Consider the following 259,704-nt stretch of genomic DNA (forward strand, 5'->3'; position numbering starts at 1 on the left):
GTTTGCTGTCCCCTTGCAGACGCACCGTTTCCCCGCAGGAGACAAATGTGCAATAAAGCCTTTTGACACCTCAGCTTCATTTCTAAACCCCGAGCGATGCAGCTTCTGTTGCATGTTTCTGCTGCGGGTCAGGCTACATTTGAAAATGAACACACACACACCACCTCTGAAAACACCTCTCAACCACTCAAAGCATTAGAAACACACAGATTCGTATCCAAATGTACTTTATTCACATCTGTCGACATGCCGAATGCACCTTCTGTCCATACATTCTACTACTCTCTTAATGCTTAACAATAAGAACAACAATAATAATTAAAAAGCAGCACTGAAGAAAACGTGATTTCTCTCCTTTCATTGCCAGCATCTTTGCATAAACATTTACCTGAATGTAACCCAAAACAGTAAAAAACAAACACATCAGTGTGATAAATAATAATAACGATCACCATCATCCCATCATCAGACTTCACACTCACAATAATAATAATAATAATAATAATAATATAGGGTAAAACGTTTTTAAAAAAAGACTCAAGCTTCTTTAAGAGACAATGATTAGTCCAGTCGTGTGTGTGTGTGTGTGTGTGTGTGTGTGTGTGTGTGTGTGTGTGTGTGTGTGTGTGTGTGTGTGTGCAGACAGATGCTGTTTGTGTACCAGTAAGCTACAGCAGGATGCTACAACAGCAGGCGAGGCTCTCCCTCCCACCCAGGCTGCGACCTCCACTCCCCCCAAACACACACACACACACACACACATTCCCAAACGCTGCGGCTTCAATACGAAATACTTTGGTCATCGATGACATCATAACGCAAGACAGCGTCCTGTGAGGAATGGTTCCGGGTGCAGCGCGACGCTGTTCTAAACAGCTCTGACCCACTTGCTTCTCTTAACTTTTCCGCTTTTGATGTTTGGATCATAAATAAGGCAGCAGCAGTGCAAACATGCACGCGGAAGGACGCCCGGGTCCGAAAAAACTCATTTTCTCATTCTTCTTCTTGCACTGATTGATGCTACATACGTACGCTGTCCTCACAACTATGCTAATCTTGTTTTGTTTTTTTAAAATTGAAACACAAATCACATCCATTGCCAACTCGCTGACAGCGATGTTTGTTTTTAAAATGTCCATATTTAACTTGGATTAGGATTAGTGACTGCGGGTTATCAATGTAACAAATCTACAACTGATCATTTACACAAACTAAAGACTGTTTCCTTTCACAGATCAAGGAAGGAGGATAAATCTGGGCACATTTCATTCAGATTAACCGCCTGGGCAATGAAGTCTGCTATAACTAACTAACCTAAAGTTTGACTGTCATCATGTCAAAAGAGAGCCATGAGATCTGCATAATTTAGCTTTTCCACGCACGTTGCATAAACCTTGCAGTTGAGTTTTGCACGGATTTTACGGTCGGCCCCGTGTCATTCAGACCATTTAAACGAGGGAAAACAATATTAGCGCTAAAATCCTTCAGGACATTTAGACTCTGCAGCCTCCAACATGTGCTAGTGAGTCCATGAATACACACTGTGGTATCCAGCAGCAATGATACTGTCGCTAACTTTGTCAAAAAGGCCTCCAGGAACTAGGATTTATGTGCTTTCTGGGCGCAGCTGTTATTGCCGCCACCAGGTGGCAGCAGCCCCACTGTGCTGTCAGAGGACTGGATTCTGGCTGCGGAAGCCATCGTCAATCATTTAGTTGAAGTCAGAAGGGGGAAAAAGAAAAGCAGCTGTAGATCCAAAAGAAGCTGGTGCTGTCCCGGTTCATCTGCCCTCTTCCTCTCCACTTCCAGAGATCCACCGTGTGCAGAGCTTTGGCGTTTGTGGCGAATGTTCTCCGCTTCCCTCCGCTCGGATGTGTCAGGTGTTCTGGTTCTGTCTGCGTGGACGCCTCTGCTGGTGTCAGTCACTGGTACTGGAGGTAATTTTTCAAAGACTGGGGCAGAGGGAGGCTCTCGATCTCCTGAAGCCGATCCCGACCCAACGCCAGGCGGGCCGCGCGGCGACACAGGTCCATTAGAGGAAGAGGTTCCGCTGAGGAGCGAGATCAAAGCACAAAATTAACAAATGCTTCTAAAAGACAGCTGGGGGAAACAAGGGCGGGTGGTGATTAGTTAATGGGTTTAATGTGTTGAATCATGCTCCTCCATCATGTGTACCCCAGATGTTGCAATGAAAAGGTTCCGGATCATTTCAAAGCATCAAATGAACATTGGGTCTGCAAAGCCCAGTCAGCTGACAGGGAGAGGCAACTTCAACTCACAGAAATCCCCAAGAAAATAGACATTGCAGAGGAGCGTCGAGAACCAGAAGCTTTAAACAATGGCGTGAAATCATCCCGGACTTTCCAGCGGTTTTACGCAGGCAGACAAAACTCCTGTGTTTTCCTAAACACGCTCCGTTAATTGGCCGTGCAGAGAAATTCTGGTTTTCTGCTGACTTGCGATCGGCCTAATGGGCGTGAGCGTGGCAGTGTGGGGTTATGGTGTGTGAAGTGCTCCTTCTTTTCGCTGAGTAGGTCCGCTGCGTGGGGAGCCCCGCTTGTTGTTTGTGTGCGTAATCAGCACGCGAGCGCCCGGGAGAGCGGCTGAAAAAAAACTGGCGTTCACGGGCCGTTTGAGCTCGGCGACGCGGGGACGTCCGATGTCTCCGCCCTGACTTATAGAGCTTTACCTCCATTGTCAGGGGCTGGAACCAAGCTTGTTCCATATAGGTGACATAAGCAGCTTTAACCCTTTGTGTTCTCTTGTGTTCACATCCAGCAGAACGCAGCTGCCTCACATTAAGCACCCTCATTCTTCCAGATGTGAACAGTGTCCATAAACGTAATTAGCTGTGGCTAATGGCCAGAGCTAACTGGACAATTAGTGCAGGAAAACACAGGCTTTCTCAAGCTTTAGTTTTTGAAGCTGTGCATTTGAAACTGTGGAGCTTTAAGCAGCTACTGTTGATGCTGCTGCTTTCTGTGGCTGATTTATTTATCCGCCCCTTTGAGAGGGTTTCGCTGCTGAGCTAAATATTGTTTTCATTTGTTACGTCAGCCCGCCCCCTTGCAAAATCCAGGAGACAAATGAAGAGGGGTTGTATGAGTTGTGACCCTGGATGTGCTGAAATAGCAGGTAAACACGATGCGATGAAGCAGAGCGGGAATTGTTGCCCAAAGACAAACCGCGGAGGCGGCGATATTTTAAGGTCAGAAGCTCACAGCAATCAGAGGCTAATGAAGCCTGGTGACATGTGGCACGCAATTAGAGGAAGCTGAAGGTTGTGGACGGAAAGAACGGCTCAGGAATGACAACATCCGATGACGCTGCAACTCGTGGGTCTTTGTCATTTGCTGACATTTCAGACTGTAAAAGTGACACCGGAGCCGCTATTTGAGTGTTGCATCCTCCACAAATTGGACTGAAGCAACTTTTACCAGCTCCCAGCCACATCTGCACCAACAGCCCACAGCTGAGGCTAAATACAGGAACTACATATAATTTAATATATAAGAGCTCCACAATAAACATGGCGTTCGCCCCCTAGTGGTCAGAGCCGGCATAACACACGTCGATATTTCTGCTACACCTTTAATCACTGACATAAATTGGATGAGCTGTTAACTGCTGGGCCCTACTAGTAAATACACCCTTCCTTCCTCATACCCTGCCTGAAAAGTGAAGAAGAACCGCTTGTGTCTGCTTTTCTCCTCTGCTCTTCATCTTTGGTCTCGACACGGTCCCTGTTTCACAGTCTTCTTTTTCTATCGAGGTCTCCGTTTGATCTCCGCTGACACGTTGGATGCGATTGCTGCTGGGTGAAATCTGCACAATCATCTAAGTGTCAGAAACCAGGAGTGTGTTTAGCCTGATAACGAAGTGGCGCTGCGCTTAATCAGTATCCAGAGCACCGCTCAGTCCTTTTATTTATTAATTAGGCTGGATTAAGTGTGAAAACTCAGGTTTTCCATGAAACCATGACAACCTGATGCTCTGCTATGAGCAGGTGTAGGTACATACAGTATGTGCAGAGCTTCAACACACAGCAGCCGACGTGCACACGGAGCAAATACAGGAAATCAGATGAACAAACACTCTGATAATGAGGCATCGCAAGAATCAAATATGCCAATGCTTTGACCTCGGTCAAGGACAGGAAGTCCAGACAGAATCTGATGGAAAGCCTTCAGCTCTGCTCGATGAGCGTCTTCGGTGGGTGAAAAGGCAATTGGTTCAGCATTTCCAGCATTATAGGCACCATAAAGGGAAGTGAATCGAAAGTAGCACCTTCAGGAAGGAACTGCGTGAAATGACAAAAATAAGGCTCCCTAAAATAATAAATAAGGACAAAAAGCTGTTTTCACTGCCCTGAATGCTCAACTGTAAAGCCCATCAAAGCCAGCGACAGAAGCCCGTGTTGCTCTGTCCTGAATTCTTATCCCCAACACAGCTGCGGGTGCCGCCACACTTAAAAACACACCAGAGGGGCATTATTGTGCTGAACTAATGCGACAATGTGGCGACAATCCACAAAGAACCTCATAAAAAACATTCTGCTTTCTATAAAAGCTGCAGCGGGAGGATGACTGATGTTGCAAACACCGAGCAAAGTCGAGCCCACACAGCTTTAGCAGAGGAAGGTGGGGAAAATCACCTTCCACCGCTCCGTCTTAAACAAACTTGCCGAAATTGTTTGCTCAGTTGCTGCGTGACAGCTTATATCTCGCCGCCGCCGCCGCCGCCGCCGCCGCATTACTGTCACGAAGACCGATGGGCACCGTGAGCAGATCAGGATGCTAAAGTGGAGCTGGCGGTAACACAATCCTGCTTCTTTTTAAAGCCCGGCGCTCTCTTTAGCATCCCGCATTACTGTAAACCCGCCGCTCACAGCCTCCACCAGGATGAGAGGAAAAGAGATAAGAGAAACAGGAGGAGTAGAGATGTGGAGAGGAGGCGGAAGAATAAAAGGGCAAGGGGGGAGGACGAGGAGGAGGAGGAGGACAGCACGGGAGAGAAGAGCAAAGGAGATGAAGCTGGGAAATATAGGCAGAGGTCTTGAAGGTGAAAACAAAGCTGAAAAACTGAAGTGGACAAGCGGTGTCGTCCGTTACTGCTGGGAGGTGACAGGCAGGAAAGAAAATCACACGCGTGGAAATCAATATCCCCGTGGCGCTCTGCTTGTGTGTTTTCTTTTATGATGCAGACACAAGACAGGAAAAGATAAAAACTGACAAGAGATGGTCCTTAAAATAAAGAACAAAGTGCAGTTCCTTCATGGTCCTTCGATTCTAGGCCAATGGAGCTGCAGTATTAGTTGAATTATGAATGAATTAGCATGTTTCTGCCGTTTTCTGACCCGGATTCTAAAGAAGCTTCAAAAAATAAGACATTTCTGGAACAAATTCAGTCTGATGAAACTGCTGGTCGTAAATAAGTTTATCAGTTTTAAGCAACAAATTCACTCTTCAAAGAATTTTATTTGGGTTTGATTGCAGAGCAAAGAGATAAAGTAAGAGTGAGATGAAGCCAAGTACAGGAAAAGGAAATGACAGGAAACTACAGAAACTCACCAAAAGCTCCTTTCTGCTGCTGCGGCACGTGCGAATCTATGCGAGAATGAGGGTGTGGGTGCACGTGCTTGCACATAAATAAGAGCACGAGACCTTGCATGTGCGCACTGGCACGCGCACGTGTGGGCTGTCACCGTCAACTTGACTGAGACGGCTCAGGTTAAAACCCTGGCTGATCCTTTCTCAGGAAAGAATGTGAGCTGTGTGTGTGTGTGTGTGTGTGTGTGTGTGTGTGTGTGTGTGTGTGTGTGTGAGTGAGAGAGAGAGAGAGAGAGAGAGAGGAGAGAGAGAGAGAGAAGTTGGAATTCTGCCACCTTAGAATAATGTTTTTCTGCATCATTATCACCAACCTCCGTCTGCTCAATGACACCTCACAGCTGAAAACAGCCCGAGGGTTGAAAACTCCGATGGCAGAAATAATGGAAATCACAAACTCGAGGACAATTATTTGAGGATTTTTGGATGAAACGCCAGCAAAGCCCAGATTGCATCACGAATGAAAGACTTGGTGATGCAGCACAAAACTTCCACCCAGTTTCAACAGTCAAGACAAACAAAGGGGCAGAGGATGACAGGGAGGGCGTGCACAAACCAGCTCAAATCTGCAGGCGCAGCAAAAAACAAGAGAAGACGGTGATAAAAAAGGGAACGAGTGTCAGTGAAGTCACATGAAAACATGCCAGGGATGAGCTTCACGCGTGAGTTCCTCCATAAAACCATTATGATCCATATAAACATGCAGCACATGTTGACAACTAGGAAATTGACTCCGAATAATGACATTTTCAGCAGTTGTATCAATATTTGATGTACATTTCTAATCAAAAATTACTTATATGCTGTAGGTGGCCCTTTTCTATTGTGCTGCAGCCCCCCCACCAATGTAAATAAGCATTAAGCTCAATTTACACCGGTTAAACATTGATGCTTTGTTGGGAAAGACGGGAACATCTGTTCGCAGCATTCCCGGACGGCAGAAGACAGTGGGGAATCGTAAAAAGCAGAGTGCTGAGTCTGATTTAAAAACTGGGAGGTGCTTGTTTGTGTTGATATATCTGTTCGGGTGTGGAAACCCCAGAGAGAAGAAGCGCGGGCGTCCCGAGAGACACTGTTCCAGACCCACTTCCTGAGCTTTATGGGCCGTGGAAAAGGTTTTGAGGAGAACTTAATGTAGTTTCTTTATTACTGTTGGTCGGTGTTACACCTGTGGCCACAATGAAGGCTGTCACGATGGGACGAATCAACCAAGAAGAAGGTACTGGTAAGTTAACCTCCAAAACATGTTATTTTTAGGTGATGCATTTTAATGAGGTATCAGGGATAAAATATTCAAAGAAGTTGCGTCCTCTCTTGTGTTTTTAGTATCGCATCCACTCAATATACTGCTGGTCGGCCCCAGACGGACAGGAAAGAGCTCAACTGGTAACACCCTACTGGGCCGGGAACCAGTGTTTGACACCAGAGGAGGTGGAGCCAGCACGAGTGCCAGCGGCATCGCAGCCGGACGCCATCTGACAGTGGTGGACGCGCAGGGTTGGGGGTTATCCGAGGACATCGTTCCCAAAGAGGACAAAGTGGAACTGCTGAGAGCGTTGTCTCTCTTTGGACTCGCAGGACCTCATGTTGTCCTCTTGGTGATCCCGTTACTGGACTTCACAGAGTCGGAGGGAAGGGCGTTGGAGAGGAGGATGGAGGTCTTGACCTCTATGGTCTGGAGACACACAATGGTGCTATTCACCTGTGGAGACAGCCTGAAGAGGAGAGGGTGCAGCGCCACAGAGCACATCCAATCAGGAGGCCCCGCCTTGCATCGACTGATGGAGAAGTGCCGCTACAGGTACCACGTGTTCAATAACAAGGCTGTCAGCAAGCGGGACAACACAAAGCAGGATATTAAATCGGATTTGATGCAACAGGAAGTGGCAAGGCGGAAAAAAAACACCGAAGGGTTATGGCCGAAAGACAAGGGAGGGGAGACGGAACAGGAGCAGGTGAGGGAGCTGCTGATTAAAGTGGAGAACATGCTGCAGGAGAACGGAGGATGGTACTTCTCCCTTCACATGTACCAAAGAATGGAGGAGGAGTGGAGCCGCAGAGAACACGAGCTGAGGAGGCGGCTGGCGGCAGAGATGGATGAGAAGCGCGAGAGGAGGAAAGGAACGGCAGCTGAGACAGGGAAGGCAACGGAGCAGAGACAGAAGTCAGAGACGGAAGTGAAAGAGGGAGGATTTAAGACAGAAAAGGAGAGACATATTTGGGACGCAAAAGAGGAGAACGTGAAGTTTGGACTGAGCAGCGAGGAGGAAGAAGGCGACAGCAGAGGGGAGAGCAATGAAATGAAAACCAGCCATGCAGCCCCACGTTGGCTTAATACAAGTCAAGGTTTACCATTTAATCCAATCAGAAAAGTGGCCTAGAGCAACAACTGGTTTCAGCCCAGTCAAACCTGACTCCACCTGTGAGATCCGCAGGTGTGTGACGACACTTTTCTGCAGCAGAAAAACACCTTCAGTTGACCTTTGAATAGAGCAGATCCTCACAGAGCCACAGCAAACAGAACTCTATATGAAAACGCCAACGAGGATGCATCTCCTCTTCGTATTAAAGTCAACAAGAGACAATTATTCACGCGCTGCTGTCGCAGCACGCGGGCAGAACTGGCAGACGCCACCGTTTCATTGCACGTGGACTAACTGCAGACTGGCAGCAGGGGACCGGCGTCCCTCCTTGGCTGCAGCAGACGGTTAATCCTCATCTCTGGCTCAGGAACAACACCACGCGAGGTCAGCTATGCTGAAGCCCAGGAGGTCAAAGAGCCACAGAAAAGGCCCAAACCACCTCGATCGGCATCTTTCCATTGCTCAAATTGTAAAGGAATGAAAAGGACAAGGTGTCCCCCTTCAAGCAACTCCCTTAAAAACATAATGTTGTTCTGTGTTTGCATTTCCCAGAGGTCTGAAGTGAGAATTTAGTTCAGCTTCATTTTAATTTCTGCCGCTTCTGAATTCTGACAACTCAGTAAATCTAATGTGATTTTTTTTTTTATAGAAGTTTTCCTTGATTATCACTGGAGCTGGAGAATCTTGTCCCTTCCTGACCTTTGCTGTCATCCTGTCTCTACTAAACAAATCAACTGGAATCTAACTTTATATTCACAGTATAAACATTGCGCCTGTTATGCAACAGCAAAACAAGCTTATTATGGCTACAAAGTTGCGCAATATTCACATTGATTAATTTTTATCATAAGGCTGAGGTAACAATAAAGATCGCTGTCTGGATTTTCTTTTTTTCTACAAAGTCAGAAGTGAGACATAAAGTCAAATACTGGGGAAGAACAGCCTTTCCTAAACACAAACGGGTACCATCGAGGTTAAAAGACTGAGCTCAGAGTTTCTGGTCGACAGACATGCCTGTCTGCTGGGAGCCGCAGTAGGAAGCCCGTCAGCACCACTTTCCGACTGAAAGCCCACAGCGGAGGAGCCAGTGGTCTGAACAGAATCCAATAAAGCTTCACTCGTTCTACCATCATTCTCGCATTTTAGGTAGCTGACAGTGCACATTCCTCAGTCTGCTGCATATCTGCACACCATCTACAGCGAGCAACTAACAGCTTAAAGAGACATTTTAATTAGACGGCAACAGGCTGGAAATAACAAAAAAGACTTAATTATGCTGTCGTATCATTACGCTTGTTGATTAAATTCAACAGGAGTTCATTTGGAATTACTCTGAGCATCCAAGAAACACAAAAACCTGACGCACAGCGACAAAATGTATCCACAATGTTGACCTGAGGGGTGAATTTGGATCATTTGTCCCACAGAGCAAAGGGTAACAGATCCACTTTGCAGTGTGTCACAGTGACTGAGGGTCAAACATGGCTAAAGAGGGCCCAGTTGGGGGTGAAAGACAAAAGGGCAGAACACACGAGGAGGAATGTGACGTTTACACGAAAGTGCGCACAGCAGGAGGCAAGGGGGGCAAGAGAGGGCTCGATTTTAGCGGGTGAAATTAGACAATAATACAGATGAGCGTATCCAGCGGTGACTGATATTATGGTGTTATGAGTCGTCATTTTGTCCTGCGACTGGGATAAAAGTCCAAAAATAAACCATCTACAACTGAAAGCGACACCATCTGCAGCCTCAGCAGCCGCTCTAACTCGCAGGTCTGGGCATGTATTGTGTTTCTGCCCGTTCCATTACACAGCCAGAACAAACCAGTAAAAGTCATCCTTCTTTCTAGGGAGAGGGAGGAACAGAATGTTACACAGCCTGTAAAACTTACTTATAGATTGCTCCGACGTGGCATTCAAACAGCAAAGGACTAAGCCTGCGTGAAAAATTCGTACACTCGACTGAAGTCGCAGCATCGTCCTCTGGAGACGCACAAATGCTGGAGACGTGTTGTCATGGAAACTCTGCGTGTCCTTAATAATTCAGGGTGAGTGCACTGATGCTCCCTAACATATGTTAGAAGAACAGCAGAAGTCAGGAAACTCCTACAAAACCGAGTTTGGTTCCCTTCAGCAGAACCAGCTGAGTTAAAGGACCTTTAAAGAGAAGAGAATAAAAAGGATTCGGGCCCAACTGTGAATTGGTAACATCAGCCGGCCAAAGGAGAGTGTTGATTAGAGGTCAGCTCAGCTTCCAGAACAAGGAGAGTGGGGATTATCTTCTTATTCATTACTTGAGGGGGCAATGATTGGATCTTCTCATTCATAATACAAGAGTCTTGTGTGGGTGCTCGAATGTGTGTGTGTGTGTGTGTTGGGGGGGTGGGGTAGATTTCATTAAATAAATCAATTTTATTAACCGGTCATCAAAGGCCAACACCTGTCCGACAGGTGGAATTAACCCCCCCGTGAGTGTGGAAAACTGTGGCCTGTGGTTTATATTCTAACAGTATTAAACTTAGGATTTATGGTTTATAAGAAGCTGCTGCTGAGCTTTCAAAACTGATTTCCGCTCCTTGACTCTTTCTCGCTGGCATTTATTTCCCCAAATCTCTGATGGATGCTGTGTTGCGTACATTACCGCCACGCTGAGCCACCAGGAATCTATTTATAGAATGTAAGGTGCTCTGAAATACGTATTACACCGTCTGAAACGCTCTCGATGATACAGCACGTGGGATCGGATGCAAAAGAGGGATGAGAGCGCAATCAGGTGGGAAGTTGTGCTGTTGTTCTTGTGGGAATGATTGAGTTAGTCAATCATCTGCCGATGATTAGACGGCTGAATCAGCATAAAAAAAGCTTTAAATGGATACGTTAGGGCTTAGTGTTTGCTATTAAACCAGCTGTAAGGGACATCCTAGTAAAGATGGATGGTAGACTGCGATGTGTCTCTTGATAAATCTACACAGAAACAACTCAAAATGTCTCACATTACTCACATTGGACAAGATTGATGTCAAGCGCCTGTAATAGTCTTCATTAGTACATGGTTTTTGTCTCAAGGTGCTTGTATATGCAGCAGAGGATCGATAAAAGGCCATTAGTGTGGTGAAATCGATGACTAAAAACAGATAAAACAGAAACACAAAAACAGAAAGGTAGAATGTTTAATCCCCTAATTGTTAAGGATGGGTCACAGGCTGCTCGTACAGGACTAAAATTCACGTCTCTCTGGGATTCTTTCTTGACATGTTTTTTTAAACCAAATGCTTCTATATTCCGTTAGCTCACATTTAATGTTCTTTTATACCCCTCCCTTATCTCAGCTGCTGAATGATTAAATCTGACTTCACACGATCAGACACCAGTATTCCCAGTCGGCTGCCAGGGTTCAGATCTGGAGGCAGGGGTATTCCTGCATCTTAATCTTAAAAACAGCTTCCATCAATATTTTAGCGCAGTCAAGCAGAACATTATCACACAACATTTCAACATCAAATTTGTTCATGCAGCTCTTAAAAAGTGACCATGAGGATCATCTGGGACGTACAGTTTGGCGTTTACAAGTCCGGGTCGCTCAGTTTTAGGGAAACGAGCTGGACATTTGAAATGAAGCTAAAGCTAAAGCAGCACGCCACCAAGTCAAACCCAAGCGGCAACGCTAACCTACTGACCCACATACCAGACGGGCAGCGGTCACCGACTAACGGCTGTTGAGTCATAAGTCCAGCAGGCCGATTTATAATTCACAACAAAGACAAGTGTACCTGTGATGAACAGAGAGAAACTAAAGCGCCCTGAGCAGAGGAGAGGGAAAAACCTTCATCATTGGGGGATAAACTGGCATAAAAGGCTCAGTTCAGCCACAGCGAGCATTTTCTGGCTGCCAGAGGCCTGATTGTCCTTATTTCCCAATAGCCACTGTGAAAGTGATGGAAACTAAGGAATAGGGCTAAATCATCGGATCACATTACAGGAAAATCTGTGATTCTGAGCTGTTGTAAACCAGAATGTTTGATTCAAATGCTGAATTAAACATCAGAAGAAAGATCATTTGGGACGTATGGCTGCTGGTGTTCTGCGGCTGCCTCTGGGTGTGTTTATTTCCACACCACAGACAGTGCTGCTGCAGAGACGTGGGAGTGCTGCCATTCACTCCTGTAACTTCTGCTTCCCGTCTGCCCGGGAATCAGCCGAGGGTCAGCGTCACGCTGCACTCTTCCACATCGTCCCACACAACTGCATGGCTCTGCTCTCCGGTTTCAGTCTTCTGAACTCCCCCTCGCTGCTTTTGTGTTCTGAATATGGTCCTTGCTGCTTTAAGAACTTATCCTGGATTCGCTTGTCACTGATGGAGCTGCGAGGCTCCGTCGGGTCGACCAAACTGGGTCTAAAAGTGGTTTCTGCTGGTGAATCACGTCGCACCTCCTTGCAAGAGATTTTTTTTTTTTACTTTTTTTGGACCGGGATGACTGATTTGGCACTTTGGACCCACCTTTAAAGCACATTGCAGGTCGGGGAGCAGTGATTTGTAGGTGGGGTGAAGTGATCCTGCATGTGATCAAGCGGCGCCTGAGCCAGAGAGCAGCTTGTGACAAGAGGATGCGCAGTCTATAAATCTCCCTCTATTACCCGGCACTCGCTTTACTTCCACTCACAACAGCAGTAAAAATAATCTATGAAGAAGTTCTCATGGGGAGAGCGGCAAAGATTAAGTCATTACCAAACCGCTGACAGCATTTTTCACGGCCACAAACGTATACATCATTAACAGATTTATACATCGCATTTAATGAGAGATAAACCTGTGGACACGGTTCACGGTGCCCGAGACGAATCACGCTTGAAGCAATTATCGGTAAATGTGGATGTGTTTGAGCCGCAGGCGGCCCACGCGTGCGTTCGCGTGTGGTGGTCCGGGCTTATTTACCCCACAGGTTCAAAGTATTTGATAAGGCAAAAAAAAAAAGTGTCATCTTTTCCCAACAGATAAACCAATCAGCATTCTTTTTTCTTAAGCCGAACACATTTTCATTAGTTAGACCTCATTTCACAGTGTGGCGTTTATACGCTTTGAACAGACCGGGTATTTTCCGTATTCTCCGGGAGAGCCATGAAATCTCGCAGATTGCTCCATAAGTGGAAAATGGCTGCAGCTGAGGTGCCCTCAGCAGACAGACGGTGTGCTTTGAACTAAGTCTGAGTGGAAGTGACATCATGCAAATCACGCATAAACAGCCAGGCGGGACTTAAATCAGAGGTTAAGGAATGCGAGTCGGAAGAATTAGCCACGGCTACTCTGCGGTATTTGGAATTCTATCAACCTGATTACAGTTTTGTACGTGCTTGTGCCAGTTTTCTGCGGTCTGCGGTCGACCCTTGAGGGCTGAGAATATCTAGAAACCTGAGAAATCTAAAGAATTTGGGCACAGAAAAGCTTCCCCCCCCTTTTACTTTCTCTTTAGCGAAGGGGAAAACAGACTGTTGTGTTATCAAATAAGACCCACGGGGTTCTGAAAACACAGAGGGAGGAAAACGGGCAGTCGGATCATAAGTATGTTTTCATAACACACAGTTTTTCCCTGGAAGGTGTGTAAGTATGTGTGTCGGTGTTTGCGCGAGCTCTTCTAACGAGCTGTTCAAAGAGTCGCTATGTTTAGACTGTGAACAGGAGACAAGCTCGACTCTACTCCAATAACACAGGAGGGGACAGACACTGGGACTCACGGGGCACAGAACACAGTGTGTCCTCGTGGTAAATGTCCCGCCATCACATATCCAGAGGAAAACACAGACGCAACATCATCCCCATACACCGTAGCCTGCTCCTCCAACAAGGACCAAAGTGCACCAATGTGACACTACCCTCACCCCCCAAATAACCACAGGAAAGCCAAAATAGAAGCTCTTTGTACTTTCAGAACAGACTAGATACAAGGAATTTAGTCTGAACGGAGTCGCTCCGAGTGAAACAACCAGAAATTCCAATTCTTCAGTGGCGCTGAACACCCACTGACCAGAACCAGTTCACAAATGTCTACTCCTGGTTTCACTTTAAGGAAAAAGTACCAAACTTGTAGTCATTACCGAAGTGACTCACAACGAGCAGTCAGGTTCGGTCCATCGCCCCCCTTCCTCTGGGGAAAGATGTGCCGCCCATGAAAACATGCTGATATTCTGCTGCCGCATTACATTAAATTTCATTTTGAGTTACAGGAGGAAAAAAAAGGCCTCTTTAACCAACCACTCAACCGCAATGTTGTGTCGTAATGTGTCGGTACTTACGGTCCAAGCCATTGATGTACTTCATGGATATCTCACAATGCCCCCACACGGCACTGACAACAGGATACAACTTCTTGCCTTTCAGTCCTCTAAAGGCCACACCTAAATACTGTCCATCCACCATGAAGCTCAGCGTTCCTTCATCCATGTCCAGTATCACTAACAGAGAGTCCGGCAGGGAGAACGAGTCCTCCGGCTCCAGGAAGGAGGGGTAAGAGGGCAGGGAGCTGTGGGCTCTGTTCTTACTGTCGTGGTAGAGCCTGTGGCGTCCCAGATCCCAGCCCCAGGATTCACAGTCCGAGCCTACTAATGCAGTGTATCCCACGGAGTGTAAAGGAGCTTCCAAGGTGGCCACTCCCACCACGGCGTGAGTGCCGCGCTGCCGAGCAGGCCAGTGGATTTTCCACACGTGGAGGCCCCGTGTGTATCCCACCCGGCCCCGGATGCAGTCTGTGCTCTGAGCGACTGGGTGACGGTGGAACGTCAGCTTATCCTCCTCTTTGATGAAGATGTTGAGCGAGCGGTCGTCGGGATTCCAGGCGTGGCGGAGCTGGGTCTCCAGTCCGGCACACGGCATGTCCAGGAGGAGGTCCAGCCGGGCCGGTTTGCTGAAATCCGGCTCTCTCAGTTCTGGGTGGTGCCGCCGGTGAGCCGAGGGGCGGTAGGACGGGGAGCCGCCGCTGTCCCCGCGGCCCTCCACCGACTTAATGCCGCTGGAGATCTTCTGCCCCATGACCGCGACGTGGGGGTGGGGAGGGGAGGTGGGTTGGGGTGGAGGGTGGGGGTAGGTGCAGGTGGTGCTGCGGTGATTAGAGCTTGATGTTACCTCATCAATGCAGCAGCGCGGACGTGAGAGTGGTGGCGGGGGATCGAATGTGGAGAGCAAGGTGGTCTCATGCCATTAATGTCTTCAGGACGACGCCAACTGTGGAGGAAGGAAGAGAGAGGAGAACGTTAAACTGATAAATATACCTGAAAGTTCGAAATACTTATCACTTGGTCTTCAGAGCACAACGGTTTAAAAAAATGAAGAAACGATACTAAAAGCAAATGTCAAAGCAAAGTGCACAGATTCAGATTCTAAGTCATCGCAGGAGTAAATAAAGAAGATTTGATACAGACTGTAAAGGGAAAAACACAAAGACACACACAGCTAATCCTGCGTCCATCCCACAGCCATAGTACCAAACAAATAAATGGCTCCGATCCTGCAAACATTCCCCGGTTGTGCAACAATCTCTAGACTTTAGCGAAGGAAATGGAATTTTTATAAGAAAGTCCGAGTTTACCAAAACAAAATAAGAAAAATAACTAGGAAATTTGGGAAAACCTGGCTTTTTTTTGTTTGCCTTTCATTTTCATTTTCAAAATAATGCCTCCACTACAGTTCAACAACAGTATTAGTGGGGGAGGGTGGGCTTTTGAGCAACGCCAGGATTACGTTTTTGGGTAGTGACACAGACGCGCATGCAGCGTTCTCTTCCAGGAAGAGCAGCTGCTGCTTCCTGTTTGCAAGAAGAGTCAGTTCTCAGGCAGACGGGGAAGAGGATGACACAGACCTCTCTCATTTATCTGCCGCCTGCCTTTCCTCAACATAGGAATAAGGATCGCACGTTTCTTCGTGTGCGTTGTGGTCACAATGCAGGTAAAAAACGCTAAGCTAATGTTGTGATGCCACTCCGTCAGTCTCAACATGAACCCACGTGAAAGCCAGTACCAACTTCAGGCCATTTACGCTAAAATTAGTTGGGTTTTTTTTTAAGCAGACACTCATAAAAATAACGACACACCAGTCGGCGACCTGACCACAGAATGAAGTCATGGTGTCAGACACACACACACGTGTGCTCCCCCCCATTCTCTGTCTCTCTATCTTCCTGTCAATACGGATGAGGTCATGGCAGCTGGCAGCCAATGTGTGCCACCATTCACTTCACTCCTCAGCGTGAGAGGGTTCAGAGCTCGGACACACACACACACACACACGAACACACACACACACACACACAACACACACACACACACACAGCTGCCTCAGTGTGTGTCACTGCGACTAGCCGGTGGGTTTGGGGTTGACGCTGCATGGAAGATTCCGCTGTAATTGCCACAAGAGTTCAGCCAAAGTCAACAGCAGTTAACACTGCACAAACTCTGTGTGTGTGCGTGTCTCAGCGGGCCCAGTCTGGCACGGCCTGTGCGGGACACTGCGGCCCGTATTCAAGGAGCCACTTGATCTCGCGACCCTCGTGTCATCGCGGCCGCCCTTGGGTAGAACCCTCTCAGGAGGCTGGTGGTGGGCTGGCGCGGCATCTGCTACTGTGAATACATGCAACATGTTTCAGCCATCTGTTGTTTACTTTCTCTCTCCATCTCCCTCCGTCTCTCCGTCCATGAGCAGCCAACTCATTTAGGAATAACCACATTCGTTTTCCTCCGTCACTTCATCCGAGCTTGAGTCGAGCGGCGCTGGTTAGGTTATTATTCGTTCGGGCTTGAAAACGTTCACGTTGCTCTCAGAGAAGCGGTTTCTAGCTTCTTCTTTTTCAATGGCTTAATGGAAGAAAGTCAAGGAAAAAACAACAGAGAAAAACAGAGGGTCCTGGTGTGTGGGTGGCTTCATCTGCTGTGCCACTAACAAGCTCCACTCAAAACATCCAAGCGTCGCACGTGTACATTCATGTGTGAAGTCCAGCCTCATTCCCATGTGTGACATTTGGCTTTCCCTAGAAACAAAACATGGATCATTACTGGGAATGACGCCTTCTGACGTTTTCTTTATTACGTTGGCTTTAGATGAGACAAACGCACCATTCACTCGCATGCTCGCACTCAAGTAGCAGGTTAAAGGTTTTTCTCCTGTGGAAGGAAAACCGGCAGGAGGAAAGCCCAAAAAAATCCCAGAACATTCCCGCCGCTGAGCAAACAATGACTTTGCCGTGTTTCTGAGCTGAACGTGGCCAGACTTTCTGTAAATATGATCTAAAACCTCGAAGTTAATTAAGAGGTTTTCTTTTGTGGAAAGGAACAACAGTGCTTAAAATAAAGAAAGTTTGGCTAACCTCTCAGTTACAATAAGCTACGATCGGGATGGTTACCAAAACGCATTAACGAGTACATCATCCCAACCTGAAGAAACACATTCAGAAACACATTCACATTCAGGGGGGCCGAGCATTTAGCTACCAGCCTCCCCCCGCTATGGAACCAGCTCCCTGTCCAGGTACGGGAGGCTGACTCCATCGCTACTTTTTAAGATCAGACTTAAAACCTACCTCTTTGAAAAAGTTTATTGTTACTAATTCTGTAGTTCCAGTTATTATCATAGACAGACAAATTATCATACTTAGGGGGTCGTTTAATCATTAGGTCACATCTTAGCTGTGCTGTTATAGGCCAGGCTGCCGGGGTCCGGAAACATGATCACCTGACAGGCCTCTGTCACTCCACTGGGTCATGGTTTCCACTCCTCTCTCTCCCCCTCTCTCCACCTCTCCTCTCCTCTCTCCTCCTCATCAAGTAGACTAGTAATGCTATTTCCTGTGTAGTTTTTCTGCCCCCCCCCTTTTGTATTTATTTACAGGTATCGCCGCCTTCAGAGCTGTATACTGACCTCCGACCCCACTGACCCACTCAACCAGCAGCTTATTCAATTCAATATCATGTATTTTTGTATGTATTTCTATGCTCTATGCCTCCTCCTCCTCCCTCCTCCTCCTCCTCTCCTCCTCCTCCTCCTCCTCACCCAGCCCCCCATCAGCAGGAGGGTCCCCTACATGAACCTGGTCCTGCTCAAGGTTTCTTCCTGTTCAAGGGGAGTTTTTCCTTGCCACTGTTGCTTGTCTGGGGTCAGGCCCTGGGATTCTGGAAAGCGCCTTGAAACAATTTTGATTGTATAAGACGCTATATAAATAAAGATTGATTGATTGATTCTCCTAACACACAACACTAGAGCAGGAATATAGAAGAGGGAGGGGGGCAAAACGCTCTGTGTGACTCCTCCGTCTGGTGAATCTAAAATTATTCCAGCTGTGGGGGGAAAAAAAACCACTTGGTGAGTAAATTAGTCACCGTTATTGCTCGAAAGTCAGATTCACAATGTCCAAAGTCCAAAAATATGTGTCTTTTTAAACAGACCTTTTGCAGTTTTGCTCACTCTTTTCAAGTCTGTACACTGCCTAAACCTGCCGTCTATCTCTTCTCAAACACTATTTTATATCAATTTCAAAGCAATCCGACCCCATTTGAACTGCAGCAGCCCTTCCGTGCTGCACAGAGACTGTTCCTCATTCCTCACCATGAATCAGTAAGGAGTCACTTCTTCTGCTTTCTGCACCCACAGGAACAGTTTTGGTGAGCTATCAAAGGCCTTCACATGAAAGCAAGAACACAGACGTGCGCATTTATATTATAACTCTTCGCAGCAACAGCTGAAGCCACCAGATTAAACAAACTACCACCCTTTTGACATTGCTGACATTCATTCCTGGAGGAGGAATCGCTGCGTAGCAGAAGATGCCAGAGCCAGACATAAACTATACTGTCTGGCTCCCAACAGGATGTCAAAATACAAACTCCAGACTGGGAATTTAAATATATCCTGCAGCTGATGGGAAGAAATGTTACTCTCATATATATGGACTCTTCGGAAGCACTTCTAATGCATCTGTCGTATTTTATTTTTCCTATATTACTCCTCCAAACAGTACAAAGAAATTGCTTACCGGTAAATGAAATTTCCCCGACGCATTACTTTCCATTGTTCCCCTCCACATCCCTTTTTTCTCTCCTCTCTTTCAGAGTCAGACGTCTCTGTCATCATAATGAATCACGCTCCCTCGCACATCTTCCTCCTCTGCTTACATCATTCTGCTGTTCTCAGAACCGAACATTTCCTACGAAAAACTCCCTCAGTCTGTTCCTACAGGATTTGTTCTGGTGCTCATCTATGAATGTGGCACAAGTTCTTAGGGCTGAATATTATGATCAGAATGTCCGGATATATTAAAATATCTTAAAATGTTAAAATGTAATGGCAGCTTGCTGTTGGATCTTAAATAATTTACTTGGATAGCGTGGATGTTGTCACCAGTTTTTATGTCCACGCTTAAGCTGCAGCGCTCTACCCATAATATCAGAGCACATGCAGTTACTGCTGTAGTTTCTATACATGCCAGCCCTTATCAAATCCAGTCCTACTCTCTGCACACACACACACGCCCTTGAAAGTGGCATCTATAATGCACCAGAACTAGCAGCAGATTTATGTGGAAGATTTACAACCCCAGCATTAATGAAACAGAATCAAACTTTCCATGAATGCATGGTGCACCTGCTGCTGCTGCAGTCTCGTTCGTCCAGCTGCTTGTGCAAGAGTGTGAAGAAATGTGTCACCCCAATACAAGCCAAACGCAAGACGTGAATTTTTAGTGCTGTCATGACGCAACGGCATTGGGCCTGCTTCTCTTTCACCGTTTTTTTCTGGACAAATGTCAGCCCTGAGGAGGCTAAAGCCTGTCGGTGATGAATGACCAACGAGATCGCCTGAAGAGCTGTGCCGGGTTTATCATTTAGTAACCAGATTAGGTCTGACACTAGATATGTGGGGAAATGCCCCTTTTCAGTACACATTAACCAACAAACTGGTTTCACTTAAACACACAGGTAGTGGATCAAAAACTGTTCCACCAGAACATGTATAGATAGATAGATGCAAGCCTTCTCGTTGGATCCCAACTTCAAGCCAAAGAAAGCCAGATGATGAAGGGAGGGAAAGAGAGAAAGAGAGCTGTGGAATAGTGCAGCGAGAACACACAAGGGGGTCGCTTTTAAAAAACAAGGCAGCCTTTACCATTGAGGATAAATGCGCCGCTTTTCTGAAAATAAGCAGGAGCACAAAGCAAAGAGAGGGAACGAGAGAAAGCAGGGGTCAGCAGCTGACAAAACAAAAGGATAAAGTCAGAAACGAGGGCCGTTATCTCTCTATCCCAGGACAGACCACACAAATACACCTTCCCATCCCAATCCAGGAACAAAACACAGCCTGCCGGGGCGCGTGGAGCAGGACTTGAGATTAGGAGTGTTTGTAACATAAAGACAAAAAGCGTGTTTAAAAATAGAAGGCAGGATATATCCTATTATATGTGAGCGGGGGGAAATCCTAGGATAGCTTATCTAAGAACTCACTACTCTTTCACACTCTCTCTCTCTCCCACACACACACACACACACACACACACCACACACACACACACACACACACACACACACAAGCAGGCAGGCAGGCAGGCAGGGGTATCCCCGCTGGCCAGCTGGGTCCTCCAGACTATTAAGAGAATTAAAGGCGACGGAAGATAAGCACGAGAGAGGAAAGGAGGGACCGACGGAGGGAGAAGAGACACAGTAGCATTTATGAGAGAGGAAAAGGTTAAATATACAGCTAAGAGTGCCCATATGCTGTTTCAGGAAACAAAACTTAAAGGGATCTTACAGAAGCTAAATTTAACTCTCCGTTAAGGATCCTGTCCCTGAATAGATTAATAACACTGACAGATATGGAGGTTCTTCTTCTCCCTATCACAAACTCACCCGTTCAGCGACTATCAACAGTTCAGCCACTTAAACGGAACCTCCAGCTGCTCCTCAGGCGGCTCGCAGCACGTCCATGTCCCGCTCCTGACAGCCCGACAAAACAGCCCAAACTCCGCCGGCTTAAGGAGGTTGAGAAAACCCCAGCAGACAGGAGGAGGAAGACACTAGTAACCCCTGAGTCAGACTCTCATTCTGCCCAGAGCTGCCCTCCTCTTCCCTCCCTTGGTCCCTCCTCCGGAGCTTATCTGTCCCGAGGCTACGACTTCTCCCTCACACACTCCCCTCACCAGCAACTTCCCTCAACATGCTCGGGCTCCAACTTAAGAGCGTTTCCAAGGCAGCGCTGGTGTGACGTACGTGAAGTGGAACCACAGCGCGGACTTGACTGCAGTTTCAGCCGCACTTGTGTTAAAAGAGAGAGAGTGAAAGAGAGAGAGAGAGAGAGAGAGAGAGATGAAGGGCTGAAAGCTGATCCCCTCTGACAGCAGCCAGACCAGCAGGCAGCTGGGAGAGAAACACCCGGTTCAACCCCCCTCCACTCCCCTTATTGTTACAAAGAGCTCACACCGAGCTAGCCGAGCACACCAACCCCCGCCTCGCTCGCGCCCGCATGTTGCCTGCAAATACTGCACGAACGAGATCAGCCCCCTGGAAATAAAACACAAAGAATCACTTTTTAAAAAAAGGTTCTTGCGTCCATCTTCCACCCATCTAAGGTGCTCAGTTCTGCTGTGTAATCAGCTCCTTCCCGCCATCACCTCACACATCTTTTGACATCACTGCGATGATGATGTCATGGCACCAAGTTTGGGTCTGGTCTTTCTTACTGGAACTGGGTCCCACTCCATCAGGAAAGTGAAAGTAAAAATGAAATAGTTGACTGGCAATGACTGTGGTCCATTTCTCTTTGTCTTTCAGGGCTGCAGACGCCAGAATGTCAGTGAATAATGCATGCTGGGATACAAGCAGGGCCGCTTTGTTTCAGAGGACTCGCGGCAGACAGGAGTGGTCACAGTCGCGCAGGGCCACTCACTTCCTGTCCAGACTTCCTTTCCCAGGACCAAAAAGACCACCAGGGAACCAAAATCCCCATAACGCCAAAGCGGCTACCTTGGCGAAAAGAACCTTGAACTGCGAGCTAAAGCTCCAACCATATAATAAAGCGCGATTTGCGTTCACCTATTACAACGCGTGGCTTTTCTGAATGTGTTCAACTATGTTGTTTACCAGAACCCACCAAGTCTTGGAGTCCATAGAGGTTGCCTGGTAACAGGTTCTTAAAAATATGGATTTAACAAACAAGACAAACTGTGTTCGGCAGTGCTCTTTGGCCGCGCCGTCTGTCACTGATAATCGAATCAAATTCAGCCAGAAGAATGATTACTCAATAGTTTGAGCTGGTCAGTGACTCGGTGTTGACTCAGGTGTGTGAAGTCCAGATACGGAATAAAATCCCTCAGGGGCTGAAACGGAAGAGACGTGTGGATCCATGCAAACACGCACGTTGGCTGCGGATCACCTAAGGCGGACATGTTTACCTTGGAGTTCATAAGCCACACGCCAGCCTCGTGTGCGAGGTGTTATTCTAGACACTGGCCATGTAGGTCAATGGTTTGAATGTAAGCAGTCTGTGTAAGCTTAACCTACTACAAACAGGTGGGGGGAGGTGGCGTCGGAACGAGGGTAGAAATATGGTGAAAATCTGGGACTCTGGGGTTCTTTTAAAGCAGACTGCTTCACGGTAAATATCCCGATTACCCTGTAAAACACGGTTTAAAAATGCAGCTTTTCCTGCTTGTATGATATACAGTATGCGCTGGATTAATTACCATCTCTATTCCGTAATCCTGTTTTCTACATAAACCTATCAGTTGTTTCACAAAAGCCAATTAGGTTTCCCTCGTTTCACGTCCTCCGCGAAGATTGTGAAGGTTTGGATTAGCAGCAACAGCAGTCTAGAGCGTCCCGTAGATGCTGCACCGATATAAAAGGATCAGCTGAACAGGAGCACTTGAGGGCTCAGACTATTATTTTAGCGCTGCCAAATTACTGTTTAATTAGCACGCAGAATATGCACAGTCTCACTCCCCAATTCTGTCGGATTAAAGGCTTTTCTGGGTTTTAGCCTCGGAAGGCTTTGGCTCAAACCAGCGATCTCTAAAATTGATTGTGCTGTCCAGCACTTCCTCTCTGTCGAAACTAGGCGCGCTCTTTAATAAAGTAAACGCGTGTACGTCTGCATAAATCCAGAAAAGCTTTAACATCTTGAGCTGTCCGGCCTAACAAATTAATCTAGTCCAACTTCTCTCAACCTAAGAAAGAATCCCTTTCTTTCTCTACTTTTTAGTTTAATTTAGCGCTTCAAAATGAGGACTGGCTCACTTAAACCTCCCCCGTCTCCTCCTGGATGGACCCTGCTGTAAATTGGCCCCAGATTTTCTGCCTCGAGGCACATTGACACTTAAGGGACCCCATGGGTTCAAAGGAAAGAGCAAGAGTGTGTGTGTGTGTGTGTGTGTGTGTGTGTGTGTGTGTGTGTGTGTGTGTGTGTGTGTGTGAATGCAATCAGCAGAACAATAGGGCCGCATACACACACAGAATTAGGGATCAGCGCCTCACAGCTGAGCAGTTTACTCACAGTGGATGCATGTGCATTTGCAGGTGTGTGTGTGTGTGTGTGTGTGTGTGTGTGTGTGTGTGTGTGTGTGTGTGTGTGTGTGTGTGTGTCTGGGGGGAAGGTGCTTCCTCCTGCCAACCCACGTGTCAAACACAAAGCCATCCAACTGTCCACACGACCTGAGGGAGGAGGATCAACCAGAGAGGAATAGATTGATGGTTGGGGGACTGAGCTAGAATATAGAAGAAAGAAGGCAGCGGAGTGCGGGGGTCTGGCTCTGAAATGAGCAGCCCTGGGGTGAAGGGTGAGGACAGTCAGGGGCTGCATGTACAGATGGGCCCAGGGATGGTGGGGGCACCCCCAGTCTGGTAGGACGAGCTATTAGTGAACATGGAGTTAAATGGACACCTTGATGACCACTGTTTGGCTGATATTTCCACACTCTGCTAGCTTTTCCAAACCTCTTTAAGGTTTTACACAAGATTAGCAGACGCTGCATAAAACATGGGTTTGTGATTTTACCTTGTATTCAAAGGTTCCTTAAGCGAGCGCGTTACAATGGTTATAGAAATAAGACAAAACAGTACGACTGACAGCTGCGCATCGTGATGTCATGGCAACTGAAAACGTGGATGGGAATGCAATCCCATGGTTACTGCGCTGTTGCTTCTAGGCTGCACTCTTCCACCACCAGCAAGTATCCTGGATACATTAATGTAAAGCGGATGTTGCGAGGCATCATCCATCTTTATGGGTTAGCGTTAAACATTAAGTAAAGTTTATTGTGCCTTATTTTGCTGTCTCCAGCTCAACTGGATCTGGAGCGGAATAATGCAAACACAAACGGAAAACTCGCCAAATAAATCCTCTTGTGCGATCAAAATACCCTAATTTCACCGTTCCATGTATTAGAGGATCACCGGGAGCTGCTGTGCTGTCTGAAAACAAAAAAAGAGCCGGTAAAACACACACATGTGTCGATACAGGTGCCGACCACCCGAATACAGCAGGTAGGCATTAATTCAGCCCGGCTGCACAATCAATGTTGGTAAATGGAGGCAGCAGGAGGGAGGGCTGGTGATCTGCTGGTTTCATTTCCATCTCCCCCCTCCCCATTAAAACACACCCCTTCCACGTCTTCTTTCATTACAATCCTCTCCGACTGAGTCACGGTCTGAACGTGTACCACACACACGCAGTTTTCCTCTGGCTTTCACACTTCAATTAAACTACCCCCGGGTATCACGTCTGTGCAGCTTCCAAAACCACCACACTGACGGCGTCGCATCCCAAAACCTCGACTCGTTGCCGCGGTCACCACGTGTGTTGACGCAGTAATTTTTGCTTTTGTGAAGAGGGCAGGGTTTCGGTCAAAAATATCTGTCTTCTTCTACGATTGATTTTTCATCGTCGCATCTTCACCTTTTGCCTTCTTCCCTCTCTGTTCCACATCTCTTCTATCCTTCCTCATCTCATAAATCAATGTGGCACCTCCCTTGCCCCCCCCCCCTTCTCCTCCCAATGCCAATACTCTTCATCATGCCCCGTCTTCTCCAACATCTGCCGGTCTGGGTCTGTTACCGCTGACCTCTCTTTGTCACGTGCAGAGTCTCCTTTCCACTGTCCCACAGGGGCCCTTCATCACCCTGATGCCCACATATACCACAGCTTTTGATGGGCTGCTGACCTCCCACCCAAAAACCGTGAGCACAGTCAACCGCTAATTGCAAACGTTCATTACGCTGCCGGGATATTCATCAAAATAAACATCTCATCAAAGGCAAATCCGTCAATTAAAAGGCACCCTGCACCACAATTCAAAAGAGCATTGGCACATCATTGATTAGAAGCACAGACTGCTATAGCTGCACGAGCACCCAGAGTGTAATTCACATTTACTTCCTCGTCCTTTAATCAAGTCAGGAGGTTTGGATAACAGCTAAGAGCCCGGAGTGCCTTGAGGCGTCTGCCACTTTTCCAGTGGGTCTGCTGGACTCGGCTCTTTTCCCCTCCTCTCACGCTCAGGCAAACGTCTCTGAGCTGCAAATGATATCCTGTCAAAGCGGACAGTGGTTGCTGTGATGCTGCAGGGAAGCGGCAACGGAACGACCGGCGTTGTGCATTTGTGCGTGACGGAGCCGAGCGAACGGCGTGCTGGTGAGCAGGAACGGACGCGTGGCTGCGGTCAGTATGACATCATCGCAGACGACGGGCGATTCTGCTGCTGCTGGGACTGAAGCTGTCAGACTGCTGCTGCAGCACATCTGTGAACACTCAGATGTTAAAAAAACAAACATATTGGGCCTGAAAAAACAAAATCAAGGCTTCGCAAACATCAATATCGACATGCATGAGCTCTACTTTAAGTCAAAGTGAAACAAATCACTGTTGAAAGAGGAGTGTGGGAAACTTTCCGCCTTTAATAACACCTCCGCTCTCCTGGAAACAAGGTGGCACTTATACTTGTGAGTCGAGGGAAAGAAAGCCGAAATAAAAAAACCTTAAAGTGAGTTGTGGATTTCCTGACACAATAGAGAAACCATGCAAGCTCTATTTGGCTGCTACATGGATGCTAAGGTCAAATCTGGTCCTGTAGCAGAAGGCATCCACATCCTGTCCTTTCACGGGCCGTCACTTTCTGAGTCACGGCGACACCGTTTCGCTTCCCCAGGTGGCAGTGAACAACAGGAAATGGGAACTTGACAAAACCACGGTGACATTTGTTCCAACGTCAGCTCCCCTCACACCTGCCATGTTTAGACAGATCCGTCCTCGTTGCTGCCACTCTCATGCGGTGACACATTTCTCGGCCACACTTGATTGAACCTGAAATCACGACTGTTGCATGAAGACGACGATGCTTCAAGGCGTGGCTTTCAAAAGAAAAACCAAAAGGAGAACAGTGAATTGGTTTTTATAGAACAGTATGATGCCACATAGAAAATTACCTCTGACCCCCTTCTGCTTTTATATAATCATAACTGGGAAAATATGGTTTTTGAAGTTATGATTTAGAATGTGACCTCTGGGGCCACATTTCCTTTAAGGGGTTCCTGAGATATTGCCTTCACAAAAAAGCAGCCGCAGACAGACGGCTTAATGCTCCCGGCTGCTGCTGTCGGTGCGCCGGAGTGAACACGGGGTTTGTTCAACCCGCAAGAGACTGTAAAAAATGGGTTTTTTTGTTGTTATTTGTTTTAATTCACAGCAGAATTATGGCAGGCACCATTTAGACAGAACAAAGCTGATTGCTTCTATGTTTCCATGAGTTTGCTGCCTGGTTCCATGGCTCATTGCTCATCTTTATTTAGGTTCAGTTTTATTACTTAAGGTGGGATGTTATGAAGGTTTAACGACAATAAAACAGAAAAAAATATGGGGACGCTCTTCACAGCTGCTGACTGACAGCACGGACGAGAGGGAAAGTGGTCAGACAGACACGTCAGAGAGGTCAGGGGGGTGGGGGGTGAAGCGCAGCAGCATTCTCGGCTCATGGTGAGTTATTGCACTTGCTGGTTTATTACGGCTCCATTTCCTCCAGGCAGACTGGGAGGCTGCTGCAGTAATCTACTTTACTCTGGGATTAGAAGCCCTCTGCGGGTGTCACTCTAAGGCTGCCTGGCTGTCTGTCTGTACAGTCTTGACCTCTACAGCGATTTCCCTGCATCATCCAGGCGTCCTGGAACGTGAACGCACATTAATTCAGACATAAGATAAATTGGAGTTAGGAGTTTTGTGATTTTGCTTTGCAAGTTCATGAGGGGTTGCTGGAGTCCATCCCAGCTGCACTGCGTGCGGTGAGGAGTCTCCGGTCATCCTGACGTGCTGGTTTTTTGGACCGTCGGAACACCAAAGCAACCACTGAGCCAGCTATTTTTATCTTTTGCCAAAAAAAAAGTCACTGTAAGTCAGTGTTGTGTAGAGGGCAGAGGTCAATCCCTTGAGCATCTCTGTCTCAACACATGACCTTATTTTTTTTAATGTACCAACCTCGCTTTAAAAAAAAAAACAAAAAACTCTCGCACGCCATATGATCTATCATATGTTGCCATGACAACCACTGAAATAATGAGGAGGCACATTAGAGATGCGACCGACAAGCATCCAGGCGACAGATTTCTGTAGGATGGCGAAGGCCCAACATGGAGGACGTTTTTACAGAAAGGAGGAGAGGACGGGAGGAATCAATCAATCGATCCTCCCGATTTCTCCCTCGGCTGACAAACGTATGAAAACTGCATAAGGACAAACACACGCATACACACACTCACTAACCATCGCTGCAAGTCAGGGCACGCCGTTCCGACTCTCCAGTTTCACAGCCGCCTCCTGTTTCTTTGACTAATTCAAGGCGATCACTCAGATCCGTTACAAACGCAGATCCGCCCGCTCAGAGGCTGAACCCTGAAACCAAACAGACGCTCCCCCCATCAGATCACGACCGTCTGCAGCTGCAGCCCGTGTGGCGCTGGATTGTCCATGCGGTGATGACAAACAGCTGGCTCACATGTGGCCGACGCCGTGCGTCTGGCCGACACTTAAGTCTCTTTATTTCTCTCCTGTGGCAACAACCGAAGGCATTCATTATTTAAACGTGCATTTCAGCTCTTGTGGCTTCATCCCGAGCGCGTCTTCTCTCTCAGCCAGCTTAATTATTATTCGCTCAAGTTGAGCAAACGCACAAGCGTGAACTTGAATGGGTTTTATTCCACTCAGCAGCATTATACGGTATTTACAAAAGGAAGCAATGTCAAAAGCTTTAAAAAAAAAAAACACGCCGATCAAGGACGCTCTACAGGCCTGATGATGTTTTCAGTTTCCCACTAATGATCAATAAATCATAACAGGATTACAATGATCCCCAACACAGCCAGCTTACATCAGAGGTGTCTGATGACTATCGATCGCCGTTATGTGATCGAGCGGTTACAAGCATCTGTACAGCAGCCTTGGGGACTCCTCCGTCACGCCTTTTCACCCTCCCGTATTTCTGGAGCGGTAGTCACACGTGCGTGTGTCTCCGAGTGCGAGGTTCTTTTTTCATACCGGCGCACGTGTGTCACCATCTGCGCAGCAAATGCTGTGACGGAACGCCATGTGCCAGCGGTCTGGTTTCCGCTCACGGGGGCTGTAAAGCGGCCTGCTGGAAGGTCGGGTGGTAACGGTGAGTGGAGCCGGTTCTGGAGTTATTATCAGGTTATCCTGGTGGTTTTGATTATACAGTAAAGTTGGCGGGGGGATTCATCCGTTACACACCAGCACATATCAGCAGTGGGGGAAAAACAGGCATTTTTGTTTTCTTCTGCTTTAAACCAGCGTCGACGTCAAATGTCTGTTCGGCCGAGCCGCCTCCAGTTTTACATAGCAAGGAAGCTGTCCACACTGAGGTGTGATGAAAAGATGTGATTCTTTGACGCATTTCAAATCATCCGCTAATGTGAAAGGGAGCCCCCCTGAGGGTGGGGGGCATTTTGAACTCTTGATCGCAGTTCAGCTCTGGATAAAGTGTCGTGTGAGATGGGATAATGAGACTTTACAGCAGCGGCTGGATCGTTTCACGGCCACATCATACAAAAAACCAACACCTTTCCATCAAAGCTTTTCATTCTCCATTGATTTACTCATTATAAGAAATGTTTTGGGGGTTTTTTCCTTCCCTTCCGACTCCGCATTCAGTTCAGTTCGCAGTTTGAGAACGATGTAAAAATAATTCAAATACAACATGAGAAAACTCATTTACACCAATCATATTAAACCCAACATATAAAACATATGTTGGGTTTAATATGATGGATAAGACCAGTGAGTCATCACCGTCTTCTCTCACTTTGACAGAGTGAGACATCCTCTGCTGCGATACCCTCCGCTCTTCCTTCTCATGTGCACTTTAGGCCTCTCTCATCTCAAATTTCCTTGCACCTCTCTTCTCTTTTTTCACTGTTCACATCCCTCTTCAGCAGCTCGCCAGCCTGAAATGGCTCAAGATTACAGCTTTTCTTGTTCCCACCTCAGTGTCTTTTCCTGTTTTCTTCCCTCTCTTTCCACCCGTCTGTTTACCTCACGTACACCCTCCTCGACGTTTCCTCTCTCGGTTCAGCCGTGAGCGCGTGTCCATTCTTTAATATGATGTCATTTCCCACATTTGCATGATTCTCTTCTTCCTTCCTCTCCAGTAAAAGCAAAGATCAGCATAAAGGCATTGAAGACAATCCCCAAATAATCCAGACTAGCGCACAAAGTCCCTGACAAATGTGCCGCGCTCATCCATCATTAACTCACTATTAAGCAAAAATAAGCAGAAAGCAGCAGCTGCGCCATGCTGCGAGCTGCTAGGCTGTTATTTCCCTGATGTGCATGTTTTGTACCTTTGTTGAACCCTGAATTAACTTTTCCCAAATTGGAGGCTTTTCATCAATTCCTGGCCTTCCTCATTTCCATGCGCCTGTTGGAGAGAAATGACGCGAAGGCCTATCTCCATAATTAGGGCCGACCAGCCACACATGGGTCTCCCCCGACACTTCCCCTCCAAGTCCTAAATATTCATGAGACTCTAAACGCTTTCATGAGCTCTGCAATTATGGCCAAATTTGGGGAAAAAAAAAAGAAGAAGAAGAGACGACCAGAGACAAAGACGGGAGAGACTTTTGGATCACAGATGGAGCCACAGTAGGAACATTTCCCAGTGTTGTGCAGCTCTGTTAAACGGCCATTTAACCTGATGACACTGCTGCTCCATCATTCCACGCAGCAAAGCGTTTATTGGAGGTTAAAGAGTTGACTAGAATGCAGGAGTGATGCTGCAGGGTGAAGGGAGGAAGGTGGGCGGATATGCCTGATGCACGCTTCTCCTCTCTGATAAGCTTTGGCAGCGCATGTTCTCGCGCTCGCTTCAAACCACTTTGCTCGGTTAATCCTTACTCGGATTGGAGTTAGGGTTGCGAAATTGCAAATTTCTTTAAATCACAGTCGTGGTCTCAGGGGCATTCGAGAACTGCCGCCTTTAAAGTTAACAAGAAGGTCATGGGTGAAGTGGTAGAACCTTCACAGACTCTAAATCTGCCCTGAAGGCAGACGTCTAAAGAATCATTCTAATAAATATAAAGTGCGCAAATAGGACTGCATTTCCAGCCTGCTGACAGCTGCCCAGGCGAATCAGAGAGGAAGTTTTTGTGATCTCGGTTATCTTCAAAAGTTGCCTTTCATCACTGCTATCAGGAGCCCTAACTGACTGGCTGTTTCAGTCACAGCTTGACAGTCACAGAGGCCGTCGGTGATCGGTGCGATTCAATGGTTACCGTATTTACTAGGCCTAATATCAGATAAATTCCGGGAAATGGTTACAAAAGCTGTTATCTTTCAGAAGCATAGCTTTAACGTGCAGGTATGTTAAGTTCCTCTGAGTTCGTGCACATATATAAGTGCAAGAGGGGACCTAAAGCATCGAAGTGACCACAGACGCCGTTTTATCTTTAGCCAAGAAAACCAGAAGTGTCTGGCCACTTTACGTTACGGTTTACTGCATTTCCTGCAGCTGCAATGCCCCTTAAATGCACCGACGTCTCCCAACATTGTTAAATCAGTCTTCTTTTGACATCATTAGGGGTCCTGTTAAAGGTGACCTGACGCAGGCTTTCCTATGAGCACCACCCTGTGCTGATCAACCTGAGCATAAATCCAATAGATCATTAAATATTAGTATGGAAATCAGGACTCAGAGCCCTGTCTGGTCTATTTTTAGGCAAGTGTAGTCGGAGAAGCCTGCTTGGATTCCCGTAACACAAACACACAGAGATGATATGTGAGAAGTCCTGGCAGGACTTTCCATGCTTTTACTTTTGTTCACAAAGAGCCGTTTAACACCATTTTGTAGGCATTTTCCCTGACGATGACAACCAGATTAACTTAACAAGATGCGTCGGTTGGCTGCAATGGAAACAAAAGCTGTTGCTGTTAGTCCCACAGAGCTGAAATCACAAAAAGAATGCAGCATTCAGTGCTAATATCAAAGTGTTTGCAGATAATGATCACGGCCGATCAAACAGAAATACTTCAACAATCAGAAATGAGCTGAAATGTACTGGAAAACGCTGGGAATAAAAGGACCAAAAGTAGGGGGCAGATTTGGCAACCCCAGATTTTCCCATGACTCACTGGCGGCTGCATTTCCACCGCGGCCTTACGTACCAGACAGATGATCCAGACACTCCCAATGACGTGGAGAACAATGGACTAAAGCAGGAGACAGACCAGCATCTGTACGACTGTACAATAATGATGCTGTGCTGAGGGCTTGCCTAATCTACCAATCTTTTATAGCTTCCGCGATAAAATGAGACGTATCCCGCCAATCAGAAATGTTAAATGAAACGTTGTGCTAATGAGACTGAATCCTTAGGTTGTCAGACAGACAATCAACAACATTTGTGTAGGGAAAAACTCACCATGAAGCTAAAATCCAGAGTTCCTGTGATGGCTTTTGATAAAAGTTAACTTTAGACACTATGATAGGAAAGGAAGTCACATGACAGGCAACAGGAAATGACACACAAAGATAATCAACCGACAAAGGTTTACCAAAGAGTGGACTTTAGATACAAACATGCTGTCTGTCCATCACCATGCTAATGATATCATGGCTACCCCCTTAAACGGCTCTAAACCCACTGTTGGCTCATCAGGCTGAGAGGAACTTGGTTAATGTTCAGCTGCTGCGATCACAGCAACAACCGACTTCAGCCACACAGGAAGGTGAGATGATGAGTGGCTGAACTGATGAACAAGCTAAAGCCTCACCGCGTTCATCAGTAACGTTTAGCCAACCCGCATTATTCTGACACCATCTGATGATCTGTCCCTTTGCTGCAGTAATGCTCCAGTTGTCGCCGTCTCCAAGCTTCATTTAGACACCGAGCACCCATCAAGGACAGGAAGAACACGCCGCCTTGCTGTGTTTCTCTCTCTCACTGACTTTACTGTCCACCGAAGCATGAGAGTGCCGTTTTCTTTGACCGACGTCCGCGTATTTGCATGCGGTGCGTTTTTGAGAGCTCAGCAGTCTATCAGTGACTCTCCAAAGGCAGCTGAATATAAATCCATTGCCACACCATCTGCCAGCATGAGTTGCATACATTTACATGCTCGGGCGCGGTCAGACAAAATGATTGACAGGCATAAAGGTTCAAAGATCAACAGAAAAATGGTAATTACATACGTAGGCGCAATCGCTCTCCATCTCTGGGTGTATAAGTAGATATTCTAACATAACACAAATGATCCTCAGCATCTTTTCCATATTATCGTACAGAACCAATTAGCATCAAACACACACTCCAGGCGACGGTTATGAAATGTGTTACTAATTACCACATACATAGATATAATTGGTACATTTAACAGATTCCATTTAACTGGAGTCCCTAAAGGGCTTCAATCAGGGCAACAGAACAAAAGTAAAGTGGTGCAATTTAATGGAATTGGAGCAGCGCGCTGTGCAGAAAGGCTTACAGACAGTCATTAGGAAACAATAAAGGCATAAAAGGGGAAATAAATAAATAAATAAACGGCTCATCAAATGAACCTAAAACAGCAAATGTGACCTGGGGGTTTGAGAAAGAGAAACGAAACCAGAGAAGACGCTATGAAGGAAGACATCAATATCAACTAGCACCCCGTCATTGGGCGGACGTCTTTCGATTCAGAGCTCCTCGTCCCTTCGTGGGTTTCTTGCAGCGTGTTTCTGTGCATATCGAGTGTGGTGGGTGAGGTAATGCTGCAACAGGAAATAATGACAGCTGATGGAGAGCGGCTCATAAGAAGAAGAAAGGTCTTGGCACTAGATCGCTCACCGTGTCACTGAGTGATGAGCGTTGTCGCGCGCTGACGTGACGAATGGCACACAATCACGTTGCTCCGGGCCCAATTAGGACTCAGGATGCTCTTGTACCTGTATCACTGAGTTATACGAACGCATGTTGGTCAAACATGGTGGCAGCCGAGTGTGAATCCACCTTGAGTGGATCGTGGTTTGAGTGTCATAAATAAAACTCCACAACCACCGTGAGTGGGTAGTTCTTCTTCTTTTAGCTTCTTTCTGGCAGATGGCACCTACTAAAGTGTGCCTGGGCTGGTAAAAACAAGCAGAGGCATCAACTGTGCTCAAACACGGCACTAAGCAATTCCACCCGACGTAAACATGAATGCCTTCAATGGCAGATGCCACATATGGGGCCCAGCGTAGAGCCTACGGGCAGCCATAAATCCACATTTAGATACTTGTTGACGGCTCTCTCCGCAGACTCACATAGATCCTGTTACCATCAGCAGACCTAAGCGCTTCTTCCAGACAGGCCACAGTAAAGAAATCCACTTTTTTTTTAGATTCTTTCAGATTAAAATCATTACTCATTATACTGCTAAATACGGTGAATTACAAAAACCAGGAGCAGTTTGAATGAAAAGCCATTAGCAAGCTGAAACCACCAGCTCCTATTGCTAAGCTGAGTCAAACGACCAGCTCGTGTAATGGATTTTAACTTCCCATCACTGCTGAATGGAATGAGGAGATTGCTGGAGAACAAATGTTGAAAAGGACAGGGGAAAGGTTGAACAGACAGAGGAAGAATTCCAGGAGACGTGTGGGAAGAAAAAGTCCAACTCTAGCTCAGAAAAGAGGAGCTAAACCTGGAGCAAATACGTGGTCTCACATAATGACCAGCTGGTCAGACAGACAAATAACCGCCTGTCACATTACAATGGCCCGTTCCATCCTCTCCACCTCCATCTTTCTCCCCACCAACATCTGATACTTCTTGACAGAGCATCCATCATCTTCAAACCTCCATCTACATGCTCCTGACAGCTTTTTCTGAGCCAATTACCTGCAAGTAAACCACATGAAGTGTCACTGCACCTGGCACCCGGTTACACACCCGTTTGCTTCAGCTTCCTCTGCCAACTCCACATCTTACTTCTTTCTCTTGCCATCTTCTCAGTTTTCGGGTCATACCCCTCTAACTCTAGTTACAGACCAATTTCTCACATTACCTCCCATGCCGAAAACTGATCGCTTGCAGGAAGGTGTCCTTACGTCTAAAAAACACTTCTAACTCCATGCAGCTTTAGGTCTTCATATATATACATGCCCGTAGATTATATTTGGATCCTGGAGGAGCGCCCTGATGCAGTGTGAAAAGTAATATGTGGGTACAACATTGCAGATTTTGAACAGTAAACCAGCAGAAATGACCATGTGAAATACATGCACACAAGCGCGCCTCGCCAACAATCCTGGTTTTAGTTGTAAGAGCTTGAAGCACACATATTCTACAATTAAAGTATTATCGGCGAACTGTTGTAAACCCACCTGGGTTTTCTCGGATTGAAAAGCAACTTTTTGAAAGCAACCCTTTTACTCGCCTCCCCAAGAAACTGTGCATAACCTACCGCTCCAAACGGTGCGCTCACTTCATCAGTGTACAGCGGAACACTGACAGAAAACGACTCCAAACGGCACTTTTTCCCCAAAAGATTTTCGCAAGAACCGCGGCCTTTCTTTTCTCCGACGGCGATGTCCACCTTATTCCAGCGTTGTTATCTATGTTTCTGCGCCCCAGCGATAGCTCCTTTGTTGCTGCGAACGTCGGAACATCCAGACAGGCAGCCCGAGAATCCCGTCACTGAGGGTACGTTTACTCGGCAGCGGATTCTTGGACGCTGATTGGTCGGTTTTACTTCTGCGCAGCACTCAGCTCTGTCGTCATTGGATCAAACGGGGATGGTGCGTTCACTGTTACTCGTAAAATTTCTGAAATTGTTGTGCAAATAGAAATAGCTTTACAAATGTTATATCAAACTCAAAATGTATTTTTTTAAAAACACTGATGATTGAAAGTCCTGTTTTATAATACTGACAGGGTCTATATCATGGGCATTTACATTTTGTCGTTTTTAAATGAGGTGTTTTTAATTCGATTTCAACCCATATCGTGCGGGTGTTTCTCCTATAGTGATGCTACCTAAGTGATATTGTATTGATCTTTTTGCTCTGGCTGTGCGTTTTGCAAAGGAAGACTGCATTTAAATCATTCTTGAATCCATGAAATTTGATTCCAACACTTACTTTATGAGAGAGAGTAAATACTATATGTTGTTGCTTTGATCACCCTTTCCCCAAATGCTTTTGCCTGTTACCTGACTTTTTTTTTAAATATGCATTTTTTAATATGATCCAATTTAAATCTATAATTACAAAATAACAATTAACTGTATTCAATTTTGATTCCTAAATAGCAAAGTTCCAATGCATCCCAGTGTTTGAATTTCAATAACAGTGGCTACACTAAGAAAATCAATACAATTATATTTTATTATATATTACTTTAAGCCACATCCAGCACTTACTATTAATTCACTGTTCCAATTTCCATGCACAGTCACTGACTAATTATGCAAAATCAACATTGATATTTATAAACGCAACTAAGCGGTTTAAATAATATAGCACCAAGTATTTGGCTCCATCAAGCGGTCGGAGTGGGTAAGTGCATTATAATTATTCGGGCTCTAACATTGTGGACTCGTAGAAATTTTCATTATACCAGAATCTGGTGGAATTAGTTATTCTAAAATATATAAAAAAAGAAGTAGGATAACTCTTATTTGTTTGCAGAGTTTCTTTATTCTTCTGTTTAAAAAAAACAAAAAAAACGAACATTTGAGCTGGTTATGTCATTGTTGTGGGTTTGCTTCTTTGCCTATGTCGTTGTTTGGGGTCAAAAATCCTGCACAAGCATAAAGGTTATGGTTAAATTGCTAACAGGCAATAAAATGTCCAGGTTTGGTAAATTTAATTCAGATGTTATTGAAAGAGAACGCTAAATAAAATGATAATTTACCAGGAATATGAGTACAATTTGTTTTTAAATTTGAAAATAATGGAAGATTAGAGACACAAGCAGTTAGAACAGAGATTGCTTTGCCATTGCAACAAGAGGTTTTTCTTTCATCATGAAATTTAAAAGGTTTACGCTGAAACCAGAAGTCGGAGCTTATCTCAATTAAAATTAAAAACTAACCATCATAATTAACTGACAGGATGATTTAATAGTACCATGGTAAAAATGAACACCCAACATTAAGTATTTTGTCAGACAGTGAAGTTTTCACTGTAATTTAGGTTGTAAAAGTAAACACGTTCAGCAGTATTATGTATTAGGAGCGTAATTGCAGTTTTTGAACAATTGTACCCAAGCTCCACCATTCATAAAACATGAGAGGATCCCCCAGAGATGTGATGACAGGAACAATGTAAACATGAGCGATCACTGGAAATTTAGAAAGGAACACTTAATACTGGGAGAAATTTCAATGATGAACCCACGCTCCAGCCCAATTCAATCACATGAGAGGTTTCATGTAAGCTGAAACATCTGCATGGCAGTGACGTACAAACACAAACAAAACAACACATTTGACTGTAACAAACCTCTGCCAGCTAATGTCAGTATTCAGCCCAACAGCCCATAAAAACAAGGTTAAATTGCACAACAGAACAAAATCAGCAATAATATGCAAATGCAAATTACAGCATGATCATGGGCCTTCACAGACAAACAAATCATATGCATATACAGTTATCTATATTATATACACACATTTGGACATCATTCACAGCTACTTAAAAGTCTAAACTGTACAATATATCTGCTATAAGATCAGTTGCGCAAAATACCATTATGATATACAGTAATCATTTTTTTTTCTTTTACATTGAACAAAATTGTCCACACAATAAAATGCAAAGCACAAGCCCCAAAAAGGCCACCAAAGTGCATGTTATCAGGTCAGTTGGAAGCCACTCGAGGAACGGACGGGCGGGAGAGTGCGAGGAAGACGCGCTCGACCGCGACGCCTCGCGAGGTGAATCGTTAGTGCGGGGAAAGGTGGACTTTGATAAACAGGCCGTGGGCTTGTGGACACACCGGAGGGAAAAGAGACCGACGCACTTCTCCCCAACGCTCGCAGACAAGGCAACGGACATCCTTCCACTCCCGCATATCCCCACGTCACCTCCGGAGAGTTAAATAGCTTTTGGCAAACGGGTCTTGGTACCTGCTGGACATCTCAGACGTGGACACACTGGTCAAACCTCTCAGACCCTGAACAGTCAGACTGTACAGGCAACAGCTGAGGCCAATAATATAACCAACACGCACCTGATGTCCCCCCCCCCCCCCCCCGACACACATTCAGTTATAAAACAACACATTTACGTTAGTAGCACGTGTACCTGGGTGACTGTGACTCTGCTTTTGATTTCATATTCATTTTATCTGGCCAGTTTGCTGTGTATGAACAAAAGGGGGTGGAGGAAAACGCACAAATGAATACTGTGCAGACAAACGTTCCAGTTAAATTCAGTTACCTCCCAGTGCTTCTCCCTTGGACCAGTTAAAAACCTGCATTTCAAACTGTAACGGTCACATTTAAAGTAAAAGGTTTACTTAAGGCCACTGACGTGTGCTTTGTTCTTCTTTATCAGGTGCCATATCTCCTGTTTGTCTCCAGGGTCAATGCCCTGCGGGTCATCGTGCCTCTGTGCCCCCCCCCCAAAAGAACTGTAATTGATGTTATTGTGGTATAGAGGTGCTATTCTCAAAACTTTAGTCAATTTTAACACTTTTCTGGTCCCCTAGATGTAGCGCGGTGGTGTAGTGTACAACACTGTAGACTCTACAGTGTAGAGTCTACATGGTCTTTGCATGTTGTTATTTTCTGCATTTTCTGGAGGGGCCAGCATACCCCCCCCCACCCACACACCCACACACACACGCACACACAAAAGCTGGTTGATTTTCTCACAGATTTGAATGTGTCATATCACTCCAGGCAATGTTAAAGATGGAGGACAACGCCACAGAAGACCTCGATCGCCCCCTTGTGGTATGATGTAGTAAAAGAATTGCATTTGATAACTTGTGTCCAAATTGAAAACATCACCTTCGATTCAGGTGAAGGTTTTGAATTTGCTGTCAATTCTCAGACAGTTCATAGAATTTCTTCACATACCATGCGTGATGTTAACAGAAGGGACTGGCGGTATCATCCATCTTTATACGTCAACACTCGCGATGTTTAAGCCCTCTGATGGAGCGAGTGTCCCCCGAGTCCTGGTCCAATCGGCACGTTCCAGCTACAACCCCCTGCATATGTGACGACGGTATGAGCTGTGACTAAATCATTAAATCGATGGGGTTTGTATTTTTCCTTTGGTCTTCATTTTGACACCTTGTCCTCGCTCCTCTGGGTCAAGCGGCCTGCTTCTCAGTCATTTTACAGTCTCTATTTTCTGAGGTGGAGGGACACGTACCCGCCGGGCTAGCGGCCAAGCAAATAAACCACCACTTCATAGGTGCACATCATGATTGCAGTGTTTGGGATCTGTCTGACGAGGTGGGTGGTGAGACCGCGGTACAGCGCTCCGTAGCCCTCCTCCCTGGGCACCGTCAGCAGGGTTTGGAAAAAAGAGCGATACCTGCTGCCTTCTTCTCGAAGCCGTGTGCGGATCACCTCTACAGGAGGGAAGCAGAGGAAGACATTTGCAATTAGCACGAGGTTGTGTCTCTCATTTGCTGCTTCTCCCTGCAGTTGATCAAAATAAGACAATGTGCAGAGGTGGGAGAGTACCGTGGGGGTAAGCGATGGAGGTCGCGCATGTTTTTGAGGTGGCTGCCGCGAGCATCATGCCCACAAAGTCTGAAGCGTTCTTAACGGACTCCTCCTCTTCGTCCATGCTGGAGTTGGCCTTGAACTCCGACAGTTTGCGTTTGATGCTCTCGTAGATGACAAAGTGGATAACAGTCTCAGAGATGCCGGCGTACGAGGCCGACATGCCCCTGTAAAAACCCCGCAGCCCGTCCATGCGGTACACGCGGCCCACACACTCGATGGCGTTCATCCGCCGCTCCCCGCGGCTCCTGCGAGCAGCACATTTCCATTAGCAACCCCGTACGGAAGGACGACGCGGCCCGTCGCGGGGCGAGGTTCCTCACCTGGTTTCCAGCTGCAGACGAGTCTTGATCAGCCAGATGGGATTGGTGGCTGTGATGGCTGTGAACCCTGGGAAATTCAGGAGAGCAGAGGTTCAGACAGACGCAGACACATCTGGCAGAAGCACAATCTAACAGCCGACTACTGCACATCTCACAGACAACGTGCCAAAGTGCACTGCACCAGAAAGGAGCCGATCGGTTTTTTTTTTTAACAGTTTTATCTTAGAAAAACACAAACACACCGTGTAAAACATTCGAGTTATCTACAGAATTACGTCGATCCTCTTCGTGCGGAAAAACACAGTATTCTAAGTAAATCCGGTGCACAGACACCACCTGCGACCATCGTTTAAATCTGACTGCAAATGCAGCACGACAAGAATTACAACTACTGATTACCCAGTGTGAACTGGAGCTCTCAAAACCAAAAAATAACCACAGGTTAAGAAAGATAAAAGCTTAAATTTATGGTATAATTAGAGCAACACATTTGAAGGCGGGCCTCGATGGGCCAACGCAAGTCACAGCACAATCAGAGGGATTTTAATGACTCAGGCTCAGCGATCAGGCCGCTGTCAATCAATTAACAGAGACTGAACAAACTCCAGGTCAAGACGGCAGAGGGGGTACGTGGGCCTGATACTGGCCCACGTAGCGCTGCGACTAAAGCCCAGAGAAGCAACACCGGAGTTTGAAGGAGGCTGTTCAATAATTCAGCAAGACTGCAGAGCACAGGTGACGTGGTGGTGTAATTTAGAACAGTCTCGCTTCCTGCTGACGGGAGGCACCCTCGCTTTCAGCTAACGGATTAGCATACAAATCTGAATACCTGCGGGATACTGAGCAGAACGTACGGGAACAAGCTGGCTTTTTGTGGGCCATTTAGAGATGGCGCCGATGTCTACAGCATCGTACAACTACTGAGGGTAAAGAAACATCACGTCACGTTCCTCCAAAGGTTTCTGATGCAAATGGCGCGAGGTTGGAATAAAACAGCCTACGTGGCGAGTGCACAGGCAGTGGCGAGTACTGCGTCGGCATCACGCGGGCCAAAGTTTATGCAACTGCGTGAGGAAGACAACAGTTCTGTTACAGAGAAGAAGAGAAGGACAAGAAGAAGAAGAAGAAGAAGAAGAAGAAGAAGAAGGAAGCAGAAGGATGTAGCATCTATGGCGTGTACTCACGAGGGAGGGGCAAAGCTCCTCCAGCTCCTCCCCGCTGCAGCTAGTAGCCTGCAGATTTGGGGGGCTCAGATGGCGGGGGGTCTCCCACCCAACCACGCAGGGGTGAAAGCTTTACAGTTAAGCCCTAAAATAGACACAGCCTGTTCTGTACCACAATCACACAAGCAGCAGTCACATCCACCCCCCCAAACCCCAGCAACAAATGATCCACCCCCACCCAATTGGTACTCAACAGGTAGCTGGAGACATGAGAGGCAGGAGTGACCCCCCCACCCCCACATCCTTCCACCAAAACTATTATCCCAACTGTCCCACTTTCATTTACACGTTGATGTTTCATCACTTAAGTTATTTATCGCAATTTTTGGGAAAAGCATGAAGTGCTAATAGAAGAGAACTTAAAGAGGGGGGGGGAAATGCTAACCTTGTCGCGTCCCACAGAGGACGTGCAGATGAATACGGGTCGAACGGTGATGTGGGAGAACGACCTGAAGTGGCACTAAACACGAATACCTGGGTGTAATCATGCATAGCGCATGCCACATTTAAATGTCTGATTTCACTGCAAATAGTTGTTAACACGTTTTTTTGAGGGGGGGCGTTGAATCTACAATCCTTTTCTCCTCAGTCATCATCTTGTCTACATCATCTAGCAGCAGCAAAGCCTCTGGAGGAGTTCATTTCTCTATCAGGGAAATTTAGGCAGCCAGCAGAAAGTAGCAGAGGGAGGTGAACTGTGTTCATGTGGGCGTGGATAAGCTGGATAGGAAAATGATGAACGATCTCATTAAAAACGCAAGTGGCAGGACTTTTACTTCACTTCAACACATAAACAAAAGCTACAAATTAAACTCTCCAGGTGGAGGTAAAGCATTAGCTTTCCATAAATCCTGTATCTGCTGTGAGACGAACGTGCTGAGCAGCGCATCTGTTCACTTCCCGTCTACGCTCGGGTGCTATTTCATGAATTAACGGTCAGCTAATGTATTCAGGAAACCCAATTTCAAGAGGAAGTTGGGTTTTCCACGATCGACACACTGAATGCTGCTATTGGATAACAGCACGGGGCTAAAAGGGAGCGGAGGGGTTAGAATGGAGCCTAGCGTAGCATTGACAAGGCTAGCATTTCTTGTTAAGGAGGTGCATGTCAAAACAAAGCAAGAGCAGAAGCTGATATAGAACTACCTACCAGCTGGAAAGACGTTGCAGTAAGCAATGCTAATTTGATTCATGAATAACTATTTCTAGTACTTTTAGGAGGAAAAAAAAAATCACCATGGTTTTCATCATACCAGTGTAAAGAAATTGGGTGCTACCTGACGTGTCCGCCCGAGCGCCAGGGGCCCCAGTTGACCTTTCGGGGCCGTGCTCTCTCCTCTATACACAAAGAGCAAAAAAGGGGGGCCCAGACCACACTGTTTAAGTGACAACTGGGATGTTAAACCATTTACAAAGTCCTCTGGTGAGGTTTCAAATTTAAAAATAAAGAAGCAAAAGAAAGAAATGATGGAGGACATGGGGGGGCAGAATGGGGGAGGCGAGGAGGAAAGCACAACCCAAACTTTGAGGACTGTTCCACTTTCTTGTTAGCACCAAACCGGTTAGCATTAAGTAAATGTGTAGCCTGGAGGATGGGCGCTGGAATGAAACTGCAATAATTAGCAACCGCACAAGGTTTGATGAGACCATCATCGGCGATCTAAAGGAATCTGGAATGACTTGGTCCCCGAGTGACGTGATCAGTCAGTTTGATCCTGAAAGTCTCAAATTGTGCTTTCTGATAGATCCAATATCTTATCGAGCTCTACACAACAAACAAAGACGTCACCACTACTATTAAAGTTTACCATTTAACTTTAGCATGCTTTAAGCATTTACATCCTTTTAACTTTGTGTAGCTTGAACCATCCCACAAGCGTGTGAGGGGGGGAAAGGGAAGGTGGGGGGGGGGGGGGTGAAATGAAAACTGGTATGTGTAAGTGTGACAAAAAAAAAGAATATTAATTTATAATGAATCTTTAGGTTGTTTGTTTGGTTTTTTTTTTTAATCTGAAAGTGATTACCAGTACGGAAAGCAGACTGACCTACGGTAAACAGGCAGATCTACGACTCTGCAACACACAGTGACAGACAGACCGGAGGGCAGGAGGGAAGGAGCCATCATTACCTGCCATCCCGGCCGACAGCATGTGCACCTGGGTGGAGTCGGGCTCCAGCACGCCATTCAGCTTCTCTTTGGCCTTCGAGTAGGCTGCAAAGTAGATCGCTCTGTGGCAAGACAAGATGTGGAGATACTGCTCGGTGAGGGGAAGCAGATAACGCCGTCCTCCTGAGTGAGGACTGCGTGGCTGATGGTTACGCCCCTGGAGGACGTTTGGGGTTTGAACAAAGCAGAAGCCTTTCCGGCGCGTGGCTGCGTCCACCAGCGGATGTTTACTCCGTGATTTAAAGAGCAGATTGCCAACGCCGTTCAATATTTGGGACACATCGCTGTTGAGTGTCACACTTTGCGGCCGAATCTCGCCAATAATAAACATGTGCGAAGAAGCACGCCCACATCAGGTCGTTAAATGCCTCCGTTATCCTTTTACAGCTCAGAGTTCTGATACCAGAGCTTAATGGTTGTTTACGCCTCGTTACTCATGACCTGCTTTAGTCTGCGAGCTATTTAGTCCAATTTGGCTGCATTTGCATGGATTAGAGAATACTGTTGGTGTGGTTGTGAGTACCTGGAAGGTGCCACACCCACAAGGTTGGGCCCCAGTCCTCTGAAGAGTGAACGAGGTCCCTCTCTTTGTAAGATTAACCTGCAGAACATTGACATGTTTGTTTTTTAGACTTTATCACACCAGCATTACACAGAGTAGGTAAATCTATACCTGCAGACACTTGCAGGCTTACATACAATAGAATATCGCACAAAATGATCCAAAATACGCGTCCAGACAGGACGGCAGACATTTTTCCAGTTTGAACTTTGCCCTGCTTAAACAGCAAAAACATTTTTAAGAATAAAAAAGGGGGGAAAGGCCCTGTTGCTGGTGCTCTTGTTCATCTAGTGGAACTGTTGGTGTTGCTTTTCAGAAATGCTTTACAGAATAGACCCCTGTCAATTTAAAACACTGCGCGATTGTCTCTCCTCCACTCTGCAGGCACATTTAGCCTGGGCTGTAAACTGACCCACTTTGACAAGCGTGGGTTTTTCCTCCCCGCGTCACACAGCCGATCCCTCACAGTCCCGCTACATTCTGCTCTGCATAACCCCGCTGCTGGCTGGAGGAAGCTCCTCTCAAGGGCACAAAGGGGGGGGGCTAAAGTATGTTGACCCAAGGGCAACGGGTTCAAAAAAAACAGTGTTTAGGTTGCAGTTATAATGGAGACAGAGCACAGACCTATTCTTGGTGCGGGGAAAAAATAAAACCCATTCTGCTTAATCACCCTACTGAACACAGAGTCATGGAAATGTGCAAATGGGCAAGAGGGCGCGTGTGGATGTAACCCTCAGAGCCCTTTCCTGGGGAAATCCAGTTAAGGAGATTTCTCAAGAATTCCTCATTTGAAAGAAAATTACTCCTGCATGCTGACTTGCATAATAAGCACAATACAGTGGAAAAATGCTCTGTGGTATTCTTGGGAATGGGGGTGTCCAGCCAGCCGCAGCACTGGAGCACCGAGTATTAATATTTCAGCTCCACTAAAAAACACTGGAGGTTGAGACATTTCCAGGATGTATAGATGGTTGCAGTTGTGCGTTCCTTTGCAATCGGTTTAACAAAAACAGGCCACGGAGCAGGCGGGATCATTCAATACCCGCACACTGCAGCAGGAAAAGAACTTTTTTATGTTTCTTTACCCCATAACTTTTCTTTTCTTTCTCATCTTTTTCAAAATCTTGAGCGAATGCTATTGCCAAAATAAAATAAGTCTCTGAATTTAATATCACTGGCAAAAACATGTTATAAGCCTTTAATACCGCACATATTATGTTGTTGGAATGTCTAGAATATGCTGAAGGTCTACGGTTAACTAGAGAAATTCTCCTTACTTGAGACAATGCACAGGCCCCGGAGGAGCCACGCGAGCGACGCCAGCTCCATTCACAGTACTGAGCTGGACTTCAGAGATGTAGAGAGTAATGGAGGAGGACTGCAGCCTGGTCTTCACCACTTCCAGAGGACAGGTCAAAATAGCTCCCACTGTGCCGCCACATCTAGAGCAAAGTTGAACAGGTCCGGGGATGAAAGAGGGCAAAAAATAAAGCGGAAAATGGAGGAAAGAGAACGGGGGGGGGCAAACACGGCAACAGTCTCCTAAGCGTTTATTTTGGGTTAAAACAGGCTTTGCAGATGAAAATAAGAGAAATATGCATGTAAATAAATGAGGCGGGGGTTTTGTTTTTATTTTTTTATAAACCATCCCTGGAAACATGAGCCGCCGTTCCTCTTAGGTCTAAAATTATCGTTGCCATCAAACATCAATATATTACGACCCGATGCCGGGACGCTGCCAGGATCAGGCTGCCAACAAAGTAAGACCACACGACTGCTCGGAGCGTGCGGCGGCCGGGCCGCCACGCTGACACCCGAGAGGGTGAATGCGAGGCCCGAGGAAAACAGGACGGCTTATTCTTACTGGACTTACACAGGGATTGTAAACAAAAACAGTTCTGCCACCAAATGACGTGAACTCCCTCCACTATGACCGGTGTATTCTGCCAGCAGCCCTCAGAGCTGTAGACTTAAAACAATCACCCAGCCAATCTGATTACAGTCCTTATCTCGTCTGTTGTCAGAAATATAGCAGATAAACACCACTGTTTACTGATACAGCGGGCTTCATCAAGGCCTCTGTGTCATGTGATGTGTATATTTGATTGGCCTCTGTGCTTTGCTGCACAATGGGTCCTAAACTAGAACCAAGACACTGGAAAAGCCAACCTGCCCCTAAAGATCGCTCCTATTCCAGTGAGGAACCATATAAAGGCCTTGATTTTAGGCTGCTCCTTCACGCTGCATGTTCAATAGAGAGTAACAGCAGCTATATTTACCTTTGGAGCGCACCAACCCACAATTCTGTCCACATGCAGCAGTGACCCCTGACCTAATTCCAAGGCAGCCCTGTGCGCTGCCTGCATGTTTTTGAGTATGGGGGCCTTTTTTCATTACCAATTCACACCAAGGAAGAACTGTGAAGATGCCAACGGCTTTATGAAGAGTCCAAATAGGATTTTGACTAAGACGACAACGTGGGTCATATTGCTCCGACTGGAAAACTCAGGACTGATAACGGAATAGAGCGGTTTTGATTGGATCACACATTTTACTGTCAGTGGCCTAGGACAAAGCACATTAATAGATTTAATAGAGGTTACTATCCAGACAAATAAACGCCATGGAGTTTGTGACCGCCTGCGTTAGCAAGCCAAGGCGCTTTGATCATAAAGCAACCTACAATGTCACGTAACCTTGTAGTTCTACTAGTACGCATCATGACGGGTGTGAGTTACATTTGGGTGACGGATTATCTAGTTTGATGTCATTTATTATCTCTTCCTTTGTACGCGCAATGGGCTGCGCGCACGGATAACGGTGGCGTGATTTTGGATTTACTGCCCCGCAACCACAGTACATTTTGTAGGATTTGAAATGTCCCAGTATTAATATCACTTAAAACCAAAATGAAAGCCGGAGTTGACAGAATGCCTGATTCGTTGTGGCGTGACATCCGCGCGCCAGGCTGCTCGTGCCGAGCACACGCACGCGCTACGTCGAACGAAATCTAGCAAATCTAGCGCCTAGCAAGCTGCAGCAGACATGTCATATCGGAAAAGGGCTCGATATCTGTACGAAATTCGTTCTCCAACTTACCCTCCGGCGAACAAATGAACCAGTGTGTCCCTTTGGCTCATTATTTAGCATGCTTTGCCAAGCAGCGCACCTCGGGGCTGCGGCAGAGGATCGAACGCTGTCTTGGGTTCCGTCCGTTCCTGATGCTTCCTTCCTCCGAGGGGACCCGCACATACACTGGACGGACGGCGTCGATGGTGACCCAGCGGCGGGGCGAGTCTACGGTGATTCAGGCTGCAGCGGACTCCGGAGGAACCCTCCTTCCCCTGCCCACAGCTGCCTCTCCCGCACCGAGATAGGTTCCTATCTCCAGGCAGACCGCCAGCGAGACGCGAACTTCACAGTCTACCTGCAGACAAACGCGATCCTCTGCTCTGACAAATGGTTATATGTCCCATCTGACAGTTCGCCCTGGTTAATTCATCATTGTGTTGACTGGAAGGAGGTAGATCTCGTAGTAATAACTGCGCAATCATAGGCTACCAAACCTCGCGATATTAGCGGGGATGCAAATAGATCCGTGACGTCACGCCCGCCCCGCCCTGATCATGCAGCGTTCACGTGCTCAGCGAGATGCTGGGTTCGTGTTCCGTATTAACAGAATTGGATTATCCGGTGAAAATACAATAAATATACACATAAGACAACCCATAGAAAGATTAATTATATGAAGACTAAAATATATGAATTTGCTCGTTTGAAATACCAAACCTGAGCTTTTCACTTGATTTCTGCAGCTTTAGGCTTAATGTTCCTGCTCTGCCCCACTGCTTTATGATCGTCTTTTATAATGGTTTAATCCACGACAGGGGATATTTTTATTATCAAGCCAAGGATAGAAAGGTAACAATGACTATAAGACAAAATTTACACGTTAAAACAGATATCAGTGCAGCCCTAAAAGGAAAGCATGCTTTGCTTTTGCAAATCCGCAACATGTACAATAATATTTTTTTTTAAAGAAAAAGAGCACTCAGATTTAATGAGGTTTACCCAAGAAATGGGGAAAAGTAGGGAAGTATTTTGCAGTAATCAATATAATGTAAAAGATATAAGCTACATGGCTTCATATATGCAAATTCATATTTGTATATTTAGTTATGTGCATTTTTCCCCCAATGAAAACTGAAATACATTAACACCTACAGCAATATATATTCTTGTGTACCCCAATTACTGCTAGAAAAACTGTATTAATGTACAGAACGTGCATCACACAGGCCTCATTAATTTTGAATTGAAAGCTACTACACAGTCAGCTGATTACACTCAGATGGTGATTCAATAATGGATCTGAGTGAATCTGTAAATTGGCGGCACAGTAGGGCAAGTTGGAATCATGAGTGTGTGGTTTCACCTTTAACCTCTGCAGGGAGAAAACCAACCCACTGATGTCCTGTATTAACGAGGATATGCAAATCTCATGACTCCGAAATTTCTGGTGGACCCAGAGCAATTTCCTCTCAGATTAATGGAATCACATAGCAGGGGAAAAACTGCATCAAATAAAAAAAAATCAATATATATAGTTTTAAAAGTCTAACCATCGTGCCTTTTTGCTGGAAATCATATCTATCAAAAATCAAGTTTTCTAAGGCTGCTAATAAGTTTTACTTTCGTATAATGTTTGGCTGATTTGACATGATGGCAATTATCGATTATTGTCATTTAATTGGTTTCAAACAAACTAGCTTAATTCTTTGTTTTGTGAATGGGAGACTATTCATATCTGCAAATCAATACACTTAGTACTGAGGTAAAGTTCAAAAAATCAAAGATAAACACATCTGTACTCAGAAGATCTGCAGGCCAAATTCCATGAAATTTCCATGAGTTTTTGTTGTGTGAGAGCTAAAATAGTGAAACATTTTCTCCTTCCCAATGTGCAATTGCAGTCAGTTCTCCGTGAAACCTTTTTTATCTATGTTTTATCTATGAAGGCCGGCATGTTAAACCATTTTTGGGCTTTTAATCAATAACCGACAGTCCGGGTTTGGTCGCTGTTGTGTAATGTAGATGTTGGAAGCTAAATGGCTGCCTTCCTGTGCTCATGTGAACTTCAACTCTCAGTTTGAGGGATCACGAGATGAAATGACACCAATTCAATTAAACTTATTGAATGCCAAAGGTTTGGAATAAATTTCAGAATACTTGAGCCTGTCCTGTAATCTGGTCCAGCAACTCTCGCATTCTGGTCATTTAAACTGAAACACTTTTTGGGAGACTTAAATACGCAGCTTTATATAAGCTGGATTTTGTGTTATTCATTTTTAGCATAATCACAATTGAAAGAAACGTGCAAAAATCACAAAATATACCTCCATTAGACTACTCAAAACTAAATCAGGTCAATCTCTTGCCACAGATTAAAGAGAAATGTTTGCAGTAGTAACTGGAATACCAAAACTCATAGAACTTTGGATTCTGTTTTACTAAGTACATAAAAACAGAGATGTTGAAACTATTTGATAACCTTTTCTCACGCTCTATACCAGCCTTAGACAGTAGAGCTATATAGTATAAAATCTGTTTATTAACCGCATCATAACCGAGCCATCAGACTGAAAATTTAAAAATTTTGTTTCTTTTGTAAAGACGTTGTGTCCATGAGTTGGTGGTAAAGTCCAGTAACACACATCTCATGATGTGGGACACTTGTCCAGTGGTCGTGTCCCATGATTTCTGTTGATTTCAGCCTGTAAGTCAGACAAGATAGTGTGCGCGTGTGCACACGTGTGTGTACATAGTGATCTGATCACGCTGCCCAGGAGTGGATCTCTACTTTATCAGTGTTTGGTTTCAAAGGCAATGAAAGGAAAAGTGGTCGATAAGCCCAAAATAGATATTGTTTAACTAACGTTTGAAAAACAAGGATGTTACTATTTTAGCTCACGAAAAAGGGATGTTTTGATACCCACACAAGACAGCACTTTATAAAGTCTAATTATGTCTTTTTCTGCATAATATAGATTTAAAGCATATTATCCTTCTTGATTCACCACAAATTAGACTCGTTATGCTGATCATAGGTTCTGCTTGTACACAATTCATCAGGCTGTGTACCTGTGAGTGAGTAATTCATTGACTGAAAATAGCAATAGAGTCAACGTTTTGAAATGCGGTTTAGAGCAGAGGAAGATGCTCAGACCTCGACCCAGGATTGCAGTACTTGTGTTGGGTTCATTGCTGCCACCTAGTGGCAGAATGCGTATATATGCCGAGTGTATTCATTGATCATTTTCATTTGGTTCTCGTAGATGGATACATCGTGTAAATAACCAATCATTTATTGCTCTGCAAAAGAGACTAGCTGGGGGACGGGGAGAAATACTGTTTCTCATACATCACCTGATTACCGAAAGGACATAATCACGCATTTCCTTTGCAATTTGATGGTGCATTGGGGTAATATTTAAAAAAAAAACAAAAGCATTGGTATCCAAAACTGTACACCATTTATTTCCTCTGCGCTGCTAGTGTGTAAATAAACCTAACCCTAAATAAAATAATACACATACGGTAATACATATTATGTCTGACTTGGAAAACCAACTATTGCTACTGGCACGTGAAGGCATCGTTGCGTCACGTGATCACCGCACAGCTGAGGGATGCTAATGTAGGCTTGCCAGTCACTAGCCTGTTAGCTATGTTAGCTGTGGTCCACTAATCCCAGCAGAACATCCGCTTCTTCCCACCGTTCCAAACTAAACCAGCAGAGGAGGATTTATCACACGCAATGGCGTGGACACGGTGCACGTGTTCGTCTTCTTTGTCCCCGCATTTCATTGGCTTTTTGCTAGATGTCAATGTCATAGTTTATAGCTAGGGATCTCCCAGTAGCTTAGCTCGCTTGTTTGTGGTTAACGCAGGCCAAGGCCAAACGAAAAAATAGGCCGACGGGTAAGTACACCAATGCTATCTCATGTTTTCGTCATATTTGTCCGATTTTCCATGTTCTATTAAAACAAAAATCAAGCCGACGGTCGACCCGATCTCACGGACGTGTTTGGTTTTTCTAGGATTATTCCATCCCTGCCGCGTCGATCATCTGGCTACCTGCACAAATAGACGGCAAGTATCGGCTTTTGTTTGGAAATTAAAACTTGGAAGTGGTTTTACAGACTCTGACATTTCGTGGCTCGGTTGTCATCGACTGCGATGTTTTTGCTAAGCAGTCTTATGTCCAGATGTCCGTCGCATTTAAATCACTCGAGTTTGTGTTTCAGAACGCTTTAATGTCCTTAATCGGGGTTTACCCTAACCGATTAAAGACCTGCGATGCCAAATAATAGTATAAATTAGTGGAATGAGGTATCACACGTCTTTGATTATTACTTTTGTCTTATTAGAAGTGTCTTTTGAGTACATACTGTCCAATTTTTGGGGAGAAATCTGCTGCTTTCTTTTTAATCTCTGTCCTGACTCTTGCTTCAAAAATAAATTCTGTTCATAAATGAACAAATGGCACTTGTGCAAATGCCCATAAACTCTATTCCCTATTGGATACTGATGCGAAAAAGTGGATTAAGTTTTGTGTCTGTGGGCAACTACTTTAAATCTTCCTCTCTGTTTAACTGGATCACTTTTTTCTCATAAAACTGGTTTAAAACCTTAAAGCAAACTGCTCAAATATGCACATTTGGATTCTTCTTGGATTCATTTTTACATATGATGCCTTTCTGTGTTTCTTCCTTGTTGACAGTATGCTTTTGTTTGCTCTCCTTTGCTTTACTTCTTTAACAAGGGTGTTATTTATATTTGTGCAATTAGATACGTTACAATTGAAAATTTTTAAACTGTTATTTCCTTTTGCTGTGTAAATGTAAAGGTACTATTCTTTGCACTGTCATGAGGCCATTATTTAAACATCTTCAGCATCACATGGACGTTTTACTGATATTTTAACATGTATTTATCATCATTAAAGGTGGACAGGGACGAAAGGGACATCGGGGTTTTGGGTTTTCGCGTTGTCCATCGCCATCCCGGTCAGCGTTACCGCCATGTCTTCATCGGGGTGTTGTCACCTACCTGGCTCCCTTTGTGACTACTCCGGGAATGCTGAATCTGATGCCTCCAAGGATTCGGAGGAGTCTGATTCCACCACGCAGGCCCAGTACATTGCCAAGGTTACAGCGAAAGATGGCCGCCCACTTTCCACCGTTGTCAAAGCAGTCAGCTTGCAGAGGTTAGAGGGGGAGGAACCGGCCCGGGGCCCTAACCAACACAGAATTATAACGTTATCGTTTGCTTCATTGCTGTCCCGTTTGTTTGTTGTTGTTTTTTACTTCCCCTCCACAGTGACACTGGCATGTGTCGGATTTGTCACGAAGGAGCTGGGGGGGAAACCCTGCTGTCACCTTGCGATTGCACGGGCACGCTGGGGAAAGTGCACAAAAGCTGCTTGGAGAAGTGGCTTTCCTCCTCCAACACCAGCTACTGTGAACTCTGTCACACAGAATTCACTATTGAACGAAGGCCGCAGCCACTCACACAGGTCAGCGAGACTTGGATTATTTAAAGGGATCTGCTGTTGGTTCCTAGAATAACCACGGTACATTCAACATAATTGACCCGTTGCCGAGATGTTCATCATTGTAATTGTTTAGAATAATATTTATTAAGGGAAAAAATGAAACCATCATTAATATCTGGGAGGAAAGAAATCCAAAATATGCTAAAGAAACCAGAATGCTACCTTCTGCATGTCTCAATTCTGTATTTTGTCATTGCCCAGTGGCTGAAGGACCCGGGCCCTCGGAGTGAGAAGCGCACCCTGCTGTGTGACATGGCCTGTTTCCTTCTCATCACCCCCCTGGCAGCCATCTCTGGCTGGCTGTGCCTGAGGGGAGCCCAGGACCACCTGCAACTGAAGAGCAGACTGGAGGCCGTGGGCCTGATCGCTCTCACCATCGCCCTGTTTACCATCTACATCCTCTGGACGCTGGTAACTAAGCCCTGACTTATACCCCAGAGGCATTTGGAGGTGTTGGCAGCAAGTCAATGTTTTTCTCTCTCACGCCTGCTTGATATTCGTGATGGCGTTGGCGTCTTACATGACTTTGGAAGACAAAGGAGATTTGAGACGAGTGATTCATAACAAAGAATGTGCTCGTTAATCACACTGTTTTTTGCCAGGGTGTTACAGTAGCTAGTTAAAATGAAAGGGAATTGAACTTTCCCTGATCCTAAGATGACACTGAGCCAGACCTGAGCCTAGTCTGGAAACACTGAAGAAAAGATGGTTCATTGTAATGTTAAAAGTAGTAGTAATTCTTTTTCCTCTCCTCTCTCGTCTCCTCCCATCTCGTCCTCTGTTCCCCTCGATCTCAGGTGTCATTTCGATACCACTGTCAGTTGTACTCGGAGTGGAGGAGGACCAATCAGAAAGTGCGCCTGCTCATGCCTGATATGAAGGGGGCGCACACCACCCAGCGCTCTGTGCCCACCAAGCTGACCAAGAAAATGACAGACGAGACTATTGTATGAGCACAAAGCGGCGCCAAGAGGAATATCGAAGAGGAAATCTCCTGAAACACTCTCTAAAACACAAACAACAAAAAAAGAAACCAATCATGTTAATGAACTTTTGCACTTCATATGGACCACTCTTAAGGGGAGCAACCCGCCCTCCTGATTTCTTTCATCGAAGCACTTGATGTAAAATGTATCGACTCGCCACGAAGGTGGTTTTTTTTTTGCAAGGACTCATTCCAGAGTCACAGTTCATGTTAAAACCCACAGTTGTCACTGGACCGTCAGTGTTGGGACGTCTGCGATGTGGACAAAGGACTCGCCGGCCCAACTGTGTGTCAGTGACACAACTGTATTAAATACTAAGACACAAGCTAATGCAGCAGGATACAACTGATTCAGCATGCTACTACAGTATAATACGAACATATTCACTACCTATAATTCTCCCCTTCACCGTGTATTTAAATGCTTTTGGACAATGGGCAGCGGGAGCCCAGCAGAGGGTAAAAATGTAAAATCATGACTGATGAAGTCTCTGTGAATAATCATCGTTGACAAGAGCGACAGTGGTGCGAACCCACCGCCTTGTCTGTAATCTAATCCCGATAAAGCTTTATCATGGCTGCCTGAACAATGAAAAACAAGCCCCCCCCCCCCACACTTTCCTGTTTAGACAAGAGCCGAGGCGTCGCACATTTTATCACTCGTCACGGGGTCGGGGAAGATTGGAGCCGAAGGCTACCTGCGGCCGTGAAACGGCAGGGCGCCGGCGTGCGTGCGCGCGTGTGTGTGTGTGTGTACATTCAGTCTGAATGACATTTCCTCATAAGAGCGTGTCGGCGAAAGGCTCTGGTCCACTTGTAAATGCGCCATTTGTTATTTGAGCTGCGTAGCACCGACCGTAGTTACCAGAATTGTTTTGGGGTTGGGTTTTTTGTGTTTGTTTTTTAGAAGCGATACCAGTATTCTGAATGAGATTACAGGCTTATCTAGAACCACAAAGCTGCACTGGAGCAGCCAGATTAAGGTGCACAAGACAAACGTGTATTCAGAAATGGTCAATCAGCATATGCAGTAACTGAATTAGTGTTCTGTAGTCGTCCTGCTGCCCCCCCACCCCCCCCCGGCTCGGAAAGTTGGGTTATTGTGCAATAAAACACAAGGGAGTTCTGGACTAAATCATGATGGGATGTGTGTTTTCTGTTTTTGAACCTGGGATCACTGAGAGATCCTGTCAGGAGGTTTAAAGCTTACTTTTACTTTCTTGACATTTATTGTTAATGAGGAAGTAAATCACAATTACAACCTTTACCTGCTGGTGACGGGTAGATTTGCATTGCTAAAAGAGGTGTGTATGGGAATAATATAGCAATTTACATACAGAAATATGGATATTTGCCTGTTCCTGTTTCAGTAAAATTCTTTCTGGGTTTAACTTTGGTTGAAAACGTTTATAATCCACGTCACACATGTGTGCTTCGTGACTTTCACCTCGAGTTTAAACTGAGCCAAGGATCAAATAATGTAAATCGGGTCATAATTTGTCATCTTTCAGCTTCATTAGTACGTGTAACCTTTGACCTGGAATGATGAATTCAGCTGTGTATTAAAGCAAAATGGCCTCAGGGTCGAGGAACCGTGCGTGACTCCGTATGTGACGACAGACAAGGCCTCAATATTGTAAAATTTTAATTTCATGGCATTAATATAATGAATGTGAGCACACAAGCTATCAAAACAAAAATAATATCTTTTTTTTTTTTTTTTTACACAAAATGAAATGAGCATGAGCGGCGAATAACCACTTTGGAGATGATGACTGATGATTAAAGCCCAAAAACAGGACTGATGGGATGAAGGGGGGCGTCTCCAGGCCATCACGGTCTCAGGAGAACCTCTGCTGGACTGTCAGTCCTGTTTTTGAACTGGGCTGTAGTGGGCTGTAGCTGGGTCTGATTATAATTTGAAACCACTCTAACACCTCTCTCCAGGATCGATCGTTAGCATGACACAACTGACTCCACTGATCTCCATAAAAGTGCACATTCATGCTTGTACTGCGCCCCAGGTCCGCCTGGGTTACAGGTTCTGACAGCACTGCAGCTTGCTCCCCCTCTGGCCGTCGGTGGTGGGCGGCACGCTGATGTCCACCACGTTGTTTCCCGGGGACTCGTCGTGGGCAGAGCGCTCGGCGATCTGTTTCTGCGAGACGATGCGGTAGATTTCTGTTTTTTTGAAAAAGATCGAATTGGAAAGGAGTTAGCTTCAGATTTGGAACAAGATCGGCACGATCAGCTGCAGTAAGCAGCTGAGATTTATATTTAGCCCAATATCACATTTTTAAGAGTTGTAAACAACTATAGCATCTACGCCTGGCTCGTTCCAGTATTTGGGGTGTTTTATCATAATATATACTTTAAAAATTGTACACACAAGCCTCTACTAAGCAGGTAGAGACAACAGGTCACTAACCCATCACGGGACACCCACTATCACACTCAGTTAAGCATCTTTATCAACCTAACGTGCATGTTTGTAGCCCGAGGGACACGGGTGTACCCATAGAAAAGCCACACAGACACAGAAACAACTTCCAGAATTCCCTGTGTGTGTTAACAAGTACACAGTCCTATATATCTGGTGGACGCATCATTGCCTTCACTCGTTGCTCACGACTGTAACTTACACAGGCATTATGGCTTCTGCAAATGTAGCTCTGAATGACAAATGTGTTCCAAAGTGCAACTAATTCACATGCTAACAGATACAGGTAGTATCTGCAAGACATATGCAAAGTGTACATTTTATCACACCTACATGTAAATGAATCAAACACTGTGCAGCTAATTTATAATACATGGCTTTTACTGTTTATATGTGTGTATGTGGCTACATCTATCCAATAAACAAACTTAGATATCATGCGTAACTGCAACACAACAACAAAATAGAGCAAATCTATAATCTTAGTATGATGTGTGGTCAGCATTGCTTTGTTTTGGTTTGTCTTTGCTCACAAGCATACCTGTCAGGATGTTCTTGAAGGCTTCTTCAACATTTGTTGAATCCAAGGCAGACGTTTCAATAAAAGACAGATTGTTCTTCTCTGCGAAAAAAAGATTTTTTTAAACATCTGGAATTCTGGATATTTATAAAACACTTACAAACCACAAAGAGTCCTCAAAAAGCCATAGCATCTGCAGCACGTGTGGGCTGTGGTTAACCTACCGGCGAACGCCCGCGCCTCGTCTGTGGGCACGGCCCTGAGGTGGCGGAGATCGCTCTTGTTGCCGACCAGCATGATGACGATGTTGTTGTCGGCGTGGTCCCGCAGCTCCTTCAGCCAGCGCTCCACGTTCTCGTACGTCAGATGCTTGGCTATGTCGTAGACTAAGAGCGCCCCCACCGCTCCTCTGTAGTATCTGCAACGGCGTGGGCACAACCATTTAGACCGTTTCTCATCAATCTTTTAGAGATGCCATCTTGTCTGGCTCCAGGGCGTCTCCTTCTGATAATATTTGTGTTCCAAGCTGAAGTGACAGCACGGATCCCAAGAACTGAATCGCTGTTCTAGAGTCAGAGGATCTATGGTGGCAGTTAAAGAACAAAATCGACTTTTCCACCACTGCTCTCCCAAGAACGTCTACTCCAGATGTTTGTATCTGTGGATAATTAGCCCTGGAATGTGAAGTGTCGTTTTTATACTGTAAACTTGATATTAGGGTTTCTAGTTAAGTCTGTTTGTCCTTTCTGGGCCACTGTAGAGACAGGAAGTTAAACATTAATGTCTCCCATGGAGGAGGACCCAAATCACAAATGTTATTCTCAAGAGAAGAAAATGACAGTATGAACACCATAAAACAGTTTTTTGACGCTTTATCATTACAAATAGCTACAACAGAGTGAGTTTCATCAATGCCGGGAGGGATTCTGTGGCCACGCTGACCTGCCGAGAGCAACCAGGAGATAAACTCACGCTGAGGTGATGGCTCTGTAGCGCTCCTGCCCCGCCGTGTCCCAGATCTGAGCCTTTATCGTCTTGCCGTCGACCTGAATGCTGCGCGTGGCGAACTCCACCCCGATGGTGCTCTTACTCTCCAGGTTGAACTCGTTCCTGGTGAATCGAGAGAGCAGGTTGCTCTTCCCAACGCCCGAGTCCCCGATTAACACAACTGTGGGGCGGGAAGAGGGGGAGGAGATGGAAAATGGGATTACAGGATAACAAAAACAACAGAAAAAGTAGAATCAAGTATTAATGTACGCTTAGTTTTCTTGAAGTTTTCTGCCTTCATAGGCTTTTTGGATTTTCTGAAATTAGAAAATATTGAAAAAAGGATGTAAATTGTTAAAACTGGTTAATATATTACTTTGGTGGCCTCTTTTGTTGTCAATAAATAACATTAGAACAGAACTGAAGCGAAATGATCGTTATGATTGATCACCACCAATGTTGGATCAGACCAATCGCCATAGTGATAAGAACATAGGAAGCTAAAATAATGAATGCTGAAATGTTAAGTTCTTATCTCAGGAAGCGAACCCACAGGCTCTTCTGGATGTTGACAGTTAGTACATGAAAAGCAGAAGTTTAATACATATTTCTGACAGCCACAAATGTGGCCCCGACTGTGTGAATTTGGCCATTCGGGTTCTGACCGATGTGACCACAAACGGGCTTCCAAATGGGACCAGAACGGGAGGCTTACAGGTTGGCGGATCAGGCCTGAGCTGGTGTCACAGGACGGCGCTGCTGTGGCTGCAGACTGAGGCAGATCCCTTTTGTTTTCTCGCCGCGCTACACAAAAGGAAATAGAGCTGAACTTTGTCCCTGCGGACATCACTCTGATTCGGGCTGCAGGAAACTGATAACACGCCTCCATCTAAACCTGAATCGACAGTTTCAGGCTGCCTTGCCCTTCCTGTATCGGCCAGGGTAACGCAGACGATGGAGGGAGGGAGAGACACAGACAGAGAGACCAGCTCTCCTCTGGCAGATGCCCTATTCATCCCATAGAGGATACTTTGTTACATCTAAATGGGCCTTTGGCTTCTTCGGGCCCGGGATGTTAATGTGCCACAGGAGCTGATAGCACGATCAAAGGGAGTCATTCTGGACCAGAAGATAAACCTGCCACTGAGTCTCTGCTGCCAGTTTAATATCAAACTCATCTGCTGCCATAACAGCATCCAAACACACACACACACACACACAGATCTGCCTCACTTTCATTATAATGATGAAGCTTCATCAGCAAAGCTTTATTAATGAAGGCTGAAAGGCCTTAACCTAGACTGTGTGGAATGACTCACAAACATCACAAACGACTTCATCCTTGAGGAAACTGCTCACCGGAGATGGTCAGACCTTCTGTGTGAGTTGATTAAAGTTTAATACAAAGGGTTTAGGGATTATGGTGTTGCATCCTGCATATACAGCTGCAGGCGTTGCAATGACAGCATGTTGTAATAACGCCGAGCGATCATCATCCGGGCAGTTTCCACCAAAAATAAACAACTCTTTCCTCAGTATGTCCAGCCAATAATGACAGGATATGTAATTTAGAGGCATTTTACAGCACAGGTTCGTCTGTGCGACCTCCTATAAAAAGAGATTGCAGTCATCTTTCTATTTTCTTTTCTTTTTTTTTTCTTTTTTTTTTTTACCTTTGAACAAGAAATCGTACTCATCGTCTCGGTTCCCCATTCTGGACGAGGCCGCTCCGACTCTTGTCCTCTGGAGAAGATGACCGAAGAGTATGGCTCTGAAATGTCGTTCTATGCCAGGAAATATAGGGGAGGTAGGTTTGTGCCGAGACTCTGCGCCAGTTTTGACAGTCGAGGCGAGCTGGCCGCAGACGGGGAGAGCAGCGAACTCTGCAGAGGGAGGGGAGGAGTCCCTGCACCGCGAATACCTTCCAGCAAGGGGCGCTCTTTACTGACATGCCGTCAGAGAGCGTCCAGCCTGCAGAAATCTGAATGAAATCCATCTACTTCGGTTAAATTCCACGATATAAATTGACTTGTATTATAATGTTTTTGCGTTCTATTCAATTATGCAAACACAGGACTGTTCGGATTAAAGTGATTAGTTCGTGAATAGATTACTGAAGATAACTGGAGCCAGAGGCAAAGCATTAATATCGGCAAGTTAAAACAGAACATTTTACATCCGTAAAACAAATCATATCGTGGTTCAAAAGGTTTTGCTCAGAGATTACCCGAGGACTGATCACACTGATCCACACCCATAAAGTGCTTAATACAGTATGTAGTATAGATGGTGTTGCAAAATGCCAATAAAATTAAAAAGCAGACTAAAAATAACTTTTTAAATGGCTGTATAAATATTATTATAATATAATGTGATATCTAATTATTACTAATAATTCTTAGAACAATTTAAAAACAATAATATTGAAAATTATTAAATATATTAATATTAAGACCTGTAGATTGACTCTAAATTCTCATAAATGGTAATTCGGAGTTTATTGATGATCATCGTAAAAAAAAACGTGATAAAAACGATCAACGAAGGGGGCGTGTCCTGTTCAATATTACCATGACAGCTGGCCCCGCCCAGCAACAAATCCTCTTCTCCTATTGGGCGAGCTTAAGGTCAGCTGCCCCATTGAGGAACCACGTGCGTCTCCGCGTATTTCAAGATCAAGATGGCAGCCTCCGTGTGTCGGTGTTACGAGGTGAGTCAGTCATTCATGTCATTTATATAGATCCATATTCTGGTCGTCCATTTATTTAGTGTTGAGTGCAAGCGAGCGTGGCTTTGCTAGCAGTCTTTTGTTTAGCGTCAGTGTCGTTATAGGGATTTTTTTAGAGAGTTTTGATGACGATTGGGGCCTTGTTGCATCATAATCAGGGTACATTTCTGAACTACATCATCGGCTTCTGATTAATTTGAAGGAGCAGGGTGACACAGCAGGTTGAAATTATAGTAATGGGATAGTCTTTACCTATTCTAACAAGCTTTTTCATCTGCAATGACTGTCTTCGTATATTTTTGTTGCTTTGTGTAACTGAACATCTCATTCAGTCTTTGAGGCTTCAGCTAGTTGACAAAATCCAAAGACCAAACAAGGAAGATGTTTTGCATACGAATGCAGTATTGACATATTTAGCTGCATCTACATAGAAGATCGGGGGAGGTATAGACCAGCTACAGTACAAATAACAGCCATTCCGTGTGTCCATACTGTATGAAATTACAACAGTTGAAAGCTTTACATGCTATGTCTCCATGGCAGCTGGTTGGCAGACGTGTGTTAGCATCCTATGCTCGTCCTCTGCTGTCCACAGCGTGGAGGACCGATGCCTACAGTTTACAACAGAGGCCAGGTGCTGCTGTGCAGGTACGCTCAGCTGCCATTTAACACCATGCAGCATATTATGCATGTTTGTTTCTTTTTCATTTTCAAGGGGAGTTCTTGGTAAAAACTTATTTTACCATTTTTAGGGCTGTATCTAAGTGCTCCTGTCTATATTCCTCACGCAGGTCCGATATGCATCGGGTCGTAAAGGCTTCCTGGGGGAGTTTTTGGACAACTTGCGCCAGGAGCTCAGTAAAAACCAAGAGATGAAAGAGAATATCAAGAAGTTTAGAGATGAAGCCAAGAGGCTTGAGGAGTCTGATGCCCTCCAGCAAGCCCGCAAGAAATACGTAGGAGCATCATTTTCAATTGAGTCATAATCTAATTTGCATGTATGAAACAACTTTTGTTGTGTTGTTTTCTTTAAAGAAATCTATTGAGGCAGAGACAGTGAAGACTTCAGAGGTATTCAAGAAGACTTTTGGCTCTCTGTCTGATACCGTCAGGGAGGTAAGAAACCGTCACCTCCTCTCCTTTACCAGTTAAATTCCCCATCATGCAAAGACTCCATAAACTCTCCCTGCATCTGTCCTTGTGTCTACTGTAGGGGCTCGAGGAGGTCAGTCGCACTGATTTGGGGAAGAAGATCAAAGAAGGTGTTGAGGGGGCAGCAAAGACTGCCATGCACTCCGCTGAATCCCTCTCCAAAGAAGGAGAAAAGTTTGGCAAAACCAGTGCATTCAGGGCGATTTCACAGGTCTGGACAGAACACAGCTGTGTTGGTTTGGTCTTCATGGTCCAGCGTAGTTGTCTGACTGTGTATCGTCTCTGTAGAGCGTGGAGACCATGAAGAAGGAGATCGACACGGGCGACGCCGGTCCTTACAGAGCCCCCCCTCAGCTGAGGAAACGAAGCGATTTCTCCTCCAAAGGAGCCGACAGCAGCTCCAGAGTGTTCGAGGCCAATGAGTGAGCAATCTTTGGCACTTAAGTCTGTTTTCTCCTCCTCTGTAAAGCTGTATCCTCTCTTCGTGGCTGTTGCGTCACTCTCCATCACTGACATAACTGTGATGATGGCTGTCCTGCAGAGAGGCAATGGGAGTCGTCCTCCACAAGGATTCAAAGTGGTTCCAGCAGTGGAAGGACTTCAAGGACAACAATGTTGTATTTAACAGTAAGTCAAGCCTATGGATTTATTAGCTTTGATCCTGTAGATGTAATGTTATATAATAGATGAGCTTCAACGTGCAGATCTTGAATGTTTTCAAGCAACAGGGGGCAGCATAGAGCTGATTCAAGAGCTAAAAGGTCCCAGATGTTTTCACGACTGCAGACTCTTTCCTCTTCGAGAGTGTGAAATGTTTGAGGTTATTCTTTTAATGGTTCCTGATTCCCTCAGGGTTCTTTGAGATGAAGATGAAATATGACGAGAGTGACAACGCCCTCATCAGAGCTTCCAGAGCTGTAACGGACAAAGTCACTGACTTTTTAGGTAATGCCCACATCCTATGTTGTATTGATGTTTTGGATTGTCTCTCTGTTTATTACAATAATTTTAGCTTTCTGGTACCGACGTATCGGTTGTGTTGGTTTTCAGGTGGTCTTTTCTCAAAGACAGAAATGTCTGAGGTGCTGACGGAGATTGTAAAGGCAGACCCAACCTTTGACAAAGACTCTTTTCTCAAACAGTGCGAGAAGGACATCATTCCTAACATCCTGGAGGTAATATTGCTATTTCTTTTAAGCATTTTAGTGAATTGGGTTGGATGCTTTTACAACATGTTTATTATTTAACAGCTATAATGGGCAAAATGATCTATTTCGTTCCTTAAGCTGCTTGTTGTTGATAACAGTGTCTGTGTCCTTACAGGCTATGATCCGCGGAGAACTGGATGTGTTAAAAGACTGGTGCTATGAAGCGGTAAGTGAAATGCTGCAGGTTTACAAAAACATGACCGATAGAAGTGGGTTTTGGCCACAGATGGTACATTTTGTTACTTTTCTGGGAGTCTTTACCCAAACAGTTAATCAAGGCTAAATGAATTGCAACTTTTTTGTTCTGTCCTCAGACATACAGCCAGCTGGCCCACCCCATCCAGCAGGCCAAAGGACTCGGGCTGCTTTTCCAGTCCAAAATCCTTGACATTGATAACATTGATGTAGGTGTTTCACAGTGATTCCGTAGCAAATGAACTGCATTGAGCTCTGTTCACGCTGCTCGGCTCATTTGTTTGCAGTTGGCAATGGGAAAGATGATGGAGCAGGGGCCTGTGCTGATCATCACCTTCCAGGCTCAGGTCATTATGGTGATCCGCAGCCCCAAAGGAGACATCGTGGAAGGAGATCCGGTCAGTAAACTCATAGTAGTTACTCCACCCGCAAAAAGAATCCATTCTAATCAGAGTCAGTGAAGGAAGCAAATAACTGATTGTCTGAAATAAGATTAGAACTCAGGCTTATTCCCTGTCTGCTGATGTCATTTGGCATCTATTAGTTCTCATGTATTAGACATCATCCGTATGTTTTTCATGCATTACGACTGAATCTGATGGTAAAAGAATATAATACAAAGAATCAAGACAGTATATTGTCCGTCTCTTTGGAACTGACATCTTTTCTCCACATCGTCCAGGGGAAGGTGATGAGAATGATGTACGTGTGGGCGTTGTGTCGGGACCAGGAGGAGCTGAACCCCAGCGCAGCCTGGAGGCTCCTGGACATCTCTGCCTCCAGCACGGAGCAGGTCCTCTAGGAGCAGGCAGAGGAACATGGACATGACTGGAAGGCAGAGATATTGGACATTCCTGGGACCACCTGCGCATTCTCCCACCTGTAGTTTAACATCTGAAAAGAGAAGAAGAGACTGTACTTGCTCACTGTGTCGTGTCGCCCAGAGGATTCTTGTGGATATGTAAATATTCATCCGGCCAAAGTTATTCATAAGCATGGATCCAAAAACTAGCACACTGGTATCAGTATCTGCTCTTATTCACTTGTTGAATGGACAGAAACTACATTTTTTTTCCAAGGGGTCCAATAAAAGAACCCTGAGCTCCATCATTGTTTCATCAGGCTGTGAGAAGCTCAGCTGAATGGTTATTTTTGGAGTTTTGTGAGCTCTAGATCAGCCCTGCCTTTGCACCATCAAGAGAACGTTGGTGTGTAATAACACGGAGGCTTTGTTGCTCACGGCGTAGCTTTGGCTGCATCATAGGTGCAAAGGTCATCTAGAGCTTCTCTTTAGACCGAAGACACAACCCTTTTCTTTGAGCTCCTGCTTCTTCTGGATCTTGCACTGAGAAGAAACAAAGGTTTTTGATCTGAACACGGGCGAACAGATTTTCTGCTCCAGCAGGTCTCTCTGAACGCAGTTGCCTCCTGATTTAATTGGGTGTTGACCAGGAGGTTGGCCAAGCAGGCTGAGCTGTGGACAAGATATTGATTAGGGCTATAACATGTGGACCAGAGATGCATTAAAGGAGCTTATATAGCGCCTTTTGAAAGCCTGCAATAGAACAAATCTATGACTCTGGAGGAAGAACACACAGGGTAGATTATTTTAATACTGCTCCTTAATTCAAAGACCTTAAAACCATCTTACTTTCTGCTGAAAATGCACCACAGTGAGGCTGTTTGGACTGTTGCACATTTGCAACTGCATCCTCAATAAGACCAAACGTGTTGTAGATATTTGTACATAATGAGATGTTCAGCGCTGCTTTAGAACAGGTTTGTTGGTGGGTGGATTGTTGAAGGATGTCAAACGTGAGCTCTGTTTTTAATTATACTGTAAACCTGTTTTGTTTTTTATTCATTATTCTGTGCACTCATTTTTTAAATTATATTGTGAACCTGTTTCAGCCGTGTTGATTTAAAGATCAGCTCGAGATTCCTGACTTTGGGAGCATTTTTGGTGGCCGAAGCCGCTATTTCATGATCAGGTTCATCCAGACTCCTTCGACGTCAGCAGCTTTGTATGCACTCTGTGTGTTCACGCTCACAAGGGAAAATTAAACTTCATGCTCTGCGTGCACGTGTGTGCGTGTGTCCTTTGTTTGCTCATTTCAAATCTGTCGCGCTTTGATGGATCTCCTTGGATCTGGCCATCGACAGTGGTTGATAAACCTATGGATTTAGTGGTATGTGGGCGATAGATCAGGCTTTTAATAACACGTGCGTGGAGACCCACAAACGCGGCCATTATCCAGCAGAGCTCATCACGGCGCTGTCTGCGCTGATGTACGACTCCAACCTTTGGGTCACCGAAGGCTTCTCTCCAGGACCACCATGAAACCAGCAGAACGTCACATGATGTTTAAGTGCAGCGCAACGGGAGAACCATTTCTGGGCTTAAGAACATCTTTACGGGCTAAAGATTCAGCCTTGTGGCAACAGCCCCCACCCGCCCCACCCCCTCTCTTTGAATCCAAATGAATGGGAAAATGGCCTTGGAGGCATTTGGGCATCTTCCTTTATCAGAGGAACCATTAAAGCACTCTGGCTTACCCACTGAAACAGGCTGCAGGGAACAGTTACATCAGGTTATAATAACATAACATAATATAATATATAATAATAATGAACAAACTTTACGCTGCATGTCATCATGTTTACATTGTTCATTCAGTATTTTGATAAGAGCCAAACCTCAGCTGTTCATTTCCTAATTGTATCTATAGCCAACATAATAGGACGAAAAGTAAATAGAAAAGCTATATGTGTGTGTGTGTGTGTGTGTGTGTGTTTATCAGTGTCAGTTACCTGTGTGTGGTGCAGGTCTCCTGTGGCATTGACCCGCGTCCACCTCCTGCTGTGCAACAATAAGGCTCCAGATGGTGATGCTGGATTTCATAACCTTGGCGGCTGGAGGCTCGTATCAGTTATGACACCACTGGGCGGCCTGTTGGGGCGCCGCTGCGAGATTTGATTACAAGTCCCCTCAGGAGATCGTTGCGATCCACCGACTATTAATTAAACCTACAGGGGGGGGGGGAGGGGGGGTGCAATGTGGCCTCGGGCTGGATGAAGAACAGTCTGAACAGTTTTAATTGTCTCACTTAATGATCTCGCAGTGAGCTTCAGCTAACCTGCGTCAGGGGGAACCCTGTGTTCTGCTCCACATTCCCATCATTTATTATTGCTCAGTTCAAACCTGTTAGGCTGTCTGCTAATTAATAATAATTATCAAACACATGATAGATGCACTGATGCCATAGTTAGAGGTATGTCTGCATCTACAAACTCTACACGATTACATCTGAACAAGTCATCAGGATGTAGAGGAGTCTGGTGGAGCATCCAGGGGTAGAAAAAGCACCTGCAGATGAGTCAAAGACGATCCATTGTGGTCTAGTTGACTCTGAATATTGCACCTTAAGTTACAATTTATCATCAGCAAAGAGATATTATGTTGTAATGTGCAATTTTATTACTACAGTTATTGCTATTACTGGTAGTATTATCTGTGAAATATAGCTGCATGTCCACCAGCCCCCCCGGTGTCCTCTTATGTAATTTAAAAGCCACGTTCAGCTTTAGGCGCTTTTTTCTTTCTCACTAAAAGATTATGTGCGCAGCAGTCTGTACAGGGACGGGGAGGGGGGCGGGGGTGGGGCGGATCCGTCAAAGTGGAGGACTTAAAGCTCCTGACAAAGCAGAAGAAGGAGAAGGAGAAGATGAAGAGGAAGAGGAAGGGCTGCCGGACGTGACCGAGTTCAGAGCCGAAAGCTGCGCCTGTCGAGCGGGCTGAGTCCGGACCCTCGCTGCCATCATCCTCATCATCCTCACCTCTCCCACATCTCACCTGCGACGGTAAGTCCTGCTCAGGTGCTCCGCGTTTGCTCGGTGGAACTTTATGACATGCTGCGATTGCTCGGCATGATTCGACTCGAAACTGCAGAAGTTAAAAACGAGTTTTCGAAAAGTTTTCTGCTCTCCTTTGTTTCAGTTACTGTGTGCACTTTTTCACTATTTCCCCCTTTTATTTGGAGAAGACCTTGACATTTTCCAATCTGCTCTCATAATCCACAATAAATAGGAGGTATTACAGGTATTATTGCCACCACGGTGCCATATGTCTCTCTCTCTCTCTCTCTCTCTCTCTCTCTCTAGTGACCTGTTCATAAATCCATGACCCGCTGCATCATGATGAAGCCACAACATTGATTTAGCTCATATGTTTATATAGTTTATCTTCAGAAAAAAATAATAATTTCCCTCCTTGGGTAGCCTGTAAACTTCCTAAAGTTTTGAACTGTTTTTCCAGTTGTGCTTGCAATCCTGTGTTGCGCAACTCCTGCTCGGAAACACCGCAAAGGATTTTAATCACGGTCCGTAAAGCAACATTAATATTCTTTGTTGTAGGAATACATCTCAGTTCACGTCCTGAACTTTGTGTTTATTCTTTTTTTGGTCTAAACTTTGTTCCGGCTCTTGTTCCCGCCGACTCTCCGGCTCCATGTGACCAGGGGCCATTTGATAATTGATTCTGAGGCAGGCGGTTTCTTTCATTAGGCCTTTAAGTCCCCTATTAAAGCTTCAATTGGCCCTTCGGTCCCATCACAGGCAGAGTAAGGGGGGCTGTCAGCGGGTCCCTGGGAGGATGAGCGCTGGTGGTGAGGGGGGGTGGAGAGGGAGCCTCCTGGAATAGAATCTGCTGACTTGGGAGTGCACGACTGCAGGAAACATCTTTCCATTCCACAGCACATTAAAGAGGATCCGGGTGGAGAGTCTCTCTGTGCAAGAGTGCAGCAACTCTCTAAGGGACCCCCCCAGATCGTTTCTACCTCCCTTTATCAGTGGCTGATTTATTTGTGCCGAGTCGGGGTTCTGAGGAGGGGAACAACTCATGTCTACTGTGATTATTAGATGTGGGAAAGTGAGACGGTTTTCTCCGATGGGAAAACCTCCTCCATTCCCCCCAACAGGGGGAAATAATCTATAATCCCTGTCATGCGTTGAGCTCCATAAATCAATCAACCTTCTCCTTTAATCAGCGCCCGTCCCTGCAGGAAACACCCTCTCATGTCTGTCTTTTGTTCAACAGGTCAGGAAGCAGCAGGTCCTGGAGGGGAAATCAGACATCAGATCAAGACAGAACACCTGGAAACAGAGAGTTTAAGGCCTGCAGACAGCGTTTTGGACTAGTGGAACGGATTGTCGTTGCCATAGATTTCCCTTGTGATCCGGTCTTGGCTGACTTTTGAGATATTGACAAACGAGTTGAGTGTCGCTCAGGTCCAAACAGCGTCGCCGCCATCTAGTTTAGCTTCTGTTGACAGGGGCACACATGAACTACGGCATTTTCATTTTAATTACCGCTCACTGCAGGCTTCATCTTGCCGCACAGCTCACCGGGGGGCTAATTTGTACCGATTGTCTTCCCAAACTCACCTGCCCTTTGCTCTGTCACCCAACCACACATGTCAGCATGCGGCCACCCTCCGAGGCTCGCGGTTGCACTCTGCCGTAATCCTGAATAACATACAGCTTCAAATTATTCCAACATGAGCGACACAAATTACTGGGTTGTAGATTATGATCTCTCCTCTCAAGCTCCGCTCGGGTTCCCCAGGGGGCCGACGGTGCTGCAGCCCATGGTGGAGCATTCGGAGCGGGGAACGGCCCTGTGTTTCATCGGACTCCTGGTGCTGCTTCTTCTCTTTCTGCTCGTCCGCTGCGTCCGCATCCTGCTGGACCCCTACAGCAGCATGCCGGCGTCATCATGGACGGATCACAAGGAGGGCCTAGACAGAGGACAGTTTGATTACGCGTTGGTGTGAAGAAGAGGGTTCGTTTGGGGAGCTTTTGTCCTGAATCTTCAAACTCAAAAGCAACATTTAAGATGTCAGTATTGCAACTACCATCATTTCGTAGCTCTGTGATGAATCCCAGACATGAAGCAGAGCTGCAGAGATTATAAGCGTAATGTAAATTAATATTGAGCAGACATAGGAAGAGTTCTGGAAACTAGATTGTGGTGGTTAAGGAGGGGACTGGGAAAAGTTTTTATTAGAAACTGGAAGTTGTTCAGCATTTTGTAACTAAAATGATCCTCAGGTACTTTGCCGAAGCCTGTGTCATTGAACAAAATTACTTTAACCTGCTATTTGTTTTACTCCCCTCCTGAACTTTAAAAGCTAATGTTCATAATACGTAATAATTGATTTGCTGTATTTATTTTTGACTTGTTATCTGCATATCCCTCTTTAAGAGGCTTATGAGGCTCAGTGCAGATGATCACAGCAGTGGCTGAATAAAGTTAGGATTATTAAATGTGCACCAGTTTCCTCCAGTAAATCCTGTTTGCCTTTAGGTTCATCCTCAGAACAGCAGCCAAATCTGCTCAGCAGTGCCTGTAGAAAATCAATTTAATACAATCTGTTTCATATCAATGAAGCTGTTGCTCCTTGTACTTTCCTCTGTCCTTGTTAGGCTATAGAGTCTCATGAAACAACATGGAAAGAGTTTATAATTAGAGTTTAATATTGATATTTTATCAATGGAGAGACCAAAGGACTGTTGAATGATACAAAATGTTTTACTGTTGTATGTTTCAGGTTCCTGAATTCTCTTGCTTGCAAAAATGGCATATTTTCCTACTATTATTTAGAGTTCAGATTTTTAATAAAACCTTTGATGGTAGTTGTGTGTTTCTCTCACTTGGCACACACACACACACACACACACCTGCTTTTGTATAAGGAAGCCTCTGAAATCAATGGAAGCAAGATTTAGGGCTACTGAAATCAATCAATCAAATCTCAGCCCTAGATCAGAACACCCCCCCCCCCCCCCCCCACACACACACACACACACACACACCTCCAAAGCAGACGACAACTGTTTATCATTTGCCATCACTATAAGATCAATAATAATTAAAGAATTTTAAATATGCTTAACAATTGTATTAATCAACATGCAGCTCATTAATGCATTTGTGTCATCTTAAAGTAAAACAGCAATCCAACAATGATGATTCAGTATTGTTTTACATGTGGAAAAGAAGCTCGACAAATTTCTCAGTCATAATCATTTCAAAAATATCGAGAGCTGTGTATATATATATATGCATATACATATATATACATATTTAAACACACACATATATAATATTCACGCACTTTATTTACTCTGGTTTATTCTCTGCTGCTGCACTAGAGTAAACTCATGGACAACTTGACAAACTGCGACCTCGTCTGTTTCATTTGAGTACTACAGGCGAGACAACATCCACGGCAATGATCTGGTGTAGTTTTACATTCATAATAATAATGTTTTAATCGTTTAAAGAGAAGCAGAACAACTCCAACCGGTTAATAGCGGTAATCTAATTATTGATTATATGTAATCAGCATTTGAATTTGATGACAGGAGTGCCAATTTACTCTTCCATTGGTGATTGGTTTAATTATTGATTTAAATGATGTTGAACTAGTTAAACTATGAAGGGTAATGATAGTCTGGTACTTTTTAAAATGTAGATATTCTTCGCTGATTTGATCACCTCCCCAGAACCTCAATGGCGTTCAGGGAAATACAAACTGGGCGAGTGCGCGCATGCAAATTCATGAGCACGCAAATCGTATCTATTGTAACATGAAAACAAACTCCCGTCTTCCAAACTACTGAATAATCCACTTCTGCCAAGCGTGTATGTCTCCCTCACAAATGTCGCATGGCAATTAAGCATCAGTTAATTAGCATAGCAAGAGGCTGCCTGCTGATCCCCCAAATCACCCGAGAGGGTTGAGGAGAAGGATGGGAGAAAGATCCGCGTTTAGTCCTGTGGACGGTTGCAAATATGCGTGTGGTTAACTAAAGAGGAAATTTAAAATCATGTCATGCCAAGAATGAGGAAATTAATTCGGTGTTCGCCTTATTTTAATTGGATGCATGTCAAAATAGGCAGAAAAAAAACAGAGTAGCATTAAAAACAAGTCATACAACCTTATTTACTCCCCAAATTGACGTAAAACCGAACATGTTATTGTCCTGAACACTGCCTGGTCTAGAATAATAAACGCTGTTGTTAACATATATATTTAAGCTGACTTATTATATTAATGTCCCAGTTTTAGCCCTGCCACATTTTTGTGTAATAGCGCAGCAACGCTTAGCGACTGCTTTGTTATTATTGCTGCATCGGTGGAGTTAATGTGTTACAAGAAAGGAGGAGACGCCCCAGGTGCTTCATTAGCCGCACACATGTCAAGTTGCATCATGGCGCAGGTAAATAGGTGGCGGAGACCGGAAGTTTTCACAGTAAACTTATAGCTGCTCGTCTGGACCGAGCAAACGACGCAGTTTTCCGTATCAAACGTTATTTTGTTGGGAGGCTCTCTCTTTGTGAATTGGTCTGAAGCAACAATTGTGAATCATTCTTCTTTATACTGGACACATTTAAACCGGAAACGTCTGTTATTTTGAAATTCCAACGCTTTCGCTACCCTTTAACTAAGTTTTTTAACTTTACATTTGAGTTTTGAAGCTGGAGCGGAACGTTTTTTTTCCTTTTGGGATTAATCGCGAGACGCAGCGCAACATAAATAAGACCAGAGGGGGGGAAAAAAATCAAAGTTTAAGGCTGATTATTTAAACTGATTTTATTACCGGCTGCCACAGAGCTTTGAGCCAGGTGAGTTCCTGTCCTCCAGCAAATTTGTTAATATTGTCAATATTTCAAGTAGATCCTGGAACATCAGTTAAAATAAACAGATCTGTTCTTTGTTTTCATTCTGTTTATAGCTTACTAAACCTTTAGTATATGTGTAAATGGTTACCTGTTTAATGTGGTTGTGCTGTTTATCTTTACTTTTTCAATGTTCTTTGATTGCACAGTTTAACAGTTTATAATGAATGGAAATGCTGTTGTGATTGCATATTTCCCCACTGCTGGGAAAAATCACACCATGTAATTAACTCTAGTCATGTGTACCTGTAAAATTCAGTCTCATGAACAGGCACACACACATTTGCATGCATTGGCAAAATGTGAAACCGTGCTTATCTCCGCCTGCTTAACCATCGTCGCCACCTCTGCCCGTCCACCTCCAGCAGAATGGACCTGCTCCCTGATGTGTGGAGGCGAGAGCTGTGGCTTCCTCCGGGCGTGACCTGGGAAGACATGGAGAAGCTGGCCGACTCTGACCGACCGCTTCCCCGGGACCTTCTCCTCGCTCTGCCCCTCTCACTGGGGTTTGTTGCTCTGCGCTTCCTGTTCGAAAGGTAAAACACACCTGTTCCCTTTGTGCTGTGCAGAACAAACAGGCTCACAGTGATTGGATGATATACAGGCTCTTTTTTCTGCGGTGGTTCCTGGTTAGAATACGTCCTGTCCACTGTGCATCAGCAGCAGCTCCACCGTGAGAGCACCCCAGGGGGTTACTGTGACACTGGAACAGAGGGTATCCTTGTTTTTGTAACCCATCTTTTTTCTTTCTTGCCCCCAGGGTGGTCGCCCCACCCATTGGTGGATGTTTGGGGGTGAAGGATAGAATACGAGCTAGGGCTGCCCCCTCCCCAAAGCTGGAGTCATTTTACACCCAAAGGAGCAGACACCCAACACAGGTAGGTTTGCAGAGGCCTCCGAGGACGTCACACGAGGCCAAACGTGACGGCTTCGGCTTTTAAAAGTTCGCTTCCTCTTTCAAGAGCGACGAGGTTTATTTATCGCTGAATCACTGCTGCATTTTCCAGCTACCTCCATTACAACCCCTCTCATGGAGGTCTCCCTCTCATTATTATTATAGAGTGAAATTGCCAGTTTGATGACCCAGTGTGGCAAAAGCCAGAGACAGATTGAAACCTGGTTCAGATGTCGGAGGAACCAAGACCGACCCTGTCAAACCAAAAAGTTTGGCGAGGCCAGGTAAGAGTTTTTGTACCTCCTGATGTCCACTGCTGCATTCACTCGTGTTTTTTAAATGTCCCCTGTTTCATCCTGCAGCTGGAGGTTCGTTTTCTACCTCACATCCTTTGCAGGTGGACTGGCATGTTTGAAGGATGTGAGTGATGCTCTTAAACATACTAAACAAACATGAAGGAATCCAAGAATTTAGGTCATTTATTTGTTTTCCAGGCTCCTTGGTTCTGGAATCTCAGGGAATGCTGGGTTCAGTATCCAGTGCAGGTAAAGCAGCCCTTCCCGCGGCTCCTTGCTTTATCGGGTATTTTCAGATGATTTCGACTTATGCCGGTGTTCAACTCCGAGGTCATGGAGCGAGCGCATTACTGGTACTACATGCTGGAGTTGGGATTTTACCTCTCCTTGCTCCTGCGGATCTCTGTGGACGTCAGGAGGAAGGTGAAGGCCAACGTTTCCTGTTTGACAAGTGTTGCGCAACAGTTTGACCTTGAGTGATGGACATTAACGATGGTTTCAGCCTGGTAATTGATACAGCACAGTCAATATTTTTTTTCCTGAGGATTTTGTGTTGTTCTACCAGGATTTTAGAGAGCAGGTGATCCACCATTTGGCCACCATCACCCTGTTGAGTTTCTCCTACTGCGCCAACTACATTCGCATCGGCACGCTAGTCATGCTGCTCCACGACTCCTCCGACATCCTGCTTGAGGTGCCCTGTAATCTGACACCCTCTCCTACTCTGCACCCTGGCTTTATCAGACATGATTTTTATCTGTGTATCACACGTAATAAATCCAAAAGGCTCCTTCACATGCTTTGGGAACGTGGTGGAATGTCGGCCTACACATCCTGTAGCTGGTACCTGAAATGCTTATGCAACACGGGGGGTGGGGGGTGCACAAAACTAAAAGACACCACAGAGAAATGGTCATGAAATAAATGAATAAAACACAGAATCATTTGTGTTCTTGCAGTCTGCCAAGATGCTCAACTATGGGACTGGCTGGAGGAACACGAGCGAGGCGCTATTTGTTGTTTTCGCTGTGGTTTTCCTCGTGACGCGCCTCCTAATCTTCCCCAGCAAGTAAGGATTTCTCTTGGACGCCGTCATTTAATGACCTAATGTGGCGCAGGCTCTAAATTCTTCAACATTATTCTTCGCACAGAATCATTCATGCCACCTTGGTGCTGCCCATGGAGTTGTTTGAACCATTTGCAGGCTACTACTTCTTCAATGCTATGCTGATGGTGCTGCAGGCTCTTCACATTTTCTGGGCTCGATTAATCCTACGCATGGTCTATAAGTTCCTGAAAGGCAACGTGAGAACCTGCAGCAAAACCAAAATGAACTAAAACATCTTCTTTTTATTTACTTAGCGTCATTTGCCAAATCAGAGCACACACCCTGGATTCCTTTTTGGCACGCCTAAAACATTATCTGCTTGTGTTTACAGCTGGAAAAGGATGAACGCAGTGATGAAGAGAGTGAGGCGGAAGAGGAGGAGGAGGGCGATAAGGGAGAAGAGGGTGATATGGACCGAGATTTCTCTTGGGAGAAAAGAACTCTGAACTCTAAACTCTCAATGCTGACCAGCAGTTGTGTCCTGAATAACTTTGCAAACCACAGAGCATCTTTAACCAACAAAATGCACAAAGCCCAATAATGCCTTTATTATTCTTCCATCATTATCATTATCCCTTATTATCCATCATTCCTAGATGGCAACAGAATGTTGCAAAACATTAATATACAAAAAACATTTTTGTCAATGTCACTCTTCTTCGCACAGTAACCATATATTTAAGGTTAACGAATGAACAAACAATGTTACTTATATGTGCACAATATGTGCATGTTTTACAATGATTGAAGCCAATAACATTGTCATGCTTTTTATTCATCAATTGTTCCTGTTGAGATTTCTTTTCTCGTCATAACCTTGTGGTTTTGAAAATATCCGTGTCCGTAGCAGTAGCAGAAAACAAAACAATTTGGAAGTAATTCCAGACTCAGACACATTGTTGTTGGATACTAAACAAAAGTTTGTAGATTAAAATCTGGGGGGAAACGCAACAAAAACCCGAACACACAACACAGATATTGAAGAAAAAAAGACAGGCATACTCGCCGTACCCAACTTTATTCTATTTGCAACAGGGGAATTTTTTTCAGGGTTAAGAAAACTGAGAAGACAAAGAACACTGCAAATAAAAATATAACAGTGTACAAACGTTCTCGTACGACATCCCGCATAAAGTAACGCTGCACATGTGAAGCAAATGGTGGTCCTATTTCTGCAGGGTCCTGAACCTGTAGCCTGCAAGCCTAAAGGTAAACTGTTCTTAAGGCAGATGGGAGCCTAGGTGAAAGATTAGTCTACCTGGTGGGTCACACAGCCCGGCTGGATTGCGGCCCTGGAGGGCTGGGTACCGACACACTCGTCCCTGTAATTTTTATTTCCAGCTATTGGGAAACAGCGACTTCCAGTGGTCAGTTGGAGGTATGGCAACAGGGTTATTTGGGCGTAGTCGTGTGGGTATGACGTATTACAGCGAGTCATTACTTCGTGGTACACGTGTATAGCTTAAAATATAAATCTGATATTTTTGGTCTATTACAATAAAAAAACTGGTAAACAATAGACATGAAACCATAGACTGCATAGACTTGCCTTTATTATAGTGAAAACAGCTCAAACTTTGCAAACAAATCTGACAACTATCCACATTCACCACGAGAACAGAACAGAACAGTAAGGCTTCAAAAATAATAAAACTGTTATCCACCGCTGAGGGTGAGGCGCTTAATCCAGACAGAAGGCAGAAAATCTCTATCACACGTATGTTTCTCTGTAGTTCAGATATGACATAGAACGCAATTCATTTGACTGAGCCAATCCAAACTCATGTTATGCCTAAATGTAATACAGTTATTTTCTTTTAAGGATATATCTATTCATATGAGCTGGGGAGAAAAACCTTAATCACCCTAAATAGAATCACAGACTTATTACTACATATATCTTATCAATTAAAATAGTGTGTTCTTACATTTAAACACTGATCTTATGGTGAATTAGCTCTTAACATTTGATCTTTGGTGTCAATAATCAGATCTTAATGTTTCTTAAATGAAACACACTGGCTTGCAATTTTACGGACACATTGCAGCTGCTAGATTGTACATGACTGATACTTAAATATGCTCTAGATATCCATTTGTATATTTTCTTTTCATTCCCTTTCAGTCCACTTTCTTTTGCCAGACCCCATTTTGGGGAAAAAAGGCATCTTATTTATATTGACCCTGCACTGAGTTGTTTACAAAAATAACACAGATGGAAAACTAAAAGCACCATGTCTTAGTAGTAAATGTGAAGCACTTATCTAAAAGGTTGTTTTTTGCTGTGAATGCAACCCTCGAACGCAACATGAAGCGATGCATTGGACGGGGACGGCCGCGCGTATGTTGCTGCTGCTGCTGTTGCAGCGACAGCTTAGGTCGACACGTTCTGGACTTTTAAACCTTCCCGCAGCCGCCTGTGCTTGACGATGAGCGGGCTGGACTTGGTCGCGAACTTCTCCACCCTCCTGATTTCTTCACCTGCCTTCTTATTTGCTGATCAGTTTAAACAGGCTCTGACGGAGGTCGTTGAGGTCAAAGATCTTGATGTCCAGAATTTCGATGGCCCGCTGGATTTCAGCGTCCATGCGGTCCCGTTCCTCCAGAGAGCTGTTCAAGTTCTGCTCTGAGTTCTGGATGCGGCGCTCCAACTCCGAATTGCGCATTTCTTTCTCCTGCAGAGGAGGTCTGGTGTAAATGAAGAGGGAATCTCAAAAAGTGCCCCATCACTCCACATTTCACCATTCCTACCCGAAGTCTGTGGATGGCCTCGTCCCTGGCGTGTTCCATCTGGTGGTAGTCTGCTTTCTTGCTTTGCAAAATGTGGATCTCCTAGAACAACAGCAAAAGGAGGAGCTGAATCCTTCTGGCCATGACGAAGGACACGTGAGACTAAACGCGGCCGGCACCAACCTCATCTTTGGCCTTCAGCAGAGCCTCCAGCTCCTCCAGGGACTGGGACAGCTCGTCCTTCAGCAGGTCACTGGGGCCTTGGCCTGCATGAGCCTCTAAGTCAGCCACCTTGCAACACAAAAGCATTGAGCACTGATGAGAATGTAAATGAAATCATTCTGGAGGTGAAGCAATGGAATCTGATGCATCCCTTTTTATAATCAGCTCTTCCTCATCTTCTTAAGGTTTAAAGTCCGTCTCGAAAATATCAGACTTACACTCCTGGTGCATGTCGGGCCTGGACTGAATAAAGTCCCAGCCAGCTAGAAACACACAGATTCTCTCAGCCTTTGTCCTGTTTAGTTTCGCTTGAATATGTGTGTGTGAGTGACTCTTAAAAAAAAAAAAAAGAAGGCAGTTGATGCCAGCTCCCTCTGGTGATTTTTCATTCTTTCCTAACTGGGGCATTGAAATTAGGATATTGCTGTCCTACAAACTCCCCCCCGCTCACGCACCACCCCTGAGATGTGAGCCATTTTCAGCCACCTGGTCCCCGTCCTGCGACACAGCGAGCAAAGGAGACGGAAGCGAGGGACGTTTCTCCCATAAATGAAGCAGAACTGCTTCCAAATACCATCAGAGGTGCAGGATTAGAGATTACAGAGCAATAATAAAGCCTGGTTACGCTGGTATCAATACACTGAATTACTGAGCTGGTGTTGGCCGGAGGCCAGGTGGTTCCCAGAAGACTTGGGTACCGGTAAAGGTGAAAACAGCTTCTGTTGACATCGAAGTCCTCGTGGGGCCTCGGCCTGTATCGACTAGACGTCCTTCTGGTGGAACGTGACCGTGAACTTGTTTCCCCAGAAGCGTGTTTGATTAGAGCCTTGAGCCAAAGTCTGCCAGCCCGGCTGACATCTTCATTTTCCCCTGAACAGGAATAAATTTGAGTCTGCCCTGCGGGCTTAACGTGGGCCCGACTCCTGAACACCGTGGTCGGAGTTGGTTCTGGAACACTGAACCAAACATTAACGGGACTGAATACAGCCGGGGGGCCTCACCTGGTCTCGGAGCCGCTCCGTCTCCTCCTGATACGCCGTCAGCTGTTTCTTCCACTGCTCCACGTTAGCGTTAGCCTCGTGCAAAGCGGCCACCAGTTTGGAGTTGCTGTCCTGCAGGGTGAAGAGCTCGGACTCCAGATTCATCTCACAGATGGAGCTGAGCGACAGTCGCGCAGTGTTGTTTTACGAGGATACCCCAGCTTTGAGGACCAAAGTGTGTGTGTGTGTGCGTCTTTACCCCTCTGAGAGCATCTTTTTGATGCGCTCCTTCTCCGAGGACAACGTGATGTCCGCGCTCTGGCTGCGGAACAGCTTGTCCTCGGGTCCGTTCACGCACATCACCGGAGGAGACTGCAGGTCATCCGCTAGGTCCTGAGGAGCGCATCAGTAAAAGGGACTCCGCAGATAACAGTCGCACAGAAATATACTCTATAAACGTTATTGTTAGCAGAGATGTTGGACGTTTTCAGTGACAAAGGGGGACGATGCTGCTGCTCATGTGACAGAAGGTGCATGAAGGCGGAGATTCTGATGAGTAATAAAGTAAAAATCGATCCCCAGTTGAGCTAAAGGATCTGATTCGGACCTGATCCCATTAACAGGTGTAAATCCCTTCAAGCCTCTGGAGAGTCCCACACTTATTTTCTGTTTGAAATGAAACAGACTCACCTGTGAGAACTACAGAGCAGATCCATCAGGTGGGAGAAACAAACAACAGAAACAAACATCACTGTAACAGCTCCCAGAACAACACAACGCGTCAAATTTCTCACAGTCTCAATGGCGTTGGGCTTCAAGTGCAGCTAACTGACGCATTTAACGATCTGTCTGCAGCTCTGGCCTCATTAAATCCATGAAGACGTGGGGTCGGGGGGGTGGGGACACCCCGAATGTGTTCCTCATCACCGATCAGACTGAGGTCATGGGTAATTCTTCTCTATTGATCTATAGAGGCCCTGGGTGGAGTACATTTTCATCAGTTAAGCTCCTCTCGGGGGTGTTGTTACCATCGGCCTACTTTTCCACACTTCTCCCTCTCCCCTCGGAAACAAGTGATCCAGCTCATCCGTCATTTGTCTTTTTCCTTTTCCCTCCATCCGTCACTTTATTTAATCACAGGTGGAAAAGCTATGTTGATTTGACCCTCTGCTCGCAGCTTTCCCCCCGACCCCAGAACGCCAGAGACGCGTCCCCGCGTCCCTTGTGGATCAGGACAGAGCCTGCTCCACTTTCAGAGCCTCACCTGGGGGGCAGCGATGGTGAGGGCGGAGTTGGCCAGCTCCTTATCCTGCGACTTCTCCCGGGCCAGACGGGCGGCATCTTTCACCTCCCTGAACTTGTCGGAAAACTTTGAAAAAAAGGAGCGTTTGAGGGCAATGGCATCATTAAAAACTCCCCCCACTTGGTACATTTTGAGGGTTTGGACCCTTTTTTTTGGACTAACCTGATGCAGCTGCTGCTCGGTAGCAAACCCGAGGCCGTACACGGTGTTGGCCCTGCTGTCGGCCCACTGGCCAAACTTCTGGGACGTCCTGGTGAAACTCATGCTGGGTGTCACCGTGCAGTTGATGATGGCCTGTACGGAGCGACAGAACCCCTCCCCGTTTATCGGTTCTGTTCCTGCCTTGCATTACGTCATCGGTGTGTATTGACGGGAGCAGCGAGGCCTTTTTTCCATGAGCGGCGGTATAAAATAAACACAGCAGCAGCTCTATTTAAACCTTTTATGTCACGTCCAGATTTGCAGTAATGGGATGGATTTTAAACCGCAGCAGCTTAGCAGGAAGCTTCTGCTCCGGCTCTTTCCTCCATCCAGCAGACCGTTACGCAAAGTTCCGCGCTTTCTGCGCCGACGTGCGCGGCGGTGACGCGCTGGACGGCGGCGAGGATTAGCGCTGCAGCCAGACACCAGCCCCGGCGGGATTGGCCCGCTGACCAGCCGACAGCCACCGCCGCACAGCCTTCTGGGAGGCAGGAATGTGGGTCAGATCAGAGGTGCGGTGAAGAGATAAAACAGATCCGACCCCCCACTATGGCGCGGTCTCCTTTTCATAATCTAAATCCACAGCTCTACTTCCTCCTGTCTGATTGCAGATGCACCAATCAGAAGCTCCCAGCATGCACAGCTGTTTTATTTATGAGACCAATACTGAATCTCCCATTCTGGGTGGACTATTTTTAAAATCATATGATGTCAGGAGAGACTCCTCCCCCCTCACCTTGGTGCCGCTCACGCTGATGATGCGGTACACGTTGCGGTTGGCGTCGTAGAAGAAGGACACGTTGACGGCATGTTTGCTGGCAGGGATCCAGTTCCTCTTGGTGGTGGGGTCGATCTGGAAGACGTGAGCCCGGGCGCTGAAGATGGGCTGCTCCCTGGAGAGGGAACCGTCAGGATTTGAGACAATTTCGGACGCATTTCTAACAGCAAATCGCGGACGGGAAACAACGTGACCTTCCAGGGTCACATCTTCATTCATACTACATTCCTAAAACACACACGGCGGAGACTTGAAACACTCTGAAGGGAGGTGGGAGGCGGTCTATCTGGCGCTGAGATCTCCTTCTCTGTTTCTAACTTGTGTAAACAGCAGGAAAAATAAAAGCGGTTCCTCGAGGTCAGATGTTTCCACCCGGAGAAGAAAGTCAGCAAATTGGGATTTGATCATTTTTTTTGGAAGGCTGTCCTGACAGAGGAGGTCACAAATGAACAGGAATATTCAGAATCACACTAACATGTGAAAACTGTCCCTCGGCCAGTAAACACACCACGAGAGGGGGGCCTCTTCGGTGCCTGCCAGGTGCCCAAATGGTGAAATCCAGGACACCTCCTCATCCGTGCAGTTCTGCAAATTACAGCAGCGGCTCCCAGTAGAACGGCAGTATTTTGGCCAGTCATTACACATTTATATCTGACCCCATTAGTGACACACAAAATCCAGTAACGGTAGTGTGAGAGAGGGAGTGTGTTACCGCCAGACACATGAAGATGTGGCTGAAATGTGTTGTAAAACAAAAACTTTACGCAACAGTTGTGTCAAACGGCGCTCAGTAATGCCCCAGTTGGTCCCAGTAGTCACTGGACCAGAGGCAGGAACACAGGTCACCGTCCATCCCAGCTACTCATTCACTCCTGGGGCGATTTAGGGTCTGTGCATGTGACTGTGAAACACACACACACACACCCGAACACACAGTGGGCACATGTGACTGTGTTGTTTTCTGCGTCGGCTCTCGAAGATGTTCAGCTGCTCGACCTTCACCCTCAAAAGATGGATGTGGCCTCCTGGGCTTAAACACAACAAAGCCCCTCTGACATGTTTGGGGGGGGGGGGGGGGGGGGTATGTAACGGCATCTAACATCCAACAGCATCCAACTGCTTGGATCCCCGCCCAACGCACAGATGTCAAATACTTTAAAGACTGATTTACGACCTTGTTACTCATTGAAATGTTGTATTTAACTCATCTAAAGACAGCAATAAGAGACGTGCCTTCAGGTTTTGTACCTTTATACACTCTGAGCAGATCAACTAGACCGTCTGGTCAACGCAGGGAAGTGCACAGCTTGAACATGTTCAACTTTCTTTCTTTTTTTTACAGATATTTTGAAATAACAGAGAGACGGTAACCGTCCTACCTTTCTCTGTGGTGAGGAAACATCTTGCACGGTGACAGAGTCGTGCTCCCTACCAGAGTTGGAGCGCTGTGTCCATTAATCCGATAAGTGATCTTCAAACACTCTCCGAGGGTCAAATTTGCAGCCGAAGCTCGTTAAACGTCTCCAAAGCGAGTCCAGACGCACTTACCCCATGTCAGTGTGAACCTGCGGCGTGTGTACGTGCGTGTGTGCGCTCTTTCCTTCAATCTGCCAGATGTTTAATTCTCCAGAGGCGTTAAAGGAGAATGGGGGGGTGGTGGGGGTCGTCTCTCTGCAGCCTCCAGTGTCCCCCCTCCGGATGGCGGATCTGCTGCCTTTAGAACACAAGCGACTGCTGTCTCTGTCCCCCTTCCCTCCTTCCTGGTGGTCCAGGCTGTCCTCTGCTCCTGTTGGGTTCCACCTGCGGGCTCCGCAGCCCCCAGCACACGTTCACAGGCTGGGAAAGTGTGTCAGCGCTGGCGGCAGCCAATGAAGCCGCAGCCGCGTGTGTCCTGCTGCAACCTGGATCTTCTGGGTCCGACGACGCTGCCAGTTTACGGATTAATGAAATATCGCCCTGACCTAAAAAAGACCCCCCCGGCCATTCCACAGCCCATTTAGGGCGCGTGCTGCATTTATACAAACAGACCCGCTCCTGCCTGCACATCTTATTTAATTTTCTTTTCTTTTATTTGTGAGGGGCCCCATTAGCTGCTCTAGAGCAGCACTAGTCTTCCTGGGGTCCACCTTTAAAAAGCATCATTATTTTATTTATCATGATCAACATATTTAATGTGTTCAATTATAAAACAATATATGAGGTTAAAGTTGTTGTACTTTACACAAACATGAAAACACTCAATGGTCGTGTCTAGTTAAAGTTACCAGCCTGTCTCTGCCACAGACTAGTCCATTTAGACTCTGTCCCACTAAAACCACTTTAATTACCATCTCTAACCCATTATAACTATTTGATTTAGCCTCTTTCCCACTATAACCAGTCCACTGAGCCTCTGTGTCCCACTATGACTGTGGTTTAGTGTTTGTCCCATTATAACCAGTGCATTCAGCCTATTCTGCTAGACCATCCAACCTGTTAAACTTCTGCACTGTTACTTGTGCTGACTATACGCTTTGTTGAACCAGCATGAGCAGTTTTTAGGCTAAAGCATGATATCTTTCATCAAAACACCAATTTTACCTACAGTATTTGGCTTTATACTGGAAGAGTGCCTGAAATGACTTTCAAATATTTATTAAAGAAGAGAAATAAAGCTGCAAAGACAAAAAAAGGAGCAAAAAGAAGCAAACTTTATTTTCCCAAGATTACCGACAGGAGAAGGGTTGTGAGTGCAGTGCATCACTCTAGCGCGGATGGATGAATGAAACGGTGCGTCCACGTCTGTACCAAACAGCAATAAACCAAAGATTATCACAATAAACAGGACAAAAATCCAACGTGGACTAAAGGTCCTTTTCACAAAAACATGCAAGGACCACTGAAGATCTACAGCAACAGAAGGAGGAATTTGAACCTGTGAATGAAATGTTATGCAGTTAAATTAGAAATGTGTCACAGCTACATCCAACTAGCTTTAATATTAGAGATAAACAGATTATAAACGCATCTAAAACTCAATCTGAAGCTCTGCTGAGTCCACCTGCGCATCTATAATCCAAATACTCATACGGGCGAATTGTAAAATGGACATTTTTTAGGGCAACTGCTTTTTCTCCATATGGCAAACCTAGGTCAGGTGAAGGAGACTTTAATGTCATATTTAGAGGATGAAATGAGGTTTAATTCTAATGTTTATCAAAATGATACAAATTTCTAGTGCACAAACACTGAGACAAAAATCACTAAATCTACTTTAAAGTCAATCGGGGCTTACATTAAATAAGGGTCCAAGCTCGACTGTGGACACCAGTGTACAGGACACATCAGCATGACAACTTATTTAGGGACATCTTTGTGGTAAATTTTATAGCACTTGTACCAAAACCTCTTCATGTGTACGTTTCTCCAGTGTAACGTCTACCTGCACTGTAGCAACTAGCTTGAAACCTCAAGTTCACGAGATTTCATGACTTCATTGTGACAACACGGAGCTTAAATAGCTGCATACATATTCTGGCGGTGTGCATGTTTCTGAAAAGGATGTGCATTCCTCTTCGTTTGGCTTATTCGATGCTTTTAACAAGTAGAAATGCTGAGGTGATCTTTTAGTGGCCCTAGGGTTCCAGAAGAGTCAGCTGTAAGCTAGCTACGGTCCTTGTTTTGACTAAAAAGACACTTTGAGGAGCGTATTCATTGCAGACCACCTGCATTGAAAGCCAGCTGCACTAGCGTTCTTCAATGAAAACCCTCAATGAAAACAGTCTGCGCTTGGAAAACCTTTCGACTCAAAGCAGCGAAAGAAATGAAAAATGGTCCTTGGGTATAAAACCCTCAGATTTCATTGGAGCTCTTTGGGGCATAACACCACAAGCACTGTTGAGTTCACGTGAAAGGAGAAAGGATGTTTCCACCCGCTTCTCTCCTGCATGCTTATATGTGATCGAATGCAGAGCTGGTTCGAGCTTTGAGTCCTAAAAAGTCGCCACGCTAAACAGCTTCAAGAGTTGGATCCTCTTTGTTTCCCCCTCTCTTCTTGCTCTCCAAGTCACAGACCAAGTCCTGTTGAGTCAGACTGGGAGACATTTTCCTGCGAGTCACCTCTTCTCCGTCTTCCTCGGCTTTTGGAGCGACCGAACTGCCTGGAGATCCGTGCGGGTTCGGAGACGCGCGGGACAAGATGACAAAGTCTCCCCTCCCCGTGACCCGCCGACGGCCTCGCCTGTCCAACTGCGCTGTGCCGACAATGACAGCTCTTCTCCCTCGCCTCATCTTTGCGTTTGGGCAGCGGCGCCTTCGGTCCTCCACCAGCCTCCCGCTCCTCCTCCGTCTCTTGCTATCTTCCTGTCCAGCTCTACTCCCACCTTTTGCTCTCACTCCTGTGATTGGTTGGTTTCTCACGGTCTCTCTCTCCTGTTACTCTCACACAGTGATGCTTCGGTTGTAGCAGTGGAAAACAGGTATCCATGTTTGTTCTTTTTTTGTTATTACCCAGATTAAAATACCACGGAACTAAGCGTCACACAGGCCTAGCTCTTTCCAGCATCCTGGGAAGAAAATACAAGAGACAGATGTCAACAAATGGGTTGCTTATCTGTTCCCTTATTCCACCAAAGTAGAACAAGACATGAAATCAATTCTAATTTTTAAATCCATTGTGGAATTGCTTACAGTCTAGTACTGGGACAGACCAGTCACACCGCCATGGTAAGCCCGCTCCCCCTGGTAGGTGGAGTCCTGGGACAAAGCCACATCAATCTGGGACTTGAACTCATCTCCAAGGTAACTGTCCTAAAATGGGAGGGAAAAAATGACAAAGATACTAGTGCTCAAATAGCAAAGCAGTATTTTCTTTTAGATCACCAGTGGAAAACATGCTGCTAGCCTCAGTTCCTCAGAGTTGCAGTCAACACACCTGTGAGAGTTCAGGCTGCGAGAGCCCTGGCTGGCTCATCTGTGACGGCTGGCTCATGTTGATGTAGCCTTGCGTCAGGGGACCCTGGGAGAAGGGCTGAGATCCCAGATCCTGGCTTGCCTGGCTGGCACCCATGTGACCTCCGTGCAGTCCGCGGTCTGATCCTGAATTTCCTCCACTCCCCATGTTGCCGCGGTTTCTTTGGCGGCCGCCGCGAGACCCTCCGCCTGCTCCGGTGGCGGCCTTCCCCTTCATACCTCCACCGCGACCTGGAGGACAAGATGGTGAATCCCACTTTGTGTATTTATATCAATTTTGCATGAATCTACAGCTTCTTCACTCACCTGATGCGGGTCCATTGATCTGCCCCAGGTATCCAGGCGGAGGGATCGGGGGCATCACAAGGTTAAAGGGTATGGGGAGGTTCATTGCCGTTATTGGATTAGGGCCAGTTCCAATCATACCGATCTGGTCATGGGTCTGGAAATACATATTGGTTGTACGTCCTGTAGTAAAGAGAAAAAGAAACAATGAAAAAGTTTCCTTTTTAATCAGGGTAAACCGTCTAACATTAAAAATGAAATGAGGCTGTTGTAGATTTCTCACCGTTGTTGCTCCGGTCATAAACAGACCCAGGAATGAGGGCTTCTCTGGCATCATACATGGCCGTGCTCATGAATCGCCCTCCCTACAAAACAACACAACATCTCCTCATTTTTGGCATTTGGATTCATGCATTTTGGGGTAAATTTCTTTTTCATAAAACATAAAAGGTGAAATTGATGTATTATGGAGCTGATTTCTCATTTTCTGGCAGCATAAAGAGCATCGGGTGGTATTGTGCTCCCAAAAACTCACAGGATTGATGGTGTTGACCAGTTTTCGGGGCTTGCTGAACTGCATGAGGCTCTCCCGCAGGTTGTTGAGAGGACCTTCCACCAGGACCTTCTGCTCCTTGTAGTAGTTCAAAAGGTGATTCCAGAGAGGCTGCTTGGACAGGGCCTTGGGGTTTCCCACAATGATCACACCATACCTGTTTCATGAGCACAAAATAGTAAACATCTAGGATATTTGGAGCTACAAAACCAGGACATTATGATATCCTACCTTGCGCGAGTCAGCGCAACATTGAGACGTCGGGGATCGTTCAGGAAACCGATGCCCTGATGCTCGTTGGCCCTCACACAAGACAGGATGATAAAGTCCTTCTCTCTGCCCTGAAAGGCATCCACGCTGGCAATTTCCACTTCCTGCACAAACATGGACAAATGCACATTGTAATACAAGAGTAATTTCAGCCCCTTCTGGACAATAAATGTCCAAATATAAGCAAATATCTTCTTTGCGCAGTTAAAAAAATCCTCAAAATGTAACAATGAATTGAGAACAGGCCTGCGTTAAAATGGGCCCTTTGAAAGTTTCAATCCCAAAATACTGCCGATGTACAGCAACATTTCATTCTTGGTTACATCCAGGCTGCAGTGACCGCACAATCCAAACAGCTTTAATTTAACCCCCCCATTTCACACAGTTTAGCCACAGTGGCCGCCATTGATTTGCTGTAGAAACATGTCATTTGCTTGCTGAATGAGACTGTCACTGCCAGACAAAATTACAAGCCATTATGTAAATGTTATGTTCATTGTTCTGTTCATTTGCCAGAGCAAATTTTATGAGATTCACCATGCTTGAAAGAGAGAAATCTCAGAAACGGTACCTGATACAGTTTTGTATGAAGCGACCCACTGAACTGCATGTACTGGACCAGATACGACCGCTGGCCCTCGTAGGGTGTAATGATACCGATCTGATCAGGTTTCGCTCCAGCTTTCAGCAGCCTCGTGGTTATTTTCTCCACATTGGCTGCCTCAGTCCTGAAATTAGATAAAACTTTTAACATGTCTTTGTTGCAACTGACAGCTACATATATCAACAAAAGCTGAAACCTGTTGAGATATGATGTTCCAGAGCTGGCGATTTCTTCTTGGCCTTGGGTCACATAAAAGAACATTGGTTTGTCAGGCTGTGGCCACTGGAAATCGAACCCTTTTTTCACACGGTCCGCTGTTGAAACAGTAAATACATTAAAAACTCAACAAAGACAGTCGGAAAAAAAGAAAGATTGAACCATACAATATGGCTGATTGGCTGTTTCTATGCATTGAATGGCTATTTATCTCACCGGCAGTGACTCCGTTCTGCAAGGACCCCTCATAGAAGATGTTGGAGGGGAAGGCGCTGAGGGCCGGGTGCATACGGTACTGGACCTGCAGACGGATTGGCCGGATACCCAGAACTACCAGGCGCTCAAAAAGCGACTGGGACAGGCCTGCTTTAGCTGCCTTCTTACACATCACCACAGGCCCCAGCTGACAGTGATCTCCCACCAGGATTAACTGTTTGGGATGACATGAACATATTCAGTGACCGTGCAGATGGTCTGAATGTGCTTCCACTGATGTTGAACCTACCTGTTTGGCACCAAGAACGACAGGCACCATACACTCTGGTTCTGTAGCCTGGGTGCTTTCATCGATCAGGATGGATCGGAACTGCATCTTGGCCAGGCGAGGATCTCCCGCCCCGACGCAGGTGCAGCAGATCACATCTGCATTCTGAAACACAAGCAGAGGACAGTGTGAAAAAATGAATTATGACGAAAAAGCCTGGGCAAAATGAATCCAGACGTAACAAAACAAACAAGTTATATACAGTAATCATGTACGCTGATAAAGTAGAACATATTTGTGTGTACTTCCTGTCCAGTAAAGTCCAGTCCGCTTACCATAAGCAGTTCCCTCTCGGCAGTGCGTCTCAGAGCTCTGTATCGCTTCTCGTCCGACGACGAAAGTTCCCCAGTCTCATCTTTCAGCTGTTGGAGCTTCTGGAGTTCTGGCATACTGAACGGAGGGATGATTGCAACACGGTGAGAGTTCGGTAATGGCAAAGAATTAAGATGGTTTTAGAAAGGTCTATGGATCCTTGTTTCTTACCTCTCCATGTTACGGGTCTGGTTGTGTAAAGCCAGAAAGGACACGGGGGAGTCGATGGCTTCCCTGCTCTTGGCACACAGCCTTACCACCTTCAGACCAGTCTGGTGGATCTTCTCTGTCAGTTGATCAACGGCGATGTTACTGGGAGCACACACTAGCACTGGACTGGAAGGATAAACATTACACACCGAAAATGTCAGCAAAATAAGTCAGAATAACACGGAGTACAGATACTTGTTTGCTATACCCGCTGCCTTGTCGAGCCAGGTGATAGACGATGGTCGCAGAGGTCACGGTCTTCCCCGTCCCAGGTGGACCTTGGATCAGGCTGAGGGGACGCTGCAGCACTGTCTTCACAGCATACACCTACAGCACAATGGGGCACAAAAGCACTTTGTATCACACACGTACTCAGACACCCACATGTATGTGAACATGTATCCATAAGTGCCTCTGATCTCTTATGTCTCATCAATGTAAACCGCAACAGAGGGAAACCTCCCTGATCAGATATTCATATGAACAGCTTGGCTTTTCATAACCCACCTGTGAGTGGTTGAGGTCGGGCAGGCCCTGGGCTGTGAAGCGTTTCGGCAGCTGGCACTTGATAACCACGTCCTCAACCTCGTGCCCCAACAGTTTGTGGTAAATATAACCAGACACTGAAGTCTCATCCACAGCAAATGTCTTAAGGGCACTTTGCATCCTGCATGACAAAGTAGACAAGACCCATTATACAGGAGAAATACAAATATATCAATATGTATAAATACAGGGCTGTTTAATATAATGCATGGTCAGACTTGTATCATTAAATGCTACACTTGGAATTTTATTTCAAACAGAAAAGTGTGACTCGAGTATTTCAAGAAACTCAAGTCGGAACATCTTAAATCATTCACTCTACTAAACTGTGATGGACCTGTATAATTCACTTGTCCTGTCAGTTATAACCAAAGCCGTGACATCCCACAGGCTGGAGCAGTTGGCATGGAAACTAAGCAATGCAATACTGATGGAGGTGCCAACAACAACACAGTATATTTGGCAAGATGTATTAATTCAGCGCGTGTTCTCTCCTGCATAATCACAATACATATACTCTAAACAGCTACTTTATGTGTTAATTAGGTGCTGCGACACATGATTGGACTGTTGCGTAAACATGTCACTGACATGATAGGAGGTTAGAAAGGATACGATAAAATATTCAAAGCAAAGACTTTGAGATCTACAAACTGGTTAAACAAAATTTAAATTTGCATAGCTGGCATTCCTCAGTTATACTGCATGGCCTTACTCTCCCTTTGAGGTTGGCCATTAGTTACATGTGTAAACACTGACTGGATGAACTGGTTGTACTATAATGGAATAGCATGTGTTCTTATGAATACCTATCAAAAGAAGTCGACTTCCACACAAAATCCACCTGAAAGTTGTGTGGGATCTCAACTGGAGCCCCTGCACTGCTCCTTAGTTCTATGGCAATCTCATCACCATAGTCTGGTGAAGCAGTCAAGGAAGACAACATTCCTGCATATTCAGGACCTCGCGTCACATCATCCCCATTTACAACTTACATGAGTCTTCTACATGATAAAAGACCTTTTAATCAACACTGATATTATGATTCTTCCAATCACTACTGAGTTTATGTATGCAAATCTGTGTTTTTTGCAAGGCAGAGATATGTTTTTATTCATAGTGACATGATAGAAGCTAATTCAAAAGCCAAAGGATACTATCAGGGACTTTGATGACGTGTCCAATTCCTTTCCAGGGAGGAGCCAGGTCTCCTTTGTATCTCAGGCAAATTTCATCTCCCTGCATCAGCCTCATATCTGGGGAGGACAGAATAGGATATCAAGAAAAATGCAAATCAGAGAGAAGGAATTTAAAAATAAGGTAGAAGGATTATTGTAATGATCTACTAAAACGTACCCGAGTCAGTTTTAGGAAGAGTGAAGTAAGCAATCCTTTTTTTGTTCAGTCCCAAGTCCCATCTGACTGTTATGTTGTCCTGAGTCTGCTTAGAAAAACAAAAACAGCTATAATTCAGACAAATGTAGGAAAAGGGCAGCAATCAGTTAATGGGAATACAGAGCATTAGATCGCATCATTTCAAACTTTTTCTTTCCTTCAAAGTCAGCGATTCCAATAAAACTTGACCAGCAGAGGCTGCAGCAGACAAGCAGCAGCCACAAGTGGAGGAAAGTTCCAGCAACTCAATAGTTTTAGGTTCTCTGTGTGCAAAAGATTCAGCCAGGCAAACTAGACTATTCAAAAACGTATACTGATGCTTAAAAAAGGAAATGATCAAATACTTCAAAGGCCAAACTCATCACGGAAGCAAAGACATGAGCACATTCATCTGACAGTAAAATGCACAAATTATTAATTTACCTGAGACTCCTTCAGTTTCTTATCATAGTCAGCCTCCAGCTTCACTAGAGGACCAAAGATGTTCTGGTACTGGTAGGCATCCTCATATCTGAGCAGGACATGCTGGGGCTCCTCATCCACTCCAGGTTTTTCCAAGTCCTCCAAAGATGCACAGGGATTTTCCTGCCCCCCCAAAAAGAGCATGTTTTTCCATGTCTGTTGTGCTTCTTTTTTTTTTTTTTAACTTAAAATAAAGCAACCACATATCGCTGAGCAAGCCTTGAGGTAAAAGTGGACTGTACATTTTGACAGTTTGAAAAAATCCAAAATAAAGATGCAAGAATAAATAACTTTGGGTATTTAAACTGATGTGGCAAAGTCGTGAACGTCATCAAAACTACATATGAACTGGAATTTTAAATTCAAATGACTCCCACAGCACATCTGTGAGGACAGTTGCATTGACGGTACCTTCCAGAGTTCCTCCAGCTTGTTGATCTGCTGGGCGGTGATCTGACGAGCTCGCAGCTGCTCCTGCTCCGATGGGATTTTCACCAGCCAGGACAGGAAGCAGCGGTCCTGGATGAGAGGCTGCCATTGTGAGCTGTCCCAGTTGATGTCCTTCAAACTGCTCTGGCTAGCACAGGGCTGTCTGTGTTACAACAACACAAAAACACAGGCATTATAATCAGATTGTTAAATGATGTAAATGAAGGAATATTATGGAAAGGCGAGATGAACATCGGCTGAAAATACCCTCACCTGCACAGTAGCACCACTACAGAGTCAGCTTTGGCGGGAATGAAACCCAGGAGGAAGACATTACGACAGCCGCAGTTGTAGCACTCCAACACTGTTTCTCCCAGAGGGCCATCCTTATGCAGGGTTACCTCTTTTGACTTGGCTCTCACCAGATGGTTCACAATATGGCTGCGATTCAGAATAAGTGAAAATGTATTGGGCAAAACATACACACACCCATAGACCGACATGTGAACAAGTTTAAACAGAAAAGGTACTGAATCTTACCTGCCAGATGTGTTTCCACGGCCATTACAGAACCATTTCTTGCTTGTGTTACAGTAAACCACACAAGCTGGATCATGAATTCCACAGTAGCTAAAAAGGTCAAAATTAAAAAGAAATGCTGCAGTATTAGTTAAGTAACAAACAGAGTTAATTTTGTTTTCATAAAACATAAATTAATACTTAGTAGACACAGATAATTTATTTTTTAACAAATTTTAGTGGTAATTGCTACAATGTTAAGTCATATTATGGTTTCTACATGAGTACTGTGTGGGCTGCCAACAATGGTCAGCAAACTGTGGCAAAATATCGGACTGTTGACAGGCTGAAAGCGTGTGCTGCTTTACCTGCAGGCATGCGCAGGAAGATCCTTGGTGTAATAGGCGTCCTCCTCATCTTCCTCAAAGTTCAGTTCTGCCAACAGCTGGCTGGCTTTAACCACGGCGTCTTCTCCATTCTGCAAAACGATGTCGGGGCCATTAACCTGTGGACGGGTTTAGAAATCGGACGGTCACCATCGTGAGTGACGTAAAACGATCGAGGTCGACAGCGAAATTTGACGTCATCGATGTAAACCCGGAGATAAATATTGAACGCTAGTGGAAATAAAATCGACTGTTGTTTATCTGCTAAAGAGCCTCATCACACTGTTTTGTTAGCTAAACCGGAAAATCTGTGCGAAAGCATGCTAGCACATTAGCAGAATTTAAGCATGGCAATCGTGCTAACCGAACGGTAGCTAACGCTGGCTAACCGACTGACGTTTTGTCAACACAGCAGGATACATATTTTGACACCAAAATATCAATAAAAGCCAGCAGTACCTGGTTCTCTAGCTGACTCTGTCCTTGAGTCTGGGTCTGGCTTGGTAGGGTAAAATCGGTGAAGTCGTACTCGGAGCCCTGTGTATCGGCACCCAAAAGCTCGGTTTCCTCGATGTCGAGGAACGTTAGAGTTTGTGAGCTCGGGCCGTACGCCTCGACACTCATCTTTATCCTCCAACGATCACCGCTAAGTTCAATGTATATTTCTACAGGCTGCTGTGATATCAAAACAGCCCTTATAACAGAGTAAGCCCCAATGAATAATAGCCCAAAGGGTGTCCGCTAATTGCGGATCGCTATACCCTATATAGAGCTCCCACGGTATCCCATAATACACTGCAAAAACCCAAGCAATATATCCCATCATCCTTTGCGGTCACGCGCGAGAAGCTCGACATGTCGCTAATCATCAATGTTCACATACGTGTGGGTGTCTAACCCTAATTAACCAAATAACGACGACATAATATGATATTAACAAACAAACGACCATTGAGTGTTTTATATGTATTAATTGTAACAAAAAAATTACTGGCCCGCTGCTGACGTCAAACTAGCGACGCTATGACGTAGTAAAGCGAGACGGCTGTTTTTGATTGCATATTTATATTACACAATTAAACAGGGCAGAATTATACCGAAAGATTTGTTACCTAAGAAAGCCATATATATATTTATTTATTTTTTTAAAAAGGAAATAAAATAACCCCACAATCATGATAACATAAAAAAATAATAAAACAACACAAGTGGTCAATGAGGAATTAAAATACATACAATGCACAAATATGTAGGGGCTTTTTCATTTAGCAAAATTTTATCTTTTAGTCTATATCTCATTTAGGAATTGATTATAAATGTTTTTTTTTTTTGTTTTTTTTTAAAGAAATCAACATTCATGTACGAGATATATATATATATTTTTTTTTTTTTTACCAAATTTTGTTTTTGGTCCACCATTTGAAAACCCAACTTTATGTTTTCATATTTGAAATATGGGATATTTTGATAAGTTATCCAAAGTTGACTTGAAAGCTGTCCCAAAAGAGTCGAGCTTATTTACAAGTCGAAAAAAAAGGTATTTTTTGTTTCAGAGTCAGAACCACAAAGTACAGTACAAAATTTCAGACCCATGTTAAATGTTAATATTTATATATTTTTTTTTTCAACAGCTAAACCTCTTTATCCTCATATCTCTTTTGGGGTCATGAGAAGGGCGCCTATCCCAGCTGCAAATGGGCGAAGGTGGGGTGCATCCCTCATTGCAGGGCCATATGTAAGCATTTTGGGGGGTTGATACATTGCTCAAGGGTACTTCAGTAGTGCATTGAAGATGTCCTGGCTGCTCCTCCGGCTACAAGAACTCCTTTCATGTTTTGTCTGCACTTGGGTTTGAATTGCTAGCTCTGTGGACTGCTCCAGGGTGCTCACAATCCCCTTAAACCTCATTCAAAATCTTAAAATGAACTTTTTTCATTTTTGATGGAATTGGAGAGGAAAGTTAACTGGATCTTTTTTTAGTTATAACCTTTTTCGTATATTGTTTTAACAGATAAGTGCACCGGCTAAGTGAAGTGCAGAATTTCAGCTTATCAGTGAGTTAGATAGTAAGTTGGCTTGGCTGACTAAAGAAAGAGCTAAAGGCTTGTCTTATCAAAGCGAAGGAGCCATAGAGCCATAGGAAGAAGTAGAAAAATCTCAACATTTAAACTTTCTCAACAGCAATTGTAATTTTTTCTTCAAAAATAATTAAAATAATTGGAAATGCCTGTCCTAAATAGGGGAAGTCTACTTACAAATATGTAAGGACAAAACTTGTATGGATTCTGGAAAAGAACTATTAATAACAACAAAACCAGACATAAAAGACATAGTTTTAATTTATAATCTTCAGGATTTGATTGTTGAGTGAGAACAAGTAAAACAGGTCCACCAAAATGCTTATGGGTGATTACATCAATAGATGATCACCTATTTGTAAAGAGATTTAGTGCAATAAAAGACTGTATAAGCTTCTATGAAATAGCCTCAGAGAACTATTTTAATTAGACACATCTTAAGAATGGCTTTTAGTTGCACAGTTATGCTACATATATATTACAGTTCATCAAGGTTTCCCACAGTTTTTATCAGAAAACATCACATCATGCACATACTGACATCTCTCCATTGGCTACCTGTCCACTTTAGAATGGCTTTAAATACTTCTGAAGCATGTTTGGGTTTGGCCTCTGGTTATTTAGCGGCAGTCTCATGTGAGTCAGCCTGCAGCCCGACGTCCTTGGGTGGGGCATTTCTGGTTCTCCCAGGTTGTAAGTCTGAAGGAGGCTAAGCTTGTGCAGTCACGTCCTCTCGACTGTGGAACAATATGCCCGAGGAAATCAGGCTGGCATTTTACTGTCCTTTTGACTACCACCCTTAATGTTTGTTGTTCCGCTGTTAAGCACCTTGAAATCTTGGCTATGAAAAGCTGTGATACATATACAAATATTATTATCCCTCTGCTCATTGATGTGCAATATACTCCCTGAAAAATCAAAAATAAGAGGTGTGATTTTAAAAACCTTCTTCAGGCTTTTTTTTTTTTTTTTTTACAATTCTCTGGTACAAATAAAAGCAACACCTTGGAGTGACATCATAATTCCATGACCTGGAAGAGTGAATTAAGAGGTGGCAATGAATACATGAGGATTATAAAGTGCAGCAGAAATGAATCAACAGTGTTTTCCTTATACAAGATATAGCAATATAGGCACACTAGTTGCACATAAACCTATTTGGACTTGACATGACATTAAAATGACTATAACTGTTGAAGTAATAGTTGCAGCTGTGCAACACTAATGCCTCCCACAACTATTGACTATAAAAGAACTGCAGCTTTTGTAGAAGACATCTGTCCCATCTGTCTTTCCACCATTAGTGCTCATGCCTGTTATTGCAGTGTTGGTCCAAACTGTGGTCCATTTCCAGTAGTTGGAGCATCTCCAGTATGGTGGCTTGAAGAGCTCTGCCAAGGTCACGGCTGCTGTAGGGTTTATCCAGTGGAGGCACGTGGATAAAAGCGCAGCATCCGCGCCCGAGGTGCAGAGAGGTGTAGTAGGTGTAATCACACAGATACCTGCCCGGGAGCAAGGACAGTATTTAGTCACGGTAAGTCGGAATTATTACCAGTACATCTACAACCATAAAGAAGATGAATATAAAAGACCATTCAAGGGGACATAGCTTGAAGGGGAATTAAACAAACATTGAATAAGATATTTTAAAAGTGAAGCCATAAAACATTATCGTCACACCTATTTACTGTATACCGGTAATTACAAGGTGAACCGTGTATTGACTTTTTGGTGAGTGGTGGAAAATAACATTCACTCATACTGTATTGGAAAGTATGATTTATAGTCGTACGTAAACTTTAGAGGTCATTATTGCTGTTTCACCCACTTCCTGCAATTGCAGTGGGAAGAACATCTTGCAAGCTGTTATAGGTCTGTGTGCATGTGGGAAAGCACGTGGAAACAACACAGGGCTACAAACAAATTGAAAGTGTGCTAAATCCAAAATAAAGCACATACTACAGCTTAGGCACAATAAAATTGTGATGGTGAATCAAACATGTTTAAAATGCTTCGTAATTACTTGTTATTTACCTTCCAGCATCTTTAGACACAGAGAGAGTGACCCCAAGGTTTGACTCGTTCAACGTTTTGCAGATTGTTGCATGTCCAGGACTGATTTTATACAATCTGGGCCATTCTCCATGCAACACTGTGAAGCAGGACAGAAGCTGCAGTTGTCCAGGCGGGTGTAACCCTTGTTGTGGCCACACTGCTCCAGAGTGACGGCTGTGGCTATCCCCGAAACACCAACATGGACCACCAGCTACTCACAGAAAACCAAATAACAGGCCAGTTGCTGGATTTTAGTAATAGTTTTTGTGAAGTACAAGAGAAAAATGTGGTTATTCTGTAATACCTGTGGGTTGTGTTCTTTCCACAAAGCTGGCAGTAGGCCTTGAACAGCCTGGTATTCTACAGGAATCTCACGCACGTAAAGGTCAGTTGTTTCATCCAACCCTAATTTCTCCAGCTCCTGTGAGCAATGAAATAACGCAATGACTCCCACATATAAATGATTAATTCAAGCATTTTGGATAATCATACTTGAACTGCGACCCAGCTGGCATTTACATCATGCTCTCCAAAAGGCTCAAAACCTGCAAAGAAAAAATTGGTAACGAGGAAAATAAATAAAAAAATCCACTTGCAATAAATAAAAGGAGATACTGATAAGTGAAAAGAGTATCTTGATTCAAAAGTCTAAAGGTTGCATCAGGTTACACATTAACTGCATTAACAGGTTAGACAGAAAAGCAACACTGAAATCAGGAAAGTTGATTAAGCTCGTGGAGCTTAATCAACTTTCCTGATGACATTTTATTTTTAAATTATGGAAAAGACAAAATAATTTTCTGCAGAAATAGGGATTTTGATTCACACTCAATAATTAGAATTTAGAACTTGCCCACATATAAAAAGAATATTGTCACAATTGTTTGCCCGATCTCTCACCTGTTACTACAACCTTCTTCTTATTGGCCATAATCGATTGTTATGGCAGGAATTCTCATAGATTTATAATAAAGGAGCGACACATGGGAGTTAAAAAACAAACCCCAGTATTGTCTCCGTTTATTGCTGTCTTCTTCTGCTCGGATATAGGACACATCTGACTATACTGCCACCTATTGGCCGTCGATGTAACTCCTGTGAAAACAAATAACAGTACCTTAGGCCAGAAATTACAAATCTTATCAAATTCCAAGGACCCAGATAAATCTAAATATAACATGTAAAAAGACTGGAAGGCTTTTATTGAATGTGCAGTGCTGGAACTGTGGAGGCAGGTGATAAATATGTAACTTATGTGTGGAGTGGTTTGGCTGGTTAGCAGATTGGTTGAATACCCAGGGGCGTAACATGCATGCCCAGTTACCCTCTACTCATTAAACCTGAATTAAAAGAACACTTTTGCGGTTAAGCATGGGAAATCAACGCAGCTTTTATACATTCAGAACCGTTCCTGTTCCAGTTTGTTTTCATGAAGGCAGCTTTGTCCTAATATTTTGTTACAGGGACAGAACTGCTCTAGGTCTGTGCAGTCCACACCCTCGGGTTGTGAATGACTCACTGATTCAGCACACTGTGTGGCCAAGTGGGCAAAGTGAAGATAATATGCTTCCCACAGGGTGGATATTTACTTTTTTCCATCTCATACATGTTATAAAGCCTCTGTAGTTACATAATCAACGTATACGGTGGCCTCATAATCACATACATAATCACACACACACAAACACACACACACACACGCACACACTGTCAACCTACGCAACACAACAGGCACTGTACAGTCCTGGCTTCTCCTTTAAACCCACTCACCTCTCTCTATCTCACTTGCGTCACTTGCCATGTCACTGTTACCATGGAAACTAATGATGCCCCCTCTGCTCCGTGGTGCTGATGCAGACAGTCTGCTATATCCGTCACCGTGTCTGAATAACTATAATCTAGTGTAATTTCTAGCAGCCACAGAAAAGCCCTGCTGTATAATTGTTTTGCTAATGCTATATGCTATTATATTCCCCTCTGCACTATAATCTATTATCCACCATCGCCAACAACCGGTTATTCCTCATCAGAGTTCTGGGTAAAGTAACTGGGTGAGAGAGAGCTATACAACCCAGACAGGTCCAACACGCACGCACACATACACACAAACAAACACACACACACACACCTGGGGACAATTTAGAGTCTCCAATCAACCTGATTTCATGGAGTTTTGTTTTTTTTACTGTAGAAGGAAACCAGATGACCTGGGGAAACATGGAAAAGGCCTGTGGACAGAATCCAACCCACAACCCTCCTTCTCTGAAGCAACAATGGTGACCAAATGCATTGATTGTATCGACGACACACAGGCTGTGTAGCTTGCTCAAATAACACGGCCAAAGTGTATCATTTAAACGCAAAATTCCACCGAGGGCACAGCTACTGTGAACGATAATGTGCCTGACAGACAGACTAGACGCTGACGGGCATGTGGGCATGTTGGCGTTTCCACGTGCTACTTTAAATTAGAAACCACACGGTTTCCCCATTTTGCTGTCACTGTTTCCTTCCTTTTTTTAAAGTCAGCACACACTTTCCCCGCAAACACTGTTACACTTCATTTCTGGTTGCTCTCAGTCTGGAATGTCCCCACTGATCCCTGACAATACACATATTCTATTCTATTCTATGTGCAGTCATACAGGCTTATTCTGTGCTACAATAACACTGGTGTGGAATAAAACCTTACATTATTTTAAGCTGTTTACAGTCTTCCCGAAGTCTCAGCCTGACTTGAGGGAGTATTTTCTGTAAAAGTCTTGCTGTTCTTCTCTCTTGGCCTTTGCCTCCACGCCTTCCCCGCCCAGTCTCTGCTCTCTTTTGGCGACCCTGAGCTTTTTTATGCTATGACATCAAACCACAATGCATTGCACTGTTTGTAGTTTACTTAAAGTCTCCATGGTAATAAAGACCGGCTCGGCCCCTTATTCAAATTGAACCGGAAACCAACGTCATCTTGGGCCAATCTCCGCGCTCTCGAGTGACATAATGGAATTTTTAGGGCTAGAAAGCGAGAGAAGTCTGGCGCTGCGCATAGCAGCCGTGCCATCAGGGAAAGACAATCTCTGCGTCGGACAGGAACGACACGGCGGAGTCCCCCCCAGGCACCGCTGCTTAAGAGCTCGACTGATAGAGTGGCTGATAAACAAGAGGAAAACAGGAACACGAAACTGAGGATCAGCTGGTTTTCTCACGCTTGGATGTGACCGTTCACCATTCTTTAATGCGTAACGCTCAACACTCCCTCATGTGAGGGTGGAGAATGGAAACAACCCTCTACCCAGGCACCGCGAATACCCAGAAAGGCTCCAGAATCTATAGCCAGGACACCATGATGAAGAAAGAGATTAGTCTGAACCTAGACGACCAGAGTTCCGAGTTGAAATCCAACCCGCTGAGAGACACGGACGGACTCCTAAACTCGCCCGACTTGGGACTTGCCAAACTCACCTCTCCGGACTTGGAGCGGCTCATCATCCAGTCAAACGGTCTGGTCGCCGGCAGCACCAACCCGACCTCCCAGTTCCTCTACCCGAAGTCAGCCAGCGACGAACATGAGTTCGCGGAAGGTTTCGTCAAAGCGCTGGAGGATCTCCACAAACAGAATCAGCTGAGCGACGCGGGCTGCGTCTCCGTGGACAGACTGGAGCTCCTCGGCGCGTCCAACGCGGTCGGCACCGCCGGACTTCAGGGGTCTGAGCTCCCTGTGTACACTACTCTGAACGGTTACGCGAACAGTCCTCTCGGAGCCGCCACCATCAACTACTCCACGGACACCATCCCGTTCCCGCCGCCCCCAGCGCATCTGGCGCAGCAACAGGCGGCGGCGGCGGCGGCGGCGGCGGCTCTGTCACGACTGCAGTCCGCGGGTCTGGTGAAGGACGAGCCCCAGACGGTACCAGACATGCAGAGCTTCGGGGACAGCCCTCCCCTGTCTCCGATCGACATGGACAACCAGGAGCGCATCAAGGCGGAGAGGAAAAGGCTGCGGAACCGGATAGCAGCCTCCAAGTGCCGCAAAAGGAAGCTGGAGAGGATATCTCGACTGGAGGACAAGGTCAAGAGCCTGAAAACGCAGAACACGGAGCTGGCATCGACGGCCAGCGTCCTCAGGGAGCAAGTGGCCCAGCTGAAGCAGAAGGTGATGAACCACGTCAGCAGCGGGTGCCAGCTCCTGCCAAACCAGGTCCAAGCTTATTAACTTTAGAAACATATCTGCATCCTCCGAAGGAACCTGGCGGCAACCTGAGGAACACTGGCCTTATCAGAGACCCGATAGGAGCCTGCTGTAAATGCGCCCTGCAGATAAGAAATCAAACATCTCAGACACTGTGCAGAGATGGGAGCCGGGCATTAGGTCAGACAGCAGCAGCCGCGGCGCGCACGGCCTGAACTTCTACAGAAATCTGACAGTGTTGACCTAGAAACTCTTTTATTCTCGTCGTTGTTGTTGCCTTAATATTTTCCGGGAAGCCATGTAGCAAAACTGCAATCTGATTTTAGTGCAGGATAGGTGGACAACCTCAACCAGAGTGCAACCAAGCGTCACCAAGTGCTGCCACCCACCCTGTATTTTAATGCCTTACTTGTTTACAAGCACTTAAAGCCTATATTTTATTTACAGAAACATTTCTGATTTTATATATATATGTATGTACGTGTCCTTATACTTCTCGTTTTTTGGTAAAACTGAACACTGCATGTCTCGTTGCTCTGTGTAATCGTAGTACTTCTCATCGCGGTGGCTGCTGTGTAGGACTTCGCTGCACACTTCCATGAATGTACGTGTACTTGCTGACAAACTGCGTATCAACCTGTAACGGAGTTTAAGTCTCGAGCTGACATTTATTAAAGTCACTACTAACTGCTCTGGTGTTTGGTTCCCCCTAATTGACTGCGGCTTCTGTTATCGTCTCATAATTCGAGGACGTTTTTAATTCCTTCTATTGTCTCGTTTGTTTCGAGGCCATTGTGGTCAAGCAACTGGACGTCGCACCACGCCCCCTGCTGGTTATATCCCAGCACGCAGCTGCCAGTCCCAGTAGTTGACCTTTGGGAATGACCTTTGAGGCACACAAAGATGCAGCTTTAGGATTTTTGTTTATTTAATCCTGATTTTTACAAATCTGGCATCAAACAGTTACAGCACAATTCACACAACTAACACCCAAAAGGGTAAAAAAAAAGAAAGGAAAAATATTATTTACATTGGTTATTGATGATGTAGTAAAGGGGAGAGTAGGACGGGATAAAAGCGTGTTTCCAATCCGTGACAATCGTATCTCTTTTGAAGCTAGTGCACACTTTAGGTAAACAAAATTCTCTCTCACCAAACCAACACCCTTTTTTGCTCATAACTTATTGTCAAGGTCTCTTTGGAGAAGCATGTTTAAGTGTCTAAGACAAACACTAAATTTGCAGAACCACACAAAGCATGTGTGTGTTCTAACCCTGGGCAGGGTTTTGTTTTTTTTTATTATTGATTTTTGGGTGTGGACAGAGAAAAGGCTGCTTTTGCTCTGTGAGAACAGTCTGTTTTACACTGGAGTCATTAAAGTTAAGCAGCGGTATCAAAAGACAAACAGGCTTTCTGGGAAAGCTGTTTGGACATGATAGGAAATCTTTTGATTGGAATGTTTAACTTTCCTCTCAAGGAAACTTGCTAACCTTTATATTCATTGTAAACACAAATGCATTTAAAAGCTGGGACTTTTCAAAAAATACACAGCTTATAATGAATAATCTAGTAAGTATACTTTATAAATAAGTTACAATACAAAATAAATTATACTTTGAAATAAATAAGGTGTGGAAAATAGGTATATGTCTTTCAGTCCATCTGTGACTGTATATCATATAGGATGTTTGTACTTTACATATAAGACGAAGAGACATGCTTAAAAAAACCAAAAAAAAAACCCCATAATCTTCTCCCCGATATCTAACAGTTCGTCAGAGACTCTTTGGAAGTGATGAACGTTCAGCAATGAAGCAAAAGTTAATGCGATGAAATGGAGCGCCGCATGTGGAACCTTTACGACCTGAATGTGCAGGGCAGATGGGTTTAAACTCCAGACGCCATCCAGCCACCCACAACCTGTTAGAACCATCAACATTCTCCCTCCAATATATGCCTTTTAAAGTGCATCCCTGCCCTGCTTTCACACTCCTCCTCCACATATGGAACACGTCCCATACTCTTCCATTCTGGAGCTGCTCTTAATAAGGTAACATTAAACTTTGTTAACTTCTAAAGGCTACGCGATACTCCTCGCTTCGCCAGGTCAACCTAGCAGCGGCCATTCTAATAAAGGGAAAAGAGACAACAGTAGCCAACTCACCGTTAAAACCTTCGCAGCACTAAAATAAGCATTTTTTAAAAAAGGAGTAAACTTTGATATCAAATCCAGACCATAAATATGTGTAAAAACACAATTACAACACATGGATACACCCAGCCAAAACCCCACGTAACCAACTGGAAAAAAAGTTAAACAAACCCCTAAAAGAATCAAAAACAGCAGCTCTACCCACAGCAACATACATCTTCAGTGGGGAGGGGGAAACATCTGATTTGTATCATTAGGTTTGAGGCGCTAATGCTGTGCAGGCATCGACGTTGGAGGATCTCGCCGATGTAACCTGACTGCTCGCATTAATAAAGAATGATGTAATATTAGCTTTGACTGGTCTGGGGGGGGGCAGCATGGCCCATTCTTGGGTTAGCCCAGCGCTTCTCAAATAGTGGGGGGGGGGGGGGGGGCGCGGTGCGATGCCAGGGGGGGCGCGTGTGACCCCGGAGAACATGTTTTTTTTTTTTTTTTGCCGTACTAGAATAAAGTGTAATTGCACATCCCGCGCGCACACACCACAGAGCAAGAGACAGGAAGTGCAGTGAACAAACCACCAAGAGACAGCATGAAACAATACTTAACAGTGATGAAAAGAAAGGCGGAGAGAGACGGAGATAATGAGAATACGAAAGTCTCCCGAAAGCTCAGACGAGGAAATATGACGAAGCGTATATAGCGCAAAATGTTTCTTCTTCCTAGGGGGGCGTAACAGAAAATAATTGAGAAGCACTGGGTTAGCCTGACGCTACGACATCATCTGAAGATTATCTTTCTGAGACACAAACCCTTGAAAGAGGTTCGGCCCATTTGGTCGGAGCTGTGGGTGAAGGGCGTCGCAGGAGCTAAGTGTTTAGTTGATTTTTTTTCCCCACTGTAGAGTGTTTGTGAAGATAATGGATGGTGTAGATTAATGGAAATGTTTGGATTTTAGATCCCTGTGTAAAAGTGGGGAGTCATATTTAACAAGCACAATCCTGATGGGACCTCTGAGGCTGCTCGTTGAGCTGCGGCCCCTGTTTGGCGCCGGTGATGGTGGGGTCGTTGTTGTCCAGACTCTCTGACATCCTCTCGCAGATGATGTCCACCAGCCTCTCGAAGGTCTGCTTCACGTTAATGTTGTCTTTAGCGCTCGCTTCAAAGAACTCGAAACCTGTCAAGACAGAAGAGGGAAGGGGGAAAAAAAAGGTGTTTTTATTGCTCCAGTAAAAGCTCATGTTACAGCTTTAATGACTAATCCATTTATCTGATAATAACAGGACACATTAGTCACAGACATACCTGCAGCTATGAAATCAATAAAATACCATTTAAATTTTATGCGACCTATTTAGTGCATAAACCACCAGGAGAGGATTTGACCTTCTGAGGCATAGACTCACCCAGCTGATCTGACAGCTGTTGGCCCCTCTGGGAAGCCACCACCCGCTCATCCTCCATATCACACTTATTCCCCACCAAGAGGACCTGCGCATTGTCCCACGAGTACGTCTTTATCTGAGTGGACCTGACAGCACAGACAGACAGCAGAGAATGTCCAACAGGAGACAAGGGAAATGTCGTATGAAAGGACAACAGAACTGGCAAAAAAGAGCGTGTTTCAGGTTTTAGGAAAGAAACTAGCAGTTAATTGAAGATATCTGGTCCAAAAGTGTAGATTTTAGTCCAGGCTGAACTACAGCTACTCACCAGTCTTGAACAGCGTTGAAGGAGTCCTCGTTGGTGATGTCATACATGAGGATGAAGCCCATGGCCCCCCTGTAATACGCTGTGGTGATTGTCCTGTAGCGCTCCTGACCAGCGGTATCCTACATCAACACATCAACACAAAACTCCCTGAAGCTGCTGCTGTCTCCACCCTGTCAGTAGAGCACCAATAGGTTCAACTGAATCGGTTCGACAGCCCCCCCGAGCTTTAACCTGCCATCAGCGTCAGGAATTCCTCTCACGTTCAACGGTGAATGATTGGACGCAGGGCTGGGCTCCACTTTAAGTGGACTTCAAGGGTATAGTTGTTACACAACAGATGAAGAGATTCTGGAGAGTGAGGGGTCATTTCAGCAGCTGGCAGTTGTTAGAGATCATTGATGAGAGAACAAAGCTCTCCCAGATGTGTCGCTTTTAAAACTTTGGTTAGCGGCTGGCTAAAAATGCCACCACTGGAATTCAATTTCATTCTGTTTTATTTGCTTATTCTTCAAGAGGACCCGCTCATTCCTGCAAATGTGATTTATTTGACGAAGGAGGGAACACGATCAATCCCACCCTCGACCTCCGAGCAACGGCTGACCAGCCTTTCCTTCCTCACCCAGATCTGCAGCTTTATCCGCTTGTCGCTTCTGTAGATGGTCTTGACCTTGAAGTCGATGCCCACCGTGCTGACAAACGTTGGTGTGAAGGAGTCGTCCGCATAACGGAAGAGGAAGGAGGTCTTCCCCACGCTGCTGTTCCCGATGATGAGGATTTTAAACATGTAGTCAAAGTTCTGGTCTGAGGTCTCCTTCTGTCCATATGTGGAATTTGCAGACGCCATCTATGTGGAGAATCATATCACATCCATTAGTCACAGGATCTGGAGTCAATGATATTAATTTATACAAATATAAATCAACAACAGCAGCACAGACTACAGTCGGAAACAGAATCACCGACAAATCATATTATCTTTACTGCTTCTGTTAAATTCCTGTCATATATTTAAGTTAAACCAGGACAACAGTCATTGTCTGAGGCTACATTGGACTTGAGGGTTTCACAGCAGTGTCAACAGCTGTGAGCCAGAGCTCTAAAACACACAGACCTGATAACAAACACATGCAGAAAATGTGCTGCAACAAATTTAAAACCACAAGAAAGGTTGAAAGTTTGGAACAAGCCTCAAAAAAGAGCTGCGACCGAGACGGTTCACGCATAAATAACCTTCAGGACGTATTCCGGACTGTTCTGAATGGCCTGACATCCTTTGAAACAAATGCAGCAGCACATGGTCAAATGCAACAATTTTATAAAATGTCTACAAAAATGAATTTTAAAACATATATGAAGGAAAGGGGGGAGACCTATAATGCTCTTTCTGCATGAGAAGGGTGCAGACATATTCTAACCCACTGTCAGGGTGTGAATGTGATGAATATGTGGGGCTGAATGGGGTCAGATTACACCCATATGGTCCCAAATCGACCTGAACCTAAAAGTGTAAATACCTGCAAAACAGGCAGTGCAAATACACGGAACATATCCTTAAAAAAACCAACAAACAGCCTACAGCATTTTCACCTTCTGTCAACACGACGGGCTGTGCATGGAACGTCTTTCTAAAGATAAGAGGGCGGAAGTACCGGAGCTTAACAGGCTATAAGCATCAGCTAAAGCGGCTGTCCTGTCATCATCCACGGGGGCAGGGAACCGCCATGGGCGCGCTTTGTTAATCAACCAATTATGAATAGTTTGAATACGACTTGCTGTCATTTGGGAAAAACGAGAAAAACATCTCCAATGCATCTTGTGATCTTGGCATGCCCCTTCATTCAAAATACACATCAGCTGACCTTTTTGGCGTTAGCTTGCTAGTTAATAACTTATGTATTAGCTGCATGAATTTAACACCACGGCTCGTGTAAGGTGGAAAAAGACCACGCAGCATTTGCGTATGGTTATATGTCTTATTAGAGCTGGAATAAAGCATTACAGGTGATGCAGCAACTGCCCAAGAGGAAAAATTTGGGACAAACGGAGCTTTACCAGCACTTTAAATTTAGGAGCCGGAGCTAGCTAAGCATCTCCGCTATGTCAAATGAAGGTTACTCTTTCTTATTTACCACCCAGTTTTCATTGAAAGTCAAATATAAGACAAGCCCCAAATCGTCCGTGTGACAGCTCTCTGATTTTTCCCCACCAGGCGATGTCAAATGAGCGCAAGAGTTACCGTGAAATGTGCGTTTTGTCCTCGGCGTCCCTGCTGCGCTTTAGCTCCGTCACCAGCTTTGCACCTGCGTTAGCCTGAGCGCTTATTGACTGACAGCTCCGGCATTAGGCGGGGCCAAAGGAGGATAAGGATGATTGACGGGACAATAGACAAATCAGGAAAGAGTAAACGCTTTTCCGCCAGAACCACGCCCCTTCAATGATAATACAGGATGTCTGGGCTATACTGTTTTAAATAAGTATTTATGTGGTTTACCACATATTTAATTTATTAGCATCTACTCATTAGTATCATTTCTCATTATAAGATTGATGATCTTTTATTACTATTATTATTTCTAGCTATCAGTGCAATTGAATTTCTAAGTAGAACTATAAAGCAATTTGGAAGGTGGATATTAGTTTCCAGATCGAAGAAGAGACTTTTTTGTTGCTTTTTTTCTTTATTGGCCAGGCATACAGTTCTAGTTGGAGAAAGGGCTAACACACCCACAGTTAAACAGCAAAGTTTGGATTGTCGAAGCTGCACAGTCTTAGTTCATGACCCATATTCATAACAACACGTTAGAAGAGAAATACTGATCCAGGAAGGCTCAAGATCTTCAGTATGAAGACTCAGATCAGAACACCCACTGTTGAAATCTTCATGAATATGTGATCAGGGGGAAACAGATGAAGGACATATGAGAGGTTTAACAAAACCAAGATGAAAATCTGTTGCTAAATTAGTTTCATACCAGACATGAAAGTGAGTATTTCTAAAATGTATAATTTTGCTCTCAGATGCAAAAAGACAAGTATGTTAAGCAACAGTTGAAATCTGTCCTCTTTGAATGAGCTACACATCCGACTACACTAAAATAAGGTCTGACCTTCCACTGACTCCGACAGATAATAAAGAAAATAATAAATTAACTGTACACGAAGCACTGTGAGGAAAATGCACGAAAGCAAACATCGACACGCAGATAGGTGGACAGAATTTCACACATTGTGCTGGTGGAGTTGTTAAATAGTCCTTAATGTTGAAGGCATATTGTTGTGTATCTGTCTGGTGCTGTTTATGGCTGCAGAAACAATTGCGCATGTTTTACTCCAGCATGTCGGTGAACAGGAAAAGAAAAACCAAATAAACAGTGAAAAAAAAAATATAATAAGAGCTTGTTCGCTTGTTGAAACGCAAGTTCTCCAAAACAATAACAGGTTTCTCCACAGACTCGTCATCTTGTGTCAGACCTGCAGCCACTTGCATGCATTTCAACGTAAAACAGCCGTACATTAAAAATGGTAAAAAGAGCTGTAGCGGTCCAGCCCATGCAGTCTAACGTAACCACCGAAAGACAGAGAAACAGTCACGTTATACATATTTAACTGTACTGGAAGTGCAGAACTGTAAAAGTACCTTACAAAGTGCTTTGGTTTTTTGGTGTTTTTTTTTTCTAACAAATTCATACATTAAAAAACAACCCAGTCATTCTTTCATCCACAGGTACGCACAAGAAAGAGCATCGCTGCTTTAAGACAATATCAGTTTTTGTTGCTGTCTGAAGGAGAGTTTTTTTTTTTAGTAGGAACAGAGATGTGGGGGTCAGATTGGCACACGGGGTGCTACAATCAACCAACTTTATCAGCCACAGATGGAAAGTAGCCAGTGGCAAAATGGAAATTACAGTACGGGTTGTGTCATGCTTGCTTGGCACTTGCTTTGTCATCGACCGTGTCCCTGTAAAAAGCAAAATATTGATCAATGACAGAAAAGAGATGAAAATATTTATGGCACGGGAAACTGTCTCGTGGTAACCTCCTGCATTTTTTTGTGTTGACAGTATGTGGATGCAAACAGCCTCCGTTTAAGTCAAAAAACGAGACCCGAATCACTCATCCTCCAACCCAAAACAAAGAAATTTTAGTGTGGCAGCTGTGTTTGACACAGTTTGATGCATTTCCAGCTGTTCTGTGTGTCAGGCTTCTGGTTTTACCAACAGTCAATGACAAAGTGTCATTCTCAGTCACAACCTCTAATGTTCTTTGTGTTTTGGCTCAAGACCTTAAAAACCATCAAGTGAGCTATGAACGACAACATAAAGTGCTAAAAACTTGAGCCAATTCAAAAAAGGGTGCCAAATATTCAGGATTTGAAAGAAGAAAAAAAAGATTTACAAATCAAATTCAACCAAAAACAGAACAAAAAACTGAATGTGATATTTTGGGTGGTTCTAAACGTATCTAAATAAACTTAATAGATTTATATAGATCTATGCAAAGCTCTGAAAATCATTCGCGTCCCCTGTTCAGCTTCAGTTCCACTTATCAACGCTAGGGGGAGCCACGTGCACAGCAAACCCTGCTGCCCATGCGTTGCCCTGGCTCCGCAACGCCTCACGAACCCTGGCTCAGTCACAATATCAGAGTCTAAAAATATAAAAATGTAAATAGCAATTCTAAAAACTGAAAAACCCAAGTTAATATGCATTGCCTGCCACAAATGATCGGAATAATATCCTTCCAAGACTAGCTGAGTACAATAAAACGGGCCCCTGCCAGCAGCCCAACAGAGTGCAACATGTAAAATAATAAGTCACTCTTTCTGCTACATTTAAAACTGCCTGCATAAAGTTAAGCACAGCCCGTTACTGCTGCAACCTGTTTTTACAAAGTCTTATTTTCCTTCAGCTCCATTTAAAGTACTGTATATCAGTGTGCATGGAACAAAAATAAAAGACTGAATAAACGAATGAGCAAAATACTTAAAAGGCAGGCAAATTTGCGACTGGTGAGGCGAAGCGTATTACGAGACTATGCTGTATTTTCCCCAGACATGTATCGCTTCTATGCTTTCTCCACAGTTGCTTCAGAAGAGGAAGACGGTTCTGTCGTTTGCTGTAATGGATCCTGGGAAAGGGGTTGGCTGGTCAGAGTTTTTTCCTTCGTCGAAACCATTCATAGTCTCTGAGGAACTTTTGATCCGCAGCACGTCTGAACGAAAGACAGACGGAACGCAGAGAACCAGTCAGGGCTCGGTTCGCCGCCCGATGAGGTTGCAGAGGTCCGGGCTAACTGTCACTCCAGTGCAACGGACTGCTGTTTCAGACCTTCTCAGCATCCCCCAGACTCACTCTTCCTCCTGTTCCCCGCAGCAGAAGGTTTGCTATCACCCTGTTCATGGAAAGCGGAGGTGCTGGTTTTTAGGGGAGTGACAAAGGACGAGGCACTGAAATCAAGAAACTCAAACAAACAAACAAAGAAAAAAGGCCAAAGGAAACTGGTGACTGATGCTATGTCCCGATTCTGAAGCGTGAGACGCCGGGGGCGTCCTCCTGCTCTGCTTCTTTATCTTCTGACATATCCTTCTCAGAGTCTACAGAAAACGTCCTGGTTGAATCAGTAGTGAGCTTTTTGGTGAGGAGTCGCGTCATGGTGGACACTGCGTCGAATCTGCTGCCGGGGTCAGTTCTGGAGAGTTTAGACCCTGGTCCGGCGCTGTAGCTTTCCTCCTCTTCGGGTGTACTCTCGGTGTCGGACTCTCCTTCTTCTTCCAGGGTGAGCTTGAACTGGAACTTATCGGTGGTACCGCTGCCCCTGCTGAGCGCTGACGCCTCCCCGGCATGGCCCCCCACCTCCTGCTGCTCAGGGCCGGGTGAAGGACTGCGTGGGATCATGCCTTGGTACCACTCTCGGTTATCCTCCAGCGTGTCCAGGATCTCCTGAGCATCTGGGTGGACAAGATCAGCCCAGGTTTCCCACAGAGGATGAACAATATAATCAATGAAGCCCACCTGAAAGATGGAGACAGGGAGGGCACGGGGGAATCGGATTAGATTTCATAGATTCAGCAGAACAAACTGGAAGCATCTCATCATTTACCTGGTTTTTCTCGATTGAGGCATTTTGTTTGTCACACATGGGGCTGATTTCCATGCCCTTGTCTCTCTCTCGGTCTCCCTGAGTGAAAAACTCCACCATGATGCGGTCGGTCCACTGCCTGTACAGCTCGAGAGGCTTTGTGGGGTTGCTCAGGTCTGCACAGTGCACCATGTTCTGAAGGACCTGTGGCGATCAGACACCCTTTAGCTAAAAAGCCCTTTTTCTCAGAGCTGCCTATCACAAACAAACACACTGAAAGTGAAATTAAGTGCACAGTGTCCTCACCTGTATGCGGTCCGAGTAGTTGTCTAATAGCAAGACTCCAAGACTGGTGACTTTCTTGGTTTCTACCATCGTTTTCAGATCGGCCAGTAGATTCATGTGTTTGGACATGTCCGTTGCCAGAACCTGGAGGACAGGACGTTCAATGAAATCGCAGGGTTCTTTGCTACAGGGACAAGTCAAGGTCATTTCCATATCTCACCATATCGATGACCATCTTGCGCAGGGACTGCCTCTGCTTTTTGCTGAGGTTCTGGAAGATGTCGCAGTTGTCTTCCTGCAGAAGCTTAAAGCCAACAGCCAGGTGGTGGTTCTCCAGCACGGACGAGTCATTGTACATCAAGGCCAGCTCTGAATCTGGAGACGGCGATGAAGCAACGTCACAGTTGGCACAACAACAGCTCCACAACAAACGCACAGTCAGCAAACTTACTGGTGTTGATGAGGAACTGATTGGAAACTCCGGGGTGATCCACGTCATGGATGGCGCTGGCAAACAGGGCGGCCAGGATCTCCAGATCAGTGAACACAGCCTTGATTTAAAAAAACACAAAAGCAATCGTAGATCAAGGAGCGTTCAGGATGGATCATCATAACAGGACTGTGTTGTCTTCATCATCTACCTCCAGAGCAGGTGTGGACAGTAGGACGTGGGTGGACTGCACCACGTCCGCGGCATGGATGTTGTTGTGGTAGGCCACGTCGGCATGGTAATGGTCCTCCAAAGTCATCATGAAGGTGAGGAAAGTGTCCGTTGGTATCTTGAAGGACTTCAGCAGCTCGCGCTCCTACGGTAACAGATCCACGGTTAATACCGACAAGATTATTGCTTCTTTCAGAGTTTTGCGGTCATGCGGGAAAAGTATCGGGGCAGCGACGATACCTGGAAGATGGTGTACATGGTGACCGTCAGCGGGCGTCTTCCAGAATACTCTGCGATCTTGAAGATGTCGATACCCCACCTGTTTACATCCTCCATCTCCTGTCAGCGAACAATATGCATGAATGCATAACTAGGCCACATTAAATAAAAACACGCCCGCAAACCAACAATTGCTAAAGTCGTACCTTTGCTAGGAGCCCTTCCTGGCTGGCGTTGACTCCAAAGCGAGGGATGGTGGAGGGGGCCAAGCTGGGGCTGTGCGTGGCCTTTTTAACGCCACTGATCTGGGACATTGGACGCTTCTTTTTGTCCTTCTCCTTGGTGGGGGTGGACATGATATCCATGTCATGTTGCTTCTCTGTCAGATGGACACAAACACAGGTCAGTGGGCAATCTCTGTACCGCACCATTCATCATCTGCACATGACAACATAGTATCACGCACACCTAGCAGACCGTCTCTGGATTTACCTAAGAAAGTGCTGGAGATGAACTCAGACACTTGATTCCCTGAACGGCTGGTTTCTGAAAGCTGGGAAAGCTCTCGATTCAGCATTCTCTTGAACTACAATCACACAAAAAAGAAATCCCCAAAATCATTTCAGCGTTTGTTAAAATGAACACAAAATAAATCACAAACTCTTAATTGCAGACAGTGCTGAACCATTGACAAGTATCCTCAGTGTTGCTGCATCAACAGCTGAAGGCACACGTGCTTGTGTGTGTGTCGCGTCGCACGGAGCTCCGACGCTCCTGATTGGCCGGCAGCGCGCAGTTGACTCCAGTAGTAGTGGCAACCCAGCGCATGCTGCACACCACACATGCAGATTACATCAAGATTTCTCCGTCTCGGTCCCAGCAGTCAGATGTCTGCTTCACACGCATGCACAAAATGACAACTAGCCCCTGGCTGCCCTCCCGCCACGAGCCTCCGCTTACCTGAGCGAACATCCGCGACACAGAGATGTAATAACTCGCTTCTGGCATTTCAGCGCAGCATGAGAGCAGGAGAGCAAAACTAAAACTGGGCACAGTCCCCGCTGTTCTCTCTCTCCCTGACTTCTGCCTGTTACCCAGAAAATCAGACAGCTTTGAGCTGCTGCGTTGCCCGTCTGTGCAAGGAAACCGCCAACTGGTCAAGCTCTAAATCCAGGAAGAGCTGTCAGCGAGGGCGCGTGCTGGAGCTGCCCACTCTCCATCCCTCTGTCTGACTTCCCCTCATTCACTGGGCTTCTGCCTGCTCCTTCTGTGTGTAAACAGAGGGAGAACGCGGTACTCTAATCCCCGCCTCCTCCCCAAAAAAGGCTAAATATAGTAGCCAACTGGGCGCCTGCTGCAGCATGCAGCTGAGGCGCCGCGAGCCCTCATTGGGTGGGAGATGCTCGGAGAGGGAAGGCCCGAGTGCAGCAGAGGTGGAGGGTGTGAGAGCCACCATGTGCACCAAGTTTGAAGAAGATATGAAGGAAAAAGCTTTGAATGAACTGGTTGGGGGGGGTTCATTCATGTTGCTAAAAATATAAATGGTACACTGTGTACGCAAAAATACCAAAGAGGCCAGACCGAGCGTGATTGAAGAAGAGAATGTGAACTATCTGAGGCAGGAATCTGTCCAAGAGAATGATAATGAGCTGAAACCTGAAGCACCTGCATGAGCGGACGATCAGGTGTATCCAGGATCACGCCACGTCCTCGGTTCAATGAATGTATGGACGAAAAATGTATGGACGAAAAAAGATAGAGGCAAAACGTGTCATCTCTGCATTCGATTTGAATAAAACCCCAAAGTTTACTTGCTTTTCGGGTTTGCGTCAAATCAACTTGCAGGAAACATTCTGCATCTTCTTCTAGTGTGTGTGTGTGTGTGTGTGTGTGTGTGTGTGTGTGTGTGTGTGTGTGCGTAAGTGTTGTGTGTTTTCTTTTAAATAAACACCTTCAGTGAGTTCAACAAGCACCGGAAATGCAGATATATCGTATATTCTGCCACAACATCTATCTCTAAGTGCCAGTGTGACCCCCTCCCCCCCGACTGAAACTGCTCATTGACTGATCTGCAGCAATGTGGTGGTGGAAGAGAGGGAGGGGGTGTGTTACCGCCACGTGAGCGTGTAGCGTGTGTAACGCTATATGTATCCAGGCAGGCGACTCTATGGCAAGGGCGGGCAAGGTATAGGAAGATGCATGCACGTGCCATGAATGTGCGCGTGTGTTGGCGTGAAGGGCATGGGTAATGCTGCGTGGGCGGTCTAATCATGGGATCGCATGAGCGCCAGTCTCCAGTCTGCAGCAGGGTAGGGCAGAGGTATAGATGCTGGAGTCACGGAAGGGGGATGCCATTCTAGCTCCAGCTCCCACATCCTCATTCACATTTTTCTGCACATGAGTGGGGGGAAGGGCGTGTCTGCGTCTCTCTTTGCATACAAGAGATCATCCCATTCATTCATGGGCTAAACCCCTCTCCCATCCGATGAGCTGGTGGATATGAGGTATTTTCAGGGTGCATGTCTGCGGTAGTGATCTTTACGATCCGTTTAGGGACCAGTGACGGCTAATGGGCTGAATCGCATTTAATCTTCCCATGTTTGAAGTCCATAGAACGAGACAGGTGATTAACAATAACGAGGGTTTCTAACATCCCCTCTATCTGAAGTTACCGGTACATCTCTCAAAAATGGGAAACACCACCTAAATACCACTTAATTTCCCTTTGTGGGTATGCTCCTTGCATCAAACTCAATATTTCAATATTCAATTAGTACAAATTCTGCAAAACCGAAGAACAGGATGTGGACTGGGCTCCACTTGTACATTCAGCATCACACCTCTGCCCATAGTGACAAATGGTGTCAAGTACACGACTAAGAACAGCCCTCAAGGGGCTGAAACACAACACGGAACAGCCGGAGCCGTCTGACTGGCTGTGTTCAGTGGTAGTTTCACTCCTGTGTGTGTGGTGAGTGTATCACGTAGAGTCTTCTCACTACCTTGTTGGAAGCCATTTCGCTGACAGAGTGGCGCGTTTTCAGTGTCTCAAGCTGTTCCAGACACCAGTCCAGCTCATCTAAAGTCTCTATGGCCAGCTGCTGGTGGGGCTCCTCTGCAGCAAAGCGAGCAAAACATTACAGGACAGATGAACCCATGAGCAAATGTGGGGAGGGGGAACCACCTTCGTAGGTGTTGATACAGAACAGCCTGTACGCAAAGAGAACATTTCAACACCGGGACCAACCTGCCAGGCTCGTCTTGCACATTGAAGGTGGATTGCTGCCAGAGGATCGAGTCCTGCGAAGAGAAGAGCGCTGCAGTGTTTGACAGGCTTGATGTTTAGAGTCACGAGAAATTTGTCGGAGCGGTAAAGGATGATGATTACTTGCTGACTGGGCGATCTTGCTGGTTGGTTATGATGGCAAAGTTACCCCGGACTGTCCTCAGGCTGGCGAGGACCTACGGGAGACAGCGGCATTATAAAATCTACCACACCTGTTTCAGTGTAAAATACACCCAAACTGATGTGAGGGTCAACCTGTGAGTTGAAGGGCTCCTCCCGTGGAGAGGCATTCCCCTCTCCTTGCCAGATATTTTGATGGCATTGTATACACACTCCGACATGTCTGTCGCTCCATCTGCAGCCAAGCACTGACTCAGCGCACGGTGAAAGCCTGCAGAGTATCTGGTGTCCAGGCCTGACCCATGTGCTGGCCTTATCAGCCATGGCATGCCACTTTAAACAGCATGATCATGCAGCGCCGCATTCAGCCCTGGTTTCACTGTGTAAAGTGAGCCCCAGTGTGACGCACATCACACGCAAGAGCCGAAGCAGCGCCGGAGGGTCGCTTTATCCTCTCTGAGGGCTGCTCCAACAAGGCCGCAAAGCCCCGTGTAACGCCATCTGGAGTTTGTTATAAGTTTTTAAGACCCACAGCGCCTTTGGCTAACAAATGCGTATGCTTTTTTTTTTTTAATTTGACCATCTGGTAAACAAGCCTCGCAGCCAGTGGCGAGCTGGAGAGGCTATGGGGGACTCACCTGTGCAAAGGGTGTGACGATCATGTCTTCGGTGTGTCTGTAAAAGAGAGGAAGACGCATTAAACAAAGTTTTAATGGGGCTGGAAGCGTTTGACCCATCTGGATGACATTCAAGTAAAAAAAAAAGAAAAAGAGAAAGCACAACGTTACAGTAAAGCTGGTGAAGAAACGGGTGGGTGGAGGTGGAAGAGAGGGTGATCGGAAGTAGACAACAAAGGTGTATTAATCCAGGATGTCTGGTTAAGTGTTGCATGCAAAAATAAATGAACTGGGTGTTGTGGGGGAGGGGTCTGGCGAGGGTGACGTGCTTAAAATTAAGTCACACTGGTCTGAAGAAAGGAGGGAAACACTTCTGCAGCCGTGTAGAATTGGGGGGGGGGCACGGGGGGGTGCGCAGAGTCAGTGTTTTTATCATTGGTTTCATGTTCTCCTCACCGAGACGACAACCAGTTGACCTCCCAGTGCTTCAAGCTTTCCTCCCTTCAAAAACAGATAAGCGAGAGTCCGTGATGACGGCGCGACTGGCGGCTTTCATTTGTTTAGACATTGTGAAGCACAGACGGGGCTGTTTGAGGGGCGCGTTGGACGCCCCACAGAATCGGAATCAAATCAACGACCAGAAGGAAACGATCAAACCGGCGCCTTTGTTTCGGTGTGTGAAAGGGCGTGATCTGCTGCTGCCTCGAGCCGGAGGAGAATGTTACCTGCTGATCAGGAGTGGCGCGAGTCAACCAAAAGACAGAATAAAATCACCCCAAAAGCAAGTCTGCAATGAATCAGAAGTGGCTGAAACGCAGCTCAGGACAAGAAGAAAGAGGAGCAAAAATCTACAGCCGGACAGAGGTTTTCTGCTGAGTCTTCGACAAAACGTTGAGAAAGAATGTTGAGGCGAAATATTGCAGGACCACTATCACCAAATTACTCAGGAAATCCCAAAGTTATGATCAGAACGTTGGCAGGACAATGATTTAACAGGCGCAACCAGGGCCAGAATGGATATTTCAGGGGTTAAAAGTCACAAATTAAACCTCACTTACACCCTGAAAATGGCATGTGATCATGGTTGGCTAATGCCTAATAAATAAACACCTTCTTTAATAAGGTAGATTATGATGTCACACTGTCTCTCAGAGGTGCACCTGAACTTACAGATCACTGGCAGTGGAGGAGTTCCTGGATGGACCTTTGGGTGAAAGGTCAAAGTCCGAGTCGGAGCGGTACAGGAAGGATTCCCTCCGCTGGCTGTGAGGAAAGTTGGCCTGTATAACCAGACCAGAGCCGGGGCTGGCCTGGGGGTCCAGGGGACTGCGCCCCACTGACAGTCCGTTCTCCACATCGAAACTGGAAGACACAACAAGAAAGGGGACGTTGATTTTTAAAGGGGAAAGGAAACCACGGGGCATTCATCCATGTATCATGGCATCAGGTTTCACCAACAGATGATTTTCATTAAGTTACAGCTCACTGGAAATAAAATCCCAGTATGAAGTGGACCTGAACTCTCAGCTGTGCGTCCCTGCGTCTCTGTCAGGAAATTGTGTCATTTTGCCGGATGTGCTGATATTTTTAAACCAGATCAACCAAAACAGGGGGATAAAATGCACAGATTTAGAAATGCAACCATATTGGGATGTGTGAAATATGTGGGAATCCAGTTATGGTGCTGACAGAGTCCATAGAGTCACCGTTGTGGGGGGGGATCTTTATTCTCCCGTCACCTTCACACACAAGCGACACGAGCAGCTTTTAATTAAGACGTCGGCGCCTCAGTCGTGGCTGCAGACACGACTCCCCATCCAAGGTGTGAAGCAAAGGTCGTGCGCGACAAACATGAGCACGCCTCAGCATCCAGGGGTGCGTGTAGGACTGGGAGCGAACAGCAGCTTTAAAATTAGCATCAGCGGATTGACGCGGGGGTCGTGTGAGTGTGAAGCTAAAAATAAGCTGTTGATCAGGTGAGGGGGGAGTTCCCGCCGCTCAAACACCATCCAACGACAGAGGAATCCACCCAATAGAAGCGCGGCGGGGGCTTTCTTCACAGTCTGGGCACGTTTCTGCCTTGATCCACATCTCTGCTTTCCCACAGCCCCTGCGCCAGCATGTGAACCGGGCCAACCGTCGGCACGCTGCACCATTTGGCAACGCGTCTCATTTCAAATACAATACGAGGAACTCCAGAGTCGAAATCCACACTTTAGCAAAAACAACCCGCAGGACGAATCGCAGCTGCTGCCGCGGGTGCTCGCTTGTTGGGAGGAGCTGTCTGAGAATGATAGAGGCAGAAAGATATCCTTACAGCTGAATCAGTACTGACCCAGGCCCAGACATGGATGTCTGTCACCGTCCGTCTGACGACTGATGTCTGCTGACACTGGTTAAAATCCACCCCCACCCCCAAACCACAAAAGATTCCACAAATCCATCCAGAGATAACTAAATCAACAATGGGCCAACAACTAAGGCTGCAACTCTCAACATGACCCCCAGCTTCAATAAAATGCAACATTAGAGGGTTTTCGTGCCCCCGCGCGGCTCTAATTGCCGTGCAGAATGTGCAGCATCCAAACATCCTTCTAATTTCTCTCCCCAGCCCTTCCTGCAGCAGCCTTCCTTCTACCCCGAACCCTCCCAGGATGCTGCGTGAGGATACGATATTGGTGTGTTACCGGGTATTACGTAACAGGAGTAGAGCAGAAGCCCCCGACATGTGACAGATTCCTGCTGCCGACTCAGGGAGAGGAGGAAGGACACCAGGTTTAGGGGCGAAACAAGGGCGAAACAACAGGGCGAAACAAGTAAATAAAAACTTTACAGCAGACGAGGACGCAGTACGGCGACGATGGCTTTACATACATCTACAGTCGTGATATGATTGGGTGAGGATGACCGATGTGGTTGGAAGAGGATAAATGTGCTAATGTTTATCGTTATTGGGTGTAAATAAAGATTAGTTATAATCTAAGTGCTTTGGTTCTTTGTCCATCCTAACGATGCTGCATCTATCCTTGTCGCCCTGCCCTCCACGGCCATAAATTAGTTTCTATTTTTGTCTCCGTATCGCGCCTGTGCCTCAGTGTGGCTAAATTTAGCCTCCCCTTGCGCGGGCCACGGAGAGACTCAGTGATGGAGCTAAAAATAGACTTTCAGGTAGAAAATAGAGCCCTCCCCTCTATTTTCCCCCTCTGAGATTCTTCCCCCATTCATGAATATTTACAGAGACTTCTATTTGAAGCCTGAGCTAAAATTAGAAGGCAGGAAGGGGGAAAAAAAGCCCACATTTTCTCTTTCTGCCATTTCAAATCTTTTTTTTTTCTCACGAGCGGGAACACAGTGTCCTCGCTGACTGTAACATTTATTTTACTATACACACACACATCATACAAACATGCCTATACAGCCTTTCTTTTCTCCTCATTATATTGCATGCTTTTATACTGTGTGCATGTTCAAAAAAATCCCAAATTTGACCAAAATAAAAATCCCCCTCTATTGTGTCTTTCAGCACACACTTTACAAAAGCAATACTAAATATGTCAACGGAGGTTTTTTGTGTTCGCGAGGTCACAGGTCAGCGGGCAGAGACAGCGTGAATGCTGTCAGGACAGGAAGCTCCCACAGAAACACTGGCTGTTTGGATGGCCGGCCTCCTCCTATGACTCCATTGTTATTGCCTTTCTCATGCCAGCCAGTTGCGCCCACTGTTGACACCCTCTCCTCAGTCATTTTCTGCCCCAGACACGAATATAAATACAACAGATTCGTTTTTGTCCGTAAATAGTCTTGATAAGTGGGAAGGTGTTGAAAACTGTAGCACAGGCAGAGCTGTTGAGGATGAAGAGTGATGTTTATGTTGTAGTAGAGGCTCCGTCCAGGCGCCTTGAGGACAGGCGCCCTCTACTGGCCAAGAGCGGCATCGCAGCTTTAATATAGAATGATTCATATGCGTTCAACAGGATGGTTAAATCATATAGGTTTATACAGTGCAGTGATTCAAATAATAGTGCGTGGCACCTTTGATGGGCTGAATGTAACACCACATCAATACAGAGGTGTTAGTTTGTGCAAATTTGGAAATTACCAAAGAAATGTTCATGATCCTGACTTGACACTGAAAAGCAGCAACATATAGAAAATATTTCTGAGTGCGATATCGCTGTCATGTTAACAAGCTACGGCTCTCGTCCTTAATCTCTAGGGCACCGTAATGAGTTTTATGCAAATTAATTGCAGAGGGAAAAAAGGGGGCGTTAAAGTGTTCGCCCCTCTGTTGCTGGCTAGCAAAGGTGTGAGTGATGTTAGCCTGTCAGTGGCCCTGATACTCGACACCCCACCTGCGTCACCGCCTGTCAAGGCAACGTCAATCCCATCTGGGGAGCATTAAAATACAGGAGGCATGGGGCTGAGCGGGTGAGAACGAGACAGCGAAGGAGGCCTGTAAACCAGGCCGAGCCGTCATCTGAGACGCCATTCCTCATTCTCAGGCCTCCATTGTGACACATGCAGACTTGACTTGCACGGGCTCAGCCGTCTGTTTGAAAACCGAAACGAAAGCCGAGAGCATTTATCGCACGTCGCAGTGATCTCATAGTTATACTACCTTTCATTGCAACTCCTATGAGTGCAGAAGGAAGAAGGTTTCAACCCGGATTCTCTGAATTCTCTAAATCTGCCATTTAAGTGGCACGTTCCCGCAGACGCAGACGCGGCTGCGTCCCACGAAAGGCGTTCTAGTGCAAATAGGGATTAGGACTGGCTGAGTTTCCCACTAGCGACTTCCCACAGCTGCAGCTCAAAAACACTGAGCAAAGTCAAGCGAGGTGGTGAATGTCAGAAGGCACGCTACTACAAAGTATTCTTGGAGCAACTTCAAAACACACAGGGACATTTAGCATGTGTGAATTACTGTCTAACTGAGGACTGACCAGTGTGTGACATGAGCTTAAAGCCGCCTTGTTTTCTTTTCTCAGCCGCCCCTCACAGAGGGAGAACCCTCCCTGTTTGTTTGACTCGCCTGCCCTTCCTCTCCTTTCAACATTATATTTGGCCATCCTGGATGCGGCATGTTATTATATGCTTGATATACGTTAAAGTCGTCAGCAAATCGAAGATTTCCATAATAATGGAAGAGGAAGCTAATGCTAGGCTAGCATTTCATTTATTTTCTTTGGAAAATGTAATTTTGGGATGATATGTATCCCTCCAGAAAGAGAGTATTTCCAAAAGCTGCCTGTTTATCTGATTTCAGTGGTATTGTTGTTGTGTGGGCAGCAGTGTGAGGGGGAACATTCATTCTGGCCATAAGTCTGCCCCATTTGCCCCTGTTGTCTTCCTTTCTGTCTAATCTCCCGACTGAAAAACACAAGGGAACTGTTTAAACATAATATCTATACTGTCCATCTTCTAAAAACAGTAACATAACTGAATTTTTAAATTAGGTTCGGAGCTTGAGTTATAAAAACAACACAAAATAAAACAAGCCAATGACCTTTCCTGCATTGTGTCATATCACCAAGCAAAAATAAAACCAATACGTCGCCCTGTTCGTTTCGAAGTCATAGAATAGAAATTGCGCAACACTGATAGGAATCAGCCTCCATTGTTTAACCTTGTGGGGTAAAAAAAAAAAAAAGCCTTTAAAAGAATGTGAACCAGTGTTGTGTTAGCGAACATCACAAAAAAGCAGACGCACAATAGGTTAGGAAAACTTCGTATGGCTGCGTGCGAAGACGTCGACGTTCACTCAATGGTGTGTGTCTGAGAAAGAGAACAGGATGATGAAATAAGATTTCTCTTTGGTAATTAGCACGGGATGTAGTTCTTTTCGTGGCAGTATTTGCATACACAGGCTGCAGATGACCTCTTTCAAAGCTAACAGCTGCTCTGCAAATTTAACAAGGGTGTGTGCGTGTGTGTATGTGTATGTGAGTGTGTGTGTATGTGAGTGTGTGTGTATGTGAGTGTGTGTGTATGTGAGTGTGTTTACGACACTCAAACGCATCCACTGTGATTCAGTCAGTTTGTTTGGTCACGAACTGGAAAAAAATTGGAGGCTGCGGAGACAATGTAGGTTTTCAATAAACCAATGAGGAAAAAGACCACTGTCCGACCCCACCAACACACGCGCGTGCGTGCGTGCACAAGCATCAGGGGCACGGAGCCCCCCCCCCCAGCGTCCGTAAACCTGCAAGAACGTGCACAGAAATCAGAAGGAAGCTGAAGGGAGGCGAAAAAGGAGCGTTTAAAGTTCACCACAGGCTCTGTAACAGTACGGTAACGTGATCAGCGTGGAGGTATTAATAGTGCAGCTCCCCAAGTGAGATCGGCAGCGTGTGAGCGCGCACGTAATCCCATAATTGCTCAATTATTCTCTCGGCTGTGAAGCGCCTGTCCGAAAAAGGCGGTAAAACTGCGCAGGTCCGTGTTCAATCCGCAACACCTGCGCCACTGCTAACGCTTAACGCTGTGTGTGTGTGTGTGTGTGTGTGCGTGTGTGCGCGCCTGCAACCACACGCCACGGGGCCTGTTCAAACCCACCCCAGGAGGCAGATAAATGGGGGTCCCTGCAGAGGAGACCACAAATTAAACCCTTAACGATCTTTAAATGCCTTGAAAAGACTTTTGGACGTCTTTATTATGACAAAATGCATTTGGCAGAGGTGGCCCCTCCCCTCTGAGGGGCCCCTGGGGGAGCCGAGCTCTTCACATTACATGTGATTACTTAATGACCTCCGAAAATAAGCTGATCCGTGACCAGCCCCCGTGGATTCACCGCACGACGTTGAGTTGGCAGATTTCAACGGTAATTTACCTGCGCGCGTCCATCTCCAGTCAAACGTTTGTGACTGCTGTTGGCGCCTGAAACGCGAGTGTGGCTCCAAAACTCACATGGAATGTTTTGACGAATTAAGCAAGATGAAGATTTCTCATCCCCCCCCCCCCCCCATCCCCCATCCGGGCTGAACAGACAGGAAAGAAGGTTAAATATCTGCGAGTTGCGCTCCAAAACCAAATTTTGGTTACTTCGTTCAAAGGTGATATACAAAAAGCAGCGTTTCGGTTCATACTTAGTTAATTAATTCACCCTCCGACACCACAACGTAACCCAAATTTACAGTTATGTCAAAAGATTGTGGTTATCTGAAAGACTAAAGCAAATAAATAGACCTCCGTACCTTTAAAAAAACCCTGCCTTCACTATAAATGAATGCTCTTTTTCCAGTAGATGCCATCTTTGAGGATCTATCTATGATTTAGATATGGAAACATGCCTTCAAAATAAAAGCAAAGCCGCTCTCTGGTACACTTTTCAGGCCCCAGCCCTAATTTCTGGTCTGGGTGACCAGGAGAGTTTGATGTAGCTAAGAATGCTAACAAGCTAACAGGAAAATTAGAGGAAAATAAAGATAGAACAGCCAAATGCCACTTGATGAACACCTGGACAAAATCTCATGGAAAACCACCTGGTTATGGCAGAAAATGCTAATCTGACACTTCCTGACGAACCGGAGTGCTTCCAAATTAAAAGCACCTCATTCAGGGTCATAACACGCCAGTCAGCCGGATCAGAACGTCCCTGGCTGCTCCCGCCGCTGGTGCTGATGTTGAAAAGTCAAAACAAGACCGTGTAATCAACATCGCAGCGTCTCTTATAACAACGGCGACCGCGTCGTGTAACATACAAATTAGTAACACTCAAGGCTGCTGTTGCGTAATAAGTCAAACAGCCATTATCTCCGCAGAACTTTTAGAACCAGGCTCTGACTAAGTCGGGTTAGAACTAGGCTCTGACTAAGTCGGGGTGCCGCTCCGATCCCTCTGAACCTGCTCTGGAAAGCCGTGGCAACACGTGCAGCACGTGCGTTTGACCCTGGCTGTTTCTGCGCGCGTCCATAACCTGCGTGGGGGCATTAAGCAGCTTGATGTGAGAGGAAATGACTCTTATTTACCGCCTGTGTTTCTGTACGATGTCAATAGGCCCGTTGACGGCGCGGGGCGATCCCCAAATGCTCCCGCTCCTCACACTGACACTCCGCTCCATGGAGTGACAGAACCCACAGTTTGTCGGCACACTCATCTCCCTTTCGTCCCCTCTCTCCTAACTCGTCCTCACCCTCCTCTTCTCTGCCGTCCCGCCGCTCTTCCTCTGTCGGTTCCGCTCAGCTGGCGGCCGCTCTCATCCCTGCTCAACTTGGCCCGCGTCCTCGTCAGTCTCGCTCTGTCGGGCTGCCCGGCTCTCCACGGCCTCCCAGGAGTTCTCATTACCCCTGGCTGGAGCGGACGCTCTACCACCGGCGGCTCCAGGACACGACAACGACGCAATCCATCCCGGCCCGGGGCTTGAAATTCTCCTTCAGCTTTTGGGTAACGTTTGGAGAGAGCGTCTCGGTTCCTCGTGGACACCTCCAGGTCAACAACAACCTTTCAGCACCCTCGCCGGAGCTCCCTTAATCGCTCTACATGTACATCTTGCCTTTGCCCTGGGTCTAAATGTGGACCAGCAGGACTGCCCTTTCCCCCCCCACTTGCTTCCCCCTCCCTCCCTCTCTCTCTCTTACCCTTCTTCTGTTTCTCTATCCGCTTCCTCCTCCCCCCCCTACAGCTGCAACACCTTTAATCACAGAACAAACAGAGGCCTTTCCTCTCCCCTGGGCAAACTGTCACTGTCACTCTACCGCCGCCCCGAATCTGCAGAGACGTGCACAGGCATCGGTGCGCGCGAGCGTGTCTTGAAGAATGTCACTGCATAGGTGCATATGTGTAGCTGTGGCGGTGGTGGAAGGGGGGGGGGGGTCAGCTATGTATATACTGGGGGAACAACTTGCATCGTGAGGTCAGAGCTGAGAAAAGGGGGTGGGACGAGAACCAAGATGGTTGCTGCCTTCCTCAAATATTTAAGTCTTTAACCCTTTCATGCTCTGTCTCCTGCACACACACACACACACACACACATGCGTGCGCTGTTATTATCCCGTCCAGATGGAGCTTGTGTGTATGTCATTGTCTTTATTAGGTAAAGAGATTGAAGGCAAGACGTGTATGATAGGGCATTACACTAAGTAGCTAATGGGACACACATGCGCGCGCGCACGTGCACGGACACACCGGCTGAAAGGTCATCTGTGGCCAGCGGCAGTGTATTTTTGAAGGCAAGAAATTTGAAAAGTAAATGTGAAACCTTAGCCGCGCGACCTTCTGTGAGCTTCATATGAAAACTGAAACAGGAAATATTTGAGAGGGGTTCAGAGAAATGAGACCGGGAAGGACGGGGGGGGGGGTGGCGGATCTCTGGGCCATGTTCCCGGGAACGGATTCAGCAGCTCCTCAGGGCCTTTACCCCCAGAGAGCATCTTAGAAACATCAATAGGGTGATCTTTCCGTTCATTTTAATGCTGATGTAGTAATGACAAAACAGCTGAATCAAGCTCTACACAAAACAAGTCCGAATCCAATGCGACTCTTGATCGTAGCAACAATGACTCAAAAAGGTTCCCTATCTGTAAAAATGTCTTTGGAAAAGTCAAACAGTAATAATAATTATAACACTAATAACCCCAACTGGTCAGACTGGTTGTGCAGGGGTTGTACACCAGCATTTAGCAGCTTTTATTTTGACATGACAGATACTTTGTGTAGCTGTGCATTTAGAATAATGAGCTGGCCTGAAGACTTGATGTACTATTGTACATAAGTATTACTCTGCTCTTCAAAGTTCATCTTGAAACCGCTGTGCTGCGCAGCTCTCGCAGGCCAAGACTGGGGGGGGGGGGGGGGGGGCAGAAGAGGGTAATCTTCACAAGTCCTCAAACAGTGTGGCATCTTAAATTTGGCCCACAATTTGTTTAGTAATACGTGACTGACACGCGAAGGGGACGCATGATATCGTGCCATGGCTCCACAAACACATGGCAAATGCTTAGAAATCAGTATGGACGACGTTATCTTTCTCGATTTTTCCCTGCTCAAGTGTGAGCTGCATAATGAGGGTCTGGGGGTCCTGCGGGGGGGTAGAACGGAGCTCAGAAGGTTAGAAAAGCAGCTTCTGGAGAAGGGAGCAGCTACCTAAACACACCAGTGTATTTACACAGGAACAGTGGCGTGATCAGAGCTGCCTCCTCGTCAGGGGCTTTAGGCGGGAGTCCCCCCTCCAGAAACGATATTTAAACGGTGAAATGGGGTCCTGGGGAATGATTTCAGCACAGGAACTAAAGGAGCAGGGGGCCTCCGGGGCAGCAGCACGTCGGACGCATGCCTTGGTGGTGCAACGCTGCGTGCTCAACAAAGCAGCAGCGCCAGGTGTGAGCTGGAGCCACTTGCTACAGCCTATATTTAAACCGCCTGCCGGTGATGTCAAACGCCGCGTTACAACTTGTACCGTAGTAAAGGGTATCAGCGTGTCGCCTCATGATTCATTAGACCGCCATCTGTTCGCATGACGCTGACGCACGGGGGGCTCCTCTGATTTGGGGATGGTGCAGACAACAGAACAGTTTAACTGGATCCAAGCAGCCCACCAACAGCAGGATGTAAAGGCAGGCAAAGTCATTATGGCATGCACGTGTACAAATAGGCCTTAAAGTGAGCACATATTTACATACTGCAGGAGGCAACACCAGCTTTCATGTATTTTAGGTAGGACTCCAGGTTCACTATTGTTGAATAATAGTAATAATAGATTTTATTTATGGGCTTGACACCGTACAGCACATAGGCAAACGGTAGGTAGTTAAAGCAGACGGTAAAAACATCAGAAAATAACATAATGCACCTCTGATTCAATATAAGTTGAGTGGAAGAGCGAGCCAATCCAATTCGCTATCAAATGTACTTTCTAAAAGCCTAAATTTTCGTTATTAATAACAAAATGCTAGAAAAAATTAAATGTGTTGCAAAGGTGAACATTTATTATGATATTATTATTTATTATAACTCTAAAAACTGCTGTGTTCTGTATTTAATGACTTAATTCTTCTGCTCTGCTGCAGGTTGAGCATAACTTAGTTGTGTTCTCCCCCTAGTGGCCACATTCCGAACTGCTACATGGGAAAACCACCAACATCCTCCAAACTCAAGCGTGGCAAAACAATTTCAGCCATGTTAAGTCTGAATAATCACAGAATTAACCAATGTTTCACCCTTTCAAAAAAAAATCATAACAATTCTAATCATTTTGAGATAACACCGTAGCAAATGTTTAGGATCTGGTATGTTTTTCCATTTCTTTCTGAAAAAGCATGTTTGTGTCTCCTCACCCTGCAAGAAGGGAATCATGCTTGTTTTTAAATTCCAACAGTGTTGGGTGCCGTTTTCTACTGCTGCCGGCCGGAGAAATCAATCAGGCTCTGGAGGCGATTGGGGAAATCAGTCATGCTGAAAATTTGGAGTACAGCAGTGACGCACAGAGCTCCCAGCCCGCCACAGTCACACAGGTCCTTATTGACGAATCTGGGTGTGTGTTTGAGGGGGGCAGGGGAACGGGCGTCTATATTGGGACCTCTGACATTGACACTGTTGCCCTCTAGTGTGACGACCTCACTTGTCGCTTGTTTTCCTAATTATTCTTTTAATCACTGCCACTCGGTTGAGTTTCGTTTCCTGCTTTGAAGCGCATCTAAACCCTCTTTGGTCGACGCGCACCCCCACTTCAACCCTCTCCTCGTCTCTTACAGTCTTTCTAGTCACTATCACGCTAAAAGCGGCGCTATCTCCAACCAGGTCCCACCTATCGCTCCTTCGCCGCCCTGCCGTCTACGCCTTCACGTGCTTTGTCAAAATTATCTCTTTCCGCAGCCGCTCGGCCGTTGTGTCTGCCTCTTCGGCCCTCGGCTTGCACCACAATCGCAGGAGAGCCTGCAAACAACCGCTCGCGTGTGCGTGCATGTGAGACGGTTTGATGTCGGAATGAATAGAGGCCTGGTACGCTTAGTGCGGGAGAGAAGAATGTCCGTCTTTATGGTGATGGACACACACGCATTACAAAAAACTGCTTTGTGTGTGTAGGTGTGTGTCTGTGTGTTGTGTAACAGCACCCCCCCTTCCCCCCAAAGAAAACAATCTTTCCAGCAGATTTGTAACTTCTATTTTAACTAAATGCAACAAATGTTCATCAAATATCTCAGTGTCTGAAATAAGGCCCGGATTGGCTTTCATCTGATTCCACTTCTGTGCCGTTTCTGGGTTGTTGGGTCTTTTTTTTCCAGCCGGCGAGCGTGATGTACGAATCAGGTAAGGGGAATAAAAGCGCGTTCTGTTCTGCCTCTGCGGTCTAAAAAATCTCCGCCTTTGATCTCCTCATATGATCCAAACAGGCTCAAGGCTGCAGGAGTTCGGATGACACTCGTGAGGCACATGCTTCATGCCCAGAGTTCAGATACGTCTGCCACACTGCAGGAACAAGCAAAGTTTTCAAAGTCCAAAAAAAAAGAGAAGGAATCGTTTCCCTCAAGAGCTTATTTTGGCTTTCAGATTCTGAGACCCTCGTGTGCTATTGTCGTGCTTTACGGCATACGGACGGCTGCAGAAACCCTGGCTGCCAATCACGCCATCGTATCAACTTACAACTGCAATTAAAGCACTCAGCGTCGTCGGCGTGCGCACGAGGGGAGCATGTTTCCCCTGATTCATCCCTTGGAAGGCAGCGAGTCTGACCCATTATTTCGCCCCTCTCTGTTTGGTTTCCAGGGAGATCGAGACAGAAAACAGAGATGAAACGCGCTGATGTTTTGTCTGTCCCCTCATAAAACCCTGACACGGGCGCCGCAGCTTGGCCGGGGCCCACGGACAACACGGGAGGGGGGGGGGGGGGGGGGGGGTGCTTCGTTGGACGGGGCAGTTGATCAAAGGTGCAACCCTCAGGCCCACGATGCCAAATTAAGCTCCTTGTGCACCAGCAGCAACACCCACAAGCATCAACAGCGCATGGCTTGGTAGGTGCTGGTGCGCCGCCTCGGGCGCTGCGCTAACCAGGGATCAAGTGCACCCTCACCAGTGGAAAGCAGAGCAACTTTTTTTGGATTTTACATAAACCAAACTGTTTTGCTGGCTGCTCTTCCAACAAATCCGGCCTCTATCTTAATCACAGGAGCAACAAAAGCTGCGACGCGGCTGAAAACACAAGCGCAGAAGCGGCGTGACAGATAAAAAGGTGCCTTCTCATCGTCAACAGCCGCCTGCGAGCGCTGATCACGCCATCGACGGGCGAATGCTCACCCGATGCAGGAGTGCCGGCGCGTGGAGAAGTTGCCGTGCGTCTTTCTTGAGAAGCGAGAGTCTTTGTTCATCATCGTTTCGGCAGGTTGGACGAGGGCTGGTTTGAGTTGGGGAATCAGCAAAAGTCAGAACAGCAGCTTTGGGAGGTGAGCGATGGAGAGAGCGAACTGACGTGGCACAACCAAACCCCCCATGGTGTCCGGGTATCGAACAGGACGCTGTGCCAAGACTCCCGGCGGTTACAGGCGACGGGCCCCGGTGACGAGACGGCGGAGGAACAACGGCACACGGAAAAGGCCGAGATTCGAAACAGGGAAGCAGAAGTGCATCATCAGGTGACCCCCCGAAGAACGAGAAGGAGGGCGAAGGGTTCAAGCTGCTGAGCTCTTCTCTGTCTTCTCTGAGACGCGACTGGATAAATGATCCGGCGAGATACTTCCAGGTCACTGCAAAATCAAAGTGCATCAAACGGCAAATTCGATTTGCAGTTGCGGCTTTTGCTCGCACCGTTGGGGATATGTCCAAAGTTCCAGCTCAGCGTGCACACACGTGGGTGCGTGTGTGCATGCGAACAGCCTAAAAAGGCAAAGAGTCTGTTAGAAAGCGATCAGAAAGCGAGCCGACACGTCAAACCAAGTGAAACAGGATGGTGTCATCTGTCAAGAGGTCACCTGGGACTTGTTGCCCTTTGTTCTGCTCATCACAGATCAGCTTAGATAAACTCTTCTTGCTTTCCTCTATTATCTTTTCTCCCCTGGTACTCCAGAATAGGAAATGGCGAGCTTCAGTTCTTCCAAACGAGCCGCTGCCTGATACAAATGAAATTCCTCCACAGTCCGGGGCCAGTAAAGATCAGATCCGTTTGAAGAAAAATCGCCTCTGGGATGTTGCACCGTCAAACTTGGGTTATTAAGAGCATCATAATTCCATCAGATGCCCCCGATGTCAGCCTCCACTGGTGGAGCCTTCTCTCCTGAGAGTGGTGGGACCAAACTCAGGCTTAAAACAACAAACAAGAGAGACTGAGATACAGTAGATATTGTGGAAGAAGAGGGATGGGGTGGAGTGAGCGTGGTAGAGAGAGAGAGAGAGAGAGAGAGAGAGAGGAGAGAGAGAGAGAGAGAGACAGAGAGAGAGAGAGAGGAGAGAGAGAGAGAGGAGAGAGAGAGAGAGAGAGGAGAGAGAGAGAGAGAGAGAGAGATAAAGTGCACAGAGACAAAGACTGAAGCAAGTGAAGCAGAAGCTTTTCCAGATGTGTTATTTACATTGTTTGCAATCTGAACTGAAAGTTTCAAAATGGAAAGTTTTTGACGATGATGATGAGGAGGAAGTGTGCAGCGTTCCCCTCTTCGTGCAACCAGCCTGGGTCCATGCCAGCAATGATAATGGCACATTGGCCATTGATCAGTTCTTCAATACTGTGTGTGTGCGTGTGTGTGTTTGTGTGTGAGACGCGTGTACATTTTCCTATTCACAGAATAGAAGCCATCTCATTTAATATGATCACATGTAAGAGATGCAACTATACTATTTACCTATTTCAGGATTTTTGTGGCTACATTTATGGAAACCTTTGGATCTACCAACCACAGCTGGAGCTGCTTCCTGACCGAGATCACTCATTCATTTATTTCTCATGCAGATACACACGTAACTATATATACGTGAAACTGTCAAAAAAGCTGCAGCTGGTCCAAACTGCGGGATTCTGGCGCATTTTTCAGAAATTTCTGTATTTAGAACGGCCGAAACCTGTTTAAGCTCTGTTGGATAATTGGAAACCCTTTTGCTTGACACAAAGTCTCCAGAATGGAAAGAAGAGTTTCATCACCTTTGACACTAAGTGAACATAAGATCGCGGGTATGTTCTATATTTGCGCTGCCTGCAAAGCCTACTTTCCGCTGAACCTCCACTTTGTTTAATTCCTCCCTCTCAGAAGCCATCCTGCAATAACTCATCTCCACCCATTTATTTCAGCTCTGACGTTACAGGACGCGTCCGATACGCCGAGGAACATTTCTGATAGCGGGCCTTCAGACCTGTGCAATGTAAAAGCCACCGTTAGCCCCAGTTAATCCAAGACTCCAGGAATCTGACCTTTTACGCCAAGAGCTTTTTTAAAATCTTGTTTGGCCTCTAAAAATACGGACAGACTGATCAAAATTAATGGAGCGGTGGTCAAAACTGACACGATCTGACCACGTTTATACTGTCCTCATGGGATTTCTTCGGATGTTCCAAGCCAATAAAAATAAGACAGAACTTGAAAACACAAGCTAGAGATTCAGCCAAGCTGTAACTTGGGAAGAATGTCTTTTATAACAAGCCGAAGACGCAGGAAAGAGTTTCCAGGTCGTACGTGTGAGGGATTAAAGAGCAAACACTCAACTGGGAGGCACCTGTGTACAAATTAAGCTCCCACTATAGAACTTTTCCAACATCTTTGTCACCGTGTCACCACCAAAAGGAAAATACGTCGACCTGACCTCAGCGTTTATGTCTCAATCCCCACATGAGGCCAGGATTATTTACCCCGCCACCGTCACTTCTTCGGCTAAGGTGACTTAGCTTTAATTGCCTATATGCTCATATGGCTCTTGCCTTCACGCTGTCGCCGATCGAAATGCTTTATTTGTGTTGAAATCATGAGCCCGGGTTGATATAATTGAGGCTCGTAAAAGCAAATTTCACGTAGAGTTAGCAAACAGCAAAGCAGCTGTGCTCTTTAAAGGACAGACCACTATAACCGATCAAATAGAAATAAATCAAACGTGTTGGAGCGGAGAACATTGAAAAATAGCAGTTTTATCAGCGCGCGCTGAAGGACGAGGGGCGGAAGAGCGACCTGCTGCCGGACGCTGCCGAGCTGCCTGTTTACTGAGGTGACAACAGCTGGCAGGGTGACAAAAGTCACCTGTAGGAAACGAAACAACACAGCTGGTTCACGTATGCTGACCACCTCCACCGCGGGCAGCTTACACAGGAACCAATCATCAGCATATACACAAATATTCTCCATAGAATTATTCTCGATATATGCGCACGGGGCTATTTATAGATAGGGAAACATGTAATTTGAGATCTGGAAGTTATGGCAGTCGATGTTAGCAGAATTGTCTCAGCTGACTACTGGAGTATGAGAGCGTTGATTGTACGCAGCAGCACAGAACCATCCTGTGGTGGGGCTTGATTTCATAACAATAGCCTGAGGGGAGCCTTTCTGGCAGGTGTGAAGGGCCCACAGATGAAGAAATCAGCCACAAACATCAGGTTGGGAGCACAGAACAGACGCTCGCATGTCGGTCTAGGTGTGTTCAAAAGTAAAATTCAACTGGTGTTTGCGTCATGTGGCGCCCCAGAGAGGTGCGACTCTACCTGGGTGTGTGGGCCAGAGTGAAGCGCCGCCTCTGGAGGTTGATGCTACGGTTCATCATCAGCTTACGGAACAGCAGCGGCGAGTTCCGGGGAGATCCGCGCGGGGAATTTTTGGGGGAGCCCCCCGGAGAACCTGCTTTGGATCTGGGCATGAGCTTGATGAGCCTGGGCAACCTCTGGTCCTGTGGAATGTCCTCCAGTTCGGACTCCTCGGAGCTCTCCGTGCACAGCTCGCTCATGGCGGTCGGTCTCAGCGTTCACCTGGGCTTGGCTAAAACGGGTTCCAAAAGCGAATCAAGCCGTCTTCATCAGACTCCTTGGTGCCATGACTCTTTCCTCGTCTGTTCCCGCTGGAGTTATTGCCTCAGGTCCTCTCCTCGCGTCCATATGTTTGAACAAATCCTGGGCCTGTCCATGGTCTCTCCAAACGCCTCCCCCCACCTCAGAGCACCTCCAGCTCAGACTTTTATCTCTATTGGAAACCACTTCCTTCTGTCTGCACAGAGATCATATCGACTGCTGTGCGAGGAGGGAAAAAACCCTCAAACATTAACGTTTATGTACTCGCTCTGCCTCCCTCCCTCCTTCCTGCACACTTTGTTTACATTACTGCTAAGCCTTCCCTCTCTCCAACTAAATATGGACATCTGATTTATAGGGAAGTGAAGCGTTACGGATCACCTCCTTCTTGTTCCATCTCCTGCATTCCTCCTTCCTCCTGTGACCAAGACTATTGTTCACCAACTTCATATTGCGCTCCTTAATTACTTCCTACATTGCAAAACCTCCCAGCCGGTGCCTGGCTCAACCCTCCGGCTCACTTTTCTCACTCTCACTCCAACTGACTTTGCATACTGAGGCTGTTCCACTGGTCCCCGAGGGGCCGTTTGTTGAGAAGTTGCCGATTTCCTCAGAGACGGCTCCTCTGCCTTTCACATGCTCCGGGCGTACCAGGAGGAGTCACATGAAGGGCCTTTGACTATAAAAAGCAGAGGTAGATAAAAGCTAACAGAGAGCATGGGTGCTGTCACGATGGCGCTCTCTATCTGTGACCAGAGGCAACATCATTTTCACCCCCGACCAAAGTCTTTTTTTATCGCTACAGATCGAGGAGGGGTCCTCCTGTGACCAAGGAGCTCAACACCGGTGCTGTCAGGAGTCACTAGAATAACCTAAGGAGCTGGAGCATCTGACACAGGACTGAACCTATGACCAACAGATGGTTGGGAGAGCAAGGAAGAATGATTCTTTGATTATCGTTTAGGGATGTACACGCAGAGATGTCAGATTCCCCGTCGGGTTTAGCATCAAGAGGGGTGTCTCATAATGCTATTTTGCACGGGTCACCAGCGCGTCGTGCAGTTATCTCAGCATCTGCTTTGATAGTCTCCTCTGAGATTTGGCCATCGGAGTGAATGGAAATTTCGAAGTGCGTCCCAGTTTTTAAAAAAAATGCTGATGCTTCTTTTATATGCCGAGGAGCTGGTTGCTGTTGTTAATCTCTTTGCAGCACAGAGCACTGCTTTCTTTTTTTCTTTTTTTTGTCCCAACTGTCAACAACCCGACATCGTTAAACACGTGTGGCATCGTGAAACAATACACACTCGCTCATGATTTGTATCACTATCAGCATTGTGTAAATAGGCAGCGTTCGCAATGCAAACAGTGTAACATACATTATCGTCAAGATTTAGTCTCAAGGCCTATTCCTGTCCATGTGTATTTATACAATCCTTTTAAACAGCCTTTTAAGAATTTAAAATGGATTGGACTCAATATTTTAGCCAGAATGATGAAGCTGTAGCCTTATTGCGTGCGTTGATTTGGAAGAATGATACATTCCAGTCTTCTATCCTCAATAATAGCCACAAAAATCCGGGTCCTAAATATGTCCAAATTCTTTCTACAACCAGTTATGCTGCCCCCAAGTGGCCGCAAGCGCAATTATAGCAGCTGTACGTTTGTATTCCTCAAGATTTGGGGGGTTTTAAGCAACAACATATATGGATGCACTTGTATAATCTTTTCTCACCCAGCCTGGACAAAATAGGAATCCCCAGGCATTTTAGTAATAAATGAAATAATAATACCGGTAAAACAGCCTCTTTCACATCTGAAGTTAATCTTTGCCCCAAAGCAACATCATCTTTCTAGTCATGTGGTTTACAAAGAAAGAGAAGGCAGCACAACTTTACTCTTTTGTACCTGCTTTCCCAGCTGTGCTCCTAAAGGTGCTGAAGCTCATCCTGCCTTCCATCCAGCCACGCCACCTTGTCATTATATGTATTCTTTTCTGCAGCAGCAACATCTACACGCTGTGTGTTGTGTACATAGGATTCTTTTGTTTAAGCAAATATGTGCTCAAGGAGCCGTACTTCATAAAAGCACCGTCGTAAGGCTGTGCCGAGTGCAGCCTTTATAGAGGAGGCGGGAGGGTTCTGATGCTGCAAAGTTATCTGGGCCTCCGTGACCACAACATGCCAAAGTGACAGTTATTGATTGACAGGGTTCATTCAACCATTAACCTGGAAGAGGGCAAACAATTTGGGAACAAGTATAAACTTAGAGACTTACAGCTCTCTGGACATGCAGCTGGTCAGAGTTCCCAGGCTCCTGGAGTGCTTCATCCTCCGGGTTGAGGTCAGAGGTTGCGGCCTGCAGGACAGCCTGGGCAGGAGCAGGGTGCCCGAGAAAAGCCTGTTCACGGCGCATCTGATATCGGGGTCCTGGAGCGGCTCCAGAAAGAGATCCTGTTCTGAAGAGTCCCATTGTCTCTGGGACAGACAAAAGCAGGAAAAGAAATCATGACACAGGTTTCAGAGCTCAGCATCTCTTCTCTTAACGATCTTTGATTTGCTGCAGCGCTGTTCTTGTAAGATATTTGAAACAAAAAACAAACAAACAAAACTTATTCAAAAGTGGGAAGACAACATTAACGATACAAGCGCAGACAACAAAGGACAAGGCTCGGTAAAAGCAAATATTCATTCTTTTTGGAGGTTTGATCTGATATCGGGTCCTGAGACACACACTATCACACAAAAAGACACAAAAGGCGGTTGTCACAGCGAGATTGTGGTTGGGATTCGGCTCCCGGGGCAACTGTTTCAATGTCAACTTTTGAGGGAAACAGATAAGAGGCCTTGTTTTCTGTTGCATCCTGTGACCTAATACGCATCTGCTAAAACATGCACTTTTCTTTAACGCTCTTCACACTGTACAACTTTGGCTTTATTCCCGTGTTAAAAAAGAACATTGGCAACATTATGTTTCCAAGCCCCGGCTCTCCATTTGTGTTTACACTGACATAACTGGTTTCTCATCAAATATACGTGTCAATTTAATAGTATTCTCCACAGGTCTTGATGGAAACAGACCGGATAATTATTATTTTATACAACAGAAACTCGCTGCTTTCTTCTTAGAGTTACAGCTAGTCCGTTTTATGTTATTAGCCCAAACGCACAGAAATAAATGCGGTTCCTACTTTCCCCCCCTTTAGAAATGATTCACCCTTACCTCAGGGAAGTGGAAAAGTTTTGACAGGTTTCTCCGCATACTAAAAGCTGTATCATGAGAACAACAAGAATGGGAAGGAAATGCCAATGAGGAGGATAAAGATACCACATTTAGGATCAGATATGAGGCAGCCTGTGTGGACCAGATCTCACACGCCCTTTAAACCCTCATCAAACCTCTTAAATTGAATACTTTTTAACAGCTTATATTCTAGAGTATCTAAAACCTTGGAAAATGGAAAAATAGCGAGGATGAGTGAAAAAAAATTATATTTAACTTGGCTGGAGGGAGGAAAGCTGCAATTTCTCATGTGGACCTATCAGACTGCAGCATCAGCACGTCTTAAACATGCAGACCTACTAGTTGGACCGGCCTCAATGAAGCTGCTGCCAACATCGTTTTCATTATATCAGCCCCACGTTTAAAGATGTCTGAAATTATCTGTAGCTGTTTTACTCATGTGCGCAGGTGAGCGTGTCTAAACGACTTTTGAGCATCAGCCGTTATTCATGAAAGTCGTTTTCTGGTTTTTATTGTCTTGTGCACATTCAGGAAACAGGTTTCCCTCTGCAATGAGATCCGTATTTTCCCAGGCTTGTCCCCCGTTTCAGAAGTGGTTTTGGGCCTGTGGGTTACAATTATCTGCGCCTTTAAATGTCCTGGTTATTTTCGCCACACGTTGTCGACGCTACAGATGAGAAACAGCGCCCTCTGGAGGACCAACACACAAGTACAACAATACCAAGAAGTTTCAATGAAAAACGCTACATTTGTAAACATTTTTATTGTATGCTCTGAAGAAAAAAATTGCCAAAAATTTGTCCCTTTAGATAACGATCTAATGTAACCTGTCCTGTAACCTTAGTGAATGGCCACAATTGCTGCAGGGTGCCCAAAGCTATAAAGCAGAACTCCTTGTGAGGTAGTTTCTGTGTTGTCTCTAGCTCCCTCCGCAGGCTGGAGACTTGGTGCCCTGGCAAAACAAGACAATAGCCATTAATGATGGTCAACTGAACATTATAAAATACTTCAGGCACTGCGACATCAATTGTACCTTGTACATGCTGCAGACCAGAGTGAAAAGAGAAGTCATGGCCTTCTCCTGCAGTTCCTCTGTGTGCACCTAAAAAACCCAACAGAAAGTACTTCAACGGTTACTGAAAACATGGCTGGAAAATAAATCAATCCTTGTGTTTAATGGGCAGGAATTGATCACAGAATATAGTTCAACAATGCCTGTTGTGTCTCTTGTTCCTATACCAGTAAATGGACTGAAACCGTACCCCGTTAATGGTCACCCAGGGAACATATTGGTGTGGAGGCTGTAGCGCTTTGGTCTTCAATGCATTCTGATGCATGAGTTGGTTTCCTAGATCTCCATTCACACACTTCATGATGGTGTCCCAGTCCAACTCAGGGGCGTAGATTTCTACACACTATGGGAAAAATGCAGGGAAAAGATGGCACATTACTGTGAACCTGTCAAGGAAAATGTCAGTGATTGGCCCAAAGCTGGTGAAGAGGCACGGCTACATACAGCCTTGGCTGACTTGATGGCGCCCCTGGACGATTCCATACAAAAGATGACGGGGAAGGCCGATTTGGTCAAGTTCAGCAAGCACGTCTTTGATGAACAGAGGACATCCATCACACATCAAGTCACCGGCAAACGTCCGAACAAAAGTCTGTGCAATTGTTTTTGTAAATTCACCTGAATCATGTTGCCCAGACATTCCTCTTCTCCGTGCTGACACTCAAAAATGTACTTGTGGCCATCAAACGTTTCCTGTAAGGGAACAATAGCAACAGTGTATTCAGACAAGTCTGAATAGAATATACTTCCTCTTGATAATCTCATGATAATTAAAGTTCAAGGTTAATTGAAAAAGTCCAAAACACTTCCCGGCATACCTCTGCATTGCCATAAGGCACAACAGTGAGGGACATGATGTCATTCAGCATCACCCAGGTGGGGAAAATCATTAAACTCATATATCCTCTGCAAGCAGGACACATGCTCTCATAATAAACCACCACGTCAACTTTATCTGCTTTCTGGTGCGACTTGGTGAAGTTGGATAAAAGGCACTCCTTTAGAACCTGAAAAACAAGAATAGAAATGGAAGTTAAGAGTTTAGGATCACTGTTTTACTGTGACCCCATTCGGAACTGGGAAACTGCTGGGATACCAGAATGTGTGCTTCAGAACAAATGCATCACTGAGGCTTCTTTGTCAAAAGAGATTACAAAAGGCGAGATCCTTATCTCATGAATCTGATGCTTCTTTTTGCGATAAGCGCATTTTACGTCAGTGGGCGTGCACCTCCGCTGTTGGGAGACTTCCGCTTTTAAGAAGGCGCGTTACGTTAAATGAGTATTCTTTAGCAACATTTGAAAATCCGGGGACTATTCTCCGGTGTTCTGCTCATTTTTAAACTCTGAGAAGAATTATTGATCGGAATTAATTGTTTTTATTATTATTTTAAAAGTTGTTATCGCCTGCTATGGCGCAGTGATTTGAGAAAAGTGATTTAACCAAGAACTGGCTCTACTTTTTCATCATGCGTGATCCGAAGTTCTGCGGGTGGTAACAAACGAGTTACGGAGGAAAGAAAAGTTGTTAAAACAGAATATATTCCCACAGGTTGCTTACCCCACATTGAATGGCCGTGGTCAGAGACGAGCACCATTTAAACGGAGGGTAGGAGCAGGAAGCACAACCGCCGGTCTGAATGTATAAAAGTGCACTCAAAACCACCAGGATCGCACCCTTCATCTTCTTTTAGAGTCACTTTTTAAGAAAACGGACAATCTCGTCGGCAACCAGTGGCAACTGCCTACAACCCACTGCGCCGAGCAACTTTAAACGTTGCACCAGACGCGGAGAGCATCTATTTCCTGATTGGCTGCAGGAAGCGTCACCTGTTGCCAAGAAGTCCGTTAGTAAAGTGTTGAGATTTTTTTTAAATAGATGTTTGGTTAAATGACACCTTTGTTTTAGACTTTTAAAAAGTTGCCTTTCAATTCTTCCTGTGCAAACTGGACATAAGTGGAATTGATTCTATATTATGAACCTCAATTAAAACCTTTATTATTATTGTTGTTATTGTTATTATTGTTGTTCTAAAATGTGTCATGAGATTGATTTTTAAAAATAAATAAATAAATAACCCAATGTGCAGTATTTGTAGTCTGAAACAGAATCAGGACAACTAAATTCACTTTAAACCTGTAAATTTTATGCTTCTCTTAAATGTGTTTTTCCTGTCACTGCAATTTGGTTCAGTTTGTGCGTGAAAATGTCTTGAATTCACCTCATGTCCACCATCACATGTTCTGTGTTCATCTCCTCATGTCCACCATCACATGTTCTGTGTATGATTGACAAAGGGATAAGGCTTCCTTCAGTTCTTTCTCTTTGGTTTTGCAATATCATTGGGTTGTTTTTTTTTAAAAAGACATGATTCACTTCAGTTCTGCAATCCACAGGTGTTGCGAAACAGCCCCGATTCTGCAGCCCTTCCTTACCTGCTGACGCTCGCATGATAGTTTTCTCTGGAATCATGAAGAACCAGCGCTTTGTGTTTTGAGTTCTTTGGTTAGATCATGACAGAAGAAAAAAAAACAGTTAACAGCAACCTTTGGTCGGCACACTCGTATCATAGCGAGAACCTTTTGGGTTTGGTTCCAACTCAGGCCTTTTGTATGTGGACTTTGCATTCTCCAGTTTGCTCCCACTGTCCAAAAAAATGCACAGTAGGTTGACAAGAGACTCTAATATTGTCCCTCAGATCAGGACATGTCCCCTTTATGACCTGTCCCTGGTACAGTGGGACCTCTACTTACGAACGTCTCTACATGCGAAATTTCAGGTTACGAAACGGGAAAATATTTCCTCTTGTTACGAAAGAAATTTCAGGACACGAAAGGCAAAAATACGCTACCGCTGCTACTAGCGGAGTTTAGCGAACACAAACATGCTTGTAGCTGCTCTGCCATTGGCTATCGCCTAGCATCTTCCTGTAATCCCATTGGCTAGGAGGGACGTCGATATGTACAGTTTGTTTGTATCCCAGCGTCGTCTTCGGGATTTATTGTGGGTGTTTGTATGTTTGTCCATTCGATGGCGGTGTTAGCACAAGTGTTAACGTTCGTTGCTAGTAATGACGGCTAATGTAAGATTAGCCTGTAATAAAGTTCTTTTTGTTCCTGGAGAAGCCTTGCCCTGAATTCCTACATTTATTGTGCGGTAATCTAATTGTAACACGTATTTGTTACATGTTTTGATGCATTTTTTATGATTTATTTAAAAAAATGATGTCCGAATTTCTGGGGGCTTGGAACGGATTAGGGCATTTACATGGAAAACACGTCTCTACTTACGTAATATTCAGGTTACAAAACAACTTCCGGAACCAATTAATTTCGTAAGTAGAGGTCCCATTGTATATTCCCTCTCCCATTAAACCATGAGTAAGGATAGCTGGGCGTTAACATGGAATGGAGGAAAATAAAGCAACACTGGGTCACAAATGTCATTTTAGATCTCTTTTATTGTCTTTTTAAACTCATTGCATCAGCCTAAAGAAAGAACCGTACAGAGGAAAGAGTACCTGTCTGTGGACAAACACAACTCTGAAGCAAGCGGTACACAAGAGTGAAAGAATAACGTTGCGTCTGGATCAAGACCAACAGAAGGCGAATAACATGAGTGGCGAGAAAGGGAAAAAAAAAAAAGAGTAACCGTTGTCCGTGCATAGGGGGCCGGGCACTCCTCAACCAGCAGGGGGCTATTGGCTGCAACAACAGTGCTCCCTCTGAGTTCAATTGCACTTGTAGAGTAGCTTTATCTGACTGTGTTTCCATTCTTTTTGTGTAAAAGAACAAGAAAAAGACCAAAACTAACGTCTTTTAGGGGCGTGGAGGCAGTGACGCTCCAGGCAGACACAACGGAGCAAAAGAGACGGTTACATTGTCAATAATGGTGGCATTTAAAAGTTCTGTCCACATTTCAAGATGTTGCTCCAGTTTTAACGTTTTCAATCCGCCCACCTGATGCGTCACCTCTCCCTCGCCTCCTCCAGGGACAACTTCACTACACATTGACCAAAGTCACAGGAGAATTTGTCAGAGTAATCAAACAAACGGCAAATCTGAGCGTTGATGACGTGGAGGAGAATGAAGGGGGGGGGGAGGTGAGGAAAAAAGGAGAAATGAAAGTGCAGTTGTCAACGTCATCATTTTAAATGCAAATCACACAAAAGCTGAGAATACAGTGGATACATTTTGGTCTTAAAATTGAGTTAACCAACCAACAAAGCACCTGAATCAGCTTTTCAGTTCAGCATCATTTGCATTGTAGTGCAAAAACCAAGAAAAAAGTTGCCTCTTGATATTCCTGAATTCCCATTTTTTTTTGTACTAAAACTGTGCTCAAGCAAATGACCCAAGTGGCATGTTTTTACCGTCTACGGGACTTTACCTCCCCAACAATGTCTTTGAACTGAATTAAAGAGCAGACACACACTGATTTCTACTAAATCTATACATGATCTAACAGCAAAAGAAGCAACAGAGTCTCAGATTAGGATTTAGTCCTGCGAGTACAAGGCTCAGTCTAAGGTGAAGTAGTCGACAGGTGAAGAGAGAGACCGCTAAATACCTGTATGCTATGGAAAAATATTTCATCTTATTATTCTTTGAAACCGAGGGAGCACTGTTCTCCTAAGTTTAAAAAAACCATCAGAAACATAGAAAACAGAACAAGCACTCATAAGATTTTCAAGTGTAAAATGACAGGAAGTAATGAAACAGAACTGAATCCATCACAGCCACTTGGAGGGACAGACAGATCAATTCTCAAACACATATTTACTATTTGGTTAATTACATCATGTAAACATTTGCATTTCTTTTTTCTTTTTTTTCTGTATTGATGAAAAAAACAACAACTCCAAGCTAGCTTATTTTTTCTTTATAGGCTCTTTATGAAACGTTTTCATTGATATAAACAAACCGACGACCGGACAGACGACGCTTGCAACTTAAAAACGACAAACCCCCCCAAAAAAACAACCGCGCACACAAAAGAAAGAAAACCAAAGTTATACTCAGGCACCATAAAAGAACACTTTCTAATGCCATCATTGTTCCATGTACTTAAATCTGTGTAAAGGAGTGAACATATATTGCTCCATCATCTTGTACCTTTTTAAAGATCCCCCCTCTACACGTGTGTTTAATTCCATCAAAAAACACACACCAAAGATCCAAAACGGAGGTAAGATGACTCACTCTGCAAAACAGATCAGTGTCCAACTTTTGGTGGATCTCTGCCTTTTGTGTCTTTCATGGTGCTGACTGACAAAGGGGTGACAGAACCGATACTTGAGTTCACGAAAACAGAAGAACTCCTTTCTTATATTTAATAAATGCAAAGCAGCCGAGGCTGCGTTCAACATATAGAGTCAGCTCTGTAAATATTAACACATGTACATAAGCTTGCTTCATCCTCTGAATGCACCTGATAATCATGCGTGAAAGATTAGATGTGCGCTGATCAACTGTAATCAGGGAAAGACAGTCGGTGACCAACCCAAGCTCACTGCAGCTGATAACTGGTAATGCTTGCACTTCGACAACTGCCTGGTTAAAATGCAGTCGTGGAGCAAGTCTTTAAAGAAAAGAAAGCAAAAAAAACCCGCCCTCATCAATGCCTCTCCCTGATTTGTGTCAAGCCAGAACCAAATCAGAATCACATTGTCCAAAAATATAGATATTTAAGTACATATCTCAAAATAGTAATTCTCTGGCGCGTCTCTCGTTCTGCGGACCTTTCACAAACGCCGTAGTTGCGTCGACCTTTGTGGCGCGAGAAACGCGTGCTTTGTGGAGGCCAGTTCAAGAAATATCATTTACAGTGTACCAAAGCCTGTGGAAAAATATTTCATTCCTTAAATGATTTTTGTAATGTAGACAAAAAGCTCTTATCAACAAGAATGCATATCTCATAGACGAGGAGGCTGAAAGCGCTCTGAACGTCTGCCCGTCTTTCACCGCTACTTCGTTTGCGCTGCATCTAGCTAATAAAACATCTGTGGTTGCGCAGCATATGGCGTATGTCGTGGTAAAAATAGTTCCAACGGTTCAGGGACCGTTTACAAATAAGTGACATAAAGCCGTTTTCTCCCACACGCTGCCGCCAGCATCCAAACGCAGTCTCGCCTTTTTCGCTCCCAATGCCTCCAACAGACGCACAACAGAAGATTCCACCAGCAGCATGTGGGGCAATATCTGATCCTTCGCTGAGGTGGATTATTTCTCTTTTCTTTGTTTGGTTGGGTTTTAAAAAAAAAAAAAAATTGGAGCGTTCTGCTGTGGACACATGTTGCATAACCAGACAGCAGCTATCTGTAAGCTTTTGTAGTAAAACTAACTCTGATGAAAAGTTAAACCTGTCAAGAACACCAAGGTGACATCAGAGCTGCACAAAGAAAGGGTCGCGCTGTAGGATAGGAAGGAGATACTGTTCGGAAAAAGAGCTTAAAATCCTCATCTTCATCAGCACTGATGGCTGAGCTTCACTGTGAGTTAATCAATGGTGGGTGTCCGGGAGACAAAAGTGCAGTCATGAAAGTGTTGGTCCAACAAACTGGGTAGAGGACGTTGTCCGTGGTGGATCCTGTCCAGAGAACACAACAACTTGAGAACTTTTAAACGAGCTTCCAACTGGGCTGGATGTGTTCACATTACTAGCAAATCTGCTTTACGCTATTCCAAAAAACACCAATAAAAGAGAGGAAGGGAGAAAGAAATCAAAAGCTCTGGTGCAGAGCGAGAGAGAGGAAGAGAGTGAGCACCGAGCTACCGTACAGCCCCCACCATAGAAGAAGAAACATGTAACAACTGGAGATGTAACAACTAAAATCTGTCAATCTATCATCTACAACATGCTCAGATTTGCTCTAAATCACACATACACACAACTACGCTCATTTATCCGATCAGTAAATGGGGCGCGACGTATGGCGTCAGCGGCACCATCCAGCAGAGCGGCGCCCCCTCCCCGCTGACCACGCTGAGAAGACGAGCTTGCGGCGACGACTGAAGGCACTTCTAATCTTCCTCGCGCGCGCGTTTTAATAGCCCTCATGCGCAGAAGCGCCGCCATCTGCTCTCCTGTAATTCTTGGGATCTTCTACGTGCCAAGAACTGTGCAAAGTTAAGTCCAGCTGACTCCTCCTACCTGAAATAGACTTTTGGGGTCGTGTGATCGCGTGAAACGGGAGTGGTTTGTTGCTATTCTATAGCAAAATTCCTCCTTTCCCCCCCAACCAGTCAGTTTTTACGGAATTAGTAGATTACTGTTGTGATATTTACATGTTATTCTCACGTAAGTAGGGCGAAGATTAATACTATTACTAATGTCGGTACCAGTTTAGTGACGGCTCCATGCTGAACTCCTTTAACTAAACAATGTTCAACCTCTCCTGGAAGCAGAACACATTGGTTTTGCACCTGGTGGCAGGACAACCAAAACATGCATGCAGTGGAAAAAAAAAAAACAACACAAAAGAACCAACAACCTGCAGCGGGTCGCTATAGAGAAGCTACGCAAATGCAGGTGATTCACTGAAAGTTGATGAGATTTTCGGGCCACTTTCGCCACAACTTTAAACCTCGCTGGCTTTTTACACGCCGAATAGAAATGTGAGTCGTTCGGCTCTGCTCACCCAGTCGAATAGAGTTAAGACGAGGTGTCGTGTTGTGGCGCCTCTGGAATCAAAGCCCGCGCTTTCATTTTTTGGACATAAAAGAGAGATTAATCCCCGAGGTCAACGGAGGGAAATGATCTAAGGATGGTGCATAATATTAAATGCAATATACACATAAAACCAAGCTGTGCATAGTGTTCTACTACACCGTATCGTACTGTGTTTCGTACTGCAAAAACTCCCCGGCGGCCGGCAGGTGAAATAAAGAACAAAAACAATTTAAATGATAGACTCCGTGCATGCTGTAGATAATCTCTCAGACCAAACAGGCCATGCTATATGGCAAAAACGTATTTCTTTTATCTTGCTACATGAAAAAAAAGCCTCCTTCATTTGGCTGACTGTGTGTCGCAAATACGCTGACATTAAACTCGATACGCTGTATCAAATATACTGTGTGTGAGCTAAGTGACCGGTTCTGTTTGTTTTCTACATCAATGTTCAACAGCTCTGTGAATCAAGCCTGTGATAAAATGATGATCAACAGTCTAAGAACGTCAGGAAGCAGGAAGACCTGCGCTAAAATTAAAACAATTAACATCCGTAAAGACGCCATCACTGCTAAAACAGTCTAATCTAAACAGAGACAAGGCAAATACAGTACCAAAATTACAATAATCATATACATTGTCGCTCTGCGAGTGTCTTGAGAACACAGAAAGAAGACACGCGGGAGGAGCGCTAACAGTTATACCTTAAGTCGATGGCTACAGGTGCTACAGTAGAGAAGATGAAGAGAGAGGAGAACGTTAGAGACAAAGAGATGCTTGATGCAGGAGACTTTCCACGCGTTAGAGGGAAACCTGAAGCGGGTGGAACTGCATTTATCAACGTACCTCATCAATATGGTGTGACGATAGATAGCATATATGTACCGTGCGTTACCCGCCTGTAATCCAGTAATTACTCGACGATTCAGGCAGAAGCCCCCGGAGAGACAGCCAAAAGCCAAAGGTTAAAAATATATGTGTGTGCATCTTTTAAAGCTATAGCTTTGTCTATGTCAACAGCTGCTCCTTCCTCTCCCGTCTGCCTGGACACGCCCCAGTGACACAGCCTCGCGGTCGTTCAAAGCTATTACTATGGCACTTAATCAAGCTTCAGTCTTAAGTCCCTCCCCACGCCGCCGTCCACATCCAGTGACAATACACAAACATCGCCCCCTCCCCTCCCTCGTCCGCAGTTTTCTCAGCCGCCTTCGGGTGTGAAGCGAGCCGAACCGGTCCTTTCAGTGGATGACAGCTCGGGCTTTTGTCGCCGGAGAGTTTGCAGGCGGTCTCGGGACGACAGATTGGGCCTTTGTCTGTCAGCGTTTTTGTACGTCTTCAAGGCACAAAAAAAAATAAAAATACGTGCCTCCTGTAAATTTCCTTTTCCCCCTCAACTCCCACATCAGCGCCTCTCCACGTTTGACAATCATCACTGTGCTTATTATGTCGTTTAAAAACACATGGATAGTTTTTTTTCCCTGTACCGAACATGTTTTCTCCGTCCCACACTTGGTTTATTCTAATGCTGCAGAGTCTCTCCTGATTAACTGTACAGTGTTTCGTTATGGGTGGAAGTGTGCTTATTTTGAAGCCCTGCAGACAGCACAGGCTGCTCCTTCTTGCTGGATCAGGTAAATCTAGTACCAGCCTCCAGCAAAAAACACAAATTTCAACGTGAAGCTGCTGAATCTATTTTTCTTATGAGAGGAATGAGGATTGTTCGGAGGTCACTCCAACACATGACAGTGAAACATAAGCGCCCCCACCCTGGTCGGTGCCGTAGTCTGCCGGGGGGGAAGGGGGTCATTCATCTGGGGTGCTGGTTCTGGTTCTGAGAGCGGGCCAGGACAGGGTGGGCCAGAGTTACATTCAGGTGGTCGTTGTGTTGGACCAAGGAGACGTTTTTGTAGTGGAGCACTAGATCTTTGAGGGATGAGTAAAGGTTGTAGGGCTCCGCGAATCCATAACCTGTGACCGTCTTGTAGATGACGCAGTGCTTGGCGTCGCCGTCCACACTGTAAAAAAAAGGACACGCAAGAGTCTTATGGATGCACGAAAGGCAGATCTGCACCTGCTTCTAGAAAAGTACCCAGAATGTTCCACAACTTCCCCCCTCGAATGAGATGTGAAACCAAAACTCACACCACGGAACAGGCGTAGGAGCCTTTCTGCGTCTGACTCTCGCGGATGAGGAAGGTCCCGTCGCATTTGCCCCGCAGCAGTTCCTCGGCGTGGCTGCGCTTGATGTCGCCCACGTACCAGGTGCTCTCGTCGTGGTGGGGCGAGCCCTCGTCCTCCTCCAGCGAGTAGGAGCTGATTAAACACAATTAAAGCAGGAGACGTGCAATCGCGCCATTAACAAAACACCGAGCTCCAGCCACTCCCTAAATTACAGGTGGCGGACCGGTAATCACGGGCCGAGCCGCTGAGCTTTTCACCTCAAATACTTACTCATCAGCTTCGTTCTTTATTCCCAGCCATTCGTTGATCTTCTTCTGCCTCGTCCCCTTCTGAGTTAGCCATCTGCCAAAAAACAGAGCAGCACAGGTTGAAACGCCACGCAAGCTGGGTCTCCCCCATCCAAGTTCCACGTCCCCCTCACATCAAGTACTGTTCTCTGATTTTGCGCAGCTGCATGAGATCCGGCTTGAGGCTGTTCATCTTCTTGTCGATCTCTCTGTTATCCGACACCTGCTGTCTCAGGTCCTGCTCCAGCTTTCTCTTGCTGTCGTGGATCTCTTTCACGCGCGACTTCAGGCGCTCAGAGTTGCTCTGGATCCTAAGGTGGCGGGATGACAAAGGCGGGCTCTGAAATTTCGTCTTCAAAGGGGCGAAAGGAAACAAAGAGGCGGAAGCATCCGTTTACTTTTGGATCTCCTTCTCGTTGCCTTCCCGTTGGAATCGCTCCAAAGACTCTCTGCTGTAGCGCTCCTGGGTCTCACACTGCTCCTCAAAGATCTTAATGGTCTCGTTGAAGGCCTCGATGGCTGTGCGCTTCATCTGCAGCTCCTGCACCGACAACAGACGTTCAGCTTGACGCGTGGTCGCACGGACAACGTCAGACCGCTGAACCCAAGTCTAACCTGTGAGGTGCGGGTGTATTCCTCGTACAGACAGTCGTACTCCCGGCTCTTCTCCTGATACTGTTCGTGGTAAACCTTCAGCTGCTCCCCCACCTCCTCGATGCTGTTCTCCTTCACCAACTGAGCAGTGCAGAATGAAGATAAGATCAAGGGGCGCACAAACAGTGGAAGAACCCTTGTGGTGAATCAGCTACCAACCTGCTGGTATTTGGAAACCGGGTACAGGAGCTTGGTGTCCAGTTTGGCGTTGTACTGAGCCAGGGACTCGTGGCGATAGTGATTGATGAGCTCCACCACGGTGAGAAAGGTAAGAGGCTCGGAGAAGCCGTACCTCGCCTCTCTGTGGTAGATCTTTATTAGCTTGTTATTCCCTCCTTTCCTGTAGAGGGCGACAAAGAAGACTAAAATTAGCACTGGCAATCACTCTTTTTTCCAAGAAGCTTTTCAGCAAACTGACTTGATATAATTAAAATGAAGAAGGTTGCTCTACCTGAGAGTGAGGGTGTACTCGCCCTCCAGTTTACTGGAGGCATCTCGGACCAGGAAGGTGCCGTCTGGAGTGTCTCGCAGCTTTTCGTTCACTTCCTCTCTGCAAATACAGTGAGGTTATTTGGCACGATTATAATTTCCACAAAGAAAATACTGGGAAAAAATGACCAGCGTCAAGAAAAACAATAATCCCAATCACGAAGCTCCAACTCTAAAGCCAAATTTCCCGATGACGGATGTCCTGCAGCGACCTACCTGGAGATTTCTCCCCAATACCACTCAGCATCAGTCAGCAGGCTGCTCGTGTCGGTCATGGCTGACGGCGCCACTTTGGACTTGGCTGGCTTTGCTGGGAGAACTGAAGAGACAAATTACAATCACTTCAAAGCAGAGGCGTCGCGGCTCTTGGTGCTCTGATTGGACAGTACCTGGAGGAGTGATGTCGCGCTCGGTGGTTCTCTCCGTCAGCAGCTTCTCCACAACGAGTCCAGCAAAATCCTCATCCAAAGACGTCCTGCAAGAAAAAGGAACAATTCCAAGTCAGGGCTGATTCTACTCATTTGGGATATTTGAAGAGTAGATTTTCCTGCACCAGTGGGTCGATGCGCTGGTCCGTATCAGCAGGGGGCCGAATATCTGCCCCAGTGTTTGTGCGTCCAGGCTGTTGCTGGCCTGCGCCTGGGTCACCTTGGCCAGGTGGGTGAGGAGATACTGCAGGGTGAGCCGGTGATGCAGAGGTACGGTGGTGGCGTTCTCAATAACCAGGCTCACCTCTCTGTCCTGGCCTTCACCCAGAGCGCCATCTGGAAAGGGCGTTCGGACGGTTCAAATCTCTTGCGGCGCTAACACAAAGTGAAAACGTGTGGACGCCTGCGCCAGTAAAGGACTCCAGTGTTAGCGTGAAAATCACACTGTTCTTTGTGCGGAGAAGAACAAGATGGAGCATTTCTGGCATATTTCAGTGACTTCATCCTCTCCTGACAGACCGCTGTTTTCCCAATGCTGACACGCAAGTGACCTCGATCTGCTACATAAAAAGCTGCCTGCACGACTTTTACCTAAATTACAACTCCCGCAGGACAGGAAGGTGCCTTTCTAACTTCTGTTTGTCCTCATGCTCTTCCCTACATTTGAATCTTTGTTTTCTTTTATCAAAATAAATGAAAAAAGACATTAATTATGCATTTATTTTCATTTTCCTAAAAGTGCCAAGACTTTTAGATTTTATAAGCTCATTAAAGAACAAAACAGCCAAATTATTCATGCGGGTGAAGCATCAACTAGAGCCAATGTCCAGCTTGTGCTTTTATACATTAACATACATGCTAACCCCTGCTAACGGTCCTTAAAAAAGCACATTTGCTCATACCTGCTGCCTGATTCAGGGCCTGCTGCTTCAGAGTGACTGCAGTTTGAAGTTGGGGGTAGATACAAGCAGGAATGAGCGGTGATGGGATGTCCTTCAAGTACCGCAGGACACACTCAGACAGGAAGCCCACGTCTTTCTGCCCAAGGTCGCTCTCTGGAACCCCAAAGCAGTTACAAAATCAGTCAAAGAATAGAAAAAGATGTAAAGAACCGGGACACGGTTCGGGAAACACCTCCTCCATCTCGGAATCTACAGCCGAATCCAAACTCACCGGCCAACAGGCTGTATATTGGGACATCAGAAGCTGAAGAATCTGCTGTCCTGTACAAGGCCTTGGACTCCAGACCTGGGAGACGGAAACAGCGTTTGAGCACAGACACACTCGTTTACCAGCTGATAATCAATATCACTGCAGAACTGAATCAATTTGGCACCACGGACGCGTCCTCAACAGGCTGTGAAAGAACCATTCCCCCGTTCTGAAACTGAATTCTTACCGTTGCCGCATGCACCTCCCAGAAAGAGAAATATTACAATGCTGACACAGATGACACTCAATCATGCAGCTATATGATGTCCCAAATATCTCATGCACAGACACCGTTGGAAGGGGAAAAGAAGACACACGTTCCAGATTCCTTGCTGGATTATTTCAGCGATACGCAACATTAAATCTAAAACTGGAGCGAGCCATTATTTAAAGCAGACCCCTCTGGCGCTGCTGGTTAGGTTCATGCCAGGTTAATGAAAAGTGGGAACAATAAAGACATTTTTCAATGAGTTCAAAGCTCTCGTGATATTGGAATTTCTTTACTGTCATTGGTTGATGCAGATTTACACAAGCTGCTAGATTCATCTGCACAACTGAGCAGCCTATAAGTCAGTTAAACCAAAACTATTACACAAATATTGTAAAAGAAAATATATACTAAAAAGTATTTCCATTCAACTGATGACACTAGTCCTTAAATTTAATTTAAGTTTTTTTTTCACTTTGAATTTAGAGTTATTCTCCAAAAATGAGGCCCGCCTCAATATTTACAGAAATATTCTTAATAAAAAGTTCAAAAAGGGATTATTATCATGTGATGTGATAAACAGATGCTTATTACACGGATCTTTCCTGAGAAGAGCTTATTCAAATCAAAGCCATAACATCAAAAAGGTGTTTTACATGCTTCCAACTCTGCCTGAAATTTAAAAAAAGGAGCCAGGATGCATCTGTGCGAGTGCCTGGCTGGACCCACATGCCCATACGTCTACACTTTCCAGCGCTGGCGTGACAGCGACAGGCAGATGGTGGGAAGATGAGGGCCAGACGTGCAGCGGGGGAAAGCGCTGACTGGTGACAAAGACGTACCTCTTTTCTCTATGGCTTGGATCAGGCTGACGAGGGCCAGGGGGGCCGTCTCTGGTGGTGTGAACTGCTCGCTCAGGTCCGGCATAGAAACAGCTGAAACAACAACGCAAATCACTGTTACGCTTCTGGCGCAGAGCACCCCCGCCCCCCCCCCCCACACACACACACACACACACACACACACACACACTCAAAGGCCACTGGCACAGTTAACAAGAAGCAGTTGGAGACGGCGAGCATGAATAATCCAAGTATGCACTAAATCCACCAGCAACACCGTAAAACACCGTAGGGTGGAGATCGGTGTCCGTTTTACAAGAGGCACACCTGTTGGGGGGGGGAAACGCGGCGGCCGCCATGGGATTGGGAAATGTCGCGCAAGAGGCGGAGTGATTGAGAGGAGGTGGTTGGAAAACAACTTCAGGGGGAGAGAAAGCGGAGGAAAAAATAGTCTGCAGATAGTGGGCAAAAAAACCACAAAAAACAATCTACTTCACGACTCCCCACAGACCAAATCAAACATCTTTTCAGTGCTTGAGAAAGAGCAAAGGAGAAAGCAAAGAGGGGGGAGAGCCGACATTCCCTCTCCTTTTCTCCCCCTTCTCTTTTCTCTCCTCCCCTCCGCTCCGTCCCGCTCGGTGTTTCGCCTTAGCTCTTTGCGTGAGTGGAGCACAATAAAGGGTTTAATCAAAACTCCTGAACAAGCAAAAGCCCCGTGGCGGCGTGCCAGACTCGGCCCGAAACAGGCAGGCGAGCGGCGGCTCCCGCTCGGCCCCCGGAGCTGGCCTGGAGCTGGGGAGGGGGGTCGGGGTGTGAGGGATGGGGGTAACAACGGTAGCAGGGAGGGCCCGGCTTGGCCGGGGCTTGGCAGCAGGCTCCTGTTCCTGGCACGGCGTGACTAAACCACTGCTGATTATTAATTTGGGGAGTTCAGACAAGAAACGCCGCATCAGCACATTCCGCCCCCCCCCCCCCCCCCGTTCTTGTTCTCTGTTTCTCTTGATGTCTCTCACCCTCGGTGTCCTTTGCTCAAATGCATTTTTGCTCTCGCCGGACTTTCTCTCTGGTTGCTTTTCTTTCTCTCACCCAAGTTTTATTTTACTCGTCTTTTTTTCTCTCCTCCCCCTCGCCGTCTCGTCTTTATCCCCGTTGGTCAGTTTGGCTGGCCGCCCCCACATCTTAGCGTTTCTTTCTTTTTTGGAAAAAAAAAAAAAGGTGCCAGACAGCATTCACACAGTTGTGATTCCCAATGAAAAAAAGCCAAAAAAAGGCTTTTCTGAGAGGAATATTTGCAGTTTCACAACTAAAAAAAGAGGTTTTTGCTCTTTATTCCAAAAGTTTATTCGCCGCGGTTTGTTTAACTTTGTAGTTTACTCGATCGGTGACAAATCGGTGTAATTATGTCATTTCGCAAGCGCTTTCTCACGATTCATTCGCCCGCACGAGGTCCACGTTGCGAAAGCGCGGACGCAATTTTAGGCATTTGGCAAACTTTTACATTTGCTTCTGCAGAAACAGTTCAGGAGTAACTGAGCGAGATAATTGATAATAATGGTGCTAATGCTTCAGAGCGTGCACAGGTAATTTAGTGCAGGACAGAAAGGAGGCAGTCTTCCTGGAATTCACATGGACGTGCGGTTCTACGCAAAAACAGCTCGAGTTAAATGAAACGGAAAATATTTTAAGCTATAAATATTCCGATTAGGGTGGAAAAATAGGCCCAAATGTCCTCATCTCTGTTTATTTCACCTTTCATCCTTAAAGAGGAGAAACAAAGATTTTTCTGTACTGACAAATTTGCAGCCACAGCCCAACTCAAAGATGTGAACGTGATGGATGCTTGTACACCCGTGGGCCTCGCCGTCTCCCACAGGCAGCAGCGGTCGGCGGGATAAAAACTGTTGCTAGGAGAGCATTAGCTCAATCCCCACATTTGAGAGAGATTACAAAAGTGAACACGTGTGACTAAATTAGTCTGATGACAGATGACACCTGATACCTCAGTTGCTTTTTCCCCTTTAGAATCATCTCAGGTTGTTGAGAATTAATATGGGGAAACAAGAGCAAGAGCGACTTCAATTAGAGGCACTTCCTTGGCTGCATACTGGGACGCCGGCATGTGACTGGACATGCCCTGCGAGGAGATCATTACATGCCAGTGAGCGCGGTTTGGCACTCTTGCATCTGCACAGGTAACCAGGTGACGCCTGGCGTGTTTTGTACCCATCGAGGCTGTTTGGCTATTTTTTCTTCTTCTTGGAATCGTTTCAAGCTGAACAGACGAGTTTGCGTGACTCTGCCTGCAGTGGTTCTTAATCAAAAATAAATATGATCAAAATAAGCAAGCTGAGGTCACGCATGAATGATCCCAACTGGAACTGGAACAGAGACGAATGTTGCTGATTGCTGCACGACTGTTGATCAGCCCGGCCAGCAGCTGGAAGTAGCCTGGATGGAGCAAAAAAATATATCATCCAGATCAGTACGCTTATGTAATCTCTCCCCGCGCTTCGCACCAGACTTGGTTTCCCCGCTGATGGACGGAGAGAGGGAACGGAGAGAGGGAACGGGGAGAGGGAACGGAGAGAGGGAACGGGGAGAGGGAAAGGAGAGAGTTCCCAGTTCAAAACCATTTCAACCTGTAGTTTTGTAGCGTTAGCGCGCAGACTGAGCATTAAAAAAAATATGGCAGGTCGTGAACAGAGAATATTCTGTCCCGGGTCGGCCGTACGTGCACGCTACTGAATTTCAATGCACGCGAGTCTCTCCGCAGCTGTGTGAAAACTGACCGCGCGACGTTGCACGTGAGGATACATGAGGTGCGGGGGACACAAAATGGCAGCCACCGTCGTGGAGCGTGGCGTTAAATAAATGGCGCAGTTCTAATTTCCTGGCAGAAAAGCTTCACCTTTCATCTGCTTAACTCACAGATGCTTCTCGGTGCCCGTTGTCTCAGCTAAAGGTCTCACACACACCTGCGGCTCAGTGAGGCCAAAACTTCTTTAACCATTTAGGTTTTTTTTTAAATATGCAGAACATTTCTGAACCATCCCAGCTACTCCAACCATGTGGGGTGGTGACAAGGCCAGTTGGCGTCTGGATCACACCGGGCGTGTAACAGTGTGTTTGCCGCCGGTCATGTTTCACTGCTGCGTGTCCTCGCTGCATCGCAGCAATGCGTCCCCGCCACGCCGTCCTGTCCCGTCCCAACGCGCCTCAAAGCTGCGCAGCGGCAAAGAACTCGTATTGTTCCTGACGTTGATCGAAGGATACTAATAAAAATTCTTGGTCTACGTCTCATTCGGGGGGTGAACTACGATGAGAGCCTGGTTGAAGCTAATCAATACCAGAGGCACACGGGGCTGTTGTAATACAACGGAACTTAGATGTAACACAGGTATGTTGCCATGAATCAAAATTCCTTGATCATTAAAAGATCAAATGCCAAGGATCCTTTTTTACTTTGATCGTTACTTCTGTTGTTTCTGCTTATTTTGTATCAAGCTAGAAGCGGGGTTTGGGGGGGGAGTAAAGGGCAACAGTACAGCCAAAAGCAGTGAGTCAAACAAGCAGACTCCACAATAAAAGCGCCAACAATCATGACTCGGGAACTTTGAAGGGTTTCATCTTGGGCTCCTGCAGAAATGAACAGACCCCGTTTGCATTTCAGTCCTGCTTTTAAGAAACCCTGCAAACTGCAGTCCAGTGGATTTCTGGTGCGCTGGGGTTGTTAATCATTTATAAAAACAACTTGGCGCCTAAATAAGCTCTCGTTTACAGCTGTGAACGCGCTCCAGAAAATACAAAACCTACGCGGAACTCTGGGAGAAAGTACAAAAGTGAGGGGAGAAATCAAACACAGCTGGTGTTTGAGAGCGCTTCAGCCTCGAACGCTGCCTCCATTTCCCTCCCTTTTCCAGCCTCTTCACATCTTTCTCCATTCACTTTCTCTACTGTCCCGTCCCCGCCGGAGCCCCCACCCTGTGTTCTTTGAAAGGGTTTTCCTGGTAAGGCGCAGGGAACCGAGAGCGAGCCGAGGCCTCTCCTTTCTGAGAACTGGCGCTGCGAACATGGTTTATGGCCGTCCAGAGACAGTATCAGATGTGTACGCGAGAGAGGCTGCAAAAAAAGGGAGGAGAGACGAGGAAAAGTGGCGAGAAATGCGAGAGGAGGGGGGAGGGAGGAGTTTGCAAAAATGCCAAGCCATGGTTCACTTCAGCAGGCAGTTAAAGTGAGGCCAGGGAGAGGAGAGACAGAGAAAAGCTCCTTGGGTTTGTGGATGTATTCGAGCTTCAAGCCGGACAACATTTGTCGCTTCATATCTGTGGCGTGAATCATCCTTTCTCTCTCTATTTGTCTCGAGTCTTTTTGAAAACCGCCCCACAAATAAAACCCGTTCTGAGGAATGGTTAATGTGGATTGGGGGAAGGTCAAACGGAGCAAAAATAAACAACCCAAAAAGGCCTAAACAGATGCTCTAATGCCACATTTAATGAAGCCGTATGTAAGAGATGTAATTAAAGGAAGCAGTCGTGTTCATGGTGTCTGAAGACGCACACCTGATGATGACCTGCTGATTTTCTTAGGAACGAGTTAGATTCAGCAAAGTTTAGCTCCTTTAACGCTACCTAATGGTGGCATGGACGTTTCAAATACACCCATTAGTATTTTGACCGTGGCTGCAGTACCAGCTTTGACCACAAACGTAAATTCGTCGCCTTTATCACAGCGAATGCAGCAACTCTGGAGAAATCTCCTGATTATAAGGATGTGACCAGCATGGGATAGTTTTCCAACTGACAATTGATCGAGCAAATTGGATATTCGGTGTCCTTAATCAGGGTAAGAGATAAAGAAAGTCCCGTGAACACTTGGAGTCACGCTTTGGTCGCGTGCACACCGAACTGAATGTATGTAATTCGGGTCCCTGTTGACAAAATGGCTCCTGGAACCAATCAAACCGCTGCGAAACTGGGCAGACATCAGTGAGCGGAGGCCAACGCTGCCGCTACGCTGCCTGCTGAGAATCGTTTAAACATCAGCCGCATATTTAAGGCGGAGCCAAATGTTACGATCCCAGCGAATAAATGGTCCACGCCCACAAGAGCTCCATTCACGTGACGTCTGGGGGCCATGAAGATAAGATTGCTAAAATGTAGACGTGAGCGATTCTAATCCACAATGCTCTTTTGGTGCCGAGCCAAAGTGTCCAACATTCAGCCACGACTGCCCCCCCCCCCCCCCCCCCCCCCAGAGTTTTACTTCTTCTGCCTCTGTCGCTCCACATCACCCACACAAAGGCCCGCTGCCTATCTGGTTGGTCTCACCGTCCATCAAACCAAAAGGACACCGTTGTCCTCACCTGCCCGTGCACATTCTTTACAACCCTCTTTTACTGCTTTGGGTACATCAAGGCTTTCGTTTGGTACGATTTTATTCTGCCACAGCGCTGACATTTCCTGTTTTTGGGGACTTTTCCAGGAAAGAACGCAGATAAATGAATCTGAAAGAGTGAATTTAAATGAGGCCAAGTGTACTTTGTTATACGTGATGAATGGCCAATTGGCTCGAGCAGAGGTAATTCAGAGTTCACAGCTTATGTTCTCAGCGCAGGACTTATTCAAAATGTCACATAAAAAAAGCAGCAGAATAACCGAGTGTACAACTAGTGACAGAGAGAATTTCTTGGTTTCGTATGCCAAATGTTATAAAATCTTTTGGTTATCTATTTTGGCTCTGGCGTCTCCTGCAAGGAAGAAATAAATTACCAGTGAAGCAAAGGAATAGGAATGAAGAGACAGTGGAGAGTGACTTTGGAAAAATTCTGGTAACAAATCAAAGTGGGTTTTAAAAAGAAAAAAAGCAAAACAAGATTCCTTTTCCAATTGTTTAAATAGGTTTAGGGTGGAAATGAATCGTGTGAGCCAAGTCCAATTTCAGACTAGAAGCCGCTGCAGACATAGATTGCATGCTGATTTTCCCCAAGTCAGGTTGAAGATGTTAAAATGGTAAAGACAATTTTTTTTTTTTTTTTTTTAATTGCTAAATATTTGTGCCCCCTCTTAGATTTGGCAGCAACTAAAGGCGATAATACAGATTACATGACTGTCCCAAGGGATTTCCAAAGAGATCCACAGATTTGGCCACATTAAAAACCTCTCACACCACATCTGTGGCTCCTCTTGACCGCGGTCCAGAATCACGTCACTGTAAATTCTGAACTAAAATGGTGAGAATATTTCTGTGGAGATAAACTGGTGCTGCTTGGACGGCAGAGGGAATCCTGCTGAATGTAAAGGGGACCACACAGACGGGCTGAATCCATGCCAGACCAGTACAGGAGTCCAGTAAGTAGATGGATTATCCATTTATTATTCAGCAGAGAGTTTTGTTAGCTGTTCTTCCAGAGGGGTTAGGCTTGTGACGTGCTTTAAGTACAGATTAAAGGGTCACTCTCGGGTCACGGCCATATGTGAGAACCCAACTCCAACAACCAATTACTGGTTTATACAGCTGGGCGCACAGAACCGCACTTTATAAATCGCCGCATCTTTACAATTTTACTTTTAAAAGCGACTTCGCTGGTGCTGTGAAGCGCCCAGCGTGCCTGTGGTGGATGAAGAACATCTGCATGTGTCTGTCCTGTGTTATAAACAGAAGGGGAAATTCGGATTCTGCTGTAAACACATCTATTTTTTGACGCCATTTTGAGTGTCGGTTGTTCAATAAAGTAAACAGACACTACATTGGCGCACCAAAATTGCTTTTGTTTATTTGCTGAATGTGCACACACACAAAATTGTAACGACGGTGAATAAATACATAAAATATCACTCACTATTAGATATTCTAATTGTTTACAACTAACACAATAGCAGTAAAATTCAGATGTTCATTTCAATTGAAGCAGAATTTAAAAGAATCTTTCTCACGGAGAAAAAAAAAAAAAAAAAAAAGATCCTACCTTGAGATGAGTCTGGCCGAGGTGCAGCAGGCAGGGGGCGCTGGGACCTGGGCTGAATGGATGGCAGCGCCATCTTCATCGAGCCCACGAACTTCACATACGTGCCGGGGAAGTCGCCCCTTTGCTTGGTGCGCTCGTTGTACCCGAGGAGCCAGCCGAGGTGCTCCGGCTGCTCCTCGCAACCTTCGCTGTAGTTGTCCATGGACAGGAGGGATGCCTTGCTGACTGTCAAAAGATCTCCGGGCTGCAGATCCAAGTCCTCCTCTTGGTCCTTCGTAAATGAATGAAGGGCGACGTACTGGAAACCTTCCACCGCCATTTTGTTAGGAGGGTAAGACTCAAAATGGCCGCTGGAGAGAAGACTCAGCTTCGAAAGCTCGGCTGCACCAAGAGGGTTTCGGCGGTATAGAAATTCTCAAACCCCCCCCCAAAAAAAGGCTGATCAGACAGTAAAATGTTGGCGTGGGTATGGTGGTTGAGGGAGATGGGAGAGAAGGGAGGGAGGGAGAAGTCACCCGAAGCTGAGCAGCATTTTGAAAAGTCGATAAGGTTGTGCCGCTCTCACGTCCGCCGCTTTATTTTAGACCTGGCCAGTGTTGCTCGACTGGTGCACTTTTCGCAACTTGAAGCCCCGGTTGAGCCAGATGATGGAGCAGAGGGAGAGCGTTGGCAACATGCTCCTTCGAGCGCTGGAAGCCTGCTGGTAGGGTGTTGTTGGAGCAGCCGAAAAACGATTTTCGCCAGTCAAAGGGCCCGTCGGTGCTTCAATTTAAGTAGGTCCTCTTTGGTGGTCTCAGGCTCCTACCTAGTCTGGACTGACATGTGATGACCTACAATGATGAAGGGAAAAGAAAAAAGATTTTAAAAATAAATCCACAAATTGGCCTCATAAGGATCGCGCCACGTATGTGCAGTGAGTGCGATGACACGTAAAGAAGCCATGTCTGAATGTGGTGCTGTGGCACTTCCGCGCAGTCGTATAATCCCCCGTTAGGACGGTGAGATCGGGTGATGTTGCTGCGTCATGGCCCGACCGGCCCGTTGGTCCATCCACGTCCGCAATGGCTGACATTCGAAACAATCTCCTCTTTAAGCAGGACCCAGAAAACCTTATCCCGAAATGACCTGCACCCCCCCCCCCCCCCCCAAAAAAAAAAATGCGACAAATGGAGGAGAAACTGAATAATCTACGCAAATGGGAACGAAACGGTTCCTCCAAAAAATGAAAGCAACCAGGTAAATCATGCTGTACCTAGAGTTCCAGATGAGGTCACTTCCCAACTGAAGCCACCCAAAGCTTCCAAAACACCAGAAAATCGATCACTGAATAACTGAACAATCAGCAATGATTATATTTATTGCTCCGTAATCTCGATTATTCTGTGATTGACAGCATTGCAAGAAAAAAAAATCTGTCCGTAAATAGCTAATTATTACCAGAGAGGAGATTTTATCAGAATCGAAGGTTCTAGAAAGACCATCTGACTCAAATCCAGCAGCACCTTGATTAGAAATATCCTAATTTACAGGGATTACAACTAACAGATTACGAGTGTTGAGAAAAAGGGGTCTCGCTTTGGCCATATAATATTTGGGTGATGCAGCGAAACCAAAAGAGGAAAAAGCTAGAACAAATTCAAAATGGCAACTCTGCTGAGAGATGAGACAGGGAGAAAGGAGGAGAGAGAGATTAGGGTTTCCAGATTAAGCACGACATCTGTGGTCTCCAACCAAGGACAATGTTGGTGTTACCCTCTCTGGACGGGATGAAAAGATGTGACTGAGGAGATGAAGCAGGTGGACGGGAAGGATGAAAGGGACAGAGGGGTGGATGGAAGTTTGGGGCTTCTGCAACGCGGGTAATATTCCGGGCGACTTCCCGAACTGTTCGGATCCGCAAAAACCACAGGCCCGGGTCTGCAAGGCCCGATGTTGTGTAATCGCTTCCAAAACGCTCATTACTGTGCAATGTTTAGAACGATACCTTACCGGACGCTTTGGTAAAACTAGGTGAGGTTAAAAAATGAGCCGAAACCTCGGGTTCGGGCCCACGAACGCCAGCGTGCACGCTTTCAAATGTTAGTCTGGATTATGCTACCTCCTTAGCGTTTTTTTTTTTTCCTCTTTTTTCTCTCCAAGCGATTGTAGTTCGGTTTAAAAAAAGCCTCCGACGGTTAAAGAAAGAGAAAAAAAAGCGTCGCCTAAAAAGAAAAAGGAGTTTTATCGCCGACGGGATGCGGCGTAGCGGCACTCACCCCACGTTTGGTTGAGAGAGAAGCCGGACGGGCTCAGCCAGACTCTCCATCCACAACATCCTTCCAGTCGAGAAGCAAGAGGTGCCAGGCGAGACACGTGGCACTGGCATACCCAACCACAGTCCGCAATCCTCACACCACCAAACCTCCCCCTACCCTAAACCCCCTCCCTCCTCTCTCCACCTGCTCCTCATCCCCCCCAAACACTAGACTTGCTTCCGACACCCCCCCTCCTCATCCACAGCCAGCGAAAAAGTCCAGTTGTTTTGGCAGTTGCCATGTTTTTGAGTGTTTATAGTCGCAACGGTGCCGAGGAGGAGCGCCAAAAATGTGCCCGAGATGAAGCGAGGGGACGTGCGGCGCGCGGCGCCCAAGTAATCCTTTTGTGTGATAGAGTTCCAGAGCCAGAAAAGTGGAGGAGGACGAGAAAGGCTTCATCTCTGCTCCGGACCTGGTCTGGGAGCGTTGTTGCAGCTCAGAGTTGAGCTGCGGCAGCGGAACAGCTCGGCGTCACCGGATCCATCCTTCTCTCACCCCCCCCGCCCCCTCTTTAAGACTTTTCCCATTCAGCCAGAGCAGAGAGCAACAGAAAAGAGGGCAAAAGGAGAGTGAGAGGAAGAGGAGCAGCACTTTGCTATCAGCCAAGTCCAAACGGCAGAGAGAGACCACAGGGAAATAATTAATGAATAGGCAGCGAGCAACTCACTGTTGCTAGAGAGAGGGAAAGCAAAGCCTGCGCTCTGATTGGCTGCAGCTCAGGCCATGTGCTCAGGAGTCACCACAGACGCCGGACAAATCAAGGAAATGTTCTAATATTAGAAAATGTATCCAGGCAGCCATCAAAAGTCCCACTCCGACTACTGCACCTCTCTCTACGCGCTTGACAATTCCCGCCTTTGCGGCGGGAGCATCTGCTCGTCACCTCCGAAGTGGCGACTTAAGGAAAATGGAGCGGCCGCGGGATAATGATGAACGGCAACATGGAAACACCGAAAGCGTCTGATTGGACGGGACGAGGCGAGTCACGCCGAAGTTGTGCAATCAGGCGAAAGGAGAGGATTTGAAAGGAGGATGGATGTCAGCAGGAGAGGAGAAACAGATACTCTCGCTTTTAGAAAACAGCAGCAGCGCCAGGCTGGGGATAAATAAATACAAATATATGCCTGCGCAACATTAAACGGCAAATGAGCCTGCAGCCTTTAACACTGACATTCCATATTTATTTATTTATGTGTTCTCTTTTGGTCTCACTGCACTTCGAATACCTCTGTTTCTAAAAACAACTCAGTTCTTTGTCTTTTTTATTGCCCTCTCAAGTCTTGATAGCAGCCTGGAACACACATTATCCTTCAAATTAATCTTTCAATTTCACAGAGATGCTCTTAACATTTACAGTCATAGGCCTTAACGTCAGCGTTGCAGTCTAACAGAAAAATATTAACAAATGTGGCTTTGATTTACAAGAAACTATTGCTTTGATCTTTTGGACTCATCTAGAATGGGGTTAATTCTCCAGGGTGAGTTGTTTCTGAGGCTGTGAGACGGTCAGATTTTACTGTAAAAACATAAAAATCTCCAGAATTTCTTCCATTTATTTCAAAATAAAGCTGATTACCAATTTTGGCATCATCTCCCAGGTTCTCTGGCTGATATTTACATGCACGCACAGCTAAAGCCTTTATGTTTGTGCATGTGTCGGCTCCGTTCGGAGACACCACGCATGCACCCTGGCCCGGGGCCAACCGTCCACATGGAGGTGAAAAATCTCCTGCGCCACAGGCCGGGAGGACAAGCCAACAACACTCGCACTTGTCAGGACTTTCCCCCCAACCTGTTTTCCTTTTGGGGGGGTGCATTTTATGATTAAAGCCGAGTAAACCCGAATTCTAACCGTCCTTAATGAAGCCCAAAAGGCTCGATCGGCTAAAACGGAACAGCTGCCACGGCGATTACGAGGCACTGAGGGGACTCTGTTCCTAAATAAATAAATAAATAAGTAAATCGAATAAACTGCAGCGCTCCACGGTAGAAGAGGGCCGTATTTATCATAAGATGTAACAGGCAGCCAGTTCTTCCCTTTGGATGATTCAATCTGGGGCCTACGCCAACGTGTCGGTGCTGAAAGTCTGGTCTGAAACCTGCAAACTCTGCAAGTTGGAAACGCCACGATCCCTTTTTTCCTGTGTAGTTAGCACTTTGTGTGTGGTTGGTAAACCACTTGTTTCACCTTGACAAGTGCAGTTTGAGAAAAAATGAATAAATAAATAAAAATAACCCACATTTGGCAATAATTATGGCTCCATTCCAATAAAAAGGTGGAATTAACTGGAAATATTTGCATGTTCTGCCTGTTTGAGCACTTATTTCATTTTCCAATAAGCAAAGGAATGGATGTGTTGTGACCATGAGGCCAAAAATAAATCAGAATAGGCATTTTAGCCACATAATCCAAGGCTTTCAAGATAAAACAATGATAAACATCAACTTTGTGACATGGACAGATTAAAGAAACTGGTTTAACTGATAATATAATTCATGTTTTCACACAATCACATAATTAAATATGTCAATTAAATTATTTGACTTTCAGTCTAATTACATAGCATTCCGGCAATACAGAATCATCTGAATAGTCTTCCCGTCAGAATCTAACATAACCTGTTTTTTTATTTTTAAAAAAGGGGTTTTCAGATGTATCATATATTTTGCAGCGATTGCAACACAGTCACATCTAAAATCCACCCTTAAAGCTGTATTCTGATGCTATTTTGATCACATAACTCAGTTTAAGTGGGTCCCCTCAGCTGAAGGACATTTAACAAAAATAACCACAGCTGTACTGCATCTGCTGGAATTTGAAGTAAGCTGCCATTTTATCCACACCATCTGAGATTCCTTCAGAGGGCTCAGGCCAGCGCCGAAAACCATGGAGCAATCAGTCGTTTTAAAAGGACAAAAACACAAACACAAGTCATGCATCACCTTGATAACGTGTCCGGCCTGACATCTGGCTGCAGAACCCTGCGCTATCTCTTAAATTTCTATGCTTCCAACCAAATGAGTGCTTTTTTTACCCTCGCAAAAAGTACCAAAAGTCCACACTGGCTTCCGTGAAACCAACAAATCAGGAGTTTGGTTCACACAACATGTCAGGACATTACATGTTAGGCCTCACACGGGCTGCAGTCAGCAAAAGTTCCAGTTTAATGTAAAGCAGCGCGATTATGCGCACAACAGCGCAAAGTCTGCATCATTTCACAAGGGTTTTTTTTTTATTTAGATTTTGTCTTACGCTGCATTTACACGGTTATTAACGCTCAAAATCATTGCAGCTTAGAGGTTAATCCCTCGGGTTTACATGATACATAAAATGCTACATTAAAGTCTGTCAAAGTACCCGTAATCAATCGGAACGCAACATAAAAAGTGAGAATTCTAACGTCAGACTATGTTGGATAACACGTCAACTGGCGACCAGCAACATGCTGCATGAACCAGAGATTTCTGCCACCCCCGGAGCAGCAAATGACATTAAACTACAAAAAAAAACAGACAAAGAAATCTTGCGTGAAACTTTAAAAGTGGGCCACAAGTCAGCAGCCCAGTTGCGTGAGCCGACCACACTTGCAGCGCTCCACCATTTTCCAGTACAGTGGCCGCTGCCTGGCTGTACTGGAAATGTGCAATAACTTGGAAAAACTCACCCGCGGATATTTCTTCCCTCTTCTCACTTTTTTCCCCGCAGAGCTGTGGCGCTTTAAACCCTCCAAAGTCTTAGAAAAAGTCCCCGTCCTGTCGCGCACACGGACGGCGGCTCTCTCGACGTGCATCCAACTCCTGACGAACCCTGTTTTCACTTGCTGCTTCGCCTTCTTTCTGTCGCTCTTTCTTTATTCTGCGGTGCATGACTCCCTGCTCTCCTACACAGCCATTTTCCAGCTCAGCACGGCGCAGGGAGGGAGAGTGCGTGGGAACTAATATGAAGACGGCGGAAACTGACGAAGCTGGGCGGAAAAGGCCGAACGGGCCTCGGCGGGGGTCACCGAATGGCCGAAGTGGAACATGAATCCGACAAGCTTAAACGGAGTTTGTTTCCTTCCCACTTTATTCAACAACGTCTTAATAATAAAAAAAAGGACGTTGTAAAAATATCTGTCTATAAAAAAGATCAGCTTTGAAGAGTTAGCATTTAGTTGCTTATTTTAAACAGTTTTTTTTACCGAGTGTAATTACAAGTCAATAATTTAACCGGAAATTGATTTTAATAACAAGATCTATTCTTTTAAATATTCAACAGTCTTCTTGTCATTTGCTGATTGTGTTTTGTTTAAAAGAACACTAATAAATGGGTAGATCTGCAGCAGATCAGGGTCTGACTGGAATAATGCAGGTTATCCCAGTTGACTTTATGTGATAATTACAGGACAGATATTTTAGGATAAAATAATGAAAGGTTGTAGAAACACTGGAGTCTGGGACTTTATAGTCCCATCGCAATTCGTTTATTTAAAGCACTGTGAAGACAATTATATAAAAAAGGGGGGAAATAAATGTCACAATGTTTTGATCAGAACCCACATAAGAATTTGACAAAGGCCTATTTTTTTGTTTCAGGGGCAACGACATTATGACACTAAAACAAAAAGTGACAGTTGTGAAGGTTGTGTTTTCAGATGATTACACACAAACACACGCACATACACAGGAGAATCACAGCCACCTGCAAGGGACTTCTGATTATATTCACACAATGTGATGATGCGACAACATTTTAGAGATTAAAAAAAAAGTTGTACATAGCATCCGATAGGGGGGAATCATAGCTTTAAAATGTGGCACAACGAACAACCCTGAACCCCCAAAACCCAAAGAACATGCTAAATATCATGACAAAATCAATCCCGCATGAACAGAAAAGCCTGCTTCCATAAAACAACCAGACTTGCGTCTGCACAACAAATTAATCCCAACGTATTTTATGGTTTTGGAAACAACATGGAGGGGGGTGTCAAGGTCTAATCCCATGTATGTGTGGGGGAGTGCTGAATTTAAGGCCCTTTTAAAATGAGATAAAATAAGGGAATATCAGACTATGCTGTAAAGCATGCACAGTTCTTTGAGGCTGACAGTCTCAGATAAGGTCTCACTACCTTTACAAGGTCACTTAAAAAAGAAAAACACCACTACATCTGTAATAAGGTCCACTGTTTATAGAATATAGATCCACAGCATAGGTTATTAGTACTGCAACAAGACTAGTTCCATATCAAAACATACAAAATCACCTCTACTCATTCTTCCATCCACACGGAGCCTCTGGCTTGAATTCCCTGTCAGTTTTTTTTTTTTCCTTTTTTAAATAATTTAAGAAAGCAAGTCCTCAGACTTGCAACAAAAATGTAAACGGCTCCTCAAAATTTGCATTCATTAAAAAAAAAAAAGGATTAAAGTTGCCAGTTTGGTTGCATCCACTGTACTTTTTCTTTTTAAATCTCACAGAAAACAAAATCGTCCTGAAATATCAATGTGCTCTAAATGTAACACGGCTACTACGACTTGTGCAAACACTTCAATCTAGACTAGGAGCTCTGTAGGGGAGCTGGACGGAGGCCACAGTATCACGGGAGAGGAACAACAGCTTTATCTGTGCCAAACAAACAAAAAGAGCACATTTTGGAGCGTGAGCGCTGATGAGCATAGTCAGACAGCAAGTATAAGTAGAGCCCATACATGCACCAAGCTTCATTTGTACAGCAGTACCTTATCTTAAAAAAAAAAAAAAAAGAAGACTTATTTGTCTCCAATACATGCTTTGGCACCACAGACAGACACATGAATATTTTTGTCCTTTAGACTGTCAGAGGCAGATGGGTTTTTTCCCCATTCCTGTGTATTTTATATTGAAGGAAAGGGTTGGTTTTTTTTTTTCCCCCACAAAAGTCCACATATACGCGCTCACTGAGGTATAAAATAATGGAATTACGATGTAGAAAACGATATGATACCGATGTTGAACCAAGGAGAAATCATCCTGTGGGTTTTCTTTTGTGCAATCCCTGAACCACCAGTTGTTTAAGCATCCGAGGCATTAAAAACAAAAAAAACAAAAGAAACGATGAGTATTAAAGGTTATAAATAAGTTTCTTCCTTTAAAACAAAGGTATGTACAAAATACATTAGTTACAGGTGCCACAGTGTTTTGATAACCAGCTATGGAGTAGACTTAGTCAACGACTGTTTGTCTTAACGGCGTGTGATGGTCTGGGACTTCGTGGACACACATGCAAGGCTTCATATGTGAGTACAGTAGGAGGTCAGAAAGTTCTTATTTTCAGAGTTGGACTCTTGTCCTCCTAAACTAAAACCCTTGTTTGTCCTTTGACTTGGCTTTCTGCTGAGCTGAGGTGCCCTGTGATCCTCTTCCCTCCGGCTTTTCGCCCGTCGCGGCAGAGCCGGTCCAGGACGCCATGAAAGCCTTGGCCGCCGTCACGGGGAGCGTCGGGCTCTGCGCCGCCTCTCTCTCCTCGGTGTCGTCGAAGCTCACCTCCTGCACCGCCTCCTGTTTCTTGAAGGAGTCTCGTCTCTCAGACAGAGCCAGTTTCCTCATGACTACCATCTCTTTGGAGTGATTGTTACCGCCGCGGTGTGGGGTGAGGAGGTGGCGCGGTGGTGCTCGCTGCCTCCGCTTGCTATATCCTGTTGGCCTCTCTGTCCTATGTGCAGCCCCTGGCGACCATGCTCACCGACACAGACAAACCCGGTGGCGGTGTCTTCCTTCAAGTCTTCCAGGACTTCCCCTTCGGACAAAGGCACCTCCATGGTGTGGCGGCGAGTGCTGTAGGCCTTCCGCTCTGCGTGGTAGCCCCCCGTCTTATCTCCGCCAGTTAGTTTCTCTGCTGACTGGACCCTCTTGAGGAGCGGCGAGCGTGGGGGCTCTGCACTACGGGGACGCACAGAGTGGCGGGCAATAGTGGGAGGGGACAATGTTTTTCCATGGAATCCCTGAAGGGATTTAGGGTGAGTCGGGAGATAGGATGGAGAGAGGGGCTGTGGGGGTGGGATACAGGCCAGCGGTGATGGAGGGATACTGCTGGTGGACTTGCAGCGCCCAGCTTTGGTGTAACGGCCCAGGACGTGAAGGGAACTGGGGCGGGCTTGTGGGACGGGTGAGTTGGGGGAGCTGGAGCAGGGTGAAGAACTCGAGTCTGATGGAAAGGATAAGAACAACGCCTTAATCTAAAGACGGATACATGGAGACACATCACTGTAAAGGAGGCAGCGCGTGGCATCCTCACTCACCTCCAGAGTGGTCCGGAGCCGGAGAGCGACATGGCGTGGAGGGTCCGGGTGAAAGACTCTGGGTGGGGGAGCCAGAGAGGCTGTCACTCGATGACTGGTGGAAGCCTGAAGAGAAGCTGCGGCTGCTCTGCATGGGCGGAGGAGGCGTCTGCTTGGACAGCTTCTTCAGGATGCTACGCCGGCGGCTGCTCAGTAGACAAGAAGGGTCAGGATGGCGTCTAACGACCATCGAATGTTGCGATGTTTTGCATCGTATTACTAGTTAAAGGACGCTCGTGATAGTGATCAGAACAGTTATGGACAACATGGTTGTGCCTCCATTAATGTACCTGTCCTGTCCATCCTTCCTCTTACTCTTCTTGCTTCTCCGGGCCATCTTGGCCTTGCAGCTCACTTTCCTGGCGGGGCCAACCTTGATAGAAGTGTTCTCCAGTGCAGTGGTCTGCAGAGTCACCCTGTTGCCACTCTGATACAAGCAGAATAACATTAATATAAGAGGATATAAAGCATTTTGTTTGTCTCGTAACAAATCTTCATACCTTGAGCAAGAGCTCCACCACCTCGGTGTGGACGAGTCCCTGGACAGACTCCCCGTTAATGTGAGTGATGAGGTCGCCCGCTTTTAATCCCGCTTCATGCGCTGGACTCCCGTCTTCCACACACTGTGGACGCAAACACACAAGCTCTGATAAGTGGATGCAGTCAAACCAATTTTTTATTTATGCAATAAAAGGTGTTTCATCATTCCACAGCTGAGACTGGAGCACGTACCCACACCATGTGATGGACAGTGTAGATGTCAGTGTTTCCCATATAGACCCTGATGGCACGCAGTGCAAATCCAAACCTCTTTCCAGAGCTATGGATGACCACGGGAGGTCTGAGGCAGCTGACACTGATGGACAGGTCCCGGCTGGGGGACGAGTCTCTGGACGAGGGGTTGGACGACAGGGACAGGGACGACTTGGGGCTCAAAGGAGGCCCTGCCGAGTCATCTTGATCACAAGGAGAAGGTGATTAGTGATCTTGTCAGATATTTTCTCTGCGCAACTCCATTGTGATTTGTTCATTTTAGCAGCATTAAGTAAAAGATTAGAGAAAAATTATCAACCATAAAAGCTTAAATTCTATGTATTATGTGTGATTATTAAAGAAAAATATTAAAGTGGCCTCTAGGGGCACTGTAAACAAACTATTGGTCACTGGCACAAATGACTTTTCTACACAGAATTAAAAAATAACAAATTGAACGTAAAATGGTAGTTGGAGTTTTCTGGTTAACAAAAAAGAGGCATCTACCAGGGGTAATGATGAGAGACAAGCCAGATACAGAGGCAGATTTTGGAACTTTGCCAGTTGGCGATCTGGGTTTCTCTGGGGTTTCCAGTTGGTGAGCGATGCGTCGTGAAGCGCCTCTTCGGAAGGACGGCCTGGTGCCCGTGCTGTTGCTGCGGAGCCTGATGCGTTGCAGGTTGGAAACCATTCCGTCTACTGTCAGGGGAAACAGAGGGTGAACCGGGGGTTTCGTACATGCAGCGAAATAAAGCGCACAGACGGCCCCGTTTCCTGTCACACCTTCCTCCTCGGCAGCGACCGCAAAACGGGGCATGATGTCGAGGCTCTGGGTGCTGTTCATCACCAGTGGGCTGGCGCTGCGCTCTGACTGGGAGGAACTGGAAGACGCACGAGGACGCAGACTGAAAGATAAGATAATAATCAAGAGATTTGTCTCATAAAAACTTTAGCCCGGCATTTGTCTAGCCCTCACCTCCCCTTCTGTCCATCTGCCCTTCTGTCTCCACTGGACAGGTGTCTGTATCCATCTCCAGGGGACAGGATTCCCCTGCCCTCCCAGCGCTCCTCCTTCTCTTCACTGTGGCTGCGCTCAGATGACGACAAGCTCTGGTTGGAAGGAGTGGAAGTGGAGAGGTGCTCCGTGCTGCTGTACACCTGGAGCGTGCACGAAAGAAAGCTGCGCATGAATATTTCAAATCTGGGGCTCCTTACATGTGTTTCAACATATGCCAAAAAAAGCAAACCTTGCTGAAACGGTGCGCCACCGATGAGAACTGCCGGAGTTCCAGAGACGACTCGTCGTCGTTCGTTTCATCGTCGTCATCGGAGCCGAGGTGACAGTAGCGCTCCGAACGGGCTGTCGGAAACAGTCATATTACAGCAAATGTAGCTTTTGCTCAATCATTTCTATGTTTCAATAAAAACGCCAGTTAAATGATGGTGTGTGTGCATAAAGCTCTTCTCTGACGTACTGTCAAAGTAGCTGGTGTCGTCCTCGGTCTCCAGCTGAGGTATGAATTCAGCTTTCTGCCTCAGGAGGCCATTCCAGTCCAGACCCAGGAAGAACGTGTGCATCTTTACCTCCGCGGTTCCACCTGAGTGCAAAAGGTGAGTAAAACAGGTTTTACTTGATTATCCATCATTGGGGCTGGTCCACAGCTAAGCCTCAGCCAAATTATAAACTAGGTCTGCTTTGTCCTCCGATGCCACATTGTTGAGATTATATTGCCTAAAATAAAAAGCTTTTTCATTTTTATGGTATTTGTATTTTACCGTATTTTATTTTAAAATACAGTAATAGGCTGTATTTTACAACCTTTGTGTTAGGTTTTGAAGTAAATTTGTGGTAGATTACAAAAGTTACTCAATATAGTCACATTCATTTTAATTCAAAGTTTGAGGGTAGAGAAATTTTTGATGGTGAAATAATTTGTGCCGTCACCACAATATTGAACTGCTGTTCTGATCCAAATTTTGAAAAGAACTCAAGTGTTTCAGCTTTAACACCTTCCTGTGAACACATAAAGACACAATCCTGAACAAAGAGGAGGGCGAAGTGCTAACATGTCATTATTCAACTGTTTCCTCCCAAATGGTAAATTGGTCTACATAATTTGAACTGTCTGTGAGGTGTGGCTGCCTCATGAAAACTATGCACAAATATGAGCCAGTCAATTCCAGAATGTGCTCAGTCACCTGTTCCTAGACGTTCTAAAGGGTTCTGTCGCAGGAGTCTGGTGATGAGGTCCTGCGCGTCGGCTGGCAGGGCATCTTCGCCATCTGGCCAGATGAGGTCATCTGGACGAAAGAGCAAACTTATTTTATAAACTCAGGTGACTGATGACAAAATATAAATTCAGCCCTTCATTACATTTCAATCTGGTGGGCAGGCCTTACCGTTAACGACCTGACCAAACAGCTGCTCTGGCGTGTCTCCAAAGAACGGCACGCAGCCCACCAAGAACTCATACAGGATGATGCCCATCGCCCACCAGTCAACAGGCTTCCCGTAGCCCTGCCGCAGGATCACCTCTGGGGCGATATACTCTGGCGTGCCGCACACCTGGAAAACAAAACGTACATTTGAAACTGAGAGCATAGTCCGATGTGCTTCGAGATGGTGACACAACAGGCGTAATGATTAAGAAATAGACACAACAAAGCAACAAACCTGCTTGTCAATGAACTCCCTGGTGTCCTTTTCAATGTGTCCTTCATACAGGTTGGTGGTCATGTTCATTAGGCCTATCTTTGAAAGCCCAAAGTCGGTCAGTTTAATGTGTCCCATGGATGTGATTAATAAACTACAGAAGAAGAGAACATGGGAGGGTGACGTTCCAGGTTTTAATCCAGGTTTTAAGGTCAATTAAAAGCAGAAATAGGACTCACTTGTCAGGTTTAAGGTCTCTGTGCACGATGCCGTAGTTGTGGAGGTACTCTAACGCCAGCACGGTCTCCGCAAAATACATGCGTGCCATGTCCACAGGGAGAGGACCGATGTTCTTCAACAGGTGGGCGCAGTCCCCTCCTAGAGTGACCCAGACGCTTTGTTTAAGGCGCCGTCGTTTAATGCCTTCGCCTTAATTGTGGCAAGTAAATATGTAATCATTAACCCTAATAACGGACCACTGCATCGTTACCTTCAACATACTCCATGACCATGCACAGGTGCCTCCGTGTCTCAAAAGAGCAGAACATAGAAACCACAAATGGGTTTTCGGCGAAGGTGAGGATGTCTCGCTCCACAAAGACCTGCTGGATTTGGTTTCTCAGTATCAGGTTCTGCCTGTTGATCTTCTTCATGGCAAACCGCTGACGGGTCTCTTTGTGGCGCACCAGAAATACTGCCCTGTAGGGCAACAAAGAAAAATGAAGGGAAATGAGAATATAATTTAAACTGCGGTGGAGGGAGGGAGGGATTCAGCATACAGACAAGGGTCCATTCAAACAATTTGAACAAAATGGTGGGGGGGGATGACAGCAGTCTAGACAGAAGTGTAAACAAAAAATGACCACAACACATCCTCATTTTAGTTTCTTTTCTGCTTTTATGGAGCTCTGTGGCAACCACAAAGAGGAGTCAGTAGTATGGTGTCTGTCATGCTCACCCATAGGCGCCATTGCTAATGAGTTTGATCGTCTCAAAGTCGCTCTCCAGTGGTTTCCTGCGAGGAGGCGTGGAGGCTGCTCGGCCCTAAATGACCCAAAACCAGCCATCAGTAGGACAAGGATGAATAAAGACACTCCTTGTGATAATGCAAGGAGTTAAAAACACATCCCCGCGGGGTGGTGGCTAGCTCGGCTGAATTAAACCTACTTAAGGTTTTAAATAACTCCTTAATTCAAGTGTTTACCTGTGTGGGTGTGACCTCTCCCATGTCGTCAGAGTCTCTGCTGGATGTTCTGTGGCATGGGCTTGTCTGCTCCAGTTGGACCATCTCTGTAGAGGCAGACACACAGATCAGACTCCAGTCCAGGAGAAAGAACGCTGAAAGATTCTGGATCAAATGCTTCTTTAATGAATAACCCTGGAAGATGGCAGAAAGGACCCAACACATTTACCTTCCAAGGGATCCCTGGTTAGTCCGAGCTGGTTAATAATGTATCTGGGAATGTCGGTCTTGATGCCGTGGCCCACCTTGGCTTGGCCCTCTGCAGCCTCCAAACGTTGATAAAACTCCTCTGGATCAAACTCCTGCAGGAAACAAAACAAAAAAAGCCCTTCATTTATCAGCAGAACACATCCTGACAGCTTATCAGAAAGCAACTGAGTTATAAAGTCTATAATTAGCAGGTCTTATCATCAAGGACTCGGCTGTGTGCCTTTGGAGGAGCGTTCAACACTCGTCATTCCTGTAACTGTTACCATTGCCGTCACCCCCAAATATCTCTTACCAGACACTCCAGGAGCCTGGCCGGTCTGGAGATGACGATGAGGATCTTCTTGACCAGTTTGGTGATGATCGTCACCTCTTCGCTCTCTGAGCGCTCGTACGCCTGAAGTGAAAAGGACAAAAGGACGAGATTACTGTAGCGGCTTAATCCAATTGGCAAAACTCACGTGGTCCCGCTGCTGCTAGATCCGACCTACATTTCATTCCGGTTTATTATTTCCTCTTTCCATTTTATCAATGTTGTCTCCTTCAAGCACTCGCTCTTGTTGCCAAATCTATAAACTACTGACCTACAGTAGATATGTCTCCAGATCCTAATCTGACATTTCTTCCACTTGAGTCCAGCTCTTACTCAGCGGGTAAAAGTGTGCTTCATGAAAAAAAACACCAATAAAAAGAGAAGATTGTTTTCATTTAAACCACTGGATCAAAGTCAAACATTTACCATGTGACAGCGGATGTCATTTCCTTGGACTCTTTTTGTGGCAAGACTGAGAATAATTACCAACATTCCTGCAGCTGGATGAGTAAATAAACAGAATAGACCACTGCATTGATTGAGACAACTGTGGCACCATTGTGTGGAAATGGACGAAGAGGAAACAGTTCACAACGGGAGTGTGGGGCCATGGATGTGATGCTGTGCTCCTCCGAGAGCGGCGTTTTCTGCCAGCGTTAATGTTATGTAAGACAGCGTCGTGCTAACGCTTGACAACTGCAAACGTCCCCGCGAATAATATGAAACGACAACGCGATTCCTCGCCAATGAGCTGGAACCAACGGTCAAATCGGCCGTTTCGTTTCAGTTCCCAAGCGTGGAACATTTCAGAATACAATGTCCTGGGTGGGGGGCATCCAAAAAACTGAACTTCACCTGACAATAACCACAAACCAATCACAGATGTGGCTCGCTCACCTCATGCAGCAACTTCTCCAGTTTCTCTTGCAGCTCCACGAAGTAACTGGAGGTGACCAGGCCATTCTGGGACTTGTCCAAGCAGTCTCTGGCGAGCTCCACCAGCTGGTGCTGAATAAATCCCAGCACACCGTCAGCCAGGGGCAGAGTAGTGTCTGGGGAACACTCGGCTATGATGTCAAGCAGCTGACCCTCCATCTGGGCCGTCGCCTGGGAAACAAAGAAGATGGATATTCATATAAAGCTGGTGACACCAGTAAGCATGTCTCTAAAGATGTTCCCTCTTCAGGTGAGCGAGGACATATTGTGTCTCTGGGAGCATCGAAAAGAATTCCGTATACAAGAAAGCTTGCTTTTATAGATCACCCAGGGAAGGTGTGTGAAGAAAGGAACAGACGGGGGCAAAGAGCACAGCGCATACCTTTGGAAAACGTTCTTTGTACACGTGGTTCATCATCACAATCTCATTGTCAAATGTCCCACAGCTTCGTCCAGGGCTGAACAACAGAAACAGATCAGAGATGTTTATTGACGATTTATTAATGGAACCAGAAACACTGAAGCGATGACGCCGTCAGTGCCACAAAAAAAATCATCCCCAAATCAAAATGCCGCGTTTCTTCCCAGCAAATGTTGGACCCAGTGCATTTATTGTAACCCAACGCCCCCCCCTCAATCCCCCAGATCTCAGATCAGGTTCTTGTCTGTGATATCCGTGACCGCATCTGCTGCAGGCACGGGATCCTTGTAAGGAGAGAGCGTCTTTAAAAGCGTCCGTGCACGTTACAAATCAGTGTTTGGCTGTCAGCGCAGATGTTGGAAATAACTGGAGGGGCGCCCCCGTCACATTCAACAAATAACAGTATCAACATGTGATGTGTTTCTATTCCTGGGGAACGTGAACAGATGCAGCTGCAGATGGGTGGTTTTGGCAACGGTTGCTCCCACGTGAACAGTTAGCTGGCAAGAGGACGTGCATCACACCCCCTAAGTAGCGATTTACAAGCAACCAAGACGTTCACTTTTTACAGGTATTATGGTCAACCTCTAACCACAGATTTACAAAGCATCAAAAAACAAAAAAGATGTCCACTTGCTACTTTCACTTCCTCCTATTCTGAATAAAGGGGGCAGTACACTTCCAGGCTACCTGAGGCTGCGCGAGCGGTGCCTGACGGGGGGCGATGGGTGCGATCCTTCTTCGTCCACGCTCTCCGTGCTGCGGAAATGTTTGAACAGGAAATGGAGGTCGTCTTGCGTAGGCTGGAAGGGCAACTGGTGCAATAACTCCTGGGATGAGGAGGACTGGAAGGGAGGGGCAAAAAAAGAGCATAAGGAGGTTAAAAGAAAGGAAAGCCTTAGAAGCCTTGTAGATGGATCCTTGTGGACTTTGGCTTGCAGCAGAGCTTAAATAAAAAAGCAGAGAGCTGAAAAGGAATACATCTGTATTTGGTAACATTTGTCTTGAGAGAGAATTCTGGAACTGAAAAGCCCCTATTCTTAACAAAATAAATAAAGGTGAGCTTAGCGTCCTGCGGCTAAACGAGAACCTGACAGAACAACTGCACGAGGAGGACGACGGCGGAAGTGATGGTGGAGACAAAGACAGCATGGGGACGGCACCAGATATGAGTGACACCCAGCATAAAGGCCTCACTGACAGCAGGCCTGAACGGGCCATTGTGCAGAGAGGGCTGATCTCATCCTCTACAAACCATGTGGTCGCCAGTACAGCCGCAACAGCGGAGGCGGGAAATATCGGGACGTTCAGGGAGGAACAAAACCAACCAAACCTCAAGATAATCGACAGAAGACAACAAGAAATGACTGTTCGACTGGTGCAGCCCAATTCTTTTCCCCTCCCTGCGGGAAAAGCTGAGTGAGGAAATGAAAACGCTGTAAAAATCCCTTCTCATGTGTGATGTCATACAGGAAAAAGAAAGCCAGTGTTCCAACGAGACTTGTGTTTTAATAGTGATAACATTCGGTATTGTTTTACTTCCCTTATAAAAGCAGCGCGGCTCAGATTGTTCTGTTAAAAAGAATAACACGTGAAGTGCACATAAAGCAACACCAAAGAGAGGTGAGGGGACCAAAAACACAGGCTCATTCTGCAGAAAACACCCCTCCCCGATGGCGGACCCTGCCATGGCAACACACCTCTGCCAGACAACAAACAAGACTTCTTTGAACGTGACAGAGGCCAAGGCTCTGACTGCAAACGTCCTGCCGGCGTCCACATCCTGACGACTCACAGGCGACAATGCTCTAGCGCAGCACATGGTTTTAATGTTATGGCTCACTGATACGTCCGTTTAATCCACACAAGCGTCTGAGGATTAATTCCTTCTTCCTGTGTTTAAAACCAAAGCGGTGGTGACCGAGAGATGCGTCATCATCGATCGTATCCTGTTGTGACTGAGTCATTAGAAGATTAGGCATTAGCTTCTGGGCACCAGATGGACAATGAAGAATGCAGCAAGCTTACAGAAACGGACGAGCTGGGTGCGTTGGTGCAGTATCCAGACGATGGGACGGATGCCACGGACCACCTTCGCCCGTCCGCCCTGCAGCAAAAAACAACAAAGCGTCAGGCTGCTCCGTGGTCGCTTCCAGGCAAATATGGGCCGCATAATGGAATGAAATAGGCGTTTAAAAAGGAAAAACTAGTGGTTTTTAGCTTTTTACCTTTCACTGCGGGCCAGTTGGCTGTGCGGATTCAAAAGCAGGAGACCACAATTGGATAAGAGGGGAAGGGGAAAGAGTGAGAAAGAAAATGGGCAGAGTTTAATGACAGTGACAGAGTAAGTCTGGCTATCAGAGTCACAGGCCACAGGAAGGGGTGCACTACTACTGCAGCTGCTGCTGCTGCTGACTCCCTGCCAGGCTGTTATCACGACGCGGCCCTCAGACGCTCCGCTCGTGACTCATAAAGCACAGCACATAAAACAGCCAACAATCACTGACAGACAGGGTGCCAGTGTTTATGTCTGAGATTTCCATGTGCCTCCGGTCCATTATGGACCCAATTTTCTGTCCAATACTCGGAGGACGGGGCCCCTTTTTCCCGCATCGATCCGTTCTGCTCTGTCAAATGTGTTGCAGTTCAAAAACGCTCTTGAGGAAATAGGGCTGAATTGCACTAAACGTGCACGAAAACAAGAGGAAAGTCTTAAAATAGAAAGCTGGGACTGCTGTTGCTTTATTTGTCTGCAGAATGCCTTGATGACCTGCATCTTTAAATGCTAATTTAACTAGCATGTGAATTTAGAACGAGAGCATGATGCAGCCACCAGGGTTTGGGATGTAAACCAGTGTCCACTGTAATGGGCTCAGGTGTCGCCTTCACAATTGTCCTGAATGATGCCGACTTTGCCGGAATCAATACTCTTAACTGCTGCACAGCAGGTATATAACATCAATCCCCTAAATTGTAGAAATTCTCTGCGCAGCAGCAATAAGCGTGATGAGAAAGCAATTCTGCACTTTGTGCTCCGCCTTTCAAGCACGTACAAACACTTAAATTTTCCTGACAAATGCCACAACTCCTGTCCAGCAAGAGGCCCTTGGGCTGATTAGACTTGATGAATGTGAATTAATAATTCATGGCTGCGATCTGCTGCCTTTGTTTTGTGGGGTTAACTTCATAAATTGTAATTTGGCTTACGCCCTTACAGGAGGAAACGATTCCCTCATCTAACGTTTAACAGACTGAATTAACAGCGTTTTTCTTACCTTCGGGCAAACTGGAAGTTGGCAGAGGTGCTGGCAGAGACATTTCTGGGGCTTTCGGAGGGGCTGCTGCCAGCTGTTGGAGTAAAAAGGCCCATAAATGTTCGGTCATTATATTTGCATTTGCTTGTCGAGTTGGTTTTAATCCACCAGTTATCAGAAACAGCAGTGTTCTCATAGGTCTGTCAGACCTTCAGCTGACAGTATGAGGTCACCCGCTGAGGTCAGAGGTTCCATTTGTTTTTGCCGCAATCACAAAGGCCAACATTTTACCCACCCGTCACCACGTCTCGGTTTTTACTTTCTGTGATGTGGTAAAACAGTACTTAAAGTGTAGAAGCAGCGTATTAAAGTCTTGTAGACTCACCCTCTAAAGAAAAGTATTAAACCCTGATAACACACTTGAGGACCTGCAATAAACAAGAGTAGCATCATATAACAGTGTAAAAACAGCACCTGTTGCAAGCGGGAGAGGTGAAAGCGGTCGCGAGAGCGTGGGCGATGGCGTCCCCACCGCCAAGCTCCTTCGTTTGTTGTTACGGTTACTACAAAAAAACAGAAGAAGAAAAAAACGTTGTGACACAATTATAAAGACAATCACCTCTAATCAGTCGTGTCAGATGAATGCGGATATTCTGCCAGCTCCAGATGTTGATGGTGTTGAGGTTAAACAATGATAAGTGCTCTGATAAAGCTGTTTACGCACGTCCGCCTGTCTGCACATACAACCTCGGCATATATATTTGGCTGATGCCGCGGTACTAAAAGGGGTCAAATATCAGGTCACGTTCTTAAATTGAAGAGCAAATAGCCGAAATACAGTAAACATCTGGAAGGGAAGGTTGAACCACTTGGAGACTCCTGGAGATCCTGGAAAAAGTTCTGTGGCTGCTGTGTGGAGATAGAGACGCTTGTATCTAACGACCCTTTTTCTAAGTTTCGGGGTTAATCACCATATCTGTAGGTACACAACAGCGACTTTAAACAGTGACCACATCAGCGCAGGAGCCTGATTGGATTGTCTTTGCATTTGCAGATAGTCAGGCGACCTCATCACGACCACTGCTCCATCATGGTGACTGATTCCTTCTCCTTGGCAGTGACCCTCAACTGCCACGAGGCCGAGATGCCAACAGAGCCTGACGTTTCTGGGGCGGCGTTCAAGCGCATCCGTGCTTCTCCAAAGCTGAACAGGCAACGCCGCAGCAACCGAGCGGGGAGGGGGGGGGCAGCCTTTAAAATCGCACGACACGGGCTTTAAAAACAAACCCCAATCACAAGACGAAACAACGAGGGTCTTCTTTGTCGTTTAGGAGGAAATAACAGACTTTGACATCAGGGATCCTGGCAACAGAAATGGCACTAGAGCGTGGCCGCGTCATATCGGGACCACGGGGAGCTTCGTCAATGGGGAGCAGTGATGAAGCACGTGTCTGTGACGAACCACTGTGGTGTGCAGGAGAGCTCGCAGGCATGATGCATGCTGAATGTAGGCCAGCGAGATGTGGGCCCGCATCTTGTGCATCTGCTACGGCAATTAAATCCAGCTCTGGTCCAAAAGCATACCATGTTCCGAAGAAATATGCCTGACAATTGCTGTGAGCGGGTTAAAATAACGTGGTGCTAAATGTAACACATGAGGGCACTGGGGTTTTCTTCCATGACTTCAGTTATTTATGACAAAGCGCCTTGGCATTAGTGAAGTCAGCGTCTTTAGATGAGCACAGTTATAATGGGTGCATGCTGGAACATCCCTGACCTGTCCAAAAACAGGCTTGTGATCGATCTAATCGCAAAAATAATAACCCGCCATAAATATCGATCTGATCTCTGGACCAAAGGGCGTGTGGGAGGTAGATCTCGACGCCCTGCTTTTATGTGATATCTGACAGATTGGAAAGACGCAAAGGTAACCAGCACAGTCCCAGAACTCTGACTGGTAAATCGATTTACTGTGGTACTTCGATGTCGTTGCATGCGACAGCTGGGAGCAGACAATGCAGTCCGATCACATACACAACACTGCACAATGGCCACGTTCCTCCAGTCGGAAACAAAATCTAGGGCGGATGTAACCCACACGCACATCACGCAGTATCACAAGCACCTCCGATACCGCCGAACCGAACCGAAACGCGACACAAATCGTCGATTTGCTCGGCTTGTGTTGCGTTTACGTCTTGGGAAACAAACAGGTCGGCGCAAATCCAGCAAATCGCCGTTTGACAACCGCACGCCGAGATTTTTTCTTTGTGGCAATGCATTTTGGATCCGAGCAGCATTTTAAAAACACACGTTACCGCTGGTTTGTTATTTGGTGGAAATGGAAAAATGGGTCGTTTTCGTTACCCTTTCGATCGTTTCATCATGGCCCCGGTCACAAAACTAGTTTTGTAGCTCGGCAACACGGTCCAGTAGTAATTCTGGTCAGACATGCTGATGCTGGGCGCCGACAAATCCAAGTCACAGATCAAAAGTGTTCTTTTAGGAAAGCTCGGGCATCATTTTTGAGCAGCGTTTCCCGTGAAACGAATACGGGTGGCGTTTAGGCCAGGGCACAGTGTCCGATGATAGAACCTCCATTCAGCTCCAGAACAGCCAGACACCAGTCCCACAGCACGGCAGCTCGGTGGTGCAAAGGAGCCGCAACGGCCATATCCGCTCTTCTCCGTCTCCTTTACCAGAAAAGGCTCGGGAACCGTCCGCAATCCGGGGGATGTGACATTATGGTGCGATATATTTGCCAAAATACAGAGTGATACAAACTTTCCAGCAGCAACGCAGCAGCGCGCAGCCGCGATGGACGCGAGGGGGAGGAGTCAAAGCGATGCCTTCACACACTGTTGGAAATATTTCGTTGTGTCGTGTAACAAAACTAACCAACTAGGGAAAAGGAAATAAAAAGAGACACGGATGGCGAATTTTGGATTAAGAAGTGCAAACGCATAGAGCTACTGTTTAACAATTTACAAGAAGTCGTGTCAAAGTCACAAGTTTTCAGGGATGCACACGCTTAGTTGTCTAAATTCCGATAGTTTGACAGCAAACCTAAACTACTCATATGACTTTATTTGATTTTTATTTTTCTAAGGATCAATCTTACAAGTTTTACCACTTATTTAAAATAAAAGCAATTATTTTTTACTATCCATTTCGTGTTAAAGCTTGATGATTTTGGATCTGTCATCCAGTTTATTACCAGTTCCAGGGGAAATTAATATGACTACAACTGAAAAATCTGCAGATTCATTAGGGTGGCACGTTCCCAAGCTTTATTGTAAATGTTTTGGTTCATTTTACTGTTTAAAATATTGCTACTAGCTACAGACATCATATCAACCGTTTTATTTGCGATGTGCTTTGTTGCATCTCCAGTGACCTCTCCTCACTCACTAACTCACAGGCTATAGCTGTGAGATTTGTTGGATAAATTAGTTCCTTTATTCTGTTGAGATGGGGTTTTTTTTCATAAAAGGACAACCTTGCATTAATCATTACAGGTACTGCCTTCAGCCCACAGGGACACTCAATTTCTCTGTGTGCTCGCACTATATTAGATTTGCATCTTGATGTTGCTCTGCCTCTTCGAGTTTATGAAAAACCTGTCGGAGCAGTGAGACCAGCTGAAGCTTCGGATTGAGGAGCTAAAATAGAAGCCTTGGTGTGCAAAGCTATGGATCAGGCTGACAAGTGACAGAAAGCCGGCTAGTCCGGTTTGAGAAGAAGCGACAGAAAGAGAAAGACGCAGACAATCAAAATATATCCACCAGAAAATTTGGATACTTACAAGTTCCCTCTTCGCGGGAGACTCAGCTCTTTCTGGACAAAAGAAGACATGTGAAACATTAGATTACTTGAGCCCTTTTTAAATAATTTTCACCCCTTATCGCCTCTAATTTTGCACAACATGCTTCTTGCATGTTCAGTGGGTTTTATTTACTGGTCGGGTCGCTGCAAAACTCTCCCTGATGATCAGGATTTGAGAGGATGGCCCTCAACTGCTGGTGTCCGTGCATAAAATAGATCTGACAGGCCCTGAGTCAAAGAAACTGTCACTGCTTGGCAGCTGAGGAGGGATTGCACAAAGGGAATGAGATGAGTCAAAATAAATCAAGTCACCCCCTGCAAGAGGAAAATAAAGCAACTCTAGCCCTCCTCATTTGGACAGTCCAGTGTAATAAACATGGCAGCCTGGAGAGGATTAAAGGCATGTTCCTGCCAATCATTTGGGAACCCCTGGGATCTATGCTCCTATCACCAAGGCAACCAGATTCTGCCATGCACCAATGGAGAGCCCCAAAACAAACACTAGCAGAGGGAAATCAGCTCTTTTGTGCAGACAGTACAGAGCTGTAGTCACATCTGTGAACACGCTGTTATAGTTTACGAATTTGACTGGTGCGTTCAGGGCGCACAAGCGGAGACACAAAGCTGGAAGGGAGGGAAAATAATAAACGAGTCCGAGCCTCATCATCATCATCATCATCATCATCATCATCATCATCCTCATCCTCGCTTAGAAACAAACCAGAGTGCCGTCTCCTACCTGTAGTCCGCGCCGTCTCAGGATATTCGGCTCGTCCATCATTGAGGTCATTAAAACCCGATTCCCTTCGATGTCAGTCTTTCACTCCATGATGTGTTCAGTCATTAGTCACTTCTGTCCACGGCAGCGTGGATACAGATCTCGCTGTTGCTGCACTACCATCAGCACCCCTCCTCTTCCTCCGCCCCTTCCTCCTCCTCCTCTTCCTCCGACTGCCGCTTCTCCTCCTCGCTGCACGAAACCGGCTACGGTCCGCGGCCCACCGAACCCACCTGGTCGGCTCATTCAATAGCAGCAAACGAGGTGAATGGGGGTCGTGTCGAGCTCGATCGCTGATGAACTGGTTCCCACTATCTCCAGAATAAGTTTGCACGAACGCCCCCGGGGTCCCTCCCAGTTTGCTTTGGTATTTTCTGTGTGGCGGAATAAAAATCTAAATAGAACAATTGGGCTTTCAAACCACTCTGAATAGCAGCGTTTGCTCCGTGTCTGACTCCCAGTGGCACCATGATGTGTTGTCCCCCCAGCATCCAACAATGGTCGTTTTTCTTGTCCAGTCACGTGTCTGTTTATGTGAACCAGAAGGGTGGAAATCGAGTAAAGAAGTAAATTCAAGCAGCTGGGAGTGGAAAAACTCAGTCTCACCAGTGACCTATTTTACTTGTGGACTTTTTCCACAGTTTTTAGGTCCTACATATGATTGGATACAGTTTGACCGAACAGTGCTTTCATGCAAAACTGGGAAAAAAACAATAAAAGCCAGCTTTTTTTCTTTTTTTTTTTTTTTTACTAATGTGGAGACAAACATCATTATTGGAACAGAGGAGATTGGTGAATTTAGTTTAGTCATACTATAATTGATCTTAATACTGTTCTTGAGTGGATCTTCATCTCAGTTTCATGTTAATATCTCGTATTTTCTTCTCTTCAGCCAAACCGCTCCAGCCTCCGCAAAGGCAGCAGTGTCGCCTTATGTCCACTAGAGGGAGACAAAGAACTAAGTCTATTCTTAGATGACAATAGACGATTCTCTAAAGGACTAAGAAACCTCTAGTAACCTAATCAAATAGAAGAACTGCCAGTGAAATATAAACCTAATTTAATTTCACCGTTTTTCACTTGATTCAAGATTATTTTGGTTCAGCTCTTATAAGTAAAAGTAAGTGGAACACATGAAATGTTGGTGGTTTTCAGTGTGGTAACCTGTTCAGTCTTGCATTCACTTTGTTTGTCCTCCCACACACCACACTTGTATTAACCTCCAGAGCAGAAATCACCTCGTCACGATGACAGTACAGGTTGTGTTTGTGTTTCTCCACCACATCTCCTGCAGTGAGGGATGGGGAGGAATAACAGAGAGTGAGAGTCGAACGCGGCTCAAACCGCACGCTCGGCCTGCATGAGTCACTTTACTGCACCTTTAACACACTTGTTTCATCACCTAAGCATTCTCAGAAATTCACACACCTCCCAATTGTGAGTTTACCAGGTTTTTTTTTTTTTTATCAGGCTGGTTTTTATGGGCCATTTATAACTTAAAAAAAACACTTCAGAAACACATCCATAAAATACTTCAATGTACTTAAAGTATAATCTATAATTACTTTAAATTACATAGACCCAGTCCACTTCTAGATACCTGGCTGGGTTTTTAAAGTTTACATATCACCCTTGAAACACATTAGTCCCTGAAAGTGGCCTGATTTGTTGTATAAGAATCAGAATGAAGGGGATTTAACTTTCTCAGCAATTCTCAGCAATTTCATCATTAACAACACCTCATCTCACAGGACAACTGTCTGAAACTGTGTCTTGGTGTGTAACCTCTCCTACCAGAGCCCTCTTCAGTTCTGAAAAAGCACAAAACATCTGTGTGATCCAGCTCTTTACAGATGTGTGTCAACACCATTACTGTAAGGCTCTTAGTCATAGCCAGTTCCCGATTTCTGCTGATAAGATAAATTCTTTATTTGTTTATACCTCTTTTCTGTAACCGTGGGGCATTTATTCTGGGTTGGCAGTAAGTTATTTATAATACAGCTGCTTCCTCCATATTGGTAGGTAGATGAGATGTGAGGGGATCCCGCCATGGCCTCATTATTAAGCCCTGAGGTCATTTTATTCGACCCTCTCCTATTTCAACTTTCAGCTCCCACAATGTGTCATTTAAAAGTTGGCAGGAGTTCTCGTTTGGACTAACTTCACGGACGGCCTGTCAGACAATGCCACAAGATGTTGCAACACAGTGATATAATGCCTGAGCCCATCACATGCTCACCTGACTGTCCAGGGGTGTGGCATCCTACCAGGACTATAAATAAAAGCATGTCAAGAATTTCATTTATGGACAAACTTCATGTGAAGAGCTGCAGCACCTGTGGAAGAAACCTACCAGACAGGCTCGCTATGCTCCGTTCGCTCCCCGCCTATCAGCTTGCACCCTGCGTGCTCCTGGTTCTCCTCGCCTGGCCCGGGGAGGGTCGACCCGATGTGGCCCCCAAGAGCGCGCCTGTCGCGGACACTCAGAGGTCGGAGCTCCTGGAGGTGGTGAAGGCGGGGATCCTCAGCTCATTGGGCATGGAGCGGGAGCCCAGACCGGCACGGAAGGCCTCGGAGGAAGAGCTGCGGCGCATGTACCAGTCCTACTGGGAAAAACTCAGAGAGATGGGAGGCAACTCCAGTCGGATGATGGTGGAGGCAGACCAACACTCCAGTGTTCATCCAGGTAGGGGCAAGAAGTGATTTGAATCTGAGTGGGCGTAGGAAGGAACGTTTCATGACAAACTCTAAATAAAACCTTCACATCTGCAGTCCAAACCATCACTTTCGATGTGGCTGTACTATTAATAGCGTCTGTGTCAGTAGTTGTTCCACTGAGAGGAGCTTTATCTACGTAGACCTTGAACATTTGAGCGAGCTTGGAAGCAGAACTTGTATAAGTGCATAAAAGCAAACGCATTCCTACAGCTTTTGGAAATCACAAGTGTGACAGACACGCCTTGAACATTTAAACACTCTCCAACAGGTTGGAATCTAAGTAGGTGTAAACGGGTTCTGGGGATGCGTTTTGATGTGTTATTTGTCTGTTTCAGGGCAGCTGATAAAGGTGCTTCGGAGGGGTGGAGGAAGGGGCTCAGGTCGGCACGTGCGCTGGTACAGAGCTATTTTCCAGAGGAGCCACCACATCAAGGCCGAGCTGACGCTCGCTCGGGCCGAGCTGAAGGTTTCCAGGCAGATTTTAGACAGAAACCCGTCAGCCCTCGCGGGTCAGGAGGTTAAAGTTAAAATAGACAGAAGGAAGAGGGTGAAATCTGCTGCATGGATGGATATGACCCAGCCTGGCACCGTGGAGGCCAGGCTGGACATCAGCTCCGAGGTGGGAAGGTGGATGAGAGGCAACGGCAGGCAGGAGCTGGTCGTGGACGTTGGCATAGCTGTGGATGGGGAAGGACAACCAGAAGCAACTCCAAACATTTCTCTGGAACTAGACTTGAGGAGGTCCAAAGGGGCCCACGGGCTGAGAGCGGCCCGCTCCGTCAAGGAGGACGACTGCAGCGAACAGGGACTGTGCTGCCGGAAGTTTGTCACCGTGTCCTTCAAGGACATCGGCTGGACGGACTGGGTGGTCGCCCCGGCTGAGTACACAATGCATTTCTGCGACGGCGCCTGCCCCCACAACTACAGGCCGGCGAGCATACACACGCAGGTGAAATCACGCATGCATCAGATGACAAAAGGAGGGATTCCTCGCCCCTGCTGCGTGCCGGCGGCCTACGAGCCCATGGTCCTCATGCACTACGACAGCAGGGGGAACTTGAAGCTGAGCCCCTTTGAGGACTTTATTGTCAGTAAATGCCACTGTGCCTGAGGGGGAGAAGTCTGTTTGTTTGTTTGTTTGTGGGGCGATAATCCCCGAAAATCAAGTTGCATGATTTAACAAAAAACCTGATGACATTCTGACTTTTATTTTGAAAAGTCATAATTTTCTATGTATAATAGTTTTATATCCACCCAGCCATAATGTTACCTTTATAAATATTTATTTCAACATCTATTTATGATTGTTAACATATTTGTCTTTTTTATGGTCATTTTCATTCCAGATATTTTGTATAAAGAGCTTCATAGAGGTGTTTTGTTTCTTGTCTCGTACATTTCAATAACAAATATCAAAACAGCAGCATGTTTCCTGTTTAGAGCGTGAATACGATCCCCCCCTTTCATCGTTTATCTGAAGGAAAAATTTCACACTCTGTAGATTCCGGAGGTCGGGATGAGCTGGAGTCACCGGTGTTGTTCTAGTTTCTATCTTAGGTTGATAACCTTGAAGCAGTGTTGACCTTGGCCTTGACCACCTATTAAGTTATAAAAAGCAGAAGGAGCAAACGTTTGTTTAAGCTGACAAGGAAGATGGGAATTTCCATGGGGGGGGGGGGGGGGGGATGCTCGCTCTGTTCTGCTGGCGATTACACATTAAAATACTTTAAAGTTATTTTAATTACACATGATCTTTGTTACATAAAGGAAACAGGAGGACTGCCAACACTGGGAAAACTAGTTTGGGACTACTTGATGCGTCTGAACAAGCTCATTCTTGTTCCAGAATCCCCCTGATGTCGCTTTTTATCCACGACCAGTTTCGTTCTGTTGCAACTTCTGGGACAGTGACAGTGAAACTCGTTTAATGTTTAAGAGCTCCCAAACAGCTGAATCAATAATTAACGCTACTGTATTTGTGAATGAGTGGAGACCAAATTCTTTTGTACAAACGCAGAAGGTGACTTGTGAAGCACTGCAGACATGGATGCCTGCTGTACCATTAAAAACAGGTTCAATGAAGCCTCAGATGGTTTGTCTGTGTGCATTTTCCAGTTTCCTTCCATAGTCCAGAATCGGCCCATTTGAGTGATGGGAGACTCTCGATCCGAGTGAGTGAGCTAGTGGGGTGTGTGTGTGTGTGTGTGTGTGTGCGTGCGTGCGTGTGTGTGTGTGTGTGTGTGTGTGTGTGTGTGTGTGTGTGTGTGTGTGTTGAGGGACTGGCGACAAGTCTAGAATGGATTCCTGGCCACTTGCTGTCAGACATGTGGTTTCACATCTCATTTGTCAAAGTAACAGAAAAATTACTCCAAGCCTCACAATTTTCGATGATGTGCATGTTTAAAGCTGTGAACATCAGCAGTTACAAACAGTTTCTTTTTCTCCGCGCTATAGCAGATCTGAATTATCCATCAAACCGCTTTGAAAAGATAAAAGAGAAGAAAAAAATGACCACTTTCAATTCCAAATGCTAATTTGTAAATTTGACAGTATTTTAAATTTGCTGACTGAATTGGAACAACAACAAAATACTTTTGGTGGCGGCAAAACGCCCCAAAACACGATCAGAACTCAGACACGAGTAAATAAGGCAGCTTTAGCTGAGACAAAATGAAAAATCGAAACGCGCTGAACTGACTGCAGCTCTAAAGCGTGACACTTTCGCGTCTGTGTGAGCTCTATTGAAAGCAAAACATCATGTTCCAGCGACAGTTGTCGGAATGATTTATAATTCCACTGCTTGGTTCATATACAGCAGGAAAACATCTATAATTTATGGAAAGTGTCCACTCAAAGATGAACTATTGTTTGGAGTTTACAGGTCAGCTGTGCTTCAGGAAGTGGGGGAAAAACCCTAAATCATTTACAACATTTCTACCAGTAAATTAAGTAAAAGCAGACCCACATCCCATCATGCATCTGGTAAAATATACAGATCTTCAGAAGAGTCTGCCAGGATGGCGAGGTTGCACGCTGGATCGTTGCTGTAAATTGCGTCATCTGAGAAATCACACTGCAAGTACATATCCTCCCCATGATCGGAAGGTGCCCTGCGGGGAAAACAGGATTTTGACACCAGATCAATATCAACATGTACGCTTCAGTTTCAGGGTTTAATTCTGGATAAAAAAAGACGTTTAACAAGCGCTTGGTTAACAGCTTGGACGCTGCAAATGAAAGAAGAATGTGTTTATACATCAGGATTGTGTAAAATGAGGAAATTCACACTGCAGGTTTCTTCATCTGCTTCCTGAATGTCTCTTTTTTCACACTATTGTGAATTAATAAATGTGCACGGTTCTGCAAAATGAACCACACGTGCGAAAAAAGCCCAAACTTTAAGTAAAACCTGAAAAACACCTCATGTGTGATCATTTACCCTCTCTGGTTGACGAGGCTGGTGTTGCCTTTAGCCTTTTGAGTGGTCAGGTTTTCATAAATGGGCATCTGCTTGACCGAGCGTTGCCCCCTCACATGGATGTATGGATGGGAATCGGCCACCGGAGCCTCATTACCCGCCTCCTTCTTCTGGCTTGTTCTGGGTGCAGACTGGAACGTCCTCCTGATTTTACTGCGGTATTTGTACACAACTACACCAGCTGGGATCAGAAGCAGCAGCAAGAAGACCACAGGCCATGCGGGTGCACCTGAAGCAGAACCGGAGCCCAAACACGTCCCGGTGTTATTCCCAAAGACGCACGTGGCGTTGTCCATGATCTTCCAATAAGAAAGCAAGATGAGCACATTTTTAATGTCATCCCGTGTCAGGCCTGTTTAAAGGAGTCATTCACCGTTTCCACTTCTTTTTGGTTAGTGTTTCATTAAGATCTAAGACAGTGATTAAAATTGGCATTTCGGGCTTACAGGCCAAAACCAAGTTTAGACAAAGAGCAAAGTCAACTTAACGGAGCATAAATCAATAAAGAAACAACGAACCTACCGAGCAAACATGCAGCACAGTGGGTCAGGGTCTGAGCGGTGAGTCATGTAGTCTCTGTAAACGTCTTACAGATGAAATGGTAAACTTCCCTTTTTACTGAAATCAAGGAACTAGGCAATGAAAGAGCAGAAAGCAGAAGATTTCTTTTCTAAAAACAGAAAATTAAGGGTGACTCACCTCACTGTTATTAAATCTGACTTTGGAAATTGCTTACATTACTTAACCAGATGCGAGTTCGGTTCTATTCTGTTTTCTTTAATTTAATTTTGTTTTATTTTGACATCAGAACGTGTGACCTAAATCCATATGTTTGAGGACATGTTGTGACATGGAACTGCCACTGAGGTGCTCGCAGAGACTCCAGAAGGAGCTTTAACTCCCCCTGCTGTTAGTTAAAACGCAGCAAAGTCTTGTTCCACTTGCTACAAAAGGCTGGTGAAGTAATAAGGTTTGTGACTTGATCCAGCTGCGTCAGGCTGTTTTATCACAGAGGTGATGTGACGTACTTCAGCTCTGGTGACACGTGATCCTGCACCGTTCTCACATATTAACACATATTTAGTGTTTGTTCCCATTGCACCGCAGCAGCTGCATGACTTGAAATGGTTGTATTGGTTTTAAAGTGTTTGAAACCTAGTTTGGTTTTGTAGGAACCCAAAAAGGGCTGAAAGTGAGGCCATGTGAAACAACATAAAGAACCAAAAGGACCATCCAGACTTTCGGGTTTATCGGAGACATTGAACCGAAACTTTGTTCTGCCGTTGAGCTGGTGAAGTTTATAGTGCCTTTGAATATGCCCAGGCTGGACATTGTGCCTAATAGATCATTGTTAGGGAGAAAAGGATTAGTTTTCTCCCCGTGCCGTTGCCTTCAAAGGAATGAGACGGAAGCTTCAGTTTTACTTGCTGCAAGGGCAACTCACACGTCTGCAGTGTGAGCTACAAAGTGTAAGCCTTGACAAGATTTATTTTATACTAGCACACGGACATGTAGGATTACAATAAGGGTAAGTGTAAGCGTCACACGATAAAACAAAGCATGATACATACAAAAAGAACATATAAGAAAATAGGGATGGTGTGTCACAGGATGGTCAGGTTGGCTCCTGCTATCCCGAGGCGATAGAACGCCAGTTAAAGCAGGTCACAGGATTCTGCACAGGAGTGATAATAAGCGGTTACAGCATTGCTATATGAACAGTTTGAACCTAACAATAATAGTGCCTTTGAAAATCCAAGGTAGTTTTCTCTGTCAACTGGACTGTGTTTCTTCTCTTTGAAGACGTTTTCGCCTTCTTCAGTTCTGAACTCGCTGGGGACCTTTGAAAACAATTCCAGAAATGCTCAAAGTGTTTCAAACTGGGCCAATTCAGGAATACACCCTCCACTGGCAGGGGGTAATCACGGTAATTGCTTTAACCGGTAATGTAATAACTCTAACAATTGCTCTCCTGCTCCTGCAGCCAGGGGTTGCTTCATAATTCTCTGTTTCCATGGTGACTTTATACCCAAATTATATTCTCCTGAATGGCAGGTGCGATAGATGCACTATGTGTTTGGTGCATGTAAGGTGGGGAAATTAACAAAGCAAATATTTAAGACTTTTTGGGACCAAGGCTGATGACACAGTAGACATAAAGCTCACATGACTCTTAGTGTCGTACAAGCAACGGAGGACAATCTAGAGTGAAAGTCCCACTGCAGCAAACAAGCAGCAGCAGGCAGTGGTCATTTTCTCCTGACTCATGCGCTCACTAGTGGAATGGCAAAGAATTGTCACCTCTTTCTCCTTCTCTCCTAAGAAGCCACTTGTTTCCCTGTGTGGAGGAAAAAAGCAATTGATTATCTGGAAGACGAGTTTAGACACTGTTTTTGGAGTCATCGGGGTGCATGTACCATTCTGCAGGAGGAGGCAGAGGAGGAGGAAGACGAGGAGGAAGAGGAGGAGGAGGAAGACAAGACTGCCACTTTTGGGTCACAAAAATTCAAGTTAGTAAAACTTTATTTCCACACTGTCCATTCAACTTTATTAAATTAAAATTTAAACAAGAGGTGTTTTACTATGCATAAAATTCCATAAAAGGTCACATGTATTTCTACAAAATCTACTTTAGGGTGGGAAATGGTTGACAAATAGAACCCACGCTCTAGTGTCATAAATATGTAGAAACACAAAAAATACTAACTAACCATAGTAAAACTGCGAGGTTACACGATCTGCAATACTACTACTACTACTACTACTACTAATAATAATAATAATAATAATAATAATAATAATAATAATAATAATAATAATAATAATAATAATAATAATAATGACAACAACAACATGTGTGGGGCGCATCCTCCACACCCGCACAGCGAAGCACACAGTAAAAGCTTTATGTTAAGTTAGGTGAAAACAACTATATAGGCACCGGAAACCGGTATGCACTTCAAAGTAAGAGCATCCATACTGCGTTCACTCCGTTACTGCATTACACAGAATAATTGCAATTTTAACTTAATTTTAACGTTTTAACGCTGCATGTATTTTTTTTTTATCAATTCAATTCTTGCCATTAATCAGGATTAAGTTTGTAGACTGGTTTTGTGGAGGGGAAGATTTTTAAAAAATCCAATTTGTACTTTATAGCCACTGCCCCAATCATGGCAGCATTTTACTGTACTTTTTATTATGTAATAGCGGTTTGAGTCTTCTGTCTCATTTAAGCGACAGGAACCGGACGTTGTCCACCCTGGTTCAGTGTAACTTGACGCGGTCCATTGAAGGAAAAGGGAGCAGAGGAGCGAAACATGGCGACTTCGAACAATCCGCGGAAATTTAGCGAGAAAATCGCTTTACATAACCAGAAACAGGCAGAGGAGACGGCGGCGTTTGAAGAAGTGATGAAGGACCTCAGCATTACGCGGGCAGCGAGGGTAAGAAGCAGGTTATCGTTGTTGCCACCACCCCCCCATCTCTTCTTCGTTTGTTTTAGCGAGCTGTCAGATCTGCACGAGCCGGGGCAGAAGAGGTAAACAATAACAAACGACGCTTCCTCCCAGCTGCTGCCTTTTAGTCCGCCGACCAAAAGGATCAGGGCGGACAGGAGAGCGTGTGTGCCACGCCAAAATGTATCTTTGAGACCTTTGGCAAGAACAAAAGTTATTCCATATTTTGTCCCACGCAAGTGGACAGCGAAGGGGCGTGCGCGTTTGACAGCGCGCGTCCGCCCGCAGCTATGATCTCTGCGTGTCGGGCCTTAAAAAAAAAAAGAGCCGATTATCCAAAGCGATGCCAGCTGATGGAAGTTATATGATTTTTATGTTGTTAAGCAGTGAATGATTCTCGTGCTCCACACTGTGCGGGGGACGCGGGGGTGAGGCGTGTTTGTCCTCATGAACTTGTCTGACAGGTCTTCGGGCCTGTGCAACATGACATTTACGATGAAGATACGCTGAATGCAGGCAGATTAGATGGGATTTGAGCCACATTCAACGCAGTCCTGCAGAATAAATCCCATAGAGAAAGGCCATATATGGTGGCTCCTGCACAAGCCTTTTTCCAGGATTGAGCAATTACATTTCTTAAAAACATGCTGCAGCTTCAGAATCCTGTTTTGGACGCGATTGCTGTATTACAAAACACTTTTGTGTGTGTTGGCCTGCTGTCATCATTTACTGGAATACTTCAGTGAACTGATAAATCAAACTTTTGTAAGCAGGTCAGTGGATATTTACATCTCCCTAGTTAAATAACAGGCATTAGGCCTTGCAGCGCTTGATTCATTTTACTTCCAAACTACTGCGTTACAAAGAGGAGACGTGTCCTGACAGGTCAGTCGGAGAGCAAATTTGTCCCTGAATGGAGGTTTGTTGCTCCATTCTTATGTAGATATTGTTTTCATACAGACACATGAATGGAGTCTCTCATCTGAGAGGGTTTAGAGTTGCATCCTTTGTCAGTCCTTTTCCTGTGTGTCTGTACTTCCCCTCTGCTCATCCAGATTCTCTCAGATCAGGAGAGGTTGCAGAATGCAACCAACTCAGTGGAAAGACACGTATATGGAAGAGTGTATTAAAATACAGGCCTTACACTCATTGTATTTATTATTAGATTTGCAGCAGTTCAGCAGTGCACAGTTGGCCTTTAGGAGTAAAAGTTAATGTACCAGTCGCCTTATTAAATTCCCACTGTAGAGGTTCTGACGACCAGTGGAGCCACCTTTTTTTTTTATATCTGATTGGATAAACATGAAGGTCACAAAGCGAGAGCAGATGCACGATATTGCATCTTAAATGTTTTTATTGCCTTTTATTGTTTGTCTCGCGTCTCATCTTGTCCTGCTTTCAGTTGCAGCTGCAGAAAACCCAGTATCTGCAGCTGGGTCCCAACCGAGGGCTCTACTACGGAGGGTCTCTGCCAAACGTCAACCAGATTGGAAATGGAACCGTCGATGTGGCATTCCATGTGAGGCACCTTTTTCTGTTATTGCTTTTACTGCACAGGAAGGATAAAGGGTTTATACAACCCGGGACGTGTAAGGCTTTATTCTGTGCAGAGTTGGAGGCTGATGGCCATACATGCTAATACAAAAGCCATAACTCAGAGTAAACATGGTGAAACCTTGAAATAAATTGTATTGACTGATTTGCAAAGGCGTCCCTGCTGTTTCCAGTAGCTGTGTGTAGGCTCGCACCCGCCTCTGTGCGACCTTTGTCAAGATGCACGCGTGTGATGTTCATGACGGCGTCTCCCTGATGTTATCACCCGGGAAACTAAAATCGTCGCGTCTGGTCCTTTAAAATTTGAGTCAGTGTTTTGTAAATCCTCCGATATCTCGATGCACCTGGTGGCTGCGCGGTGGAAAAGTTGACGTTTCTTTTGGAAATCTTTTTTTTTTTTAATGAACAATGTAACATTTTTACCACCATTGTTAACTATACCAGCAAACGGGAAACATAATCTCCAATTTCAAATTAAAATAAGAAATTGTGAAGTCTTATCCTGGAAATTCTCACAGTATTTACTCTTGGAACATAAAAACCAGTCGCCCAGCTCCAGAACACAGTCTCACTCTGTGTGGGCCAAGAGTGGCAGAACCAGCTAATCCAATTCTTGCTCATGAATAACTTAGGCGGCAAAGGCAGCCGTTCTTTTCAGCACCGCCTAATGATGTAAAGCAATCAGAGAACTACTCCCAGGTTGCTCCATTAACCTGTTTATTATTGGATGCATTTTCTAGAATTCAGGGCAGGATTCCAACAGATCCACACGGCACCACGGGCTGGTGGACCGAGTCTACCGGGACCGGAATCGAATAACATCCCCCCACCGAAAACCCTTCTCGGTTGACAAACACGGGCGCCAGATATCCTTTGGATGATGTTGCCATTTTTCATCACAGCCCGCGACGTTTAAAACGTCTACAGACCGAATCTTCCACCCCGGTTTCTGTTTCCTTAACCTGCAGTTTCACATCGACAGCTGTCCATACGGATCAGTGTATCTGTCACCACCGCCAGATACCAGCTGGAGGCGGTAAGGCGGCCGTCATCGCCAAACTCTGTCCGTGTCACATTGAGATTTTTGTGTCAGAAATAAGAAGCAGTGAGTCTTGGCTCCGATAAATGACTGTAACAGAGGTATGCGTTTTTTTCTAACCACCGTGCTACAGGACGAACTCGGACTCGGCGCTTCACCAGAGCACGCTGACGCCTGCCCAGCAGGCTTCTTTCACTGGAGGATCGCAGGAGCTGCAGCCAAAACGAGGTTCGAGTCCTCCAGGGTTTGGATGGTGTTCAGTTGAAATTAGAAAGACAAGGACACTGGGGACAATCGCTAGCTTCTTGGCCGAAAAAGGACTTTTGACGAATGTTGGTGCTCGCTTTTCATGCATTTCATTGTCGTTCCCTCTTCAGTTCTACTGCTCTCTGTACCCGGAGCGGGACCAGTCGAGCAGGACGTTGATGGGGATGGACAGAAACAGAGCTGGGAACTCAAAAAGGTGAACCTCCCGTCACAGCAGTGGGTCCTTTGCCGTGTTTCCCTGAGGTATCAACAGCTCTTGATTCTTGTGTTTGCTGTAGGACGTCTCAGCATCAGAGCCTTGTGAAGTTCCAGGGATCCAGTGAGTATTTCACCAGGTTTTATCTGGGTTTTGTGTTGTCATGAGATGAACAACACTAACGGCGGAGTATAAAACTGAAGCATTTATCAGAGCTATCTGTCTATAATTAGACAGTCCAGTTCCCAGCTTGATCTCTAGAGGGGGTGCAGCCGGCACATGGCACCACTGGCCAAATACGAGTCTAATCAATTCACACGTGGGATAAAATTGAAAATATTGTCAAATATTTACATTTGTTGCTTGCACACTACACTTGCACTCCTGATTTCCTGTTCTCTCAGCCATCGGATATCACGCCGCTGCTGATATTCACTGCCCACGTTCTTTCCTGCAGCATATTTCCATCTCCAGACCAGCAGCTGACCACTTCGCTCAAACCAGCGGCCCACAACACCGGCGGTTCCCTCCCTGACCTGACCAACATCCAGTTTCCCCCCCCACTGCCCACGCCGCTCGACTTGGACGACGCGGCCGCCGCTCCGTTCGGCCCCTCCGGCGCCACACAGACAGTAGCGCTTACGACAGGTACCTGCTCACGTCCAGCTTGCTTTTTTTTCCCTCTCCGCCATATTTGTGCGGAGAATATTAATGACTTAGATAGCAATCTCCGCTGCCAGCTGCTTCTGACCCTGGAGTGCTTATGTGAGACTGTTTTTGTGTTCTGGGTAGGAGTGAGTGCGTCTCAGCCCGCAGTAACCATGGAAATGCAGCCTGGGCAGGACCGCATGGTTCCTCTTATCCTGAATGCAGGAGAATCCCAGAATCTGCAGCTCTCCCCCACATCTCCCCCCCTTAGTCTCTCTCAGGTCGAGTTTGATTAAGATCTAAAAGAATCTCTTTTATTTTCTGCTTTTCTGCTTAAAAGCGTTCGATTCTGAGAACATTTGCTCGGTCAGCCCGAGATGTTCGTGTAGATTTATTTCCTGTCAAACAGTAGACCTTCCTGCCTTATCTGTTGCTCTCCGCTTGCCCACAGGCGGCCATCGGTGCCATGAACCTTGAGCAGCAGCTGTCTCAGTATGCCTTCTTCAACCAGCAGCCATCAAACCAGAACCAGCAAGTGAGTCACGCCCCCCCCCAGCTCAACAAAGACATTAGCGCAGAGCAGCGAGAGCAGGAAGCCTATCAGCACCTACAAACCTGCTGCACCTCTCCTGTTATAACATCTATATTCGCAGCCCGGGTGTGTTGTCTCCTGGCAGATCGTTATCCAGGCAAAATTAGAAACAGGGGACTAATTAACCCCCCCCCCCCCCTGCCTAAAATGCATCTCACAGCCTTGCAATGAATGAGTTGTCCTTGAATCAGCACTTCACACCCTGAGGAGAAGCACTTTAATGGTGGTTAAAAAAAAGTTTCCTCAAATTTTTATCATTTGTGTGCAACAAAGACTCCTCAAGGTCTTATCTGATGTTGATTTTGTACTGCTTTAACCAGCCAGGACCAGTCAGTGTGGGTAAAAGTTCATTGGTATTGGGAACATTAATATTATTACATTAGAATTAGAATTTTTCTGCTGGATTACATGTACGTCTGGATCTGTTCATGTCCCTGCTCTCCGTGTATTAGCAGACGGGTCTGGTCCAGGCCTCGGCCTCGGTGAACTCGTGCCCCATGCCAGACAACCAGACGTCCTCGCAGACCAACATGACGGTGGACATGAACATGGTAAGCAGAGCTTTCTTTACATCGAGCCTCCTGCGGAGCGGGAATGTGTCCGGAAAGGAAGAGAGGAAGTGGCCTAAAGTGGCACCGTGGAGGGGCCGGGTAGACCTATCTTTGTGTTAATTAAAGCGCACATACCTTAAATTCCATAGTGTCTTTTATAATCATCTTCAACAGTTCTACCTGCTTGTCTTGTCTGTTGATGGGTAAAGAATGTGGAGGCCTGAGTGTCCTGATGACCCTTTAATCAGAGCCACTTGGGTTTATCTCTTATTTGCTGTGAGAGCAGCTGTGGTATTTTTCCTCTCACTGTTCAGTCTGTGCTTTGTTTAAAAGGGAGATCTTAGTTTTTCCAGCTTATGTGCCGCTGGTTGATACGGAAACAAAAGAAAGCAGAGTGGATTTCCTCTGTGATCTGTTACGTTTTTCAGTCTGAATTTGTTTAGCTTGATTACTGGCAGCATTTCCTCCTCTAATAATTAATCCCCAGTCGTCTGCTGTTATGAACGCATCGATCTTGGTGTTGGCTGCTGTAATCATTTTAACTGTGCTGCAGCATTAGAAGCTGATAGCAACTCTAAATGGTCGTATATTTCAGTCTGGAAATCGACCTGCAGAGACGTACAAATTAGCTCCGCATCCAGCGAACGGGAGACAACGTCCGCTCTGTCAGTAACTCAAACGTATCCTCTTGTATCAGGCCTCCTCCCTCCATCAGTACCGCAGTAGGGTCGGATCATCTGCCAATCAGTCCCCGACCTCCCCCGTCTCCAATCAAGGCTTCTCACCCGGAGGCTCGCCTCAAGTAAGGGCGACTGACTGGCTCGCTCTGTATAAACATCACCGCCCCCCCATCACCGTTCTGTGGTTATCATTCCAGAGTAGGACTGTGGCTGCCCCCTCCCCACCTCCACTCCCTCCCTCCCTCACACACACCTACACACACAGCTGTTTGTATTGTGTTGAGCTTAGCAGATCTGGGCAGAAACGTTGTGCTCTCCCAAGTTTTTCGATCGAATTCTCCTTTTAAACACAATGGAGAGAAACGCAGGGCGGAGCTGCCACTTTTGAAGTTCAGGTCGTCGCAGTTTTTGCCCAGATCTGACCAACGGCTTCCCTAAACTCTCAGTGTCGTCGTTGTAACCGTGTCCTCGATCCTCTTCCTCTGCTTTTGTGCCTCGTATTTCCTGCCCCGGTCTTGCTGTGTGAGACTGTACCTGGGAATTGTGTTTCTTTATGTGCACCAGGTCTGTGTGTTTACTGCGGGGTCTGTACGAGCACCCAGGTTTGCAGTGGCATTAAAGGGAAGATATTTTTAGGACCAGTTTCCTGCCGTTCTCGCTGGGCTTTGAAGACAAACGGTGCACACCCATGGCAAACATTTGAGATCTAAATCCATGGCGTCTCAGTGTGCAGGACCTACTTAAACTTCTCCGATTGCCTCCGCTGACTTGCAAACATGCATGAGCTAGTGTGACACATGACGCCAATGTATGTTGTGTTTATGCATAACCTTATGATTTTAGCCCAGCTCGCCAACCCTCCTGAGCTAACTCAGCTAACTCCTGGGTTATCCACGGGATAAAACGTGGCTGACAAGCACTCAGTTGCCCTGCGCTGCCCTGCGGGGACGTCTGCAGCACACACAGATAATTTGGTTTTGAACCGAGAGGAGCGCAGACTGAGAATATGATCCAATTACTTATACATTAACAGGCCGCGATGAAACAGTAGAAGTTCTGACGCTGGCTGAGCAGGGACACGCCGATGAGAGACTTCAAGAGGTCCGGATGAGTCAGTGGAGTGTGAATGAAGTCAGAGGGGATTTTATTTTCAGTCATTCTCTTTATATCGTGTGAGTTTTGCTCTTTTTTTCAGATGGTGTTAATTAAAAAGGAGAGAAGACAGTGGGGGGAGGGGGGGGTAAATACTTTAATAAGAATTTGATCAGCATTTATTATGAACGTTGGGAAGATGACAGACTTTTTGTTGTGTGCTTCATAAATCAAGGGGCCTCGTTCAGTTTACTTTGATGTCATTGACAGAAACAGTTGGGTTAGTTGGGTTTTCATACGTTTTTTTTTTTTAATATTCTCTGAAAAAAGGGGTGAAAACATTTTGATCGGCATCTTTGTAAAATATTCATTTCACAGTAAACAGCATGAATAATGCAACCTTTGCGGATGCGTTGTGTGCTTTTATTTACATTTTATGTGGACAGAGAGGCCCCAGCGTGTGTGTGTGTGTGTGTGTGTGTGTGTGGGGGGGGGGGTTCTCTCAGAGGAACAGAGACCTTCCCTCTAAATGATGTTTAGAAATGTGTGTAACTGCTGGCTGCTTCTTAGCGCCACCCTTCCGTCTGTCAGTTTTGGAACGCATGGAAAGCTCGAGCAGAGTGGTGGAAGCGTTCAAACAAACTGGGTCTGAATCTTTGTTGTTCCTGTTGCTGCTTTGATTGTTTGCTTCGTGCGACATTTCGTGCTAAATGTTTTGCAGCTGAGCCGATGAGCATAATCGATATTCCCCGTGAGACTTTATTTATCAGAGACCTTTGGCAGACTGGGGCTCTTTGTTTCAGCACAACTCCATACTGGGCAGCGTGTTTGCAGACTTCTACCAGCAGCTCCCATCCATCCAGGCCAGTGCTCTGTCGCAGCAGGTCAGACAAAAGCCCCCGGTACGTTCCCGCGGTGACGCAGCGTTCGGCGCCACAGCAACGGTTTTCTTCCTCTGTTGTGATTGACAGTTGGAGCAGTTCAACATGATGGAAACGCCCGTCAGCTCCGACAGCCTGTACAACCAGACCTCCACCCTCAACTACTCCCAGGCGCTCATGATGGGCCTGACCAGCGGCCACTGCAGCCTGCCTGACCAGCCGCAGCAGCATCAGCAACAGCAGCAGCAGCCAGGCTACAGTAACCATGGCAACATACCCAACATCATTCTCACAGGTGCTACTTTCCCAGCTCAAGTGGGTTACTTACAGCAAGATGCCGTCTCAGTATCTTTCCGCTCCGTTGCACAGTTTTGGGTTAATTTGCTCTTTCCTGATACAAAATAAGACGATTTCTGTTTTGCTTTGATTTCAGCTCAATTAAACTTTGATGGTTTTTAATGGTTGCAGCCGCAACTGCAACCCGGAGCACCAGAAAAGCTTCAGAGACACATGAACTAGATTTTTTTGTTTTGTTTTTCAGCGCTACTTTTCCTCAGCTCCCCAGTAAAATGTTCCTCCCCTGCCGTTATCCTTGTCCTCGCTGAAATCTGTAATTAAGATGCTAAGACATCAAACAGCCTGCAGTGACTGATTCAGGAATGATAACCCACACGTATTGGCTGGCTGATCGATATCTAATTAGAGCCTGCAGGCCGTCCCTCTTTATCTGAAAGCCTCTCCGATAAACATCTGTCTCCAGCTGTCTGTAATCTTCCTCTGCTTCTTTCTTTGCCTGTAGTCAGTGGAGAGTCTCCCCCCAGCCTGCTCAAGGACCTCACGGGCTCCTTGACCACAGACATCAGCTTCGACATCGACTCCCAGTTCCCCCTGGACGACCTGAAACTCGACCCGCTGACGCTGGACGGCCTCCACCTGCTCAATGACCCGGACATAGTCCTCGCTGACGCCGCCACAGAGGACGCCTTTCGCCTGGATCGGCTCTAACCGCCGCCGTCGCGTTTGGGACCTCGTCGGGCCGAAGTGTAACTGAAGGTGCATCGAAACGGTTTTTGCCAGAATCCTCCCTAAAGAGGGTGGACGACTGAATCGCGGTATGGACAATGTTTAAGGTTCTCACTACTTTGTAAACTAAACACTGAATTTTGCTTTTAAACGCCCAGTTTTAATTTACGGCAGCTTGATCAGCAGAGCAGAAGAAGACGTCCAGCAGCGAGAAAAAAAAAAAGTCGAATCTCCATCTGTGCCAACTTCCCCGGTTTTCTAACGATGATTCTCATTTCTTTAAGGCTGAATTTTGACTTTAATGTTCCTAGCAGTGGTCAGTTATGCATGAACTCACTAAGAAAATCACTGTGCATCCTTGTTTTGCCTTAACAGCTTCACATTATGGGTTGCGTGCAACGACAGTGGGAGAGGATTTTGTTTGTGGTGAGATTTGTCCCGTTTTTATCATTTCTCATGTTCCTGACGGATCGTACGTCTGAGGCGATTGTCGAGTTTTGTGTTTTATAGCTGTGAGGAGAGTTTGCGTAACTGTATCTATGCAAAACAACAGCGATGGATCCGGGGCTGTTAACGCAGCAGAATTTTTTAGGGAACACACATCGACGGTGCTGTTATTTTAGGTTTGATTTAGATTTAGGAGTGAAAGTCATCCGTTAAATCATCTCGCAGTCATGTGACCTCAGTGAGTAGAAATATAGGGTTGTTTTTTTTTTCCAGATGGTTGAACTTTCTCTGTTGATGCAATGAGAATGTATCAAGGTCACATCTGTGCAGCTGTGTCTCCGCCATCCTGCCAGCATCGCCGCTTCTCGGCGCCAGGCTTCATGTACTGTAGGACCAAATGTTATTTCACAGTTCACATGGTGGGTTTTTTCTCTGTTTTCTATGTGATGACTGTTTTGTTTCCGTGGCGCTGCAGCTACACCCAGCGTCGCCCCCCACCCCCCCCCCGTAGGGTCATGTTCCGTTAGTTGGGTTTTCATACGTATTCATACAAATTTATGCAACTCGTTCTTTACACATTGGACTCTTGATACCTTTTGTCTGCTACATTAAATCCATCAAAAGTTGTGTCACCGCTCTCATGTTGCACTTTATACCCTTTTTTCAGTGTTACTGACACCCCCCCAGAATTAGATGCACCTGTTTTTGCCACTTTTCAGGATATTTCTGAAATATTGTTAAAGTAAATAATAAATCCAAATTCTTTTGGAAGTCACCTACAGATCGACTATTGTAAAGAGCTATTGGTGAGGGGTTTGTAGTCGATCTTTTTGGACAGGTGTGTCGATCACACTCAACTATTTAATGTGTTTATCACACAAACCGAATAGTAACAGTTACACAAAAAAATATTATATATTATATATTGAAACTGAGACATGAGACTAATTGATTGATGGAATATTTTATTTACAATAAAGGTGTCATGTAACCTAATCTGGGCCACTGTACAGGATTACCATAATTTTTCCATCAAACGGTGACATTTGTGGGCAAATTTCACATTCTTATGTATCACATAAATCAAAACTGACTTTGATCTGCTTGTTTTTCTTTTCAGGAATGCTCAGAATATCCTGTTTTACCTGCATGAATCTTTAGACGTGTTCTCCCTCTTTTTTATTGGGTGGTTTTCGTCCTTTGTCTCTCGGCGTGATCTGTAAACTGTGCTTATTTTTTGTGCTTCTTGTGATGTCAAAGTGAGGAAAATGCACTGAAATACTGCCATGCGTCTGTTGCTCTGTATTCTGCTGAATTTCTAGCTCTATTTTTCTGTGTTTTGGTCTTTGTTTTTCTCTTTGGCCTCGTGTAGATAGTTTTTTATTGAACGTGGGGCCGGTGACTGTCGCATTTGGTGCATCAGTTCAGGTATTCATTGGTGTTTTTGGAACCAGTGTTTACAGAAGCAGGAGTTTACAACAGAGCCATGTTTGTCCTGTTCCTTAAATCTACTTTATTGCTATTAAATACCGGAGGAAAACTGGTTCCTCGCTGAACCGCTTGCAGTGTAGATGATCAGGTTTATTTTTCATTTGGAATCTTAAAGACATAATTAGTTTCCAGTCCCTGAAATAAGCACCTTTTAGTCAATATATTTTGCAAAATAGTCCCCTCTAATGTGCTGATAGAAATCTGCATATGTTCTTTGGGTTTTTTTTAACCTTTTTAACATGACAATAGACATTATTTAGCCTTGAATAATAATCAACAGTCGCATTAAGAAGCCACTGTCCTGAACAGCCATAAAAAGAAAACCCGTTTCTATCCGTTTCTGCACCTTTTTAAGAGTATGTAATCAGCGTAACTGCTGCAGCCTCGATCACGCGTGATCTAAGAGGCGTTTCTGAACAGACGTAGTCGTATCGGTCTTCTTTTTTTTTCGGATTGACCTGTTGTCCCTGGACATCCTTGTGCTTAAAACTTAAGTCCTGTCTGCAGCCGGGGAAATCAGCATGTCTCAGAAATATCCTCACTTTTTTTCTGTGCAGTGAAATACTCAAATCTGCTGTTAAACACTATTTTTATAATGAGTATTGCTATAACTATCTTGTCTGAGAACTAGCATAGGCAATCCTACTGTACAGCCCGGATCAATATAGATGTCTGTATATTAAACCTGTGACTCGTAACAGCAGCTGAATCAGGAATATGGAGTCACAGTCGTGTCACATCTGCATGGTTTACATCTGGAGGGTGGCCTCATTCAACGGCAGCTAAAATGTTATATAATGTTGTTTTTTTTTCTGAATACATCCGAGCTATTGTGAAGAGGAGCACTCTTCCTCCACGGCACCGCTGCAGCAACGGGGAAACACGATATGCAAAATCTCGCATTCTGCAGCACGGCATGGAGCGTTGATGCTTTTATTTTGTTGAGATAACCCTTTAATTACAAAAACTCTGTGCATTTCCTGTTAAAAAAAAAATAAAAGTTTTTTTTTTATTTATGTCAAATTGGACCAAAAGAATTCTAGCGGACTGTAAAGCCGCGCTACTTTGGAGATGAAATACGCTTCTGTTTGAACTTTGTGCATTTTTCTTGTGTGAAGGCTTCTGTCTTTGTATCTTTGCATTACTATTTGTACATAAACACAAAAATAAATATATATAGATATATATATATATATGAATAAGCAACTATTTCTTTAATTTGAATCAGCTGCAACAGGATTTCTGCATTATTAAACTGCCACAGTGTGGAACTTTTACCCACCTAACCGCAGCATTTAGTCAGCATCTTCAGCTGCTTCCTTGATATAGTGTCACCATCGTTTACAGCCAACAGCTCGATGACCAGGAGGGTTCTCATGACCACTAACAATAGTATCCAGTAAATCAGCACTGTAAGTCAGCGAATACCCAATGGATGAGAGGCGAAACCGCTCTGAGAGCCCACAAGGAATTCCAGTTGATTTATTTGAAGTTGACCTTTGACCTGGATAACAGAATATTCATCTGTGAAGCTTTGTTAAAGACTAACAGACCACTTTAGAACAATTGATTCACACAGTTAAGAACACCCTTTGGCTCAGAGTTGAAAGCTTTCCTGAAATTCATCATTTATGATGAATAAAGGATTAAACGGATGACTGCAGAGCCCCGCCTGCTGGTGAAAATGGGAACAATAGATTTACCCATGCAACATCCTCTAACTCGGTTCTCAGTGATAAAGAAAAACTTAATTGGATTCAAAAAAGCGTTTTGCAAAGTTACCGAAAGGAGATTCGAAGTGAGATGCAGGCCTCTTGTGGGCAACTGAATTTGACTCATCTTTTGTACGAAGGTGAGTGTGCATTTGGGTATTTTCTAAGCAAAATTTCTAGATTCGCCTTCTATAGCTTATAAATGCATCTTTCCATTCAGGACACTTGATTTGGCCAACCAAACCATGGTTTATTTATTATAAACTAAGGGGGAAAGCGCTCGGTCATTTCTCACGTAGTAAATGGGCAGTTGTACCTAACAGTAGATTGTTTTATGTTCAAAACTTCCTGTCCTTGGAAGGTCGAAGGTCAAAAGTAGTGAATCAGCTCCTCTGCCTATTACCACCATTTTTTAAAAATCCGTTCGGAACGTTTTGTGCTCACAGACCATCCACATAACCTCCTGGGCTGAGGTGCTAAACTTAAACAATGAGCGTCCCAATTAAATGACGACTGTATGCAACTGTAGACTGACACAACCTCAAATGCTCTGCGGTTCACAGAACCCTAAATGGACCATAAATCGGTTCGAGTGTCCAAGGATGAGCGCAGATAATGATAATGACGATGGTGCTAATGCTAATGTTACTAGAGCTGCTTCTTCTGCTTCTTCTTCTTCTTCGTTTTCTTCGTCGTCTTCTTCTTCTTTGGATTTTAACAGCCGTTGGTATCCGGGGGTGGGGCCAGCGTGTCTTCCACCTCCACGCTGGCCCCACCCCCCGTTGGCATCCTGGGGTGGGCCTCCACGCTGGCCCCACCCCCCGTTGGTATCCTGGGCTGGGCCTCCACGCTGGCCCCACCCCCCGTTGGCCTCCGGGGGTGGGGCAATGTGTCTTCCGCCTCCACGCTGGGCCCACCCCCGGATGCCAACGGGGGGTGGGGCCAGCGTGGAGGCGGAAGACACGTTTACGACTGTTTACTTGCCTGCGCGATGACGTCAGAGCGCATACATGGTATCCCAGCATGCAACAGGAGGCCGTCGACAGATCCAGCAGCTGGTAGTGAGTCGCTTGAGCGCCAGACAAGCAGCGAGCGTTGGTCAACACAGTTCACACATTTTCCGCTCCATGTGAGAGAAAAAAAACCGGAGTCTTCAGCCTAACGGTTGACACAAAACTATGCTGTTGGGACGCCTGACGAGCTAACGCGCCGACTTTTGGGTCACCACTGTCATCCGGTTTTCATTTTGGAGGATTCCTCCCTCCATCCTCCGAATCGTACCGACTAGGCAATGACAACGGTCTCAGCAACCCCGCAGCAGATGAAAGACCGGCTGCTGCAGGCCGTCGACAGTCAGAGCAATGTGAGTGAAGCTAGGTGGCTAACGTTAGCTTGTTTACCTGCGCCTCCTCTCGACAACTGTCAGTTAACTCTTATTTTATGTTAATTGGCGATGAGTGAAGTTCACATTAGCATACCCATAGAAAAGACCGTGAAGGTCGGAGGTGTTGGGCTCTTGGTTTGACAGCTTGTGGAACACCTTTAGCGAAGTCAAAGCTTTGAAGGATTTAGACATCACTTTGGCATTAGCTGCTTCACGTAGCATGCTAGCTGCTAGCCTAGCCATAAAGGCTGAAGAGCATATACTGCATGCGTGTAACTAAAATATTTATATAACTGTGAAATCGCCCAATATCGCCTGTTATTATTCGTCTGTAAGTCTCCCTGTCGCTTGTTTCGTGGCAACGATTCCATGGAATTTATGTGTGGAAGGTAGCTAGCACGATATTAGCTCCAATGGCTACGTTTTAGGAAATAGTCGGACCCTTCCCTTTCAAGTTAGTTCAATACTAGCGATAGCAATTTGGCTAACGCAGGTAAGTACGCCGACACAAACGCTTTCTCGACAAGAAATGGGGTTCTTTCGTCGTAAGATATTATTTAAAGCATTAAACCTGATACACAAAGGGGGAAAACTCCGTGATTAATAATATTTTTGGAGTTGACACTTTGCCGTCGTTACTTTTAAACGTATATATGTTGGCTGGAAGCAGCCAACCATGCTAATGTTTCGTATGCTAACTTTCAATCTTACTTATATTTTGAACATATTTCAAGTGTTTTTCTTACTATACTACTAAATTCTAGCCTTACATAAAAGTAGCAGTATTTTACACATTTTCCCAAAGATTGATTAAAAAGATAAAAACGGTTAACGGGTATATTTCTTGTGATAGTTATCCAACGGTATTTTTCAACCTCATAAAATACATTCATACAATCTTTTGCAGCAGATCTTATTGTGACCAAGAGTAAAACTAATGAAAGAACCCTTCTGTTTGTTCAGATATGCAATATGGTGGTTGTATTGGAAGTTATTTCGTGTCTTGAAAAGTATCCTATCACCAAAGAAGCACTTGAGGTAAGTCTCCACTCAAGACTGTTTCATTTACAGATCTATACATACGTATATAATATGGCATGTTTCTAACTTCCGTGAACATTATTTATTTAGGAAACCCGTCTAGGAAAACTCATCAATGATGTAAGGAAGAAGACAAAAGATGAAGACCTTGCCAAGCGTGCCAAGAAGCTGTTGAGGAACTGGCAGAAGCTGATCGAACCTGGATCCGATGTGGCTGTCGCCGCTCCCGGCTCCACCAACGGTAGCTCCCACCCTTGCCGAGGGGAAGCCTCCCCTCCCGACATTTCTGTGTCAGGTAAAGGCGTCCCGGACGTCAAAATCAGAAATGACGTTCACAACACGTACTCGCCCAAAGCGGAGAAATCAAGCAGCCGCAAGCGCAGGATGGAGCCCCGAGACGGCGGCGTGCACCTGCCGGAGAAGCTCTTCAAGATGGCTTCGTACGACGACTCTGTTTCGCCGCTGCCCACCAACGGGATTGCGGGCAGTCCTGATGTCCCGGCGGAGCAGCAGCCCCCCCACTCCCCCGACAGGTCTTGGATAGACCACCTCGACAGCGACAAGATCACCAGGATCCCCGTGAACGCCGTCAAGCCACGTCCAAGCTCCCCCGGGGCGGCCAAACTACCGAGCACTTCTTCTATGATCAAGGCGGCCGTGATGCAGCAGCAGGCTCGCTTAGATGAAGGAGGAGGAGGAGGAGGAGCGGCGTATCACCAAGCAAGAAGTCCCCGAGGCCTCACAACAAGCCCCAGGAGCGTGAGACAGGACGCGGTGGCCAAACGGCCCAAAGGAACCCCTATCCCCAGCCCCTCCTCCAGAGACTCTCCCCTGTCCTCGTCCCAGGCCGCAGCGTCTCCAGCCCCGGCACCGAACGCCGATAGGCTGTTCCATTCTTCCCACAGGTCTTCGACGCCCTGGACCAGCTCCTCCGACGGCTCGTCTCACTGCTCCCCCATAGACATATACTCAACACTGGAATCCATGGGAACCTCCTCGGTCCCCGCCTCGCCCTCCCCGCTCCAGCCCAGCTCCGAACCGCACCGGCCGACGTCCGAGGGAACCACGCCGGCGTGCGACGACGCGGACGGGACGAGCATCTCCAGCTCGGAACACAAGCGGAGGAAGTACAGGTCGAGGGACTACTCCGTCAACCTGGAGGGCCAGAGGGGCGAGGACGCTGCTAAACCCGTGCGGTTAAAAGAGCGCCGGCTCACCTTCGACCCGGTCACGGGTCAGATCAAACCTCTGGTACACAGAGAGCCTTCTCAAACAGAGGAAGCCCCCGTCCCCGTCCCCGTCCCTGCCCCCCACCCTGTAGAGTATAGGCAGAGGAATGAAAGCACTGTGCATCAGCTGCCTGCCCCCGCCCCCCCAGCCCCGGGCCCTGGTCCTGGCCCTGGCTCTGGGCCCAGTACTTTCCATCAAACAAACTGGAAGGAGCTGTCCAGAAACGAAATCATCCAGTCCTACTTGAACCTTCAGAGCAACCTGCTCACGTCGTCGGGGGTCCAGGCCCCCGGCACCCATTTTTTCATGTCGGACTACCTGAAAAGGGAAGACAAGGAGGTCAAGAACTCGCAGGTACACGCGTTGCAGACGGGCAGCTCCCTGGGGGATTTACCGGGCGTGACCCGGGAGGTGACGGCCGAGGACCTGGAGCGGATACACACGCAGCCCTGGTCGGGGGTAAACGGTTGCTATGACACCAAGGGCGCCTGGTATGATTGGACAGAGTGCATATCACTGGACCCTCACGGGGACGAGAACAGGTTGAACATCCTGCCATACGTTTGCCTTGACTGAGCGGTTCAGGCCAGCCGCTGTCCTCCGCCGCTCCTTTCTGTCTCCGCGGAGACCAGACGCCGACCACGTTTGTCCACTGTGAGTTTGGCTCAACGACGGGGCGGCCGCACGCCCGCCGCCCGCCTCTTCCTGGGAGAGTCCCCCGATTTTGGTATTTAAAGAGTCGATATTAAAGGAGTAGTTGAGTTTGTGATTCCAAAGGCTGATTCTGTTTTATTTTTCAAACGGAGAATCACAGGAATAGCGAGGCCGGGAAGAGACGGAGGAATGATCCCAGGGGCCTGAAATGGCGCTGGGACGACGCCGCCGTCTGTTTCAAACCTTCAAATTTAAGGGTTCCAATCTGGCGCTAAATTTGAGCGAAGGCTGGCGTTTGGCCGTCCTGTCAAAAATGCCACGTCGGTGCCCAGAGGGGCGGGGCCAGAGTTCACCAGGCCGCCGCAGCCGGAGCGTGACGTGCTGGGGGAATATTCAGCAATTACAAGAAGCTTTATGAGAGATATAAAGAGTAAATTATACATTTCTTATCATGAACACATCTATTTATTTTGACCAGCTCATTTCTGGGACATTCAGACTTTATTTTTCTGTTTGGATCAGTGTCGTTCGCCGCATCTTCAGTGTTTAAGGGCCTCACGGACGCGTTCCCGGCCTCTGTCCTCATAACTGGCCGCAGCATTTGGTTTAAAACATTCCGGACTCCACATTTCTCCCGCTCAACCCTCTCTCGCTCTCTTTCCAGCCGCCTTTGCACAAATCCGACGTGTTCTCGCTGCTGCCGTTTCAGGGGGGAGTCTTTGGATCACTTAAGTCTTCCCTCGGTGTTCCAGACCTGTTGGAAGATTCAGCAGCTGATTTTGGTGACTGCGGTGCTGGCTGGGATAAAAGTTCATTGTTTCCACTTTCTAAATCCAGCAGCCATAAAGGGGAGAGAGCGAGTCGGAGCCAGATGTTCTCGGCGTTCCTTCGGTCGGACTCTAAACCCTTTACCCTCATCGGTCACCACCGGCCTCTCTGTGCATTCGTTCAGTCGTTCATCCCTACCAATGTGCCTTGGTAAACGGGGATCCGGGTCCACACGGAACACAACCGGCAGCAAGAGCCGGGTCGAGGTGTGAGAATTCCGAATCCCGCGGCGGTTACCACGCTGTTATATGCACCGTGTCTGTTGACTTTTTTTGTACACGCTGACCTAGTGAGGCAGACATTGAGAAACTGCACAACACAGCTGGCAATAAAAGGAGAAAAAAAAAGCTACAACTGGCTGATCCGAATCTGTTTTCTGGAGTTTTGCCTGGGGCGACTTTATTTGTTCCGTGTTTAACATCTCTCAGTTGTTTTGACAAATAAAATGATCTAAATCTTCAGCCGGGCCAACCGAGTCTTTTAAAGTGCTTGTCCGCAGCGGGCTGTGCCGGTTGTCTAAACGTGAGCGTTTTAAATCCGCGCGTTTGTTTTATTCATCTGGAGACGATTCACTGTTTTTGCTTGCACTGACACGGTTCGTCCAGACGGGGGCGCCCATTATCACTTTACCTTCTATTTTCGTCTTTTTATGGCCAGCAGGGATTAGATTGACCTAAATATGCAGGAACAATCTTTTTTAATAGTGTTTTGTGTCTAAAAGGCTGGATTAATTGGCAGAGGTGTGTCTAAACAGCTGTGCGCCGTTTCTGGATAAGCTGACGTCATTCTATGGGAAGGAGCGTGCGTTTGCTCCGATTCTGGATGAGCTCATGTAAATGTGCAACATGTAGCTGCAGGTCCAGCTGCGTCCAGACACCGGAGAGACACCTGTAGCTGATGTCATCCTTACCTGTGTAGGTTGAGTCTGACAGGTGAGCGACAGGATGTGATCTTTACTGGGGCTGATGCGGCTGGAAAACTACAGCTTTTATTAACATAATCTGGCTGTTCTCAGAAATGATAACAAACCTCTGATTTTCAATCACACCTTGATGACCAAACTTCTAAAATATGTCTTTTTGTTCCTATTCCTTTTGAAAAACTTTAACCAACGCAGTAACAATCTTTTAAAAAGCCCAATATCACTGTACTCTTAAAGAATCCAAAGAAAAAACTTCTCCAACCCAAACAGATCCTCAAATTAAAGTGAAATGTGTCATTAATATGTAGAGGGAACGCGGTTCAGTAGAGTAATATGAAATTCACTGGTGAATGAATGTGCTCATGATCCTGCAGCTGTTATCGAGGCCTTTATGTCATCGCAATTACGTCACCGCAGTAGCTCATTCTTACTTTAGTTCACATTAAGTTTTTTGGTCGACAGTGACTCAAAGTGTGCGACTATTTGTCTAGTCCACTACACGTCTGGTATGCAGGGTGGGACCACTGGATCACTCCCACCATTCTGGAATTCGGGAAGTTTCCTTCCATATAAGGAGTTTTTGATTTCAATCGGGACCATAGAAAGAAAGTGCAAAGGTGGAGCCTCTGGTCGGTTTACGCAGGGAATAGCAGAGAGTACTCGGAAATAGGGAGATGGTTCCTGTTCACAAACTTCCGTTATTGCAACGTTAAAAAAAAATCAACTTCATTATGCGTGGGGGTTTTATACAACAATATTGTTACATATAACCCGTATTTACTTGAGAAATATTTCGTTGCTAAATTGGTATGCAAAGGTTTGACTTTTGTTTAAATCTGAGGTTTAATTATTAAAAAATCTGGGCCTGTGAGCACACTTAGCGAAAAACAAGAGCAAAAGAATAGGTCTTTAAGCCGAATAACGGTTAAGTTTATTTCATACAAAGCTAAAATTAATCATGTGATGCGCTGGATTAAGCGTTCATTTAAGGTACGGTACGTTTTAACGTAAATTAAACACAGTTAGCCCGGCGGGATCTTGCGGTTTCTTGCGGCCTCTCCGGTGAAGCGGCAGTGAACTATCTTGACTCACCCCGTCCCCTCTTTGGTCGGAGCCGTGGGAGCGCTGTAATAGGCCGCCGCGCGGCAGAGAGGGACTATTTATTCAGGTTTCATTGGAAGAGAAAGTCGAAGAAAAGTTCGCGACGGTTCTACGCTTGGAGCTGTTCTTTCCCGCTGATCCTCAACTTTTTAAACCCTCCACCATGGCCTTTAACAAGGGTCCTGCCTACGGACTCTCCGCGGAAGTGAAAAACAAGGTAGGTGGACGGTTTCCACGAAACCACCCAAAGTAAAACAAAGTTTTTCGTTTTGTCATGAGCCGATCGATTTGACCCGAATCACCTGGGCCTCCATTTTGGTCTGCGTGTACAGAACTAAAAGGTAGTCAGCCGGGACTGATGGGGCTCATCAAAAGACTCAAGATGTCTGTTTCCAGGAGACTTTTTATGCAAGAAGAGACAAGTTTCCGTTCGTCCGCTGATTTGTGACCCGGGTTTTTCCTTTTCCTCAGGGCTGCTTGTTGACCTGCATTATAAGATCACGCAATTCACATTTTTGTGGCAAGATGTCGCTTTGTCCTCCATTTTTAGTGGCCTTTTCACCTTTGATCTGTAGATAATGAACATAAATATTTGTTGAACTTTGCCGCTTCCCTCATCAGTGCGGGATTTTTTTTATTTTTTTTTTAAAACGTTTTTAGAATTTCTGCTTTTTTCAAAGCTTCCCCTCCGATTCTATATCTGGATAAACCTGTCTATGGCACTTCCAGCTTTGCAAATCAACTGTAACGTCGTGGGCATTTATCAGAAACCATCTGCTCCAAAGCAGAGTTCTGATGTTTAGAATTCCCCGGTGCAGCCTTGAAAATGAGAGCGAAAGATAGATGAACCGTGCAGACCTTCAGTGCTGCCCTTGCAGAGAGCTGGGGGGAGGTTTGGGGGGGTGGATGTGAGTGGCATTTCCTGCCAACAGTGACGTCGTTTTCTCTTTAGTTTCACACGTAAATGTGTTGTGACAGGACTATCAGGAGATGGTGAAATCAGTGGTTGGGCAACTACAGCGAGCCACATTTTTTGGATCCACAGTCACTCCCTGGATCAACACAGACCTTTGTGCCCTCTGTTTCTTCCTGGGCCCTTTTAATCCGACCTCTGTTGGTCAAATTCCTCACCTTGAGCTGGTTTCTGGAAATGACATCTGCGGGGTTGCTTGTGGGCAATTAAAAGATCCAGTGTTGTGTTTAATGGGGGGGATAAGCGAATGTAATTAGAAGACAGGCGTTTCTTCAGAGCGCAACCAGCTGGGAGGAGAATGTGGCCAGCGTCTCTCCGTGGTCGGTTGAAGTCTGCGGTTCTGGCTCTGGCTCTGGGACGGGGGCAGATCCTCGGTCCTTTCCACAACAACTCCATCGACACCTTTTCATCCATTCGCCTTCGATAATAAATGGATATTCCAGCTCCCCGGGGTGCCAGGCAACGGTTCTACTGTTTATTTGCCTGGAATATGCTTCCTGAATGCCTCCCCCACTCGGTCAGACTTCTGTCCTCGGTTAAAGAAGGAAAAACACTCCAAATAAAAGCAGCACTTGGACAGTCGCTCTTTGTGTCACGCTAAACCAGTGAAACCTCTCCCACCCCGTCTCAGAAGGCAACTTCCTGTAGTTGAGGGGAAGGGGGATTTCAGTAGTTTACTAAACAGGATATCCCTGTGAGCACGTGTGTTTTTTAAGTGGGTAAAAGTCAACTTTACTCCCGTAGACGCAGCATTATACACCGTGAAATTCAGGAGTGGCCCTGAAACTTGATCTGCAGTCGCAACTCGCTGCAAGACAAAACACACAAGATTACCCATAAATCAGTCTGTCATTCCGGTTTGGCTTAGTCGTGGTTCGCCTGGACGTACCAAGGCTAGTTTCCCTCGATGGTCTTAAGTGGTGACCAGAATGAATGCATACATACAATTTTCTGTCTTTTTTTTTTTTCTTTCCCCTCCCCTTTGTGACACGTGATCTTTGACCTCTCCGCCCACCCAGATCGCGCAGAAGTATGACCTTCAGAAAGAAGAGGAGCTGAGGCTGTGGATCCAGGATGTCACTGGTCACCCCATAGGCGCCGACTTCCAGAAAGAGATGAAGAGTGGAGTTGTTCTCTGCGAGTAAGAACCGCTGCAGCACGTCGTGCACCAGAAATGAGTCACGCGTTCACAGTAGAACCATTCTGGTTCCTTTCTGGGGAGAACGGCTCGCTTTGAAGACGCCTCCTTCAGCGCCATTGTCGTGGTTGCCATTTAGCTTGGAAAAATGCCCCCCCCCCCCGACGCTCAACGGTGGTGTTTATGGGTTTGAAAAGTCAATATTCTTGTTTCTTTCAGGCTTATTAACCATCTGGCCCCAGGCTCTGTGACAAAGATCAACAAAAAATCCACTCTCAACTGGCATCAGGTGAGTTTCAGGGCATCTGCTGAAGTATTTGGACAGTGTCTGTTTATTTTCTTTGGGGGGTTGTTTGGGTTTTGTTTTTTTTACACTCCAGGTGATTTAAGTTGGTGAAAAAAGACCCACATTTTCAGGCTCCTTGAAAGTCTTTGGATACAAAATCAGTTGTAACTATTACAGGTTTTTATATTCTTGATGGAAATCTGGCACAACCAGAAATCCTGGCGTTTCCTCCCTGAAACAGCCTTCACCTGCAGCCAGTTGCTTCTTGTTTGCTGCCAGTTCTGTATTTTGCCAGCTAGAAAGTTGCTCTTTATTTTTATATATATATTAAAAAATATATATTTTTAAATGAATCTTTTAAATCTTCATATGCCGTATACTGCCGCCTACCGGTGTGAAATGGATACTGCAGTATTTTCTGCAACTCACCATCAGAGAGGATTAGTGTTGGGTTCAAACTGTTCATAAAGACCTGTTGTAACTGCTTATCATCACTCATGTGCAGAAGCCAAGGAGTCTGCGTCTCATTCCTCTGAAGGCAACAGCACGGGGAGAGAACTAATCCTTTTCTCCCTAACAATTAGTAATGTTTAATAAATGTGGTTTGGTTAACAGGACTGCCTTCTGGTGCAGTTAGACTTGTCCCACTGTTGTTGTGAGTGGCTTCCTGTCTGTCACTAAGATCTTGTTACACTGACTCTGTCATGGTGCCATGGTGCCTCTCTGTCACCGCAGAGCTTGTTTCTAAAGCTAGTCACACCCCACAGAAACTACAAACTCATTGCAGAAGAATTGCATCAACCACCACCGTGGTTCTTTATTCTGACACTTTGTGTGTTTGTAGCTGGAGAACCTGGCGAACTTCATCAAGGCGATCACGGCCTACGGTCTCAAGCCTCACGACATCTTCGAGGCCACCGACCTTTTTGAGAACGGCAACATGACTCAAGTCCAGACGACACTTCTTGCGCTGGCTAGCATGGTGAGTTTTAGTCTATATTAAAAAAAAAAATAAAAGTTGAATCAGCAGTTAAAGATGAAGGTGTTGCATGCACCTTTTAAAATATTCTGTCAGGCCAAGACTAAAGGCTGCCAGACACAAGTCGACATCGGAGTGAAATATGCAGACAAGCAGGAGAGGTCGTTTGATGAGGAGAAGATGAAGGCGGGGCAATGCGTCATCGGCCTGCAGGTGAGCCAGTGTCACGTATTTGACCTTCGTCAGCCTCCACGTCGCCATTGTTTCTCGCCTATTTTTTTATTATTATTATTATTATTATTAAAACGTCAACGGTTCCATTCCTTAAATCGAGGCGCCAGTACAGGCTCAGGAGTGTAGTGCTGTGGTGGGTGTGGGCGCTTGGCAATAGAGTGAGATATTCTTCTGCGAAACATGTTGGGACTCATTTTTGTCTGGCTCTCGCGGAGGTGAGGGGAATTCAGCAGCTTCAGCAGGACAAAAGATCCAGCCGCTCGCCAACCTCTGCCTGTTTCCGCGATCACTGACGGGTTCCTTTTCCCTTTCCAGATGGGGACCAACAAGTGTGCCAGCCAGGCAGGCATGAGTGCATACGGCACCAGGAGGCATTTATATGACCCCAAAGCTCAGATCCAGCCTCCCATGGATAGCACAACCATCAGTCTGCAAATGGGAACCAACAAGGGGGCCAGCCAGGTACTGCAGCATTTCCAGCTCCTCATAAATGTGTTATTATAGGTCTGTGAAGGAAAGAAGCCCCAGGGCAGCATTTATTCCTGTCCTACCACCGCTATAAACGGCTGTCGGGTTTAGACTCGTTGAAGGCATTTTTCAGCTCCCTCAGATTGGCACCATTTTCACATGTTTTTGTCGAACTCCCAGGCTGGCATGACCGCTCCGGGGACGAGGCGCGCCATTTATGACACCAAGCTGTGCACAGACAAGTGCGACAACACCACCATGTCTCTCCAGATGGGCTACTCCCAGGGAGCCAACCAGAGCGGCCAGAACTTCGGCCTGGGCCGGCAGATCTACGACTCCAAGTACTGCACAGCAGCCTCACCGGTGCCAGAGGAGCCCGGCAGGCCAGGCAACTACATCCACGACTACCAGGATGAGGGTTACCAAGGTTACCAGGAAGAAGAACAGGTGTACCACGACGACGGAACAGATTACTAAGGAGGAAGGGAACCACGTTACAAAAGAGGGATCACCTGCGGAGACTTCACGGCAGGCAGTTTATTTTTGTATCGATGGGATGTTGCACCGGGTTTTGTTTTTCCTTTGGGTCACATTTGGTTTTTTAAAATTTTTGGATAAAATACGTGTTCTTACCCCTGTATGTGCAAAAGAAGTGGTAAACATATCATGAACTGTATTTCTGTGATTTAATATTTAAAGTGACCACAAAAGCCAATCTTTTGGGCTTAGCTAGTTTTCTATCCCAGGATTATTGTTGAGTTTTTGTGCCAATAGCTTCAAATGTTTCCATTTAACGGAGCTCCCAGTATTTTAAGCACATGATGAAATGACAGATACTTTAGGGATTTTTTTTTTTCTTTTGCATCTTATTAGCAAAAACACACCATAATTTGTGTTTGTAGCTGTGTAAACAATCTCTGTGAATGTATATTTGTCGCTGTTACATTTTTTATTTTTATTTTTCCCTTAACTGTAGTTTGCAATAATAAACTGTTAGGTGGTGATTCAGATTAGGGGCAGCAGATTTAAGAAGAAATCACTTCATCTTTTTTGGGGGAATTTTGTTTTTTTACATTTCTGAAGGTTTCTTGTTTTAGCGTAACACCCCAATAGGAGATGATTTTTTTATTCCTTTGGATGAGATGTACTGGGAAAGAAAAACATTAAGTTTATGTACATTCCGAGCAAGAATACTGGATTTAAATCATTTGTGAATGATAAGCGTATCAGTACCTTTATAAAATATTGAGCTGCAAAACTATCATTCAGATCGTTATTTATGCATATGTGACTCAGAGGACTGGTAGTAAGTCATTCTTCCTCTAGAGTGGTTGCAATCTTTACGCAGATGGACAATGTTGGAATTAAAGACTTTGAGTACAGAGTAATAAAATGTGCATTCATTATAATCGTGTGGTCTCATTTCAGTCCAATTTGTCTCAAATTCTCAATATTATCTGCACTACATAGCCCCACATTTGAGAAACGCTTCCACAGCATATGTGCCTCTATATCACTTGTTCCACGCAGCTATTCATTAAAAGGAAATTACGCGCTGATATTTTTACTCCATGACAAACTGCTCTACTGGCATTTTAACTCGCAACCATCTCTAGATTTTACAGCGGGTGATCCCAAAAGAGAGACGGCAGTGGTGCGGACGAACATGATGTGAGAGTTCAGAGCAGAACCAGCAGGCTGGTTCAGTAACCCAATCACTCGTTACAACCAAGGACAGCAGATCAGCATCTCCGGAGGCAGCAGAGATGCATCCAACCTTTAAGAAGAGGGGCCAGAGCAGCAGAAGAGCCCGCTGGGGGCCACTCTGTCGGCTAGGAACAGTGAGGTAAGGCTACAGTGGATGGATCCAAGTTTCTTGGCAGACTCTGGGCCTCTCGGTACCAACTGAGCATTGTTTAAACTCTACAGCCTACCTGAGTATTGTTGCTGACCATGTCCATCCCTTTATGGCCTCCGTGGACCATCTTCTGATGGTTACTTCCAGCAGGATAATGCACCATTTCACAAAGCTCAGATCATCTCAAGCAGGTTTCTGGAACACGACAATCGGGGGGATCACAATGGGGGATTCCCATCACGGATATCACGTCAATATGGACCGAACTCTGAGGAATGTCTCCAATTAAGGCAGTCGTGAATAATAAATCGGGTCCGACCTTTTACCAGCAAAGTGTAAATAATAAATAAATAAGAGAAGACAACTCACATTTCTCTCTCCAAGTGCCTTGATCCTCTAATTGGAATCATAGTCCATAATTTGCCACCTCAATCAGCGATCCTTTCACTGAGGCTCGCTCTAGAATAGGACACAAGTTCAGCAAGTCTTGTATTTTCAATTATATTCTGTCCATTTTAAAGAGTCAGCTAAAAATTCAGTTTATTTAGGAATAACAAAAAATGGGGTTGATTTGGACATTTTAATGAAAATGAAATTTATTATTTTGTAAGAATTAGCACAATATATATAGTTGTTCCTCATAAAAACATTGCTTTTAAGGGTTTTTAAAAAAAAAACAAGTCTTAGGTGAAAAGACGCTTCAGTTTTAATTTCAAGAAAACTGCATTTATTGTACAAATGTGTCATACAGAAACTCTGAAACAACTTGAGTTCCCTAATTTCATTTTCTATTAAAAAACTAAAGGGAACAAGCCACGATCGATCTTCAGACGCAAATCAGACACTGACAGTCAATGGAATGATTGTATAATAGCGCCGCCTGGTGGTAGTTCTTTTTTTAACAATACCGGAAAACGTCACCGGATACGCGTGTGAAATCTCGCGATAACTGACCTAACGCGACTTGCGTATGTCCTTTTCCTCCGGAGCATCAGGCAAGATGGTAGGTGCTTTTCCCGTCGAAAAGCTTGACGAAATGCAATCTACATGCATCCGAGCTGTTCATGTACAAATCTTGGCAGTTGGCGATATTGTCCGATAGTTCTAAACATGTACATACCAAACAATGAGAGACTTGCCACGGAAGGCCAGATAGATGTTTATGATGTGGTAATGTTTAGTTGTGACCCGCTGTGGCTAGGCTAAGCTAATTCGGTGGTTCTCTGTCACTATAAACATGAGAGAAAACATGGATCCTAAACCGGCCAAACCGAACATGACTTATTCTTGTGTACTCGTTTTGGCGACTTGGTTTAACTGTAGCTGCTTGTTAATGTAAATATTTTCTGGCTATAATCATACTTCGGTTGCTACATCTCTGCCAGGCGGATACCGAGATCAAGAAGAAGCGTACCTTCAGGAAGTTCACCTACAGGGGTGTGGACCTGGACCAGCTTCTGGACATGTCCTAGTAAGTGACAAGTAATACTGAGCAGATTATGCTTTAACCTGTAGGCTTCATGTAATAACAATAAGGAATGCAATCTTTCTGGCAACTATCTGCTACATATTACTAAAGAAGCAACATCTGACCTCACTAAGTTATCACACCTTCGAACATTTACCACACCATTTGAATGCAGCAACTGATGTCCATTTCTGTTTAGCGAGCAGCTGATGCAGCTGTATTGTGCCCGCCAGAGGAGGAGGCTGAACCGGGGCCTTCGCCGCAAGCAGCAGTCCCTCCTGAAGCGTCTGCGCAAGGCCAAGAAAGAGGCTCCCCCCATGGAGAAGCCAGAGGTTGTAAAGACCCATCTGAGAGACATGGTCATCCTGCCTGAGATGGTTGGGTCCATGGTTGGAGTGTACAATGGCAAGACATTCAACCAGGTTGAAATCAAGGTGAGGCGGTGTTGTTCAAGTGGGAGAGTATCATCATTTGTTGGCTTCCTGTTTCTAACCTTCCAGTTGGTGCCCTCTTAAATGATTCTTGTTTAATATCTGGTACTAAGTGCTAACTATATAATGGTATACATATTTTGATCAAATACTGACTGGAAAGAAGTTGGACAGACCTGATCAGAAACAATACATCTATGAGAAACTGCAAAAGGTTACAGAAAAGGGTCATCGTTGCAAAATAGGGCAAAGATGATCCTCTTAAATGTCATACTTGCAGTGAATGTGTCATTAGAAGTTATGTTTTAATGTCATTTAAGCCATCTAACACGGATTCAACTCTTACTTGCAGCCCGAGATGTGCGGTCACTACCTGGGCGAGTTCTCCATCACCTACAAGCCAGTCAAGCACGGTCGCCCTGGTATTGGAGCTACGCATTCTTCTCGTTTCATCCCTCTGAAGTAGAATGGCTGTTATTTGTTAAATAAAAGGATTGTTCCACCAAACCTGCCTCTTGCTTTCTTTTTCTTTCGAATCATGAACTTGTATGTGTAAACCAAGGGCTGGCTATTGGGCAAATAAGACTTAACAAAAATAAGTATAATATATAGGTCTATTTAAGATACAAAGGGCTAATGAAGAAAGTTATTGTCGCACAAGTATTGGAAATAAACGTTTATCTGTAGTTTCTGAGTATCCCCGCACAGAACTAGCACCGGAACATGTGCACCCATAAAAACGCCCCGGTGCACATTGTGCCACACGAAGGTTCCCCCTTCACGTTCAGAAAGCCACCGACAGCTTGTGTCTGGGCCATGGATACAACCACTAGCAGTTACACAATCTGTTTATTGACACCAAGCTAATATAGTATTTGACTTGGTTAAAGAAACGGTGGCCAAATTGGTAAGTATTTACCTTAACCCCCACTTGTTTTGCTGCGACGGTCGTCTACGCCTTTGTTTTTACAGCTTGAAACCGCTAACTAGCGGCTAGCTTGCTTATGGCTAACACAGGGCTAACGCTAGCTAGCGTTAGAGCGAAAATGACAGAGGGGAGCTGTCATGTCAAAATCTATCTAAGTAAGATTTTTTTTCGGAGACACGAAGTGATAGCAGTCGTTTTCTATGGGATTCGGGTCGCGCTATTCGCTGCCAAATGTCGGTAGACTTATTATTGTTGGAAATGATGACACATGAATTTACCGGTGTTTCTCCACTGTGAATGAGTTGAAAAGACGAGAACAAAGATCTATTGTCAGTGAGCCAAGTGTTCACATGAAGCGATTTTTGCCATTTCGACGACATGTTAAGTATGTCGAAGTGGGCATTTAAAGTGAAACAGGTCCTTTCTGTGTCTCCTGAAAGCCGCACGTTAAAATGGAACGCTGCAACTTAACATGCATTTCATGAGGCCTCGCTGGCTTTAAGTTCAGTACATAAATGGTTTGCTTTCACTATTAGGGTCTGTAGAAAAGATCCATTTTATTTGCCAAGTCACATCGATCCCATTTGCGGTTAAATTACCATCTCTACCATCGTTTTGTGAGCTTCAAAACAAGAAGCTTCCAGGTGACGAGTTAACATGTGACGTGTTTTATATGTGAAATCTGAATATGTAATTTTCTTTACACATTAAATCTCAGCGTCAGAATAACCACTAACCGTGAGAAAATAAAATCCATTATGTCATTTAAAGTGACTTATTTTTGCCCAACTGTTGTTTCCGTCACTAATCCCACAACTCTGGTCTGAAGGAAAGAATGTGGTTGTTTATAATCTGTTCCTGACCTCCAGTTGACCCGAGCAATCAAGATCAGTAGGGGAATAATTAGTTCTGTTTATTCAGGCCTTTTGAAATAACTCCTGTATGCTTTGTGCTTAGGTTGAATTACACAGTGGTGTGTGGACCATTGAATGCATAGAGTCAAGAAGGTAAAACTTTGTGACAATAAAGAAGGTTTCTGGAAAAGGTACAGTGGTGTTTCAACAGCATTTATTCATGATTAGGTCCATGATGAAGACATGTGTATTTGAGGGTGTTATCTGTTCTCTCGCCCTTCAGCTGTGTGACAGTTAGCATGACGGCTGTGGACGGCCTTACGGACAGCACAGAAGTGGTGGAAATGGAGGATGTCCCGTCTCAGTTCTTTGTGGAGAAGCACTCCTGGGAGGGCCTCCGCGACATTATCCACTGTAGCAGGAAAAATTCTGGCATGATCGCTAACAAGGCTCCGCATGACTTCCAGTTTGTACAGAAGAAGGATGAGAACGGACCCCATTCTCACCGGTTGTATTACCTTGGTGAGCTGTTTGGATTCAAATATCTGTAGAATAAAATTTGCATTCCTCTTAATAGCGCTACGAGTCCCGTTCCCCTGCTCAGAGCAGCAGAACGATTGGCCCGTCAAACAACCCGCGTGCTGAATTCCATCTGTCTTTGTGCAGGAATGCCTTATGGTAGCAGAGAAAACTCATTACTCTACTCAGAAATCCCCAAGAAAGTCCGCAAAGAGGCCCTCCTAGTGTTGTCATGGAAACAAATGTTAGATCACTTCCAGGTGAGTTCTATTCCGCTCTCTTCTGCAGCCAAATCCAGGTGAAGCAACTTGAGCTCACATCTACGCTTTTCCTTTTGTTTCCGAGCTCAACCTGAACATTAAGCTAACACAGCATGTTTCCCTTCTGACAGGCGACACCTCACCAAGGGGCCTATTCTCGAGAAGAGGAGCTGCTGCGAGAGCGGAAACGTCTCGGGGCCTTCGGCATAACCTCGTATGACTATCACGCCCAGACAGGTCTGTTCCTCTTCCAGGCCAGCAACAGCCTCTTCTACTGTCAGGACGGAGGACACAATAGCTTCATTGTGAGTAGGCTGCTGTTTGTCTGTTGGTTGTTGTTTTTTTCCCTAAATTAGGAATAAAATCCCAAATATTCCAGAGTGCCGTGGCTGGAATCTGTGTTAATGAGCGAATAAAGCTTTGTACTGAGACCGGGGTGGGGAGGAGATCATGCATGAAGATGGTATCACGGGTGCTGATGAGAGGGAGGAAAAAGCCTCAAAAGGTCATGTGACCTTTGTAGCTCTGATTTTAGAATCTCCCTGTATGTGAGCCTTCCCGTGCGTCTGCCTCCTCGGTTTTCTGATGATCTAGTCGTTGTTCTCTCAGCTACAGAATATGCACGTTGCTCATATCTCTGGGAACTCGTAGACGCTCCCGTGTGTTTTCACCACATTTTACTTTGCCGCTGACTCAGATTGTTCCCGTTTTTTTAGCAGTCCGCTCCTGTAAAGCCTGTGGAGATCAAGACCCAGTGCTCGGGGACGCGCATGGACCCCAAGATCTGCCCTGCGAATCCCGACTTCATAGCCTTCATCAACAACAACGACCTGTGGGTCGCCAACATCAAGACCGGCGAGGAAAAGAGGCTCACGTTTTGCCACAAAGGTCTGACTGTTCACCACGAGCTCACGTCTGTATTCAGCACTGTGTTGAACTCATGAATGGAATCTTTTCACCCAATGATTCTAAGGCGTGGACAGCGTCAAAGAAGACCCAAAATCCGCCGGCGTGGCAACCTTTGTCATCCAAGAGGAGTTTGACCGCTTCACGGGTTACTGGTGGAGTCCTTCAGCTGTGGAAGGTCGGCGACCTGCAGTCATGTGTCACATTCAGTCGAACCCTCGGGTTTGATGTTCAAACAACACATCCGTGAGGAATGTGCAAGACTGACGAGCGCTCTCCCCAAACAGACTCCGCCGGGGGTAAAACGGCGTTCCTCCTCTATGAAGAGGTGGATGAGACCGAAGTGGAGATCATTCACGTCCCCTCTCCAGCTCTGGAGGAGAGGAAAGCAGACGCGTACAGATATCCACGCACAGGTCGGAGCAGCTCCCTCAGTCTTCTTTTAGTTCTTTATAGTTCTCTCCGCTAATCTTTAATACGTTGACAGGTAGCAAAAACCCCCAGGCTACCATAAAACTGGCGGAGATAAAGACGGATCACCAAGGAAGAGTGAGTGGGTCCTCGCTGCAGTGTCGCGGCTGCAGAGCGACGCTCAAACGGTTCTAACGTGTGTGTGTGTGTGCTTCCAGATTGTGAGCACACAAGACAAAGAATTGGCCATCCCGTTCACCTCCTTGTTTCCAGGCACAGAATACATCGCCAGAGTCGGTTGGACGAGCGACGGCAAATAGTGAGTCACGCAGTTTGAGCGGCTCGATGGCGGCGCCGCGGGAAAAGCGCGTTTCGGTGCTACGCTGTTCGGTTCTCTTTGTATTTGCGCTCTGTAGCGGCTGGGCGGCGCTTCTGGACCGCAGTCAGAGGAAGCTACAGCTGGTGCTGCTGCCCCCGGCCTTCTTCATCCCCGTGACGGACGACCCGGCTCGGAGGCAGGAGAGTCTGGACGCCGTGCCCACCAGCACGCAGCCATACGTCATCTATGAGGAGACCACGGACGTCTGGATCAATGTAATGTTTCTGTATTTAAGGGGAATTTCTGGCCGGTGATGCACCCGTCCTCTCTGATGATTTCCCGACGGCCTGCTCCTTTTTTTTTTTTTTTAGGTTCACGATATATTCTATCCATTTGTTCAAACGACAGAAGACGAGTTCACCTTCATTTGGGTAAATGAGTCGAAAACGGGTTTCAGCCATTTGTATAAAATCACGTCCCTGTTACACCCGGGCTGCCACTGTTGGGCGGGAGATTATCAGCACACAGAGGGTAACCGACGCCGCCGCCGCTGACCTTTGGCCCGAGAAGGTTCTCCTGTAACTAGAATCGTCTGTTTTTGTAGGAGACTTCAAATGTGCAATCAAGGAGGAGGTCACATTGACAAGTGGAGAGTGGGAAGTCCTGGCGAGACACGGTTCCAAGGTCAGTCCCTCCGTCCACCGCCGACGGACATGGTGGCCCCAGGAACGGCTCGCGCAGCGTTTTGTCGCGGCTGTTCTGTTTTTGACCTCGTGTCATCGCTGGTTTCTCTCTGGTCAGATCTGGGTGAACGAGACGTCCAAGTTAGTGTACTTCCAGGGCACCAGAGACACCCCTCTGGAGCATCACCTCTACGTGGTCAGCTACGATTCTCCCGGAGACGTGGTCAGATTAACAAAGCCCGGCTTCTCTCATAGCTGCTCTGTTAGCCAGGTAAAAGAAATCACTGCGATCCAATGTTTCACACTAGCTCAGCTCAGCTTTGTGTTAGCTTTTTTTCTATAAATAACACAAGACAATGTTTTAATTCTCTTTCTTATTTGGCAGAACTTTGACTTCTTTGTCAGCCACTACAGCAGTGTGTGCACGCCTCCCTGTGTTCACGTTTACAAACTGAACAGCTCAGAAAGTGACCCCCTACATATAGTTCCTGAGTTCTGGGCCAGCATGATGGAATCATCAGGTAACCCAAGCTTTGGGTTAAATAGGCGTTTTATAAGATCCACAGTCTTTTATTAGTCGGCTCGGTTGACTCTTGAAGGTTGTCCATCTTGTCCTCTGTATCCTTCAGGTTGCCCGGGAGACTACAGTCCGCCTGAGATCTTTGACTTTCAGGGAAAGTCCGGCTTCCAGCTTTATGGGATGGTGTACAAGCCTCACAGCCTGCAGCCTGGCAGGAAACACCCCACCGTCCTGTTTGTGTATGGCGGCCCACAGGTCTGCTCATGACTGCTGTTAGCTTAGCATTCTTTTAGTTTAAGTGTTGCATTGTTCTTTTAACTTATGTTACATTAAACTTGATGAGTTTGTAATATAGAATTTGTACATTAAGGTACAACTGGTGAACAACTCCTTCAAAGGGATGAAATACCTTCGGCTCAACACGCTGGCCTCTCTGGGCTACGCTGTGGTCGTCATTGACGGGAGGGGCTCGTGTCAGAGGGGCCTGGAATTTGAAGCTGCACTGAAGAACAAAATGGTGAGCATTCAGGGAATTCAAGTATTTAAACACTGTCCTTCATTGCTTTTTGTTTTTCTTCTCTTTAGGGTCAAGTGGAGATCGAAGACCAGGTGGAGGGGCTGCAGTATGTGGCGCAGAAGTTTAACTTTGTTGACCTGAGCCGAGTTGCCATTCACGGCTGGTCTTACGGTGGTTTCCTCTCTCTAATGGGCCTCATCCAGCGACCTAATGTCTTCAAGGTAAAGATGTTTTTTGCTCCTCATCTCGTGTTCCGGTTCAAGAAAAGAGGCCTTGTTTGTTTTCCCCTCAAGTTTCTGGTTCTTCTTGCTGTATAACTGCAGTCAAAAGTATGTAGTTACCACATGTATCCATGTGGTGTCGCTGTTGCACTGCATTTACTGAAACCATTCAGTAACAATAGAATCCTTTTTATGATACAATAAGGATTAAGGACAATCTTGTACACACACACACACACACACACACACACAACATCAAAATAATTCTGTATCTGTTAATTTTCTTTATTTTGCTGGCAGTTGGCTATTGCAGGTGCTCCCGTGACCGTGTGGATGGCGTATGACACAGGCTACACAGAGCGCTACATGGACGTGCCTGAGAATAACCAGCAGGGCTATGAAGAAGGCTCTGTGGCCTTGCATGTGGACAAGCTGCCCAGCGAGTACGTACACAGGCTCTTAGCAAAAGGACGATTAGTGTTTGGACTCTGAGATCCCGAGTGGATGCGCTGCACTTTATTTGTACAGTATGTACACCATTTTATTATATAACATTAATACGTATGATGATCCTTGTCATTCCAGACCCAACCGCTTGCTAATTCTCCATGGATTTCTAGATGAGAACGTGCACTTTTTTCACACCAATTTTCTAGTGTCGCAGATAATCCGTGCTGGGAAGCCCTACCAGCTTCAGGTTAGCGTCAAAGCCACGCTAGAAAAGCAAATAGCTGCCATTTTGTGTGTATTTTTAACCAGAGCACCTTTGCTCCCTCTGTTTCCTCAGGTCTACCCAAACGAGCGACACAGTATTCGCTGCCCAGAGTCTGGAGAGCACTACGAGATAATGCTGCTGCACTTTCTACAACAATACCTCTGAAATGTCACGGCAGGGGAGAAGTGAAATCCTGTTTTTTACCCCTTTAGTCCGCGTCCGCCATCCTCCTCCCCTCCAGGAAAGAAAAGAACCCCCACCCCATCCTCTAACAACATCACACCCCCAGGGCGTATTAGCCACTCGCCCCTATTAACTTTCCACCTAACTTCTCTATTCTTCTCTCGTTCGATGCGTCTTCTGTTTCTCGCTCCTTCGCTCTCTGGCCTCCATACCCCCCCCCCCCCCTTCCTCCTCCTCCCCCGGCCCCTTCGAAACGTCTGGGGTCGCTTCACGAGCAAAGACATTCAGCTGAACAAAGACAAGGACACGTAGGAAAAACAAAAATTGCAGGCTGTGCATCTCCCACTCATGTCTTCACCTCCGTGACTGACGGACTTTGCCAAACGTTATGTTGTTTTGTTTTTTTTAATCCTTTTGTTTTCTCCACTTCAGTGAGCAGTAGGAACGAGATTACTGATATATTTACTGATGGAAAATGCACACAATCGTGTCATCAGCTTCCCTCTATACGTCCCCCTCATACATAGCTAAATCAACAGTATTCATATCAATATCCATACATAGATTCTGCAGTCCTGAAGAATAATCTCTTCATCTGTCGGTTTATTTTAAGTGTGTTGTTTAAAATAAAGCATTTTATGGATTTTTATTCCTTTTTTTTTAAGCGAGTGCCGCCTGAGGTCACTCCTTTTGTGCTCGTTCCTCCCCTCATGTCACACCGCTCAAAGTGTCTGTTTGCCTTCTTAACACATAATTTATATTTGCCAAAGTACCTCTTGACTCTTGTTCATGCTGGTATTTCATTTTTTACTGCAATAGAGACAACAGGAGGGTGAGCACCAGAGTCTTACAACAGCTTTGTACCACCGAAAAATACAATTTGTACATGGTAATAAATAAATGTATGGATCAATCACACACGCCGCTCCTGCTGCAGTTTTCCTTTGCTTGTGCGACGGGGCCGCGGTCGTTCTGTTCACCTTTTCCTTCATCTGCAGCAGGTAAAAGCGTCGCCCGCCGGTTTAATCGACTTTCACCAGATGACCGGCGGCCTGGGCGGATAAGTCACGCCAGGGCGCCATCACGCCATCCGCTGCAGAGGTTGATCCCCGACCAAGATCAGGGCTGAGAGGATCCAACCGGGCTCGCGTGCACGGACGGTTTGGCCGCCTGTGAGGTAGAAAGTGTCTGCCTGAGAAATTTGAGCTGACACCTGAGGTGTGATTCCAGGTAAAGCGGTTAAGCCCGATAAACTGGCCTCCACCTCCTCAGTGGTTTACGTGGTTGTTTGTGGCAAAATGTGCTCGAATTGAAAGGCCGACTTGGACTTTTCGGTTTTAGTTTATTATTTTTCCTTTCATGCGTTTGACTATAAAGAGACAAAAGGCGCATTTGATTTTAAATAACTTTAATTGGCTCATTCTAGCCCCAGAAAAAAAACAACCCATAAAAAATGTACAACCGGTAAACAACAACCAATATAAATTACAAACGGGCAGTGCCATAGAATGCATACAGTATACTGACTTGTTTTTGTACAGCATTTAAATAAGAAGATTGGACACCTAAAGGACAATAAAGGCTATCACACGTGTCTAAAAAGACATGACATCCCCCCATGCACGCCATATAAAATGATGTCAGCTGTTAAGGCGAGTCAATATGACTCAAAACAGTCTATAGACAAACTCAAGAAGAACAAGCTTCACCTGGTTCCAACATTTCAGGTTGAAAAACCGTCAGTATGGTCAGTGCCCGACAAAACTACCTCTGAACGCGGGTCTGTGCGTCATAATCCCAGTTTACAGTGATTTATTACTTTACATAATGCCTTTGGGTGCAAATCTCACATTTATGGGGCAAATCAGCCGTTTGGTCCACATTTGAGGCGTTAACGGCTCGTCCCTTTGGGTTGAGCCAGTTGTGCGTGCTTGGCGGAATCGGGGGAACGGAGCACCGGCCGTCCCAGACGGAGCTGCTGACACGCTCGGGAATCAGAGTTGACAAAACAGGTGATAAGTCGAGACTTGCTTCCGATTATTTCTGGCACAGCCGGCGGGCTGAGGCTCGCTCGGCCTCTGCCTGAATTCCCACCACCGCTTTAATGGTTCCCTCTCTGGTTCCTTACTGGAATCCAGCAATGAGACCCGGAACTCGTTCAGTGTGAGGGCCGGGAATAAGATCTTCTCACAAGGAGACAACCGGGCAAAAAGGAGAAGACAGAATAGTGGGGAATCTACTCCCCTCCCCCCTTTCTCTTTGTTTTGGTCTGCTTCTCTTGGTCTCTCTCCTCCTCATGACTTGCTTTGGACTGAAACGGGGGCGATCAGCATCACGGTGTTCTTCAGGGGGTAATAGCGGCCCCTCCAGCTCTTCCAGAAGATTCCCTGCTTCCTCTGATGCCGGTGCTTGGGAGGGGGACTCTGGAAGTATCTGCCGTTCAGGTTGGAGTGACCGCAGCTGCTGAACCACCATCCGCCTGAGAGGAGGAGGAGGAGGAGTCAGGTCAGGACGTGACTAAGGCGCACGGCTGGACTCTGACTAGTTAATGATGGCTAAATCTTACCAGAGAGGTGTTTGGCGCAGTTGGTGTCGTTTTTCTGATCGTTGTCTTGGTCGCGGGTGGAAAACGGCAGGCCGTGGAGGACGTCGGCCCCCAGGGAGCGCTCCAGCGGGCTGAAAGGGCCGTCTTTGCGCACCTGGAGCGAGTACTTGGATTCCCCTCCGCCCAGGCTGAAGGGGAGCTTCACGCTGGCGACGTCACCGTTCCAGTCGGAGAGCTGGATGTTCAGGATGTAGCCGCCGTCTTTAGCAATGGAGTGGATCTTTTCCAGACCCAGCCAGGATTCGCCTGGAGAACAAGGGGGAATTATAAGGACTCGTCTGCCTGCTTTCACCGTTTGATACGACACCGACCGGGTCAGGTGCACTTTTTTAGTCCTGGTCTAAAGTCTAAAAGAGCATTTACCAGTCAGGCTGCCGAAGCCCTTCACATAAGCCTCCCAGAGCTGATCGAAGTCCAATGATCCGTCCTGGCGTCTCTGTATCACTGTCCAGCCGCCATCTGGATGAAGAAGAATAAAAAGAACCATCAGACCAAGAACCAGAGCAGCGAACGGACTCAAACCTTAGTCCAATTCATCCATCTTACCGGCTGTCATTTCACAGAAGACTTTAAAGGGCTCTGCGTTGACTGGCTGGATGGTGTAGACCCCGCTGGTGGTCTCTCCTCTCAGGAACAGCTCGTGACAATCAGAGGCCGTTTCTAGAGGGGAAAAAGAGGAGGAACCATGAAGTACGAACGAACAGGATCCGTTTTTTATAAGTTACTGACTGTTTACACATGACAGATTCAACAGAAGGGCCTCAACTTCGCGCTCCTGAACTTTGATCAGCTGAAAAACAGGTCAAAAGTTGCTAACCCGAACCCGTGTTGCAGTTGACGCGCCTCCTGGAAGCACGTTGCCTTGTTCCGCGAGCAGCAAGTGTCCACAAATACCACTATCGGCACTTATCAGTGGGTCTGGAGATACCCACGAGCCTCACCTCCAGTCATAACACTGGGGGGAGAGCCGGAGCTTCAGGCGTGGATATAAATATGACCTTTATCCCAGTTCCCAAGCGGAGCCAAGAAGGCTATTCAGTTACACACATTCTACCCTTCACACCCGCCCCACCCCCAAACAGCCCTCCCCAACAAGCCGGTGACGTAGGCGTGCATGGCCGGAGCGTGCACTGGGAGTGCTTGCACGGTGCTGAGGAGGTGCAGGGGAGACACTGGAGAAGGCGTGCTACAAAGGAAGGGGGGAGGGGGGCTCTGGGACCCAGACCTGCTGGCATGTGCCTTAAGAGGCGTGGGGCCCGTCCTCGTGGATGACATCACCCACCGACGGCTTTGAATGGCTTCAATTGTGCCCAAACGGAGATCAATAACTTGTGAGTCTGCATTAAAAAGGAGGATCGGGGGAGAGGTTGCTCATTCTAGAGGATGCAACTGTTTTGCAGCAAGAAGGGGGAAGGGGGGGGGGTATCTGTACAAAGGTCGCAGATAAATTTAGAAGGACTTTTCCAGTGTCTCCCCTTTGTTCTTTGCTTAGCCGTCTGATTTCCCAACCCTGGGATCTGCGCACTAATCTGGCTGAGCTGTGTGATCCTGACTGAAGGCCCTGACAGGCCAGAGAACTTTCCCCCAGTTGAGATTTTGCCAAAGAAACATTTTTCTCTCTGATGTCAGAGCTCTGGGGGGCTTTTTCCTGATTTCCACCGGGCTGACCGAACTGAAATGTTGCCTCGGTCAGGTTCACCTTTCACCCAAATCTGTGGCCAACAGGAGGTTCGGCTGAGGCGGTTTGGGAGGTTTGTGCGCGTCAACTGCGAGAGGAATTTTAATCAAGTGACGTTATTGAGGTTTGTGCGTAAAAGGGAAGGATTCGGGTGTCATGCTGAGAAGCCGCGTGATGCCGAATCGCCGTTTCCCTCACTTTAATTGCTGATGAGCATTTAAGCGTCTTTGCAGCCCGAACAGATGGTCCACCACATTTGGCGTCAGATTTTGTCAAGTCGAATTAAAGGCAGAGCCAGGAGGAGATTTCGGACGCCTTCAGGATTTACTTACCGATCGGTGAGTCGCTCTGCTCCACGGACGCGTCGCCGTTTCTTGACTCTACCACCTGGGGAAAGTCCAAAAACGCACCATGAGATCGCAGAAGACCTCAGAAATCCATAAAATGCCAAGAAAAGCACGTGTCAGTATAGCAAAGTGCGCCCTAAAGCGCCCGGCTGACCTGACTCTGCAGCGTCCTGATGCGCACGTTCTGCTTGTCGAGCTTCTCCTGCTGGAGTCGGATCCGCTCCAACAGATCATCGATGCGTCGGTTCTGGTTCTCCAGCATCACCTGATGACAAATCAGGACATTTTCAATCAGCTGTATTCCTCCCAGTTCTGTGCGTAAAACACGCCCGTGGCAGCTAAACGCGGCTGGTAGAAGATATTTGGGTTAAAACAAGCACGGGACGTTCGTTCCAGACACATCCTCGCGCTTCGGTGACCCATAATTGTTCATTTAAACCGACCCCGCCGGGGTTACGTAACCGCTGTGCAGCGGGATTTTCCGCCCCAGCTGACGGACTTCCAGGTTCACAGGCCTCACATCTGTTTCCAACCATTCACACATTCCTTTAGAACAAAAGTGCAGATCTGTCGCCCCACGGGCTTCAATGTTGTCCTGCACGTACTCCACGCTCCTCATGCACGCTCGGAAACCCCCCCCCCCCCCCCCCCCCCAACCCCGCTACCCTCACAGACAGTCCGATGTTGTGGACAGAAACAGCCTCATTTGTGACGGCAAAGCAGAGTTGGAAGTCTCGTGTGGAGCAGCCATCTCAACTTTGTCTGCCAACAAAAGCGGGGCGGGAGCGTGCGTGTTCTCACCTGGATGTGTCGAGCATCACTGCTGTTCTTGGCCCCGGCCTCCAGGTCGGGCAGCACCCCGCCTCCCTGCAGCAGGCTGTCCACCCTCTCCTCCAGCCGGCTCATCCTGTCGCTCATCGCCCTCCTCTCCAGCTGCATCTCCTCCGCCTTCTCCCTCAGCTCGGCGGTGACGTTGAGCAGCTGCCCCTCTCTGTCCTCCAGCTCCCGGGCTCGGCCCTTCAGAGCCTCCCCCTCCACCCGCAGCTTCTGGCTCTCCTTCGCCAGGTCCGTCATGGTGCGATTGAAGACCTTCAGCTTGGTGGAGACGTCCCTCATCTGGACTTTGGTTTTGTCCACATGCTCCTTCAGCCCCTGGCCCAGCTGCAGCAGCCCGTGGGCGATGACGTTCACGTCATCCCACGCTGCGTACTGGACGCGCTTCTCCTTGGAGCCGCCGCCGGCGGCCGAGCCCCCTTTCCTGTCGAAGGGGAACCCTGTGGCCATAAGCACCACCAGGCAGAGGGTCAGAGTCGCCAGTGTTGTCTTCATTGTCGTCTTGCTCAGTCTGTTTTCCAGTCGCAGGTGCGCGCACGCTTCCACTTTCCTCAGCTTGGTTCTGCGAGCTCAGGCTCCTGTCTGGAACGCTCTCGGTACTTATATAGTTTCACAGCCCTGCCTGTCATTGGCCGGCTGACAAGAGGGAGGGGTGCGCGCACGCTCAGGTTTCTGTCCACCCTCCACCCCTCTGTTAACGGAGGAGGGACGCGATCTGACGCAAGATAGACTTTCAAGATAGACCGGGGACAATAAACATGTGATTTGTCCCAGTGAAATGCAAATGTGTCCCTCTAACGTGCACCCAGAGGCAGATAATCCCATCAAGTTGACGGGAACACCGCGGGGAGAGAGTGAGATCATCAGGCACGAGAGATCTGCAGAGATCCAGAGATCTCGGTGCGCGAGAGATCTCAGTCGTCACAAGCGAAACCGAATTCTAAATAAAATCGGTTCTATGAAAGAGGAAGATTGAATCGTGGTTTTTTGTCCCGAGACATCATTGTTCCTTTATTGAGTCTCTTAGAGCTCGGAAATGACTTTTGATGAGCTGTCATTTAAAAGAAAAGAAAGAAGGCAGATTGATCTGAGCCCGAGTTCAGAAGGATTTAGTGATGCTGCGGAGCATCAGTAACCAACCCTAAACCTCACCAGAGATTATTAGATCATTTCAGCCGCGAACACAGCAGCGCGTCAGGATTCCTCCTAATCTCTCTGGGTAGATTTGAAGAATGAATAAAGTCAATTCACCGTCGAGGGCGCGTCTGACTGTGAGAACTGGGTGAAAGTTCATGCACACACACACACACACACACACACACCACACACACACACACACACACAACACACACACACACACACACACACACACACCACACACACACACACACACACGGAGGAGGGAGAGGGATGGGATCCTCCGCACGTACAGCTCGTAATGGCCGTACATGATCCGGGGCCACATCACAAAGCAGGAGCCAGTTTAACCCCCTCCTGCCCGGAGCCCAGACTATGTAGGTGAAAGGTAACTGGGAGACGGCTGACAGCCCCGCGAGGCCAAGCTGCGCGTAGTGGAATTGCGCGCACGCCTGGAATGCAACAAGCGTGCATTATTTGCCCTCAGCCAACAGCCCGAGTTGATTTTCCCGAGGGTGTTTTAGAATAATGTTATTATTAGGCTCTTCTTCCTCCCGGTGTGTGTGTGTGTGTGTGGGGGGGGGCATCTGAGGTCTGCAGTGTTTTTCCACAGGTGAAACACAGGTAACACCTGAGCTTGATGACTGTCATGACCGTACACGTAAAGCAGCTTGTGCAACCTCAGGCAGATGTTGGCATCGGGATTTATAGATGTGTGTGTGTGTGTGTGTGTGTGTGTGTGTGTGTGTGTGTGTGTGTGTGTGTGTGTGTGTGTGCGTGTAAGACTGATGCCTGCGTCATGATTTCTTTTGTCTTTAACGGGAAGATCCAAAATATCTTGGTTTTTATTGGGCAAATATGTCTGTTTTTGTTAGTTCCGTTCATTTTAGCCTGTAGGTTTATGTTTTACTGTGTTTATATTGTAATAAAGGTTCATTTGCGCCCTACTTCCATAGAAATGCACTTTAAACCCACAACACATCTATTTTTGTAACCCCAAACTTATCAACCATCATTGAAACCGTTTAAAATCTAAAACTCTTTATTTATATAGAATGAATATCTTGTGGGGAAGGCGTGTAAAACGAAAGCACTCAAAAATAGAAGGGATGAGTTGAGGACGCAAATCAGCGTTTTTCCCCTCCAGGACAGGGGGTGTCACGGAAAATGACTCTAGACTTTTGTAACCTCGTACTTGCGGGAACACGCAGCCGATGTTCCCTCCTCCCGGGAGAGCTGACACACGGCCTTTTCATCGCCACAGAGCAGCTTCTCATTCAATTTCCCAAAATGGCCGCTCCCATCTGGAGCCGGTGACCTTCCACCCAGTTTCCAAACGCGGAACATCTGTAAATCTCAGCGCGGAGCGTTGGAAGGAGTGGAAAGAAAGAGTCCAGAAAAAAACAGGTGTTAGAGTTGGCTCACATGCCGCCATATTTGCCATTTGGGACATTTTCCCCAATGCGTTTTTGTTTAATACGCTCATTAAACTATTTCCATTTCTCGTTGCCAAAAACTTCCGCTCGGATCTCTTTTACTGGAGTTCACAAACTCCGTGATTTAAATCACATGTGCACTAACATCGCCCTGAGGCTGGAAGTTGATCATCTTTTTGCAAAAAACCGAAAATCCAATAAACAACACTTATACATTTACAAAAAGCGGAAAAAATTACATGAAAAGTGAAGACGCTAGCGCCCCCTGGTGGTACAAAATGGTATTTCCAAACGACTTCACTTTTAAAAATGCACACAAAATATGCCTTTAATAAAATATGCAAACAAGTTCTAATCATCTAGTCATGCCTTATTGAGTTAGAATGTGTTTGAATTTGACCAAAACATCAGGCAAAGTGAGTCAATAGTGCAGAATGTGATTGAAGGAGAGTAAGAGACTAAATGTGCGGCGTTCTTCAGGCTGTGATAATCCACTGAACACACGCACACACAATAAAATCCTGCTGTCCTGGCGGCCGTGTCAATGTGGAGCCGAGAGATTTCCTGTGAGGGCCCCGATGTGGCGGCCCTGAGCGGCCATATTCCTGGTTCTGCATCTGAAGGCGCCCAAGTTCCCACGCAGAACGTTTGACTTTTGCCTTTTAATGACGCGGAGATCTTAAACATCCGCGCAAGCTTCGATGGTGCAGCTCACAGCAAACAAACCTTTGACACGGGTTATGTAAGACGCATTTAAGTTTGCTCCAGTGCCCCGATTCTGCAGCTGAGCCAGCGCCTACATACGTGCGTTCGCATCACCTTTACGTTTTTACGTGTCGTTGTCTGCAGGCACAGGTGCTGACACGTGGCACAGGGGCTGAGAAGGACGTCGTTCTCGACTTGTTGGTATTTGTTTGCCACAAAATGTTTTTAACCGCCCAGACTGGTTGTCAAAGCTCGTACGGCGCAAGCGCGCCTGTTTCCATCCCCGGACGCTGCTTGTGCTTTTTCCACTGTTTAGTTCGCAGCCTAAACGAGGGTCCCAGCTGTCAGGAAGCAGAAAAGAACAGAATGTACACGCCTTACTGTACCGTCCAATTAAAAAAACCCCACATAAGGTCTCACCACCTCTCAGTAAACCCACTTTTAGAGATTCTCCATCACCGTCAGCCAAGAATTGGCCTCCAGGATGACCACAGAGAGAGACTCCGAGATTCAGCAGGGATCTCTACAGTTCTTATTCATGAATTCATTTTAATTAACTGAAGAGGAGCGACGGGTCGGATGGAGAGACTCTCCAGTCTGGAGGGGCACCCACCAGTGAATGGAGCCTGTTCTGGGAAAAACGGGCCCGATGGTCTCTTACCGTCGAGGGTTGAGCAGCAGGTGGTTTTGAAGGAGAGTTTCAACGTGTTCCTTCGGAACCGTCGGGGTTCTGACCTTTCACCGCTGCAGCTGGGCGACGTCCAGAACGAACCCGCGTCTCTGCTCCGAAAGAACAATAAACTGCTGAGCTGTTTGGAAAGCAGCGGTGTGTGGAAGGCCTGCGGGGCAGCCGAGCAGGGGCCGTTAAAAGCTGTTATATTTTTAACCTGAGTTATTTAAGAGAGCTCTGAGCCTTTTAAGGCTGCAATTACACATTTCCGAAACCATAAAACCCTTTTAAAAGGTGCAAACAAAGCACGTTGCGACTTATTTATAATTATGAGTAAGAAGGTGGTTTTTCTCTAGCATTTATGCTAAGATAAAACCTAATTTAGGAATGTGCCCCATTATTAATAGTAAAAAGTCCATAAATTACATTTGGCTTCTCCGCAACAGCTGATTTAACTTGCTAAAGGAAAACTTTTTACGGTTGATTGAAGTTTCCTCTAAAAGCAGCTCTACTTGTTGTACAATAGTGCGTTTTATTACAGCGCGCTGGGCCAAAATCCACGCTAATCCAGGGAACAGAGTCCAAAAGTATATTTTACAGTGTTTGCAGAGCTGCAAGGAACAAGGGCTCTATCTCTACGACTGTAATCAACAGTCAGCTATCTGAGCGCCCTGTCCCAACATGTTTTGCTGTGCACCTGCTGTTTGTGCCCCGACGGCGCTGGGCTTCAGAAAATAAATGGATTTGGTGTTTTCGCGACCTTCTCACAGATGAAATCTGCCCCCTTTTGCACTTTTGCTGAGATCAAAGCAAATCAAAGCTGCATTTGCTGCCTCGTCGTCCCTCCAGCCGCGCGATTGCTCTGGGATTCGACGCCAATTGCACGTTTCTGCCGGGGGACTGCGACCAATTGTCGAACTTGCTCTCCCGGAGCCTAAACAGGCCTCACCATCTTCAGTGGTTGGTAGAAGAGAGGCTAATCTGCAGAGTTGAGAGGGTTTGAGGGGGACAGAGAGGGGAACGAACCCCAGCGAGGTGAGAGGACGCTAGAGACAACGTCCTCTAGTTACCTCTCGGCGTCCTCTGGGCCTCATCTGTGAATGACCCCGCTCGGGGCCGGGTTCAGATGGCATAAATCTCTGTCTCTCTGGGTGTCCCTGGCCTCTCTGCTGCACATCCTGTTACCCAGCAGGGCAGAAACAAAGCACAAACGCTCCGGGCGAGTCCCAGCGTGGAGGTCACTGGATATCCGCTGGCCACTTCGGACGTGTCGCAATCACTCTGTTGTTTCGAGGATTTATACAACAGGAAACGCATGACGGGCCCCGAAAGTGGAGGCCCCATTTTCACACCTGCCATCAGGTGAGTGGTGAAAACTTGTGTTTAAAGGTGTGAAAAACAGCGAGAAGACGTGATTTAATTATTGAGCTGTTGTTGTCTCGCAGGCCGACAGACGGGGTGTGTCCTTAGACGGGGGGGGGGGGGGTGGTTCTAACCGGATATATCACTGCGTAAGAGAAATGAGGGCGAAAACACGGGGGAAAGACAGTAAACAACCATCACCTGAAAACCCAGAGGTCGACGTGTGGGTGAGGCCGGGGGAGGCCACGCCAGCTTGTTTTGTTCGCTCGGAGCCGTTGGTGATGGTGAAACCTGCTAAATAACATTCTTCTGTCCTCCCTGCAGCTGCAGGAGGAAGAGAAGAACCAGGCTGGAGGTTCTGCAGAGCTGCTTCCGGCAGGAGCACGGCAGCCTATTAATCACGACCGCTGACTTGTTTATCTTCACTCTGATGTGCTCCATAAATGTCAAGGCCATTTTCAAAAAACAAATGCTGTGAATAAAGCTGTCGTGTTGCAGCTCGCTCCCCTGGGCGCAATAACTCAAAGAACAGTAATTAATGCTCAGAATCTGCAGCGGCAGCCCGGGAAACACTGCTGTCGTGAGCTGAAAGGGACATTTGCAGGTTTGAAGGCTGCTGCGGAGATGCAGGAGACCTATTTTTCTGACAGAGGTCCTCCACCGTCTTTGTCATAAATAAAGTCCAATAAATTGTGTAAAATGGGTCAGATCTGTGTGTGAGGGCCAAACAGGGTGGCCACAGTGGCAGCCGCTGAAGCGCCTCATTATTTGGGCCCAGCCACTGAAACTGACCTGCTTCTCTGTTCAAACACACGAGTTCCTTCACAACCTGCGGCTGGAGCGAAGCCAAACGTCTCTGCAGAAAAACAACGCGGCCTTGACACAACAGGCTGCTCCGACTATAGGCTGCTTCTTCACCTATAGATGTTGAAGGACACATCCATATCAGGCGTGGTCACAAGTGTGAACAGGAATTTTGAACTCCATATCTGAGGAGCCGAGCATAAATCTGTGACCCATGTTGCTATGGATACACGCAAAAGGCACCTCCCTTCAACTTGTGTTTATTTCTGAGGAGAGATCCTCTCTTGGGGTTTCCACATTTGTCTGACTTTCCATTCTCCTTCCCCTGATGAATGGTGTTGCCTGGGAAACAGGTTGACTCAGCCATCATTAAAAGACACATGTTTTTAGGTGTCATTAATTGCCAAAGTTGCCACTTGAGTGGTAAAAAATAGCTATCTAAATAAAAGCACAAAGATTTATATCACCATATACTTTTTTTTTTTAAAAGAAAGGTTTTAATAGAATAAGCATTTGTCTTTATTTAAATTGGTCGGTTAAGTGGAAAGTGATCATTTTAAAAGATCAATGGTGCCCCCTGGTGGACAGAAGGGGAAGTGACGTTTCTCTTTTGCCTGTATAAACCTTCATTATTCTTATCTGTAATCTACGGATGTTCTACAGCTTCTAAACAATTAATTTGCTGTAAATGGATGCCTGTCCTGCATGTAATTGGTTCATTTTGCAGTATTTCCCCCCAGTTCTCACTTGAGTTACCAAACCTTCGGTCTGAGATTCAAGAAACTTCAGCCATTTTTATAAAATTTTTTTTATAGAACTACTAATTTACACATGGTGTTTAATAGCAAGGATGAAATTAGCCAATGCTTTTCTAAAGTTTGAAGCCATCCTCAACAAACAGTCCTCGTGTTAAATGCAAGAACCTCCAGAAGTGCACGTCTGGTGCTGGTCACTGCAGTACGTCTGCCAAATTCAAAGGCTAAAGCTAAATTTACCAAGAAGTTCTAAAACTTTGAATGTGCACCACAGAGTTACCTTTACAATGCATCAGCTGCAGACTCAAAATTTGCCACATAAACAGTCACACGGGACAACCGGCCCATCCGAAACAAACAACTTTATTTCAAAACTCCTGAAAAAGTGAGACGGCGGTCATTTTCAGTGGAGGGGACGTCGTTTTCTGCTTCACACATCTGGACTCGCGCCTCACAGTTCCAGTGGGCCCTGCAAAGAGAGACGATATTAAGCTTTTTTTGCAATACTTAAGGTGGATACCAATCATAATTGTATGCAACATTCTGCCATTTTACACATTCTACAAGTTTGCAATTCATTTGGAGAGTGAACTGATCATCATAAAGCCCCCCATCAGTTCTCATGAAGTTTTGCATGATTCAGACCCAGATGTTTGTGCTCCTACCCTATCGCAGCCTCCTGGCTTCTCTCTCAGACTCCAGAAGTGTCAGCACGTCTCCCTCTCTGACTGGGCCCTTCACGTTCCTGATGATGGAGCGGCTGCTGTCATCCATGAAGTCAACACGCACCTGAAACCAGAGGAGGGTTCCACCAATACTTAGCAAATACCGCAGCTGTCGTCTTCTTTCAAAGCATAACAGCAGCTCTTCAGTAGAGCCCTACTTTAACTGGTAGGACATGAAGGAGGGAGGGAATTTCTCCGTTCCAGTGAGGAGATAACACAAAACGTGGAAATAAAACTTAAACACACAATGGTCTTTAAGGGTAAACACGACATGATACATTAGCCACACATACCTGGGTACACTGTCCCTGGGAACCAGTTCTTCCAAGAACCTTGGTGACCTACACAAAAGGAGAAAATAATGGGGTTAGATCAGCAGAGCGTCCCAGACTGAATTTGGTATAATCAAATCAAATCTTTTGTAGATTAGGAGCTAACAGTAAGCTAGCTAGCTAAAACGAGCATGGACGGGCCTACACGCCGATCGCGTAGCAATGGACGTACCGAGCGTAAAACAGTCATTTATATCAAACATAGCCTCGATATTCCGAGACCGTATACTACTTTAATGACTTATATGTCGTTTTATCGACTCAATCAACATTATTTCCTCTTATTTTAATGTTTTCTTACTCTTGCGAGCTTGATCGGCTGCACGCGGCTGGCGTCCATATTGTCGGGCAGACTGGAAAGGAAGTCACGTGACTCTCGGCAGGCCTATATCGAACCTCTTTTATGTCTTTTTTAAAACGAAAAAACATTTTACGGGTTTTTTTTAAAAAAAAATATGAAATTCTGGCATAAATTAGGATAATACACGTTAAACAAATTACATAAAGCATAAAAAATTACGCTTAAATTTAGATGGTTTATCCATTAGTTTAGATTTGGCGTATACCATTCACATATCGTCATGGGTGGAATTTGGACCGTACCATTAGTATTGATTATATCCAATAACTGCTCGTAATTTTAATCAGTTAAAATACATAATTATAATAAAGATGCTGTCTATTTAAATGGATTGATTACATTTTTATTCAGTATATATGTGATTTGTGACTATACTCAAATCACATATTTTATTAGATTATCATGTGATTATTCTGAGCATTATAGTTTAGTTGATGTAATAGAAATTCAACCTGCTGACTTGAGGTTGAAGCTGAGAAACACTTCTACCAGCTTGATCTTTTATACATTTTCAGTAGAAATGGTTGTCCTGGTTACATAAAATCCAAAATGGAGACTTGCCTGACCTGTTGCACTAATGAGAACATCCTATCGAAGCAGTACTGTCATCGCTCTCCCCGCCTTTCCTCCACTTGCATCTCAAAGCCTTAAATCACAAGACTAATCCTTGTGAACAGTATTTTTAACTTGCCTTTAGACAGAAAGGACAGCAATAGGATTAGTGAGTCAGTAAAGAGGCTGAATCCCGAACTCATGCAGTTGATCTTCTTGCATGCTCAGAGATGTACATGTTAGCTTTCGGTAAAGATACCATTTAAAACTTTTTTACAGGGGTCAACATTTAATCTAAATGGAGGCCTTGTTTACTGTCGTTTCTTTTCACTGAATTGATCAAAAGCTGGTGCGAAACTTTTTTTTTTTTTTTTAACTTTTCCTTTGAAGAACGGTCAAAATGGATGCTATTAAACCCAAACTGAAGGTGCTAAAGAAGCGTCGCTCCAGTCTTTTTGCATCCGTAAAACGGGACGTGAGTTTCTCGCAAAGCCTCGAAGATCAGGAGCACGAATTTCCCTTTGCACAGGACAGCTCGGTGAAGCCGTGGACATCTATGGACAACCTCGATGGGAGCACTCTGACCACAAATGAATCAGAGGCATCCCATCCTCGGCTCTCCAACGAAGTGAACCTCAACGTAGGCGGAAAGGTGTTTCACATCCCAAAGCATTTAGTCCTGCAACATCCCAAAACCAGGCTTGGGATTCTCGCCCTCTGTAACGATCCGATCAAGCGTCTGTCCCTCTGTGACGACTACAACGTCCACAACAATGAGTTCTTTTTTGACAGAGACCCCATGTTCTTCCACTACATCTTCCACTTCTACTGCAGTAAGGTGATGTGGGTGATGGACAATATCTGTCCCTTAAACTTCGAGGAGGAGATGTCCTTCTGGGGACTGAGCCTGAAGGACAGTCCAAGGTGTCTAAGCGTGAAGCTGCTCCCTTTTTTAAAATTTCTGTATCGATAACACGATGGTGAAGAATAGTTTTTCTTCTCCACAGGTGCTGCCGCATTCTGTTTGAGGAGAAGGTGGACGACATCAGGGACCAGCTAAAAGTCAACCGGGAGCTGATCGACGAGATTAAGCCCCACCAGGACGAGGAGGTGTACAAATCCATGTTCCTGGGAAACGTCCGGAAAGTCCTCTGGAACCTGATGGAGAATCCTTACTCCTCTCTGTCAGCTAAAGCTTTTGCCGTGTTCTCCAGCCTGTTTGTGCTTATTTCCATCGTTGCCATGACGATGAACACGGTACAAGAAACCAGGGCCTACTCGGTCGGCGGCAGAACCTACATGGAGTGGATTGAGGTGGCTTCCATTCTTTTCTTCACCCTGGAGTACTTTCTGCGACTACTGACCACATCCAACATCACAAACTTCGTCAAGAGTGCCCTTAACTTCGTGGACATGGTGGCCGTCATGCCCTACTTCGTCCAGATCATTTTCGAGGCGTTTGTTATCGATGCGGAAGACATGAGCGCGCAGCAGGATCTGAAGACCATGTCGAGAGTCAGCAAAGTCAGTAAGGTGCTCAAGGTTGTCAAGCTGATGCGGATCTTCCGCATCTTGAAGCTGGCCCGTCACTCCACCGGCATGAGGGCCTTCGGTTTCACCATCCGCCAGTGCTCGGAGCAGGTATGGAAGCATCCGAAACCAGTCTCCACCGCCTCCAGACTAATTACAGAAGCATTTTAGATGGAACACACGCAAAGGTTCTCTTTCAGAGAAGCCAATATGCCCGTCAAAGAGTAAACATCTGTGGCTGTGTGTGAAAACCATATCAATCAGTTTCATACAGAAAATAATGATGTGATGCAAAATCGACTGGAGGCAGAGGTCAAAGGTCACACATCTGCATTAGAAGCTGGACAAATTTAGCTTTTATCCCTTTATAAAAACTTGTGATTTACACTTGTGATGGGCTGACTTGTGCTCTGCTGCCATTGTTCAGGTGTGCTGCCTGTTTCTGTTCATCGCCATGGGCATCTTCACCTTCTCTGCTCTCATGCACTCGGTGGAGGTGGACCAGCCCGGGACGCCATTCAGCAGCATCCCAGACGCCTGGTGGTGGGCCGCGGTGGGTCGGCCCTGAGCTTCGCCACTTTTTTATCTACTAAACACCAAACAGCACGCTTTAAACATCTTCCTCCTTCTTAATCTGCATTTAATCACTTTCTTGACGGACAAACATGTTTATTATTGTATGTTTATTTTAGCACGGCGAGTTTGGACGTCACCAGCGGGCTCTCGTGTGTTCTCGGCCCCTCTTTCAGAGACATTTGGTTTGTGTTCATCCACTGGCAGCTGTTAATGGACACGTGTCTAATCCCCTCTGATACAGTCTAATGTGTCTGATTTGCAAGGGAGCGCAGTGATTGCGTTGGAGATTGAGAGTTGCCGCGTGTTCCTGCTTTATTTGATGCTGCTTGTACTCAGACGGATTACTGGACTCTGAACACGAAACACACTGAAAACCTCTGAGCTTCCGTCTTTATTAGCGTAAAGGACAGTCAGAAATGTCATTTCCATTTTTGTCCCTCTTTAACACCTCCTGTCCTGGCCTCCTCCCTCAGGTGAGCATCTCCACCGTGGGCTACGGCGACGTGGTTCCCATCTCCTACCTGGGCCGCTGCGTGGCCTTCGGCTGCATCTCCTTCGGTATCATCCTCAACGGCATGCCCATCTCCATTCTCTTCAACAAGTTTTCCGACTACTACGCCAAGCTGAAGGAACAGGAGTACGGCTATTCCAACACCGAGCGCACCTTCCAGATCAGGAGACGCCTGAAACGCAAGTGCAACGCGTGCTGCGAAACCCAGCTGGACGAGGAGGACTCCGACGACGAGATCCATTACCGACCCACGGTGAGGCACACCCTCCCCGATGGGGAGGACTGAGAGGAGGCGCCGACCTGCGGGGCCCGGTAACCAAGGACCACCTTCTCTCTCGTGGCTCCAGCTGCCTCTGCGGAGCCCGACTGTGGAGGCAGCTGGTATCAGACACAGCCTCCGTTGTGTAAAGGCGAACGTTTGCACCCGCTGACTCTGGATTCCTGTCTTTTTCCCTGTTGTAGCCGATATTGAGATGCAACCCACATAAAATAAGCATTAAGAATTATGGTGCTATCAGTCTTCTCACATTTACTTCACCTCTGCATTACAGACTTTGTTTAATCTAATTCTTCAGTATAACATTAAGCCGCTTTGATCCGATCCAAATACCACACTGAAGTGACTTTTTTGGGGGGGTGGTGGGGTTGGAAAATAAAGCTCCCCGAGTTCTGCGGTCCTGATTCGCCAGTGCAGAACCCTCCCTGGCGCCCGGCCTCCCCCGTCAGTGATGTGTTCTTCAGTCCAAAGCTCTCCGCTATAACCTGGACGGCGGCGGAGGCTCAGCGGGGGTTGAGCTGTTATCAGGAGCGCGATTTTGCTGTTAAGGATTAGTGGGATTTTTACTTCAGCCTTCTGCTCGGAGAGCCAAGGGCGGAAGTGGAGAATGTTGTGTGTTATTTTGGCCGCCCTGAGAGCCTGATCATGTGTTTTCTGTTCAGATGCTTAAGAAAAGTGGTCATTGTGTGCATCCCAAAATATTCCATTAGTGCTTTCAATGCACTGCTGAAGTGAGCCTCCAAAATGAAGATGCTTCATCCATGAAATTCTTTAGAGGAGTAAATGAGGCCTCTTTGACTCTGTATGTGTATGTGATTGAGAAATTGCCACTGAATGAGGCTGCGGTGAACAGCAGGATGCAAATTCACTCTTCTTTTAATAAACGAGGCGAAGCGGGTCTGATCGGCGCAGGCAGACGCTTTCCTCCTGTCGTCCTCTTGGTGTTTTGTCCATTTGTCATCCATCGCTCACTGTTGCAGAAACAAAGATCTGTGGTGTGCAAATTCTGCCATCGTTGAGCGTAAGAAGGAGTTTTATGTGGACATTTTTTAAAAAGGAACTCTTGTGGAACTTATGAATCTCCTTTAAACATCTCACCTAATCAGCAGACGCTCTCTGAGGGCCGGTGCCGCCCGTCTAATGCTCTAGTTACCTAATAGCATTAGGGGTTAAGGTAATGGGGGGACACCAGCGCTGCGTTAGATAAACAGATTCTGGAGAGGAGCGCCGTCTGGAGTTGAGCGCAGAACCTATGATCTCACATAAATCTCCTTCGGTGTATTAACCTGGATGTATCAGGGGTGACAGGACTCATAGTTCTGCAGCTCGGGGCACCCCAGGCTGCATGGTGGCCTGTAGCCCAGCCTCCGTCCAGAAACTGGAGAAAACGGAGAGGCTAGATTGCGCCTCAGTGTGAGTGTGTGAGCAGTGACGTGCGGCTGACTCCAGCAATCAATTCAGAGGGACCGAAGGCAAAACACAAGCAGATATCAACTTCTTTATCTTTAATTAGAATGGCCAGTTTAGTGAAATAAAACAACACGCTGTGAACAAACAGCACAAGGTAGAAAAGGCAATAACACGTCAGAGATGATAACAAAACAGAAGTGCACGATAAAAACTGCAACTCAAATATTAATACATCACATCAGCTTTGCTGCCTGGTGAAGAAAACTGAAATTTGGACTCATTATGCTGACTCGTGCTCTGCAGCTGTTTTAGCTAGAGGTTAAAAGGTCAGGTTCTACCTAACTGCTGAGGCGGCGACCACCGTCAGGTTTGTGCACGGTTGGCATCAGCATCCTTCACACACTGTTCCGTGGGTCCCGATAAGAGGAGAGCGACCTCACATTCAAGGAAAAAGGTTCAATGAAGTAGCACCAATGACGATTCCACGATTTCCAGTCGGTGACACACAAATGAAAAACGCCATTACGGCGACGTGGTTGCATCGGGTTTGCATCAGAATGTAAACTTTGTTTACATGCTCAGGTCACGACAGATGTTTATCTCAATGGCCAAACTTGTGTTTTATCACCAGCAAACGCTGCACATCCTGATCCTTGGGGTCAGTTTTGGTAGAAATGAGGGAATCGACCTTGGCGAAAGGAACGCCAAGGCCGAATCCATCATAACCCGCGTCTTCAGCATTTATGGACTGACTAGTCGGAGCAACAGACACTGACTGGGGCTTATATAAACCTCCGCACATTCAGCTCAGCAAGCCCAGGCTCTCTTTCCTTTTCTCCAGCCGAGGAGCGCCGCCCGATCCCAAAATGCCTTCTGCTAAATGCCTGGTGGTGCTGCTGGTGGTGCTGGAGGCCGCAGGGTGCACGACTGACACTCAGGAGAGGATTAAGATGTGTGGAAGAGACCTGATACGACTGGCCGTCTCATCCTGTGGAAACTCCCGTCTGAGGAGAAGCGTCCCTGACGTAAAAGAAGGCCGGCGTAAGTAAATATATCAGTTCATTTACGGTTTCTTTTACAGTTTTTTCAACAACTACACCTGGTTCAAGCTGAAAAATCCATTATTTTAAATCCTGAATGTCTCTCTGCCTCCTCTGTAGACCAGGAGACGTCCAGAGAGGCCTCGTGGACAACCCGTCCCACTCCAGTACCTGCAGATGATGGGGAGGGATTCTCCCTGGTGCCTCGCTGGCACCCCGTTTCCCCTCGCTTTAGGCGAACTGCTGGAGAAATATCTGACATTTGCTGTGAGAAAGGGTGCAGCATGAAGGAGCTGATCCAGTTTTGCTGACGTGGCCCCTCAGTTTGGGTGGTCCATGCTGGATGATTAGCGCCAAGTTGCCTTGATCAAGTCGCTTTAATTGCAACATGAATTATGATTCCGGCCTTGCACTTCAGTCACTGTAGATATTATTCCGCACAAAAATCACATGCTTTATTTGATGTGTTGTAATTTATTATCATATCTCTGCATCATTGTAAAAGAAGTCTAAAAAAAAACATTATTCAAAATAAACTCGATCGATCCTATTGTTTTATTGGTATGTGGAAACATGTTAAATAGGGAGGAGCTCGGAGTAGAGCCGCTGCTCCTCAGCGTTGAGAGGAGCCAGATGAGGTGGCTTGGGCATCTAGTTAGGATGCCCCCTGGACGCCTCCCTGGTGAGGTGTTCAGGGCATGTCCCTCCGGTAGGAAACCCCCGGGAAGACCCAGGACACGTTGGAGAGACTATGTCTCTCGACTGGCCTGGGAACGCCTGGGGATCCCTCCGGATGAGCTGGAAGAAGTAGGTGGGGAGAGGGAAGTCTGGGCTTTTCTTCTTAGGCTGCTGCCCCCGCGACCCGACCCTGGATAAGCGGTAGAGGACGGATGGATGTTAAATAGAAGTTTTTGGAAAGGCAGGGTTTTACAAACCAAACTATCATCATTACTGCACTAAAACCCTTTCCCCCTATTATTGGCACGCTCAGAAACCTGAGACGAGTACTATGGGGTTTGTTGATGCAGTACCGCATAACCACCGGCAGAGAGCGTCATTTATGCGCATAATCAAATGACGCGCTCTGCAGTGCGTTACCTCATCCGACGATGGAAGCAGGTAAAGATGTGCTTCAGCTCGGGGCTCGTATTGTAAGTCTTACTGTATCAAGTTGACTCATTACTGTGTCATTATGGCTGCACTTCTGCCTCCCCCCATGATCCTGTCTCTCAAAGCTCATTAATGTAAAATGCTCAATCACCTCAAGTGATCTTAATCTCCTTTTCACAAGAGCAGAAATTTGATCAGAGAACACTCCTAGGCCTCAGCCTATTATTATCCTGCACCAGCATGAGATGGGAAGTACATGGCTACGTGATGCCTTGCTGTTCTCCTCTTCGTGCCCGTGGATGTGGAAAATCACAGCGTCGATCTCCCTCTGTCTTCAACTTTGGTGTGTGTGCACAAGAGAAAGCCTTCAGGAGAGGAGAGCATCTTCAGCAGCTCCGCTGCGCTGCCCACACACACGCATGGATACACGTGCACAAACTCGACACAGGCAGGAGTGTGTGTGTTTTTGTGTGTGAGCGCGGTGGGTGTCAATTTGCATGCAAATGAAATAGCTGGCAGTGTTTCCGACGGTAACGTGTCAGGGCCGGAGGTGCCGTGTTTGATACGTGCGTCTGCGGCCTCCTGCGTGGCCTCTGCTTGGGTCCAGGCTCTGCGGTTGGTGCGCGTCTTGTTTTTGCAAGCGGCGGGCACCTGTGGGCGTTGCAGAAGTCATTGACTGACATTTGTGTTGTTGTGTGTTCAGTGTTATTAGTGCTGCAGGCAGGCCTCTACGTAACACAAGCTGTCAGGCAGATCCTTAGTAACAAGGTCTTTGTCTCGTCTCGTCCAGTCTCTCAGTTCTCTTCGATTAGCACGTGAACAAATGTCGCATATTCTGCCCATGTGACAAATGAATTGAGCAACGTGGGGTGCAGCTAGCAGCTGGGAGTGGCATCATATGTTCAAGTGTTGAGCGGAGATTTGAGACCTTTTCCTACAACTGGCCTGTAGGGGGCACTACACCATAGAGTTGCACGTGTATTACAGAGATTGTTTTAACTGAATACAGCCATCAAAGCTCAAAGGCGAACATCAGAATTGCTGTTTACCCTAATATATATTTATATATTATTATTATTATATTATTTGATAGTAACAAAGAGCAGTTTTACTTGTTTTAAATCAAATACAAGACCACGTGACCAGACTCCTCACAGAGACTGAACCACCAACAGATCCTTCAACTCTGGGCTCTTTCCTTCCGTCTCTTCAGGCTTTCAGGCCTCACGCTTCCCAGATTTACAGTAGAAAAGCGTCCGTTTCTCAAAATAGGGAGGACAAGATTGGAAATCTGTGTTCGTTGAAGAGCAATTACAAGAAAGGGGATGATAATACCAAAGCAGTAGGACAGTAAACCGTTGGAGTGGTCGCCGTCAGCCTGATTTATTGTTTTTGGTAGATGTTAAATGGCCAAAGATTTCCACGGCTAATCAAATTATTACCTCCAATTCCCTAATCGCTTTCTCACCCACAAGCCATTATATCTGCTTAATCTTTCCGCTGACAGAACACACACACACACACACACACACACACACACACACACACACACACACACACACTAGCTACCACAACCTTGGGGCCAACGGGAGGTGGTGAAGCTGAACTAATGGAGCTGAGCTGGTGGCGGAGGGTGGCAGCTCGGCTCCTGCAGCCGCACAGGCGAACGCAACAGCAGCTCATGTGAGGCAGCGTCTCCCAGAATCTCGTGGCCTGTTCGCGTCAGAGACGCTAGGCTGAGCGCTGACGCGGCGAACGCAGACCTTCTGCTCCTCCGGGGTCGTGCCGTCACTCCTCTTTGGTTCATTTGGTCCGACGGTGCGGATTTGGGAGGGAAAACCGGGGGTTCCCGGGTGTGTGGATCAGGCGCTAACGCTCAGCGCCGCTGCAGGATGCATAGCTCAAAATATATGCAACAGGCAGTAGACGTGCTCCTGATTTCATTGCAGACGTAATTGATTTTGAGCTTTATATCAAATGTCCAACATTTGCATCTGGTCCGCGGGGAGCCTGAGCGCGCGAGCCGCTAGGATAAATCCTGCTGACACTCACTGCTGCTGCCTCTCCTGCTCCTGCTGCTGTTATGCTGAAAACATGCAAATGAGAGGACAAACGTTTAGGCCATTAGAAGCAGCAACAGTTGACTTCAGCACACGTTTTGCTAATTAAAGTGCACGTGACTCTCACAGCTGTTTCAGGCCGACTCAGTGTGACATTTCTTTGCTTGTTTCTTTTTAATTTTTCTATTGTTTTTCCTTTTAAGGGCTGGTTTGAGGATATATGCAACCCTACGCGTCCTCACAAAGATGGATATGTGTGATTTTACTGGATGCGTCAGCTCTGTCATTCAGATTAGATTAAGATTTGGCTGGACTTGAGTTATTATTCCCCATCTGTTGCCCCCCTTGCAGGTAATTTAGATCAATAGGTAGCTAAAAAAAAATCAAAAGTCATTATTCAGAATTTCTGTGCTAAATTACAAAATATGTCTAAATTTATTCCAAAACTTCCGGCCTTTATACTTTTGTTGGCAGATGACAAAGCAAAGGATGGTTTTTCCAAAGGAGGTTTTCCATATGAATGGAAAATTCATGTAAGTCAGCGTTTGAGGCCAACCGTGCAAACCTCTGTGTGTGTGTGTGTGTGTGTGGTGTGTGTGTGTGTGCACTGTTCCTGCACGCATGTGTGTGACTCAGCGAGATAGGGGAGCCCTAGGGAACAGAACAACAGCAGGTGGAGTATTTCAGTACAGTGTGGCAGCTTTTTAAGAAATTGAGACGCCGCCTCTCCGTTACTTCCCGTAAGTGGAGCCATTAATGAATACAGAAGCTTAATGACTCAGGGTTTGGCTGCACTCGCTGGTAAATGTGCCATTAAAGCGGGCTCACCTCAACCTGGCCGCTTGCAGATGCAAGAAAAGGTGGAGGAGGACGATAAGGTTGTATTCTTCTTTCTCGTTTTCCTCATGAGGTCTGAGAGGAATCCTCTGATCCGGGTTCAGGCGGAACGTCGCTCAATGCTCAACAATGTCACGTTACTTTCACTGAGGCGTCGTACTGCCAGAGTCGACTGGTCGGGGCAGGTCGCTCGTCTGCGATTCTGCTTTTTACTGTATGTTTGCAGGAGAGGAACTCGTGTTTGTGGGTAACTTCGCAAAAAAGTCAAACCTGATCATAATTACAGATGCACAGTCAATAATTTCATAGCTAATACTGACCCAATAAAAGGCTCAGTAGCTATGAAATTCCACCCTGAGTTCACTCTGTTATCTGTATTCTACCCCTGGCATCACCCCCCCTAACCCCCAACACAAACACACACACACGCATACACACACACACACACACACACACACACACACACACACACACACACACACACACACACACACACACCTGTCTATTAGTAATTGTTGTTTTCTCATCATGGCCTGATCAACAGTTCCAGCTCCGTTCAGGTGCCTATGCCACCAATACCCCCAAACCCCCCCAGCACGGCAGAAAGCCGCCGTTTACCTCGTCCACATCTCCTGCTCCCTCATCCTCTGCATAGGCGTGTCCCCCCTCTGCACGTCCATCCATCCATCCACCCATCCACCCATCCATCCATCCATCCATCCATCCACCCATCCACCCATCCATCTATCCATCCACCCACCCACCATCCATCCATCCATCCATCTATCCATCCACCACCCACCCACCCACCCATCCATCCATCCCTCCATCCATCCATCCATCCATCCATCCATCCATCCATCCATCCATCCATCCACCCATCCATCTATCCATCCACCCACCCACCCACCCATCCATCCATCCCTCCATCCATCCATCCATCCATCCATCCACCCACCCACCCATCCATCCATCCATCCTCCATCCATCCATCCACCCATCCATCCATCCATCCATCCATCCACCCCCCACCCATCCATCCATCCATCCACCCACCCATCCATCCATCCATCTCCGGTCCACTCTTTCTTTGCTCCCCAGCCGCTCTGCCATGCATAATTAACTTTCCAGTGGAAGCCCCCCCCCATCTCCATTTCTCTGCCTTCCTTTCTCTACTCTCAGGTGAATAAAAGAGAAGCGGCCCTGGGACCGTTGGCAATCTTCCTCTTCCTCTGCTTCCCTCCTGCCAGGCCTGTCTTGTTAAGTGATAATGTTGAAATGCTAAATCACACCACCGCAGCCGCCCCCCCCGCTCCCGCAAAGCCTCTCTGGTTTCACTTTGCGCTGTCACCCGATCCAATCCCGCTCATCAATAGGCAATGCAACCGGCCTGTGTATCGCCGTGTCCCGCCCGTGTTTTACCAGCGCCAATTTAGGGCGCATGCTAATGAGCCGGGAGTATCCGACTCCTTTCTTTCAGTTTCACGTCTTTTTCATTTATTCAGGCGGCTCGAATTCAGTTTCACTGCCGCGGATTACACTTTAAAATTTGATAATCAGGTTTGCTAATCCAGTCCGTTCAATCAGCCCCTCTGCTGCTCCGCTGCCTGTGATGGGAGGTGATAAGATCACTTTTGTCTGCGCCTTTGGTGGTTCGTCGGCACCATACACCCCCCCCCCCCCCACCACCACCACCACCACCACCGCCCCCCCCCCCCCCCCCCCCCCTGCAATTCAGTCAGATGCTGCACATTTGTAGTGTTTTAGAGACAAAACAAAAGAGCTAATTATGGTATTGTTGGATTACAGAGGTAAGACAAGTAAATAAAGTTCCCTTTGTGTAGATGTGTGAGCCTCTGTTTTAGATGGGGGACGTGTCCCTTTTCCCTCACCTTTCCAGGAGGACAGGTACGGGCTTGCTCATGATTACGTGTCAGTGAGCACAGACAGAGACGTTTCCTGTGTCGGACGTTTCCATAGCGCCAACTTGAGCCAAGTGCTGAGTGTAATCCAAGGCCATCTGTTGGGTACATCCTTGGATATGCTAATTCCACTGGGCATATCGCTCCCGTATGCACCTGAAGCCCAACAGGGTCTTTTGGATATTGGAGATCTGCTGTCGGTGCACCTTTTCTTGTGCACGTATATTCTGGAGCCAGTGTTTAACGCTGAACTGGATGTGCTGGTTGTTGAGCCAAAATAAGAAGCAAAGCCACGAATATCGACCATCTAATATAAAGCATCTGTCCTGTATTATGTTCCTATGTCCTATGGAATTATTGTTATTTATTTAATTCCGGGTCCTTCTTCTGGCCATAACATGCGGCGCTAGCGTCAGGAATGTGATAGTTATTAGATGGGAACGGAATGACGAGTTACAGGTCGTTACCAGGAGTGCTTTCCTGAACGACTCCTGTTAGCAGATGAAGCAGTTCGTTGTTGGAGATGATTAAATGTCTTTGGCAGCATGTTGGAGCCGTCGCCTCTGGTTTCCTCCCACAGTCCCAAAACATGCACATTAGGTTGATTGGAGATTGAGCAGCCCCAGCGTGTGTGTGTGTGTGTGTGTGTGTGTGTGTGTGTGGCCTGTAATGGAGTGGTGACCTGTCTGGGGTTTATTCCCGCCGATGGCCGGGACCGACTGGAAAAAAACTTAAAATAGAAAAAATCGGGAAACCAGCGGAGCTGCACCAGTGAAAGAGGAGCAGCAACAAGAGTAACTATGCTAAGCTAACTGCTCGTGAGAGTAAACAGTAGCAGATATGGAAGCAGCGCTCCGGATCTCCTCATTTACACCAGAAAAGTTGTCAAAAACAGAAAAAATCCTGTAATAAATGTTTTGTTCTATGTCAGATAATAGTAATTTCCTCAATATCATGAGGAAAAAACTCACTGAGCAGAAGGAAAGCTGATGGAGACTTCTGATGTCCACATGCCGTTTAAATTAAAAGTGAAGTTTTTCCCTTCTGACGGCTTTATTTTTCAGGGTTATTATTATTTCTTTTAGCTGAATTTTGAGTTCTGATGAAGTCTCGGGTAACAGCTGTCAGTAGAAGCTTGCTGAGTAATTTCAGATTCACTGATTCAGGCCTGTTCGTTCAACATATGGATCAGAACGCGCTGAGAACCTTCACCCCCCCCCCCCCTCCCCGGGGGTCTGCCCCTCCTGGGGGCATCAGAATACGCTCCATCACAGCTTATGATGAAGAGGCAGCTGCTGCAAAAATGTGTAAATGGAGATTTATGGAGGGAGCTGGAGACCCCCCCCCCCGCACACACACACACACTGACGTGGATCCTCACGTGGGCCCGCTTCCCTCACGCCGCATGGAATCCGCCCACGATGGCGCGGCGCTCTTTCAGCAGGTCACGTCTCGGTGGGCAGCGAGAGTCACCGCTGGGGGCACAGCCTTGGGGGGGGGGGGGGCTCCTATTCAGAGGTATTATCCACTCCCATCTAATATTCATCAGCCACTGGGAGATTTGTGACGATCCGCTCTGTGGGCGCCCAGGTGTAGGATGCCAGGTTATCCAGGAGCCCAGGGTGGGTGGGGAGGTTGTGGTGGGGGGGGTTGTGGTGGGGGGAGTAAAGGAGACTTAACTGATCATCATCTATTCATCTTTCCTTGTTTTTCTATGCTGAGAACATACAGCAGCGAGGGCTGTTTCCTTTTTTTCCGGACTCTTTTATTGCACACAAACATGACATGACCCCCCCCCCCCTTCCTTCTCTTTCTTCAGGTCATCCATCACTGTCCGTGTCAGTGGGTTGAGAACCACATTTCTATCACTATACGTTACAGGTTAAGAAAGGGAGCTTGGAATGTGTTATATGTGCTGCCTTCGATTTTTGTCCAGCGTCCACGGGCTCGTCCATCATCGCTCCGCCAGGCGCCCTTGTGCGGCTGGGCCCCTGACGAGGCGTTGTCTTGGCACCGGCATCAATCATCCCCCACGTTTGCCGGAGCCCCCGTGCCTGGCGTGCAGGAGGACGTGCGACTGCTGTGGCGGGAGTCCCCTCCAGTTCGGAGGACGAGCTGGAGCATTTGTCCATTTCAGTCTCCTTTCAGGGATCCCAGCCGGAAATTGGGTAATCGCTGTGCCGGCCGGAGGGAGAACAAGGTTTGTTCCAATCCCTCCCAATCCCTTGGACGTACAGAAGAGCGTTGATGGGACTGGATTTACCGCCATCAGAGACATAAAAGGATCGCTTTGATGGTGCGTCTCTGGGTGATATAGTGTTGAAACTAAAACGCTGGACCGCTGCTTTCCTGCTCCGGAGTCAGGTGGATTACGATTAGCGGATCGTTCCTTTGCCCTTCACACTCTGCGGTGAAAGTCAGAGAGCTTGGAAAGCAAAGGCGCGTTTGGGGGACGCTGGGTGAGCAGGGGGAGGCAGAGGAGGGCTTAATTAGGCCAGATTGGCGCCGCTCTCCACCGCTGCCACCATCCCCAGACCCCGCACCACTATTCCCTTAGATCCCATCCACTTAATGTTGTGTGAAATCATATCGAGGGTCCCTGGAGAAATGAGCGGAATCAGAACAATAAAGTGACACATTTTAAAGAGAGGTGGCACCGCGGGGAGACGGAGCGTTGTAGGCTGATGGATAACAAGCACACGTCCGGACCATTACCATCCAACAGCATCCGGCTCGGTCTGGGAGACGTTGCCGCGCCTGGTTCTAAAAATATCAATAACATCCTGGAGTATCGCCGGTGCTTCCTTCTAAGGGAAAACAAACGTGTCCAAATCATCCCTCCGTCCGCGCGAGCATGCAAATAAAAACCTCGTCCGTAAGGCAACAGCTATATTTACTGTACCGACGCTCAAGGTTGCCCTCCTGTGTTGCGTTTAGGGGCGACTGTTTGGGTTTTCCGAAGAGACAAAGGGGCAGTGAAGCAGACAGGAGGCCTCGGCGTAGCTGCAGAGCAAAATGGAGGCAGCAAAACAGACGTCGTGACGCGAGAGGGACGCTACACGGGGAATATAAATAATGGACAGCCTGGACAAACAGCTGCTCGGACGGAGGGGAGGAGGGAATCCAGAGGCCCCCCCGCAGACGGACAGACAGAGAGACAGACAGGGGCAGGGACAGATCGGCTGTGTCTCCGCACCTCGAGGACACTTCAGCGGCGAGGAGAGGCTGAAGCTAATCTCCCGCCGCGTTCAGGCAGTTAGGGCCCTTCAGGAGGGCAGAAAGTGGCTTCGCTCCCTGCCAGAATGAGGCAGGTGGGGGGGGGGAGGGGAGGCGCTGTCCCCTTCTCGCATCCTGTTTTAAAAAAATTTAGTTATTGGGAAGCTCAACGGGATCAACATCAGGATTTACCCCCAACATGCCCGCGCGACGCTCGTGACTCAGAATGTCTGCACCGCGCTGCCGCTCCCAGATTTTCAACCCTTCAGTGTTCGGATTTTCCTGACGAGCTCATATTAGCTACCCCCCCCCCCCCCACACACACACACACACAAACACTTTCTCCTACATTACAGCAGCTGAAGGCAGATATCCTGGTGACAGGTGTGAATGTTTCATTTCCCCCATCACGCAGCCTTGTAATCCTCAGAGAAATTATACTCTTGTTAATTTTGTGAGTGAATAATTCAGTCCGTCCTCTTTGCCTGCCGTTTTATTCTTGACAAATCACCCCCCCCAGATGCGGTATATGCTATACCTGTGTCCCCACCCCCCCTCCCCTCGCTGCATGACCTGCGGGTGACAGGGAAACCTGCCATCAATGCGCCTGGAAACCCTCGACGCCAGCTCGGCAGCCTGAGCTAAAAATAGCCCGGCTGAGATAAATAATAAAGCCTCTCCCTGTATGCGGCTTCCCCCTCTTTTTTTCCCCGGCTGCAGCCACGGTCATGAGTAGAAGGCTTCATTTGAGGCGTGTTCGGGCTATTTGTTGCTGCAGGATTAGAAAAAAGCCACTATTGTAGGCTGGTTGCTTCGATTATGGCGAGCATTTGGAGATTGCGCCACCAGCTGGACTGAAGATTTGAATTCTGTTGAATTTTACGAGCTGATTCCCTCAGTCAGTGTCTAAAATCAGCCTACACACCTCAGAGAGGGAAGTAGAATCCCTCCAGTCCCCTCCCTCCTCTCTTTCAGTCTACAATGGAATTAGCGCCCAGTTCCACAGTCCTGTGGTTCCCCCCTCCCTGATGATGTGGGTCTAAAGAAGGTGCAGAACCAGACGGCACCGTCCTGCCTGGAGGAGAAAAAACGACAAGCCGCTTCTGTTTGTTTTATGGTTTTTTTTTACCCCGGTCACGATCCAAAAGGATCCTCACCGCAGAAACCTTTGTGTTGATGCTGCAGCTGAAGTCCGCATGGGAACCCCTCCTCCTCCTCCCCCTCTTCCTCCTCCTCCTCCACCACATCCTCCTCTCCATCCCCCTGCCGCTCCTCTTCCTCCACCTCTCGCCTCTCTTCCCTTTCTCTCCTCCGCCCACGCACAGCCCTCCACGACGGAGGAGCTAAAAATAGCATTAGGAATCCCCGCATCAGTTCAAAAAGGGGAGGGTGGGGGGAGGAGAGAGGGGGACGTCAGCACACACAAGGTCATAATACCCCCCCCATGCTAGCCTCCTCCTCAATGGCTCCGGCACTTTTCCTGATTTGTCACAGCTCCCTCAGCATTTTTCTTCCAGCGGACCCGAGACGATTTTATTTTTATCTGGTATTGATCAGCCAGTAAATCACATTAAACGCCGGCTCTTAGGCTTCGTTTCATGACCGAGGAGCTAATCTCATTCCACAAATTACGGAGCCAATCTACAAAAATAAATACAAAGCACAGAATCCCTTCTCTTTTTTCTCCCCTCTCCTCGTATGATCCAGACCCAATCAGGCGGAGGGATGAGGGGAGCAGCCAATAGCTGTCGTAAGGGGGGGACCCCCCCATCACGAGTATTCCCCGTTATTCCACTATGAGCTGCCAGTGCAGACAGCAGGAGACTGCCATGAGTGGGAGAACCCCCGCTCTCAGTGGGGGGGGCTATTGATTTTACTGCTGTCATTTATAATCATCGTTGATGTGTCTTCTGCAGGCCGCCCGAGGGACCCCCGTCAAGTCAAAAGGTATGTCAGACTCTTCCTCGCCGCCTCCCTCTCACGCTGATGAAGTGGCGGGCTTTCATGGGGAGTTTGTTCCCCCTTGGTGCCCCCTTGATTAGCATGGTTGCACTGATGCAGGGCTGCTATGGGGGGGGGATAAAGGGCGACAGCCTCCGCTCTCGTTGGTGCACGACTGCACATGTGGCCCAACGTTGGACATGTGCTCACAACAGCACTGGTGGTGAATGTGGGAGGGAGGGGGTCATTTGGTCACCTCTTTTGTGCCCGACGGCGCTCTGATGATGAGACGCCGACCGAGTCTTTGAACGCTCGCATTGGTGATGAGATCGCTCCTCGCTTTTGTCTCTCACCGACATGTTTTTGCGACTCCCGCGGGCTCCTGTCCTAACTCCGCCCGGGCGGGTGCGCGGCGAGGCGTCGCGAGGGGTCACATCTCTGTCAGCGTGTTTTCTTCCATCCTCCGTCATCCTCCCTTCCTCCCTGTCATCACGCTGGCGCAGTAACTTATGGCGCCGGGCGAAGTCGGCTTGATGGTCGGCTGCTCGCGTCCAGGCCGCGCCGCGGAAGGGGTGTTTGTTGTTGTGGCGGGCGGCCGGCAGGGCACGAGACGTTTCCGTCACCACCCTCATCGGAGGACGGAAAGTGCGCAGCGTTTTAAAGAGCAGCAGACGTGTGGGAATCAGGTGAAAACAAGGGCCCCCGTCGGATGGAAAACAACTCTTTCCTCTTCCAGTCTTGCTATTTTTGCTTCCTGTGGAAACAATCGCATTGTCCGCCATGATTTAACAATTAAAACACGAAATCTAGAGGATGAATGAAGAGACCAGCGACAGGCTGCCAAACAGGAACCCACCGTAACGAGCCGCTGCTGACTGTGGGTGTTGAATAAGGGCGACTAATTGGCCTCTTGTTCATCCTGTGAGATGGATGACACACTCAGCCCTCCGCTCCCCTGCGCTTACACGGCGATGTGCTGGGATTACCCAGGATGCTTCTTCAGTATCCCCTTATCCCTCCAATGGGGACGCATTAGCCGCCGCGCCTTCGTGTCACTGTGCCCCCCCACCCCCGTGCGCCTTGAAGTTGCCAGTGGCAATAACAGGAAACACTTCAGCACAGCTTCCCTGTCAACAGGCCTGTGATAAGCCCACATCATCTTCTTCTTCATCATCTGCTGAGAACATCAGTGTTTTCCAAGGCCAGGTGCATGAGTCCTTCTGGGTGGGTCATAACAGCCCTCTGAGGGGGGGGCTTCTGTCTGTTCTTGGTGCGTGAGTCTGGTTATTCAGTGATTAGAAGACAGTAAACATGATAGGGTAATCCAAGATGGCCGCCGCGCGCATCCCTCTCTCCTCAACATGTCTCCTCCGCTGGTGTTTTGGTTGGTTCTGTCCTCAAAGCAGCCGCCGATTGTGTAAATCTGCGTGAGTCCTTCCAGTTTCCGCTCCCGGCAGCCTAATCCTGATCAACCTGACGCGCTTGTTCTCGGACTGTGGGAGGACCCCAGAGCACCTGGAGAAAACCCACACGAGCCGGGAGAGCCGGGACGGAGCCCGGAGCGTTGTTGCTATGTGAGGCGAACGGGCAAGCGGTGAAGCAAACCGTAGCCTCTCGCGTCGATAAAAGGCGGAAACCGAGGAATTGCAAAGTCAGGGGAAATCCATCCATCATCTCGCGTCCGCGGGCGTGCACGTGCGCCGCTCGGTTATCATAAACATTTGATTGGACTTGTGCTGAGGCGGAAACGATGACAGGTTCAGATAATCGGCTAATCTTTGCATCTGGGCGTGTTTATTTTGGGTTCACTCCACAGTTGGTCATGTTTCCCTCCTCCTCTCTCCGGAGCTCTTTTGATCCTTTCTGTGTCCACGCACCTGTTCTTTCAGATATCACTCCATCACTGTCCACTTCCGCTCCCTCAGACACACTATCAGTGTCTCGCTCCTCTTTTCTCTCGCACACAAATACTGAGACGTCTCTCTGTGTGTCACCCTGGTTGGATTTCTCTTTTTGTGTAATTACACGGCTTCTTTTCTGCGTCCTGTTACAGCCCGCAGCCGCTGGCTTCCTCCACGTTTCCTCCTCTCCGTCTTGGTGTCACCGTCTCTTCTTCTGCGAGGCCGCGAAACTCAATACACTTTTTTTGTGGACACGGCTGGACCGAGACCAGTCAGCTGCCCAGTCCAAAGTCCAAGACCCATCAGTTTCTGGTGGCGTCTTCAGCAGGAAAGGTGCTATTTAGCTAAAATGCAGCACGAAAACAGCAAGAGGGAGAAAATATGGCCTTTGACATTCATATCCACCCGGTAAATGAGTGTTTGTGTGTCCAGGAGTTGTAAAGTTCAATTTAATTATTCATGTGGAAGCAGTAACATCGCATTCCCAAACTAACAAATGAAACTCCATCTTGCCAAGGAAGTCACACGGGTCACAGTGACCAATTACTTAATGAAAATGATCAGGTTTCCAATGCAGAGGAGGCCAGAGCGCCGCTCCAGATCCCTGCCGCGCTTCACCCAGCTATAAAACAGAGTGTGAATCAGCTTCTTTGCAGCTTCGGCAGCGTTTGCAGCGCTGCAGGCCCATCAAAGCTGGAAATGGCTGAACCAGCTTTAAGGAAAGGATTATTGCTTATTAAGAATGGCTGATGTATGATGTAAAGGTTGGCTCCACCCCTGCCCTCGCTGCCTCTCTGGCTCAGCTCCCACCTCTCCATCGGAACTGCGTCATTCGTGTCCATGTCTTCATGTGTTTATTTATCTAAAAGTGTCAAATCATGAAGGAAAACAAGGAAAACCTTCTCTCCGCGGACGCAGGGTTCTTAGCCTGCTTCCTCTGCTTCTCCTCTGTTAAAGTGGTGCGTGGTCTTCTTCACTGATACCCCGGAGCATTTTATCAGATAATTCAAGGGCACATCTACGGCTAAATTCACTTGTAATGCTGAAGGGGCCTGGCCGAAAGGGAACAGTATCTTATAAACTTTATTGTTAATCCCCGGAATCTTTTGTTTTCACATTTTTCCCGAGGAAACGCCATCTGCGGGGGACAGAGTCTCTGCACTGGATTGATTCTCCCCCCATCTGTTGTGGAGTCACACTTGGAAGGACTGACCACATGTGACGAGTGGAATAATAACTTTATCAGTGTAAATAAGAGCTGTCAGCAAGAGCTGAGCAATATTTTAATCAAGCCTCCACATCACTGAATTATTTTCATGTAAAAAAGTCTTTTTTTGGCACACACACACACACAAATATGCCTACCTACTAATAAAAATGATAAATACATATATTTAAAAATGTGATTATCCTTGGAATCTGTTTAAACACAACTTTATGGGACATCAGAAGCTGGAGACGTGAGTTTATTTGAATTGTGAATGATATTTTTAATGACGTGGGTGGGAGAAATATTGACAATTGGCTCCGGTTTCAGAATGCGCAGGGTGGTTATGGCAACACTGGCAAAGTAGACCCGTTCGGTCAAGGCAGTGTATCTTAAACACTGTTATCCATCTCCATAATCCCGTTCCTGTAATGTCCTAACAGCCCGGAGGAGTGATCGATCCGCTGCAACCTGTGCGCATAGGCGAGCAATGGAGCGATGTTCAGGCGAAGGCGGCGTTTTGGCTGTATAGTGACGTTTTAAGGCAGGTCCTGGCCAAACCTACCAATGATACAAGTCGGTCCTATTCTGCTGGGACCGATCGCGATGAACGGGTGTCGGAGCTCTGCACGGCAAAGGAGCAACCACAGCGCGACGAGGCGATCAGGGGGATGCGGCATCGGTACGCGGGAGCTGTCCATCAGCACCAAGTCCCCGACCAAAAGCAAGGAAGCAGCAAGCAGAGCCGAGACCCAGTCGCTCCTGTTTTCAGCCTGCCGCCCCCGCCCTCTTCTCACCGAGACCGTACTCTGACAACCGCCGCTCACCGCCAGAGCCTCCAGGAGCTCCCCTGTCTGAGCCAGCCGTCTCGGAGACCCGTTCGCAGCGGCGACCCTCTACCTCTGGCGAGCTACGACACCTCCCAGCGAGCCGCACACCGAGGCGGTGTGCCCAACATCGGACACCCGGCGCACCTGCAGCAGGATCCCTGGGCCCCGGCCGTCTCCCTGCAGCCGCAGTCGGAGAAGCAGCCTGTTTTTCCGAGCTGTCACTGCAGCTTTTCCGAGCAGGAGGCGAGCCTTCCTCAAAATCAGCCCCATCCTGACGATTCTCTCCCACCGCAGCCCTCCCCACCTTTTCCGCCGCCTATACCGCCGCCACCAACGTCGTCCTCCTCTTCCCTGCTGTTTTCCCGGGCACCCAAAA

The 259,704-nt window shown here is 46.3% G+C and overlaps 26 protein-coding genes, 2 long non-coding RNA genes and 1 pseudogene across 51 annotated transcripts; 15 read left to right on the forward strand and 14 right to left on the reverse strand.

The window, feature by feature from the left end:
• Window positions 1-210: 210 nt before the first annotated feature.
• spsb4a (splA/ryanodine receptor domain and SOCS box containing 4a) lies at window positions 211-35,192 on the reverse strand. Of its 3 annotated transcripts, none has more exons than XM_057056133.1 (3): window positions 34,904-35,192; window positions 14,257-15,181; window positions 211-2,050 (listed from the first exon to the last, which is right to left on the reverse strand). In XM_057056133.1, the coding sequence occupies exons 2-3, from the start codon at window positions 14,987-14,989 to the stop codon at window positions 1,923-1,925; spliced, it is 861 nt and encodes a 286-aa protein (XP_056912113.1). In that variant the 5' UTR covers window positions 14,990-15,181; window positions 34,904-35,192; the 3' UTR covers window positions 211-1,922. The 3 variants fall into 3 exon arrangements, with proteins under 3 accessions (XP_056912113.1, XP_056912115.1, XP_056912114.1); XM_057056135.1 differs by having other exon boundaries at window positions 34,824-35,137; XM_057056134.1 differs by lacking the exon at window positions 34,904-35,192 and adding an exon at window positions 20,842-21,131.
• Window positions 6,679-8,754, forward strand: zgc:136870 (uncharacterized protein LOC664693 homolog). Its single transcript, XM_057056132.1, has 2 exons — window positions 6,679-6,831; window positions 6,933-8,754. The coding sequence occupies exons 1-2, from the start codon at window positions 6,786-6,788 to the stop codon at window positions 7,985-7,987; spliced, it is 1,101 nt and encodes a 366-aa protein (XP_056912112.1). The 5' UTR covers window positions 6,679-6,785; the 3' UTR covers window positions 7,988-8,754.
• Window positions 35,193-36,114: 922 nt separating the features above from the next.
• On the reverse strand, window positions 36,115-47,016 carry slc25a36a (solute carrier family 25 member 36a). The gene is made up of 7 exons (XM_057058085.1): window positions 46,562-47,016; window positions 44,740-44,904; window positions 43,424-43,501; window positions 42,862-42,962; window positions 39,511-39,577; window positions 39,146-39,435; window positions 36,115-39,030 (listed from the first exon to the last, which is right to left on the reverse strand). Exons 1-7 carry the CDS (start codon window positions 46,600-46,602, stop codon window positions 38,837-38,839), a joined length of 936 nt encoding a protein of 311 aa, XP_056914065.1. The 5' UTR covers window positions 46,603-47,016; the 3' UTR covers window positions 36,115-38,836.
• A 3,137-nt stretch (window positions 47,017-50,153) lies between these two features.
• On the forward strand, window positions 50,154-54,661 carry LOC130539600 (E3 ubiquitin-protein ligase MARCHF2-like). The gene is made up of 6 exons (XM_057058086.1): window positions 50,154-50,443; window positions 50,563-50,614; window positions 51,471-51,731; window positions 51,845-52,040; window positions 52,281-52,490; window positions 52,877-54,661. Exons 3-6 carry the CDS (start codon window positions 51,547-51,549, stop codon window positions 53,030-53,032), a joined length of 747 nt encoding a protein of 248 aa, XP_056914066.1. The 5' UTR covers window positions 50,154-50,443; window positions 50,563-50,614; window positions 51,471-51,546; the 3' UTR covers window positions 53,033-54,661.
• Window positions 54,662-54,692: 31 nt separating this feature from the next.
• LOC130539604 (ras-related protein Rab-11B-like) lies at window positions 54,693-58,912 on the reverse strand. The gene is made up of 5 exons (XM_057058090.1): window positions 58,685-58,912; window positions 56,997-57,192; window positions 56,249-56,442; window positions 56,046-56,126; window positions 54,693-55,245 (listed from the first exon to the last, which is right to left on the reverse strand). Exons 1-5 carry the CDS (start codon window positions 58,722-58,724, stop codon window positions 55,100-55,102), a joined length of 657 nt encoding a protein of 218 aa, XP_056914070.1. The 5' UTR covers window positions 58,725-58,912; the 3' UTR covers window positions 54,693-55,099.
• Window positions 58,913-59,439: 527 nt separating this feature from the next.
• LOC130539594 (mitochondrial import inner membrane translocase subunit TIM44-like) lies at window positions 59,440-64,377 on the forward strand. The gene is made up of 13 exons (XM_057058078.1): window positions 59,440-59,721; window positions 60,283-60,387; window positions 60,531-60,695; window positions 60,775-60,855; window positions 60,953-61,102; window positions 61,180-61,313; window positions 61,433-61,518; window positions 61,744-61,836; window positions 61,942-62,066; window positions 62,215-62,265; window positions 62,414-62,503; window positions 62,582-62,692; window positions 62,977-64,377. Exons 1-13 carry the CDS (start codon window positions 59,692-59,694, stop codon window positions 63,094-63,096), a joined length of 1,341 nt encoding a protein of 446 aa, XP_056914058.1. The 5' UTR covers window positions 59,440-59,691; the 3' UTR covers window positions 63,097-64,377.
• A 1,594-nt stretch (window positions 64,378-65,971) lies between these two features.
• On the forward strand, window positions 65,972-68,987 carry LOC130539606 (cortexin-1-like). The gene is made up of 2 exons (XM_057058092.1): window positions 65,972-66,155; window positions 67,390-68,987. The coding sequence occupies exon 2, from the start codon at window positions 67,850-67,852 to the stop codon at window positions 68,123-68,125; it is 276 nt and encodes a 91-aa protein (XP_056914072.1). The 5' UTR covers window positions 65,972-66,155; window positions 67,390-67,849; the 3' UTR covers window positions 68,126-68,987.
• Window positions 68,988-70,844: 1,857 nt separating this feature from the next.
• Window positions 70,845-74,444, forward strand: LOC130539596 (ceramide synthase 2-like). 2 transcript variants are annotated; one of them, XM_057058081.1, is made up of 11 exons: window positions 70,845-70,983; window positions 71,406-71,573; window positions 71,798-71,915; window positions 72,098-72,216; window positions 72,295-72,352; window positions 72,427-72,477; window positions 72,559-72,651; window positions 72,794-72,922; window positions 73,188-73,297; window positions 73,380-73,533; window positions 73,668-74,444. In XM_057058081.1, exons 2-11 carry the CDS (start codon window positions 71,407-71,409, stop codon window positions 73,875-73,877), a joined length of 1,209 nt encoding a protein of 402 aa, XP_056914061.1. In that variant the 5' UTR covers window positions 70,845-70,983; window position 71,406; the 3' UTR covers window positions 73,878-74,444. The 2 variants fall into 2 exon arrangements, with proteins under 2 accessions (XP_056914061.1, XP_056914062.1); XM_057058082.1 differs by having other exon boundaries at window positions 70,849-70,983; window positions 71,403-71,573.
• A 425-nt stretch (window positions 74,445-74,869) lies between these two features.
• On the reverse strand, window positions 74,870-81,433 carry LOC130539597 (homer protein homolog 3-like). Its single transcript, XM_057058083.1, has 9 exons — window positions 80,930-81,433; window positions 79,509-79,665; window positions 78,734-78,865; window positions 78,533-78,637; window positions 77,528-77,661; window positions 77,290-77,446; window positions 76,250-76,357; window positions 76,088-76,168; window positions 74,870-76,011 (listed from the first exon to the last, which is right to left on the reverse strand). The coding sequence occupies exons 1-9, from the start codon at window positions 80,950-80,952 to the stop codon at window positions 75,826-75,828; spliced, it is 1,083 nt and encodes a 360-aa protein (XP_056914063.1). The 5' UTR covers window positions 80,953-81,433; the 3' UTR covers window positions 74,870-75,825.
• Window positions 81,434-82,218: 785 nt separating this feature from the next.
• Window positions 82,219-92,036, reverse strand: LOC130539589 (regulator of nonsense transcripts 1-like). Of its 2 annotated transcripts, none has more exons than XM_057058055.1 (24): window positions 91,691-92,036; window positions 91,214-91,350; window positions 90,867-90,956; window positions 90,600-90,767; window positions 90,309-90,489; window positions 89,859-90,020; window positions 89,397-89,481; window positions 89,198-89,296; window positions 88,850-88,958; window positions 88,002-88,161; window positions 87,703-87,821; window positions 87,456-87,620; window positions 87,248-87,362; window positions 86,934-87,077; window positions 86,645-86,858; window positions 86,409-86,526; window positions 86,180-86,336; window positions 85,570-85,712; window positions 85,321-85,495; window positions 85,069-85,150; window positions 84,807-84,968; window positions 84,463-84,731; window positions 84,219-84,338; window positions 82,219-84,094 (listed from the first exon to the last, which is right to left on the reverse strand). In XM_057058055.1, the coding sequence occupies exons 1-23, from the start codon at window positions 91,853-91,855 to the stop codon at window positions 84,222-84,224; spliced, it is 3,336 nt and encodes a 1,111-aa protein (XP_056914035.1). In that variant the 5' UTR covers window positions 91,856-92,036; the 3' UTR covers window positions 82,219-84,094; window positions 84,219-84,221. The 2 variants fall into 2 exon arrangements, with proteins under 2 accessions (XP_056914035.1, XP_056914034.1); XM_057058054.1 differs by having other exon boundaries at window positions 89,397-89,484.
• A 1,516-nt stretch (window positions 92,037-93,552) lies between these two features.
• On the reverse strand, window positions 93,553-98,231 carry LOC130539605 (pyroglutamyl-peptidase 1-like; annotated as a pseudogene).
• A 142-nt stretch (window positions 98,232-98,373) lies between these two features.
• On the forward strand, window positions 98,374-100,235 carry LOC130539598 (transcription factor JunD-like). The gene has a single exon (XM_057058084.1). It carries the CDS (start codon window positions 98,630-98,632, stop codon window positions 99,566-99,568), a length of 939 nt encoding a protein of 312 aa, XP_056914064.1. The 5' UTR covers window positions 98,374-98,629; the 3' UTR covers window positions 99,569-100,235.
• Window positions 100,236-102,452: 2,217 nt separating this feature from the next.
• On the reverse strand, window positions 102,453-105,861 carry rab3aa (RAB3A, member RAS oncogene family, a). Its single transcript, XM_057058089.1, has 5 exons — window positions 105,643-105,861; window positions 104,026-104,250; window positions 103,407-103,525; window positions 103,100-103,224; window positions 102,453-102,870 (listed from the first exon to the last, which is right to left on the reverse strand). The coding sequence occupies exons 2-5, from the start codon at window positions 104,248-104,250 to the stop codon at window positions 102,680-102,682; spliced, it is 660 nt and encodes a 219-aa protein (XP_056914069.1). The 5' UTR covers window positions 105,643-105,861; the 3' UTR covers window positions 102,453-102,679.
• A 203-nt stretch (window positions 105,862-106,064) lies between these two features.
• On the reverse strand, window positions 106,065-134,953 carry pde4ca (phosphodiesterase 4C, cAMP-specific a). Of its 15 annotated transcripts, XM_057058067.1 has the most exons (18): window positions 133,850-134,051; window positions 128,571-128,872; window positions 127,900-128,475; window positions 115,843-116,034; window positions 115,129-115,173; window positions 114,694-114,730; window positions 114,038-114,111; window positions 113,897-113,949; window positions 113,652-113,764; window positions 111,142-111,235; window positions 110,856-111,028; window positions 110,671-110,769; window positions 110,411-110,575; window positions 110,221-110,320; window positions 109,990-110,144; window positions 109,791-109,913; window positions 109,506-109,688; window positions 106,065-109,417 (listed from the first exon to the last, which is right to left on the reverse strand). In XM_057058067.1, exons 3-18 carry the CDS (start codon window positions 127,971-127,973, stop codon window positions 108,917-108,919), a joined length of 2,181 nt encoding a protein of 726 aa, XP_056914047.1. In that variant the 5' UTR covers window positions 127,974-128,475; window positions 128,571-128,872; window positions 133,850-134,051; the 3' UTR covers window positions 106,065-108,916. The 15 variants fall into 15 exon arrangements, with proteins under 15 accessions (XP_056914047.1, XP_056914036.1, XP_056914037.1 ...); XM_057058056.1 differs by lacking the exons at window positions 127,900-128,475; window positions 128,571-128,872 and adding an exon at window positions 134,795-134,953 and having other exon boundaries at window positions 133,850-134,049; XM_057058057.1 differs by lacking the exons at window positions 127,900-128,475; window positions 128,571-128,872 and adding an exon at window positions 131,276-132,254 and having other exon boundaries at window positions 133,850-134,049.
• A 606-nt stretch (window positions 134,954-135,559) lies between these two features.
• On the reverse strand, window positions 135,560-137,682 carry ifi30a (IFI30 lysosomal thiol reductase a). Its single transcript, XM_057058088.1, has 7 exons — window positions 137,448-137,682; window positions 136,706-136,894; window positions 136,506-136,580; window positions 136,332-136,418; window positions 136,078-136,230; window positions 135,849-135,917; window positions 135,560-135,767 (listed from the first exon to the last, which is right to left on the reverse strand). Exons 1-7 carry the CDS (start codon window positions 137,568-137,570, stop codon window positions 135,735-135,737), a joined length of 729 nt encoding a protein of 242 aa, XP_056914068.1. The 5' UTR covers window positions 137,571-137,682; the 3' UTR covers window positions 135,560-135,734.
• A 1,645-nt stretch (window positions 137,683-139,327) lies between these two features.
• Window positions 139,328-160,131, reverse strand: pik3r2 (phosphoinositide-3-kinase, regulatory subunit 2 (beta)). Its single transcript, XM_057058073.1, has 16 exons — window positions 159,079-160,131; window positions 156,824-157,653; window positions 149,860-149,952; window positions 148,771-148,845; window positions 148,500-148,652; window positions 147,723-147,933; window positions 147,559-147,644; window positions 147,386-147,488; window positions 147,132-147,230; window positions 146,840-147,020; window positions 146,642-146,761; window positions 146,425-146,567; window positions 146,161-146,337; window positions 146,010-146,081; window positions 145,701-145,871; window positions 139,328-145,573 (listed from the first exon to the last, which is right to left on the reverse strand). Exons 2-16 carry the CDS (start codon window positions 157,140-157,142, stop codon window positions 145,366-145,368), a joined length of 2,211 nt encoding a protein of 736 aa, XP_056914053.1. The 5' UTR covers window positions 157,143-157,653; window positions 159,079-160,131; the 3' UTR covers window positions 139,328-145,365.
• Window positions 160,132-163,544: 3,413 nt separating this feature from the next.
• Window positions 163,545-181,250, reverse strand: mast3a (microtubule associated serine/threonine kinase 3a). Its single transcript, XM_057058053.1, is given in 29 exon segments — window positions 163,545-165,726; window positions 165,729-166,283; window positions 166,378-166,562; window positions 166,707-166,843; window positions 166,917-167,039; window positions 167,149-167,372; window positions 167,677-167,865; window positions 167,953-168,074; window positions 168,146-168,327; window positions 168,417-168,529; window positions 168,645-168,767; window positions 169,369-169,470; window positions 169,570-169,735; window positions 169,844-169,976; window positions 170,062-170,200; window positions 170,313-170,521; window positions 170,781-170,866; window positions 171,027-171,112; window positions 171,235-171,367; window positions 171,568-171,669; window positions 172,483-172,692; window positions 172,904-172,979; window positions 173,633-173,787; window positions 174,971-175,049; window positions 175,171-175,191; window positions 176,218-176,290; window positions 176,671-176,759; window positions 180,002-180,033; window positions 180,761-181,250. Coding segments are annotated over 29 exon segments (4,185 nt in total). The 5' UTR covers window positions 180,812-181,250; the 3' UTR covers window positions 163,545-165,436.
• A 1,841-nt stretch (window positions 181,251-183,091) lies between these two features.
• Window positions 183,092-185,605, forward strand: LOC130539595 (growth/differentiation factor 15). Its single transcript, XM_057058080.1, has 2 exons — window positions 183,092-183,485; window positions 183,853-185,605. Exons 1-2 carry the CDS (start codon window positions 183,104-183,106, stop codon window positions 184,626-184,628), a joined length of 1,158 nt encoding a protein of 385 aa, XP_056914060.1. The 5' UTR covers window positions 183,092-183,103; the 3' UTR covers window positions 184,629-185,605.
• Window positions 185,606-185,898: 293 nt separating this feature from the next.
• LOC130539607 (uncharacterized) lies at window positions 185,899-189,542 on the reverse strand. Its single transcript, XR_008954176.1, has 4 exons — window positions 189,413-189,542; window positions 187,518-189,333; window positions 186,957-187,294; window positions 185,899-186,627 (listed from the first exon to the last, which is right to left on the reverse strand). It is a non-coding gene; the product is annotated as an uncharacterized LOC130539607 (long non-coding RNA).
• Window positions 189,543-190,245: 703 nt separating this feature from the next.
• Window positions 190,246-202,120, forward strand: crtc1a (CREB regulated transcription coactivator 1a). Of its 4 annotated transcripts, none has more exons than XM_057058074.1 (15): window positions 190,246-190,441; window positions 191,856-191,972; window positions 192,748-192,873; window positions 192,982-193,043; window positions 193,180-193,274; window positions 193,424-193,509; window positions 193,592-193,632; window positions 193,967-194,157; window positions 194,302-194,438; window positions 194,609-194,692; window positions 195,202-195,300; window positions 195,998-196,102; window positions 197,876-197,956; window positions 198,044-198,248; window positions 198,753-202,120. In XM_057058074.1, the coding sequence occupies exons 1-15, from the start codon at window positions 190,316-190,318 to the stop codon at window positions 198,956-198,958; spliced, it is 1,761 nt and encodes a 586-aa protein (XP_056914054.1). In that variant the 5' UTR covers window positions 190,246-190,315; the 3' UTR covers window positions 198,959-202,120. The 4 variants fall into 4 exon arrangements, with proteins under 4 accessions (XP_056914054.1, XP_056914055.1, XP_056914056.1 ...); XM_057058075.1 differs by having other exon boundaries at window positions 195,205-195,300; XM_057058076.1 differs by lacking the exon at window positions 195,998-196,102 and having other exon boundaries at window positions 190,247-190,441.
• A 1,521-nt stretch (window positions 202,121-203,641) lies between these two features.
• crsp7 (cofactor required for Sp1 transcriptional activation, subunit 7) lies at window positions 203,642-208,224 on the forward strand. Of its 2 annotated transcripts, none has more exons than XM_057056374.1 (3): window positions 203,642-203,989; window positions 204,974-205,048; window positions 205,142-208,224. In XM_057056374.1, the coding sequence occupies exons 1-3, from the start codon at window positions 203,918-203,920 to the stop codon at window positions 206,855-206,857; spliced, it is 1,863 nt and encodes a 620-aa protein (XP_056912354.1). In that variant the 5' UTR covers window positions 203,642-203,917; the 3' UTR covers window positions 206,858-208,224. The 2 variants fall into 2 exon arrangements, with proteins under 2 accessions (XP_056912354.1, XP_056912355.1); XM_057056375.1 differs by lacking the exon at window positions 203,642-203,989 and adding an exon at window positions 204,070-204,503.
• Window positions 208,225-209,781: 1,557 nt separating this feature from the next.
• Window positions 209,782-215,273, forward strand: cnn2 (calponin 2). The gene is made up of 7 exons (XM_057056376.1): window positions 209,782-210,003; window positions 211,779-211,900; window positions 212,117-212,186; window positions 213,028-213,165; window positions 213,259-213,375; window positions 213,712-213,858; window positions 214,045-215,273. The coding sequence occupies exons 1-7, from the start codon at window positions 209,950-209,952 to the stop codon at window positions 214,339-214,341; spliced, it is 945 nt and encodes a 314-aa protein (XP_056912356.1). The 5' UTR covers window positions 209,782-209,949; the 3' UTR covers window positions 214,342-215,273.
• Window positions 215,274-216,652: 1,379 nt separating this feature from the next.
• Window positions 216,653-218,128, forward strand: rps15 (ribosomal protein S15). The gene is made up of 4 exons (XM_057056140.1): window positions 216,653-216,725; window positions 217,108-217,193; window positions 217,390-217,624; window positions 217,974-218,128. Exons 1-4 carry the CDS (start codon window positions 216,693-216,695, stop codon window positions 218,085-218,087), a joined length of 468 nt encoding a protein of 155 aa, XP_056912120.1. The 5' UTR covers window positions 216,653-216,692; the 3' UTR covers window positions 218,088-218,128.
• A 243-nt stretch (window positions 218,129-218,371) lies between these two features.
• dpp9 (dipeptidyl-peptidase 9) lies at window positions 218,372-225,575 on the forward strand. Of its 2 annotated transcripts, none has more exons than XM_057056136.1 (21): window positions 218,372-218,528; window positions 219,507-219,594; window positions 219,687-219,925; window positions 220,070-220,182; window positions 220,314-220,487; window positions 220,899-221,070; window positions 221,156-221,266; window positions 221,376-221,504; window positions 221,576-221,637; window positions 221,718-221,818; window positions 221,916-222,093; window positions 222,190-222,349; window positions 222,423-222,502; window positions 222,620-222,772; window positions 222,887-223,022; window positions 223,131-223,276; window positions 223,392-223,538; window positions 223,607-223,759; window positions 224,060-224,202; window positions 224,345-224,456; window positions 224,547-225,575. In XM_057056136.1, exons 2-21 carry the CDS (start codon window positions 219,539-219,541, stop codon window positions 224,637-224,639), a joined length of 2,658 nt encoding a protein of 885 aa, XP_056912116.1. In that variant the 5' UTR covers window positions 218,372-218,528; window positions 219,507-219,538; the 3' UTR covers window positions 224,640-225,575. The 2 variants fall into 2 exon arrangements, with proteins under 2 accessions (XP_056912116.1, XP_056912117.1); XM_057056137.1 differs by having other exon boundaries at window positions 220,902-221,070.
• Window positions 225,576-226,048: 473 nt separating this feature from the next.
• On the reverse strand, window positions 226,049-230,712 carry angptl4 (angiopoietin-like 4). The gene is made up of 7 exons (XM_057056139.1): window positions 230,089-230,712; window positions 229,442-229,552; window positions 229,273-229,327; window positions 227,809-227,922; window positions 227,626-227,721; window positions 227,224-227,508; window positions 226,049-227,136 (listed from the first exon to the last, which is right to left on the reverse strand). The coding sequence occupies exons 1-7, from the start codon at window positions 230,614-230,616 to the stop codon at window positions 226,952-226,954; spliced, it is 1,374 nt and encodes a 457-aa protein (XP_056912119.1). The 5' UTR covers window positions 230,617-230,712; the 3' UTR covers window positions 226,049-226,951.
• A 3,550-nt stretch (window positions 230,713-234,262) lies between these two features.
• LOC130538499 (uncharacterized) lies at window positions 234,263-236,135 on the forward strand. The gene is made up of 2 exons (XR_008953897.1): window positions 234,263-235,431; window positions 235,756-236,135. It is a non-coding gene; the product is annotated as an uncharacterized LOC130538499 (long non-coding RNA).
• A 1,199-nt stretch (window positions 236,136-237,334) lies between these two features.
• On the reverse strand, window positions 237,335-238,458 carry rps28 (ribosomal protein S28). The gene is made up of 4 exons (XM_057056143.1): window positions 238,349-238,458; window positions 238,009-238,056; window positions 237,656-237,779; window positions 237,335-237,459 (listed from the first exon to the last, which is right to left on the reverse strand). The coding sequence occupies exons 1-3, from the start codon at window positions 238,385-238,387 to the stop codon at window positions 237,657-237,659; spliced, it is 210 nt and encodes a 69-aa protein (XP_056912123.1). The 5' UTR covers window positions 238,388-238,458; the 3' UTR covers window positions 237,335-237,459; window position 237,656.
• A 452-nt stretch (window positions 238,459-238,910) lies between these two features.
• On the forward strand, window positions 238,911-242,790 carry si:rp71-39b20.4 (potassium voltage-gated channel subfamily V member 2). The gene is made up of 4 exons (XM_057056138.1): window positions 238,911-239,884; window positions 239,968-240,601; window positions 240,918-241,043; window positions 241,540-242,790. The coding sequence occupies exons 1-4, from the start codon at window positions 239,361-239,363 to the stop codon at window positions 241,861-241,863; spliced, it is 1,608 nt and encodes a 535-aa protein (XP_056912118.1). The 5' UTR covers window positions 238,911-239,360; the 3' UTR covers window positions 241,864-242,790.
• Window positions 242,791-243,849: 1,059 nt separating this feature from the next.
• Window positions 243,850-244,854, forward strand: insl3 (insulin-like 3 (Leydig cell)). The gene is made up of 2 exons (XM_057056142.1): window positions 243,850-244,305; window positions 244,425-244,854. Exons 1-2 carry the CDS (start codon window positions 244,131-244,133, stop codon window positions 244,613-244,615), a joined length of 366 nt encoding a protein of 121 aa, XP_056912122.1. The 5' UTR covers window positions 243,850-244,130; the 3' UTR covers window positions 244,616-244,854.
• The last annotated feature ends 14,850 nt before the right edge of the window (window positions 244,855-259,704 follow it).

Source organism: Takifugu flavidus, chromosome 15 (assembly GCF_003711565.1).
Source record: "Takifugu flavidus isolate HTHZ2018 chromosome 15, ASM371156v2, whole genome shotgun sequence".
Taxonomy (NCBI): Eukaryota; Metazoa; Chordata; class Actinopteri; order Tetraodontiformes; family Tetraodontidae; genus Takifugu; species Takifugu flavidus.

Coding starts and splice junctions, on each gene's coding strand:
- insl3 (XM_057056142.1), top strand. CDS start 244,131: ATGCCTTCTGCTAAATGCCTGGTGGTGCTGCTGGTGGTGCTGGAGGCC. Junction 244,306..244,424: donor TGACGTAAAAGAAGGCCGGC/GTAAGTAAATAT, acceptor CCTCCTCTGTAG/ACCAGGAGACGTCCAGAGAG.
- spsb4a (XM_057056133.1), bottom strand. CDS start 14,989: ATGGGGCAGAAGATCTCCAGCGGCATTAAGTCGGTGGAGGGCCGCGGG. Junction 2,051..14,256: donor GTACATCAATGGCTTGGACC/GTAAGTACCGAC, acceptor CTCGCTCCTCAG/CGGAACCTCTTCCTCTAATG.
- slc25a36a (XM_057058085.1), bottom strand. CDS start 46,602: ATGAGCCAAAGGGACACACTGGTTCATTTGTTCGCCGGAGG. Junction 44,905..46,561: donor GTTCATTTGTTCGCCGGAGG/GTAAGTTGGAGA, acceptor ACTTTGCTCTAG/ATGTGGCGGCACAGTGGGAG. Junction 39,578..42,861: donor GCTGTCGGCCGGGATGGCAG/GTAATGATGGCT, acceptor TGAATTTCCCAG/GGTTCACAGCCATCACAGCC.
- LOC130539598 (XM_057058084.1), top strand. CDS start 98,630: ATGGAAACAACCCTCTACCCAGGCACCGCGAATACCCAGAAAGGCTCC.
- cnn2 (XM_057056376.1), top strand. CDS start 209,950: ATGGCCTTTAACAAGGGTCCTGCCTACGGACTCTCCGCGGAAGTGAAA. Junction 210,004..211,778: donor CCGCGGAAGTGAAAAACAAG/GTAGGTGGACGG, acceptor CCGCCCACCCAG/ATCGCGCAGAAGTATGACCT. Junction 212,187..213,027: donor CCACTCTCAACTGGCATCAG/GTGAGTTTCAGG, acceptor GTGTGTTTGTAG/CTGGAGAACCTGGCGAACTT.
- LOC130539596 (XM_057058081.1), top strand. CDS start 71,407: ATGGACCTGCTCCCTGATGTGTGGAGGCGAGAGCTGTGGCTTCCTCCG. Junction 71,574..71,797: donor CTGCGCTTCCTGTTCGAAAG/GTAAAACACACC, acceptor TCTTGCCCCCAG/GGTGGTCGCCCCACCCATTG. Junction 72,353..72,426: donor GACTGGCATGTTTGAAGGAT/GTGAGTGATGCT, acceptor TTTGTTTTCCAG/GCTCCTTGGTTCTGGAATCT.
- pik3r2 (XM_057058073.1), bottom strand. CDS start 157,142: ATGGCGGTGGAAGGTTTCCAGTACGTCGCCCTTCATTCATTTACGAAG. Junction 147,645..147,722: donor ACCAGCGCATCGACCCACTG/GTGCAGGAAAAT, acceptor TTTTTCTTGCAG/GACGTCTTTGGATGAGGATT. Junction 146,762..146,839: donor CGGTTTCCAAATACCAGCAG/GTTGGTAGCTGA, acceptor TGCACTGCTCAG/TTGGTGAAGGAGAACAGCAT.
- dpp9 (XM_057056136.1), top strand. CDS start 219,539: ATGCATAGAGTCAAGAAGGTAAAACTTTGTGACAATAAAGAAGGTTTC. Junction 222,094..222,189: donor CCACGGACGTCTGGATCAAT/GTAATGTTTCTG, acceptor TTTTTTTTTTAG/GTTCACGATATATTCTATCC. Junction 222,350..222,422: donor AGATTATCAGCACACAGAGG/GTAACCGACGCC, acceptor CTGTTTTTGTAG/GAGACTTCAAATGTGCAATC.
- LOC130539589 (XM_057058054.1), bottom strand. CDS start 91,855: ATGAGTGTCGAGGCGTACGGCCCGAGCTCACAAACTCTAACGTTCCTC. Junction 90,768..90,866: donor CGTGGAAACACATCTGGCAG/GTAAGATTCAGT, acceptor TCTGAATCGCAG/CCATATTGTGAACCATCTGG. Junction 87,078..87,247: donor CCGAGAGGGAACTGCTTATG/GTAAGCGGACTG, acceptor CTTGTGTTTCAG/AATGCAGATGTGATCTGCTG.
- LOC130539606 (XM_057058092.1), top strand. CDS start 67,850: ATGAGCGACACAAATTACTGGGTTGTAGATTATGATCTCTCCTCTCAA.
- crsp7 (XM_057056374.1), top strand. CDS start 203,918: ATGACAACGGTCTCAGCAACCCCGCAGCAGATGAAAGACCGGCTGCTG. Junction 203,990..204,973: donor CCGTCGACAGTCAGAGCAAT/GTGAGTGAAGCT, acceptor CTGTTTGTTCAG/ATATGCAATATGGTGGTTGT. Junction 205,049..205,141: donor TCACCAAAGAAGCACTTGAG/GTAAGTCTCCAC, acceptor TTATTTATTTAG/GAAACCCGTCTAGGAAAACT.
- crtc1a (XM_057058074.1), top strand. CDS start 190,316: ATGGCGACTTCGAACAATCCGCGGAAATTTAGCGAGAAAATCGCTTTA. Junction 193,633..193,966: donor TGTGAAGTTCCAGGGATCCA/GTGAGTATTTCA, acceptor TCTTTCCTGCAG/CATATTTCCATCTCCAGACC. Junction 196,103..197,875: donor CACCCGGAGGCTCGCCTCAA/GTAAGGGCGACT, acceptor TCTTTGTTTCAG/CACAACTCCATACTGGGCAG.
- LOC130539595 (XM_057058080.1), top strand. CDS start 183,104: ATGGACAAACTTCATGTGAAGAGCTGCAGCACCTGTGGAAGAAACCTA. Junction 183,486..183,852: donor ACACTCCAGTGTTCATCCAG/GTAGGGGCAAGA, acceptor TGTCTGTTTCAG/GGCAGCTGATAAAGGTGCTT.
- LOC130539597 (XM_057058083.1), bottom strand. CDS start 80,952: ATGTTTCCTCACCACAGAGAAAG. Junction 76,169..76,249: donor TGCTGAAGGCCAAAGATGAG/GTTGGTGCCGGC, acceptor CTGTTGTTCTAG/GAGATCCACATTTTGCAAAG. Junction 76,012..76,087: donor AGGCCATCCACAGACTTCGG/GTAGGAATGGTG, acceptor CCTCCTCTGCAG/GAGAAAGAAATGCGCAATTC.
- rps15 (XM_057056140.1), top strand. CDS start 216,693: ATGTCCTTTTCCTCCGGAGCATCAGGCAAGATG. Junction 216,726..217,107: donor CCGGAGCATCAGGCAAGATG/GTAGGTGCTTTT, acceptor CATCTCTGCCAG/GCGGATACCGAGATCAAGAA. Junction 217,194..217,389: donor CAGCTTCTGGACATGTCCTA/GTAAGTGACAAG, acceptor ATTTCTGTTTAG/CGAGCAGCTGATGCAGCTGT.
- angptl4 (XM_057056139.1), bottom strand. CDS start 230,616: ATGAAGACAACACTGGCGACTCTGACCCTCTGCCTGGTGGTGCTTATG. Junction 227,509..227,625: donor GGGCTTCGGCAGCCTGACTG/GTAAATGCTCTT, acceptor CTTGTTCTCCAG/GCGAATCCTGGCTGGGTCTG. Junction 227,137..227,223: donor CTGCGCCAAACACCTCTCTG/GTAAGATTTAGC, acceptor TCCTCCTCTCAG/GCGGATGGTGGTTCAGCAGC.
- LOC130539600 (XM_057058086.1), top strand. CDS start 51,547: ATGTCTTCATCGGGGTGTTGTCACCTACCTGGCTCCCTTTGTGACTAC. Junction 51,732..51,844: donor AAAGCAGTCAGCTTGCAGAG/GTTAGAGGGGGA, acceptor TCCCCTCCACAG/TGACACTGGCATGTGTCGGA. Junction 52,491..52,876: donor TCTACATCCTCTGGACGCTG/GTAACTAAGCCC, acceptor CCTCGATCTCAG/GTGTCATTTCGATACCACTG.
- LOC130539594 (XM_057058078.1), top strand. CDS start 59,692: ATGGCAGCCTCCGTGTGTCGGTGTTACGAG. Junction 60,856..60,952: donor TGTCTGATACCGTCAGGGAG/GTAAGAAACCGT, acceptor TGTCTACTGTAG/GGGCTCGAGGAGGTCAGTCG. Junction 62,693..62,976: donor ACATCGTGGAAGGAGATCCG/GTCAGTAAACTC, acceptor CACATCGTCCAG/GGGAAGGTGATGAGAATGAT.
- rab3aa (XM_057058089.1), bottom strand. CDS start 104,250: ATGGCGTCTGCAAATTCCACATATGGACAGAAGGAGACCTCAGACCAG. Junction 103,526..104,025: donor GGATAAAGCTGCAGATCTGG/GTGAGGAAGGAA, acceptor GTGTTGATGTAG/GATACCGCTGGTCAGGAGCG. Junction 102,871..103,099: donor ACAGCTGTCAGATCAGCTGG/GTGAGTCTATGC, acceptor CTGTCTTGACAG/GTTTCGAGTTCTTTGAAGCG.
- ifi30a (XM_057058088.1), bottom strand. CDS start 137,570: ATGAAGGGTGCGATCCTGGTGGTTTTGAGTGCACTTTTATACATTCAG. Junction 136,419..136,505: donor GTCTGGGCAACATGATTCAG/GTGAATTTACAA, acceptor TGTTCATCAAAG/ACGTGCTTGCTGAACTTGAC. Junction 135,768..135,848: donor TGGTCTGCAGCATGTACAAG/GTACAATTGATG, acceptor TTGTTTTGCCAG/GGCACCAAGTCTCCAGCCTG.
- LOC130539604 (XM_057058090.1), bottom strand. CDS start 58,724: ATGGGGAACCGAGACGATGAGTACGATTTCTTGTTCAAAG. Junction 57,193..58,684: donor GTACGATTTCTTGTTCAAAG/GTAAAAAAAAAA, acceptor CCCGCCCCACAG/TTGTGTTAATCGGGGACTCG. Junction 56,127..56,248: donor CGAGGCGCGGGCGTTCGCCG/GTAGGTTAACCA, acceptor TTTTTTTCGCAG/AGAAGAACAATCTGTCTTTT.
- si:rp71-39b20.4 (XM_057056138.1), top strand. CDS start 239,361: ATGGATGCTATTAAACCCAAACTGAAGGTGCTAAAGAAGCGTCGCTCC. Junction 239,885..239,967: donor AGCCTGAAGGACAGTCCAAG/GTGTCTAAGCGT, acceptor TCTTCTCCACAG/GTGCTGCCGCATTCTGTTTG. Junction 240,602..240,917: donor TCCGCCAGTGCTCGGAGCAG/GTATGGAAGCAT, acceptor GCCATTGTTCAG/GTGTGCTGCCTGTTTCTGTT.
- pde4ca (XM_057058056.1), bottom strand. CDS start 134,833: ATGCGGAGAAACCTGTCAAAACTTTTCCACTTCCCTGAG. Junction 110,576..110,670: donor CCATGTACACCATCTTCCAG/GTATCGTCGCTG, acceptor CTGTTACCGTAG/GAGCGCGAGCTGCTGAAGTC. Junction 109,418..109,505: donor CCTCAATCGAGAAAAACCAG/GTAAATGATGAG, acceptor TCCATCTTTCAG/GTGGGCTTCATTGATTATAT.
- zgc:136870 (XM_057056132.1), top strand. CDS start 6,786: ATGAAGGCTGTCACGATGGGACGAATCAACCAAGAAGAAGGTACTG. Junction 6,832..6,932: donor CAACCAAGAAGAAGGTACTG/GTAAGTTAACCT, acceptor TTGTGTTTTTAG/TATCGCATCCACTCAATATA.
- rps28 (XM_057056143.1), bottom strand. CDS start 238,387: ATGGACGCCAGCCGCGTGCAGCCGATCAAGCTCGCAAGA. Junction 238,057..238,348: donor AGCCGATCAAGCTCGCAAGA/GTAAGAAAACAT, acceptor CCTTTTGTGTAG/GTCACCAAGGTTCTTGGAAG. Junction 237,780..238,008: donor CCCAGGGACAGTGTACCCAG/GTATGTGTGGCT, acceptor CTCTGGTTTCAG/GTGCGTGTTGACTTCATGGA.